General features: G+C 36.3%; 2 protein-coding genes and 1 non-coding gene across 3 annotated transcripts; 1 reads left to right on the forward strand and 2 right to left on the reverse strand.

Moving 5' to 3' along the window:
- Positions 1-24,674: 24,674 nt before the first annotated feature.
- Positions 24,675-243,344, reverse strand: COL4A5 (collagen type IV alpha 5 chain). The gene is made up of 51 exons (XM_067722504.1): positions 242,989-243,344; positions 147,384-147,443; positions 141,134-141,223; positions 134,297-134,341; positions 131,737-131,781; positions 131,589-131,651; positions 129,222-129,275; positions 128,598-128,624; positions 125,378-125,458; positions 123,577-123,639; positions 121,913-121,948; positions 121,780-121,821; positions 121,528-121,620; positions 119,847-119,900; positions 119,694-119,750; positions 119,359-119,403; positions 117,747-117,800; positions 116,138-116,179; positions 113,984-114,116; positions 107,000-107,173; positions 106,574-106,657; positions 103,504-103,596; positions 101,244-101,314; positions 100,769-100,960; positions 99,821-99,989; positions 97,749-97,841; positions 97,557-97,661; positions 92,756-92,853; positions 91,330-91,480; positions 85,116-85,229; positions 79,768-79,935; positions 78,833-78,922; positions 78,210-78,359; positions 76,733-76,831; positions 75,278-75,367; positions 74,738-74,877; positions 55,171-55,297; positions 52,333-52,413; positions 51,586-51,684; positions 50,972-51,022; positions 49,483-49,668; positions 40,659-40,792; positions 37,912-37,984; positions 37,704-37,775; positions 36,755-36,883; positions 35,834-35,932; positions 34,121-34,333; positions 29,310-29,487; positions 27,309-27,423; positions 26,789-26,961; positions 24,675-25,949 (listed from the first exon to the last, which is right to left on the reverse strand). The coding sequence occupies exons 1-51, from the start codon at positions 243,067-243,069 to the stop codon at positions 25,868-25,870; spliced, it is 5,058 nt and encodes a 1,685-aa protein (XP_067578605.1). The 5' UTR covers positions 243,070-243,344; the 3' UTR covers positions 24,675-25,867.
- On the reverse strand, positions 58,786-58,996 carry LOC137217741 (small nucleolar RNA U3). The gene has a single exon (XR_010940241.1). It is a non-coding gene; the product is annotated as a small nucleolar RNA U3 (small nucleolar RNA).
- LOC137217383 (large ribosomal subunit protein eL39-like) lies at positions 140,233-140,580 on the forward strand. The gene has a single exon (XM_067724148.1). It carries the CDS (start codon positions 140,285-140,287, stop codon positions 140,438-140,440), a length of 156 nt encoding a protein of 51 aa, XP_067580249.1. The 5' UTR covers positions 140,233-140,284; the 3' UTR covers positions 140,441-140,580.
- Positions 243,345-243,793: the final 449 nt, after the last annotated feature.

Below are 243,793 nucleotides of genomic sequence, written 5' to 3' on the forward strand. Positions count from 1 at the left end.
GGTGCGTCTTCTGGGCAATTCAGTAAGCAAGATAATAAGGGCTGGAGGAAGACCTGACCCCAGGGGCAGCCTACCCTGGAAGAGTGGAAGTTTTTTTTAAAGGGTTACTTTTCCAAAGGAAGAAGTAAGAGAGAATAGGATCTTGGAAATAAGACTTCGAGTAAATCTGCCGTGTACATCGTGCAATGTTGTTATCAGGGTGTCTGGAGACATTCTCAAGAAATGATTTTGGAAGATGATGTCTCCATAGTCTCAACTGCCTTCCCTCTTTACCAGAATGTGCTGCTTTTCCAGGGAAGAGAAGGGATGGACCCCAGCAGTTTTCATTCCAGTAGTCAGTTTAGTGAAGATTTTTGCTTTGCTTGCTTTGTGGAATGCTTTTGTGATTGGATCTCTGCCCACTGTGCTTGATCAGGCAGAACAAGTTGGGGACTGATCACAGCAGTCACCTAACAAGCTCCCTATTTAGTGCAGGTGTAGGCCCCCTCCCCTTTCTCCCCCTGCTTTAGAAAACTTGCCATACAAAAACTCACGTTTGCAGCACGGACACATTAAAGAGTGATCATTAAAACGACCAAAGGATGCTTTGGCTTGCCAAAGGATTCAATTCAGATCTCCTTTAAATTGTGAGCTTCCCCCAACACACACACACGTACACGTGCAGGCACACACACACAATCACCACTACCACTAGAACCATGCACTTAAAATATACAGATCTATTTCCAAGAATTTAATTCATAACCAGCTTTTCAAGAACAGATCTATTTTATTCTGTAAAGTACACCTGGAAATTGGTCTTAAGCTACTGTTTGAACCTAACTGCTGAAGACACCATTTATGATATTGATGTGGGTGTTCCATAGCCGTCTATGTCCCTGTGGTACTTTGGAAAGGACAAGTTTTCATAGAGGTTTGTCTATACTTTCCACTACTCTTTGTTTAAGCAAAGATGAAAATTAGTGAAAATTTCTTCTTCCTTAAATAAACCCTGTCTTCCCAAATATTATCTAGATTCTAAAATAATTAACATTATCTTAGCATAAGTTACTGATTTATGAATAACTTCAAATGACTTCGTAGCTATTCTGGAGGCTTAATGTTCTCTAAATGTGTTGTTCATTGAGGAAATTCCTAACTTTATTGAGTAACTACAGCAAGGAGGCTGTATCTCACAGGGAGGTAGGTGGTTAGGTTAAAACAAGAGAGTGAATGTGGAAGCACTTTGGACCTTTAAAGCACTTTACAAGTGTAAGATATTTTAATTTTGTCATTGGATTAACAAACATTGAAGTTTCGACAATTTCAACAGATGACTTAGCTTCTTGCCAAAATGATTGGTCCTGAGACTGATTAAAGCACGTGATTTGCTGAGATATATAAAAGGGAGGATATGTAGAAAGAACTCATTGCAGGAAATTACTTTCGCTACCATCTTTATGTAAATTGATATGGTAGAATGTTGTCTGTGAAGGGTTAAGAACAAGCTGGCTAATTCTGATTCTATAAAGCTATAGAATAATTTTCACCCATTTCTGATCTCTCTTCACCTTCCTATCTAACATTAAAAAAAAAGATCATCTTAGAAAATAACAAATATGCTTTGACAAAGGAGCAAAGGCACAGTCTCTTCATTAGGAGTTAGATATCTCCCAGAGTAATTTTAATCTATGGCAAATGCTTAGAACAGTTCCTGGCACATAGTAGGTGTTATACATGAATTGTTATACTACTATTACCATTGTTGTTACTGTTCTTATTATTATCACCTTTAGAAACACAAAGCTAAATTAAAGTTCTGTGTCCCCAAATCCCACTTTTCAGTTAGTCATTACTTTCAATTAAAATGGCTTACATGCTTGTTCAGAGTTGGGATCTTCATAGTTGGGATCTGTTTATAACTTGAGCGAAATGAAGGGAGCCCGTAAGGCAGTGAGACAACTTTTTTCATATAACACAAAATTAATATATAATCTCATTTACCTACAAGTCACATTGCATATAAGTAAGTACTTCAAAGCCATTTGTTCAAGTCAGTTAGAAAGAAGCACACAGAAATATAACCTGGACTTGACTTTTTTATAAATGAAATAATTTAAGAAGTGTGAAGTCTTCAGATTTTAAACACATGGGTTATAAGTATTAGCATTTAGGAGGAGAATGCAGTTTCTTATATGGTTTAGTGTGACTCCTGACCCATGAATGCATTTTTGCCTCTTTTACTGCTGTATCTGATATAGAATTCATAGTTTGAAATGACTTAAGGTTAAAAAAATTCACTGATTTTTCCATTCCAGAGATGGGAAGATAAGAGCAGCTCTAAGAGAGGTGAGAGAATTGGCCAGCCAAATTAGTAAAGTTATAACAGCACCTGGTATGAAAAAGCAAAAAAAAAAAAATCTGTAGTAATTATCTTTTGAAATTGTAGACAGTGTTATTAACATGAAGGAGATATAAGCTTCTTTTCAGTGTACTACTGCCAACTCCTCTTGCTATAAATTATAGGTGCTTGAGAGCAAATTTTTTGTTGTATTGGACTTATTTATTATACGTTACTAGAATAAAATCTCCATATAGCAGAGATATGTCAGTCACCATGGATGGGTCACTTATTTTAGGCAACATTCATCCCCACCAAAAAAAAAACAACTGGACAGTCATTTGGAGCAGATATATTTGACTTATAACAATTAAAGATTTCATTCAGTTAAAGTTAACTAAAGTTATTGGCAATCATTATCCATGTGCATTCATTCCATTTTTAAGAGTGATGCTTCCCAGGTAAAAATTTTGGCCATTCACTAGCAAAAGACCTTCTTTAAACAAGGACTGGGACTTGAATATCACACATGCATCAAAACTCGAATAAGACCTCTTGCTTTCTTTTCCTCCCCCTAATTACCAAATATGAACCAAAACACTTCAGTCATTGGCAGGGAATTGTTTGGGGAACAAACTCGGGCTTCTTCGAGTGATCCCCCCAAGTCTTCATGTTGGAATAGAGATGAGGATAACTGGTGTAGGGAGAAATCAGGAATATTGTATGTGATTTAAAAGGGATCGTTGTTAAATTGTCAGCTTGTTGATGGAGGAAGTGCCTTACAGTTGCCTACTGCCTTATAATCGGCAAAGCATATTTACATTCATTATTTTACTGGGGGACAGTAGGTACTGGAACTGAAGCTGGTGTTAAGAATTTCCCCCTGGCCAAAGAGGTAAGTGGCAGAGCAGAAAATCAAACCCACACATCTGATTTCAAGCCCAGTGCTCCACCCAGAACACCACACTGCCCTTTCATCAGATGTTCAATATGTTATTTTCCTGTTGATGAAAGATTATTATACAGGCAAGGATTGGGAAAATTTAAAGTCTTCTTGAATTTGATAGTATCCAATCTCGTTGTAAGTAATTCATTCGGAGTGTTACAACTGTGAGCCATCCACCAGAGCTTGGGTCATTTTCATTACATTGAACTGTTTGCCATAGCTTTAGAATAAAAGTATTTGACCTGTACTGGAATCGAAGGTTTTCAGTCTGGGGGAGGAGTTTGCTCATCTTTACCTCTCAAACACAAATAGTGTGTGTATCTACTTGGATCCCACGGAAACACTGAAAGGAATGAAAGGGGTACCTTCAGTAAACTTCCGGTAATGGTCCTTTCCTTAACTGAAGTCACCTATGTGTGGTTTTCCGAATAATCCATTGACATTTGCCAGTTATGGCCAAAAGCCTTTCAATTCCATTTTTTCCATATGTATAAAATCTGATATTTTAATCTGCACCATCATGGTGGGAAAAAACAGAATAAAATGACACAGGTGGAAGCAAAAGCACTGTAAGAAAGAGATGCTCTTCATTTGTTTAAAAAGCAAATTTGCTTTTGGCAGTCAGGAAAGTAGACTTTAGAAGCCTTGAAAATCAAATCCTCTCCTTGGGACCAAAAAATCCGTTTTTAAATTCATTTTGTTTAGCACCTTTTTGAAAATGCTTTAAGACTATGTAAAAATAGCTCAAATAGCTCAGACATTTTATTGGCAGTATTGGAAAATAGCTTTTGTCAAATGCTTAATTAAAGCCTGCAGTATGTTTTGTCTCAGAGGTGCTGCCAGGCTCAAAGATGGTGAGGATCATTTACTGGAAAGTACTGCTTGGTCCTGAGTGAGAAATGAGAGATGAAAAAGGCTACCTTTTATAATCATGAAATGAATACATTACAGCACACTCAGTTTTTACCACAACTATTAGATTGCTAATTTTAAAGCTATTGATAAAATTGCCAAGATAGTGCACTCACCACATGAAATGAAAATACGTTCTCTAGCAATTCTGCATTGGTTATTGGTTGTGCAGCAACAGGTCTTAGATTTCCATCTTCTTTTGAAAATGTTGGGCTGCACACTTGAGAAATAAGACTTTTTAAAGATTTTCTTTAATGTAGACCTCTATCCTAGTTTAAATTTGCATTCTTTTACAGGGTACCTTACAATTTCTGACTGAGGACTTAATTCCTTTTAGAATTAATGGAAAATATGTAGTTAAATATTTATTTATTGAAATGAGAAAATTATTGCTATTTTTTCCCTAGCTTCCTTACATGCCCTTTCTTATTGGTTAGGGTTGCATTGATTGCATTATGTGAGTCTTACCCTCCTGTGCCCTTTGCCAAACTTGTGTCCCTAATTTCAGGAAAACATGCCTTTCCTGGTCTCTCTCTAGCTGTAAAGGTGAGGCTGCTCTGGGAGTCCCTCAAGGCCCCCAGAGGGAGGATTTCTTTCCCCAGACGTTGCCACTCCTAGTTCACAGGCTGCTTGCGCTTAGCTCGCAGGAACAGCCTTCCTTGTGGCCTTCTTGTTCTGCAGGTCCTGGGCTGTGCTGCCTGCCCTTCTCTCACTTGCTGGCACAGAGGCAGCTGGGCTGGTGTTTAAAGCCGTTTTCTGGTTGGGTTGACCACAATATGTCTGATGCTAGCCAGACCTTCTGGATTTACTGAATATCCAATTCCCCATAAACTGTAGTCACTTGAGCTAGTTTTCACAATTTATATAATTGGCCTATGATTACTAATTTGCTACTTGTAGACTTGAAACTCAGAGAGAATATCCACGAAGACTACCTCTAAATTCACATTAAAAATGATTCACGTGTGCACCCACGGTGCCCTTGAAGGTCTGACCAATAAGTGTGGTGTTTAACTCCTGCCTCTTCATAAGTTGTGCCTCTGGTCTGGAAGGCATATCAACACTGTCCTCACACGCAAACCTGCCACCTCCTATGAAGGACTCCTTGTTGTGGCTGCAGCTCTGACCATAGTTTCTCCTGCCACCCTGCCCCCAGCTATTTTAGCTGCTTGAATTTAGGGGACCCTATTCTTATTGCCATGGCTAGAAGAGATCTTTTCCTGGAGCCTCATATTGAAACTTCAAACAGATCTCCCCACAGAAATGATGTTATAAGTGACCATTGGGTGCAGTCAAAATCGTTCCTCTCCCAGTTCAGGACCTGCATAGGTTTAATACAGGCATGTGTGGGTGAACCTAGGAACCTATCCGCCATTTATTTATAACATTGTTTCCGTAGGATAATTTATTCTGAGCTTCAACTAAACAATGAGGCTTGGAATATGTCTCTTTTGTAAATCGGAGACTGCCTATATTAGAGTTCTAGTAACTTGCATTCTTTAAGTCTGCAGTAACTAGGCAGCAGAGTGAAGTGGCCCAAGTGTGTGTTGGGAGGTAGTGGCGAAGCTGACCTGCGAGGAAAATCCTGTAGCTGATCCCCAGATAGTTTGTATCCAGATAATCAAGACTGGAATGAACATGCATAAGTGGTCCAGGGCCTGCCTGCGAAGGGCAGGTGTGAAACAATTGAGCTGACCTTTGAGGAGATGGAGGTTTACCAGCGTCATCCATTTCCCTTAACAGATTCTTTTGAGTATTCCATCACAAAACCGTTGCCGCCATGAGGAGAAGCATATTTGATCTTCTAATCTGTAAAGGAGACAACAGTCCGCTGTGATTGGTGTTGTAAAGACTAGCAGCAATTATTGCTAGTTTTCACCCTTGAGGGACAGCACTTCGATTTTGATCAGGCTCTTGAGGGTCATCCTCCCATATATTTACAGGGCACAGAAAGGTGTGATGATCTGTTCTTATTGGGGGAAAAAAACTGTGTATAAGCCAGAAGCAGTGCTAAGCTAAATAATGTAACTGTATTACTATACACTCATCTTTGGGGTAAATGCTTCCATTTCTCCTCATTTACTTTCATTTGCTTGTCTTCAATGCTTTGTTTGCCCCTGCTTGTTTGTGATCACCAGTTGATCATGGGGATGGCTAGCATGTTGACTAATAAACAGTGAGAAATTTTCAAAAGAACTTGAATTTTTTTTTCAGTTCTAGGAAGATTGGAGTTAGAAATATAACTGAGGCCACGAGATTGGGGAGAGTAGAAAGAGAATGAGAGGCTGACTGGATATATCGTTATCATTTGGGCTTCTCTGGGCAGGGGAACCACTGCTGTGTTGGACTTCAGGCTGTAATAGAGGCATGTTTGCAATTCATGTGAAGAGGCCTGGAATGCCCTGGAGGAACTGCCTTCCTGGCTCACCCTGCACATTTCCAGGGATATTGAAGTCATGTGTGTTTTATTAGTATACTAAAGATTAATGTTTAGGTTTATATCATTAGACAAATTGAACCAGAAACATTTACTGCGTTTGTTTTTGAGAAGAAAATGATACCTGCCAGATTTGGGGGGCCAAGAGTAGGAAAATATTTTGACCCATCCAGAGTCCATTGAGTTTTCTCCCTTATGGAGAAAAACTACTTGAAGAGCATACCTCCCATTAAAAGGGGTGGAATTAACTTGTCATTAAAGAGATCTTTGGTTAATCAGAAAGTAAGAATACCTGGTACAGTAATTATTTACAACCTGTCAATCTCAAGTGGAAGTAATCCATCAAAATCAGATCACATTCTTAAAAGCATCGACATTTACCTTTCTGGTGGTGGAATGATATCAAAATGAACAGGAAACAGAACTAAGATATGACTGTCAGCCCTTTGATTCATTTTGCAGACTGTTTTTGCTGGAGTTTTAATCCCAAATTGCTTTCCTTTGCCACCCAGCAAGCTTCTGGGTTATTTCCTACGCTGTTCTTTGGAATGTGCTCCGGGAATGTAAGCTCATTTTAATATTGGCCTAAGTAAAACAGGATTATAAAGGTAAATCTGTGGGTCAAGTTCCCATAATGCATTTCAAAAGCAAATTAAATTATTTTTGGATTATCTTGTTTTGGATAGCATTATTCCTTTCTACCAGCATGGCTAATCAAGAGTTGACAAATATATTTTGTAAAGTAAACTTGAAATCACACCATTATTTGCTAGGTTTTAGTATGTTGTCAACCATTCACTCACTGCTGGTGTGTAGGTGTTATAGGAAAGCACTTGAAATATGAATCAAATTTTTAGTAGAGCCCCTGTCATTTTTTTAAAAAGTAAGAAGAAAGAAACCTCTAATAGCAACAAATGCCCCTAAGTTCAGGCTTAGTGTAATGTTGATGGGGCAGTTAGATGGAGCTTAGTTTGTATGTTTCTAGAAAAAATACCTGTGAAATATAGTATATTATAGAGGGTAGTAAGAAATCTCTTTTAAAGCCCATTCAGTATACTATATATGAACATATTTTTATATTAAAACAAAGTAGAAAACTAAATACCTAATTTAGTTTTGATATTGCCCCTGCAATATCTTTCTAACCTTAAATTTCTGTTAAAATCCTCTAGCTGACAGGAGCTTCAAAATTCCACAATGTCTAGCCTAATTTTGCAGTGGATAACTGAGTTGCTAGTATGTACTGTTACTGTCGTGGTTAACCTCTAGCTATCACACCTTTCATCCTGTGTAAAATTGATAGATACATAGAATCTAAAGTTTCCTAAGCCCACTACTGACAAGAAAACTTAATGTCTTTACTAATCTAAGGTGTAATTTAAAAAAAGAAAACTTTTAATGTGGAGGAATGGCCCTATACAATGAATCACGATGAATAGCCATAAGTAGGTGCGAGGGGAATGGAGAGCTTTGATGCTTCATCCAGATGCAAGTTGTTACATTTTTAAAACCTCTGATGAAAGAATGAATAGTTAAAACGTATACTGCTGGTTTAATGCAAGATCTTGTACTTGAAGCCTACTCTGGGGGGGGGGGGGGCGGGGGCGGGGTGTGTGTGTTCCATGGATTTTTTTACATTGGCTATAATGAAATAGAATATTTGGTTCTTTGATGTGACCTGATCTTAAATTAACACTCACATCCCATAATCAATTTGCTGACCATTTTATCCCCATCCCTTCTCCAGTTCAGCACCTTCTTCAATGTACTAGACACCCTTCCTCTGCCCCACTCCCGATTATGTACCCTCTCAATAAGCAGAAGGCCAAGAGAGTAATACCAGACTTCTTTTTGTTAGATGGAGATTTCAGTCATATCTCCTTTACAGGTGTGATTTTGCTCTTCTAGACAAAATTTAGTGATTGAATCTGGAGACTAGCACCAAGTCTATGCTTAAAGCCTTTGACTCGTGCCACATAATTTGATGAAGGCATAATCAAGCATGTAGGAGAAGAAAAAATTTCTCTTTGCCCAATGCCAGGCTCACTTGCTGGCCCCACTGGGAGAAAGTAGAGCAGTGCATGCACATTGATTGACAAAGCTGCTATCCACCAGCAAAGTCAGAGTGGAGCCTGGGGGCAAAAGGAGTAACTGCCCTTGCGCCTTTGCTGGCCTTTGCTGGGCTTGTGCTGGCGTTTCAAACGTCACAGGCAGCCAGCTTCGTTACGCATGTCCCTGCAAAGGCAGTCTCCTCAATATGGCTCCCCAAAACTACTAGTTCGATTTCGTTTTGTTTTGTTTTAGAATAGGGTGCGGGTAAAAGCGCTTCACACTTTAATTCTGAAAGTAACTTTTATTCTGTCATTTTTTTTCCTAGAGTGATTACATTGCCACAAAAACACATTTTAGAAGAAAAGTGATGCTTATGGAATTTCATCTTTGTCTACTCCAGATCTGCCTAAAAGAAAGAGAAATAACAGGCTTCTGAATAGAAAGCAACCTGAATTTCTAAAAGCCTACAAGTGGATGCTGTCAGTTGAATGATCCTACAACAGATCATTCGTACTGCTGCCTTATAGATCCAGTGATTTTGAATTAAGAAATTCCCACTGTATTTTCTTTTTGTTTTCTGGCTTCCCTCCCCAATCTGTCTTTTTGAAAGGAAACAAATACTATAAAAGTGAGCATCTCATAACTCATTTCCTCTTTTAAAAAAAATGTTATTTACATATGTGTAAATTTGGCCAATACCCATTTTACTAATGTATAATACTTAGATTAAGTTTTGAAGTTGAAAACCTTTGAAATAAGAGGAGATAAAGAAGAAAGGTATGTTCCTGAGAAGGTAGGTATGATCTGGAATCTTTTTTTTCTGAGTAGTATATACACAAAACTTTTCTTGATCAAGGAATTAAACATGAACTGAACTGATACCTTGATGGGACATTTCTAATATTTTAAAGGCAGCACCAAAGGGCAGATTATCTCAGTTTTGCTCATTAACAAAACTGCAACATTCTGTCCACATTAAATGTTAACTAAACTGATACTGTGATTGAACATTTCCAATGTTATAAAGGCAGAACTGAGAAACAGGTGATCTGTTTCTTCTTATACAATACTGTGATGTTCTGCTTGCAAATCAATTGAGGATTTCCAAACTCATTAATTTTAAAAAATTTTAAAACCTACATTTTCCCCCTAAAAGAACCAAGTTCTTCAAAACGTTTCCTCACAAAGACCCTCTCTGCCACTCTGGGCCTCCCCCTTTCACCCTCCATTCTTCCCCCCTTTCTGGCTCTTTCCTTGACACATACTTTCCCTCCTATGCCCAGGGCTCCTATAAAGAGATCAGTTTCCCATATTCAAGACATTAGTGTATACATATCAATCAATATTCTGACTAAAACTTAAGCCAAAAGGAACCTCTTACAAGGTCTTGTTTCCCTTTGGACAATGAGACTATGTAAGATGTACCAAATTAAAAAAAAAGAAAAAAAGAATCAGAGCAAGCTCGCCCCTCCCGTTTTTGCTTGCCTCTGATGGAAACTGAATTAAGATTTTAGGAACCTGGACCTTTGAGAACATGACACTAACAGGTGGTGATCACAGAGGATAGGTACAAAGGTCTTGAAGCTTGCTTAGAGCTTTGTTACGTGGTGGCACACAAATCACGACTTGTACCATCACTGGCAAACCTCATCATATCAAAGATGGGTGTGAGTGTCTGTATAACTGTGTGAGTGCTAACGTGTGTGCACACCTTTTGTGTACATGTGATTGTAGATGTACCTGTTGTGCGTAACTCTGTTTAAAAAAATTGCTTTGCATTTAATGTGCAACTTTGAAATAGTATAACATTTACCAGAAGTTTTTCGCCACTTGGTTTTGATGTCTTTGAATGTGTACTTCTATCTTCAAGCAGGCTTATAGTACATGTGTTGCTACACTAACTTTTCCGAAGAACCGAGTTGACGTCTATGATTTTTCCTTGCCTACCAACCAAAGGGATGGGGGGGGGGCTCTTTACTGTTTGTTCCCTTGTGAGTGGTGCTGAGGAGAGGATAAGGCTGCAGTACCAATCACTACTCCAGTTACTGGTCACTGCTAGGGTATCAGTTTCATCAGTTCCTTCAGACTCTTCTCTTTTTCCAACCTAATCAAAGAATTCAGTGTGGCTTTTGTTCATTATGGTAACAATGCGTCTTTAGGCAGCCTTTTCTCAAGCCTTCTGTCACCATTTTATTTTCAAGTAAGTTAAGTCATAATCGTTCAGAATTGTGGAATGAAAAGATTATTTGGGGGAAAATGCTGTATTGCTTTATTTGCATATTAGGTTTAGAGGCTGCCAGCAGACAGGGTACAGCACAGATGTGACACTGCTGAATAAATGAATGGGAAACCTCATACACAACAGTACAAATAGTAACAGGTACAAATAGTCACAGGTACAGCATAACAAATATGCAATCTTTTGACGCTACTTCTTAGTTTACAGACACAACTAATTTATTCAGTATTGTGATGGAAGAATCTTTTTAGAATATGTGTACCAATATATCACTTACCGTCCAGCTACCAGTTTATGCTGCTGTTAAGAAAAACCAATGATGGAACGATTTTTTGTGACGTCTACATTTCATTTGGTATCAGACATAGTCACTTGGTCAGTAAAATCTAAAACTTTACAGTTCCAACAGTTCATTACATTTGCTATTTCTGCTTCACAGATCTGCTTTGAGTTGCTCTGGCTTTGTCTTCCTTTGTAAATACTCTTATATTCTTTTTTCTTTGTAAACATCTCATTTGCAGTTTTGGGAGACAAACGTGCAACTCTGTATAGTGTTTATATATATATCCGACTTGCCTTTCCATAGAGCTACTCGCAATAAATGTGTTCATGAAAGTTATTTGTGTGGAGACTCATTTTTTCTTAATAGTGTTATCTCTACTACTTCATTATAAATATATTTTTCTGCTCCATGGTAGGATTGACTGCATTTTTCAGAATAAAGCAGTTGGGATAACTGAGGGTTTGGGTTAAAGTTACTATGCCTAGAAACTTGAGGCTTTTTAATAGAGTTAATATCTCCCAAGTCTTGATTCTCCAAAAGTGAAGGTTATACTGCGTGGCATGTGGGACCTTAGTTCCATGACCAGGGTTCGAACCCGTGCCCCCTGCAGTGGAAGCACAGGGTCTTAATCACTGGACCACCAGGGAAGTCCCTGGTATAGAACTTAACCTGAGTTTTCATGTCAATCCTGATAATGTGTGAATCCCAAGTAGAAGGGACTACTCAATGAGGTTTCAGGTAATCAGTTACAGTTTTCTTTTGTCTCCTTCTCTTGCCACTTACTCTTGCCCTTTAAATGACTCCCTTTATATTTACTTATTTTTAACCCCTGGGAAGATAAATATGAGTACATGGAAAATTCACCAATGAACAGACAGCAAACATTTCTGCATTGATGAATGGATTGAATGTCAAGAATATATTAGTAAATTGTATTGTCAGCCTAATCAGAAGCCAAAGGTTTAAAGGAACACTAGACAAATGATTGCATCCCCGATTCCTTCCTTTACCAAATCGCCCTTGCCACAGAGAAGGGCAGTGTAATAAGACTTTGGGACCCATGCTTGCTCAAGGATCAACGGGGAAATGGGGGAGGGATCAGTGGAGTCAGATGGGCCACAGAGTAGGAAGCAGTTCCCACATCATGTGCATAAGCCACGAGCTTCATGGATTGTATGTTTGTGGACAATTGAGTTCATTATACAGCTTGAGTTTACTTGATGCACCTAAGAAGTTGTGTGTAAAAGAATATCACAGTGGGAATGTATTAGTTAGACTGCCTTTATCATTAGAAAGTGTCCACAACAGAGATCATCTTAAAATCTGTAATTAAAATGTGTATATGTGTACATGTATGTGTACACACATACACATATGTATATATAAATACATATACACACACTTTACAGATTTAATATATCTATTTATCTATCTATATCTATATATATGGATAGATCTATCTCTCCTCTCTTCAAGGTAGGCAATCTATATTTGCCAAGGCATAGCCCAAATATATTTTTTTCATCCCAAACAGCCCCTCAAAGACAGATAGGCACATCTGTGCTTTTCAGTCTGTATAATCATTGTATACTCACTTGCTGATTCACATCTTAATGGAACTTGAATTCCTGCAATAGTAGGCATAGTCAGTGTGGCTGCTTTGACTATCAGCAGAACTTGCCAGCTGGAAAGCTCTGTGTTGAAGAGTATGTGAACAGAACTTCAGCTTCTCCACTCCTCTAATCACATACATAGCAGCCACGTGCTCACTGTACAATGTGAAGGGGTACTGTTTCTTTAAAGCATAAAACCTATTCAGAAGACTTGTCAGGTAAAACATGCCTAAGTATACACAAGTTAAGCACCTTCAGTGACTGCTTAGAAAAATATTACTAGGTGGTAACTGACCCCAAAGGGCATCTTGGAAATGCACCAAAATGCTTTTTAAAATGTTTTGAGAACAAAAATGCTCAAAGGCAGAACCTGGAAAATGTGAGTATGAAAATATGGTAAACCAGATCAGGGCCCCTAATTTATAAAATGTGCAAAAGAGAAATCATGCAAAATTAAGGCACAGAATGAGGCTCAACTGTATTCTGTTTTAGAAAAACCAATACATTTTCCCTCCAAGACAGGCATTTTAACGGATGCTGGTTTTCAGGCAGCTACCTTAAGTCCCAGTTCGCTGCTTACGCGTACTTTGGAGATAAGAAATGCAACTGAGCTGTACAAAATGAGACAACTTCCCTCCTGTCTCTTGTGCATGATAAACGCTAAAGCAATTAGGAACCACTGTTGCATACTACATTGGAATTTGTCAGTAACATCAGTGCTGTGCTATATAAATGGGGGAAACTTTTTAAAGTCCTGAGAATTTCAGAGAATACCACTGATTTAACTTAAACATTTGGGTCCATAGAACTGAAATAGAAACAATCCCCTCCTTGACCTTTCTTGTTTGTTTTTTTTTCTTTTTTTAATTGAGGTATAATTGACATATAAAACTGGTAGTTTCAGGTGTACAATGTAATGATTCAATATTTGTATACACTGCAAAATGATCACCACAATAAGTCTGTCACCATCTGTCACCATACAAGGTTACAAAAAATATTTTTCTTGCCATGAGAACTTTTAAGATTTATTCTCTTAGCAACTTTCAAATATACACTACGATATTATTGATTATAGTCACCATGCTGTACATTAAATCCCCATGATTTATATATTTTATAACTGGAAATTTGTACCTCTTGACCCCCTTCACTTATTTCACCCATCCCCCCTCCCCCTGACAACCACCTTTTTGTTTTCTGTATCTATGGACTTTGTTTGTTCATTTGTTTTTGCAGATTCCACATGTAAGTGAGATCATATGGCACTTGTCTCTCTCTGTCTGACTTCACTTGGCATAATGCCCTCAAGGCCCATCCATGTTGCTGCAAATGGCAAGATTTTATTCTTTTTATGGCTGAGTAATATTCCATTGTACATATGTACCACACCTTCTTTATCCATTCACCCACTGATGGACACTTAGGTTGTTTTCATACCTTGACTATTGTAAATAATGCTGCAATGAACATAGGGGTGCATGTGTCTTTTCAAATTAGTGTTTTTTTTTTAAGACAAATACTCGGAAGTGGAATTGCTCGGTCATGTGGTAGTTTTACCTTTAATTTTTTGAGGAACCTCTATACTTTTTTCCATAGTGGCTGCACCAATTTACATTTCCACCAACAGTGAATTAAGGTTCTCTTTTCTCCACCCTTACCAGCACTTGTTATTTCTTGTCTTTTTGATGATGGCCATTCTGACAGGTGTGAGGTGATATCTCATTTTGGTTTCGATCTGCATTTCCCTGATGATTAGTAATGTTGAGCATATTTTCATGTACCTATTGACTATCTGTGTGTCTTTTTTTGGGAAAATGTCTATTCATATCCTCTGCTCATTTTTTAAATCAGATTGTTTGGGGTTGTTTTTGTTTTGTTTTGTATTTTTGTTATTGAGTTATATAGTTCTTTATATATTTTGGATACAAATCCCATATCAGTTATATGCTTTACAAATATTTTCTCCCATTCAGTAGGTTGCCTTTTCATTTTGCTAATGATTTGACTTTTCAATCTCAGAATATGCGTTATAGAGTATTCTATTGCACTGGCAGTAACCTGAAATATCATTTCAATAACAAAAGGAGCAAGGAAATATTGAAATGGGAAGCAGATTCTTAAACATCTACAGAAAAATGTGATGCCCACAGTTCATTCTGTATTTCCACACTTGTAACTCCCAAGAAGTTTTTCAACATTTTTGTACTTTCTGCATCATTTTCAGGGAATTGAATGCATATTGGCCATTGAAAATATGTCCATGCTCAGATTTTTGTTATTGTTTTATTTTAACTTTCTCAGAAGCAGTTTAGGAACCATCTTTCTGACCCTGCCTTTTTATTATGTTTTCTTTTCCTCTTTATATTAAGAATATGCTCATTCTAGGAAGACAGGCAGTATTGGTGGTGGTGCTTAGACAGTACTTAGAATTATAGCTAAATATCTCACATTAATTACACAGTAGATATAACGCATATAAGGTACAGAAACTGCAAAAAACTTTTTTTGCAAGACTACCAGGTCTTTTGGTGGGAGCACGACAAGGACAATAGGTCAACCTTTTAGTTGTCAAGGATTCCAGTTTGGTTCCTTAACACCTTAGAAAACTACACTTGACTCTTAGTTTGTATAGAGTTGATACTCTGGAATTGGGTTTAGAACTACAAGGGATCTTAGGCATTGTATAGACCAGGCCCTACCACCCTTCCAACTACTTTTTTCATCCACTTCTCTCCCTTGGAGAAGTCTATTTTAACCATCTTTCCTAGCTATTTAAAGTCATAAGAGGTCTAGTAGGAGAATAGGATGTAATGATTGGAAAGATTTCTTCTTAGTCTAGAGTTCTATGACCCATGATACATGAAAAAAAATGAGAGTTTGCCATATAGGATTTGAAAGGAGGATTTTCACTTCTCCTTCCCTGCTTTCATACTTCCCACCCCCACTAAGAAATGTGTTCATTACACCAATGGTGCTCACAATATTTCACTTTGTGGATTCAGAGCCTAAAACCGTTTCTTCTACTTTCCCCACTTACAATAAAGTAAAACACTGTATTACTAAAGTTAATGAGAAAAATATCTTATCTGAAACTCCAACTGTTAAATCACAGCTGAGACAAAAGACTAGGCTATCCTAATACAAATATTCATATTACAAGAGGTAACAGATGACCCTACAGTTAAAGCCCTATGTGCCATATAGTAAACAAAATCCTCTACAAAGATTTTGACCTACTGTTGTAATGAATATTTGCCCTGTGCTGGCACCAAGTAATTGTAAGCAATGAGATATGAGACTTCCACTTCTGGCCAAGGTAGACCATATTTAATCTCCCACCTGAACAACTGAAAAAAGAACCTCAGAATATGAAACAAGGGGGTTCAAGACACTAGATATCAAGTAATAAAAAATACTGATCCCTAAGAGATGAGAAACAAACTTGGTAAGACCTACATCTGCCCTGTCTTACTGCCTTGAGAACAACTTCAGGTCATGGAGCAGGGTTGTGGAATCTAAGCCAATTCCTTGAATTAAAGAGATGGACCTCTAAGTCCGAGGAGGTCAATGTGGCTAGAATTCATGGCATAGATAAGACAAAAGACAGAGAAGATTCAAATTATTAAAATCAGATATTAAAAGGGGGCATTACTACTGACATTACACAGATAAAAATGACTATAAAAGAATACTATGAACAATTGTATGTGAACAAATTAGACACATTAAATGGAATAGACATATTTCTAGAAAGACACAAACTGCCGAAACTGACAATAAATAATGGAAAAAACTGAACAGATATAACAAGTAAAAAGATTGAATAATCAATTTTAAAACTTCGCACATATAAAAGCCTAGAACAAGATAACTGGTGAATTCTACGAAATGTTTAAAGAAGAATTAATACCAATCATTCACAGAATTTCCCAGAAAAATTGAAGAGGAGGCAAAACATCTCAACTCATTCCATGAGGCCAAAACCTCATAGATACCAAAATCTTGATACCAAAACATGAGAGAGACACCACAAAAAACTACAGACCAATATTCCTTATGAATATAGACACAAAATCTTTAAACAAACAAACAATAAAAGCCACTAGCAAATCCAGCTAAGCAACATATAAAAAACACAGGACCAGACAGCTTCACTGGTGAAATCTACCAAACATTTAAAGAAGAATTAATAAAACCCTGGTTAAACTCTTCCAAAAAATTGAAGAGGAGGGAACACTTCCTAAGTCATTCTATGAGGTCAGTAGTATGCTGATAAGGCACTACAAGAAAACTACAGATTCACATCCCTTATGAATATTGATGTGAAAAATCCTCAACAAAATGCTAGCAAAACAAATTCAAAAGCATCTTAAGAGGATTATACATCACGATCAAGTGGGATTTATACCAGAATGCAAGGTTGGTTCAACATATTAAAATCCATGAATGTGATATACCTAATTAATAGAATGAAGGAAAAACTCACATGATTATCTCATTGATGCATAAAAATCATTTGACAGTATTCAACAACGCTTCATGATAAAAACATTCACCAACTCGGAATAGAAGGGAAGTTCCTCAACCTGACAAAGGGCATCTATGAAAAACCACAGCTAACATCATACTTAATGGTGAAAGACTAAAACTTTTCCCCTTAGATTAGAAACAAGAAAAAGATGTCCATTCTAATCATCTCTATTTAATATTATACTGGAGTTTCTAGCCTGATCAATTAATAACAGAAAATGAATAAAAAGCATAAAGGTTGGAAAGGAAGAAGTAAAACTACTTCTATTTGCTAATGACATGACCTTATATATAGAAAATCCTAAGAAATCCACTAAAAACTATTCAAGCTAACAAATACATTTAGTAAAGTTATAGGATACTAAGATCAATATACAAAAAAATGTGTTTCTATATACAAGCAGTTAACAGTTGAAAAAGAGAATTAAGGGGAAATTTCCATTTACAGTAGTGTAAAAAAGAATAAAATACTTAGGAATAAATTAAATAAAAGAACTACAACATTTGTTCACTGAAAACTACAAAACATCATTGAAAGAAGTTAAAGAAGACCTATATAAATGATAAGACATCCTGTGTTCATTGGTTGGAATAGTGATTATTAAAATACAAAATTCCCCAGAGTGAGGCACAGATTCAGTGCAATTTATCAAAATCCCAGTTGGCTATATTTTCCCTTGAATTAAGCGACAAGCTGATCCTAAAACTTATATGGAATCACAAGGGAGACTGAATAAGCCAAAACAATCCTTAAAAATAAGAACAAAGTTGGAAGACTCACACTTGACAATTTCAAAACTTCCTAAAATGTTACAGTAATTAACTGTGTGGTACTGGCATAAAGACAGACATATAGATCAATGGAATGGAATTGAGAGTCCAGAAATAAACCCACACATTTGTGATCAATTGATTTTTCAAAGGATGCCAAGACAATTCAATGGGGGGAAAATAGTCTTTTCAACAAATTGTTTTGGAACAACTGAATAGCCACATGCAAAAGAATGAAGTTGGACCTTTACCTCACGCCATGTATAAAAACTAACTCAGAATGAATCAAAGACTTAAATGTAAGAGCTAAAACTATAAAACTCTTAGAAGAAAACATAGGGGCAAATCTTCATGACCTTGGATTAGATATGATTCCAACAGCAAAAGCAACAAAAGGAAAAATAGATAAATAGGATTTCATCAAAATTAAACTCTTTTATACTTTAAAGGACACCATCAAGAAAGTAACAAGACGACTCTCCAAATGGAAGAAAATATTTGGAAATATTGATAAGGGACTAGTATTCAGAGTGTACGGAGTACTCTTACAGCTCAACAGTAAAAAGAAAAATAACCCAACTTAAAAATGGGCAAAACATCTGAAGAGACATTTCTCTAAAGAAGACACGCAAATGGCCAACAAGCATACAAAAGATGTTCAACATCATTAGGCATTAGGAAAATGCAAATCAAAACAATGAGATACCACTTTACACCCACTGGTGTAAATATTCATGCACCTAATAAGAGATCTGCAAAATAGATGAAGCAAAACCTGACAGACCTGCAAGGAGAAAAGCCTTAGCACATTGTCATGTGCCCATGGCTGCTTCTGCTTGCTCAGAGAGGACAAAAGAAAATACTAGTTTCTCCACAATAAGATACCACCTCACACCTGTCAGAATGGCTATCATCAAAAAGTCTACAAATAACAAATGTTGGTGAGGATGTGGAGAAAAGGGAACCCTTGTACACTGTTGGTGGGAATGTAAATTGGTGCAGCCACTATGGAAAACATTATGGAGGTTCCTCAAAAAACTAAAAATAGAATTACCATATGATCCAGCAATTCCACTCCTGGGTATAGATCAGAAGAAAATGAAAATACTAATCTGTAAAGATAATGTGCACCTCAATGTTCATAGCAGGACTATTTACAATTGCCAAGATATGGAAGCAACCTAAGTGTCCATAAACAGATGGATGGACAAAGAAGATGTTGTGTATATCTATCTATCCATCTATCTACCTATCTATCTATTTATCTAGACAGATATACACAATGGAATATTACTCAGCCATAAAAAAGAATGCCATTTGCAACAACATGAATGGACTTGGAGGGCATTATGCTAAGTGAAATAAATCAGAGAAAGACAAATACTATATGTTTTCATTTATATGTAGAATCTAAAAAATAAAACGAATGAATGTAACAAAACAGAAACAGACAGATATATAGAACAAAGTAGTGGTTATCAGTGGGGAGAGGCAAGATAGCAGTAGAGGATTAAGAGGTACAAACTACTATGTATAAAATAAATAAGCCACAAGGATATATAGTACACGCAGGGAATACAGCCAAAACTTTATAATAACCATAAGTGGAATATAACCTTTAAAATTGTGAATTACTATGTTGTACGCCTGAAACATATAATATTGTAAATCAAGTATACTTCAATTTAAAAAAAACTGAATACAGGAAAAAAAAAGAAAATACCGCTTTCTCAGAGCAGGAGAAGGATGCATTTGTGAAAATGGCTTTAGACTGTTATCTCTTTCCACTCCATGTGGGCAGTTTTCTGTGCTGCTGCTGGACTTGAGGTGGGCAACAGCTGCCACCTGAAAGTACACAGTTAATTTAAGAACATATTTAAGTCTAGTAATCTCAAAGCCTGGCTTCTTACTGTACTGATTATTATAAGCTAAGCAGGGCCCTATTTTAGCCTACATGTTTTCCAACTTGTCTTCAACCTTCCCTTCATTTTTATTCTGATAAGTAACCACATACTGCTTGGCCCAGTTGGTTTGATGTTGGTTCATTTGATTCCCAGCCTAAATTTCTGCTGAAGGGAGCCAAATAAGGGAAGTTATTGCATGTAAAGTATGACCAGTGAAGGTTATAGTTAGCAAACTCTAGTTGCTTCTGTGTGTTTATGTATGCTGGTGTTAATGAAATATAATGAACTTTCCTGTTGGAACTAAAGAAAATTTCCCCTCCCCAGAGTACTTTTTACATTGTTTAAAATAGTCAATAGAGAGTATCTGCATGGTCTCAGGTTTACATAGCAATCAATACACACTGGTCCTTACTTGGACACTAGTAGCACTGGAGTGTTTGCAGATCAGAGCATTCAAATTCCAGGCGCTCATCTGGATTCAAGATCCCCGAGGAAGGTCATGTGAGGCGGACACCAGGCCAGACTCACAAGGTTTACTTTCGCTACAGAGACTTGAACCAGACAGACAAAAGTATCCTGAGGTACCGTGGGTTTACTGTAAGTCCCCTATGTCCAAGGGCTAATTCTAAAGGGTCTCAGGTGCTGCAATGGTGCTGGGAAAAATCACTCATCATTAACTAGGAACCAAGATTTTCAAAACATGCAACTTATCACTTCTCATGAGGCAGAGAGCCCTGTAGTGCCAGGAATCTCCAATACATAGGATTCTGAATTTTTTGATACAGGCATCTTCATGACTAGATGGTGATGATTAGATTCTGAGTGAAAAAGAACTTAGCGGTTTGTTCTATGACCTTGAGAAAGTCACTTAACCATTCTAAGGCTCAGCTTCTGCATCTGTAAAATGCAGTTTGAATAGATCAGCACTGTTGAGGTTCAGATGAAATAATGTTTGAAGAATGACATTTTAATGAGAACTATATAAATGTAAGGTGTTACTCCTGTTTGCTACTGAGGCATCAGTGATAGTGTTTCTTACAGCCCAAGCAAGAGTCAAATTACCGCATCAGAAAAAGACACAAAAACCTGACATGTGGTTTACCATTCTGGCTTGCGATAGACTGGCAATAGCAAACACTTTACTGGCCCCAAGGAAATCAACCAGAAAACGATTTCACTTTAAATGAAAATATCTTCACTTCTTGGCAGGCTCCGTGTGGCCCTGGTTGAAATTTACAAGTAGTCTCAGACTGCCTTTGGCTTTAGAGGCTGTTACATCTTCCACAATCCCCAGTCTAAGTATTCATTCTGGTACCCTTGATGAACACAGGGAAGCAGATCTGAAGTATTTCTGCTGGCTCACCTTTCACAGGGACTCTTGAAGTTAGAACACCACTTGTTTTAGGTGATTTAAATTGTCTATTTCTTGGCCTAGTAATACTTTGGGGTTTTTAACTAACTACAGGCGTGTACACCTGACTTGGCAGATTTCTCTGGGGGAAGTAGTACTACTAGGAGTTTTCTTTCTGGAGCTTTCAGGGATCAGTTACCAGTGCTTAGCATCTAGTTTGCCAACTGAGAATCTTCATTCAGAGTAGGATGAAGCAAGCCAAATGACCACCTTGGGGGAAGTCAAGATGCATTCTTTAGAGATCCAGTGAAACAATATTTGAAAAGAGTTAAATAATTTAAGATTAACAAATATATTTTGCCTCGTTTCACCCTAAGAACCTTGGAACACAGCTTCCAATAAAGCTTGGTAAACTAGGTCTTAGACTAAGTGATGTTAAGTCATTTCTGTTGGCTTATCCCTCAGTACAAAGTGGCAGGTGCTAGTCATGCATGTCGGTTTTATCAATTCAGCCTCATTGTGTCACCTGCAGAATAAAGCACCTCCAACAGATTTTGGAAACAAGAAGCAGTTGCTCATTCGTCAGGTTATCAACAACATACAATACACTTATATTAGGATAGTCTGAGGAGAGTTTAATTAGAAAGATATAGGGAGTCTGTAGGGAAACCACAGAAGGTAATGCAGGAATCCAGGACGAGCAGCACAGCAACAGCAGACTTGTCATCATAAACATAGACCTGAAGGGATGAGAAGAGGTTACTACAATCAGAGGGGGAGATAATTAAGAAGAACAGGTCATCTTGAGAGGAGCAGAGACATTCAATTGAGGAGTACAAGCCAACCTGAGGTGACCCTAGAGGCCCCATAAAAATAAATACCCTAATCTCAGTCTTGCACATCACTCTGCTATCCTGTTGGGGAATCGCATTGGTTGAACCCAAGCAGAAGCCAGAGGGCACAGTAACCCTCGGGGGCAGAAAGCAGGGTGAAGAATGCAATGTGAATCCGGAAGAGGAAAACAGAAGATATGTGGCATAAATTGGTATGATATCAGCAATTCGTCGTCCTGTGGGGTCAGGTGTTGGGCATGCTGTCTACTCATAAAAGAAGAGAATTACGGTTACATAAATGTGATTTTAGCCTGCCCGTGTGTTAGAGAATGGGTGGGTGAGCCAGCTTTCTCCAGACAGCTACTGCTGGCAAAAAGCCTCATGATCTGTCCTAGTCCGGCCTAGAATTAGATTTGGTAGTAACAGCATACCTATTCTTAGGAGTATATATTAGAGTGACTACCTATTTTTCTGGTTGAGTTGATTTTAGATTCCTATCTATTATGGTGCCCTACAGCTAATAAGTACCTAATGAACGTTCGTTGCTATGGAACTTGGGAGACAGGCCTAGCTCAACTTTTTCCTTCCATGTCCCAACCTACGAGTGCTTCTACCGTAAAAACCTTCCAAACATCCTGAATATACTCTAGAAACCACTGCTGTAAAATGGAAATGACATATGATTTCAAAATATTATTCAATTTATTTTGGAGCTGCCTATAGATGAAGGTGTTTTTACAGTCCAGTCTGAGAACAGCGCTTCTCTGCTGAAGAAGCCAATTGAAATCCTGGCCAAACAAAAGTGGCTGCATAGGGGAGCAGGGACATTTGCTTCTGTGTTGAGAGGCACAGGAATTACTACCAGAGCCAACTCTTAATCAGGCTCTTAAGAAAATCTTTGACAGCAAAGTTGTCCCTTATCTCGGATGCAGATATTGGGTAACTGGGCCACCTCTTAAAATACTTGCTACTGATCTTTATGAGGATGAAAGAATACGTGAAGCTAAAACGAGGAATCTCATCAACAATAAGCTCAACAAATATATGCTGACATTTAGTTTTTTCCCATGTTGATTTATTTTTAAAGGCGATAGTGCCCTCTTGTGATTAACATATGAATAAACTTCTGATGGCTTGGCATGACCAGTGAGATTTCAATTAAACATGCCAATTGAGGCAAAGAACCTCACTGGCACCATAAGAAATAGAAAGAGTTTTTCAAATTTGCCCAGGTGAGAAAAGGCATTGTATAATCACAAGGTGTCCAGCGAAAACACTTTTGGAAGTGTTGGAGATGATGAGTGTGATAGCAATGTGGCATACACACACACACACACACACACACACACACACACACACACACATAGCTCGTTTGGTTGGTACATGTAATAACTATTTGTATCTGATTAAGCAGAACAGTTCATTCATTGCCTGCCTATGTGGGAAAACCATTAACTGTATTTGACTGCAAAACTCACTATAGGTAACTACTAGAGCAGTTACATCAGAATAATCTTTGAATATTCAGTGGCAAGGGTGAGTCAACAACATTAAGATCCTGGAATGGACTGGGTTCATGTACTTTAAACAACAAAGCAGGGCTGGGGCTAGTTAGGGGATTTAAGAAACACAAAACCAGCTGCACACGCAACTATTAAAATATAAAATATTAGGAGGTTCTTTCTGAGCCAAGATTTTCAACCAGCTAAACATTGAGAGGGAAAGCTACAAACAGCAAAACCTCTGGAATCAGTGTTTGCAGCTGTAACTCAAGGAGCAACCTTCAGGTGTACAGCATATAGAAAAATGTATGGGGTGTAATATGGCATTTTCACTTACAATTACCCGTTAGTGTTTTCATGCGTGTAGCTCATGGAAAAATAAAGCTAGAATTTGCAATTGGCTAGCTTTGAAATCAACAGTATTACGAGCAATCAGCACTATGATCTACCATTATTTAGAACCTAAATTTTACCACTATACACTCTAAGCTTTAGTTTTTACATGGGTTCATATTAGGGTCTAAAATTCTCAAAATCATTTGGTTGTTTCATATCTTAGCTATAATACACATTTTATTATAGAGGCAAGTCCTCAACGATTTCAGAGAGCTACATGTGTTCATTCTTAATCATTAGGAATATTAACTCACTAATCTGCTTTAAAGATTATTAATGAATTCTTCCCAAAATAGAAAGTAGTTCTGCTTCCTTTCTCAGCCATCAACACAATGTTGTTAATAAATTTATTACCTCAAAAATACTTTCCAAGGAGTTGTTTTCTTCATTGGAAAAAGTACATTACTATGTCTCCTATCAGGTATCAGAGTGATCAAAGTCTGCAGAAACTCCTTTTGCTTTAGAACTGCTCTAAATGATTCTCTGAGAAGGCAGACTACCTGTTGATGTGCAGATGTGTAGTCTATCTGTAAATGAGCAGATTTTTACACATAGCCTGAAGAGATACACAACAAACCATCCTTACAACATATGATATCTTTAATTAAATTGATATTGGTGAGTTAAAAAACATTAAGTGAGAAGATGACAGCTAGGGAAATAAGGTATTCTTATGACTATTTATAATAAAACGTTTAAAATAAAAAAGTAAGAAACATCAATTGGCTTTGTAATTGAAGAGAGAAGACTAAGTATTGTCTTCCCAGCTCTTGTACAAGCACAGCCCACAGGAGAATAATTCTTACATAAAAAGCACAGGGAAAAGAATTGTCAATTTTTTAAATACATTTTTGTTTCTCAAAATTATTTGGGAGAACTTTGCCCAGTCGGGGATGAGCAAAAACAAGATGTAAGAAACATCAAAGCTGGGGGCATCTAGTGTTAAGAGTGTCTTGGAGAATACAGCAAAAGAGAAATTACTTCATTAAATATTATAATTTGGTATGTAACATGTACATTTAAAATTCTGATTAAAGTGACTAAAAATGACCTATTTTTTTTAAAAAAGTCAAATAAGAACTTAGGGGATAAAACTCAAGTTATATTCACTCTTGGTAATAACTTGATGCAAGAATATAAATTCTCTCACTTTGATAAACATGGATATAAAATCTTGCTGTTTGTATTCTAGGTTTTCCTAAGTTTTCTGTAAAGAGTGATTCATGTCAGGTCACATCTAAATGACTCAACATTTTGAGCTAAAAGGCTGTTTACACAATATACACATTCTGTACTTACAGAGCAAAATAAGCTTAACACTTTTATATTAAAAAACTGGGATACAGTAGGATTAGTAGCACCATGAAAAATAATTCTTCCCCCAAACTGCAGTCTTTTATTTTACTCAGTGTGATTCTTCTCTTAATTGAATTTTTAACGTGCCATTTTAGTTACTGGGCAAAATATATAATCTTCATCTTATAATCCTTGGGGAAAGTCATTCTGGACCCAAAAAGTAAATTCATTTCCTTATTTTGTTCGTAGAAAAATAATAGAGACCTTGCTCTGGCACATTGCTGAGGTACATTTGAATCTTCATGATTACTAGTCAGCATGTTCTCCTGGTCATATATAGTAGCACCATTGGTGGCAGCAGTGGTAAAGTTGGGGAGAGTGAGACATTGCATCCTGGGAAATATATATATATATATATATATATATATATATATATATATATATCACATTTAAAAACACACAAGGAATTCTTCAAAATATTATGTCCTCTTCATGCACACTTGACATCGACTAATACGTGTCCTCAAGTCTCCTGCTTTCAGCGTTTCTGACTGAGGTTTGCTGGGAAATAAGAAACAAGATTATCAGATTAGCCTTTTCTGGTATTTGGTTCAAATTCATATGTAAACATTCTCTTTGTGTTTCAGTAGCTCTTCTGATGACTTACTGGTTAACTTCTGAGCAATGCAGTCTAACGCAATGACTGCTATAGCCTAAGAGTCATTAGTGGTCATAGGTATTTTTGTGATTCTCCTCCCTGCCGCCATTACACTTGTCTATTTGTCTCTCCCTCTCTTTCTCTTATACATTTTTTTAATGGTCCTAGAACAAGAGGGATCTGGGCAATTGATGATGAATAAATGATAATACGTAACACATAACAATTACATAAAGATAATACATAAGAAAAATATTAATGATAACAAAAAAGCAACATATAAAAATAAATTGAAATTGAAAAAAAATTCCAATAGGATAAAGTATCCTGAGGTACATGTATCATATGTGGTCTTACTCATTCAAACACTTGGATGAGAGCCTTGAAAACATTCTGGGAAAGGAGACTACTGGACTGGGGAAGGCAACACAGATTATTGCTTCAATTTCTGGGGTGGCTTCAGTCGCTCACTTGTTATTGAGCAGGTCACATAACCTTTCCTTGCTCTGTTTTGCTTTTGAAGAATTATTACCAAGCCATCCCAAACTACATATACCTATTATTAGCCAAGTCTGCTTTGCTGACCAGAGTCTGGTATATGAGGAGAACAAGCAAGAATAAACGACATGGTCCTTTAAATCCCTAATATTTGTTGGGTATAAACCATCCATGAACTGCCTCTCTGTTCGCTAGCACCTCTGAACGAAGCTTAGGACCTAAACTAAAGCCATAAGCACCTTACCTGAACATGTCTGACACATCTACAGTTGCCAGCCAAAAGCTGTAGGAGTTGGCATAATAGTTGCAGGTCCCCCGCCCATGACACTCAATGAAGGGAGCTGAACGAAACTCTTCCAAGCAGGAACCAGGGGAGGCCAGGGCTTGACCTGAGCCCTCTGCCCCTGCACTTGTGTGCTAGAAAAGACAAGGGAAAATGTGCCACAATACCCATGTGCCATGATACCCTAGTGAACATCCAAAGATATATGCTGAGCTGGGCCAAAAATTCAAAGCCAGTGAAGGAACTAGAGCCAGAGGTAACAGAACAGTATCCACACCAAAGGTATCCAACAGAAGAAACAGGCAGATTATGAAAATATGTTCCAGCAAATGTATGAGAGGGAACACAGTGCTTGGATAGAAGCTATATGAGGTTCAAGCTTCTTACTACGTAGATGATAGGGATTCCTCATATTAGATAGAAATGTAGATATGACGGACAGTCAGCTTTGATGACAAAGACAAGGAAGAGTGTTGCATACCATCATGAAGGAATAACCAATCCAGAGAGAATCCCATCCCTGAGGACAACGGGGAATCTGGATGGTCTGACTGTGAACGGCAATCACCACGGCCGGAGCTTCACATACTGCACATCTGGTAAGGGAAAGGCAGAAGGAACACAATCTACAGGGTAAGCATATGGGAAATAGCAGTCCCTCTTCTTTGGAAGGCTTCCTGGTATAAAAGCCCATTAAGGTGTCTTCAGTGCTCAGAAAAAGAGGAGAAAAATGCACTTTGAGAATTGGTTTTGCATAAGCCCAGTCTCCCAATATACATAATAAATTTATAAATGAAAAGTGTAAGCTTTTTTAAAAAGAAACTACAGAACCACTGCTATAGCATTTTCATTTTCTATTCTGCCCTAAATTTGTATCCATACTTGCTATAGTCAATGTCATAATTGCTGTAAGAGTTTGGCTCAGTGTACTGCACATACTACTTGCTGTCAAAGTGCCCAACTGGAGGGGAGACATTTAGTAATGCTAAAACTGTGGTAAGAACAATGTCTAGTAAACTTAAAAAGACAAGAAACAGACACTTTCTTAATCCCCACCCATTATTTTTGGCCCAAAGGATATTTATTAACCATTTGGCCATATCTGTAGAAGTACAACATACCCAGAATGCTGGGCAAGTACCCAGGCACTTGGAGATGTGGCTTAAATCTATAAAATCAAGTAAAATACAGCTGAGTCTACCAAATCTTTAGTAAAGAGCATGAGGGTACCTTTTGAAATATGACTAAACCAATTTGGTAAAGTTTATCTACAAAATAGGGAATGCCTTTAGGGGATCTTTTATTCCCAAGGTTGGGACTGACAAAAAAAAATCACACACAAAAAAATGAATTCCCAAAGGATTAGGGCAAATATATTGAAAAGGGCACCATGAATTTGCTATTAAGAGAGGCTGAACGAGGTTTAACCTTTATATTCAATGTCAAAGAAACTAGAGTTTCCAATGATTCACCCTTTATGGTTACTAGACTCCTAGGTCAATTAGGTCATGATCAGAATGAAAATGGCAATATCTAACATGCCTAGGAGGTCGAGTTAAACTAGGGTTCTAATGTAGCAACACTGTAGGAAATCTCTATCAATGGTACCACCCTCCTCTTAGTTACTCATGCGCCAAGTCTCAGCTACCACTTTCTCCTTCCCATAACTAATCATGCCAAATCTTATTTATTCTATTAATGTGATACATGTACCCTACTGAGAGTTCCAATCCACTCCTACCAGGACTACAGCGATATTCTCAATCTAACTGCTCTCTCCACCTCTGGACTATCCCCTTTGAAATCCATGTTATACACTGATGTTTCTGTAATCTTCCCTGAAAGCTCAAAAATGTCAGATGTCCCCATTACATACCAAATAAATTCAGAACTAAAATCTAACATTTGAAGCCTTCTACAGTCTAGGTCCAAGCTAACTTTCTGATCTCTTCTCCCTCTGCAACTTTTAGAAACTACATTCTAGACCTATCAGTCTACAACCCATTCCAATGTTCTCTACCTAGTATGCCTTTCTCCCTTATAAATGCCTGTGTCTCAAGTCCTTTACATCCTTCAAGGGCTAAGCAGTTCAAAACGTATTTCTTCCATATAGTCATCTCAGATTTCTCTAGCTGGAATTAAATATCCCTTTCCCAATGCTTTCATAACACTTTACTGGATCTATTGCAGCACTTAGCCCAAGCCTGATACATATTAATTTACATATATTTGCCTAGTGACTAGACTGTGAGCTTTTTTTGTATATTACACTAGTCTATCATGGGTCCTGGTCAAAAGTAGATCCCTGATAAATATGGATCAAACTACATACTGCACTGAGTATTATAAAGGCACCTCTACTCTACCTAACCTGAGATGAATATGATCAGATTATTAGCTTTGGACTCATTTCTAACTAGCTAAAGTAACTAGCTAAACTAACTGGAGATTGATAAAAATCAAAGGTATACCAGTGTCTCACCGACTAATGAATGGCTGGATGCTCTGGCCCTTCAGGGGCTCCATGCTCATTGGCATGGGCTCTGGGGTGGAGAGCCAGTAAGAATAGTCATTTCTTGAAGCAAAGTTGCAAACATTATTGATGTTGCAGAACATGAAAGGCATGGTACTGAAGCGACGAAGGCAGCTGCCGGCCGTTCCTGGGAAGAATGGGGAGAAAAAGAAAAAATGTCATGATGATTAGTTTCTTCTAACATACTAACAACCTTTTAAAGAGGAACTTTCCCCCATCTCTTAGATAATAAAGATACTTTAATTCTTCAGTTATAAGATGCACATTTACTCATATTTTTACATCTCTAAAATCAGGACAGATCTTACAACTTATGTAGACATTTATTGTGGTAGCTTATTATATACTCCCCAGCACTGTTTTTAAACTGGTGAGGCATCTTATAAACAATGGTGTCTTACGGAGAATATTGGGTAATTTATTGTAGACGAGTGAAAGGCACACACTGATTCCTTATAATATCATATCAGTATTTCCTCTCCAGGCTGTCCTCGCTTCTTCCAAGACATCCCCAGTATATGTCTTATGTGGGTTCACAATCTCTTTAAGCCTAGGGAAAACTGTAGTGCTGACTAATATGCACAGCAACCATGGACAGGTTTGCAGGTAAATAATACAAGGGAAAAAAGTAAATAAGGGAGAAAGGAAGAACGTAAGGGGAAAATAAAGGAAAGGAACTAGAGTCTTTAAATTTCTGAGCTGGTAGGGGCAATAGAGGTTATCTCTACCAGCGATTAGGCCATTCTTTTCTCATTTACTCACAAAAGAATGATGAAAAATGATGTAACCCCCTCACACATTTTTAAGTTGACATCTCAAATTTTTCATCAGAAGTTTAAATTGATACTGTGCCAGTTATTAAGTTATTGGTTATTGTCTCTTGGCTTCAAACCCACCCTTCTATACTTTGTAATATTGGAGCCTGGAATTTTGCAAACCACATTTCAACATTGCCAGCTGTCATTTGTAGTGTTTTGTGAATATTTATATTTAAAAACAAACTTTGACATCACTCTTTTAAATGTATCCAATGTAAGTATTTGAAACCTAACAATAAACCTTTTGAAAAGTGCATAAACTCATCTTTAATAACTGGAAATTATACAGTGCTCCTTTTGCATTTGGAAATTATATTTCCATTCCACTTCTCTTACACAGTTTTATCCTAATGTATTTTTTTTTATTTTTGAAAGTCTTTTACTGATTATCCAATCATAGTTTTCTGAAACAAAAATTTAAAGTAACTTTTAAAAACTTTCTGTGACCCTAAGGCTTTACATGTTAAATATTTTATTTTGAATGGTCATCATCATAATAATTACTAATTCACATTGATCAAAAAGATAGTTTATTATAAATTTTGATAATTACTAAACGTTAAAAGAAAACTTTTATTGGAAATGCATTTCCTAATGAGATGGATTAGAAGTGAATTATAGAGCCTGAGTTGATGGAGACTTTAACAAAGCCATTATTTTGAATTGTTCCTCTGAATTTGTCCCCTAGATGTTTTCATGTTTCAAGGCAATATGCCATAGTATGAGTCTTTTATAAAGTGGGAGATGCGTGGTAGTGAAAGGGGACGTGGGAAACAAGATTATCCAAAGCACATACACAGGCAGTTCGACTTTAGGAGAAAGTACATATGAAAGTTGAGGATTTGTAAACTAAGTCCTTTAAAATTATACATTGGAAATTCCTCATGTATCCAAAGGGGTATGCTTATCTCAGGCTGAAGGTGACTGACAAAAGACCAATAATTCTTAAAACTGGTAGACTGTCAGAATCACTGGGAATTTTTATATAATAGGTTTGGGATGGGCCTAGGAACCTTTTCAAAAGTTCCCCAGGTTGAAAAGCATTGATTTATTGTAATTTATACTTTTTTTCAGAAAAAAATGGCTCAGAGGGGTGAATGATTTCAAAGTCAAGTGAGAGCAAATAACAAAACTGACATAACTGAAAAACGAATGGGTTTAGAATTGGTAGGTGTTACAAATGAAACTATCTTCAAAATAGAAACAGACTCACAGACATAGAGGACAGACTTGTGGTTGCCAAGGGGTAGGGGGTTTGGGGAGGGTTGAACTGGGAGTCTGAAGTTAGTAGATGCAAACTATTATGTATAGAATGGATAAGCAACAAGGTCCTACTGTATATAGCACAGGGAACTATATTCAGTATCCTGAGATAAACCATAATGGAAAAGAATATAAAAAAGAATGCATATATATGTATAACTGAATCACTTTGCTGTACAGCAGAAATTAACACAACATTGTAAATCAGCTATATTTCAATAAATAAAAAAGAATTGGTAGGTGTTGGAGTCAATTCTTATCTCCATCACTTTCTGAGTGTGTGGTTTTGAATAAGTCACTTAACCGCTTAGCCAGTTTGTGTGTGTGTGTGTGTGTGTGTGTGTGTGTGTGTGTGCGCGCGCGCACGCGCGTGCATGTGGGTGTGTGTAGTGGAAAAATACAATACTTGTCCTATATCATTCTTGATCATAGTTGTGAAAATCAAATTGGATAATGAATATGAAAGTACTTTTAAATTATAAAGTAATTTAAAAATAAAACTAACATTACTAATCAGGGACAGAGATGGAAATATCCCTGGTCTCAGAAAGAAAAGGAAGATGTGCATAAAAGGAATGCCCATAATGATGAGAACATGGGTGTTTGGTTGTATTTATGCTGTAGGCTACCTATAATGATGCAGAATTCTGGTTATAGTTTCTAAACATTCAAAGAGACTGTGATCTCATGAACTCTCAATGCCTCTATTAACACTATAGACTAATGGTTCCTAGTATGCTTTTTTTCTCCCAGACAGAACAGTTTTAGTATTCAGTGTGTTTCCTCCACCCTCTTTTCTATACACCATAATCCTTTCACTAATCCAGCAGAGACTATGTATTTACTTAATCAGGTGATTGTTTCCTTAACATCAAACCTATAACTATTCTTTGCTTAGCCATCAAGATATCTCCAGTTTGATCCTTGAGTGAGCTCTAAGCATAGACCCTGCAATCCAGTATCACACTTGGGATCTTGGGCCCTATCATGGCCTTCCTATGTCTGAGGCATAAGCTGTACCTGAGTCAGGGCCAGTTTATAGCCTCTACGTCTGAATACATACTATGATGGGTCTCGTTTGACCAGATACACACATTTTGAAAAGTTATAGTGATATACAGGGTAAGAGATCCCATTTTTTCTTTGCATTACATTTGTGAATTTCATGATGTTCAAAAACTTCTAATGCTTTCTATTCACTAGATAGGTTAGAGATTTGAAGTTTATAAGCTTGATTACGGGTATAAGCTAGCCTCTGACAGTAAAGAGAGAACGGAATAAAAGGAGAAAAAGTTTATGGGAGGGCTTCCCTGGTGGCACAGTGGTTGAGAGTCCGCCTGCCGATGCAGGGGACACGGGTTTGTGCCCCGGTCCGGGAAGATCCCACATGCCGCGGAGCGGCTGGGCCCATGAGCCATGGCCGCTGAGCCTGCGCGTCCGGAACCTGTGCTCCACAACGGGAGAGGCCACAATAGTGAGAGGCCCGTGTACCGCAAAAAAAAAAAGTTTATGGGAGAAAAACTAGAGAAAATTATCTAAAAGATAAGAGTATTTTCATAATAAAGATTTGTTGATTCTAAAATTAGAAAAAGATGCTACATAAAGAAAGCAAAAGAGAGAAGGAAAAGTAGCAGAGGGAAGATGAAAAGAAAAAAAGAGAAGTAGAAGAGAAAGAAGAAAGTTGTTTGGCAAACTCCTACTTTATTAGGCTCTTTAAAATGACCTGTGACTACTGGCTTCCATGTAGGTAGATGTGCCTGGCAGGTGTGGCCATGTGCCCTGGAACAGAGTGAGCACAGCAGACCTCTGGAGGTCTCTGTTGCTGCAGAACTGTTTTCACAGAATGGCCCAGGTAAAGAGACTTCAGAAGGCCTCTTACTATGGAGACCCCAGAAACTGGAGACGTAGACTATCTTCTTAAATGTCGTTATGGAGGCAGAAGGGATAGTGATTTCTAAAATAGGCAGCCCCAGGTCAAACAATGGGGCCTCAAAATGAAAAGTCAGAATTCCAGAAAAAGAAATGTTAGGGATTTGGAAGAGGTCTTGAAAGTCATTCAGTCCAGCCTCATCCCATCAACAAAACTGCCCACCCTATAGCATAGAGAAGATACATGAGAACACATTAAATGAAGTGGATCCTATATGGAAATATGGTGCTTTGTACAGCTTTAAACTACTCTGATAACACTTTATAAAGCTAAGGTGCTTATTCATGAACTAGCAAAATTAAGCAATGACCTTACTTTCTTTGATCTAGAATCCAAGATTCTCTTCAGCACTTATCTTTAACTTGATAAAGACCAGTGTCAGGAAAGAGGAAACTATCTCCCATGAGTTACGAACACTGCCCACTTAAGCAGCTATACTATAGAGAGCCCAGAGAATCTGTTTCCTCAATAACTAAGCTAACAAAAGTACATATGGCCCTTTCCAAATGCCTTGCTTTAGGCCAAGAATTGTACCTCACACTAGCTAATCAATGCTTTTAGTTTAAAGTTAAATATTATTTATTTAAAACATATAGTGAATATATTCAGCTGCCCTTGACATGATCTTCAGTTTAGAAGCCCCAAAAGAATAGAGAGAGACACTTTGGCCAAGGCTACTCTAGAACCCAACAAGATTTTCAAAACAAAAACAAAATGCATAGTAAGAAATAAGATGCTGATTATCTCACCCAAGTCTTGACCGTGAGCTCTTTTATTTCCTTGTACATACAGGAGAGAAAAGCCTTCATAAACCTGGATAGTTCCCTGTGGGCATTGTGGTGCATCTGTTGTCTGGCTGTGACGTGTGATGAGAAATCCATGGGCAACAGAGGAGGTTCCAGGGGGACCTGGGGGACCTTGCAATCCATCTGGCCCGGGGGGACCATCCAAACCACGGATACCTATTTCCAAAGAATCATCAGTATACAAATTAAGTAAGCTCTGATTCCCTATTTTGGCTATCGACACAACATTATGACCTTGTTTGATTAGTTAATATTTATAGAATGTCTACAAAGGCATTGTCAGATATCATGGATTTGGAGATAAATAAAATACAGTCCCTGCCCTCAAAGAGATTTAAATGTATTCTTTTTCTTCTGAAATTGGTTGATGACATTAGGCACTAAATAAATACTGAGTGAATGGAACATTAGATGGGAAAATGTGATGCTTATTTGGGGGGTTTGTGTTATCTAGTCTCTTGCTGTACTAAAGGAGTGCAAACCCCATGACGAAATTTCAGCCTGCTGTTTTGTTCATCAACGAGAAAGGAGGGGTGTGGCTGCCATCAACCTGCCAGCTTCAGTGCTGATAAACATTTTCCTTTGAATCTGTCTGGGGAATTATTCTCAGGCGTACCTTTTTGTTTAGAGAATAGGCTGGGTACTCTAAGGAAACTTTTCAAAATGTCTAATTTCAATCTACCACTGGTTCCCATTCTCCATTTGGCCACTCGACTTGAGCTTATTTAAAAATTTTCTCTATTTACAGGCCTTTGGCCACTGTGTGTATAGATTTTCATTTGGGGGAATTTCACAGCAATGCCCATATATGTGATGAAGATGGCACTAACTTGTTTCTTCCCTAGAAATACAGTTAATGAAACAGGAGGGTGTTGGTTCTAGGAGCAACACAGTTATCACCAACCTGCCTTGTTGCCGCTGCTAGTTTTTACCAATACAAACCTTTATGTTTATATTATTTAGAGTTATATTTATATTATCTAAAGTTGTTAAAACATATTGAGGGACTTCCCTGGTGGCGCAGTGGTTAAGAATCCGCCTGCCAATGAAGGGGACACAGGTTCGAGTCCTGGTCCGGGAAGATCCCACATGCTGCGGAGCAACTAAGCCCGTGCACAACTACTGGGCCTGTGCTCTAGAGCCTGTGAGCCACAACGACTGAGCCTGCGTGCTACAACTAGTGAGTCCATGTGCCACAACTACTGAAGCCCACGCGCCTAGAGCCCGGGCTCCGCAACAAGAGAAGCCACCACAATGAGAAGACCACACACCGCAACAAAGAGTAGACCCCGCTCGCCGCAACTAGAGAAAGCCCACGCGCAGCAATGAAGACCCAACGCAGCCAAAAATAAATAAATAAATAAAATAAATTTATTCAAAAAACACTGAAAATTATCAGAAGTTAAGTACAGTGAGTACCTGGAAAATCCTCATTTTGAGGAAAAGCTGGGTTTTCCAGTGCTCTAAACACATAAATAAAAACCACCTTTCTATGCTTCTCTTATATTGGCACATCTGTGTCATCCCATTTTTCCCAAGCAACAGACTCCCTACCTAGCTATGCTCTCTCAAGAGGAGGCTCTCACAGCTTCAATCGGAGGCCGTATGTCCAGAGGTCCCCCAGACTTAAAAACTAGTATCAGCAGCATGTCTCACCTGGCTGGCCTGGTAAACCTGGGTCTCCTTTGTGCCCTCCTGCACCATCAAAGCCAGGGAGTCCATTGCGTCCAGGATCTCCTGGAGGGCCAATTGGACCTATAGGAAAATGAAGTAGGGTTTTCAAATGTGGGTAGAATAAATCCACAACCAGATAGATTTGGGACACTTAGGTCCTCGAGTGTCACTGAAGTCATAATCTGGTTTTGTCTTTAATTCAGATAAATGAAGGAACAGCTCAAGCCCAGGACAAAAGAAGCAGACAAGGATTTAGCTTTAATTTTAAACAATTCATTTGCCTCTGTGGAGATTTCCATAATATGGCAGTTGTGTTCTCCTCGCCTTCAGAACAAGATAGAGCGCAAGGCCAACTTTTATTATATATCTCACCATAGGCAAGGCTGTTACTGCCTGGTACACTTTAGTTATGAAAAAACTGCTATTAAGCCACCTGATAAAACAGAAAGACAAGTTAGTTTCTAGCTTTCTTTTTAATCAAAGTTGGCTGCAAGCATAGAGTCAAATGGCCAACTAGATAGGATTTAGTTTGAAAATCAGGCGGCCTCACAGTGGGGAACTGATAGCCCACCAAATCAGCCTTCTATCCTTCTTGTGGTTGGGATAGAGAAAGCACCATATCTTAAATGCATATTAATTTCATTACAGAGATTTTAACAACATTAACCTAATCATTCAAGTTAGGATAGCCAGAGGAGTTAAAAGAAATTGGACTAGGCCTAAAAGAAATTAGGGCATGAGAAATGAACACTTTCAAGGAGAAAAGGAAATGGAACCTAGTGGTCTGGTATTCTACTAGTTGCTGAGACTCCTATCGTCAGAGACAAACTCTAACAAGTGAAAGAAGAATGAGGGAAATGTTTTCAAATACATAAGGCTTAAAAAGATGATCTACAAAGGTACCTGGTAAACCTTGAGGTCCTGGTAGTCCTGGTAGACCTTTTAATCCAGGCTGGCCTGGAACCCCTGGTGGACCAGCATCTCCTTTGATTACAATACTCTGTCCTGAAGGACCAGGTAATCCAGGGGGGCCTAAGAGGCAAAGCACATGAAGTTGAAGGTAGGGAAGAGAAAGGTCGGAAAGAACGGATGCCAAAGTAACCTCAGATCAGAATAAGAATTGGTTTGAGAGAAACAAGTTACATGTATTAGAATTTGCTATGTCCAACAGAAATCTGTTTGGGAAAATTATCATTATCTCACCCAAAAGGCTGAAAAAATGAATAATTTTCTTAGGGTCCATGGACAAATTAGGCATATTGTCTCAATTTTCAAGCCTTGAATCATGACTCGGTTACAAGAAAGTCTAATCCACTGCAAATCTGTGAACACTGGTGTCAAGGTTAGACAATTCTATTTGCTGTAGAGTCCATTCTGATTCTAACATCATTTGCAGTTCTTGTTTGTTGTGCTTGTCAAGGGACCCACTGAACTAACTAGTAGAGGAATTTAGTAGATGCTCTGTTTCACAGTTTACAGGAAACCTCTTTAAGTCTCTCAGCAAAAAGAACTCTTTTCATATTAAAAATACACAAACATACTTATGTGACTTGCTCTTGTGATCTATTCAAGTGAATACGGGAAAGTTAGTATAAAGGTCAATAAAAATCTCATTGAAGCATTCTTGTTGGTCCTGCATCTACCTTAAACTTAAAAGGTCTGCTCCTGATATTACGTTATTGAAATAGAGAGCTTGAGAAGATTAGTTCATAGAGGGAGAGTCCTGCCTATTTCCCCTCAGTTGTTGGGGACTGAGACTCTGAAAGTTTTGGTTGAAAGGCAGAATGCAAACTTTCAAATTCTTCAATGAGTTTAAGTATCAGGTATAACTAGCTCCAGAAATAACTCTTACCTGGGGGGCCAATAAGTCCTGGATCCCCCTCAGGGCCAGTTGAACCAGGTTCTCCACTGGGTCCTTTCATGCCTGCAAAGAAGGTACACACAATTGCACAGCAAAGCAACAGGGCCACAGCCTTTACCCAGCCAAATCAGAAAATGGGTGTCTTCTCCCAAAGTAGTTTAATGTAAAGAGGGAAACTTCCAAACACCCCTTCAAATACCTGGAAATCCTGGAACACCAGGGAGACCAGGATCTCCTTTCATTCCATTGAGACCTGGCCGGCCAGGATTACCCTGAATAAATAAAATCATTAATTTTAGAAAAAAGTTGGGGGGAGGGAAGGAAGTGAGGGCATAGGTGGTGATTTGTAGCACTGGCTCTAGAGTCAGACTTCCAGGATTCAAAACCCAATTCACCTCTAATTAGCTTATGTGACCTTGAGTTGTTTAACTTCTTTGATGCATCATTTTCTCACCTCTAACATACAGAAAATAATAGTATCTACTCCATGAAGTTGTTGTGAGGACTACATGAGATAATTCATATTAAGTACTTAGAAAACTGATTGGCATATGATGTATACTTAATAAATTTAGTTATTATTTTACTATCATTAACAAAGGCACTTTTTTTTTTTGTGGTATGCGGGCCTCTCACTGTTGTGGCCTCTCCCATTGTGGAGCACAGGCTCCGGACGCGCAGGCTCAGCGGCCACGGGTCACGGGCCCAGCCGCTCCACGGCATGTGGGATCTTCCCAGACCGGGGCACGAACCCGTGTCCCCTGCATCGGCAGGCGGACTCTCAATCACTGCACCACCAGGGAAACCCGGCACTTCTTTTTTAGTGTAGCCCTGATGTGGTAAGTGTGTGAATTAGAATCTAAGAAATGATAAAGTCTGAAAGACTAAGCAAAAAAATATAGTGGGTTTGAGGACCCAGGAAAACAATGGGAAGAAGAAGAGTTGAAAATAACTCTAGAATGGATCTAGAGGGAAAATAAGTGTGGAACGATGCAGCTCTTATTAGTAGTAATGAAAAAAGAGGCAAGGCTGGAACATCTTATGCCCAAACGTAAGAAAGAACTTTAAAACGGGGGGCATGTCAGAAAGTCACAGGATCCAGCTTGAAGGAGCTCCCAAATCTAGGACAGGTTGAGCATCAAAATAAGTAATAATAGAATAAAAATTATGAATCATTGAAGAGAATGAGAATTTATGAGTCCATAATGATAACAAATAGTAAATAGAAGAGAAGGGAGGCTCTTGCTTACAGTAGGGCTGAGTGGTGTATGTGGAGGTAGTTGCCACTATCACAGTATTGAACAGTTGAGGCAAAAATCATAAATAGATATTATATCTAGGGAGAAATTTTGATGTGGAATAGTATATATATTTGCATTATCTTAATGTGTCTTCCTGTAGTTTTGCTTATCAGTTACAAGGGGAAGAATAGTAATCATGCAGTGGAGAAACGAGGCAACAACTTGATGGGAAGATCAAAATTAAGATAACTAATGAAGGGCAGATGAACACCATGGGCCTCCATATCTGAGAACACACAACTCATGGAGTATTCCAACTGGGGATGCATAACCTGAATCTAATTATGAAGAAACAGCAGACAAAAGAAGAAACATTCTTTTTTTTTTTTAAATGTGAACGGGCTACATTTCTTCAAAAATGTCAAGGTTATGAAAGAAAAAAATAGGTTTAGAAACTGTTTCAGATTGAGGGAGAATAAAGAGATATAACAGTTAAATGCAACGCATAGTTTGGTCTGGATCTTATTTTGGATGAGGAAAAATGCTATAAAGGATATTACTAAGTCAATTGATACAATTAGAACATGTGGGCAGAAATAAAAATGTTACATCGATGCTCAATTTCCTGAAGTTGAGAACTGTACTATGGTTATATAAAAGAATATATTTAATTTTAGGAAATATTACACACTGAAGTATTTAGTGATAAAGGGACATGATAGATACAACTTATTCCCAAATATTTCAGAAAAAAAATACATAATTATACACACACACGCATACACACACAACATACATACAGAGAGCAAATGGGGCAAGACATTAACAATTGGTTCATCTGGGTAAATGTGGTTTTTCACCATTCTTGCAATTTTCCTATAAGTTTAACATTATTTCCAAACAAAAATTAGAAAGGTGCAAATGTAAGAACTTGCATGAAAGAAAATGAACAGAACTCGACAATACCAGATTTATAAAATGTTGGCATCAGACAGTAGTCTTGAATCAGGCATAGTGACATGTGAACTGGAAGGACATGGGAAATGAATGAGGTAGGAAGTGAGTAGAGAATGAATAAAGAGAAGATTAAAATTTTAAGTCTAGATGTCTAGAAGAATAGTGATAACAGGAAAAAATGGTTAGTTGTTAGAAAGCTTTAAGGACAATTTCTTTATAGATATTTTTTTCTGCTATAAAACAGCCATCAGAGTTAAAAGACTGAGCCCAGACTCTGTTGGCTGCAAAATCTAACAACAGTCCTCCTGAATGAAGGAAGGAAGCTTTGAGGATCCATAAAGAAGTATGTGACTTTCTGGGTCACTCAAACGAAGGTGGAAAACACATGAACACAGACGTGGGGATATGCTATTATTCTCTTTTTACAGGTAAAGACAGAAACACAAAGTGTCTGTCTGCCTTCCTCACAGACACAAAGTAGAAGTGTACAGAGGAGCTGAAATCTGACCCTAACTCTATCTAATTTCAAAGTCTAAAATATCCCCACACTCACCATGATTACTTCTCTATGGAAGGACTACTCCTCCACATGCAATGCTCTCATATATATATATATATATATATATATATATATAGCTTAGTCAAGAGCTTTGACCAGTAAATGCTAATTAAAATAATGCAATTTGGAATTCTCATTTGGAATGCAAGCACCCACACCCCTTCCTCACCAAACACTCCCATTTCCTACCTGGAGTCCTGGTGGTCCTTGATCACCTTTCAAACCAGACAAACCAGGTTGCCCAGGTTGGCCCGGGTTTCCTCTCTCTCCTTTAATGCCCCCAATTCCAGGGAGACCCCGGGGACCTTCTGGACCTGGTAGACCTTGATAATGCAAAACAAATAATCACATTTCAGTATAACATAAGAATAGCATCAAAGTCAGGCTTTTACATTATCCAAATACTATTAGTCATCTAAATACTATTAGTTTGCAGAATAAAATCCAGACTACATTAAATATATAGATCCATGCTGACTCTCTAATGTAAAGTGGGCTGGGTTCTTTTTGTTATTAACACTGGTTTGCAGACTCTTTTAGTTTGTATTTTATTATATATTTAATCCAATAAGCTCATATCTAAAGGAAGGACTTTGGACATTATAATAAAGATTGCTTCTGTAATCCCTAAGTGTTTAAGTGAACCAAAAGAGACACCATAGGACACTGTTCTCAAATTGGAAATGCATCAGAATACCCAGGAGGGCTTGTTAAAATAGATTCCTGGGTCTAACCCCAGAGTTCTGAATCTTGTTAGGCTGGAGAGGGGCCCAAGAATTTGCATTCTAACAAATGCCCTATAGATAAACTAGTGTCCTGTAGCTGAAGTTGCTGGTTCATGACCACACTTCGTAGGGCAATCAGGGATTCAAACCATTTGTCTCATTGTGATTAAAATAAAATTTCTTTACTTGTAAGTAGTTACTTTTATTCAGCTTGTATTACTATGTAATTAAGATAGTTATTTAAGCAAACTAATTGTTTAATTTCATTTTAGTGACATGCTTAATACATGGGAATATTTTAGTGTCAGAAAGTTATTGATTCAATATAGTACTTTTGAATTTATTTTAAATATGTTTTTGTATTATTTACAGTTTAAATATTTCTGAAGAGAAATAAAGGATTTGGCATATAACTTCTGAATAAATAATTTAAAAGGGGATTTTTGGTAAGCTCTTTCCTTATTCTGTGTTTTAAACTTTTCTTCCTAAATAAAGATATCAGGTCCATTAGGCAACCAAGAAGATCTGATAAATGGCCACATTTTTCTCACCAGGTGCGAAATAGCTGTTCCTTGCCTGCAGTGTGCTAAGCAATAGCTGAGGTGGAGACTAAGTAGTCCTGCCTTAAGAAAATAATTACGAAGCCCCAAATAATGAACAGCAACTAGTGAGCACTTATACCTTCTCTCCTCCAGTAATCTTAGTTTTTCATTGGTTTCAACAAAAAAGGAAAATATGTAGGGATTATTTTTGAAGGAAATAACATAGGCATATGAATTTAGAATACTGAGTTCATGCTTACAATATGCACAAAAGGTCTCATTTTTTATCCTATCCTTTCCAATACTCTTATGACCCAGAATCAATGGCTACAGGCTAACAAGGCAGCATGCTATAGGGATTATGAATGCCGGACTCTGGAGCTAGAATGCTGGGTTGGAATCCCAGCTCCATTAATCTTTAGCTGTTTGACCTCAATAAGTTTATTCACCATCTTAGCCTCAATTTCCTCTTCTTTAAAATGGAAATAAGAATAGTACCTACCTTACCAGGTTGTTCCAAGAATTAAATAAGATAATATATATAAACACAGTGCCTGGCACATAGTAAGAATTATTTAAGAAGTTTTAAACAATTATTATTATTACTAGTATTATCTTCATTATTGGTAAAACTGAAGGTAAGAACATATCTTTAAAATATAAACCTGTTTTTAATCTTCCAGCTATATCTATGTGATTTCATAATATAACAGTGTTCTATCTGTCACATGAGAAAGAGGAAGCAGGTTCACAACAGTACAACAATCATTTTATCTTTAAACAGTTTTAATCATATAGTCACCCTAGCCCAGCAACCAGACAGACACACTCAGAAATTCCCTTCCCAATCATAAAGAAAGGGTTGGGGTACTTTGAACTTAAACAAACAAATTAAAAACAACTTCTGAGTTCAAACCCCTTGATAGGGTTTTCTAAGAAAAATTGTTAGTCTCATCCATATGTATAATTTGGACTAGAAATCAGGTAGCAAATCAGGTCATTAAGAGAAAAGTAAACTATCTGTGAATCAGCCTAACAATGACTAGGGTAAGAGTAAGAGGAAGAAAAAAAGGAACATTTTACACCCTGCTTCCCCAGTTTGAAAAGTAAACAGAACATTGTTATCATTTGGAAAAAAAGTAGGCATATTTTGGGCATTGCTCTGTTTGCAATTAAAAGGAAATTTGGGGAAATTTACATGTTATTAATTCAGACCTGTTGTTCTAGAGTCTCTCAAATTTAAATTACTGATTTGCTAATGATGCAAGATTTATTTTTAACAATACTCAGTAGTTACCCTCTTCCATTACTGAAAATAGCCATGAAAACACAGATCTGATCAATCTCAAGGAACAAAAATTCAAGAAAATAAAATCAATATACAGAGGTTACAAATGGGCCAGATGCCTGCCTGAATATCTTAATGCAGTCTTAAAAATAAGTGTATTTCCACTTAAAATTCAACATGTTTCTATGTATGAATTACCTATTATAAATAATTGAAACCACAAAGACCTAATGTCATTTCAAACTTGATTATAAACAAGTCACATTACCTTCACCAAAATGTTAAATACCAGAGCAGGTAGTATTTGAGGATAACAGCACTCTTCAATGACTTCTGAATTATAGCAAAAAAAGTGCATTTCTCTTGTCACACATACAAAGCATTAAAAAAAAAAAAAAAAAAAAGAATTGACCAGTGAAGAGTCTAACCTTGAAAACCTGGGAAGATCAGAGTTCACCAAAGCCCAAAGATCGATGTTAGCAGTATCAGACATCACACAGTACAAAATAAGATTATGAGTTAGAAGTGGTTCACATTATAGCACAAGTTAAACAATAATCCTCTTTGCCAGCATTTCTTATACCTACAGCGTAATCAGTATGCAAACAGGACCCTACAGGAGTATAGAGAGCCAAATATTTTAAAATAGAGCTTATTCTAGAAAATAAGCTGCTAATTTTCATTAATGCAAAAAATGCAAAACTCTACTGAAGACATGTTAACACTTCTACAGTGGCTTTCCAAAAGTTAGCACCTTCAAAACATTAAAGTTGGAAAGGTAGTACCACTTCACTGATAGCCTTCTATTCCTCTGGGTAAAACTTTTGGGTAAAAGTTTATCTTGGCCTCTGCCATTCTTTAGTAAAAACATGAGGTGCAAATTTACTGGTGTGTGCAGGCTGCTCCAAGGAGCTACAGTTAAATTTAAAGGCCTTATTAGACAAATATACAAAGATCATAGGTGATCAAATAGAGAAATTAAAACACGAGTATACAGTGGCCATTACCAACTGTACTTCTGTTTGTCTTCTTTGAAAATCATTCCATGAAGCCAGATAGTGATTTTTAAAAATAATCCGTCAAGAGGCGTTCTTCTGTGCATTATTACTTGTAATAAGTTACTCAAAGACAAAAAGACAATATATGTTTGCTCACTATTGAGTTCGAATTTTCCAAAGATACGAAGACCATCAGTGAAGGGACACTTCAAAATATTTTGGCATGCAATATCCCACCCCAAACCACAGAAAATATCACATTTACTTTATATTATTCAATGCACATATTAAAATAGGCTATTAACTATTAAAAGAAGGATCATTAAATAAAAAGATAAAAAGCCTACAAACAGGACAACCCTTGGTTAATGTTAATTGACTATAAACACAATTTCCTTTTCTTACAAGTCTTGTTATGATTTATAAGCACTGAGGTTAGCAGAGAGAATAAATTGTGCTAGAGCACTGAATCCTAGGAATCAGAAGACCTAGGATCTATTCTTGGCTCTACTACTTATATCTGTGGGATTCTGGGTAATTCAATCTCTCTGAGCTTGTTTTCTCACGCACATAATGGGAATAGTGTTGTCTGCCCTAACCTCCTTCAGAGTTGTTTTAAAGATCAAATTCATTTAAAAAAATGTTGACCTGATATCTGCCATGTGAAAGATGCTACAGGGAACTCAAAGATTAGCTAGACCCAAATTCTGCCTTCAAGGAGCTTATAATGAAAGTATGTTACATGATATAAATGGTGGTATGTCATATAAATATAAAACATTGCTATTACTACCTAGTGATAAAACTTTTAAAGCATTTGACGATTTGAAATTCAGGAGGCCAAAACTCAGTTTCTGTTTGTTTAAATGGTTTCTAAATCACATACAGCAAACTGACTCAAGACAACACTTTGAGCAGTCTGGCAACACAATTAGCTAGATAAATTAGAATTCCTACCAAAGATAATTCAGAGTTTGAGTAAAGACATTTTATATATGTGTTTGATATAGAAGGACCAAAACAAGAACTCTTAGAAAAATATGTCATTGAACTATATGATATTTCAGTCTGAGTAAGTAACAAGGAAAACTTCAGATCATATCATAGCAAAACTTCTAAGACTTTAATTTCTAAAAGGTAACATTTTAATGAGTTATATGCCAAGTCAATTTTGTACATGAGGCTCTCAATCCATTATTTCTCAAATGATCTAACAAAGTTTAGCTGAAAAACAAAATAAAACAAAAATCTCAAGTCTTGTATATACGTGGTAGTAACTAAAGATAAGCTGATGAATTGACTGGTAAATTTTAAATCCAGTTTCCACTTAAGGTTGTAGTCTTCAACTGTTGCAAAGAAGAGAACGCTGCAGCTACCAGATTCCAATAACTATGTAATTTAGAGTACATCTGGTAAATAAGTTGTCAAATCAGTTTTAAAGTAATGTGGCTACTTTCCTTTTTCTTCTTTGAATATATTCTCGTGCCTCAGAAGAAAACAATATTCTAGCTGACAGTAAAGTCTGGAAGTGATCAAGGCAGCAGACTTCTATGTAAGTCAGATAGGACAGGACTCAAAATTACTTCAAAGAATACCCTAGTCTTCTCTTTATCTTGGCAATAGTTAAATATCATGTGTTTGTCTTAAACTTTTTGATGACATCCATTTAGGAAAAACACAAGAAGCAGTTAGTAGGGGTTGATGGAGCTTTTGAGTTAACAGAAAACAAGAAAGCGAAGTCAAGGCCCAGTCTGCTATCTATAAGAGTCTCCTAAAATGGCAGAAGCAGCTTTGCTCCATCATCTATCATATTTATAACTAGAATAAGAGGCCAGATCATAAGCATCAAGCTATGTAACTGCCTTTGTGGAAAGATGATACATGTTACTAGTAGAACAGACACTTAACGGAGTACTGGAGAGCCCCAAGTCAGATTCCCAGCTATGCCAGTAACTAACAATATGACCTGGAGCAAGCTTATTAACCTCTTTGGGCCTTAGTTTCCTCATCTGTGACTAAACTTTAGACAGGTTTCTCTGAGCCCTCTTCTCAACTAGGCCTCACCCCTTGGGCCCTGGCCTTGGTCTGTTGAGTCCAGTTTTAGCAAGAATCCTGCTAAGTCAGTTTAGGGAGAGCCTCCCCACCCTTGATATCTGATCAAGTTCCTCATTGCTTATCCTGATGTGTAAGTCCTTGGACTGCCTTTAGCGAGAACTCTAACAGGCCAGTTTAGCAAGAATCTGCTTACCCTTGATGTCTCCTTTTAGTAATTTTTCATCCACTGACTCCTTCACTCTGCTAGTGGACTATAAATCTCCATTTGACTTTGTTGTACTCAGAGCTGAGCTCAGTCTCTGCTATTACAATAGTCTCTTCCCTAATTCAATAGTCTTGAATAAAATCTGTCTTGCTATCATCAACAAATGCCTTGTGAATACCTCTTTGACAAATGTAAAAATGAGGTCCTTCTAGATCGATAATCTATGGTTATATGAAATGATGGGTTTGTGGGGGAGTAATAAACCAGGGAATTGATTCACACAGAGATAGATGGCTTCCTAAAAAGAATCTTGAAAAATTATGAATTTTAAAATCATAAGAAGAGAAAATTTCCTGCCATTTCCAATAGCCAGAACTCAGGATTATACTTTTTCCCCTTTTAGTTCCTCCTTAGAAATTTGAAAAGGGCTATTTATCTTGAAAAATAATAAACACACTCAGATATTTGTGGTTCTTTTTACTCCTGATTAGGTGAACATCTTTTAATATGAATTAGCAGTTTTCTAATGGGCAGCTCTTGGTAACTTTTCTTGGGTGTGTACTTTTTATATGTATAGGATGAAAGTAAGATTAAGAGGTTTCTAGTCTGTGCTGGTTGCACTGACTTTTTTATTTACTCTGTGCCTATTAGTCCATTTACATAGCAGCAGAATTTAGAACTTTGTGACAAACCAAAATGTGAAGATGGGATGGTTTGAAAAATTACAAGAGGTATGGCTCGTCAAGAATTGCATATTTGCAGGATTTGATAATACATATTATTGTTTAAAAAGAATGTCTTTTTGAAGAATATTTCATTTACATTAACAGATACGAGGCAAAAATAGGAAATACACTCTAAAGGTAAACGTAAAATAGTATACAATATACTTTTGAGTACTAAAAATTTTCAACTAAAAATGACACAAATATATGAATTTTAAAATGATAAATCAGTTTTCCTAATTAGGTAATTTTGAGTTATTCCAATAGACAGAAAAACTGGACTCTGCAAGTTCCTGACAACTTTCAGAGATAGATCAACATGTAAGAATTGAATTGGCATATATGCTCTTAAAATATATTCAAACACTTGAAAATATTAGGTACAGGTGTATATACACCTATATACACACATATACATACACTATATATGTGTATATAAATAATATACACATACATATATATATATATAAATACAAGAAAAGTTTCATACTTCATGCAGATACTACTTTGGAGTTAAGGAGCTAACCTGTAGGACCTGGATAGGGATCAAAGTTCACCAAGGCCCAATGTCATCATTAACAAAAAGGAAAAATATCAAAATTGTTAGAAATATCAAGAAACTAAAGCATTACACTAACTTCTTTCAAGTTAAACTTTAATTCAATAAAAGAATACTCTGCAGCTCATATTCATGCATCTGTATATAAACCAAACTATCACCACTTCACATCAACACTAAAATAAAAACAGCACATGTAACAAATTTTGAAAGACCAAAAATCATTTTGATAATAATTATTACTATGAGTGTAGACGACAACAATCAATTCTAAGAGCAATTGGGTTTAAAATTCCATTTTAATATGTAGTTTATGAACAAATCAAGGAGTCACAAATACTCGTCAGATGTGTGTTCTTTTCTGACTACTTTTGTTATTATTTCTTTTAGAAACAGTTATTATTATTATTATTATTTTTGCGGTACGTGGGCCTCTCACTGTTGTGGCCTCTCCCGTTGTGGGGCACAGGCTCCGGACGCACAGGCTCAGCGGCCATGGCTCATGGGCCCAGCCGCTCCGCGGCATGTGGGATCTTCCCAGACCGGGGCACGAACCTGTGTCCCCTGCATCGGCAGGCGGACTCTCAACCACTGCGCCACCAGGGAAGTCCGAAACAGTAATTTTTAAAGAACCTTTGTGACTGATGTCTTTATGTTGACATATTTCAGAGTAATGTTCAGCATTGAGCTCTATTACTAGTAAGAATAAGCAGCCACAGTGCTGATTAAAATACAAAAAATGATAATAGTTTGGTTTATTTGAATTATTGCATGCATAACCAAGCAAGATATTTGTGTCAATTCTTTACATTACATGCAAGAGAATTAACATGGCTGAGGAGCTTTTCACTGCTTTTCTTCAGTAGTAAACCAAAGTAAAACTTTAAATAACACTCTCTATAAACAGTCAAATCAGATCAGATAAAATCTAGTTTTGAAAATGATCTTCTGAACAAAGTATGTGATCCCATTTAATTCATGTTTTTAGAGCACACTGTATTAAAACTGACTGCAATCTCTTCAGAGTTTATGGAAATTTTCACTTTTAAATACATTTTAAAAATGGGTCAGAGACCTTCAAAGGATAAAAAGGCAATTGCTTTGTTTTTTTAATCTTACATTTCTCTTATTTTTAAAAAATCGATGAGGGCCAAGTTTTCAATAATTAGAAATATAAAAATTGAATATCAAGTCTCAAGAATGTATTAATAATCTATCTCCAGTGATTGAGCTCAGCGACATTAATTCAGGATGAAAATGAGCGTTTCCAAACTTACTAAAATGAAATGACACAGCACAAACACAAAATGAAAAGTGAACATTGGATGCAAAACTGAGACTACTAGAGCAGTTAACACAAGACAAATGAGGTATAGACATGAAGCTGGTATGAAGAGATCACTATTCAATTTAATCATGCTGTGATGTTGAAGATAAATTTGATTGCCTAGCTCCTAGAGAAGATAAAATTTCTTTATTGTGCTTGGTGACATTTGCTGATCATATGACAGAACCATAGCAACAGTTTTGGTATGGACCACAAGCATCTATTGGGTGATCACTAAAATGATTTCTGTGATGACATGCTGAGAAGCTCACATTAAAAATGCAGATGACATTTTGCTGCCAGGTTATCAGTATAGCTTTATGTTTAATAAAAAGACTAATAAATCCACTATTTCCTTTTTTCCTCCAAGTTGGTATGTTTTAGTTCAACTTTAAATGATGAAACGCATTACTGAAAAGAATTATTAGATGCCATGGAAATGGATGGAGCTATGAATAAAATAAGCTCTTTCTTTTTAAGAAGTTCTTTGGATTATAGATTCGAAAGTCCTAAAGACTGAATAACCTACCAGCAAAATGAAATAAATGGACTAATAAATAGACCATTCCCCTACCACTCATGTACATACCTGGTCTCCCTGGAGGACCTTGGGGCCCAGGGTTGCCTTTAGGGCCTTCCAGAGCTGGACCTGGAGAACCAGGAGGGCCTGGGGGACCCTGCAGACCAGGGAAACCATGAAAGCCTGGTTCACCCTTTGGACCTGGAAGGCCAGGGTTTCCTGGAATGCCAGGTAATCCTCCATCACCCTTTTGACCTATGAAAGTGAAGTCATGTTAGAGAACACATTAAATGATACTGAATATCAGGCTTGTCTGTAAGACTAAAGCTGCTCCCACTTACTAGAACAAGTAATGGAATTTACTGAGGTCATTTCTACCTCCTACCAAATCCCCAGCCCATCCAGAAAACCCATACTGTTATCTCTATGTATAGAAATATAGAAACAATAATAACTTGCATCCTAAAAGATATCCTTTGTATTAGGACACACAGCAATGATCACATGACCAGTAGTTATGAGAAAAAAGGAGAAAAATAGAAAAGTATAAAATATCTGCAACAATAGGTTAGAGATAGCTGGAGGAAATTCCTAACACAAATGTTTTGAGACTAATTTTTGAGACCATTGGAAGATATGGATCTTCAACGGTTGCTGTGTGTCCCCGAAGACCATTCTATCCAAGATTTAGAAACACAATCTAGATGAACTCTTTTCAACACCTTTTCTACACCACCGACGTGCTTGAGAGCAATAAAACAGTCGCAGATTAGACTAATAATTTTTATGTTGGATTCATGAAAAAAATACAGGAATTTCTAAGAGATCTATGTGTGGTTTGAAAAAAGCCTCCATAGAATAGCCAATGGTCATTTCAGAACATAAACATACATATCTGTACACACATTCAGTCATTTAATTGACTACTTGGTGCTTACAATAATAGTAAGAACAAATGAGGGAAGGTAGATGTGTGTGCACACCTACCCATCCAAAACGCAAGATGTAAATTAAGATGGAGTTTTCAATAGACATTTTTATTATTGGTACATATTTCTACAGTTTTCTTATATTACCTTGGTTTTGGTTTCCATGGGGAGAAAAAAGTGTTTTTCTTCTGGCTAAAAGGGTTTTTAAAAACTTAGTGAAATCTACCTCTTCGTACAATTTTGCTTTCTTTTTTAAAAAATTTTAACATCTTTATTGGAGTATAATTGCCTTACAATGTTGTGTTAGTTTCTGCTGTATAACAAAGTGAATCAGCTATATGTATACGTATATCCCCATATCCCCTCCCTTTTGCGTCTCCCTCCCACCCTCCCTATCCCACCCCTAACACTTATTTATGAGGTTAATGAAGAGATATCTATATGTAAATGTTCTTAATGGTGCATTTTTTTATAGTACAACTCTTTATACTAAGTTGCTAATTAAGAAACGCTTTAAGATGTAACTCTAGCTTTGAGTTGTCTGGGGTTGTATGTGGAGATGAATAAGTAAGTGTACTGGAGAATATTATATTTTATGGACTGATTTAGCATGCTTCATTAAAGTTTACCAGAAAGTCCTGGAAGTCCAGGGGGTCCTGGGATTCCAAAGCCTGGTTGACCTGTTAGAGCATAAACCAAAAATTCTCAAATAGATAATAATAACTGAAACAAGGACAAACTATTTTTGGATCATTTAGGTTTTTCGTAAGTGCTGCAATGTATATTATGTGAAACATGAAGACATTTCCAACATGGAACTACAATTCTAACATGAGAAAACCATATAAACTTATATTCTATTTGTGATGAGTGTTATCTTTAAAAACTCATGTCATATGAATATATGTGTATATATATAAATGGAATAGAGATTGCATAGTGAAAGGAGGTCATCCAGAGTAGTTGACTTCTTGATGACAAGAAGTTGTCCAGGTAGCTTCCTGACATGAAAAATTGAACAAGAAAGGATATGGAGTTTTTCATAAGAGGGAGGCAACTTTATCGATAAATGTGAGGTAATATTCGCAGGACGGAGTGGAAGAAGGTAATTAGGAAGGGAAAAGTATGTGGTAGCTTAGAGGGTAAGAAAGAAGATACAATTTCACTATGGGTAAAAAAGGGCAAAAGTTAAAGTAGACAAGGAAGAAATTAGAAAATTAAGGACAATAAAAAAATATAGCACCTGGTTCACCCTTCTGTCCAGCTGGTCCAGGAATACCATCTTGACCTGGTTTGCCTTTTTCACCTGGAGGCCCTGGTGGCCCAGGACGACCTCCACCACCTAAAGAACAGAGTACAGCAGGTTACACCTATCTTCCTAATTCCCTTTTCCTTACATATCCCCAATTCTTTCCATTTTGGCTTCAAATAGTTCTACCCAAAAGACACAAAGTGTCTCTGGGACACTCCTTTTAAATCATGAAATCTTGTGGAAAAGAAATACAGGATAATTTGAGAATAAGGAACTGCTTTATCATTCATTCAGTATTCAAAACATTTCACTTTCTCATTTTAATCTACCTTTAGAATATATAAGAAAGCAAGATGTGCATGTGTGGGGGGATGGAAGTGGGGTGAATTATAGGCCTTGTATGGGGCCAAAGGAAGTGATTTGCTTTAGAATTCAGTAAACAAAGAAAACTACACCTTGCCATTCTAAAATAATCAGAGTGTCTACCTACTATTATAGGATACTTGAAATAACTCTCCTTGGAAAAAGTGAGCCCCCAAAATAAGGTCCCATACTAATAATTTTAAGCAACTTTTATTAAGAATTGCTCACTTCGTACCTAACAGGTAGTATTAAGTGAATGATCACCATGTTTCTTTGTCTTGAAAATGTTCACAGCTCCCAGAAATGATCTGACTTTCCAAAAATGAATAAAGCCTTAGTTTAACAGAACAGCAAACCCTTAGTTTTCATTCTTACCTACAGGACCAGGTTCTCCTGGAAGGCCAGGGTTCCCAGGAGGACCATTAATACCTTTTGGTCCAGGAAGGCCTGGGGTTCCTAGAGTAAAGAGCTCAATTTAATGATAAAAGAAAAACCACACTGCTTTGAGAGCTACAATTCAAATTTACAATTTAGAGTGTTAGCATAGAAACAGTGAAGAATAGAAAGAAAACTCAAAAAGATGCTGGTGTTTGCTTGATGATTTAAGAATAATTTTAAGTTTTAAATTGATTTATCCAGAGGTTGACATTATTTTATATTCATAATAAAAACAATTATCACATATTATACTGGTAGAATTAATTGGTAGGATTCCATTGTATGGATATACCAAATTTTTAAGAATCCATTCATTTCTTGTTGGACATTTGGGTTGTTGTCAGGTTTTAGTTATCATGAATATCTATTCTATTTATGGAAACCTGGTCTACTTAGCTATTATGAGTAATGCTGCTATGAATAACTCTGTGCTGGTATTTTTGTAGACATAAGTCTTAATTTATCTTGGGTAAATACTTGGATAGGAGTGAAACTGCTGAGTCACAGAATAGGTATATGCTGTGATTTATAAACAAACAAACAACAATATTTGGGAATTCCAGTTGCTCCAGATCCTTGTACAACATATCGTGATACCAGTTGTTTTAATAATAGCCATTCTAGTAGAAATGTAGTGCTACCTCATTGTGGTTTTAATTTGCATTTCTTTGATAGCTAACGATATTGATCGCTTTTGCACGTGTTTATTGAACATCCGTGAACCTTCTTTTGTGAAATGTACGTTCCAAGTCTTCGGCATTTAGAAAAGTGGATTGCATGTCTTGTTATTATTAAGTTGTAGAAGTTCTTTATATATCCCAGATATCAGTCATTTATGAGATACACGTTTTGCAAGTATCTTCTCCTAGTCTGTAGCTTCCCTATTCATTTTCTTAATGGTGTCTTTCGATGAGCAGAAGAAAAGAAGAACTCAGTTTCTTTAAAATAAAAAAAGAGTGTGGAGCAATTGGACATCTGTATGAAAAAAAATGAACCTTGACCCCAATCACACCATAAAACTATTCTTCTTCGAGACAGACCATAAACCTAAATATAAAACCTTAAACCTTAAACATTGAAAGTTACAGAAAAAATTAGAATATTTCCATAAACCTGAGTAGGCAAATATTTCTTTAATAGGACACAAAAGCACTAACCATGAAAGAAGAGTAAGAAAGGACTTTATTAACATCGCATGACAGCATTAAGAGAGTGAAAGGCAAATTCGAGACAGAAAGAATCTATTTGTAATACATATCCAGAATATATAAAGAACTGCCCTGAATAATAAGAAAAAAGGCAAACAACTCATTAAATAAGAGCAAAAAAAACTTGGAGCAGGTACTTCATAAAGATGCCAAATGGCCAATAAGTATATGAAAAGGTGTTTAACATTGTCATTCATTAGGAAAAGGTAAATTAAAACTTCACTGAAATACCTCTATATAACCACAAGAATTGCTAAAATTAAAAAGACTGACAATATCAAGTGAGGTGAGGATACAGGCAACTGGACATTTCACAACACCAAGTACTAACTACTATATGATTATGGCAAGCCACCAGGAGCCACCCATGGACATTCATACATTGCAGGTGGGACTGTAATGTATAAAATCACTTTGGAAAACTGGCACCATCTACTAAAGTTAAATGTACACCTACCCTCTGATTCAGTAATTCTACCACTAAGTTTTTGTGTGAGAGAAATGAGTACACGTGTCCTGCAAAAGACATGTCAAAGAATGTTAATAGCATCTTTTTCCTTAATAGTCCCAAACTGGAAACAACCCAAAAGTCCATCAAGAAGAGAATGGGTAATTGATTATGGTTTATTTCTTCAATGGAATATTATGGAGCAATGATAAAAAAAAAAGCACAAAAACTGCTGACTGGCAACAAGATAAATGAATCTTACATTCATAGTGATGAGTGAAAGAAGCTAGACACAAAGATATATACTGTATCATTCCATTTATGTGAATTTCAAAAACAGGTAAAATTAACTGGTGGTGATAGAAGTCATAGTAGTGGTTACCTGGGGAAGGGGGGTGTCACTGTGAAGGGGCATAGGTAAACTTCATGGGGTAAGGGAACTGTTTTATACCTTGATGTGTGTGGTAGGTGCATGGATATATATATATAATGTAAAAACTCATTTATTGTCTTGTACATTTTACTGTATGCTATACTTTAATAAAAAGGTGAAGGAAAAGATAACCAAAGGCCCAATGCATCCATGCCACTGTGCAATCCAAAAAACAAACAAACAAACAAAAATACAAGCGTAAACAGAGCAGGTACTATAACAATTGAGTTCAGACCACCTACTTGACTACAGTGCTTAAGTCCCTTTGCTTGCATGACTCAGTCCTTATCATTTGAATGAACTGCATGATTGTTCTACCAACAGCTACCCACCTGTGCCTGAGTACAACATTCTAAGGGAATCAGCAGCAGGCTAGGGCTTAGCAGTGTACATTATCACCTAGCAAACTAGTAAGGCCTCTTAGTTGACTTGTGGCTAGCAGTCAAAGACTCAAAAGTGCTCTCTGCCCACAGGATATTGTCCTGCTGAGTTGGTAATGCCCATTTTCATTTTATACAGAAAGAAATTTGGGCAAAAATGTTAAAGAGCTAGTTCGAGATTGCTTTGCTGGTCCATAGCTAATTGAGAAATAGAACAGAAGTCTGTCAATTAAGAAGTTGCTTTGTGACATGGGTTAGAGTAGATAAGAAAGGAGAGAAGGAAGCATTTAAGAAAAGTAATATTACCAGGGAATCCAGGAAGGCCTGGTTGTCCTTTTGCTCCAGGGCTCCCCGGTAATCCAGGCAAACCAGTATCTCCCATAGCACCTTTGATACCAGGGTTCCCTGGGTATCCCGGCAGACCAGGTTCACCCTAAAAACATGAATAGAAAGATAAAACTGAAGTCTCTACATGACTTAGATTTTATAACAACATAAAATTATTCATAGAGCTTCTACTGTATGTCAGGCACTCTACTAAGTGCTTTACATAAATTGCTTCATTTAATCATCACAACAGCCCTTTGGGTTAGGCTTTATCATCTCCATTTATAAATGAGAAAACTGAATCTTGGAGAACTCAAGTGCCTAAGGTCTCTGGTAAGTAGCAGAACTGGGATTTGAACCAAGATCTGTCAGACTCCAGAGCTCATGCTATTCCCATGATATGTAGATGCATTATTCTCATTAATCCTAACTCTGTAAGAAAGATACTATTATTATTCCCATTTGATGGTAATGCAGCTAATAAGTAGTAGAATCTGAGTTTGGGTCCAGGCAGTTTGATTTCAGAACCTGTGATCATCATCCCTAGTATACTACAATGAAATTCATGGCTTACAATAAGCATGTCAAACAATAATTACAGTAGGTTCTACTGTAAAAGGGAAATTTCATCTTAACATGAAGAAGTCTATCAGTTCTTCAGTGGACATCTCAAATCCCATTTCCTCCATGAAGACTTCCAGGACAGAAAGCCTACCCTAAAAATTTAGGGTAGGTTCTTATTCCATTATGTTTATAATGCTTTCACATATGCATGTCTTGACTCTTCAATTACACTGAAAACTTCTTTGGGGTCAGAGATAATTCATATATAAGCACTTTTGCTCAACGAACATTTGCATTGTTTTCTTCTAATAAAGCCTTAGAAGAATTCATACCCACTTTCACGATTAAAACAAGTTTTTCCCAACAACAATGAGAATATATGTCATAACACTAAATCTACCACAGTGTTCACTGCTCTGCTCATGAGGACCATGACCTGTCCAACAAAGTGTTCAACATCACCTGCTGAATACTTTCTTTTTCGTTTAGTGCTTATGCTTGGCTAGGTGAGTAAGATCATATATTTGTGACTCAAGTGTTTCCACACTATGGTAAAAGCTTTTTAAACTAATGACTTTTCTCCTTACTTCCCTTTCTTAAAAAACAATTAACAATCTTGTGCTTGGAATATATGTATTTCTGTCTGAACCATTATAAATCAAATATCTAGCATATTTTTACACACATAATAGGTATACAATTGAATTTTGGATTGAACTGGTTCCAGCTTACGTACTTACACAGAAAAGCTTTGAATAAACTATCATAATTCTTCTTGTTATTGATGAACCAATGACATATATCAAAATTTAAAAAAACAAGAAGAAAATTCCATTATTCTGCTAATGGTAAACGTGAAATGCAGTAGATAAACTTCTGATTATTTATAATGAAGTATTTTAAATTCTACAAATAACCCCAAATTGTAATTTTGACCAGTTCTTGTTCCCTGATACAGTTCTTCTTACCACTGTATGGCCCTACTCCTTCAAACCAAGTGAACTGTAAAAAAGAAAGTAAATTTTCACTAGGACTTCTGAAAAGTACTACAATTTGCTAGTTTAAGTTTCACCTAAACTTTTATTATTCATACACTTGCAGAAAAAATAATGAGCTTCTAAAAAGATAAGCAAGAAGATAATGAAAAAGAGTACTCAGAAAATCAACAACCTGGCCAAGAATCCTATAAATCACTCTGAGAAGGGAAAATTCTAGTCTACTAATACTCTCAGCAACAGCTAGGCAAGACTTAAACCACACTTATCCATACACTTAAAGCACAAATATCTATATTTATTCTAATGTCAAGCTTTGATATAATTCTTTTTTAAATTTAGATATAATTGACATATTAGTTTCAGGTGTACAACATAATGATTCAATATGTGCATATACTGTGAAACGATCACCATAGTAAGTCTAGTTAGTATCCATCACCATACAGTTATAAAATTTTTGTTCTTGTGAGGAAAAGTTTTAAGCAATTTTCAATATACAATATAATTTATTAACTATAGTCACCATGCAGTATATTACATCCCCATGACTTATTTAATTTATTGCTAGAAGTTTGTACTTTTTAACCCCCTTCACCTATTTCACCCACCCCCACCCTCCCCTGCCTCTGGCAACTACCAATATATTCTCTATATCCATGAGCTTGGTTTTTGTTTGTTTTATTGTTTTGATTTTATTTGTTTTTAGATTCCACATATAAATGACATCACATGGTATCTGTTGTTCTCTGTTTGACTTATTTCACTTAGCGTAATACCCTCAAGGTCCATCTATGTTATGACAAATGGCAAGGTTTCATTCTTTTTTATACACCACTTCTTTATCCATTCATCCATCAGTGGACATTTAGGTTGCTTAGCCACTGTAAATAATGCTGCAAGAAACATGGGGGTGCATATATCTTTTCCAGTTAGTGTTTTCATTTTCTTTGGATAAATACCCAGAAGGGGAACTGCTGGATCATATGGTAGTTCTATTTTTAATTTTTTGAGGAACCTGGATACTGTTTACAGTCCCAGAAACAGTGTGCAAGAGTTCCTTTTGTCCACATCTTTGCCAACACTTGTTATTTTTTGTTTTTTTGATAATAGCCATTCAAAAAGGTGTGAGGTGATATCTCATTATTTTGATTTGCATTTTCCTGATGATTAGTGATATTGAGAACCTTTTCATGTACCTATTGGCCATAGGTATGTCTTTTTTGGAAAAATGTCTATTCAGATTCTCTGCTCATTTTTGTGTGTGTGTGTGCGGTACGTGGGCCTCTCACTGTTGTGGCCTCTCCCGTTGCGGAGCACAGGCTCCAGACACGCAGGCTCAGCAGCCATGCGTGGCATGTGGGATCTTCCCGGACCAGGGCACGAACCCACGTCCCCTGCATTGGCAGGCGGACTCTCAACCACTGCGCCACCAGGGAAGCCCCTCTGCTCATTTTTTAATCAGATTGATTTTTTTGTTATTGAGTTGAATGAGTTCTTTATATATTTTAGATATTAACCTCTAATCAGATATATGATTTGCAAATATTTTCTCCCATTTAGTAGGCTGCCTTTTCATTTTGTTGGTTTCCTTTCCTGTGCAGAAGTATTTTAGTTTGATGTAGTCCCACTAGTTTATTTTTTTGTTTTTGTTGCCTTTGCTTTGGAGTCCAATTCAAAAACTCATTGCCAAGACCAATGTCAAGGAGTTTACCACTTGTGTTTTCTTTTAGGAGTTTTATGGTCTCAGGTCTTATGTTCAAATTTTTGATCCACTTTGAGTTGATTATTGTGTATGGTGTTAAGATAGTGGTCCAGTTTCCATTTTTTTGCATGTGGCTGTCCAATTTTCCCAACACCATTTATTACAGAGACTGTCCCTTCCCCACTGTATAGTTTTGGCTTCTGTGTTATAAATTAACTGACCATACATGCTTAAGTTTATTTCTAGGATCTCTATTTTGCTCCATTGATCTACGTGTCTGTTTTTGTGTGAATACCATCTTGGGTTTTTTTTTGTTTTTGTTTTTTTTTAACTCTGACAGCGTTCTCTCCCTCTTACTCTCCCAAAGGAAGAGAAGAACAATCATCAGTGGCTAGTGGCAGTTGCAGAAGTAACACCAAGAGCTGACTTCACACTCAGGAGAGAAGGCTGCACCTCCTTCTCGTGGTTTCGGGTGCTCTACACGTTCATAAAAACTTCTCTAGTAACAAACTATACAAATGATCCCTGAAAATATAGTCTTCATACTTTTTTGATTACTATAGCTTTGAAATATAGTTTCAAATCAAGGAGTGTGATGCCTCCAGCTTTGTCCTTTTTTCTATTGCTTCAGTTATTTGAGGTCTTTTATGGTTCCATACAAATTTTAGGATTGTTTGTTCTATTTTCTGAAAAAATGACACTGGAATTTTATAGGGATTGCACTGAATCTACAGATTGCTTTGGTAGAATGGACATTTTAACAATATTAATTCTTCCAATCCATGAGCATGGAATATCCTTCCTTTTATCTGTGTCTTCTACAATTTCTTTCATCAACATCTTACAGCTTTCAGTGTGCAAGTCCCTTGGTTAAATTTATTCCTAGATATTTCTTCTTTTTGATGCAATTGTGAATGGAATGGTTTTCTTAATTTTTCTTTCTGCTAGTTCGTTGTTAGTGTATAGAAACACAACACATTTTTTAATATTGATTTGGTATCCTGCAGATTGACTGAATTTGTTTATTAGTCCTAACAGTTTTTTGGTGTGGTCTTTAGGGTTTTAAAAATATATAATATCATGTCATTTGCAAACAAGTTTTACTTCTTCCCTTCCGATTTGTTTTTTCTTTCTTTTCCTTGCTTAATTGCTTTGGCTAGGACTTCTAATGCTATGTTGAATAAAAGTGACAAGGGTGGGCATCCTTGCTTGTTCTTAATCTTAAAAGAAAAGCTTTCAGCTTTTCACCATTGAGTATGACGCTAGCTGTGGGATTATCATGTATCTCCTTTATTACGTTGAGGTATGTTCCCTCTATGCCCACTTTGTTGAGAGTTTTATCATATGTGGGTATTGAATTTTGTCAAATGCGTTTCTGCATCTATTGTGATGATCATATGATTTTTACCCTTCATTTTGCTAATGTGGTGTATAATATTGTTTGATTTGCAGATGTTAAGCCATCCTTGCACCTCTGGAAAATTCCCCTTGATCATGGTGTATGATCCTTTTAAAGTATTTGAGTTTGGTTTGCTAATATTTTATTGAGGATTTTTTCATCTGTGTTTATCAGTGATATTGGCTGTAATTTTCTCTTCTTGTGGCCTCCTCGTCTGGTTTTGGTATCAGGGTAATGCTCACCTCATAAAATGAATTTTGAAGTATTCCTTTTTCTTCTATTTTTTTGGGAGAATTTGAGAAGGATTGGTATTAATTCTTCTTTAAATGTTTGACAGAACTCACCAATGAAGCTGTCTGGTTCTAGACTTTTATTTTTTGGGAGATTTGATATAACTGAAAATGGAATATATCATCCCTAATGAGTCAAATTTAACATTGTGAAACTACCTAACAAATACAGTAACACTGTAAGACTAAAATGCTTTTTAACAAGCCTGAAACTAGAACTGCTTTCAAGGTCACTGTGCTGTATAACAGGCACTCCACGTAGAAAAAGGAGTCAAGTTGATACCTATTTTGCTGTTAAAATCCAAATTGATTATCTAAGAGTATTTGGATCATAGTCATTCTCTACTATCTCTTAATAACAGAATCTCGTTTCCATTCCATGCTATAACCTAAGACCTGGAATAAAATATCAGGCTGACCTCAATATACAGAATAGAAGACATCAAAGTTGGTGAAAAAGCTAACACTGCTATTGTGTTCCACTGTAAAACTGAAGAAGCACTGCCAGTAGAAAAAAAAAAACACAGTACAATGAGTTGAAAATATTTGGTGAGAAAGGGTAAAAACCATACCCTGTTTTATGGCAAGAAGAGTATTGCAATAGTAGTCCAATCAGTTGGAAGTTGTGGTTCTCACATAATTATTAAATTTTTTTACAGTTCAATTTATATTTGGAGATTAAAGACACCATGAACCAAGCCATATATAGGTTCTTCTTTAGTTAGGAAATATTAACAATAGGGATTTAAAGCGTGGATGCAGAGATACTCTTATTTAACATTTTACTAAATGATATAGGAAAGGGAGTATAAAATAAGATCTTCAAGTTTGCATGCTACTTTCCTCTCCCAGGTAGTGAAATTTTAAGCTAACAGGGACAAATTGATAAATAAAGGCTCAAAGCTGCCTGAGCAGGCCAAAACACAGTACATGGGATTCAATGAGTATGTGTAAGGTGATGAACTTAGAGAAAAGGCGATGAACTTAGAGAAAAATAATATGAACTAAGTTTATAAAATAATGAACCCTATGGTATCCTTTACCACCCAAGGAAGATACTACCTTAGTTGCTATAAGTCTATTCAGAAAATCTATTCTTTATGATTCAGTCTTGGTAAATTTTGTGTTTTTAGGAATTTGTCCATTTCAAAGTTATCCAATTTGTTGTTGTACACTTGTTCATAGTATCCTCATAATCCTTTTTATTTCTGTAAAATTGGTGGTGATGTACCCTCTTTCATTTCTAATTTTAGAAATTTGAGTCTTCTCTCTTTTTCTCTTAGCCAACCTAGCTAAAGGTTTTTCAATTTTGTTCATCTTTTCAAAAGAACCAACTCTTGGTTTTACTGATTTTCTCTATTATTTTAAATCTCTACTGTGTTTATTGCTGTTTTAATCTTTATTATTTCCTTCCTTCTGCCAGCTTTGGGTTGAGTTTGTTCTTCTTTTTCTAGTTCCTGAAGGTATGAAGGTAAATTGTTGACTTAGGATCTTTCTTCTTTAATGAAAGCATTTACACTATAAATTTCCCTCTTAGCATTGCTTTTGCTGGATCCTATAAGTTTTGGTATGTTGTGTTTTCTTTTCCACTTGTCTCAAGATATCTTCTAATTTCCCTTGTGTCCTCATCTTTGTCCCACTGGTTGTTAAGAGTATGTTCTTTAATTTCTACATATTTGTGAATTTTCCAGCTTTCCTTTTGCTGTTTACATTTTATTGTAACTGGAAAAGATACTTTGTATGGTTCCAATCTTTTAAAATTTATCAAGACTTATTTTGTGGCCTAACATATGCCCTATCCTGAAGAATGTTTCTTGTGCACTTGAAAAAATAGATACTCTGCTGTTGTGGGTTGGAATGTTCTGTATAGGTCTGTTAGGCCCAATTGACTTTGCCCATTTAAAAATTGGTCTATTTGCTTTCTTATTGAATTATAAGAGTTTTTAAAATATACTCTGGATACAAATCTCTTATCTGATATATAATTTGCAAATATTTTCTCCCTTTCTGTGGGTAGTCTTTTCACTTTCCTGATGCCATCATTTGTAGCACAAAATTTTAATGTGGTTCAATTCATTTATTTTTTCTTTGTTTGCTTGTGCTTTTGGTGTCATATCTAAGAAATAATTACCCTAACCCAAGGTCCTGAAGATATATCATGTTTTCTTCTAAGACTTTCTGCTTGTCAATTTCAGCAAAAAAGCTATCTGGGATTATGATAGGGATTGCTCTGAGTCTGTAGTATGATTAGATTTTAAGAAGGATTAATGGAGGTTAGAAATATTATGCCACATTTAAAGAATACAGTCATTAAGTTTAAGAGTTGAAGAAATCTTAGGTACTACCTAGCCCAGCTGTCTCATCTCACAGACAAACATTATGTATAGAGTGCTTTATAATTTACAAAGTGTATTTTTAAATCTAACTGAAGCCTCACAATAACTCTGTGCAATAGGTATAATTCTTCTTTCTATTTTACTGACAAAGTAGTGAAAATACAAAAGAATTAAGTGACTTACAAGGTCATGTAGACAGACATGGGACTCAAAGTTCTGCCTATTGATTCCCTGTCCAGGGTTTTCAGTGTACTATATTAATTATGCTTTTTGACTAACAAGGACACTCTCTCATAAATTGTGTCATTTGTAAAACAAACTACCATCTGACCTTTTACCACTATCCTTACTTCTTAACAGCTCACTAATTATAGAATTTTTTCTTATACTTGACATCCCCCAATCATACTATCATGTCTTCTGAAACTTTTATTCTACTCTTCCTTTACAATATAGGCAGGCACTCTTCATTTTGCATAACAGTATTGGACTATAAAAATGAAAATGCAAGATGAAACCATGTAAAGAGATTTTAAAAATCAATGGGAAAAATATGATCATTCTATGACCTGTAAAAGTTTTTCTCAAAACACTAAAATCCCTCTTCCTGTCAGTTATACATGTATAGAGAGTCAAGTTCATATGTTGATCATTTCAACTTCACTAGCTTTCTTGGCTGCACATCTAAAGTCTCTCAAATGGTGGCAGTGTCAACATTCCTTTGGCTGGCTATTTCATCTCTAACTCCATCTACATTAGATTTAAATTTCATTTCCAGTATTATCACCTTTCCTTTTTTTTTTTTTTACTGCACTTTCATCATTGTTGGTCAATTTTCTCTTTTGATTATCCATTTTTGTTAAATTTCAGTTTGGTTTATCAATGAGAGACAGAGGCAACACACCTACATGCTTTGCTGTCAATGCATTATGGGAACAATAGATTCACAGTGATGAATCACTGACAGAATTTGAAAGAAGTGAAATGACTGCTCACTGATCATGATGCACAGTAGATATTTACATAGTGGTTTAGGGATTGAAGAGCTAATATATCATGGTAAATTAAATTTGAACCATATTGTTGTGGAATGATGCTATTTAACTAAACTGTGGTAACAAATTTGTGCATATCAGAACTGTACAAAGCAAGGACTGCCTGTGCCTATTAGAACTGAGAGGTAAAATCTTATTTTTTAAATATGTCATCATTTTAAGATAAAATAATACCACCTGAAAGAAAGAGTAGGATACTTCATATACATGATTTCCTGGTTTTGTCAGCTCTGCAAATGTCCAAATTTAGTGTAGATTTCCTTATTGAAATATACTTGTAGGATGCATAGAAAAACTAAGAGTTAGCCTCTTGCTTGAAGAGTTGAATATACTGTGGACACTGGCCAGTTGAAACATGGTTTTCTGCTGCCATCCATTATAGTTTCAGAGATGAATTATTATGGTAATTTTGGTTGCACTATATGGATGTTAAAGTTCACTCAGTCTAGAAAAAAATATGTATAAACAAATTTAGAAAAATTTTAAAATGTAATTTCAAATCAATGAGTAAAGAATGGAGCTCATAGCAAATGGGTTTGGGTTATTTGGATAATTTATTTGGAAAAAAATATATAGTTCCTCACCTTGCAAAACATACAGAAAAAGTCAGATGGGTTAAAGATGTAAACATAAAGAACAAAATCATGCAAGTACTGGAATAAAATATATAGGATTCTTTTTATAATCTTAGATATAGAAGTCTTCATAACATTCAGAAAACTATGCTCCTGATCTTTCCTGCCAAATCTGTTTCTCCCCAAATCTTTCCTATCTAAGTATGTAGCAACTCCATTCTTGCAGTTGCTCAGATAAAAACTTTAGAGTCATTCTTGACATCTCTCTTTCTCTCATATTCCATACACAAATCTTGCTGACTTGACTTGGAAAATATCTTAAGATTCTGACAGTTTCTTATCACTTCCACTGCCACCACCCTGATCCAAGCTATCAACATCTCTAGTTTGTATTATAAATAAAAATAAAAATAAAATAATAATAATAAAAAGTGTCATAATTGGTCTCACTCTTTTCATCCTTACTCCTCTGTGATTTATATCCAAAATGAGAGCTGTGATTTTTTTTAAATTAAAGTACAATCATGTTATTCCTTCCACTTGTCCCTTATTTCACTTAGGAGTATAAGCCTTACTATGATCTAAAAAGCCCTAGATAATCTACCCTCCATTACCAACCTGATCTCATCTCCTACTGACTTTCACCTCAATACTTGGCTTAATTCACACTAGCCTCATTTATATTTCTCGAAATGCCAGGGTCTTTGAATGACTAACCCCCTCATTGCATGAAGCCACTTAAACAATGGTTATCAGAGAAGCTTTTCCTTACTACCCTATTTTAAAAAATGTAACATTTCTCAGCAATTCTTATCCCCAAGCCTCACTCTAATTTTGCAATACCTTCTAACAAACCTATTTATTTTGTTTATTTTGTTCACTGACTAGATGTAAACTCCATGCAGGCAGTGAATTTGTTTCACTCATACTCTATCTCCAGCACCTAAAATAGTTCCTGGCACATCATACATACTCAATAGGTATTTTTTGAATGAATGAATGAGTATAACATTCGTTTATGTTAAAATGTTAAACTTCTACTTGATGAAATATACAGTAAACACTGTAGTAAGACAAGCAACTGACTGGGAGAAACTATTTGCAACATATATAATAGACAATGGATGCATCTTTGGTGTTTATAAAGTACTTTTACAAATCAATAGGAAATACATAAGCAAATCCCCTCCTAAAAAATGAGGCAAAGAGTATGAATAGAAAATTTGCTGAGCAGATATACACAGAAGAAATCTCACTTGGAATCAGGAAAATTCAAATTTAAACAATGATATGCTACTTTTTACCCATTAGATTGGCAAAATTAGAAAGACTGATAATACCTAATACTTGTAAAATGAGGAGAAAATAGAAAATTTCTTACACTGATCAAGGGAGTATCAAGCAGTAGAGCTATTTAATTAGAAAAATTTGCCAGTAACTATCAATATTAAAAAGGAATATACAGGCTTCTGCACACCATCCCAGAGCTGAGGTGTTGGCACAGTTATTTCCCAGGAGGAACTCTGGTCTGAAGGGCCAGATGCGAGAACTCTGCATGCGGCCCCCTATGAGCAAGGGAAACCAGACTAAGCAACAAGGGAAAAAAAGTTAGACACTCCACGAGAAAATGAGGAAAAGCAGCAATTAGAGGAAGACCTTCAAGATGGCAGAAGAGAAAGACGTGGAGATCACCTTCCTCCCTACAAATACATCAGAAATACATCTACATGTGGAACAGCTCCTACAGAACACCTACTGAACGCTGGCAGAAGAAACTCCCCACGTACCTGGGTAGGGCAAAAGAAAAAAGGAAAAACAGAGAAAAAAGAATAGGGACGAGACCTGTCCCTTGGGGAGGAAGCTGCGAAGGAGGAAAAGTTTCCACACACTAGGAAGCCCCTTCGCTGGTGGAGATGGGGGATGGCAGGGGGAAGCTTCGGAGCCACGGAGGAGAGCGCAGCAACAGGGGTGCAGAGGGCAAAGTGGAGAGATTCCCGCACAGAGGATCGGTGCTGACCACCACTCACCAGCCCGGGAGGCTTGTCTGCTCGCCCGCCGGGGTGGGCGGGGGCTGGGAGCTGAGGCTCGGGCTTCGGAGGTCAGATCCTAGGGAGAGGACTGGAGTTGGCCACGTGAAGACAGCCTGAAGGGGGCTAGTGAGCCAAAACTGGCCGGGAGGGAGTCAGGGAAAAAGTCTGGACCTGCCTAAGAGGGAAGAGACCACTGTTTCGGGGTGTGCGAGGAGAGGGGATTCACAGCACCGCCTAAACGAGCTCCAGAGACGGGCGCGAGACGCGGCTATCAGCGCGGACACCAGAGACGGGTATGAAATGCTAAGGCTGCTGCTGCAGCCACCAAGAAGCCTGTGTGCAAGCACAGGTCACTATCCACACCACCCCTCCCGGAAGCTTGTGTAGCCCGCCACTACCAGGGTCCCGTGATCCAGAGACAACTTCCCAGGGAGAACAAATGGCGCGCCTCAGGCTGGTGCAAAGACATGTGTGCCTCTGCCACCGCAGGCTTGCCCCACATTCCGTACCCCTCCATGCCCACCTCGGGCTGAGTGAGCCAGAGCCCCCTAATCAGCTGCTCCTTTAACCCCGTCCTGTCTGAGTGAAGAACAGATGCCCTCAGGTGACCTACATGCAGAGGTGGGGCCAAATTCAAAGCTGAACCCGAGGAGCTGTGTGAACAAAAAGAGACGGGGAAATTTCTCCCAGCAGCCTCAGGAGCAGCGGATTAAATCTCCACAATCAACATGATGCACTCTGCATCTGTGGAATACCTGAATAGACAACAAATCATCCCAAAATTGAGGCGGTGGACTTTGGGAACAATGATATATATATATTTTTCCTTTTTCTCTTTTTGTGAGTGTGTATGTGCATGCTTCTTTGGGTGATGTTGTCTGTAGAGTTTTGCTTTTACCATTTTTCCTAGGGTTCTGTCTGTCTGGTTTTTTTGTTTTGTTTTGTTTTATTACTTTTTAATTGTTTTTATTTTTAATAATTATTTCTTATTTTAATAACTTTATTTTATTTTTTCTTTCTTTCTTTCTTTTTTTCTCCCTTTTCTTCTGAGCCGTGTGGCCGACAGGGTCTTGGTGCTCCGGCTGGGTGTCAGGCCTATGGCTCTGAGGTGGGAGAGGCGAGTTCAGGACATTGGTCCACCAGACACCTCCAGCTCCACGTGATATCAAACGGTGAAAGCTCTCCCAGAGATCTCCACCTGAACACTAAGACCCAGGTACACTCAATGACCAGCAAGCTACAGTGCTGGACACCCTGTGCCAAACAACTAGCAAGACAGGAACACAACCCCGCCCATTAGCGGAGAGGCTGCCTAAAATCATAATAAGGTCACAGACACCGCAAAACACACCACCAGACACGGACCTGCCCATCAGAAAGACAAGATCCAGGCTCACCCACCAAAACACAGGCACAAGTCCCCTCCACCAGGAAGCCTACACAACCCAATGAACCAACCTTAGCCACTGGGGGCAGACACCAAAAACAATGGGAACTACTAACCTTCAGCCTGCAAAAAGGAGACCCCAAACACAGTAAGTTAAGCAAAATGAGAAGACAGAGAAACACACAGCAGATGAAGAAGCAAGGTAAAAACCCACCAGACCAAACAAATGAAGAGGAAATAGGCAGTCTACCTGAAAAAGAATTCAGAGTAATGATAGTAAACATGATCTAAAATCGTGGAAATAAAATGGAGAAAATACAAGAAACGTTTAACAAGGACCTAGAAGAACTCAAGAGCAAACAAACAATGATGAACAACACAATAAATGAAATTAAAAATTCTCTACAAGGAATCAATAGCAGAATAACTGAGGCAGAAGAACGGATAAGTGAGCTGGAAGATAAAATAGTGGAAATAACTACCACAGAACAGAATAAAGAAAAAAGAATGAAAAGAATTACGGACGGTCTCAGAGAACTCTGGGACAACGTTAAATGCACCAATATTCGAATTATAGGGGTCCCAGAAGAAGAAGAGAAAAAAAAGGTGACTGAGAAAATATTTGAAGAGATTATAGTTGAAAACTTCCCTAATTTGGGAAAGGAAATAATCAGTCAAGTCCAGGAAGTCCAGAGAGTCCCATACAGGCTAAATCCAAGGAAAATATGCCAAGACACATATTAATCAAACTATCAAAAATTAAATACAAAGAAAACATATTAAAAGCAGCAAGGGAAAAACAACAAATAACACACAAGGGAATCTCCATAAGGTTAACAGCTGATCTTTCAGCAGAAACTCTGCAAGCCAGAAGGGAGTGGCTGGACATATTTAAAGTGACGAAAGGGAAAAACCTACAACCAAGATGACTCTACCCAGCCAGGATCTCATTCAGATTCGACAGAGAAATTAAAATCTTTACAGACAAGCAAAAGCTGAAAGAATTCAGCACCACCAAACCAGCTTTACAACAAATGCTAAAGGAACTTCTTTAGGCAGGAAACACAAAAGGAGGAAAAGACCTACAATAACAAAAGCAAAACAGCTAAGAAAACAGTAATAGGAACATACATATTGATAATTACCTTAAATGTAAATGGATTAAATGCTCCAAACAAAATGCATAGATGGGCTGAATGGATACAAAAACAAGACCTGTATATATGCTGTCTACAGGAGACCCACTTCAGACCTAGGGACACATACAGACTGAAAGTGAGGGGATGGAAAAAAGATATTCCATGCAAATGGAAATCAAAAGAAAGCTGGAGTAGCAATTCTCATATCAGACAAAATAGACTTGAAGATAAAGACTATTAGAAGAGACAAAGAAGGACACTACATAATGATCAAGGGATCAATCCATGAAGAAGATATAACAATTGTAAATATTTATGCACCCAACATAGGAGCACCTCAATATGTAAGGCAAATGCTAACAGCCATAAAAGGGGAAATCGAGAGTAACACAATCATAGTAGGGGACTTTAACACCCCACTTTCACCAATGGACAGACCATCCAACATGAAAATAAATAAGGAAACACAAGCTTTAGATGATACATTAAAGAAGATGGACTTCATTGATATTTATAGGACATTCCATCCAAAAACAACAGAATACACATTTTTCTCAAGTGCTCATGGAACATTCTCCAGGAGAGATCATATCTTGGGTCACAAATCAAGCCTTGGTAAATTTAAGAAAATTGAAATCATATCAAGTATGTTTTCCAACCACAATGCGTTGAGACTAGATATCAATTACAGAAGAAAATCTGTTAAAAATACAAACACATGGAGGCTAAACCTTACACTACTAAATAACCGAGAGATCACTGAAGAAATCAAACAGGAAATAAAAAAACACCTAGAAACAAACGACAATGAAAACACGATGACCCAAAACCTAAGGGATAGAGCAAAAGCAGTTCTAAGAGGGAAGTTTATAGCAATACAATCCCACCTCAAGAAACAAGAAAAACCTCAAATAAACAACCTAATCTTACACCTAAAGCAATTAGAGAAAGAAGAACAAAAAACCCCCAAAGTTAGCAGCAGGAAAGAAATCATAAAGATCAGATCAGAAATAAATGAAAAAGAAATGAAGGGAACAATAGCAAAGATCAGTAAAACTAAATGCTGGCTCTTTGAGAAGACAAGCAAAATTGATAAACCATTAGCCAGTCTCACGAAGACAAAAAGGGAGAAGACTCAAATTAATAGTATTAGAGGGCTTCCCTGGTGGCGCAGTGGTTGAGAATCTGCCTGCTAATGCAGGGGACATGGGTTCGAGCCCTGGTCTGGGAAGATCCCACATGCCGCAGAGCAACTAGGCTCATAAGCCACAACTACTGAGCCTGCGCGTCTGGAGCCTGTGCTCCGTGACAAGAGAGGCCGTGATAGTAAGAGGCCCGTGCACCGCGATAAAGAGTGGCCCCTGCTTGCCACAACTAGAGAAAGCCCTTGCACAGAAATGAAGACCCAACACAGCAAAAATTAATTAATTAATTAATTAATTAATTCCTACCCCCAACATCTAAAAAAAAAAGATCCTTTAAAAAAATAGTATTAGAAATGAAAAAGGAGAAGTCACAACTGACACTGCAGAAATATAAAGGATCATGAGAGATTACTACAAGCAACTATATGCCAATAAAATGGACAACCTGGAAGAAATGGACAAATTCTTAGAAAAGCACAACTTTCCAAGACTGAACCAGGAAGAAATAGAAAATATAAACAGACCAGTCACAGGCACTGAAATTGAGACTGTGATTAAAAATCTCCCAACCAACAAAAGCCCAGGACCAGACGGCTTCACAGGCAAATTCTATCAAACATTTAGAGAAGAGCCAACAGCTATCCTTCTCACACTCTTCCAAAAGATAGCAGAGGGAGGAACACTCCCAAACTCATTCTACGAGGCCACCATCACCCTGATACCAAAACCAGACCAAGACGTCACAAAGAAAGAAAACTACAGGCCAATATCACTGATCGACATAGATGCAAAAATCCTCAACAAAATACTAGCAAAGAGAATCCAACAGTACATTAAAAGGATCATACACCATGATCAAGTGGGGTTTATCCCAGGAAGGCAAGAATATACAACGGAGAAAATACAGCCTCTTCAATAAGTGGTGCTGGGAAAACTGGACAGCTACATGTAAAAGAATGAAATTAGAACACTCTCTAACACCATACACAAAAATAAACTCAAAATGGATTAAAGACCTAAATGTAAGGCCAGACACTATCAAACTCTTAGAGGAAAACATAGGCAGAACACTCTATGACATAAATCACAGCAAGATCCTTTTTGACCCACCTCCTAGAGAAATGGAAATAAAAACAAAAATAAACAAATGGGACCTAATGAAACTGCAAAGCTTTTGCACAGCAAAGGAAAACATAAAGAAGACGAAAAGACAACCCTCAGAATGGGAGAGAATACTTGCAAATGAAGCAACTGACAAAGGATTAATCTCCAAAATTTATAAGCAGCTCATGCAGCTCAATATCATAAAAACAAACAACCCAATCCAAGAATGGGCAGAAGACCTAAACAGGCATTTCTCCAAAGAAGATATACAGATTGCCAACAAACACATGAAAGGATGCTCAACATCACTAATCATTAGAGAAATGCAAATCAAAACGACAATGAGGCATCAACTCACACCAGTTAGAATGGCCATCATCAAAAAATCTACAAACAATAAATGCTGCAGAGGGTGTGCAGAAAAGGGAACCCTCTTGCACTGTTGGTGGGAATGTAAATTGATACAGCCACTAGGGAGAAAAGTATGGCGGTTCCTCAAAAATCTAAAAATAGAACTACCATACGACCCAGCAATCCCACTACTGGGCATATACCCTGAGAAAACCATAATTCAAAAAGAGTTATGTACCACAATGCTCACTGAAGCTCTATTTACAATAGCCAGGACATGGAAGCAACCCTAAGTGTCCATCGACAGATGAATGGATAAAGAAGATGTGGCACATATATACAATGCAATATTACTCAGCCATAAAAAGAAACGAAATTGAGTTATTTGTAGTGAGGTGGATGGACCTAGAGTCTGTCATACAGTGAAGTAAGTCAGAAAGAGAAAACAAATACTGTATGCTAACACATATATATGGAATCTAAAAAAAAAAATGGATGTGAAGAACCTAGGGGCAGGACAGGAATAAAGACGCAGATGTAGAGAATGGACTTGAGGACACGGGGAGGGGGAAGGGTAAGCTGGGACGAAGTGAGAGAGTGGCATGGACTTACATATACTACCGAAGATAAAATAGATAGCTAGTGGGAAGTAGCCGCATAGCATAGGGAGATCAGCTTGGTGCTTTGTGACCACCTAGAGGGGTGGGATAGGGAGTGTGGGAGGGAGATGCAAGAGGGAGGAGATATGGGGATATATGTATATGTATAACTGATTCACTTTGTTATAAAACAGAAACTAACACACCATTGTAAAGCAATTATACTCCAATAAAGATGTAAAAAACAAAAAGGCATATGTATGCTGGATTCCAGCAAATCTATTCAGAATTTATTCTATGGCAATATTTACCAAATAATCTTAAGATATTTATGTAGATATGGATAAGAATTTCAGTGCAACATATGTTTGTAATCATGAAAATATAGAAACAACTTCAGTACTAATAATAGGTTAAATTATTTATGGTTAACCTAAACAGAAAATACTTTATAATTATGAAAAAGAATGAGGTGTATATTTATAGGCTGATAAAGCAAGTATGCTAAGATCTACAAACTATGACCACTAGGTCCAGAGCAGATATATAGTACTGAATATGATTTCATGCATATAAATAAAAATATAACTTCCATTCGAAGATGCCACATCATTCCATGCATCAATAACTGAGGGAAAAATGCTTCTAATTATCATCGTAAGATGTTTCCCATTGTGAGATGCACCTCAATATCAGAGATTTTGAATTGTACAAAACTGAGTCTTAAAATTCATGAAATACCTATCATATATACAAACATATATATGCGTAAAAAGCCTTTTCTGTACAAATACATGAGGAACTACTAAACGTGGTTACCTTGGGGAAGAACTGTGGATTTGGAGTATGTAAATGTGTGGAAAGACGAGTTCTCATTTTACATCACTTCATACTGGTTGATTTTATTGATTTATAACATTATACATAAAAGTTTCATGTGTACAACATTATATTTCTACTTCTGTATACACTACGGTGCGCTGGTTGATTTTTAAAATCAATCTAATTTGTTACTATTAATATAAAAACTTAAAAAGACAAAAATTGAAATGCACGTATCTTTTGACCCAGCAATTTCACTTTTAAGAATCTCTACAGTATAAATAATTGTACATGTGTCCACAGATATGTGTAAGAATGTTCATTATGATATGAATTGCAACAGAAGTAGGATATCATGCAGCCATTAACAATGATGTACACTGAGGAAGAAAACTGATTAAGATATACTGAAAGAAGAAATATTAAAAGGCATAAGTGATAAGGTAACATACAGAAGAGTGTGTATTCTATGATTCTACATATACACAAACTATAGAAAAAACAAAATTCTGTGTGTACATATGTGTGTGCGTGTGTGTGCGTGTGTGTGTGTGTGTGTGTGTGTGTGTACTGAGAGAAAGAGAGAGAGAAGGAGAAAGAGAATATGTTGCAAGGGATTCAAATTTACACACCAACTATTAACAGTGGATTCTATGGGGAAGGGAATGGAATAAAGAAGATGTGTTATAAAGGAGATTTTCACTTTTGCCCTTGATATGTCTGTATTATTATTCTTAGTAAAATATGTGTTCATGTATTACTGATAAAATTTAAATAGAAAAAATTAAGATTCATTTCAATAAACTTTATACTGTTAATCCACAATTAATATGCAGAAATTTCTCTTGATTACTTCTTAAAATAAGTTGACGGACTGGGCAATCAAAAGATATGCTTTTTGGGGACTTCCCTGGTGGTCCAGTGGTAAAGAATCCGCCTTACAATGCAGGGGACACGGGTTCGATCCCTGGTTGGGGAACTAAGGTCCCACATGCCGCAGGGCAACTAAGCCCATGTGCCACAACTACAGAGCTTGCGTGCCTCAATGAGAGAGGCTGTGTGCCACAAACTACAGAGCCCACGTGCCCTGGAGCCCGTGCACCACAACTAGAGAGAAGCCTGCATACCCCAACGAAGAGCCCGCGCGCTGCAACAAGTAAAAGATCCCGCATGCCACAACTAAGACCCGATGCAGCCAAAAAAAGAAAGAAAATAAATATAGTCTTTTTGTATACTATTGAAAAGAAATTATCTTTAAAATGTTATTCAATAACTTCTTATCTCAGTGGGAAGTTTCACTACTTTCATGGAAGTTGAGCAACACAATTCCTTTTCTAATACTCTCAGGTTTTGTGTTGTAACCGAATGATTAAACATCGTTATAAGACAAACAATTCACTGGGAGAAAATACTTGCAACGTATATATTAGACAATGGATACCTCTCTGCTAGTTATAAAATACTTCTGCAAATCAATAGCAATTACTACCTTTTTACATGGAATTAAGCAGTTATCAAACATTTGTGAGTCCAGTGATTCTTAAACAAGTTCTAGATTTGACTGCTTGAGAAATACCACCAAAGTTTTCACACTGACTAGGGACAGAGAGAGATATGTAAAACTGTTTTCGGAGAACCACCTCAGATATGCAGTTAAGAATACTACTGCACCTTCATTAATTTTATAAGTTACTTTGCCTATAAGCCTCTTCAAATTAGTTAATAATAATATTAGGACAAAGACCAACAACTCCATCACTAAAAAGGAAAAAAAAAACCCAAACTAGGCAGAAATATGCTTTTGGGTTACTGAAACATGCTCAAAGAGTAAGATAGAGGGAAAATAAAGAAATCAGAAAGATTTCGCCCCCTTTTTTTGGACTGTCTGCAAACCTAAAATATATCTCCTTACAATACAGGAGAAAAGAGAAGGAATGAACTTCTTGCCCAGACTATACCACGTCATTCTATAGTTTAAGTAAGAATTAGGAACGAGTACAATGTTAAAGAAAAATCATATCTGCTCAGGCATATGCCTGAGGAGGATTACCTTTGGGCCAGGAAGACCTGGAAGACCAATGCCTGAAATACCAGGATCACCTTTTTCTCCTTTCTGTCCAGGTAATCCCGGGGATCCAGATTGTCCAGGAACTCCAGGAGGTCCAGGAGACCCTTTTGCACCCTGGGGGCCTGTTAGAAACATGTAATATGCAATCTTTTACAAAATATTGTTTGTGGGATATATATGATGCACATGACCAAGCAAAAAGACTTTTAAAAAGAATTCTTCAAATTCTGATATATATAATAATGAGCTTTACAACCAGGATTATATAAAAGCCTATTTTTCAAGGAAGTTTAAGTGAAAGGGTATGCTGGAGAAAACAATGTAAGTTTGTGAATTCTTTCTAAAGCTCTGTCTCTTAAATCACACTTCAAATATTTGGGTAATGAGAGAGCTCTACCCACTGACTGCCTTAGATATTGTCTCTGTTTGACTCTATCAACACCAGTCTCATTTCTAATAACAAAGATAGTGAACCATCTTCCATTAATGGAACTAAATATTTGGGAAATTTTCATCACTCACCTGGAAAGCCCATATCGCCTATGTTTCCTTTAAGTCCAGGAGGTCCTGTAAGTCCTGGCTTCCCAGGGAGACCAGGGTTACCCTTGGGACCTACAAAAGTCAAATTGGTAAAATTAAGACAACTCAGCAATATTAAGGTTTCCTGGTTTCCTGGTATGGGTTGTAATTAAAATGCAAGCGTGAGATTGAATGGATTAAATCTTAACATATGATTAAGTTCCACAGCATAAAACAGTTAAGAGTTACCTAAGAAATCTCTTTAGGAACACATTACAATATAATCATGGTAACAGAGGTTTCCTAATACAAATTTATTTTAAAAATGCAAAACTTTCACCAAGACACCTTGTTTCTTGCCCTAAAACTATTCCAATCACCTGAAATCTTATTTGTTGTTTGTGTATAAGTAAGTACCTTACTATATTTATCACAGGCAAATCCAATATAAAGGGACTCTTTTTAAAAGATTCAGAAGTGGCATTCCCATGTACAGCCTGATCATGTGAGACCAGAAGAGGAAAGTGGTAACCTATCATGATACACCCTCAGCACATTAGGCCAGGGATAGATAAGAGTTGATGGAGAAGTACTGGACTACCTCCCCTCAACAGTCATGGCTGTTGTGCTTACACGTTCTTCCCAGAGCTTAGATACTTGAGCTCTGTGGTGTCACCCAGGTATTTTCCAAGGACCACAATGTTGCCTTAAATATTATTTTCTTTTATTTTTTCTTTCACACTGTCTTCCAGCTTGGGGAAGAAAATGCAAAATATGTGAAGGATAGAAAAGGAGATAATTTCTCCTTCCTACTACATCAAGGTAATGCAGTACAGAGTCCAGAACAGAATAACTGACCTAAAGGGCTCCTACAAAGATGGAGATGAGCTACTCTTTATTCCTTAGGGGCCCAACTAAAAGAAAATGGCTTAAGAAGCAGCAAGAAAGAGTTTTATTAGAAATAAGAAAAACAAATCCATGTTGACTGTAAGAGTGATTAATGCTATAACACATTACCAAGGTAGACTGTGAAATTTTTATCCCTAGAAACTTTTAAAAATAGAATTGGCAGCCATCTGTTTTACATGGTTTAATGATTGACTTATCTGAAGACAGAGAACTGAAAAGGGTGAATTCTTCATGCTCCTACCAGATAGCCTGTCTTATGTACATATGCTGCAATGTATATAAATAAAACACAGCACCTTACTTGGATGTGCTTCTGATGCCACGAAAAGAAGAAACTGAGCCAAGCAAAATATTCTACAAATCTTGTCTGTTGACACTTGGGCCAAATGGCAACATCTTTGTTGAGGAGAGGTCCGTATCTCAGTAGCTACCCAAGCATATTGCCACGACCAGATTCAAAATATCATCACACATGATAAATACATAATTACTTTGTTCCAGGATTCAGGATCAACCACCCAATTGCTACAGGTGGTTTATCATACTTACCCGACGGTCCTGGTAATCCAGGCTGTCCACTCAGTCCAGGTTGCCCTGGGTCTCCAGGCAAACCCTGATAACCTTTTGGCCCTGCAACTCCAGGAATACCTTCCAAGGATGAGTATAAGAAAGACAAGTTAGGCTGATATCATTAAATAAATTTGGTGAAGCAAGCTAACCAAACTCTGAAATATGAATGAAATACAGTGATATTCTGATACAGTATGAACCAACAGCACTGGACTCACTAAAATCCCCCACTTTTTTATTTAGCTACCATTAAGAATTGCAGAGCACTCAATAATTAAGTCACTTTCCCCTTTGGTCCTCAGTTTCTTACACTGTAAAATGAAGGAATTGGGGAGGATTATCTCTAAGCTATCTCTTAGATTCTATAACTATCTTTAATAACCCTATATCACAGGCAAATACAGTTTACTGCCTCTGTTTTGCAGAAGGCATAATGGAAAGAGAAGAGAAGCCTTGAAAGAAGTAAGTCAAGAAAGTATCTCATTTTAACAAGAATAAAAATTAGGTGGCTTTGCTTCTTTCATGACTGTATACAGTAATGTCTTAACACTCTTTTTTGAGGAGAAATCCCACCAGGTCCTGCTCATAGGGAAGCTTATAACATCTGTGTACACACACACCTGCACACACTCACACGTGGACTGACAGTAGTAATGGTTACAACACAGAAAGAGTCACAAACTTTACTATGATCTGCAAATAAACATAGATAGTTTTTAAAGTTCCATGTTGTTTGAAAGACTATTCTATATAGATTGGATTGTGTATTATTTATTGATCTGTGCTTATTCATATTTTCTGGTGCTTTGTTATGAATATATTATACTTTTATAAAAAGAAAAAAGGACTTTTAAATGTTAAAAACCTGTTACACTTCATACCTTATTTGCTTCTAATAAAATAACTGTAACAACACAGTCATTCCCTAGACCTACTTTCAGCGACCTCCCCCAGAGCTGAGCTTGGCTGTTCAAAGTCCAATACTTGTTTATTCTTCCAGGGTAGAATAACAATGAACTGTACGTAAAAGTCAAGCATGATGTGGATATCAAAACACTGCAGGGCAACAAAGTACCACTCATCCTCATCTGGTTTCAAGGTGAAAAAGTTTAAAGGACCAGCAAATTTTCCAAACACTGAAATCTGTTTTCCAAGTAATTCTGGCTATAGATCTTTTTTCTCTTGACCATATCCTATATACTATTTTCTGGAAGGCCTGAAAGTGACGACTGTCTATTTTAAAACCTCATAGTTTGTGACAGATAAACTACAAAGAAAATACTCAAACAAAAGTTGATCAGTGAAATCAGTGAAAATTAATTTTCATTACCAAAATTTGATGTACCTAACTGCCTTTTGTTGGTGAGCCCTGGATTACAAGTCACTTTCCATGCTATTAAAAATTAAAATTCATATATAGCAGGAAACACATTAATAAATAAATGCATTCACTCACCTGGTAGGCCAGGGTCCCCTTTCTCTCCTTTTGAGCCCAGCAGATCTGGATCCATTGGTCCAGGAAGGCCTGGAAGGCCAGGCTCTCCTTTACTACCTTTCTCTCCTGCAGGGCCAGGAAGTCCTGGCTGACCCTGCAAACCATCATCACCTACACACAACATGTGTGGGGAAGACACAGCAGATCAGATTTATCCGTCCAGGATTAATGCATATATAAAGATTATTCATATGTTACATAGTTGGGTAGGCCACTGACCACCCAAAACACTTAGGCACCTTATTTACTGTCTATAAATAACTCGAGCTCACACACACTTTTACACTCAAATAATCTCTCTTCTGGGATTCTTGGACAATTACAAAGACTGTAAAAAGTAAAAATTTAATCCCTATATTCTGTTATTTTGAGCTAAGCACTTACCATGTTTCATAGTATTCAAGCTAAGCATACCACCAAACTTAAAACAGTACCTATTTAAATGCCATGAAAATACAAGAAACAAAATACAAGTAAGCATTGCTCATTTTAAAGCAGTCAAATAAAAATATTCTATATTGACATAAAGTAAAACATTTAATTTTCTTTCTTTCATGCATCTGCCAGCAAACCCTGAATATTACCTTTGAGACCAGGAACACCACTCCTGCCAGGAATTCCCAAAGGTCCTGTTGGGCCTGGAGGTCCCATCATACCCATTTCACCTTTGGCACCTTTTAAGAATATCGATAAGTATCTTTTACCTTTCCTTGACCTTGGAAAGATAAAAGATAAGTTTAAAGATGTCAACTGGAAAACTATTGAAACTTGGAGGGAAGGCACTGTTTCACCCCTTTCCAACTATTGTAACCTTAGTGACCACTACTGCCTATATCATTGTGGTAGTTAGTCTCTAAAGATGGTCCCCAAATGAACCACACTTCCCAGTATACACAGCCTAGAGTAGCCTTCTCCCCTTGAATTTAGGATGACTCTGTGCCTTACCCTTGACTAAGTGACACTGTATGACTCCCAATGCTAGATCATAAGAAGTCTTGCAGTTTCCATCTGTGGCTCTTAGTACACTCACTTTCAGTTTTGGGGATTCTCTCTTTTGGAAGCCAGCTGCCCTGGAAGGAGAGCAGCTACCCTGATACTACCATAACACGAAGTACCTCTATGGATAATGAGATACCATGTGAAGAGGCCAATGAACACTCAGGTGTCAGAGAAGTAGATCCTTCAACACCAACCACTCCAGCTGATGCCGTGTGGATCAGAGATAAACAACCCTGGCAAGCCATCCCTTAATTCCTAACCCGCAAAACTTGAGCAAAATTAAAAGGTTGATTTAAATCATTAAATTTTGGGGTCATTTGTTACACAGCAATATATAACTGGAGCCCTCAGACAGAAAAAGTGTAATGCAAATAGCAAAGTGAGTTTCCTACAATCAAAGACATTTAACACTTTTTCTTAAAGGACAGTGCCAATCCAGAAAAGTACAAGAGGATAATATATCAGAGTCATATTAGTTTTAATTTCCTGAATCCAAAATCAGGGAAGACTTAAAAATTACCTGGAAAGCCAGAGGCACCTGCTTTTCCTGGGAGCCCTGGTGATCCTGGGGGTCCCATAGGACCTGGTGCTCCAGGGATCCCTGGACTGCCTCTCTCACCAGGGGGTCCTGGAACATCAAATCCAGGAGGCCCTGGATCCCCCTTCTCTCCTGGTATTCCATGCAAGCCTATTTAATACAAACCAATATTAAGAAGTATTGAAGCAGTTTTAAGAGATGTATCTGGTTATTTTTCTAGCAAACAAGTGATAGAATCCTGTATATAACAAACCTAACAGTGAGTTAGAGACACTTTTGGCATCATGCACAGAAAATAACCAACAATAAAAGTTTAGGATTCTCAAGTATATTTCTCTAAGAAGGTGCTTCTGAAATTATTTCTCATGAACGATCAATCTTTTCTTAATTCCTGGTCCATCATGGACTATTTTTTTAATAAAATACAATAAAAATTACTAAAATAAAAAATTAAAGACATATAAAATACAATCCTACCTTTTGGTTATTATATTCAATATAATTACATTGTCAAACTGCTATAAAAGTTTCTAAATGCTTACTCTCTATTTCTTCTAGCTCCAGTGCAGACTGGTAACAAACAGTTTGTAATTCGACATTGGTCCATTGACCACACTTGGATTTGCATTGCTCTAAGGTATTATGAATTATAAAGATGTATTTCTGTAATCCATAAAAAGATTAATTACTGAATAAGTAAGTTACATGGGCCCTTTTGACTTTATTTTGGCTTTGTTTTACATGTTGTTTTAATAATACATTATTATTAGTCTTTGTTGTTAACTTTTGTTTCATAGTAATCCAGCCAGGATTTTATAGAAAAAATATGTCATTGCAAAAATATACTCCAGGAAACAAGGTGGTTAAAAAAGAATATGTTTAGTGAAAAGAATTACACTACAAACATGGTGCAAGTTCACACTCCAATACCTATCAGCTACGTGACTTATTAAGTCATTTAATGTTGTTGGTCCTCATCTGTTAAATGGGGATGTGCCATAACTGACTGAAAGCTGCGGGATGAAACAGGTGACCATTCCAAGCATCCCTTCAACAATAAGACCTAATTTTATTACTGTTGAAGATTCACAGACAATTATTTTTATAAGAGAGCAAGACACTGGCATTTTAAGACCTGTTTGATGTCATATACCAGCATGCCTTTAAACTGATTAAATTCACTTTGAAGATTAGAGAATTCCATTTAGTTGGTACAGTAGTGATGATTCCAATGCTGCCATTTCATAGTTAAAAGATTATTAAAAGGGGAGAGATATTTTATATTATTATATTTATTAAATATGATGAGATACCTAATCATGTGCACAATTATAGCCCTATATGAATCACTGTCTATTGTTATATTACAGCCCAAGTAGTTTTTAATAGCTGAGTTTTCAAGATAACTAATTAGTCCTTTGAAATATGCTCCAAGAGAGTGGTTCTACAAAATAATTAAAAGAAACCAAAGACTTCAATCTGGAGAAATCTTGTTTGTTTTCCAAGTTTAAAGCTTTAAGGTACGGCTTTTGGGGAAAAAAAAAGATGAATAAGGTCTGAGGATTTAATGTATAACATGGTGACTATCATTGATAATACTGTATTGTATAACTGCAACTTGCTAATAGAGTAGAACTTAAGGGTTCTCACACAAAACGCAGAAAATATGTGAGGTGATGGATGTGTTAACTTGATTGTGAAAATCCTTTTACCACGTATACATATATCAAATAATCACATTGTACATTTGAAATATATTACAATTCTATTTGTCTATTATACCTCAATAGAGCTCAAAAGATAATAAATCAAAGGCAATATCCTATTTACAGTTTCTCAGAACCATTTTCATGAAATATCTCTTGCATCTTTTACGATGATCCTATTATATTTGAATGATATTTTTCTATTTGCACTAGTATAATAAATTCTCAATATTAAAAAAGAAAAAGATAAGGCTTTTGAGAGAGAACTACAGTACCTGGTAGACCTGAAGTTCAAGAGGCAGGAAGTTACAGTTCAGCAGTAAGATGAACCACCCAAGCAGAAGCAAGTTGCAAAAAGATTCATTAGGTTAGGAAACAAAACTAACCATGTAAAGATTAGAACAAAAAGTCTACGAATAGAATTTATTAGATATTGATTCATTACTAACATATATTAGTAATCAGTAAAGAAATGTATTTTAGGCATTTGCTCAGATGCTCATATAACATATACTATAAATGTGTTTGCCAACAGGGACACAATAAAATATTTACATTCACAAAAAGTAATACTTTTTGATGAAGATCAGCTTTACACTCTTGTTTATCTCTGATCTTTATATTGCTGTGAATGATCACTTTGGAATTTAAGCTCGTAAAGGTTAGTTCGAATTTAAAAATAAACTTGATTTTATACTGTAACAGGTTAGGTACAGATAACTCAATAATTATTAGTGCAGTCTATGATTAAGCAAACTACATGTACAAGGCAAAGATCTCTGCATTGTCATTAGTAGTAGTAACAGATATTATGCTGCGTTTTTCACAGCATAGATCTTTTCCACGACTATGTCAGGAATTGGCATCCTGGTAAGATCCAGAATGAAGAAAGTCAATATAAATTCAAAGGCTCTGCTGAATCTCCTTATACAATAAAAGGAATTATATGGCTATATCTATAGAGGCTAAGTACATTAGAGGTGTATGATGCTCTAAATTTATTTGCAGCCAAATGGAATGAGTTTATGGGAAAAAAGAGAAAATTCCAAAAGCATGCATTATCTGTGAAAACTTTACATACACACACACACACAAACACACACACACACAGCCCAAGGGTTTTATAGCCAAAAAAAGTTAGAAAACTACAATGTACTCTCCTTCATCTATAAAAATGACACGACTAATTCCTTGTTCCTTTGATTCACATTAGTGGTGATGAGCCTGAGCTGATTCAGCCATGCACGTGTTCCTGAGGCTGGGCAAGTGTTACACCACATTTAACTCAGGTTAGGGTATTATCTGTAGACATGGAATTGAGTATATTTAACTGACCTCTAAAACGATTGACTAAAGCAATTATCTTCTAGTTATTGGCCAGACCAAATAATAAGAACCAAAAACTTCCATTTCTGCCTGGGTTACTAGGGCATGGGGTGAAAAGCATTTTGCTTCTTGTCCCTTAGCATTTTTAAAAAAATTTATTTCCCTACTGCCAAATGAGGAATTGATATTCAACAGGTCTTTAACTTATAAAGATGCATTAAACTGTACAGCCTGCTATGGAAAAGAGAATGACAAATAGTAAAGCTTAATTAAATAATAGAAAACTGGAGTCAAAAGAAAAGCCTGAAAAGCATATATTTCTGGAGAAATGACAACATAGAATACTTTGCATTAAGTTTTCTACTACAAAATGAAACACAGCAAGTATATTTAATAAGCTTCTTATTAGAAAAAAATTGGTAGTTAGAATTTCAGCCATGCAGTATAAGTCAGGTGTATCAAGATGTTAGTAGTAGGCTTGCTGATCATCCTGTTATTGAGAGGTACAAACAGAAATTATGGTATTTTTGAAATGGACTAAGATAATATTCTGCTTTGGTGATACAAATAAAATTTACTTTAAAAGTGAGTACATGTTGCTATTATCAAATACAAAATGTGGTCATCCTTTGGTAAAAAAATTGTGATTTGAGAACATTTCTATATTAATAAGAATGCATTCAATACATTTTCATGGCGGTTGCTGTTAACTTCCTTTGTTTGTTGAACCATATTAGTTAAGATCTTCAATTCTGTAGCAAAATATATATTTACAGAAGGAAGAGATGAGATTAAATTCAGCATCATTACTTTTCCCCCTGCCCATTCTATATGGACTTTATAAATATACCTATATATCCATCAGTTAAAAAGAAACAACATTAGATGAATGAAACATCGTAGAGCATTAGCTAAATTTGAAAAGGCATAAAGCACAAATGAATGTATTTTTATTTTGTTCATATTGGTATTAACAGTGGTCTCTTTTTATTCTTGCTAAGCTGTGATTTAAGAATTCAAAATGCTTCCAAAACCTCATGCAATTTTGGGAAATAAAATAAATGACAAAACACAACAGAAATGATAAATTCATTTTAGCCATTTTGTGAAACAGCAGGCCAACACTATAATGGCCAAACCTAAAAATTAATTGTTTTCTCTCAAGATCCCTCTGCTAGTTGGACAGATGATTTTCTCATGAATGTTGAAGCACTTACTTTTTAACAAGCTGGTTAAGCAACACTGTAAGTTTTCTTATTTCTAAATCAGTAGTGACATGTTAGGGGCCACTAAAAAAACCGGTATAACGCGCCATAAAATAAATGTTTAAAATAGGACATAAGCAAAAATAACCTTTACTTTCCAGGCTTTTATATTGTTAATCAGTGTTTCTAGATGTTTAGCATAATAACTAACAAAATACCTATTGGCATTTAAGGTCAGAAAATATATTCCATTGTTTCAAAGTCAATGTATGTATATCTGAACGGTGCGTTTAAGTCATCCGATGTATTCATGTGAAGTAAGGAATGATGAAATGTTCCATATTTGTTTTAATTTCATATATTATTATAGTGCTTTGCAATAACATAATCTTGGCCCAAGTGTGGCCCTTACTATGCCTGCCTAGATTAAGATAAAAATAATTCACATCACCAGATGTCTCAGAATCCACAAACTCGAGTAAGCTCTCACACAAACATAGAGGAATCATATGATTCTCTATTAGGTTACAAGCTGACAAAACTATTCTGAGTATTCATATTAAGAAAAACCTTAGCGTGCTTATGAGTTGCAAAGTAAATGCTGATTTACGGGCAAAAGAAGAGAAAATTCAAGTAAACTCACTTATCTTATTAAAAAAATTGAGAATGCCTAAGAAATATTTTTCAAAGAACTTTTTTAACCCTAGTTCTCATGTGCTAAGAAATGTTACGAGGTTCCACAAAGGTCTATTAATGCCATATAGCTACTCAGGTCTGAAATGATTAGCACTAGAAGGTCTGGGATTCCAAGGCTATGACTAGCTCAATGATTATAAGCCATGGCAACACACTGCAATTGTTAAATTGCACTGTTGTTAATAGATCAATTTTAAATTAACAGGGAGGGGAAATTTCAGGGATTAAAGTAGCTCTTGTGATCTGTGCTCTTTCACTTTTACATAATTATATAAGTGGACACGTTAACTCGCAAATCTGTTTTCTGGAAGACTGTTACATAGGTTACACTTTATTGAGGGGCTAATCAACCTCTACATAATTAGTGCTACAAAATGCACATTTACTCCAATCTTACCAGGTTGACCTATTGGTCCAGGAATTCCTGGTGGCCCTGGTGGTCCCTGAACACCTGTTCCTGGCAGCCCAGGAGGTCCCATTGTCCCAGGTTGTCCATTTGGTCCAATGTCACCTTTAAGGAATAAATATAATTTAGATATTAAAAACAACAATAGCTGAGTCACTAGTCTTTAGCATTGGTTCACAAGTTATAATTACAATGAGTTTGTAGTATGTTTTATCATATGTTTGCTAAATATCAAGTTTCAGAATCAGTTATGTCATATCCAGAAAATTTCTACTTGAATTCTCACTGAAAATGCAGTATATTTGCAGACAAATCTAGGGAGAATTGACTGTCTCTTCCCATCTACACATACGATTTATTAACCAATTAATTCTACCATTTTTCAAAACACAAGTTTCAAGCTGTTAATAATAGAGTTTTAATTTTTCCCACAAATACATTAGGCACATTTTGTTTTATTAATTTCTAGATATGATATAGATTTTTTGCAAATTATATTTTATTTATTATTTGTTTCAATATTTACAAACACACCATTCTATTTGTCACAATGATATTCTGCACGTAATTCTGCTACCTGGAACATCCTTCCCTAAAGATTCAGTTCAAATGTCACCTTGTATATGAAGCTTCCCAAGGCACCTTAGATGCGGCCCTGAACAAAAGTTAACATATGAGGTAAACTAAATGCTTCCAAAGTCATCATTTTTTTCTTTTTTGTTTAATGATTCCAATGTTCAGTATTAAGCACATTTTCTTCCTCTTATAGTTCTTTCCTGATGGATATTAGCCTTATTAATTTATTATTGGTCACTATGTTGCCTTGAAGATGCTGTACCAATTTCTCCTATAGTTTAGTCACTAAGTTCTGATACCCAGCCACTGGTGTAAGTATATCTGGTGGGTGAACTTTTATTGTGATCTGCTTGCTGTGTTTTGACTATGGTCTATGGGTCCAAAACATTAGTGCTACATATTCATAAAAGTTCTGGTTGAGATAAACACTATCATGGTGATACCACCTAGATTTTCTTATAGTAGAGAACAATCTCTGAGATCTTCAAGAGCAGAGTCTATGCCTTTGTGTTTCTAACGATTCAAGTAGTAATAGACACAGAATAAGAACATAATGAATGTTTGAGGAATAAAGGAATTACGTGGCAGAAAGCCCCAAATTCTTTTTTTCCTAGCACCTTAGGAACTGTACTGAGGTTTTAATATTTGGGAATGATTCCTATTAGGATATGGGGATCCTATACTTCCTTTCAAAGGTTAGGCAAATGCTTGATAAAGAGCTGAAGTTTAAAATGGGCTTCAACCCCTTTCTTCCCAACCTCTGTCTCAAGGATATTTTCATAAACAAAGTATAATGAGTGAGTAATTTCCATATGGAGACTGTTTGCCACATAGCTTATCATTTGAAATGTTTCTATCTGCAAGTTTGGGGGGGTCACAGGTTTAACCTGGGGGAGGTAACTGATGGGAAACACTATCTGTAACTTTGAATGTTACAGTTTATAGCCAGCCAGAATTGTGTACTCAAAGACAGGAAGGTATTTTTTAAAGCGCTTATCTGAGAACAATTTGTATTGGGTTAGTTTGGGGCTCTTGCTGGCAGAATATAGGCTGGTTAAATTTGGCAATGCTGTTTTATTGCTTTAATAGGAATCAATCCAACATGTTTCAGAAGCATGGGGTTCTTCAGATTATTTTCTGGAGGCCAAAACGTTGACCAGGAGAGTCTACTTCCTTGCAAACCAGAAAGAAAAAAAAAACAATTGCCAAACCAGTTAGACTAATTCTATTCATATACATAATTAGGGAAATCAAAATCAAGGGGATAGAAGAAACCAATAAAGAAATGAGCAAAGGACATGAGCAGTTTACAGGAAAAAATATGTATGTCCTTTAAATATATGAAAAGATGGTCAATTTCCCTCATAATAATGGAAATACAAATTTTAAACTACCCTGAGAGTAAAGGAAAAGGACCTAGTATATCCAAATAAATTTTTAAAAAAGAAAAAAGTTGGAGAACTTATATTACCTGACATCAAGTCTTACTGTAAAGCTACTGTAATATAAACAGTTGGTAGGAACTTAAGGATAGTAAGATAGATAAGCAGAACTGACAGCACAGAAATACACCCACACATAAACAGTCGTTTGATTTTTGACACAGACACCAAAATAATCCAATGAGGAGGGAGCTATTTTAAATAAATGATACTAAGCAAAAATTACTTGAAATGGATGATAGTCTCCAACATAAAAGCTAAAACTATAAAATTTACAAAATAAAAAGGAATATATTTGGGACAGGGAAAGTTTTCTTAGATAAAACACAGAAAATAATCATCAAATAAGAAAACAATTGATAAATGAAAAATCAATAAAATTAAAACTTTTGCTCATCAAAATACACTAGGCAAGCCAGATAGGGATAAAATACTCATAAACATGTATTTGACAAAGAACCAGTATGCAGGATACATAAAGGTCACTTCCAACTTAACAATAAAAAGAGAAACAACATATATATATATATATATATATATATATTTTTTTTTTTTTTTTTTTTTTTTGCGGTACGAGGGCCTCTCACTGTTGTGGCCTCTCCTGTTGCAGAGCACAGGCTCCGGATGCGCAGGCTCAGCGGCCATGGCTCACGGGCCCAACCGCTCTGCGGCATGTGGGATCTTCCCGGACCGAGGCACGAACCCATGTCCCCTGCATCGGCAGGCGGACTCTCAACCACTGCGTCACCAGGGAAGTCCAACAACCCATATTTTAAAGTGGGAAAAATATCTGAATATGTAAATAATTCACCAGTACATGTAAAAGAGCTCAACATCATTAGCCATCAGGGAAATGAAATCTAAAACCAAAATACGTTACCTACATACCTACTAAAATTCAAAAATGAAAAGACTAATAAAACCAAATGTTAGAGAGAATGTGGAACAACTGAAACTTTCATACCGTATTGGTTAGAAAATGATACAACCATTTTGGGAAAAAGTCTAGTAATTTCCTTCTTCTATTATTGAGTTATAGTTGATTTACAATATTATATAAGTTTCAGGTGTACAACACAGTGATTCACAATTTTAAAGGTTATACTCCATTTATAGTTATTATAAAATATTGGCTATATTCTCCCTGTGCTGTACAATATATCCTTGTATAATAATAATATCCTTGTATTTATTTTATAGTACATAGTAGTTTGTACCTCTTAATCCCCTACCCTATCTTACCCCTCCCCCTTCCCTCTCCCCACCAGTAACCACTAGTTTGTTCTCTATTTCTGTGAGACTGTTTCCTTTTTGTTATATTCACTATTTTGTTTTATTTGTTAGATTCTACATATAAGTCCTATCATACAGTACTTGTCTTTCTCTGTCTGACTTATTTCACTAAGCATAATACCCTCCAAGTCCATTCATGTTGTTGCAAATGGCACAATTTCGTTCCTTCTTATGGCTGAGTAATAGTCCACTGTATATATGTGCCACATCTTCTTTATGCATTCATCTGTCAATGGACACTGAGGTTGCTTCCATGTCCTGGCTATTGTAAATAGAGCTGCAATGAACATTTTGGCACATGACTCTTTTTGAATTATGGTTTTCTCAGGGTATATGCCCAGGAGTGGGATTGCTGGATCATATGGTAGTTCTACTTGTAGTTTTTTGAGAAACTTCCATACTGTTTTCTACAGTGGGTGTACCAATTCACATTCCTACCAACGATGTACAAGGGTTCCCCGAAAAAGGTCTAGTAGTGTCTTATACAACTAACATGCACCTGTCTTATGACCCAACAATTCTACTCTTAGGTATTTACTCAAGCATAATGAAAGCACATGTCCATTAAAAAAAGTTGTAAAAGAATGTTCTTAAGAGTTTCCCTCATAATAGCCAAACACTTTGACACAGCCCAGGTGTCCATCAACAGAGAATGGATAAACAAACTTTGGTATACTTATACAATGAAATGCTCATTAAAAAAAAAAAAGGACTACTGATGAACACAACAACATGAATGAATCTCAAAAACAATAATCTGAGTGAAGGAAGCCTTACAAAGAAAGTACATGCTGTATAATTCCAAAGGATTTCTAGAACAGGTAGAATTAATTTTTGATGAAAAATATCATTACCGTATGGTTGCCACTGTGGATATTGGGGTTAGGACTGAGAAAAGGGGCAAAAGGAAAATTTCTGGGATCATATCTTGATAGGGGTTTGGTTAAACAGGAGTATGCATCTGTTAAAATCCAGAAAATGTACTCTTAAGATTTGCACATTTCATTTTTTTAACATCTTTATTGGAGTATAATTGCTTTACAATGGTGTGTTAGTTTCTGCTTTATAACAAAATGAATCAGTTATACATATACATATGTTCCCATATCTCTTCCCTCTTGCGTCTCCCTCCCTCCCACCCTCCCTATCCCACCCCTCCAGGTGGTCACAAAGCACCAAGCTGATCTCCCTGTGCTATGTGGCTGCTTCCCACTAGCTATCTATTTTACATTTGGTAGTGTATCAAAAGAAAAAGAACAACCATAGACATGCATGCTGCAGTATTTAGGGAGAAGTGCATTGCTACTGTAATTTACTTTGAAACGCATTAAAAATAAGTCAGTGAAAGTAGAAAGGGATGAACAAATACGTGACAAATCATGCATAGTAAAATGTTGATAGTAGAATATCAATGGTGGGTATACAGTAGTCACTGTAAAATTCTTTCTACTTTGCTTTATATAAAAAACTTTTAAAAATTTTTAAAAAGCCCCACCGGGGCTTCCCTGGTGGCTAAGTGGTTGGGAGTCCGCCTGCTGACGCGGGGGACATGGGTTCGTGCCCCGGAGCGGGAGGATCCCACATACCGCAGAGCGGCTGGGCCCGTGAGCCATGGCCGCTGGGCCTGCGCACCCGGAGCCTGTGCTCCACAACGGGAGAGGCCACAGCGGTGAGAGGCCCGCGTATCGCAAAGAAAAAAAAAAAATTAAATGTTGGCAGAGAGATAAAATGTGAATTGTAGAATCTAGGTGGTAGATAGATGGGTTTTCACTGTACAATTCTTGTTAATTTTTCTGTGTGTTTGAGATTTTTCACAATAAAATGTTTAAAAAACTATACTGAGATACCTACTTGTTTCCAACAGTTTGGCAAAAATCCAAGAGTTTATCAACATACTCACTTAGCAAGGCTGTGGGGAAACAAGCACACCCATACATTTTGGGGGGGGAGTGTAAAAAGGTACAAATGGAGAGGAATCTGTCAATATCTAGAAATGCATTTGCCCTTCCATTCAGAAAACCCATTTTTATTACTCTATTCTAACATTACACCTGTACACACATGAAATAACATGTATGCAAGATTATTCAGTGTGGCATTATTTCTAATAAGAAAATATTGCCAAAAACACAGTCTAGCAACTAGCAACTGGTAGAATAAAACATGGCATACCCAAGCAATCCAATACTAGGCAACTATTTTTAAAAAACCACAATCTCTATGTACTAACATGGAGGATTCTCTAGAATATAAAGTTAAATGAAAAAAGTGCAAAAGGTAGTACTCTATCTTTTGAGAAAGGTAGTAAATAAAAATACATATATTCTTTATTCTTCTTTAGCACAGGGAGATCAGCTCAGTGCTTTGTGACCACCTAGAGGGGTGGGATAGGGAGGGTGGGAGGGAGACGCAAGAGGGAGGAGATATGGGGATGCATGTATATGTATAGCTGATTCACTTTGTTATAAAGCAGAAACTAACACACCATTGTAAAGCAATTATACTCCAATAAAGATGTTAAACTATATATATATATATATATAATATATATATATTCATATTCTTATTGGCTTGTATTTGTATGAAGGAATACCAGAAGGACAAATAAGTAACTAAAAAATGGCTACATATAGGATGGGGAGGAACATAATGGATGGATATGGGGTAAAGGGAAGACCTTTACAAAAGTGTTACTTCAATACATATATGATTGTATCATCTATACAATGAAATAAAACACAACATATACCAATGGAGGATTAAAACAAAAAGCCATGATAGAGTGGCAGCATAGGCTTTCTAGTTAATTGGGATTATCACCCATAAACTGTCACAACAGTTTTAAATTTCTATAAATTTAAAAGCAAATTGAGAAGTAGCAACAGCCTCCATACCTTTTGGTCCAGGTAGCCCATCCAAGCCAGCTTGTCCTGGAGGACCTTGAGGTCCTGGGAAACCACGATCCCCTTTTGGACCAAGTATTCCTTTGAAACCTGGGAGTCCTGGAGGCCCAGGTGGCCCGGGTAGCCCAAATCCTGGTTCTCCCTTGAGCGTACACATGATAAGACACAACAAAGACTTCCATGACTTTCTTGGTGTTTACTGTTTACTACAGAGAATTTAAAGCAGAAAATACAAGGTAATATCCCCCCCGCCATGGTAAAGGGAGTAGGATAATTAAATGAAAAGTAATTGGCATGCAGGACAGAACATCTGGAAGGATAGGAAACTGGGCTTAGTAAAACAAATTGAATTATTTGGTCTGGTTTCAGGACAAAAAAGAAATAACTGAGACAGCATGAGATTAAAGAACCAAAGTGATGAAATATGATTACAGACTGGGTACTGTATTAGATGATTATTTTAAATTTGACTAAGTATGATAAAAGAATTGTGGGTTTTCTATATAATGTCTGTTTACTTAGAGATGAATACTGAAGTATAGATATTTATAGGTGAAATGACACAGTATTGAGATTTGGGTTAAAATACTTCAGCAAAGAAAAAAAGCGTAGATGAAGCAAATATGATAAAATCTTGATAATTTGGAATCTGAGTGATGGATATATGAAAGTTCACTGTATTATTCCTTTTACTTTTGCGTTCATTTGAAAAGGTTAATAATAAAATAAAAACAATCAATAGAGAAGTGATTTCTCATGACAACTGTGGCCATGGTCAATTTTTCTTCCCATGGAAAAAAGTTATTGATAGTAATCATAAAAACACAGGAAGTTTAAATTAATTAAACACAGAGAAAATACAGGAACAGTTAGGATAATTACGTACCATGGCAGTTTGCTGAAGACTGACTAAGGAAAATTTTACATTAGCTAAAATGTAGTAAGAGGGACAGAAACCAACTTAAACACAGTACCATTATTAGTACTAAGTCAATAGCAATGATTTGCATTAAGTATCTGGGATGGAATTGGGACAGAGGGGAAATGTATGAGAAGTACTTGGCATGATATTCAACACCATTTCAACCAAACATCACACAGACATGGACAGAGATTAAATGGAATGATGGTATTACAGAAAAGCACAGGGGAAGCTGATGACTGTATTCTCTCATCTCATCTCATCATATAACCAGTCACTCTAAACAGGTTCAGAAACTTCTTTTTTTTCCTTCAAATTTGACCCCTTGGACTATTAAAAAGTATTTGGAATTAAATATTTTTAAATAAAAATACAATAAGTTAAGTTTTATTTATACAGTGAAGCCTTGGGATGATGTCTAAATCAAAATAGAGAAGGCTAAGGAAGGTAGGGGGAATAGAAAAAGAATAAAAAATAAATTAAAATGTCTCAGACCTTTAGTCCTGGAAAGCCTGGTGGCCCAGAAGGACCTTCTAGACCAATTCTTCCAGGTGTCCCAGGTGCTCCTGGAGGTCCTGGAATTCCAGGGAAACCTGTAAAATTAGAAGCCATTTTTTAATCTCCAAAGAGAAGACACTGTAAGAAAGATACCCAAACTCCCAAACCCACATTTTCACCCTATTCAATCATGCTTAGTGACTAGAGTAAGATGGTAAAACCACAATGACATTCTAGATGACTACTTCAGACTAAGCCGTACAGATACCTGATATTCTCTCTCAATCACCATATGGTCCCCTATTATTGTCATATAGGGCTAATGTGTGTGGAAGATATGCTCTTCTAAGGAAAATCAAAGCTATTACCAACGAGACAGAACTAAAAATAAGGAATGAATCCAACACAAAAATGCAGAGAAACTTTTCTTCTGCTTACATCTGGATACAGTATGATAAAAGACCTACTACATAATTCTGGAAGTGATCTAAAAACAATTGCAGAAAATAAATAAGGAACCACAAGCTTTAAATGACATATTAAACAAGATGGACTTAATTGATATTTAAGGGCATTCCATCCAAAAACAACAGAATACACTTTCCTCTCAAGTGCTCAGGGAACATTCTCCGGGATAGATCATATCTTGGGTCACAAGTCAAGCTTCGGTAAATTTAAGAAAACTGAAATCGTACCAAGTATCTTTTCCAACCACAATACTATGAGACTAGATCTCAATTACAGGAAAAAATCTGTAAACAATACAAACACATGGAGGCTAAACAATACACTACTAAGTAACCAAGAGATCACTAAAGAAATCAAAGAGGAAATCAAAAAATACCTAGAAACAAATGACAATGAAAACAATATGACACAAAACCTATGGGATGCAGCAAAAGTACCTATAAGAGGGAAGTATATAGCAATACAATCCTACCTCAAGGAACAAGAAAAATCTCAAATAAACAACCTAACATTACATCTAAAGGAATTAGAGAAAGAAGAACAAAAAAACCCAAAGTTAGCAGAAGATAAGAAATCATAAAGATCAGATCAGAAATAAATGAAAAAGAAATGAAGGACACAATAGAAATGATCAATAAAACTAAAAGCTGGTTCTTTGAGAAGATAAACAAAATTGATAAACCATTAGTCACACTCATCAAGAAAAAAAGGGAAAGACTCAAATCATAGAATTAGAAATGAAAAAGGAGAAGTAACAACTGACACTGCAGAAATACAAAGGATCATGAGAGATTACTACAAGCAACTCTATGCCAATAAAATGGACAAACTGGAAGAAATGGACAAATTCGTAGAAAGGCACAACCTTCTGAGACTGAACCAGGAAGAAATAGAAAATATAAACAGACCGATCACAAGCACTGAAATTGAGACTGTGATTAAAAATCTTCCCACAAACAGAAGCCCAGGACCAGATGGCTTCACAGGCAAATTCTTTCAAACATTTAGAGAAGAGCTAATACCTATCCTTCTCAAACTCTTCCAAAATATAACAAAGGGAGGAACCCTCCCAAACTCATTCTATGAGGCCACCATCACCCTGATACCAAAACCAGATCAAGCTGTCACAAAGAAAGAAAACTACAGGCCAATATCACTGATGAACATAGATGCAAAAATTCTCAAAAAATACTAGCAAACAGAATCCAACAGCACATTAAAAGGATCATACAACATGATGAAGTGGGGTTTATCTCAGAAGTGCAAGGATTCAATATACGCAAATCAAACAATGTGATAAACCATAGTAACAAATTGAAGGAGAAAAACCATATGATCCTCTCAATAGATGCAGAAAAAGCTTTTGACAAAATTCAACACCCATTTACGATAAAAACCCTCCAGAAAGTAGACACAGAGGGAACTTACTTCAACATAATAAAGCCCATATATGACAAACCCACAGCCAACTTCGTTCTCAATGGTGAAAAACTGAAACCATTTCCTTTAAGATCAGTAACAAGGTTGTCCACTCTCACCACTATTATTCAACATAGTTTTGGAAGTTTTAGCCACAGCAATCAGAGAAGAAAAAGAAAAAAAAGGAATCCAAATTGGAAAACAAGAAGGAAAACTGTCACTGTTTGCAGATGACATGATACTATACATAGAGAATCCTAAAGATGTTACCAGAAAACTACTAGAGCTAATCAATGAATTTTAGCAAAGTAGCAGGATACAAAATTAATGCACATAAATCTCTTGCATTCCTATACACTAGTGATGAAAAATCTGAAAGAGAAATTAAGGAAACACTCCCATTTACCATTGCAACCAAAAGGATAAAATACCTAGGAATAAACCTACCTAAGGAGACAAAAGACCTGTATGCAGAAAACTATAAGACACTGATGAAAGAAATTAAAGATGATACCAACAGATGGAGAGATATACCATGCCCTTGGACTGGAAGAATCAACACTGTGAAAATGACTATACTACCCAAAGCAATCTACAGATTCAATGCAATCCCTATCAAACTACCAATGGCATTTTTCACAGAACTAAAACAAAAAATTTCACAACTTGTATAGAAACACAAAAGACCCAGAATGGCCAAAGCGATCTTGAGAAAGAAAAATGGAGCTGGAGGAATCAGCCTCCTGGACTTCAGACTATACTACAAAGCTACAGTAATCAAGACAGTATGGAACTGGCACAAAAAACAGAAATATAGACCAATGGAACAGGACTGAAAGCCCAGAGATAAACCCACACACATATGGTCACCTTATTTTTGATAAAGGAGGCAAAAATATACAATGGAGAAAATACAGCCTCTTCAATAAGTGGTGCTGGGAAAACTGGACAGCTACATGGAAAAGAATGAAATTAGAACACTCTCTAACACCATACACAAAAATAAACTCAAAATGGATTAAAGACCTAAATGTAGGCCAGACACTATCAAACTCTTAGAGGAAAACATAGGCAGAACACTCTATGACATAAATCACAGCAAGATCCTTTTTGACCCACCTCCTAGAGAAATGGAAACAAAAATAAACAAATGGGACCTAATGAAACTGCAAAGCTTTTGCATAGCAAAGGAAAACATAAAGAAGATGAAAAGACAACCCTCAGAATGGGAGAAAATATATGCAAATGAAGCAACTGACAAAGGATTAATCTCCAAAATTTATAAGCAGCTCATGTAGCTCAATATCAAAAAAACAAACAACCCAATCCAAGAATGGGCAGAAGACCTAAATAGACATTTCTCCAAAGAAGATATACAGATCCCCAACAAACACATGAAAGGATGCTCAATATCACTAATCATTAGAGAAATGCAAATCAAAACCACAATGAGATATCACCTCACACCAGTCAGAATGGCCATCTTCAAAAAATCTACAAACAATAAATGCTGGAGAGGGTGTGGAGAAAGGGGAACCTTCTTGCACTGTTCGTGGGAATGTAAATTGATACAGCAACTATGGAGAACAGTATGGAGGTTCCTCAAAAAACTAAAAATAGAACTTCCATACAACCCAGCAATCCCACTACTGGGCATATACCCTGATAAAACCATAATTCAAAAAGAGTCATGTACCACAATGTTCATTTCAGCACTATTTACAATAGCCAGGACATGGAAGCAACCTAAATGTCCATCGACAGATGAATGGATAAAGAAGATGTGGCACATATATACAATGCAATATTACTCAGCCATAAAAGGAAAGAAAATTGAGTTATTTGTAGTGAGGTGGATGGACCTAGAGACTGTCATACAGAGTGAAGCAAGTCAGAAAGAGAAAAACAAATACCGTATGCTAACACATATATATGGAATCTAAAAAAAAAATGGATGTGAAGAATCTAGGGGCAGGACAGGAATAAAGATGCAGACATAGAGAATGGACTTGAGGACACAGGGATGGGGAAGGGTAAGCTGGGACGGAGTGAGAGAGTGGCATGGACATACGTACACTACCAAATGTAAAATAGAGAGCTAGTGGGAAGCAGCCACATAGCACAGGGAGATCAGCTCAGTGCTTTGTGACCACCTTGAGGGGTGGGATAGGGAGGGTGGGAGGGAGATGCAAGAGGGAGGAGATATGGGGATATACGTATACGTATAGCTGATTCACTTTTTTATAAAGCAGAAACTAACACACCATTGTAAAGCAACTATGCTCCAATAAAGATGTAAAAAAAAATCGCAGATATTATACACATATATACACATAAAATCAAATCTGACTCTTTTGAAGTCATGTAGCATAAATGAGTAAGGACATGTTTAAGCACTGATCTCAGACCAATGCACACTCTTGCCATTCATGAGAAAAGAAATTCTGTGAAGAATAAAGCATAACTGAAGCAACAGCCCTAAAAATTTCAGTAAATCAAGAGAATATGATTTAGGATAAAACATTACTTGGATATAAGTGTGCAATAAATCTGTTTTCTGTTTAATACAATTCATTCATTTAACAAATATCTATTGAGCGCTTAATACGTGCCAGGACTTTTCTGAGCCCTGAAAATACAGTGATGAACACAAAAGACAATAATTACTGTGATATTTAAAGCTTGTATATCATTTTTGCATATCTAGGATTTAGATATTTTCTTGTCTGGAATGTTTTACATAAAGACAATGAAACTATAGTACATACATGCTGTGACTTTCCCTTTACATTCTTTATTGCACATAGAAAAAAGTTGCACGAATATACTTTATCTGTTTTGTGAGCTATATCAAAGAATAATATCATACTAACCAGCTAACCTACCTTGCCTGCTACCCAGTCCTACATACCTTTGGGACCAGGTGGTCCAGGAAGCCCAATTCCAGGGATACCTGGTTCTCCTTTGCTACCAGGTATACCTGGCAAACCTGGCTGGCCTGGGAGTCCAGGTTCACCTACGGAGAAACAGCAGTTTTTTGGAAGTAGCCAAAGACAGAAACCAACAAGTGTTGAAGACATGGTCAAATAAATTCCTCACATACCTGGAAGACCTACTTCACCATCTCTGCCTGGGTTACCAGGCAAGCCAGGCTTCCCTGGCTGTGTTATGGTCTGACCTGGATCACCTTTAGGACCTAAGAACAAGTGGGAATTAATAGTGAATGGGAAGTGTTCACTTGACTAAAGATCTCCGCTAATTAAAACAAAAAACAAAGTACTTACAATCTTCTAAAAATTCAAACTAACAAAAATCCATGAGAAAAACAATCCTGTATATATTTTCAAGGAAGATACTAAACAGAAGGATGAAATTTCAAAGATAAAAGTAGATGACAGTATTAAAGGTTTCCATGAAGATGGCATCTATAAAAATATTAGGCATCTATAAAAATATTTTCTAAATGTAGGTCAAAAGAAAAATACTTATTTTTGGTTAACTAGTTTTGGTTAAGGTTTTATGTGTGCAAAGTCCAAGTACAACTACTTCTCATTAATTGAAATAAGAATTTGAAATAGGCTCAGGACAAAGATGGATTTCTCAAACATGACATAAAAAGCACTAACCATGAGAGAGAAAAGGTTGATATATTTGACTACATTCAAAGTGATTTCTGTTCATTGAAGACACCATACAGAGAGTGAAAATGGCAAGCCATAGTGAATTAAGATTTTACAAAATAAATAGCTAATAAAGAACTAATACAAATTATATATATATATATATATATACACACACACACACATATATATTCCTCCAAATCAATAAGAAAAAGAAACAATCCAAAAGAAAAAATGGTCAAAACACTTGAATAGACATTTCACAAAGAGAAATTCAAATGGTCAACAAACATATGAAAAGGTGGTAAACATTAATATAATCAGAGAAATATAAAATAAAACTGCCATGAGATATATCACACTCAACAGACTGGCAAAAATGAAAAAGTCTAACAATACAAAATACTTATGCGGATACAGAGCAACAAGAAACCTCTAATACTGCTGGTGGGAGTATAAATTGGTACAATTGCTTTGGACGTAGTTTGGAATTATCTAGTACAGCTGGAAGATGCATTTATTCTATGTCTCAAGAATGCTAATCTTAAATATATACCCTAGCCTAGGGATTGGCAAATTTTTTCTGTAAAGGACCAGACAGCATATACTTTAGGCTTTGTGGGCCATCTGGTCTCTGTAGCAACAACAACTCTGCAGTAGTAGTGCAAAAGCAAGCATAAACAATAGTGAATGGCTGTGGATGTGTTCAAATAAACTTTTCATTTATGACAACATGTGGAGGGCCAGAGTTGTAGTTTGCTGATCTCTGTCACAGATCAGTGTATGCACATGTACACCAGAAATATATATAAAAGAATGCACATAGAAGCATTATTCATAATAGGCCTGAACTATAAATAACCCAACTGTCCATTAACAATAGAATGCATAAAGCAACGGTGATACACACACACACACAGTGGGATACTGTACAGCAGTGAAAATGAATATGCTATATCCATACACAAAGTTAACATAAAGAATACTTACCCTATGCTTCCATTAATATAACACTCAAAAAGAAGCATAATTAAAGTACTTTGATAGGAATACATATCTAGGTGATAAAACTGTATATGGAAGGAAATTATGCAAAAGTCAGGACAGTGTTTACCTTTGGAGAAATGGAAGGGGATTATGATTAGGAAAGAACAGAGAGAGGAGGATAGGGGTTTCGAGGATGCTGGCAATGTTGTTTCTTGACGTGTGTGGTCGTTATGTGTGTGTTTCCATTATATTTGTTAAACTTTGCATTATATATATCATGTACATTATATATATCATGCACTTAAAAACAACAACAGTAACAATAAATATAGTCAAAAAATTTAAAGAGAAGCCCCTCTTAAAACACACACACACACACACACACACACACACACACACACACACACACACTTATGTTTCCCTGCTAAGAAGCTCCGAAAAGGCCCAAATATAAATGGCGACGGAAACACAACTCTCATAAAAAGAAGCCAAGAATGGCCAAAAGATAATAAATACATTTCTGCTTTTAAGCACCAAACTAAAAACAAAACAACCATAATAAAGTCACCTGGTATTCCTGGCTGGCCTGGATTTCCTGCTACACCTTGTATGCCTTTTTCACCTGGTGGGCCTGGAGGGCCAAAACCAAGAGGGCCCATAGGCCCCCTATTTCCTGGGAGACCTGGCAAACCTGGGTTCCCAGGGGGACCTCTTTCACCCTTAAAAGCAATTCCACCCTGAAAAGGGAAAAATTTAATACAGAAACATAGATATAACAGCTATCTGTAGGTTGGTATTACTAAGTACAACTAGAGAAATGATACAGCCATAAATAGTTCTTAAAAACTACATAAGTGTGTGTTATTATCGGGTGGTATGTGTGCTCACTCTACTTATTCATTCTTTTAACAAATATTTTTGAGTTCCTACTATGTGCCAGGTGCTGGTGATAAAGCAAAGAATAAAAATTGGCAAAAATCTCTGTGTTCATGAAGTCAAGAAGTTTACAGCCTAGCTAACATTTAATAAAACAGCACTTTCTACCTAAATATCCTGGGCTGTGTGTTGTGCACAAAATAAGAATCTACTCATTTATCTTCAATCTGTAGGCTCCATGGCACATTTCACACGGCCATCTACTCACACTAATCTCTAAGCTTACTTTATATAAAAACCAAATTAGTCTTTTGTTGTCCGGTCTAAAAAAAACCAGACAAGGCTATGTGGGATAAGAAAAGGGGAACCTCACAGTGACCCATAAGCATCTTAACCTCCTGCCTACCTAGTCATAGCAAATATTACTCAATATAGCAGTGGGTTAAGCAGAAATAATTAATAAAACCACTGAGAAAAGAACTGTAAAGAAACCCTATGTAGTCAATAACAATGTACCATTACTATATATAATCACATTCTTTTAAGCATTGATTACATGTTCATCTCAGCACCAGGCCTATCCTAGGAAACATCACTAACAATTTGACATGACAAAACCAAGAATATCAAACCAACTCACAGGTTCTCCTTTGGGGCCAGGAAGCCCGGGCAATCCATCCCGTCCAGGGGTGCCAGGTAAACCAGGAAGCCCTGGAGCTCCAGGAGAACCCAAATCTCCTTTGTCACCCTTCATTCCTGGAAAAGTGAGGACGTCACCAGGTTCACCTTTAGGTCCGGGAAAGCCTGGAGTACCTGGAGCTCCTGGTATGCCCTGGGGGGTGGGGGGCAATAAAGAGGGGAAAAAGAAGAGAGAGAAAAAGAAACTCAGTTTCTTTTTTTCTAATACTTTCTCCAGTTTATCCCATCAACCTGCCCAATAACATTTGGTGTACCAAGCTATGAGTCAAGTGAGACATATGAGTCAGCGCGAGCGAAAGAATCAAATATATCATAATAAGAAAACTAAATTTCTTTTATATATATCCACAAGTGAAAATCAAAGTGTAAATAGGTTTCTTCTACTTCTTTTGTTATATGATATACTCAAAACTTACTGTTAATCCTTTGGGACCGGTTGCACCAGCGTGTCCTTTTTCACCCTTCTGTCCAGGGAAACCAAGAGATCCTAATATACACACACACACACACACACACACACACACACACACACACACACAGAGTAATGTGAGCTTTGAGCTTGAAATCCTGACAAAGCTCATATAAAAATCAGCAAGTCAGGAAGTCAAGTTTTAAAATAAGAATGCCAGACTTCCCCAGTGGTGCAGTGGTTAAGAATCTGCCTGCCAATGCACCAATGCGGGGGACATGGGTTTGATCCCTGGTCTGGGAAGATCCCACATGCCGTGGAGCAACTAAGCCCATGCGGCACAACTGCTGAGCCTGAGCTCTAGAGCCTGCGAGCCACAACTACTGAGCCCGCGTGCCACAACTACTGAAGCCCGAACGCCTAGAGACCATGTTCCGCAACAAGAGAAGCCACCGCAATGAGAAGCCCATGCACTGCGACGAAGAGTAGCCCGCGCTCGCCACAACTAGAGAAAGCCCACTGCAGCAATGAAGACCCAACACAGCCAATAAATAAATAAATTAATTAATTAATTAAAAAATAAGAATGCCATTCAATCCCATTTAACAAGTCACATTTTGATCTTTCTATTCTATGCTCTGAAGGCGAGGAGATCATCCTTTCTTTTAGGTAAAGCTAACATTTCCTGGTACATACAGCATTGTATCCTTAGGTATTTCCAATTCCAAATCCTCTCAGAGTTCGCAGCTACCAAGTACTATGCACAGAAATGCTCTGCTCTTATAACCACCCCATTGCCAAGGTGAGAAGGAGATAAGGACAAAGTCTGTGTATCTTTCTTTGTTCTTACTTAAACAATTTTCCTAGATTCCTACCAGTTCTTTCTTTGGTTTGTCACTCCCTAAAATTTGGTTTACGAGAAAGGATTGGTGCTCAAAGACTAGAGAAAATATTACTAAAGCAGTGCTCTCAAAATGGGTCCCTGGACCAGCTGCATCAGCATCACCTGGGCACTGGTTAGAAATGCTAATTCTTGGGCCCTCCACCCCAGGTCTACTGAATCAGAAATTTTGGGGGGTGGGACCCAGGAATCTGGGTTTTAACAAGCCCTCCAAGTAATTCTGATGCACTCCCAAGTTTGAAAACCACTAGACTGGAAGTACAAGGCTAGATGATTAACTTCTAGGGGCAGCTGTAAGACTTGCTGAAAATCTATTTCCAAACACCAAATGTGTGTTTGGCAGACACACTAGACAGAAAGGTAAGAGATCTGGTATCTATTCTCAGCCCTGACTGACTCAGACATGAAGTGTGATTTCAAGAGAATATAATCCTGGGAAACCCCAAGAGGCAGTTGAGTAAAAGAGTTGGAAATGGGGAAGGGGGAGTTATATATAGAAAGAGGAAGACAAATATCATATGATATCACTTATATGTGGAATTTACAAACAGAGTACAAATGAACTTATCTACAAAACAGAAACAGAGTTACAGATGAAGAAAATAAACTTATGGCTACAAGGGGGGTAAGGGAGGAGGGGGATAAATTGGGAGGCTGGAATTGACATATACACACTACTATACATAAAAGAGATAACTAATAAGGACCTACTGTATAGCACAGAGAACTCTTCTCAATACTCTGTAATGGCCTATAATGGGAAAAGAATCTAAAGAAGACTGGATATATGTATATGTATAACTGATTCACTTTGCTGTACACATGAAACTAACACAACATTTAAATCAACTATACTCCAATAAAAATTTTTTTAAAAAAGAAAGAACATTTAAAATTTTTTAATTTTTAAAAATAAAAAAAAATAAAGAGGGATATTGGCAGTTGATTGCCAAACTCTGGTAGAAGACCGTTTCTTAATGACAACATGTGATACATCCCAATGACTAGAATCTTGGCCACTGAAAACCATATTCAGGGGTCAGGTATTATGAACATTTTCCCCAGTTTTCTGGAATAAAGAAGTCTGACTCTGTATAAGTATTTTCCTCACCATATGGAAAATAAGGAAGATATTTTTCCTGGAGTAATACTGTCGAAATTCTTTAATAGAAAATGCTGGTAGCTTCAGCTACTGGAAACAAGAGCATAATTTATTTCACAGCAGATAGTGACATTTCATATTTAATTATTTATGGATGTGAGTGACTAGTCATAAAATGAGACACTGGCATCATTTAAAACTATAAGCTCACTAATATCTAGCCAAGAAATATTTTTAAGGTTGCCCTGAGGAAGAATGTGTTACCTGGGGGACCTGGAAGACCTGGCAAACCAGGTTCACCTGGAGGCCCTGAAACACCAGTTCCAATACAGTTGAAGCAGGTGTCACCTTTGTCACCTAGAGAAAACCATAATAAAAAACAAATTTTACTTGAAGGGGTACATATACCTTCTTTAGATAGGTTCTAAAGAAGTTAGCACTAAGGGACAATATTCCTACCTAACAGTGTAGCTGGAGAAGCCTATATCTAGAATCAAGTTACTTGATAAATATTTACTGAGCACCTACTATGTGTCAAGCACTGTTCGAGGAGTTTGTAATACATTGATAAACAAAACAGACAAAATCCATACCTTCACAGTGTTTACATTCTACCAGTGGCTGGGTAAGTGAAATTGGATATGCTTAGGGGTGGGTGGCAGGTTGCAATTTTAAATAGGGTGGTCAGGATAAGACCTCATTGAGAAGATGACATGTGATTAAAAAAACTTAAAGGACATGGCACGTGCATAACGACTATAGTGCAGTCCAGGTAGAAAGAGTAGCCATGTTTGGCATATAGAAGGAACATCAAGGAGAACAGATTGCGGGAGTACAGTGAGGAAGGGGAACCAGGTCAGACAGTTAACGGGTTATAACAAGTGGCATATCATAAAATATCACATAGGCCACCACAAAGACTGTGGCTTTTACTGTGAGTGAAATGAGAATTTAGGAGAAGCAATTAAACAGAAAAGCAACATGATATGACTTAAGTTTTAAAAGGATGACTCTGGTTGCTATGTTAATAATATAATCTAAGTACAAGGATGGAAACAGGGTAAACACATAAGTGGCTACTGCTGAAGTGATCTAGGAGAGATAGTAGCTCATTCCAGAGTGACAGCAATGAACATGATGAGAATTGGTTAGATTCTGGACATATTTGAAAGTAGAGCCAATAGGGTTTTCTCATGGATCATATAGAGTTCAAAAGAAGAAGGGAATCAAGGATGACCCCATGACAGATCAAAGGTTGAAATGTAAAAGGCAAAAACGATAAAGCTTTTAGAAGAAAACATAGAGGAATATCATCAGGTCCTTGGGATAAGCAAAGATTTCTAAAACAGGACATAAACAGCACTAACCATAAAAGAGGACATGAATCATTTGACTTCTTTTAATTAACAACTTCTGTTCAAGAAAAGACGCGAGTAAAAAAGCAAGTCACAGAATGGGAGAATATATTTGTGATACATATATCCAACAACCCAATTAAAATAGAAGAAGATAGGTATTTTACAAAAAGAATGTACAGACTATAAGAAAAGAGGCTCAGCATCAATAAGTTGTGAGGAAAATGGAAACTAAATCCTCTTTGTAAAATGGTTTGGTGGTATCTATGGAATCAAAGATACATCTACCTTATGATCCAGCAATTCCATTACCAGGTTTACACAACAGAAATGAATGCTTATGTCCTACTATATATATATATATATATATATATATATATATATATATGAATGTTCATAGCAGCTTTATTCATAATAGCCCCAGACCAAATGTCCATTAACATTAGAATGGATGAATATGAATAGGAATATTCATTCAATGAAATACCAAAGAGCAGTGAAAAAATACTGCTACAAACAAAAACATGGATATACCTCACAGATATAATATTAAGCAAAAGAAACCAGATAAAATATTAAGACATAAAAGAGCCCATACTGTATGATTCCATTTATACAAAGTTCAAAGTTAGGCAAACTGTTTGATTGAGGATACAACAGTGGTTACCTTTGGGAGTGCTGTATAGGATACACAAGAGAGTCTTCTAGAGTCTTGGAAAAGTTCTATATTTTGATTTAGACAGTAGTTACATGGGAGGTAATAGATAGACATACATACGGAGAGATATACATATAGAGACAAAGTATATATAGGAGGAGACATATCTGTATATAGAGAGAGACATATCTATACCTATATCTATATCTAATATATACGATATGCCAGGAAGGTAGGAGGAAAAACAGAGCATGTAATATACTGAAAACCAAGTGAAGAAAGTGTTAAAGAATGGAAAAATCAAGGAAATAATGGACTGAGACTTGATATTTGAATTGGCAGTGAACAGGCTGCTGATGACTTTGACAAAAGCAGCATCTATGGAGTGGTTGGGGGAGGGGAGTGAAGTCCTGAGGAGTATGTTTAAGAGAAAATGAGAGTAGAGTTATCTAGAGACAGTGAGTAGAAAATTCTTGAAGAGTTTTGCTCCAAATGGAAGCAGAGGAATGGCGTAGTATCAGGCAGGGGAAGTGGGATTATGATAAAATATTTTTAGATGGGTGAAAAAAGCACATTTGTGTACTGCTGGGAATGATCCAGTAAAAGGGGAAAATTGATGATATGGGAGTGACAAGAATTTCTGGAATGAATTTTTGGGGGAGAACAAGAGGAAACTGAATCTATTGTACAAACAGAAGAACTGCTTTAGATAGGAGCAGTAACAATAATAGGCAGGAAGGCAGAATATAGGGGCAAGATGCAAATAGGTAGGTAAATATGGTGGTGGCGGCAATCTGTGAAAGTTCTCTTGTTATTGCTTCAATTGGTCAGTGGAGGAGAAAGCAAAGTCACAATCCTAAAATAAGAATGGAAGAGGAGGTGTTAGAAGTTTGAAGAGAGAAGGCACAGGCTCAGAAGAGGTGGTAATTTGGAATTACCAGGGCTGTGTTTTTGTTTGAAGTGAGTACAATGGCAGGAGAGGAGGGCAAAGGTGTCAAGAGTTTATGTATGCGATTGATTATGGAATTTAAGCTGGGTTAAGAGAGCAGAAAGGACATCAAAAGGTTGAGGGACAGTCAAAGTTGGTAGGTTTCAGTGAGCGTGAAGTAATGTTGGAGTCAGGTTATTAGCGGTAGTAAGCTAGAAAGATAGGATGTAGTGGTCACAAAATGAGATTCGGGAAATCAAAATATGGAAGTGTGCACTACTGGTAACGTGTGGTCTTGGGGTATGACCATAGGAGTGAGTGGCTGAGGTAGGATGGAGGATATAGGGGATTTTGCTGATGATTTCAAAGGATGAAGGAATATGGGAATCAAACCTTTCACTCCTTGTTCTCCTTGGAGTCCTCTATCACCTGGAGATCCTGGAGGGCCAGGAGGGCCTGCTTCACATACCTCATCACCTGAGATAAGATAAAACAAGAACAGCAAGCCAATTTTTGTAAAATATCCAGAAGACAACAAAGAGAAAGTCTGATAGGCTAGGAAAAAAAGAGATCTATTTTCAGTTATTTCTCTGCATTAATACAACTACCTATAAACAAAAGGAAGATATAATATTAGTGATAATTTGAAGAACAAATCTAAATATCAAAGAATCACCAAAAATCAAAAGTAGAAGCAGTGGAAGAATATTTAGCTATCAGAAATACAAAGAATGATGTCAACCTTCAGCTAGATTCACTTATAAATAAAGACAAAACAAAAACAACAATAGAACTTAAGAGGAAAAAACTATAGCTTACTAGGAGGGATGTGAGGGCCAGGAGGGCCAGGAGGCCCTGGAAGGCCAGGAGCCCCAGGCTGTCCATCAAGTCCAGGAGATCCAGGAATGGAAATTCCAGGTGGACCTTCATCCCCTTTCTGGCCCCTTTCCCCAGGAAAGCCAGGGGGCCCAGGAGGACCTGTAACTGCAAGTCCTAAGATAAAAACAAATACCCATTAAAAGTGATCAAAATGATCTTATTTTAGACATATTACTTTGGGTCTCAATGAGACATTAAGTAATGATAAGATCTTCCTTTAATGTATAACACCAGTTATGTTCTTAGTTTTTTCTATGAGAATCAACATCTAGAGAAAAGATGGAAAGTTCCAATAATGTAAGTACTACTTTGAGTATAAGAAAGACTAATTTACAGTAGCTTTATTACTTTTGGAAATGTACTAATAACTAACTCTCTACTCACTCTCCTTTGACTATGATTTTTTAATCTCAGAAATACCAGGAAGCCATTTACAGGAAAAAAAAGAGGCATCTCAAAGTTCTCATGTAAACGTGGCTCTGTTTCTGGACTTTCTTCTGTTCCACTATCTGTTCCTGCACCATTAACACACTTTTTCATTACTACAGCTTTATAATGTTTTCAAAACTGGTAAGGAAAATATACCCATCTTTGTTCTTTTTAAAACCATCTTCACTACACTTACAAATTTACTCTTCCAAGTGAATTTCAGAGTCAGCTTGTCAGTTTCATTTTAAAAAGCCATTGTAATTTTGAATGAGATTAATTTGAATTTAAAGATTAAATTTTGGTAGAATCGCCTGTATATAATATTGAGTTCTCACATCAAGTAATAATTATTATATCTTTCCATTTATTAATTTTATATTATTTAATAGTATTTTACAAAGTTATGAAAGAGATCTTACACATCTTTTGTTTGGTTTATTCATGGGTAAATTTGATTGCTAATATCAGATTTATGACTGTTACTTTTGTTAACTGGATTTTGTCCTCTTGTACGTTTAATTATTTTATTGCTGGTTTAGAGGAAGGTAAGTTATTTAAGTTTGCAACTCATATTTGGCTACCTTGCAAACATTCTAAGTTCTGGTAATTTGTCGTTTGATTCTTTTAGGCTCTATGGGTAGATTATCACATGGACTGTGAATAACCAAAATTTGGTTTGCTTTTTGTTTTTTATCCATACACCTCTTTCTTTTCCAGACTTAGTATGCTGGCTGGGATCTTCAGTATAAGATCAAACAGTATTGGTGACCATATCTTTTTTTTTTTTTTTTTTTTTTTTGTGGTACGCAGGCCTCACTGTTGTGGTCTCTTCCGTTGTGGAGCACAGGCCCCGGACGCACAGGCTCAGCAGCCATGGCTCATGGGCCCAGCCGCTCTGCGGCATGTGGGATCTTCCCGGACCGGGGCACTAACCCATGTCCCCTGCACCGGCAGGTGGACTCTCAACCACTGCGCCACCAGGGAAGCCCTGGTGACCATATCTTTATCTGATTTTTGACTTTAATGCGAATGCTCCTGATGTTTCACCAGAAAGTATGACATTTCCCGAACAGTCCTGTACTTCCCGTATGAAGTAGATAGCTTCAAGAGAATATAAGGCATCAAGTCTTATATTCTGTCATCAAGTTAAGACAGTTCCCTTTTATTTATATAAATTTATTTATTTATTTATTTACTTTTGGCTACTTTGGTTCTTTGTTGCTGTGTGTGGCTTTCTCTAGTTGCGGCGAGCGGGGGCTACTCTTCATGAAGGTGAGTGGGCTTCTCATTGCGGTGGCTTCTCTTGTTGTGGAGCAGGGGCTCTAGGCGCACGGGCTTCAGTAGTTGTGGCTCACGGGCGCTAGAGCGCAGCCTCAGTAGTTGTGGTGCACAGGCTTAGTTGCTCCATGGCATGTGGGATCTTCCCGGACCAGGGCTCGAACCCGTGTCCCCTGCATTGGCAGGGGGATTCTTAACTACTGTACCACCAGGGAAGCCCAAGACAGTTCCTTTTTTATTTTTCTGAATTTTATTTTATATTTTTATACAGCAGGTTCTTATTAGTTGTCCATTTTATACATACTAGTGTATATATGTCAATCCCAATCTCCCAATTCATCACAACACCCCACCCCCCACCACTTTCCCCCCTTCGTGTCCATACGTTTGTTCTCTACATCTGTGCCTCTATTTCAGCCTTGCAAACCAGTTCATCTAGATTCCACATATATGTGTTAATATACAATATCTAGATTCCACATATATGTGTTAATATACAATATGTTTTTCTCTTACTTCACTCTGTATGACAGTCTCTAGATCCATCCACGTCTCTACAAATGACCCAGTTTCGTTCCTTTTTATGTCTAATAGTCCATTGTATATATGTACCACATCTTCTTTATGCATTCATCTGTCAATGGGCATTTAGGTTGCTTCCATGACCTGGCTATTGCAAATAGCGCTGCAATGAACACTGGGGTGCAGGTGTCGTTTTGAATTGTGGTTTTCTCTGGGTATATGCCCAGTAGTGGGCTTGCTGGGACATATGGTAATTCTATTTTCAGTTTTTTAAGGAACCTCTATACTGTTCTCCATAGTGGCTGTATCAATTTACATTCCCACCAACAGTGCAAAAAGGTTCCCTTTTCTCCACACCCTCTCCAGCATTTGTTGTTTGTAGATTTTCTGATGATGCCCATTCTAACTGGTGTGAGGTGATACCTCATTGTAGTTTTGATTTGCATTTCTCTAATAATTAGCGATGTTGAGCAGCTTTTCATGTGCCTCTTGGCCATCTGTATGTCTTTGGAGAAATGTCTATTTAGGTCTTCAAAACAGTTCCCTTTTAATCTTAGTTGTTTTTTTAAATATATTTATTTATTTGTTTATGTATGGCTATGTTGGGTCTTCGTTGCTGAGTGTGGGCTTTCTCTAGTTGCGGCGAGCAGGGGCTGCTCTTCACTGTGGTGCGTGGGCTTCTCATTGTAGTGGCTTCTCTCGTTGCGCAGCACAGGCTCTAGGTGCATGGGCTCAGGACTTGTGGCGCATGGGCTTAGCTGCTCCATGGCATGTGGGATCTTCCTGGACCAGGGTTCCAACCCATGTCCCCTGCATTGGCAGGCGGATTCTTAACCACTGCATCACCAGGGAAGTCCCTAATCTTAGTTTAAGGATTTTTTTTCCTTTTAAAAATGAATATGTATTGAATTTTACTGTTTTCTTTGCATCTATTGGCCTATTCTCTTTTAATACGTCAGTGTGGTCAATGACAGTGATGTTGAACCATCCTTGCAATCTTAGGGTAAAATCTATTTGGTCATAATATCATATTGTTTAATATACTTCTGGATTGATTTGATAATATTTTATTTAAGATTGTTACTTCCACATTCATAAGTGATATTGAACTATAGTTATTTCCAGTGTATCTCCTTGGTGGTTTGGTATTGATACTGCTAAACTGAATTTCCTTTTTAAAAAAATGTTCTGAAACAGTTTATAAACTATGAGAATCACCTGCTCAAGAACCTGGTAGATTTCATCCATAAAACTCTATAAAACCACCCACAAAACCAATGCTTTTTCATGGAGACCATTAACGTTTCAAAATCTTCTATGGTAATTGATCTACTTAGGTGTCCTACTTTCTCGGGAAAATTTTATTACTTTATGTTTTCTGTTTCATGAGGAATGTATATTTCACCTAGAATTTAAAATATATTGACATAGTTTTAGAGTTATCTTGTAATCTAAAAATTTTAATTGTAGTTATGGTAATAATCTTTTTGCTTTACTGATTTTATTTGTGCCTTCTCTTCCCTTTATCTTGACCATATTTTATTTTTACCTTTCTCAAGTTTTTCCATCTATTTTGCTTGTGCTTTTTTTTAAAATTTGTATTGGAGTATAGTTGCGTTACAATGTTGTGTTAGTTTCAGATGTACAGCGAAGTGAATCAGTTATACATATACATATATCCACTCTTTTTTAGATTCTTTTCCCATATAGGCCATTACAGAGTACTGTTCCCTGTGCTATACTGTAGGTACTTGTTAGTCATCTATTTTGTATATAGTAGTGTGTATATGTCAATCCCAATCTCCCAATTTATCCCTCCCCGCCTTTGCCCCCTGATAACCATAAGTTTGTTTTCTACATCTGTAACTCTATTTCTGTTTTGTAGATAAGTTCATTGGTAGCCTGTTTTAGATTCCACATATAAGCGCTATCATATGATATTTGTCTTCCTCTGTCTGACTTATTTCACTCAGTATGACAATCTCTAGGTCCACGCATGTTGCTGCAAATGGCATGTGCTTGTTTTATTTCTTATTATTTTTCCAACTTAGCTCATTTATTTTCAGTATCTCTAATTTTGTGATAAATTAAGGGTACCATGAGTTTTGATACGGGTTGTTTATTTAGCATTTAGTAGTTCATCATCTCCATTTCTGTATTCTCTTTACCTCTAGAGTTATTTAGAAATATGCACTTTAATATACAAATATTTGGTGCTTTTTGTTGTTAATTTCTGACTTCATTTCACTGTGGTCACAGAGCATGGCCCGCATATAATTTTACAAGATTTTTTCTGGTCTAATAGAGTCAATTTCTATAAATGCTTCATGTGTGTTTGAAAAGAATGTACATTCTCTGCTGCACACAGTTTTTCTCTCTCCCCCATAAATACAGCTTAATTGTGTTGCTCAAATCATTTATATCCTTTTTATTTTTCACTTACTTGATATATTGGGGAGTTGCCAAATTATCCCTTGTAGTTTATCAGTTTTCATTTTACATATTCAAAGCTATATTTTTAGATGCATAAGTTTAGTGACCTTTATATCACTGTGGTATAAGTTGTCTATTTAATCACGTGAAATATCTGTTTTTTAATGCATTTTTTCATTGAATTCTATTTCACACTGTATTAGAATTGCTAAACCAGCTTTCCTTTGGTAGCATTTGCTTAATATCTTCCCATTGCTTTATTTTCAAAATTTCTATGCTGTTTTACTTTAGATATGTCTACTGTGCACAGCATACAGATATTTTTATTCTAATTTTATTTTAGTTTTTGTCTACTAATCAGTGTTTAGTCCTTTCACATTTATTGGAGTTGCTGATTTATTTTTAACTTCTTCTTGTCATTTTATTTATTTTTTTCTATTTATTCAGGTTTATCTGTGTCTGTTTTGTCCCAATCCTAATTTGTGTGACATAGATCCAGCTTTTTGGTCATCTTCTTTCCTCAACAAGTAAGTAATGTATATTATTTCTATTCTTTCCTAGTGGTTACTATTAAAATGTTTAACCTATGTACTAAAACTTATATTTTTCGAAAAACTTAGAGAGTTAATAATATTTATATTCTCTCCCTCTAACAAGACAAAAAACCTTATCATTCACTTCCCCATTCTCGCTGTACGTCCATATCCTGTGTTAGTCATGTGTACAATTATACTTCCATATTGTTACTTAAAATACTTCTGTTATTTTTTATGATCCATACTTATTTAGACTTAAAATACTTTATCAATATCTTTCCTAACCACTGGTTCTTATATCTTACCCACCCCCACCGCCAACTTCATCCTGAATTCATTATCTTCTTCTTGAAGTAAAACCTCCAGTAACTATTTCAGAGAAGATCTGGAGGTAGTAAACTTTCTAAGCATCCCATCTTCACACTAGGATGATAGTTTGATGTAATATAGAATCTCAAATTCATAGTTATTTTTCCTTATTACTTTGAAAATGTGTTCCATTATCCTCCTCTTATTCTCACTGTTTTGTAGGTGATCTGCCTTTGCTCTCAGTTTTTAAGAATTTCTTTTTACCCTTAAATTCTAAAATGTCCCTAAAATTTGTCTAGTTACGTATTTTTGTATTATTATTTTACTTTTGCTTCGTAATTCATAAGCCTTTTCACAGGGAATCATTTTTTAATAGAAAGAAGTTCTCAGCCATTAATTTTTCAAATATTGCTTCTTGTCCTATTCTCTCCTTGAACTCCTTCATGCTGGATTTTGGGACTTCTAGGTTTATCCTTTGTGCGTCTTAAATTTTATTTCATACTATCTAACACTTTAACTTTTCTGCTACATCCTTGGAGAATTCCTTATCTCAATTTTCCAGACACAGTATGTGTTTAGTCCATTACCTTGAAGTTCGAAATCCAAAGTGCATACTTAGAGCGAAATGGGACCCACAATTTATTCTCTTTCTCCTTGGGAGGAACACTGAGTGTCACTCATCTCATCATGGTAATATTTCATTAGCCAAATATTTTTGAAGGAAAAGTAACCATAATTTATTATACATGTATGTGTGACAGATACTGTAGATGTTTTTTTCAAATATTACATAAATCCTTACTATCACCTCATTTCACAGAACATCCAAATAAACATGCTAAGCAAGGGTACTGCTCAGTTTGTGGCCAAATTAGAAATGCTCTACTATACTGTGTATCTTCAACAAAGGAATGATACAAAACTCAGTATTGAGCTCCAAGATTTGACTGCACAGCAAAATCACCATGGGGATTTCTAAGTAGATGTTTCTGGAATTCTAAGTGGATAGTGCTATTTCCTATATAAAAATACAGGAAATCTTATATAACTAGGCATTATTAGCACAATGTTCCCTTTCATAACAGCATGAAAGGTATAATGATTAATTTTTGGATCATAGTACTGTTTGGTGTAATTTGTTAATAACAAAAGGTAGAAATGGTATTTTTTTAGGGTAAAAGGACACTATTCAAGTAACTTTGCTTGTTTCTTTTTTTTTTTAAAGTACAGGTAAGAAACTTGGTAAGAAAACAGGTAAGAAAAGCTATAGTAAGAGTTGAGAAGTTTCTGTCAATTAAAAAATACCTCCGTCTTCCTTGCCATGCTCACCCTGGAACTAGTATGATAATACTGTATACTTGGATTAGTAAAGATACTATAAATTCAGGGCTATTAAGTACAGCACAGTCTCTTTTACCTGGAGGTCCAGGAAGGCCAGGTGGACCCTGTATTCCAGGAAATCCTCGCTCTCCTTTTTCTCCAGGCAAGCCAGGTAACCCAATGTTTCCTTTTTCTCCTACAGTTACACCAGTTCCAGGCCTAGGAATCACCTTTATTATGAAAGAAAAAAATAAAGGAATTCAAAGAGGAAGAGACTTGTTCTTCTGAAAATAACCTAGCAGCTATATATGATTACAGTGTATCACTGTCACAAAGTGTTCAGATGCAAAATCATCAAGACTACTTACGAAGATTGTGAGTCATATTCTATATTACTTCTATGCTTCAACAGATTAGAAAATGTTCAATGCCAGTACTAATATTACCACTCTCCTGAGCCCCAGACTTACAGAGCTAGAATTATGTTTGATGTCTCTTATCTTATAATTCACATTCGATTCATTCCAATCACCTAAGCCTGATCATTCTTTACTAAAGATGTCTCTCCAACGTGTCCCCTTCTTTCTTGTTGCAACAGCTTCTATCCTTACCTTACACTTGGACTAACAGAAGCAACTCTGAGCTTGTCCCATTTAATCCAAATCTACTACTTGGACACACTTCCTCAAGAACCAATTTTTCTGTGTTACTTATCCTGTTAAAGGATTCAAAATTGTTCACTACTTCTTACTATATCTGATGTCACTTTTAACCCTGGACTCTGTCAAGTTACTTCTCACTCCCAATACCTCTCTCACCTGTTTCACGTCCTGAATGACCTTTTAGGAGAGTGAGATCTGATTATAACCACTTCATGCATCTTGCAGATTCCTGCTTTTGCCTTTGAATATGCCATTCTAAACATCTATAATGCCTTCCCCCAATCTTTCTCTTTGTCAACCCATATTTATTTCTTCTTCTTAAAAAAAAAAAAAAGAAAAAAAAAAGAAAACACATCTCTACCAGGAAGGCTTTATTAATTAAAATCAACTAGCTGGTCATTCCCTTTCTATCTTCTTAGACCCTTATGCCTAAATAATTTTACATTAAATAATCTAAATATAAATAAATTAACTTCATAGAGCTATAAAGGTAAAGTAAGCTTTACATTTAAGAAACTATCAGTTTGAGACAGAGATCATCACCTACTGGCAAAGTGAGATATTTATCCTGGCTCTTTTAGATATAAGAAATATTCAGACAAATGGAACTGAAATTTGTGGGACCTAGAATTGGGATAGTAGTTCAAAAGGGGAAGTGAGCTGTTGGATTGGATTGCACTCTCAAAATTTCCATTTCTTCTGATGTTCATCAAAATTTTATTTCATTTTTCAGAGAAATTGCTTCTTAGAGAAGTAAAACTCTGATTTTAAAATGCAAGTGAATAAAAATTGTCTAAGATCTTCTTTAAGTACCTCCTCATTAGATTTGGTAAAGTACCAAGTATCAATATCTGATACTCACTATGGACAAAAATAATTAATGTTATTCAAATGTCTGAATGTTTTATAGGCACTTGACCCTTTGCAGCTTCAGTGCAGCCTAAAGTCAAGAGTCTTAGCAAATTTCAATGATAGTAAAACCAATATGTCAACTGCAACAGTGTCATTTTATTCTTAATAAGAATGAAAATATATTTGACTAGAATTTCATGGTGAATGCAAACATGACAGAAGATTTGTAAACCCCTCAAGTATTCTTTTACAGAGCAGTTTCCTACATTTCTGATTAAGAGCTCCTAGAAAGCACACACTCAGGGAAGAAAGAGGTGTGAATCAGACAATTACAAATTGAGAAAACCTATTAAGACCAAATCCATCTTTCCCCTGAGCTCTGCAGGGGAAAGGACCAATCCCCTAGTTCCTCAACACTTTCTTTTTTTGAAACTTTGTAAGCAACACTTGCACCACCTGCTGGTTACTTGAGAAATGATTTGGCAATCATGATGCAAAACAACCTAATGCCGTAATTTTGGACCTTTATTATGGAGAACTAATATACAGGCAGAACAATACAAAGACTTTGAGGTCAACATCACTGAAGTTTCGGATGTAAAGACTTTTAAGCCAGGGAAAGTTGATCTTGGAATTTTGTGTTCTATGAGGAAAAGTTATGGAGTATATAATTAAAACATGAAAATTAAAATGCACTAATAAATTTAATAAATAAAAACTGAAACAAAAAAACTTACAAGTCCAGGAGGCCCAGTTGGGCCAATGTCACCTTTTTGGCCCTGTTCAATACAATTGTAAAACAGGTTAGTAAAAATCACATGAAAACATCAATTTTCTCAAAGATATAACAGATAACTATGTTTCATAAAGACCCAGAAATCCATAATAAAATATCTCAAAGAGAAATACAAAATGAGGTAATGAAACAGTACTTAGCTAAGCCTAGGAAGACCTGTGATGTTGTCTCAGATTTACAAGCTCTATGATGCTGACTAAATCAATTAACTTTTCTGCCTTATATATAGACCAGACTTCTAAGGTATGTCTAGCTGTAACATCCTTTGATTTTAAAATTCCTATTTTCCAGCAAACTATAAATACTCTATAAAGAAGATGCTGATTTACAAACTTGTAGCACTAGAATCAGCTATAATCATTACATTTTTGTTTTTTACATTTAGCCATGTTCCTTTTCAAAAAACGTGTCAACGGCATAAATTTAGTGTCATTTCCATCAGTGACAGATATTTTAGAGATGATGGACTTAACTATTATCAGGAACAGTTAATAAATCATAATTACTTTCGTGACTTTGCTCTTAGAATCTAATGAAAGACAAATTCAGACAAAACTGTTTACCCTTAACCAGTAGCTACAACAGCTGAAGAACACAGTATTCAACTGTTACTCTACTGGCCAAGACCCAAGAATAGGTATCTCTCTCACACCTCTGTTCTCATTCTAGACTTGCTCATAGGAACCTTTCATCTATCTATAAACTCCTTTTAGTTTAAGAAGATACTCTATCCTATAACTTTACTTACACTAGAAAAACAAAATTCTATTCTCTGAGTATTTATTATCTTCCTTTATTCTAGCTGTGCCTCTAAAGCCAAGCTAGAACTTGGATCTAGTTTAGAGATAAACCACCATTAAAACGTGTGCCCTCTGGGTACGTTCAAGTTTGTAACACCTTTCCCTCCTTGCCTGCAGAACAAAGCTTTTCAGTTTTGGTTTTCATAGAAAGCAATTAAAGACCAGAGAGATTGGAAAACTGGATATTTTGTGATTTGCTATAAATAGGAGAACTGTGTGCTTCATACATTCTTTCAAAGTCACTTTTAAAATAGGCTGCTAAATAAATGACTTCAGTCAGGCTGCATAGCCAAATGAAAAAAACAACAAAGAATTAGCCACAGACTTCCAGACAATAACTGCATAGAGAATGGAAATGTTTAGTGGCAACATTCTAAATTCACAACTATATAAGCCTTTTTAGTATGAGGACCTGACTAAAATAGTGCTGAATCCTCTTTCTGGAGAACAAAAGTTTTGCCGATACATGCTCAAAGCAAAGGCATCAACTTTTAACAATGGAAATGCTAAAGTTAAACATTTCTCCATGTATTTCTATCACATGGACTGTGATTTAGGATAGTGAGTGAAAATTTAGAGGAACTGGTATAACAGAAAAGGGAGCAACACCAAAAGATGGATAAAGAAGGTATGTTTTGAATACAAAAGCTAGTTATTTAGAATTTTTTCATTTATAACTCAAACTTGGGCAAGAAAAGGAGTGTACTAACTGGAATAAAACCAGTCACTTCAAAGTGTTAAAATTCTTACCTTTTCTCCATCCCTTCCTGGTTCACCAGGGTAACCAGGATCACCAGGCAAACCCTTTAAAACATGGAAGACAGAGTGACATCAGCAAAAATGGTGGAGTAATTAGGACCTCCAAAAATCCTCTCCTCCATGAAAGCAACAAGGACACTTGCAAAAATGGTCAGAGTCAACCTTTTTAGAACTCTAGAAATTAACCAAAGGCTTGCAGCAATCCAGGAAGTGTTTCTTGAAAAAAAATAAAAGATTGAATCTTGGTGAGAACACAGAGGTTTGTGGTTCTATTCCCATCACACTTCCTCAGCTCCGCAGTAGCCTTGAAAACCAACAGCTCACAATCAAGGTAAAAACCAGCAGCACAGCAGCAACTGGAAGGGAAAGAACCAGGTTGAAGCTTCTTCAAAGCCCCATTCCCAGAGAATTGTCATTTTTGACCTGTCTGGTGGTTCCCAAAAAGATCCCACTTGCATGGCTATGTTTATTTGACCTAATTTTAGTTCTCCCAGTGCAAACAGAGAAAAGCGTTTTCCCTGGGGATATCAGTCAAAAACAATCAGAGGGAATTGCTGAACATCATGGCTGCCTAAATCACTTTTCCAAAGGAAGCCAGTAACTGGGGCCCTGAATTTAACCCCACCTTATGCCATTTTATATGTTTAAGCCATTGGTGAATCTAGAGTTTATAAGCTGAGGACTGCCTGTTTAGGAAAATCATCTGGAAATCAATTTATCTGACTTTATAACTTCCAGTCTTGTTAAGAATGCTCCCTTTCCTTCAGAATAGTCTCCAAATTTCATCAAATTTTCTATCTGTCCTGGAAAACCTCTTTTAACATCTATGGTGGATACTCTTGAAACTGAGGCTGCCTGAAGTAGTGTTCCTGGACTTGCATATTTTATTTTCCTCTTTTTTTGGTAGCAATTAGAATGATATGTCAAAACTTGTACTGAAAAAACTTGCATTCACACAAAAAATAGTATGGGAATGTTTTTAGCAGTTTATTCCTGATGGCCCAAACCGGAAACAACCAAAATATCCTTCAATGGGTAAATGCATAAACAAACCTTGGTACATCCATATAACCACATAATGGTCAGCAATTAAAAGTTAATGAATTACTGATATACAGTACAGTGCGTTATGCTATATGAAAGAATTCTGATTCAAAAAGCTATACACAATATGACTCCATTTATATGCCACTCTGGAATAGGCAGCATTATAGGGATGGAGAACAGATCAGTTGTTTCCAGGGGCTTTGGGGAAGGGTAGGGAATAGCTACAAAGGATCGTGAGGGAACTTTTGAGGGGACGGAACTATTTTTTATTATGGAGATCGTTACACAACTGTACGTGTTTAGCAAAATACACAGAACTGTACACTAAAAATGGTTCATTTTACTGTATACAAATTATATCTCAGTAAACCTGACAAAAATCTGTCTTGAAAAACAGAGAAATTTCAAATTCACATTCAGAAAAGAAAGAAAGCAAAATTTCCATTCATTTATACTACTTCCAAAGCCAAGCTTCTTTGCTATCCTGCTTCTTTACCAACATGTACAAATGTTGCCATTTTTTTTTTGAGGGAAGGGATAGACTTTAAATACTCACTGGAATTCCTGGTTGGCCATTCTCTCCATCTTTGCCCGGTTTACCCTATAGGATTCAAGGAAATGTAAGAATATATATTTGTTATTTGGAAATATAAGGTTAAAGAATATAACAAGCTTTTTCCTGCGTGGGACTCTCTTAAGTAGACTTTTCGGACTTCAGTGTTATAATAAATAAATGAATATGTCAGTCATGACATTTTGAGGCAATGAAAGCAGGATTTAAGAGGAAAAAAAGAAAATGACACACATGTGCATGTGCACCGGCAGGCGCACACACACACATAGACACATTTAAAATTTTTTGCAAAGAGTATTAGTAGCCGTAACACTTACTCTTTTGCCAGGCTCTCCTTGCTCACCCTTCTCACCTTTCACACCACCTGGAGGACCCTGTACACACAAAAGTAATTTTACATTGGTTCATGGAGTACTATGTGTCAATATCAATTTACATTAAATGATGCTAAAGAATTTTAGGTTACTTACTGGAGGACCACGTATCCCTGGAGGTCCAGGAGGCCCTTGGTCACCAGGAAGTCCCTATGCAGTAGTAGGGAGAAGGAAAGCAATATAAATACAGTTAGCACTAGAGCTAGCTAGGAACACTTTTAACAAGCTGAACTATAAACTCATGTAATATAACCAAAGATAATAAGATGTTTCAAATTCAAAGTTGAAATCTACTAGGCAAAAAATCTAGAGCCATCTTTGCTCATTTCAGCTAATTTTTAGGACAAGCCAAGTTTTGAGGTAAATAGCAAGAAAACACTTCAAATTAAAGTATTAATGATTTTTTTTTAGTTTATTTATTTATTTTATTTTGGGTTGTGTTGGGTCTTTGTTGCTGCATGCAGGCTTTCTCCAGTTGCGGCGAGCGGGGGCTACTCTTCGTTGCGGTGCTAGGGCTTCTCATTGCGGTGGCTTCTCTTGTTGTGAAGCACAGGTTCTAGATGCGCGGCCTTCAGTAATTGTGGCACGCAGACTCAGTTGTGGCTCGCGGGCTCTAGAGCGCAGGCTCAGTAGTTGTGCCACCCGGGCTTAGTCGCTCCACGGCATGTGGGACCTTTCCGTACCAGGGCTTGAACCCCTGTCCCCTGCATTGGCAGGTGGATTCTTAACCACTGCACCACCAGGGAAGTCCCAAAAGTATTAATGATTTTTTATTCTTATAAAATATTTTATAAAAAGCAAGGGTACCTAAAACTTGGAGATTTGGGAGCTATATAACACACATCCATTTTGGCAGAGATTTAAATGGCCCAATACATATTGATGGTAGAGTTTCAGTATAATTTGTCCTTTATTCTTAACTTTCTTATTAGCATTTAAGTGAAACAACAATGCACACACTCTGTTGAAGGGTGAGCCACTATTCTATAAAAGATGTGTTTGATCCCCTCATCTGCTCTAGTAGAAGCAATGTATCAGAAAATTATTTCTAAAAACGACAAGATTTTATAGAGTAATACCATCTTTCTCCCCGCATATCAGTGAAATGTAGAGTCATCTAAAACAATGACAATCTATCTTACCATGACTTGATTTTGTATATGAAGGTATTATTCATAATAGCCAAAAATGGAGAAAAATCCAAGTGCCCATCAACCGTTGAATTAATAAATAAAATGTGGAATATACACACATAGGAATATTATTCAGCCATAAAAATGAACAAAGTACCAATACATGCTACAACATGGATGAACTTGAAAACATTATAATAAGTAAAAGAAACCAGACAGAGAAGACCGTATATTGTATGATTCCATTTATACAAAATGTCCAAAATAAGCAAATCTACAGAGCCAAAAATTAGATTGGTGGTTGCCCAGGGCTCAAGAGTTTGGGGAGAAATGGGGAGTCATAACTAACTGGTATGGGGTTTTGCTGGAGGGGCCTCATGAGAATGTTCTAAACTTAAATTGTAGTGGCGGTTTCACCACCCTGTGAATATACTAAAAAAATATGTAATTGTGCCCTTTAAATGGGTGAATTGTATGGTATATAAAGTATATCTCAATCAAGCTACTTTAAAATTTTAATTATCTCAAATCCTTGTTATTTTAAAAGGCCTTTCACATATAACCTTATTCCAGCTTGTAATGCATTTTAATGCAATGCTACTTTCATAGCAAGATATTCATTGATTTCCTCCCTACATACTCACCTGATCTCCTTTCTGAAACTCTACATCAATTGGTCTTTTCTGTTCACTGATCTGCCCAGGTGGCCCAGGGGGGCCCTGAAGACCTTGCTCACCCTGTTTTCAAGATAAAATAAGAAAGTGATATTTCATAGTTTAAACAGACAATAATATAACATGTAAGCTAAGACAGTTGCAGGAAGCAAAACCACAAGTTCAAATGACTATGACAGGAAAAAACTGAGGGCTAAATAAGCAACTTTCTTCTTTACTCACCTTCTCACCCTTGGGTCCCTGGAAATTTAAGCCCATATTCCCCTGAAGAGAAAGATTTCAATTTAAAACCTCATTGACAATAACAAAAATAATCCACACCAAATAAAAGATGTAAAAAAAAAAAGAAAACTACCTTTGGTCCTGGAAGTCCTGGTGGGCCAGGAGGGCCCTAAGAATAAAAGACACAGAAAAGGGAAAAAAGTGTTATATTAATGAGTATATTAAAAAATTATTTGGTTTCATAAAAAGTGAGGACTGAAAAAGCCCTTCAAAATAATATTTCCTGGGGTTTTTTCTCATTGCTTTCTAGTCAGAGACACACATTTAAATTGATCTAAAGAAACTAGATAATTGTGGAGACTTCTCATGACAGGCTACACGTGGGCGGGGGAAGAAATGCAAGGATGGGTAGAGGCAGAGGAGTAACACTCGTGCCAAAAATCAATACAAAAATTAATCTCAACAAACATCAAATTTATCGTATCAGAATTATAGGTTAAATTTAGGTACCATAAGACAATTAACTGTCTAGTTCTAAAAAGCATGTGTTTACTTTTTTAGTCCAGTTTTATTTTATATAATCTTTGTATATTTGAGAATGTTTCAAGGTTTGAAAAGTTAAATTGGCATTTGTCTGCCCAAGTATATCACTTCTTGATGTCAGCTGACCTATTTATTTACATATTGTACCTTGGTGGCATTTCTAAGACTTTGCTTCATCTGTTGAATCAGGGTTAATTGCAGGGACATTAAGAAGCACAGAGTGAATCTGTTATGTGGTCACAAGAGTTAACGAAATTCAAGGTGTAACAATACACCTAGGGTAGGCCAAGGTTGTAAATAACAGAGTTAGGAAAAAGTGCCATGGTCCAGAATCTCATGTTTTGCAAGACACCTACAACTAAAACAAACTAAACTCAGAGGTTTTCTAATCCTCTCCCAAAGATTTATAAAAAAGACAAAATCACAATCTTTTTCTGATAGATCTTCTAGTATTTATCGAACATTATTTCCTTCATTCATGAATAGAGGACCAATTGTCACAAGCAAAAATGTACACTCTATAAAGGTATAATGAAAACTGTCACTTAAATATATGGTAGATGAGCGATAGAGTGGCATATGAGAAATTACTTTGACTGAAGTACAATTTTCTTGCCCTTTTAAGAGGGCAACAGCAGAGCTCTAAGTCTAAAACATGACTTGAATGAAATCTAAGTATTTCAGGGGTAAAAGTACTTACAATTTATTAGAGTAGAAAATGTAAGTGACCATACAGGTAGTAAAGTAAGAGAACTGGTTGCACATTCAGGGTCTTTATAAGTTTTTGCTTCTTTCCTGGGGAATACCAATCCTTATCCCATTGCACAGTGATTCACTACCCTCACCAATCCTTCTGTTTTGTTACAGGTCCTTAAGAAATGAGAGCCATTTTTTTTGTGAATACCTGTTTTGTGAATACCTCTTTAACAGCAAACCACAGCTTGAAGAAACATATTTCATCAAGTGACTGAAGAACTGCCTTAGAAGACTTCATAAGATGGCCAGAACTGACAAAATATTTTAAATCTTTCCTTTTGTGTACTTCATTTTTTCCATCTATAAAATGGAGCTATTACTTAGCATATATATTGTTCACCATAACACTGTAAAATCTCCCATAAATAAGAAAATTTAAGAAAACTATAGATCATGAACACTATAAATACATTATACTTTCAAGTAATACAAATAATATTAATATTTGTGAAAGAAATCAAAAGAAAAGGAGAAATGAAATTACAGAAGCAACCTTACCATCAAACCTGGTGGTCCTAGGGGACCAATTGGCCCTGGTATACCAGTGGGACCAGCTGGGCCCTGTTACAAAGGAAGTAAAGAAAAGGATGAGAAAAAAAAGTCTCACTGTATTGTATAAAGAACTAAATGGATGAAATTCTAACTTCAGTTGCCAGAATTCTGTTGTACATTTCTATAATTCTGAAGTGTTATAAGCAGAATTTTAAAATGTAGAAGAATAAAAGCATTAAATAACTATAAAGAAATTCAACTAAACAAAATGGGTGCATTAGAAAACTTACGTTTTACAGTGGTACATAACAAATGTGGGACAAACACATAGTAAGGAAGTTTTAAAATATAAAGCAATAACGATGGGCATTTAGTGGGGCTTTTACGCTAGAAATGGGAAGGGAAAGGCTACTAGATTCAAGGTGGCTTCTCTAATTTTAAAATAAAAATAAATAAGATTAAAGACAAAGAAGGAAGTGAGAATAACTGGGACAAAAGGTAAGGGAATGATATAACTGTTTTGGAACACAATTTGGCATTTAAGGAGTTGAAATTTTGACTGCCCTGAAATCTAGTAATTTTATATCTAGGTATAAATCCTGGATTATTCTGTAATTTAAAAAAATCTCAAAACAACCCAAATATCCAACAATAGGAGATCAGAGAAACAAATTCTAGTATATTCAAACGAGGACTGTTATACGGAAGTGAAACTGAATGAACTACAGCCACATACAATAATATGGATGAATCTTAACATATCAAATAGAAAAAGTTGGAGAAAACTACACATAAATTTTGTATTATTTCAAAAGCTAAATACTCTTGTTTAAAGATATATGTATATATAATAAAACTATTTTTAAGAAGCAATGGAACACCCAGGATGGTAGTCACATCTTGGGAGAATGCAGAAGGATGTGGCTGCCAAGGAAACCACAGGTTGATTCAAAATTATTTGTAATGTTCTAGTTCTTAAACACTGTGTTGGGTTCATAAGTGTTCATTTGGTTGTTATGCTTCATAACCTACATATATTTTGCATGTATTCTGATATTTTCAAATATAACATAATACAAATTTATAAGAGATAAAAGATTGGGAGTACTTAAGAACATATGGATGGGTTATATCAAGTATGGAATGAGAAGGTGGCTAATGAAAAAAGTTCCTGAAATTGTATCTTAGTGATCAAATACTAGAAAGTACTGATTTTTATTTTTGGCAAAGGGATCAATCTTCATGAAAAATAAACCTCAAGAAATTAATTTCCTAATCTATAAATTCGCAAAAGTTATTGTTGTCTCCATGTATGTTATGTGTAGGCTGACATGACTATTTTTCTGAAAATTATACTTGATGTTCACTATGTATAAATTTTATCCTTTTAGCTTTCAAAATATGTTCATGTTATATATAACTGATAATGTTACAAATTATGTCTTCTAATATCTTAAATGGGAAACCCACAATTTTTATTTTTAATCAGACCATTTACTCCTACCACCCTACTGATCCCCACAGCATAGGAATAAGAATATAGAAGCCTATTTCTGCTGCGAAACCCCAAAACAAAAATTTCCATGGAAACTGGACTGAGAGTTAAAAGAACAAAGCAGCGCTTCTTAAAATTCTCCCTGGTCCAGAATACTTTTATTTTCACGTACAAGGTACCTGCAATATCTATCAAACCTCAAGTGATAATTTCTATAACTAAAATAGAGAGTATTAAAGGCTGAGGATAAAAAAGTGATGCTGTGGTCTGATTTAATCAGTATAGCAAAGAAGAAAATCACCAGATGCTTACTTGTATTCCAGGAGGACCGGGAAATCCTGGATTACCCTTTGGCCCTGGCAATGATGACATAATTATACTACCTGGTTCTCCCTGAAAGAAATCATCAATGGAAATTGTAAGTAATAGTTATGATACATGAAAACTGGCAAGAACACAAAAAAGTGATCTGAGAATTCAATCTGTCACAGAAGTGTCCCCAAAGATTAGGCGATCTCAGTAATTAACGTGAATAAATTTACCTTATTTTTTTTTCTTATTTTTTTAACATCTTTATTGGGGTATAATTGCTTTACAATGGTGTGTTAGTTTCTGCTTTATAACAAAGTGAATCAGTCATACATAAACATATGTTCCCATATGTCTTCCCTCTTGCGTCTCCCTCCCCCCCACCCTCCCTATCCCACCCCTCCAGGCTGTCACAAAGCACCGAGCCAATATCCCTGTGCCATGCGGCTGCTTCCCACTAGCTATCTACCTTACTATGTTTGTTAGTGTGTATATGCCCATGACTCTCTCTCGCCCTGTCACAGCTCACCCTTCCCCCTCCCCATAACCTCAAGTCCGTTCTCTAGGAGGTCTGCGTCTTTATTCCTGCCTTACCCCTAGGTTCTTCATGACATTTTTTAAATTTACCTTTTAAAGGAAAATGAGGAAGTGGCCAGAGTACGCTGAAGTACAGTCGATTTATTAAGAACCTGTCATACCTTTAGTTACTCATTCATTAAAAACATTTATTAAATATAAATATTTGCCAAGAATTATGTTAGGCTTTGGATGCTTTGTAGTGAAGAAGATAAACAAGACTTCTGTTCTTATTGTACTAATAATATACTGGGGAAATTCAGACCATAATGCATAAACAAATAAGATGACAAAATTTTCTGTTTAGGACTATAAAGGAAAACTACATGGTACATGATAAAGAAACAGTGGAGGGCTTCCCTGGTGACGCAGCAGTTAAGAATCTGCCTGCCAATGCAGGGGACACGGGTTCAAGCTCTGGTCCGGGAAGATCCTGCATGCCGCAGAGCAACTAAGCCCGTGCACCACAACTACTGAGCCTGCGCTCTAGAGCCCGCGAGCCACAACTACTGAAGCCTGTGCACCTAGAGCCCGTGCTCTGCAACAAGAGAAGCCACCGCAATAAGAAGCCCATGCACCCCAGTGAAGAGTAGCCCCCGCTCACCGCAACTAGAGAAAGCCCACGTGCAGCAACAAAGACCCAACACAGCCAAAAATAAATAAATTAAAAAAAAAAGAAACAGTGGAGGACTAAAAAGAAATGATAATTATGTGACGTGATGGAGGGGCTAACTATTGTTACAATGGCGATCACATTACAAAATATAAATGTATCAAATTAACATGTTGTACACCTTAAATTTACACAATGTTATATATCAAATATATTTCAACTAAAAAAAAGAAATAGTGGAGGAAATTAGTTTGGGTAGTAAAGAAGGGCAATCTATGAAGTTAACATTCATGCTGAGATCTAAAGGATAATAAGGAGTCAGCCAGGTGAAGATGGGGGAAGAGCATTAGGCAGTGTAAGCAGCATGAACAAAGGACGCAGAAAGAGAAGAGCTTGGGCACATTCAAATAACTTAATGCAGACAGGTGTGATCAGTGAGCCAAAGGAAAGTGGTTTAAGATACGGCTGGAATATGGGGCAAAGACCAGAATATGCAGGTCTTACAGGCAATGGAAAAGAATGTGAACTGTATGCTAGATGCAGTGGAAAGCCCTTGAAGGTTTATAAGGAGGGAGATTAAATATTTTTCAGTTTGTGAGAGTCCTTTATTATGCGGAAACTTCTTATATTCTTAGTGTATCCTGACTGATACTGACTCAACATTATTTAGGATTATGGCTTTTGGACTGTTGTATCTTTTGGTATGAAATGACATTATGCAATAGAAAGGCAATCTATTTGCTGGCAAACACGTCATTCAAATCAAATATTCTGTCTTGCTGTCCCACACCAGAAACAGAGCGAGGTCTGGCATTAGGAGCCATGGAGGCAGCAAAAACCTCTCTTCTGGGATTCAAGGTTTCTCCAAAAGTTCTGTGCTTCATAACAAGGAGGGAGATTAAATTATTGATTTACATTTTTAAAAGATCATTCTTGGCTGCTCTGTACAGAATAAATCAGGCTGGGAGGTGAGGGTGTGTGAAAAAAGAAACTAGTTAAGAGGCTACTGCCTAGTCCAGATGAGGCATTATGATTAGTGTGGTGGCAGTGGAAATGAATAAAAGTGGATGAATCTATGATATATTTTACAAGCAAAATTAACAGTATTTAGAGATAGCATGGAATGAGGAGCTGTGTGAAGAAGTAGAAAATGCAAATACTAACTCTCAGGTTTTGATACATGCAAAAGTGTACATGATAGTGATACAAATTTTAGAGATGGGGAAAACAGGAGGAACAGGTTCATTTGGGGGTCTGGGTTAACTTTGAGCATGTTAATTTGAATGTCTGGGAGATATCTGAGTGGAGATGTCAGGGAGGCTGTTTAATACATGCATCTAACACAGAAGAAAATTCTGTTTTAGACAAAGAAATGTAGGTGTTCCATAACTAGACAGCAATCAATAACATGAGCATTAATAATATTGCTAGGCATAGAAGAGAAGACGGGGTCAGGACTGTGTCCTGATACCTGCTGGATAGAATAACATGAGCTTGCACAGAAGACTGCAGAATGACCAGAGATGCATAAGAAAAATCAGGAAAAGGTAGCGTCTCAGAAGCCAGAGAGAAAGAATATTTCTAGAGGGAGCAGGTGGTCAACTGTGGTGGTCCAGTGGCTGAGACTCTGCGCTCCCAATGCAGGGGGCCTGGGTTCTATCCCTGGTCAGGGAACTTGATCCCACATGCCGCAATTAAGAGTTCGCATGCCACAACTAAAAATCAAAGATCCCGCGTGCCACAACTAAGACCCTGTGCAGCCAAATAAATAAATATTTTAAAAATGTGATGAGGAAGGTATCAAAAAAGAAATGTGAGTCTGATATACACATTTGCAAGTGTATCAGCCCATAAAAGGTACTTAAAGCCACGAGAACAAAGGAGACTACTTAAGGAGAGCTCGTAAATGTGCACCTGCACAACTTCTAGAAGCATCCATTTTAAGACAGAAGTCAGAGACATTATCTGATTGAAGATGCAGGCTTTCTAAATATTTTATTCAAAATGTTTACCTTCCCAACATGAGATGCTTACCTTCATACCTGGGATCCCAGGAGGTCCCTATTATTAAAAAGAAAAGGGATTATTTTATATACATGAGAGGGGAGCAAGCAAAAGAACACAAATTGAATAGACTACTGTAAGATCATTCTGAGTACAAGGTATCTTAAGATACTTAGAGATGACATTTATATTAAATACCACAGAATCTTTAGTTTTACAGAGCAGAGAGCTCTGTGTATTACTAACTTCTTTTATAAAAAATCCTCTTCTTGGGCTTCCCTGGTGTCACAGTGGTTAAGAATCCACCTGCCAATGCAGGGGACATGGGTTCGAGCCCTGGTCCGGAAAGATCCCACATGCCGCAGAGCAACTAAGCCCATGCGCCACAACTACTGAGCCCGCGCCCCGCAACAAAGAGTAGCCCCCACTCGCCACAACTAGAGAAAGCCTGTGTGCAGCAACGAAGACCCAACATAGGCATAAATAAATAAACAAATAAATAAATAAATAAATTTATATTAAAAAATCCTCTTCTAGTTTAGTATTTCAAAATGTACTCCTTTGGTCCACATGAATGCACTGAGCTCACTTTCTACAATTCTGCTTCTTCTGTTAATTCCTGTGTTCATTATAATCCCAAATTTTATAACTTACTGGAGGACCCTGTAAACCAGGAAAACCGGGACTGCCTGGAAATCCACGTTCTCCCTAGAAGGAGTTAAAAATAAAGAGCGTGAGGAACAAAAAACAAAGCGTAGCTATACCAACAAACAATGACTTATTGAAAAGATTTCTGTAAAAGCCATTTTGAAACATACCAGATTGCCAAAAATTCATTAGCCTTCACTTTCCAATTACTTCAATATCTACTATCCATATCAATTCAGCCTTCTAAGATACTTTTATCTCTACTCATCAATCCCAATCAGAAATAAAGAAAAAAATCTTCTACCTTAGTCATTTTCTTCTGACAAATCCATTTTGAGACAATCATACCACAGATTCCTGGCCATCATCACATTTAATAGTTAATGATCTGCCCCAATTTCCTGCCCATGTATTATATAGATTTTTATTTTAACTGCCCTATTGCATTTTTCTTTCATCATAAACTATTTCAAATTATTTTTGTAAAGAGGAAAAGATGATAAGAAAGAACGCCATTAATATCACCAAAAGGACAATAATAGCAATAGTTCTAGCAATTGCAGGTCATTATGTTCTCTAGGCACCCAATTTTTCTCACTCCCTTTTGTAAAGTACTAATATGGACATTTGGTTTAGAAAACAAAAGCTAAAATTGCTGTAGAAGAACCCCAATGCAACCTCCTTTCAAATATCTATATGCCATAGTAATCTTAGAAACATCCTCGTCAGAGGCTTAAAAGAGTAAAATGATTACAGCTATGTGCCTTTGAGTTACTGTCCAATATCCCTCTCTCTACCACTTTTTACACATGGACAAAGTAGGCCCAGAGAGAAAGGGAGTGGCCTGTACACTGAGTTTAGAAGACAGAAAACAAAACAACCCATGTATTCTGGCTCCATCTCTAGGGTTCGTTCTATTAGTTACGTAGTTAGAAATATAAGAAACCATTTAATCTGAAAGTATACATAATAAATCCATTTTCAAAAACTTTGTTGCCTCAAACACAAGCTAATCATGAGATCTGCTAAGGTGCTGCTTTAACAAAAAGAAAGAAAAAGATCCCTTTAATCACATAGCATGCTATACTCATTGTAGATACATCTGGTCTTCAAAATTAAAACTGGCTAGTGGTCTGTTGCTCAAGGCGTGCTGGCAAAAACCAAACAAATTACCAGAACAGGCATACAAATGTAGCCTACTTTAACATGCAATGTGCCATGCAAACTAATTCCACATTGGTTCTATCACTGTAAGGTCACCCCAAGCAGAAATGAAGAACTAAGCCTCACAAAACAAACCCACAATCAAAATCAAAATGATAATAATAATAATAAATAATGGCATTATTATTATTATTATTGGCAAGGGTCACAACGACTTGGAGAAATATTGGAGGTAAAAATATTTTATTGCCTTCAAGTATATACTACAACGATTATCACAAAACGTGGCCTCCCATAATGCAAAATAGTTTTTTCAAGTTATTTTAAATATATGCCCTAATATAAAATATGACACATGTCATTAGTTAGAAAAATCTAGGGTATTTCATAAATAGTTTCACTGAATATTATGTACAAAATGGAAATGCCAAAAGGATATACAGAAAATAATAATAAATTTCATTAACCTATAGGAAAATGAGAAAAGTGAGGGAAGAAGAAGCAGAAACAATAATATGTAAGCATTCAAAAAGAGCAGATTTTCCTCTTTTTTTTTTCTTTCTCTCATTTTATATTAAATCCAAATAGTTGGAATTAGGATTGACTAAAGATAAGAAAAGTGGGTCAGGAAACGATGTTTGTAGTATGTGAAGTTTTATTTTTTCACTTGTTAAATTCATTATTTTCACTGATGGAGAAGTTTCAGGTTTCATACTAATAGTTTATGGTAAAAACTGATGTGATATATTACATATAGATTTTTAAGATTTTTCTTAAGGAAGTTATTAGGCAAGGTAAAGAAGTTTTAAGAATATGAAAGATTTGAAAACTTAAACTGTACCTAGTTGTTTAAAAAAGACAAAGCTAATGAATGACATTCACAAGTATTACTCTTAACAACCGATACAATATTTGAAACATATATATCCTAATTCCTTTTTAACTCTCATCTTACTTTACACTAAAGTCAAAAAAAAGGATTTGGTAAATAATCTTCAACCCAATGCAATATCCCAGCTAATTACACAAGCTTCAAGAATTACTGATGTTTCAATATATTGAAAATGTTAACTGAGAACATATCCTATGCCTGTCCTAGACATGAAGCTACTATATCTCTTCTTTGACATTCTTCATATTGATTCCTTGAAATTTTTAAGTCTATTATTATCAAGCATATTGCTTAAGATTAAGTCAAAGAAATCTCACCTTGGTTCCATTGCATCCAGGGATACCTTGAGGTCCTGGGGCCCCATCATGGCCTGGCATTCCCTTTGAAAGGGGATATAACACATGTATAATATTTCTTAGATTACTTTTTAAGGAATTTTAAAATAAGAAGCCAAATCCTACTTACAGGAAGACCCGGTGTCCCTGGAAATCCAGGAAGTCCAGGAGGACCCTATAAAAGAAATAAATTCCTTGAATCAAATAATAATCAGTAACAATAAAATAATATCCTACCTAAGGGAATTATGAGAATTACATTTAGAATAGCAATGGACAAAATGTGTTTCATTGATTATTACCACTCGTTCTTTTAAACACTATAGAAAAAACTCCTATATGTGTTTAAAAATCTCTTTTATAGAAAACTATAGAAAAAAACTCCTATTTGAGGGAGCATTGCCTTTATTGCACTTAGCAGGAGCAGGCAAATTAGTGGATGAAAGGTCTTTTCTAAAAGACAAAGTGATTCTCCCAGGTTTGTGATGAATATTGAATTCAGCAGGGTATGGGTATGTGGCAAATATATCTGCCCCTGAGAACATCAATGTGATCACCCACAAAATTCTTTAATCAAATTCCCCTGTCAGGATTGGCAAAAATACAAGTTTGACAAAACTCTCTGTAGGTGAGGCTATGGGGAAAAGGTACTCTCATACAACTGCTAATGGGATTTAAACACCATGGAGAGAAATTTGGAAATACCTAACAAAATTACACATGTATTTATTTACTCTTCGAAGAAATTCATTTCTAAGAATCTATCCCAAAGGCACACAAGAAATTATGAAACAAAATATGAAATTCAAGGTTACTGACTGAAGCATTATTATAGCTAAAGTCTAGAAATGGCTGTATAACCATATTTAAACCTAAAGGTTTCTAACCTAAATAGGGACATGACTAAATAAATAGGGATATGACTAAATAAATTATGGTACATCCGCATAATATAAAACTATGCAGCTGTTAAAAAGAATGAGCAAAATCTCTGTACATTGAAATATGTAGTGATCTCCAGGATATAATGGTAAGCAAAAGAAACAAAGTGTAAGTAGTGTATATAATACACTAACTTTTTATAGCAAGGGTAGTGATACTAAACAATGAAAAGATAAACAGAAAATAATAAAAATGATTACCTCTGGGGGAAGGCGGAAAGAGAATAGGGAGATGGAAGGAAGGATAGGTAGCATCTCTGACTATACCTTGCCTTATAGAACAATGTAAATGTTTTAAATAATGAAAAATTAGAAAGCGGTAAAAAGGAAATCGTTAAAACTTGAAAGCAAACTGGGACCAATGAACCTAATGTACAGCAAGTTGTGGACAGTAACCATACAGAGAAGAGAATTACTTCAAGTGTCTTTAAAACATGATATTTTGACTGAAATTAGTCAATTCAAAGGGGAAAAGAAGAACAGCAAAGAAATAATTAGTGGCATTTAAGAATTCTATTATTAGTATTAAAATTGAAATGGTTGTTTTATTTGCATATTGTTATTTTGAAGCTATTTAGTTTCAACAGTGCTTAGAACATAGTTAATGGTAGCTATAGCTATTAAGAGATATGATTATTATGAAGAGCTTTAATAGTATACTGATATTCAGTTACTACAAAAAAACATAGATACATGTCTGCTAAAATAAACGAAGAGTTTTGAGTTTCCTCCTTGCTTTTCCAGTGCCCTACCCACACCAGTCGTAAGCAGCGCATAAGGCAAGCTACATGTTGTTAAGACGTAGATAGCAAACAGACTGTTTTAAATATTTATATAAAATGTGTACATCTACTAAATTTCTGGAGATCCAGAAGATCAGAATGTTTGTCTTTGTAACACATAGCCACCACCCATATATTTTATATTCAAATTCAGGGACCTTGTCAATCCATGACAACAGAATTTCAGAGCTAAAAGGGACCTTGGAGATTGTGTTGTTTGACTCTCTTCAATTTAACAAATGAAGAAACTGAGGCTCAAAAAGTTAAATATGATTTTCCAAAAGCCAGTACTATTTTTAAACATCACCGTTTCCTCCCAAATCTAAAACACACTGAAAAGTATATATCAACCTAAAAGCTTTTCAGAAAAATTACACTAAATGTGCACTTCAATTTTGAGACACATCCTGATTTCCAGAACATTAAAACTTGAAAAATCATACATCTTAGAACTGAGGCAATATTGTATTCTTCCAAAAATAGTTATTCTTTAACCTAACGGTTTAAACTAGTGCTTCACAAACTTGTTCTCTTCAAGATACACAAATAAAATTATAATATTTGTATGTAGGACCCGGGGAGGGTACACAGCCTGATGTGATCGATCAGCCCTCTGAACCCAGAGGACTGAGATGATCGCACTGGTTGGGAAGTTCTGCTTTAAATCACCTGTATGATATATATTTTTAATAAATTGAAAATTTGTTGTAATTCAACACTTTCTATTTCTTAACCAAAAGTCTTCTTTCATTAGTTTAAACAGACATCTGGATATATAAAGGTAACTATCAAAATACTAGAGAAAGGCTAATTGTAGACATATACAAACGCTTAAATTTAACTTTTTAAAGACTTCAGTTTTCTTTCTGCATTTCAATATGAGTCTTTTCTAGTTGCCTCATAACACTTCATTTGCTTCTTCTCTATTTTGACCAACAAAGCATTTGATACAGCAAATATCACTTACTCTGATCCCTTTTGGTCCTGGTGGCCCTGGAATTCCATCACTACCCTGAAAAATACAACATATTTAGTTATTTTTCCTTCAAAAATAGCCCTCAAATAACTAATTTTAGACTGTAAACTGAGACACATTTTTGTGAACCTTTGTGAAAGTTAGTGAGACACTTACATGCCCAAGGAAGAAGCATGTATTATTGAGACTGAAAGCACTGAGGTAAGTCAGATGCTAAAAGAAACGCCTTTATTTACTGAGAAGAAAACTGTTAACATGTAGAAGAAACTTTATGCCTGTAAAGTTAATTATGAAGCATGCAAGAAAAGAAAGATGAAATAGTAGTATAGATATTCCCCAAATCATTTATGCATAAACAAAATAAGAGCTGAAAATCTGGGCAGTTTCTATATTGTGTCAATCTGCTTGCATCATCTCTGGGCCTAAATATGTGCTGTTCTTGAGTTTGCTGTTTTAAACCTTTGCTATGTTTTATAAGACACTTTCTACTGGCAGAGCTAAGAAAGAAAAAGAAAACCATAGACTTTCCTTTCAAGCTTCTGCTATAGACTCCATGCAAAAGAGGCTGCCCACATGTTTGTTAATCTATTTACCCATTTCTAGTTACAACCGCATTGCTGAGAATTTAGTCTTGCCTCACTAAGTTTTACTATGTAGTTTCTTTTAAAAATGGAATAAAGAAAACCTAATTCTGCTCCAATAGGCAGGAATTTCAGTGGAACATACAGCTAGTAGGCCACCATCTGAGCCTTTAGATAGTTTTTATTAAACTGGGACATCTTGCTTTATACAAGTGGCTTTCAAACTACTCTACTTACAACCCTAGAATTTCCCCTGGAGGTTCCTTTATGCCTATGCCACCCTCCTTCAATCACTGACGCTCTGTTTTTATCTGTTTTATTTGGGGCTTCCATGAAAAGTTTTATTTGAAGAAAAGGTTACCTGATGTATTAGTTCCTTATGCTCCTCTTACAAATTACCACAAACTTAGTGGCCTAAAATAATACAATCTTACAGTTCTGGAAGTCAGAGGTATGAAGGGTCTCAGTGGCAGAGCTATGTACTTTCTGGAGATTCTATGGAGAGAATTCATTTACTTTCTTTTTCCAGCTTCCAGAGCTACGAGCATCCCTCTGCTCATGGCCCTCTTCTATGTTCAAAGTCAGTGATGGCTGAATGAATCTTTCTAACATTGCACCACTCTGACACTGACTCTTCTGCCTCCCTCTTCAACATTGAAAGGACCCTTATGATTATACTGGGCCCACCCAGATCATCCAGAATAATTACCCTAGTTTAAAACCAGCTGACTAGCTAGCAGCTTTAATTCTACCTGCAATCTTAATTTTGCTTACCTGTGTAACCTAACATATTCACAGGTTCTGGGGATTAGGTTATGGACATCTTTAGGGGGTGGGCATTATTCTGCCTACCACACCTTGCCTTAAAACAAGGTTAATAATCTACTCTTTTCACAAAAGATGCATCTCTAAGGAAATTAAAGTAAATCTAATTCTATTTTAAAACTAGAAAATTGTTTCTTCAATGAATCTTTTTGTGTCTTCCCACTAAAGGTGAAAATAAGACAAGGATGCCTTAAAACTATACTGGTCATACTAACCAACGTGGCTAAATAAGAGAGAGAAATTAGAGGTATAAAAATTGGAAAGAATGAGGTAAAACATATTATTTGCAAATAATACGATTGTATGCATGGAAAACCCAAGATAGTTAAATGAAAAACTATAATCAATAAGATAATTCAGTAAGGTAACTGTATATAAAATTAATATGAAGAATTAATAGCTTTCTTATATACCAACAACTACCAGTTAGAAAACATAATGGAAGAAAATGTGCAATTTACAATAGCAGAAAAAGATAAAATATTTAGCAATGAACGGAGCAAGAAATGTTTAAGATTCATAAGAAGAAAATTTTAAAACACTTCTGAAGTTCAAAAAGGAAGACTGGAACAAATGGAAAGGCATTCCATGTTCCTGGATAATAGGATTCAACATTAAAAAAGTCAATTATCAACAATTTAGTTACACTGAGAAAAATTCTGAAGAAAAAAAAGATCAATGAGGGGACACTAGTACTGGCAGATATAAAAATATAGCATAAGATGTCAATAATTAAAATAGTTTGGTTCTGATATTTGAATAACCAGACCATTGGAAGAGTATGAAAAGTTGAGAAACAGGTCCATATATTCATGTGAATTTGGTATATAATGAAAGTGGCATTGCAAATCAGTGGGGAAAATTATATTGGGACACACTTGTGAGGACATCTGGAAAAAAAAGTGGAACTTACATCACAAACCATACCAGGATGAATTGAAATCAATAAAACATTCACATGAAAAAAGTGAAACTATTAATATACTGGAAGAAAACATGGGAGAATTATTTTATACTCTTACAGTGGGGAAGGCATGTAATATTCAAAACCCAAATGCCACAGAAGACCTCTGATAAACAAAACACACACACACACACACACACACACACACACACACACACATAAATATACACATACACATGCACACACCCATCGAAGACAAATGACAAACTGGTGGGATATAATTGTAACTCACAACACAGATAAAGGGCAATCTCCCTAAAATATAAATAGCTCGGTGAAATATGAAAACACCAACAATCCAGTAGAAAAATGGGCAAATGGTATAAATAGACAGTTCACAGAAATGAAAAGATGCTCAATCTTATTTTTAATAAGAGAAGTGCAAACTAAAAGTTCATTGAGAGGCCATTTTTCATCTAACAGATTGGCAAGAATCCAAGTTTCATAATAGGATTGGGTGAAGCTACAGGGAAATTGATCTTGTACATTGCTGAACCAAGGATAAATCATACAACTTCTTGGGTGGCAATTTGGCGATATCCACAAAAATATATAAATACATGTATGCTCTGATCCAGCAAAATCACTTCTAGTAATCTTAGAGATAATCCCTTATTGGGGAAAGAAAATCTATTTAAATTGTACATCATAGCAGCACTGTTTGTGGTAGCAAAAAATTGAAAACCACCTAAATGATCATCAATAGGGAACTGGCTTAATGAGTTATGGTTTATACACACAATATAATACCATGCAGTTATAAAAAATGAGGAGGTTCCGTGTATACTGATATGATATCTACAATGTATATCAAGTGAAAAACAAAGGTCAAACAATGTGTTGGATACCATTTTATAAACAAAGGGAGGTAAAAGTGTGTATGTGTGTATATGCATGTATGTGCATGTATATATTTGTATCTGCACACATATTCATAGAAAATTCTTGGGCATATTCACAAGAAAATAACATAAGTGGATGCCCATTAGGAATATGTAGAACTCAGTGGCTAATGGACACAGTGGAAAGGAGATTTTTTTCATTGTATACCCTTTTTATGTTAATTTATTTTGAACAAAATGAATATATTATCTATTGAAAATCAATTAAATTTTATTTTTAAGAATAAAGAAATCCTTTGGTAATCTTTATATATACACTCCTATATATATTTGTTTTATATATATTTACTTTCATATATGAGTATACAGATTAAAGAATAATCCTACAAAATTTTTGACTTGGTATGTATGTTAACACATACACATATGCCCGAATACTCAATCACATAAAAAGTATAAATTCAGCTATGTTGGGGAGCATGAAGTCATACTGAAGATAGAAGCAGAAAATGCTTCTAATTCAAAATCCCCAAAGTTTAGAAAGCAGTCAAACCTCCTCCTTTTATGGATATAGAAATGGAATCACAGCAAAAGACTGGATTGCTTTCTAAATTTAAACTGCATACAACCACACATTTTAAAATTATCATACTATTGTACAATAGTCCCAGTTAATGCTAAACTATTTCAAAAAATCTGATGTAGTTAGCTCTTTTTTTTTTTAATTAATTAATTTATTTATTTATTTTTGCGGTAAACGGGCCTCTCACTGCTGTGGTCTCTCCCGTTGAGGAGCACAGGCTCCGGAAGCGGCCATGGCTCACGGGCCCAGCCGCTCCGCGGCATGTGGGATCTTCCCGGATCGGGGCACGAACCCGTGTCCCCTGCATCGGCAGGCGGACTCTCAACCACTGCGCCACCAGGGAAGCTCTTTTTAATCTGACCTAAATCTTTATTAGACTTGCCACCTCTCACTGAGCATAGTGTGCAAGAAACTCAGCCCCAAATCCCAGGTAAACTCAGATACAAGAAATGTAACTTTATTTTTCTATGGTTCAACTTAATTTCTATTTCAGAGCACCCATTTCACTAAGATGGCTGAAACTTAACCTCAGTTAATTGGACTTCCCACCTCATTTTCACAAGCCTGTGCCTAAGCTATGGAGGGCTTAAGTCGTTCTGAGACGTTGAGGGGTGGGACAGTCTAGTCCAAGCTGGAATCCATTGAGATGTCCCATGCCAGCAGTCTACATGGACTGCTGCTGAGTTAGTGCTCAATTCTACCCACTTGACTCTTTCAGATCCTTCTGCTCTTTCTGGGTGCACAAGAAACATTCTGCTATTTTGCACCTCATTGGACATAGGAAATTCTGTTGTATGGCCCATCTACTTAAATTTTATGCAGTCATTTAGAGTCTTGCCTTTTCCTCAGTGTAAAGTTCTACTCAGGAAATTTAGCACATGTCCCTTCTGCTCTTGAATCTAATAAAACTTCCTTGGTGTACTGCCACCTCCTGAGAGATCATGCTCAAGCCTATTCCCACAATCTATGCTATGGTATAGTTAAGTGTTAAAAAGTATTTGTGCGTTTAAATTAATTTTCCCCCTTTACTCAGAGGACTACTTGATGAGTATCCATTTGATTTCCTTAATGCTCTAATGACACGATGTACCACTATTCCATGAAATAAAATTAGGAAAAAAGGGTTTCTAAACCACTATTATTTTCCAGGAAAATGAACAGAACTGGCCCTTTCATATATCAGTTCATCAGTCAAAGAGCCATTAAAAAAAAAAAAACAGAAGCTTTTCCCAATCTTAAAATTCACTATTATCTCTTCACATCCTATATCTTAACATGCATATAAGATGCTATCCTTGCTCGTGGTACAGGAGAAACTGCCCACACAGCAGTCAACGGGGAAAAGTATTCCCAACTGACAGGATAACAGCACCTTTGGATCTATGAGCCTGGGTACAGGAGAGGGAGAGTGTAAGGATATATTGTCTCCTTCTGTCTCTCCCACAGAATAGCCTGTGTGACTTCCACCTCACCAAATTCATTGATACACCTGTCTCAGATAGCTGCCGCCACTGTAAATTTGACAAACTGGTAGACATGTCTCTCACCACCCAACCCCATCTATTCCTGGCTTGGTAATGTTTGGAGCTTATGGTTACACTCACTCCTCCAGGCAGGCCTGATTGTCCTGCTTGGAATAATTTTGGACCATGATCCATTGGAGCCTCAGATTAACTACCTATTTTTTGACATAACTCCTCAAAGCCCGACCCATTCAGGTCCATGTTGGAGTAACCTATGTTTCTCATTTGGGTCCTGAAAAATCAGGAAATGGAATCGAGGAATCTGGCTCCTGGCTAAAGACCTATGTGTGATTTTTCAGGCCCAACCATATGGTAAGCCTCATAGAGAAAAGCTGCCCATCCCACACCAGAATTAGTGCACAGCCAATGCATGTCAGTCTCTGAAGGGAACTGTAGTAAAGGAGTCAATCCCCCTGGCTGGTCATGCTCTTATGCATATCTGCACTGAAAGGCCTCTTTACGTGGAACCTTGGTGAAGACGTCTTCATTCAAAGAGGGGGAACCTTGAGGACATTTTTTCTGTACTCTGACTCAGTAGTTCTCCACTCCTAGCCCTTCCCCCCTCCCTTCTTTCATCCTGCTGTCAGGTATACTAAAAAACAGCAGTTTTGCTCTTTTCTCTTGTCCTCCATTCTATCTGCGGCTGGATTTGATCATCGCCATGTCTTCTCACAAGACTTTCAGGATCAAGCGATTTCTGGCCAAGAAACAAAAGCAGAATCATCCCATTCCCCAATGGATTCGAATGAAAACTGGTAATAAAATCAGGTACAACTCTAAGAGAAGACATTGGAGAAGAACCAAGCTGGGTCTATAATGAGCCTCACATATGAATTCACACACATTATCAGAACATCACTAGTGTCTGGAACAGCTGCCTGTGTTTGATGCTCTCTCCTCTTGAGCTTTCCTCATCACTGCTCACTGTGTAGCTCTGTAATAAACATGTGAACCTTTTGTTGGAAACAACAACAACAAAAAAAACAAAACAGCAGTTTTTTGCTCCAAGCTCCCTGAGCAGTGAAACAATTCCCTGTGTCTGTGCTTATCCATTTCACCCTCACTGGCACTGTTCCATGAGGAATAATGGAAGAGTGGGGGAGTCCACGCTTTCTCTGGTTTATGTTTTGCTTATACACACTGTCACGGTTAAGTGACTAAAGCCTTGACTGTTACTTTCATGTTGGCTTGTTGTCTTAATCAGTACTCTGACACCTGGCAGTTAAGCGCTCTCCAGCTCAGCTGAGCTCCTGACAGGACTTAATTTTTGTTAAGGATCCCAATGACCACACACAATTAACAGCTTCCAAAAGCATTTGAATACAGCAGTAATATTCAGCTTTTTTAAAAAAACAACAACAATGAAGTATAGATTCTTGGCCATTCTATTGTTTTATTTAAATATTAGTTTCTGGCTATAATTCAGTAACTTTTTAATTGATTTGACACCTGTCCCACATTAAGATGGCTTAATTCCTTTAGTATTACTGGTTGGTAATTTGGCACGTACCTTTTGTCCCCGAGGCCCTGGCGGCCCTTCTGGACCTGGAAATCCAGGCAAACCTGGATGGCCTTCCAAACCTGGAAATCCTCTCTCCCCCTGCAATTGAACAAGAATGAAAGATAAAGTCATTTGTGAATTTTCAAGCACAAACATCGTTGAGATTCAAAAACATCAAATGACTATCTAGAGAAGACTAAATTAATTTAATTATGCTAAGTTCAGAGTGTCCACTAACATGGAGAAACCTGTAAGATAGGAGTGGAAAGATACAAATCACTCTGAATTTATATCGTATTTGGTAATGTAATCTCTTGCTTTCTCGTAAAAGTAAAAAGCTTATCAGAAATGAAGTTTATATATACTGACATCAAGAATTTAACAGGGAAGATGGCAATAAATCCAGGAAAACAGGAATGAAGGGGTTACATGAAATAAGTATGGTGCAGGGATGAAGAAGTGCAAAAGGAAAACATCAGAGAAGATTTCAGGTTTGCTGTGGAGTACAGAGTTGCAGGATTATTCAGAATGGAAATTCATTTGCTGATTAGCGATGAGTTAGCTAGAAAAAGGCTCTATAACATCAAAATTTTTATATTTTTCTCTGACTGTAAAATCAATACAAAAAGGAATCAATGTTTGTTGTAGAGGAAAAGAAAAAACCACCAGCAATTGTGACTCAAGTCCCAGTTCTGACCACAGCACTTATCAACACCAGCACAGGAGGGCTGTCTACCTACTAGTGAGGGTCTACTAGGTCTACATCTTATCACCATCTATCAGGAAAGGCTGCCTGATGTGCATATCTATACAACCAGATAGGTGGGTGTTGCAGGGCGACCATGTATACTAATATACCATTAGATAGACACATTAGGGTTAGTTAACTTGCATACAGTCAATTTATATTAAGAGTGTGAACCCTAACATCTCTAGGGGATCCAGTCACAGAAAGCAAATTCATCACTGTTAAGTTTAAGAACCCTAAGGGCTCACAGCTCCGTGGCATGTGCTTCCAACTGCAGTGCTGCAAGCAGTTCCTCTACTTTCCTAAGGCTTGAAGGTGGAGTCTCCGGCCAGAGGCTCTGGACCTTGTTCTGGGAACCCTCTTCTCCCCAGATCCTATCCACAGTGACAGCCTAGGCAGCACCTGAGAAAGAGAAAGCATCCATATCTACAAGGCAACTGACTAATGGGCCATTAGAAGCACTTACCCTTGGAGGTTAAGGTACAATAGACTTTCATTCATAACCCCAGTATGTGTGTGTATCTGTGTGTGTCTGTGTGTGTGTGGCAACAGGGGGTAAATACTAAGTTTAGCCTAGATAGCTTAGATGATCTTGTATTGAATAACTTCTTATGTTGAAGCATCCTACAATAAATATAAGCCCTTTGAAAAGGCTACTTCTGATCAGTTTTCACTTATTACTTCAAAGCAAATGAAGCAAATGTTAGCCAGTTAAAGGTAGACCCAAACATTCCTGTAGCTTTGACAATAATTATTATTGACATATTACAGCATTTTCTCTCTATTTTCTATAAATATATCTCTTTATTGTTTTAATTGCTCATAGAATTATGATAATTTAGTATCCATCAATCTCAATGTCATTATTTTGAAGGAAATAGAACAAGAGAAGAAAAATAAAAGATTCAAAAATTTTAGAGCTGGATTGGCTCAAATCATTACATAGCCCATATTGGCAGAGCAGGTAGTAGAAATCTGACCACAAGTGCCAGACCACAAGTAAGCTAGAAGGAAAAAGACAATCTAGTTCGAGTATATTTCCATAAGTGGAAAACACAGCTACGTTTTGGGATCTCCGCTAGTATTTAAAGCATATCTCTGCCAAAACTCGAGAATAATGCTTGAAGAGAGCTATATTTTCTCAGAAGCAAAACTGCTACCCAGGCTATAGATACGAGAGGAATACACTAGAAACTGAAAGTAGAGAGTGCTAAAAAGCTTAACTGTGCTGGGATTATTAAAAACCATATACCTATACCAGATACTTGTCCTGAAATCTCACACTATAGTCAAACGATGTTGTAGTCCTATCTAGCTGACAGAGCAATATTATACCACAGAAGATAGAAGGGCAATTACTGGAAAGTAGCAAAAAGAATTGCAATAGCAATCCCCAGCCTTTGAAAGGTAGAAAGTTTCCTGCAGTAGAAACTATAGAAGGCTTCCACGAGGAGAGGGTGCCAGGAGGGTCCTCTACCTAATTCCTAATACAGATGGCAGGGAAGGCTGACATTTGTTATGTGCCTACCCTTTGCTACTGGTTGTCAGGCAATTATTTAATCCTTACAGCTACCTAGATTTTACTGTAATTTTCTAACACTCACTAACACAGAAAATGGTGTAGAACATCTATTTCTGAAGGTCAAACTTTAAAAACACCTGGTTTATGCTGCCTGCCCATATTTGAATAAAAAATCAGTCTTATTTTTCTTTATGGAATAATATTCTTCTCCCCCTGCCTGTCCTTTAAATATTGGTATTTCTCTGGAGGCCCTTTTTGACCCTTTCCCTGGGAAATCTCAAACATCAACACATTTTTCCCTAAAAACTGGGCTCACAGGGCCAACTATCTTAAACATCTCCACTTGAATATCACACAGATGTTAAAAAAGAAAAAGAAAAAAAAAGAAACAGGCTGGGACCTGGGACCCTTTGCTACAGTGTTGCAATGCTTGCACCTGGACACAGCTCTCCTGGAAAAACAACACACAAAGAAACTATATGGGACTAAAAATAATTGCACGCATGTGCAGTTGGGGCAAATTCTGGACCCAAAAAGATACAAAAGATCAAAAAACCCAACTGCCACTTTTGAAGAGCCTGGAGCAAAAACAGGGTGTCAGGAGCAAAAGCAGGGTACTGAGCATGCCCCCTGCACACACCACCACCAGAGGGGTGGGCAAAACACCTAAGCCACCCCTCTGGCCCGATCCCTGGATGCACCCCTACCCCTGCTGCAGCAGGGGCCTCAGTAAAGCCTTGCCTTAAAAAAAAAAAAATCCATGATGTATTTTCGTAAATGCTTTCTTTGCATCTGCTGAGATAGTTACATGGTAGGCTTATTTATGTTTAAAATTTGTATTTAGGGGGCTTCCCTGGTGGTGCAGTGGTTGAGAGTCCGCCTGCCGATGCAGGGGACGCGGGTTCGTGCCCCAGTCCGGGAAGATCCCACGCGCCGCGGAGCGGCTAGGCCCGTGAGCCATGGCCGCTGAGCCTGCGCGTCCGGAGCCTGTGCTCCGCAACGGGAGAGGCCACGACAGTGAGAGGCCCGCGTACCGCAAAAAAAAAAAAAAAAATTGTATTTAGTCTTTTAATATGGTGAATTATAATTTTGGTTTTCAAATGTTAAACCAACCATGCATTCCTTGCATAAACCCCACTTGGTAAGAACACATTATCCACTTTATATGCCATTGGATCTGATTTGCTAAAATTCTGTTCTTCATTTCTGCATCTATGTTAATGCGCTATAGTTTAATGATTTTTAAAATTTTACCTTTGTCTGGCTTGGGTATTAGGGCATATTTGTTTCATAAAATTAGTTGGACATCAGCCCGAATGCTTCCTGTAAGGAACGGCACCAAGAAACGGAGGAGAGCTTAAACAAGCTTTATTTGGGAATGCTCCCGGGCGAGGTTCACTGGTCCGAGAGAAAGGGGCCAGAGAAGTCGCGCCTGGGCGAGGGTTTGGGCAGCATTTATAGAGGAAGAAGGGAAAGGGGTGTGGTGAATCCGGGAGGGCGCAGGTTATTCCTTATTTGGTGGTCTTTCCGGGTATCCTGGCAATATCTGGTGCCGGTCGCATCAGTCTTGGGACCGTTAGTCCCGCCCCTCGAAAGGCGGGAAGGCTGGGCCGGGTGGAAAGTCCCCAGGTCAGTTCCTGGAACTGGGTGGTCCGGAAAGTCTCCAGGTCAGTTTCTGGAACTGGGTGGTCCAGAAAGTTTCGGTCTGATGCAACCTGTGAGTCTGATTGCGTTCCCCTGCCTCGGGCCAGTTGGCCTTACACTTCCATTTTCTAAGTTTATGCAAGATTGATATTGTCTCTTACATAAATGTTTCACATAATTCATCAGTGAAAACTTCTGGACTGGAATTTTTATGTGTGTGTGGGAAGAGTATGATAATTCAATTTCCTTAGTAGATATAGGGCTAGTCATATTTTGCTTCATTTAGTTACTTAGTTTTAGGTAATGTGTATTTCTCAAGTTATTTGCCCATCTTTCTTCAGTGTTCTTCATTCTGCTGTTAAAAGCCCACCTGGTAAACTGTTCTTTCTTATATTTTGCTTTTCAAATCTAGATTTCCCTCCTTTTTATTTCACAATTTCCAATGCTCTGTTGCGATTCTCTATGTGTTCACTCATTATTCGCAGAGTTCCCTTTAAATCAACAAATATATTTATCCTATCTGCTTTAAATCTTTGTCTAAGAATTCTAACATCTGTGTTATTTCGGAGTTAGTTTTCATTGATTGGTCTTTTTCTTGACCATGGGTCGCTTTTACTTGTTACTTCACATGTCTAGTAAGTTTTAATTGCATAGTGGACATTGTAGTTAATATGCACACATACTGGATTGTTTTATATTGTCTAAAAAGTATTGAACTTTTGTTTTAGGAAATAGCTAACTCAGCTGAACTAACACTTAAAACTCTGTTTTCCTTTCAATGGACAGCAGTTTAGTCTATGTTCACTTATTGCAGGCTTCCAGCTGTTCCTTCTTGCTGGGTTGCATGAATCCTCCCCTACACATATAAAGTCCAGGGTCCAACCAAGTATTTGGGCTGCATTTACAAGCAGATTTTTGGTCTCTCCATTCTGTGACTCCCTCCATTCCAGCATATCTCCCATCATTTTCCAGCCATTCTGGCATCCTCAATTCTGTCCTGGAATTCTCAAGCCACTGAGACTTTGTTTTTCCGTCTGGGTTCTTGCCATCCTTCGCCCTGCAGACTGAAGTGCCCACCCAGGAGAAAAGGCACATAAGTGCAAACTTGCCCACTGTACTTCCCTTCTTTAAAAGACTCCTCTCTACTTTTTTCCTACTTTGGCCACTCTCCTGTACTATTAAATAGTTGTTATATTTTGTCCAGAGTGTTTACTTCTTATCTTAAGAAGAGTTAATCTGATAAAAGTCATTCTGCTAATATCAGAAATGAATCCCTCTTGGTGTTTTTACTGCTACAGAAAGTAGCTTTACTATAAAACTATTCCCCTCAAGCTAATGTTATTCAAATAAGGTTCTGTATAACACTCTTCAATTATTATTAATAGGTGTTCCGTTAGAAGGAAGGAAAGTGGGTTAAATGGTTAAATAGAGCTTGGAAATACAGCACTGCAAAACAAACAAATAGGTTTCTTTACTCCAGGACTTTTAAACACCTTTAGTATGCTAGTGTACCTTCTATACGCCTAAATGGAATATGCTCTTGAGATATTATCCCAAACTTTTTCATATATAATTAGTAATATTCAATAATTCATTCAAAAATGAATGAGCCCCAAAGAGTGAAGACTAGGGTATGATCACCTTCCTCCTAGTACAATTCCTTTTTGGCCACAATTCACTATCCCTTTTTAATCTTCTGTTTTCAATGTCAGTCACTGATTCATAGTGGCTAGGTTTATGTTATTTAATCATCACCAATACTTACTTTGTAATCATCATATCTATATAATAGGGATGCTGTTGTGGTTAAAGTGAGATGAAAACAGAGATAGACCATCCTTAACTTAAATGGATAAGATAAAAATACATGAAACACATGAAATTGTATGGTAACTAGCACAGATTAGTAGCCTGATAACTGTTTGGTTCCTTAAGAATTTTGCATTCTTTTGCCTATTAAGTCATTGACTGCAACAAGATTCATCAGAGGTTGGCAGACTACAGCTCTCAGGCCAAATTCAGTCAGATCCCTGTTTTGTATAGTACAAGAGCCAATAATGTTTTTACACTATTAAAGGGCTACTTTTAAAAAAGGAGAAAATTATGTGACAGAGACCTTATGTGCCTCACAAAGGCTAAATTATTTACCATATGTATTTTTACAGAAAGTGTTTGCTGATCTCTGAGATATAGTCTAATCCTTAAAGCAATCTAAAATAAGCAGTAGAGTAAGATTCATTTTATTTAATTAGATGCTGAGGTACAAGCCCTGTTTTTTTAAAAAAATATTAAAATCACGATTTTATTGGTTTTCCAAGTTTTTTAAGGCTCATCTCATATCTTACCTTTTCTCCTTTTATACCACTACAGTCACACTTTGATCCTGGAGAACACCCATAGCAAGCCTATAAGGAAGAGAAAAGGGGAGGAAAATCATTAAATATGAACCTGAAAACCAGACTCTGACTTATAGCTCAAATGAATTCAATAATCCAAACTTGTAAAACAACTACCAGAAAAACATCTGAAAGGATATATACAAAATTGCAAACAAAGGTTACCTCTGGGGAATCTTTCATCTTTTATTGTATACATTTCTGTTTGAACTTTTCAAAATGAGCAAATACTTATAATCTTAATCTCCCATTGCGGAGCACAGGCTCCGAACACGCAGGCCCAGCGGCCATGGCTCACGGGCCCAGCCGCTCCGCGGCATGTGGGATCCTCCCAGACCGGGGCACAAACCCGTGTCCCCTGCATCGGCAGGCGGACTCTCAACCACTGCGCCACCAGGGAAGCCCGAAAAATGTCTTTTTATAAATGAAAAAGAAATCCATATAACTTCCCTGTAATATGATTTTCAGCTCTAAGGAACTCATTTTCTCTCCTAACATCACTTATAAGAAATTACCTCTCAATCTATATGAGCAAAGACCTCGGCAACTAGCCAAAGATGCCTGCCACTTAAAGTCCCTTGCTCTTCTGCATTCATGAGCATGAAATACATACTGTCTTTTACCACCTTTCTTTTCTTTGCTTCCACTATTTCATCACTAGTAGCTCAGTCTCTAATAGCTCCAAGCTTTACCACAAAAGTTGTTCCCACAGCCTAGGTGTCCTAAATAGCCACTCGTAACAACTTCATTCACTCATATGAGGAATTGAGGTACTAGAGCCAGAAAAATATACTCCTCCAAAATAAGAACCTGTAGGACAAGAAGACAATAGATGATGTCTGCCATCCAGAACTATCCTTTACTCTGGCATGAAGCTGAACTGCTTAGAAAAACAAATAGTAATTAGTTTAACATATGTAGATAGCTCAGCATTTATGTACAATAAGGGGTTACGCTTCTCATCAAATAAGAGAAATTTTTATGTGATGTAAATACCAAATAATGTTTATCAATGTTCAGCCATGGGAGACTATGAATTAAAATGTACGATAGCCTCCGTCCCATCATTCCGCGCTTTCCTTTACTCCAATCACTACCAGTGTACCTTCCCCAATCCTTAACAAACTACTAACCTTGTCCTTCCGGTTAGAAATCCTAACCCACTCAGCTGCAACTCGAAGTCACCCTCATACTGAAACTCCTTTTCCTGATTATAACATCAAACTACAGGGGCTTGATGTTGGGGGAAATTTCTCATGCACATTGCAAAAGACTGTTCCAATAACAGATGTGAACTTGACATTTCTAATTGAAACAGTTATATAGCCACTATTTATTATACATGGGTGATTAGGTTATATACTCTGCTTTTAGTACTATACGCCAACTACATTAAGAGTTAAATAGACTTATTTTTATTTTTTTAACATCTTTATTGGAGTATAATTGATTTACAAAGGTGTTAGTTTCTGCTTTATAACAAAGTGAATCAGCTATACATATACCTGTATCCCCATATCTCCTCCCTCTTGCATCTCCCTTCCACCCTCCCTATCCCACCCCTCTAGGTGGACACAAAGCACTGAGCTGATCTCCCTGTGCCATGCGGCTGTTTCCCACCAGCTATTTTACATTTCGTAGTGTATATATGTCCATGCCACTCTCATACTTTGTCCTAGCTTACACGTCACCCTCCCCGTGTCCTCAAGTTCATTCTCTATGTCTGCGTCTTTATTCCTGTCCTACCCCTAGGTTCTTCAGAACCTTTTTTTTTTTTTAGATTCCATATATATGTGTTAGCATACAGTATTTGTTTTTCTCTTTCTGACTTACTTCACTCTGTATGACAGTCTCTAGGTCCATCCACCTCACTACAAATAACTCAATTTTGTTTCTTTTTATGGCTGAGAAATATTCCATGGTATATATGTGCCACATCTTCTTTATCCATTCATCTGTCGATGGGCACTTAGGTTTCTTCCATGTCCTGGCTATTGTAAAAAGAGCTGGAATGCACATTGTGGTACATGACACTTTTTGAATTATGGTTTTCTCAGGGTATACGCCTAGTAGTGGGATTGCTGGGTTGTATGGAAGTTCTATTTTTAAGGAAACTCCTTACTGTTCTCCATAGTGGCTGTATCAATTTACATTCCCACCAACAGTGCAAGAGGATTCCCTTTTCTCCACACCCTCTCCAGCATTTATTGTTTGTAGAGTTTTTGATGATGGCCATTATGACCAGTGTGAGGTGATACCTCATTGTAGTTTTGATTTGCATTTCTGTAATGATTAGTGATGTTGGGCATCCTTTCATTTGTTTGTTGGCAATCTATATACCTTCTTTGCAAAAATGTCTATTTAGGTTTTCTGCTCATTTTTAATTGGGTTGTTTTTTTGATAATAAGCTCCATGAGCTGCTTGTATATTTGGAGATTAATCCTTTGACAGTTGTTTCGTTTGCAAACATTTTCTCCAATTCTGAGGGTTGTCTTTTCGTCTTGTTTATGGTTTCCTTCGCTGTGCAAAAGCTTTTAAGTTTCATTAGGTCTCATTTGTTCATTTTTGTTTTTATTTCCATTTCTCTAGGAGGTGGGTCAAAAAGGATCTTGCTGTGATTTATGTCATAGAGTGTTCTGCCTATGTTTTCCTCTAAGAGATTGATCGTTTCTGGCCTTACATTTAGGTCTTTAATCCATTTTGAGCTTATTTTTGTGTATGGTGTTAGGGAGTGTTCTAATCTCATTCGTTTACATGTAGCTGTCCAGTTTTCCTAGCACCACTATTGAAGAGGCTATCTTTTCTCCGTTTTATTATCTTGCCTCCTTTATCAAAACTAAGGTGACCATATGTGCGTAGATTTATCTCTGGGCTTTCTATCCTGTTCCATTGATCTATATTTCTGTTTTTGTGCCAGTACCATACTGTCTTGATTACTGTAGCTTTGTAGTATATAATCTGAAGTCAGGGAGTCTGATTCCTCCAGTCCTGTTTTTCTTTCTCAAGATTGCTTTGGCTATTCAGGGTGTTTTGTATTTCCATATAAATTGTGAAATTTTTTGTTAGAGTTCTGTGAAAAATGCCAGTGGTAGTTTGATAGGGATTGCATTGAATCTGTAGATTGCTTTGGGTAGTAGAGTCATTTTCACAATGTTGAATCTTCCAATCCAAGAACATGGTATATCTCTCCATCTGTTTGTATCATCTTTAATTTCTTTTATCAGTGTCTTATAGTTTTCTGCATAAAAGTCTTTTGTCTATTTAAATAGGATTATTCCTAGGTATTTTATTCCTTTTTTTGCAATGGTAAATGGGAGTGTTTCCTTAGTTTCTCTTTCAGATTTTTCATCATTAGTGTACAGGAATGCAAGAGATTTCTGTGCATTAATTTTGTATTCTGCCACTTTGCCAAATTCATTGATCAGCTCTAGTAATTTTCTGGTAGCATCTTCAGGATTCTCTATGTATAGTATCATGTCATCTGCAAACAGTGAGAGTTTTACTTCTTCTTTCCTGTTTGGATCCCTTTTATTTCTTTTTCTGCTCAGATTGCTGTGGCTAAAACTTTCAAAACTATGTTGAATAATAGCGGTGAGAGTGGGCAACCATGTCTTGTTCCTGATCTTAGTGGAAATGGTTTCAGTTTTTCACCATTGAGAATGATGTTAGCTGTGGGTTTGTCATATATGGCCTTTATTATGTTGAGGTAAGTTCTCTCTGTGCCTACTTTCCGGAGAGTTTTTATCATAAATGGGTATTTAATTTTGTCAAAAGATTTTTCTGCATCTATTGAGATGATCATATGGTTTTCCTTCTTCAGTTTGTTAATATGATGTATCACATTGATTGATTGCTGTATATTGAAGAATCCTTGCATTCCTGGGATAAACCCCACTTTATCATGATGGATGACACTTTTAATGTGCTTCTGGATTCTGTTTGCTAGTATTTTGTTGAGGATTTTTACATCTATGTTCATCAGTGTTATTGGCCTGTAGTTTTCTTTTTCTGTGACAACTCTGTCTGGTTTTGGTATCAGGGTGATGGTGGCCTCGTAGAGTGAGTTTGGCAGTGTTCCTCCCTCTGCTATATTTTGAAAGAGTTTGAGAAGGATAGGTGTTACCTCTTCTCTAAATGTTTGACAGAATTCACCTCTGAAGCCATCTGGTCTTGGAATTTTGTTAGTTGGAAGATGTTTAATCACAGTCTCAACTTCAGTGCTTGTGATTGGTCGGTTTATATTTTCTATTTCTTCCTGGTTCGGTCCCAGAAGGTTGTGCTTTTCTAAGAATTTGTCCATTTCTTTCAGGATGTCCATTTTATTGGCATATATTGCTTGTAGTAATCTCTCATGATCCTTTGTATTTCTGCAGTGTCAGTTGTTAATTATCCTTTTTCATTTCCAATTTTATTGATTTGAGTCTTCTCTCTTTTTTCCTTGATGAGCCTGGCTAACGATTTATCCATTTGTTTATCTTTTTTTTTAAGTAGACATATCAGTCTGGATACCTAACTCCATTATTGGGGTATCGTTTCCCTATGCCGTTATTTTGTAGTATATATCTTAGAACACATGAATCAGAATCACCTAGAGATGTTTATTAAAATTTCAGATTATGATAGCCAACTTCAGACTATACTACAAAGCTACAGTAATCAAGACAGTATGGTACTGGCACAAAAACAGAAATATAGATCAATGGAACAGGATAAAAAACCCAGAGATAAACCTACGCACATATGGTCACCTTATCTTTGATAAAGGAGGCAAGAATATACAATGGAGGAAAGACAGCCTCTTCAATAAATGGTGCTGGGAAAACTGGATAGCTACATGTAAAAGAATGAAATTAGAACACTCCCTAACACCATACACAAAAATAAACTCAAAATGGATTAAAGACCTAAATGTAAGGCCAGACACTATCAAACTCTTAGAGGAAAACAAAGGCAGAACACTCTATGACATAAATCACAGTAAGATCCTTTTTGATCCACCTCTTAGGGAAATGGATGAAAAATAAATAAATAAACAAATGGGACCTAGTGAAACTTAAAAGCTTTTGCCCAGTAAAGGAAACCATAAACAAGACGAAAGGACAACCCTTATTTTGGGAGAAAATATTTGCCAATGAATCAACTGGCAAAGGATTAATCTCCAAAATTTACAAGCAGCTCATACAGCTCAAAATCAAAAACAAAAAACCCAATCCATAAATGGGCCGAAGACCTAAATACACATTCCTTCAAAGAAGATACATAGATTACCAATAAACACATGAAAGGATGCTCAACATCACTAATCAGTAGAGAAATGCAAATCAAAACTACAATGAGACACCACCTCACACCGGTCAGAATGGCCATCATCAAAAAATCTACAAAAAATAAATGTTGGAGAGGGTGTGGAGAAAAGGGAACCCTCTTGCACTGTTGGTGGGAATGTAAATTGATACAGCCACTAGGGAGAACAGTACAGAGGTTCCTAAAAAACTAAAAATAGAACTTCCATACAACCCAGCAATCCCACAACTGGGCATATACCCTGAGAAAACCATAATTCAAAAAAAGTCATGTACCACAATGTTCATTGCAGCTCTATTTACAATAGCCAGGACTTGGAAGCAACCTAAGTGTCCATCGACAGATGAATGGATAAAGTTGTGTCACATATATACAATGGAATATTACTCAGCCATAAAAAGAAATGAAATTGAGTTATTTGTAGTGAGGTGGATGGACCTAGAGTCCGTCATACAGAATGAAGTCAGAAAGTGAAAAACAAATACCGTATGCTAACACATATATATGGAATCTAAAAAAAAAAAAAAGGTTCTGAAGAACCTAGGGGCAGGACAGGAATAAAGACACAGACACAGAGAATGGGCTTGAGGACACAGGGAGGGGGAAGGGTAAACTGGGACGAAGTGAGGAAGTGGCATGGACATATATGTACTACCAAAATAGATATCTAGTAGGAAGCAGCCGCATAGCACAGGGAGACCATCTCGTTGCTTTGTGTCCACCTAAAGGGGTGGGATAGGGAGGTTGGGAGGGAGACACATGAGGGAGGAGATATAGGGATATATGTATACATGTAGCTGATTCACTTTGTTATACAACAGCAACTCACACAACATTGTAAAGCAGTTATACTCCAATAAAGATGTTAAAAAAATACCATATGCATACAATATAATACTATGCCATATCATCACACAAGGGCTACTCTCACAAGTCTCATAAACTCTTAGAAGATAGTAATTTAAGATTTCAATACATAAGTCATCTTTGACTTGCCTACTCTTAACACAAAACCTCCATTTTGGGGGATGGAGTGGGCACAGAGTCGCCATTCTTTAACAGTCCAAGGGTAAAAATTTATGTATCTTTTGTTACATCCCTTCATTTGATATCCTGACACAATCCATAAACAGATCTATTTCTTCCGAATAAATGCTATCAATAAAAGAATGTCAGTAGAGTTGAAGGAGGTCTTAGAAATTACCTAATATACCTCCCTCATTTTAAATATAAAGAAATGGACGGCGAAAGACAGCGCCAGAGCTAGAATTAGTTTCTTGACTTTTTCAATATTCCAAACTGCTTCCCATATACTTTCAAATTCTGAGCAAAAGCCAGTATGTCTTGCCAGATTTTTTATGAAGAGGAAACATTTTCTCACTATCATAAATGTATTTCTTTAAAAATCAAATTATAGATGAACCTATTAATCAGTTTGAAAGCCTTTTAACCAAAGCAGCACCTGCCACTTCCTACAAATCTAGAACTAAAAAATACATGGAGACTCATTAAAAATTTGATGACTACAACACGTGATTCACCAATACTAACATAGGTAATGAGTTTCCTTGATTAAAAACATTACAATTTTTAAGATAACTAAAGAAAAAGACACACTCATTTGGTTTTCAAGATTCTATTTTTTTTTTCCAACAGGGATGGAAGAATGTTGGGGAAAGGAGGCGGTGGCCTAAACCTTAGTTTATGTGTTTATGCTCATAAACTAAGGTTGGTCAAAGTGAACCCAAATATTTAAAGATATCAAGTATCAGACAGTGGAGCTCTTCTGGCATCTAGTCTGGACAAATTACCAAATGCTTTATTACCAGAAGTACTTTAACCTTAAAAATCCACAAACAAGTTACTCACATTAGCTTTAGTGATTTTACATTTAGGGTGGAGAAGCTATACCTATTTTGGGCAAATTTTATTATTTCCAAGTATTATTGGATACCATTTGGAAATACGTGAAATGGACGAACTTTTTAAAAAATTAGGTTACTAGATACTTTTAATGGTGTTTGTATAAATGGGATTTTTACATTAGAAAATTACCCTAAATCAGAATGGCAATTGTTGAGAGAAGATTCTATGATTGGCAGATAGGAAGAAAAACCAAGTGTAAGCTACCTTAATCAAGAGCAACTTTCTCCCCAATTTTAGGTACCAGTAACCATAAATTAAATTTGAGAAGTTTTTATTGAGTCTGGCTCTGTACAAATTAATATGGAGTATAGGGAGATTATTAAATAACTTATCTCTCTAGAAAATTTTATAACCTAAAAAGAGGAATTAGAGAAATAAGCAAATTAGTATTTATTAGACAGAATAAGATAAATGACACAAGATGAACATAAAGTATTATGAACACTGAAAAAAGAAAAAAATGCTTAGAAAACTGATAACACACACAAATTTTTTTTTTCATATGTTACTCTAGTAGACTTTTCCCTAGCAAGAATTTCCAAAGTTTTTAAGTGGTACAAGCAATATTTGAAGGAAATAAGTATCTATAAGCATATTCATGATCTAACTTTGAAAATAAACACAAGTAAGGATCACATCACAGAATTAGCAGCTTTCCAATTCTTAGCTTTGTATGATCTATGATATCCACCTAAAACATTTCTAGCCATCCAGCCTCACCTAGTTAACACCTCTAGTGATGAACTCATAATGCAGCCCATAGTACTAAGGTTTAAGACACTTGTGCAGTAAGAGATTTAATCTGCTTAAGTCTCTTACAAAGAAAATTCAACAATGGGAACTCAAGCAAGTAACAGATTAAAATCACTTTAAAATGAGATCAACCCAATGAATCACTTAATAAAGCTGTAATATAAGCAGAAGAAGAAACATTTAATTTCCCTACTCAAACTAAAAGCGGTTATTTTACTTTGTGGGTAGAAGGAGATGGACAGTGCTTACACATAAATTGTTCCTGCTGGAATTATTATTCATTTTTAATATGAAAACTTCGTATGAAAATCTGGTGATATATACATTTTCAGCAGTAAAACGAAACATACATTCTTTTTACATCTCCGGACGCGCAGGCTCAGCGGCCATGGCTCACGGGCCCAGGCGCTCCGCGGCATGTGGGATCCTCCCGGACCCGGGGCACGAACCCGCGTCCCCTGCATCGGCAGGCGGACTCTCAACCACTGCGCCACCAGGGAAGCCCCAAAACATACATTCTTAAGTGATACTATCATATCCAACCTGCCACTAAGGGATTATAAGCCTGAGATAAATGTATTGAAGATTTTAGGGTGAAAGCGTTGTAGAATAATAAAAATGATAACCAACATTTTAATAGCCCTTTACAATTTACAAATGATATGATATATATCACATTTGGTCGTCTCAGTAATATTGCTGGGATGTATGCAGCTATACTTACCTATGGTATCACATGTAGAAATGGGGATTTAGAGAGCTTAAATGACTTGATATAGGACCACACAGTAAGCTAATACTTACACTCAGGTTTTTGTCTTTTGCCTCCAAATGCTATGTTCCTTCCACTACTAACTCTGGAAGAAAGTATCCAAAATTTCCAATTAAAAATCAGTGGTCCAGAATGATGGAATTACAAACATGAGTAATATAATAAAATCATTGGATTTTATGTTATAATTTACTTCTGGACATTATGAAAACTTCCAACAGCATTTAAAATGACTTACTTTCAGATAAATGAGTTAACCACAACTATGGGTTCACTGAGAAAAGAAAATTGAGAAGTAAAATAAACCTTGATTTTGTAGCAAGAAGATTTTTATAGACTGGCTATTGAAAGCACTGTGGCTTTCCATTCTACCAGGCCTGTACAGACATCCTGAGTTTCAACATCTTTCTTAGGATTTCAGTAAAGCGGTTCCATTAATGTAAAGAGGTTATAGCACAAGTTGAACTTATCTGAGTTATTTGTGGCCTTGGAAGAGTTCTAACATTACAGATAAAAGAAACAAGCAGAAAGACCACAGTACCATGATAATAAGAATAAAAACTTCAGAGTTCTGCTGAGCATAAATATGTCTGGAATGTCTCCTATGAAGCAGTCAAAACCTGTATTCTAAGTGCATTTAAGATAAAGACACAGACCTACTAGAGAATGGACTTGATGATATGGGGAGGGGGAAGGGGAAGCTGGGACAAAGTGAGAGAGTGGCATGGACACATATACACTACCAAACGTAAAATAGATAGCTAGTGGGAAGCAGCCGCATAGCACAGGGAGATCAGCTCGGTGCTTTGTGTCCACCTAGAGGGGTGGGATAGGGAGGGTGGGAGGGAGGGAGACGCAAGAGGGAAGAGATATGCGAACATATGTATATGTATAACTGATTCACTTTGTTATGAAGCAGAAACGAACACACCATTGTAAAGTAATTATACTCCAATAAAGATGTTAAAAACCAAAAAAGACTCAGTGCATCCAATTCTAGGGCCCTATGCCAGTGTAAAAATGCACTAATATACCCTAGGCCTCCCTGTTGGCTGCTGGCAGGAAGGTAAGAAGCAGAAATTGTTTTTTGCCCTTACACTGAGTAGACCAACATTTCCTGTGCATTTCTAACAGAATTACTGGCTGATCACCGCAGCAGCTGGTATTCATGGTAGGAGGAGCTAATATGATCTTTATTTCACAGGCAGCAAAGCAGGAAACCCTGCTACCACTTTCAGTAAAGCAAGTGTTCTGCATGAAAACCTCCATGGTATTTTCCAACACAAACAGAAATCAGAAAACCCTAGTTTAGTACAATCACAAAAAGCAGGCATGCTTCAGTTCTGGCTGTTTCATTTATAATCAGCAAGGAAAAAAATCAATGCCTTCTTAATAGTGTTCTTGATTTTGGGACACTGATTACATAAAGTCACATATCAAAGGTGAGAAGCAGTATACCACCGTCACCGCTGCCACCCCTCCCAAATCACAAAAGCTCTAGCTCCATCTAATAGGCTGGTAATTGTCAAGTCAATATTTAGAAAACTTACAACTTCCTCTAACATTAAAGCTGGCAGTACTTTTTCAATATTTGTCACTCAGAGTATTTACAAAGTAGCTTCAATTTATATACTACTCAAAATCTATTGTCACTTTGTGCTCTTGTCATGACAAAAATCTGTCTTTACTTAGCCCTGTCTTAGAGAGATCGGTGGACGTGTAGGTGAGAGAGATGATTTGACAAACAGATCTGGAAGATGAAGACAGAAAATCCTTTACAGGCAGAAAGAGTCCACACATACCCTACATACACAGAGCCAATCTATGAGCTTTTATTTTAATAAAAATTGCAACAACCTTGCAATTTGCTATTTAATCAAGTTTGTTAACATGATATTGTACCTGATTTCCATCATCAGTCCATTTCTTAGGAACAAATACTACTGTTGGGTGAAAAGCTTTAAGAACCATACATAAACTAGCAAAACAATTTTAGAAATCAAAGTCTACCTGGCTAGTCATCTATAAGTATAATTGAAGGCAAAGCTGAATTTGAAACAAAAAGAATAAATACTACATAACAGAAAATCATAAAAAGAAATTCAAATGGTACATCTGGTAGAAGAAGAGCTACACATATGTGAGTAGACAAAATCAGAACAGAACGTACACTATCTTGACTTGTGGCTAGATGTTTGAAAACGGAATTTCTCCTTATTCTTGAGGGAATACCGACCACATTCCTAGTTAGTTACTAACCCTCTGTAATATGTAGACACACCACGAGATGGGTTGTATTCAATTCAATTCCATAAACATTTATTGCATGATTTACTATCTCAGAAAGCAATGATAACTGCTGAGGATGGGGAAAGATGGCACAAAGGTGAATACAGTACACAAAATCTGCCTTCGAACACCTGGCAATTTAGTTGGAGAGACACACAGGCCAAACAATTATTATAATATAATAAAAACAATAGGAAATAAAAATGCTATGATGGAAGTATAAAACAAAGTGCTATGTGAGAAAAGATAAAGGATTAATTCTAATTAGGAAAAAGTCATGACAAAAGAACAAATCAACAGGCATTTTCTATAGCAGATTTTAAGGGAAAATAATGCGGACAACTATTCACAGAACTTCTCTGTGCAAAACAGTAGCCACGGGCTTCCCTGGTGGCGCAGTGGTTGAGAGTCCGCCTGCCGATGCAGGGGACACGGGTTCGTGCCCCGGTCCGGGAGGATCCCACATGCCGCGGAGCGGCTGGGCCCGTGAGCCATGGCCGCTGAGCCTGCGTGTCCAGAGCCTGTGCTCCGCAACGGGAGAAGCCACAACAGTGAGAGGCCCGCGTACCGCAAAAAAAAAAAAAAAAAAACCAGTAGCCACTAGCCACCTATGCCTAATGAACACTTGAAATATGGCTAGTCCAAAGTGAAATGTGCTATAAATGTAAAATATACACCAGCTTTCAAAGAGTATAAATATCTCACTAATAAATTATATATTACATGATGAAATGATAACATTTTTAGATATAGTGAGTTAAACATGTTATGAAGGTTCATTTCACCTGTTTTTTATGCTTTTTTAAGGTCATTTGTAGAAAAATTTAAATTATGGGTCACATGCCTTATACTTCAATTCAATAAAGCTGATCTAGAAAACAAAAATGACAATTGTGATCGTTACTGGCGAGATATATTTGGGCTATAAGACAGAACCAAGAAAAAAGAATAATGAAGAGTGGGTGGGAAAAACTATCTTATAATAAGAGGAAATATTAAAAACATGATAATGAATAAACAAAAACACCTTCTCATCACCTGGGTAATACAAAAATGTCTGTGCAGCTTCCTTTTCTGTTACAATGGTAGTCCTAAATCTGACTGCCTTGTCCCCAGTCCAGACCAATTAAATCTAATGTGCACCCAAGGCTGAGAACCACTAAGTTTAAAAAATTGGGAAGACTCAGTCTTCAAAAGGTGGTTGAAATCAGATTATTTCCAACCAAAGCATTCTGCTCTTTAAGGCTGAAGAGCACAGTTGAGGTGATTGACATTTGGCAGTAAAAGGAACCTAAGGAAGAAAAACTGTAATGTCAGATTGGGGTTGTTAATAGTAAGGGAAGAGAGGCTGAGCTCAGTCAACCGCAGACCCTGTAAGTTAAAAAGCAGATTTCTGAAAGTTCAAAATTATAACTGTGATTTCATGACCAAAGACTCTAATAGCATAGTGATTATGGGCAATCCTAAAAAGTAAAATTCTATCATACAAGTATGAGAATTCAATGACAAAGAAAATAGAGCCATATGAATAAACCAGAGGTACAACACAGGGAACACTCTGACTAAATTAGATTTTTAAAATGTGAAAAGATAGAAAAAGGAGAAAAAGAAATGAAGAAAGGCACAAATGAGTAATATAAACCTGTAAGAACAATCACAGGAAAGGTAAAAACATAAAAGGGACCAAAGCTCATGGGGGAAAAAATGCTTAGAAAAACAAAAAGTAGCAAACAGGGACGTGGTTAGTGTGCTATTTGGGAAACACTTGGTTTCCTTCATCTCCAACAAGAAAGGTGGTCTTCAAACTGGACAGAAGAGAAGTTGAGACCCTAACTAAAGGGCAGGCAATGTCATTAACTGTTAAATGTATTCACATTTCCAGGTTCAAATAAATTAGGCACTAAGCTAATGCAAGCTTTCTCATAACCACTTTTAGGAAAATCTTTAAATGTATGGAAAGCAGTAAAGATGTTTGGATGACTCAAATTGGAAAATTTTCAGTATTGTTAAAAAGAGAAGAATTAGAGGAACTACAGAAAAGTTAACAGGTGAAATTAGTTAACAGGTTGAAATAGTTAACAGGTGAAATAAGAGAATAGTTTTTTAGATAAGGGAAATGGAATACCATAGTGACTTTAATTTCAGCAAGGCATTTAATACAATATACTTATAGATAAAATGGCAAAATGTGGCTGGATGAAATTATGATTCAGTCACATGAGTTCCCTAAAGTCCTTTCCATAGACCACAAGGTGGTCCCACAATATCTGACTCCTCTCCTATCTTTCAGACCTTATTTCTCACACTATCCTATTGTCTAACCTTTTTGCCCTGCCTCAAACATGTCGAAGAGTGTTCATGCTTTAGGGCTTTTGCTTTTGCTGTTGCCTTTGACTGGAATGACCCAATCCCAGATATCCACATACCTGGCTCATTCATTCATTTCATTCAGGTTTCAGCTCAAATATTATCCCTACAAAGAGTTCTGCCATGATCATTCATTCTAAAAAAGCAAAACCATCATTCTCTATTTCTTATTTTTCTTCATAGTACTTATGACTCATTATGTGGTTGGGTGTGTGTGTGTGTGTGTGTGTGTGTGTGTGTGTGTGTGTGTGTGTATACTCTGTCTCCACACTAGAATGTAACCATGAAGACAATGAGTTTATTCTGTTCGCTAGTAGATCCCAATATCTGAAACAGTGCTATTCATCTTCTCCTTCTTCTACTAGCCATTATAAATCCCTCTCATCATTAGCTTTCCCTCTATGGGTCTTGGTGTGACTTAAATATTCATTCCTGAAGGAATTAATCCATTGGTAATGATCCATCTGTCATGTCAGAGTTGTTCCAGGTGTCCATTCACAGTTTAAACGGGGCAAGGAGACATCAAGTAGATCCCCTGGGTTTCACCTGTATTCTTCCCTGATCCCACATGTGTAAAAGCAGCCCAACCTCCTCCTTATTAGAAGCAATAATCTCTGGCAAGATGGAAGCCCCAAGACTAACTGCAAGAATGGGAGACCATGGTTCATCCAACTAACCTCTCTCTTCTAAGTTTCCCCTCAAGAAGACAGGATCATGGGCACCATGCATGGACAAACTGCTCCCCAAATCTGCATGGGCAAGTGGATGTATGCAGCACAGGGAATGTGGGGGTTATGGAAATGTGCCACTCAAATATACTGCAGGGATCATGGCGGATTTACAGTCCAAGTTGCCATCCCTCTAGACCACCATCATGCTCAAAATAAGGCCATGCTTCATTCAGGCTGCTCCAAGACAATGACTGATCATAGCAGGAATGCTATTACAGATCCATTCTTGTAGGACAAGGGACTCCACCAACAGGTGACTTTGGCTCAAGGACTCTCCATTGGCCTGGTCAAAACTTTGTTAGAGCTGCACTGCAGTCTGGCACACTTCCTTCCACTTGTCCTTTCACAGCTGTCAGACCTGCAATACAATCTGAAGGTACACCCTGCCTATTACTGTTTCTCTGCAGTTTATGATACCTCTTTGAACAAGCCAAGTTATTAAAACTGAGTTGCCTACCGAAGGCTCTAACATGCTCAGAAAAAATGATGACAATTCTATTAAAAAATTGATAAAAGACTGTCAGATAAAATCTGTAATGAAATCCATAAAAATTGTTAATCACCACGTCAAAAAGACTTTCATGATTAAGAGGAAGTAAATAAGCTTAAGTACATGTGAGTAAATAGTAAAGTGCTATTGATCCATTTAATTCAGTCTAGTTTCTTGAACACACACTAAATGAGATGGTTAGTTCCTTTCAATTGTTTATATCTACTTCAATACCACATCTGTTATTTATATCATTGAGCTAATTACTATTAAAGAGTGTGAAGTCTTCATTTTCATTGGAATTCAATTTAAGCAGCAAACTATTACTGTTATACCTAAAACAAACATGATGTTATCATCTACAAAGCTATCACTAAATATAACATTTACAGTATCATCTCCATGGGTACAGCTGACTGGTCAAAACAGCCATGAATGTATTTTTTATCAAAAGTAAGCCTTCTTCCTTACCCTTTCAAATGGGGGTAAATTAAGTCATACAATGAAGAATTCCATCACTGTAACAGAGACCAGGCAACAGAAATGACAACTTAAGAAACTGATAACCCACCCACACAAAAGTGGGTGGGTTATAGTCCCATTTCAGGGAAGAGTACTCAGTTCTGACGTACATCAAACCCTTTTCAGAAGAAGATGGTATGAACATTAGAAGCTACCTTTTATTGAGCACTTACTTCATCAGAACTATTGTGTTAAGTGCTTTACATGCATTATATCTCAATCTTCACAGCAATTGTGGGTGGCAGTAATAGTTACTTTCATTTTAGAGATGACGAAACTGGTAGCAAAAATGTTTGTAACTTGTCCAAATTCACACAGTAAATGGTAGAGCCAAGAATCCCACCAATATCTTTGATTCCAGAACCAGAATGAAAAATCACTAAACCAAAATACTCCTATCCTGTAACAATGGTAAATAAACTACAGATCAGAAAATAAAACACCCATGAATAGAAAATTGCGTAGCAACTAATAAAAATCAGCAGATTTCTCTACCTTCTCCCACTTACATAATAAGAACAAACGACAGTTCTGAATTTCTAACCTGTTAGGAAAAAGTCATAGTTCTGATTGAGGTGTTCATGCTTCTATCAACTTTTTGAGCATCTCTTAGTTATCGAACATGGAAAGAAAGTGAAAGAGATGGAGAATAAAGAAAATATTTGTAAGTGTATGTGCAGAATTGTACTTTATTCATTACATTGAGTTTAACTAGATAGATGTTAGCAACCTCAAATAAATAGTTTTTAAATAAATCTACCTTGTACACAATTTCCCCAATGGTCAAAATCAATCAGAGATGCAATAATCAGAGACAACTGCATAATTAATTAAATAATTGTTAATTGCTTTAATGGCAAAAAGATTCAAAGAATTATATAGCTTTCACTTTGGCACGTAGCACAATACTTTTTTTTTTTTTTTTTACCACCATAACGTGTAAAAGTCCAAACTGCAATATGCAACATAATAAATAGCCTTATATACTGGATTTCAACTTTAGGGACTATAGGAGACGTGAAGGTGTGAATGGAAGGAGCTCTGGTGATATTACACACACATCCTTTAGACAGAGAAGCTCCACTTTTATATGTGCTTTACTTTTTTGATACATTTAAAATAAATATTTGAAACTAAATTTCCTAGTCTATCTATAGGATACCAGACATGTGATGACCTACCATTTACACAACATATATTTCTCTTATCTTTTCCTCATCTTTCCTCTCTATTCTAATCTCTTTCCTGCTTTTATTTACTTTTCTAACTATGCCTGTGTAAATGGCGCCCCCTGGAGTTAAACAGTACAAAACTAGTGCAGTGGTCTTGGATGGTGAGTCCTGCTAAGTTTCAGGAAAGGTTACCTAATGCTAGGTTCACATATTCCTAAGGATTATGCCCCAAATTATACATATTATTAGAGTAGTTTCCCTAATAAATTGAAATGGCCTTCCGAAAATTATAATGGTTCATTTAATCCAGCTGAAAATACTCAAAGTGAATCATTATTCATATTAGGAAAATGAGGGTATTTATTATAACTTAGTTAAAAGCTTGTTTTTCTTTATTAGATCTTTTGCTTAATCTTGGGGGGTGGTCACAAACTTGACTTCAAGACTTACTGTAAAGGTACAGTAATTAAGACAGTGTGGTTTCTTAAGGATTAGGAAATAAATCAATTAAACAGAATATAACATATTAGATTTTCAATAAAGGTGCCAAAGCAATCCAATAGGGAAAATATATTCAAAACATGGTGCTGGGATAACTGGATATCCCTATGGGGAAAAAATTAGCCTCAATTCCTACCTCATACCAAACGCAAAAATTATTTGAAATGGATCATAGAAAAAAACCATAAAAGCTAAAAACCACAAACCTGCTAGAGGAGCATATAAGAGAATACCTTTGTGATTTGAGCTTAGGCACAGATTTTTTTAGACAAGACAAAGAAAGGAAAAACCGTAAGAGAAAAAAACTGATAAATAAGATTTCATCAAAATTCAAAATGTCTATTCATCAAAAGACATCATAATTAATATAAGAAAGGCAGAGAATGGAAGAAGATATTCACAATACATATATCTGACAAAGAAATGATATCTAGGATATAAAAAGAACTCCTACAACTCAACAATAAAAATACAAACAACCTAATGGAAGTACAGCCACAAGATTTGGACAGACACTTCACAAAAGAAGATATACAAATTGCCGATAAGGACATGAAAAAGTGATCAACATCACTAATTATCAGTGAAATGCAAATTAAAAACACAATGAAATACCACTATACAATCAGCAGAAAGGCTAAAGATTAAAAAAGACACGACATCAAATATTGAAGAGGTGTGGAATAACTGGAACTCTCATACATAGTTGATGGTAATGTAAAATGGCATAACCATTTTTGGAAAACTGTGGCAGCTTTTATGTGTCATAGGGAAGTATATACCTTCCCTATGACCCAACAATTCCATTCCTAGGTGTTTATTTAAGAGAAATGAAAACACAGAATCACAAAAAGGCTTGTAATAAAATATCCATTGCAGCTTTATTCATAATATCCAGAAACTGGAAAGAGATTAAGTGTGTATCATTAAGATAATGAATAAACAATCTTTGATAAATTCATACAATGAAATATGACTCAGCCATTAAAGAAATGCAACATGGATTAATTTCAGAAACAGTATACCGAGTGAAAGTCTCACACAAAACAGTACGTGTTATATGATGCCATTTATATAAAATACTAAAACAGGCAAAATGATTGTGTGGTGGAAAAAATCAGAACAAAGAACAAAGGATGCCTTTAATGGGGGTAAGGGAAAAATTGACTGGGAAGGTGACATAACTTTCTGGGGATGACGTTAATGTTCTATAACACGATAGAGGAATGGGTCATAACTTTCTGGGGATGACGTTAATGTTCTATAACACGATAGAGGAATGGGTCACACAGGTGTATGCATTTGTCAAAACTCAGTGAATGCATGCTTGAGATTTATGCATTTCATTATATATAATTTTAACATCAAAAGGAAAATCTGTAAACAAATATTGTATATTAATAATATATATTGAAGTACTTGGGGAAAATGTACTGATTTCTACAATTTACTTGTTTTTATCTAACAGTTTATTAAGCCATGATTTCTGTGCAGTACAATGGTTTTTATTATATTCATAGAGTTTTGCAACCATCATCACAATTAATTTTAGAACATTTTCATCATCCCAAAAAGAAAGCCTATACCTGTTAGCCACTCCATATTTCCTTCCAATCCTCTCCCAGCCCTAGTTAACCACTAATCTGTTTTCTCTCTCTAGAGATTTGCCTATTCTGTACATTTCATACAAAGGATCCGTTTTTGAATTAAATGTTGTATATGGTGGAGGTAGGAGACCAACTTTATTCTTTTGCATGCTGACCCAACAACATCTGTTGAAAAGCCTATTCTTCCCTCCATCTAATTGCCCTGGCACCCTTGTAAAAAATCAATTGCCCGTAAAAATGAGGATGTATTTCTGGACTCTCAATTCTATTCCATTGATCTATATGTCTCTCTTTATATTAGTATCACACAGTCTTGATTACTGTAACTTAGTAGTAAGTTTTGAAATTAGAAGTGTGAGTCCTCCAAATTTGTTCTTCTTTTTGAAGACTGTCTTGGCTATTCTGGCTCTCTTGTATTTCCATAGGAATTTTAGGTCAGCTTCTCAATTTCTGCAAAGAAGCCAGAAGTAATTTTTACGGAGATTGCATTGAATCCTTAGATCAATTTGGGGAGTACTGCCATCTAACAATATTAATTCTTCTGATGTATGATCATGGGATGTCTTTCCACAATTTACTTCTAAAAAATAATACGAATTAATGAATAGATAATGGAATGGATAAATTGACACACCGATAAAACAACTACAGCAAAATTAAATGATAAATCTGGCAGTGGCTACATGAGTGATCACTGTAAAACTTTCAACTTTGCTCCAATCCCACAACCAGAGATATAATGTTGACTTGGATCTCAGCATACTGCCTACCGCTAGCTACCCTGGGTTTTGTACTCAACTCACTTGTGAACAATACCTACCACACTCTCAACCATACTGACTACACAGATATCTGGACTTACAAAATGCCTACTGTTGAAACCTACCCTATATCCTGGTTTTGTTCTATACTCTCTGGGTTTCATCCATGTTCACCAAACATCTGGCTACAAAAAAACAAAGGTGATACTTGAAGTTGCCCCATTTTAGGAGCCCCAGGTCCTTCTTCTTTGGTTTGCTACCTCTCAAATAATCAAAGGGAAATAAAGAAACACAAATAACCCAACAAGACTTTGATGATTGCCTAATGGGGAAAAAAGAGAGTATCGGTAGAATGCTCTCCATAAATTTTCAAACTACAAAACCCACAATTACAAAAAGCACTAGGATATATAATGTCCCAAACAAACTGTAGTAATATGTAACTGAAAGGTCACTGACACAGCTATGTCATGACTAAAGGTTAATTTTCTCACATTATTTCACTTCCATCACAATCATCAGCAGATAGCTTTCTGGTTAGGATCATTATGACTAAAAAGAAACAAACAAAAAAATAAATAAATATTATTTATAACTCCACAACAATTAGAGTGTACCTAATAATGAGCAGAGGAAATACGGCCACAAGGAGATATAGCTGTCCAGCAGACAGCTGCCTAGGCTCACTCACAAACTAAGTGATGGCCCTGTACTGCTTTCTGGCCTAAGGATGCATTATTCAATTTGGTACTGCAGTAAAACTACAAACAACTATAAGAAATGTACCTTTAGTTCAGTACCGAAAAAAGGAATGATAGAGCAAAACAATTTTGAAATAAGTGACATCTATTCCAGATCAAATAAATGATCCACACTTGTGTTTAAGGGGGCAGGGGCGATGGGGTGGAAAAGGAGGAGTTATGGATTAGGAAATAATGGGAGTAAGTCTGACATACACTAGATAGCAATGGTTCTTAAACTTTCCTATGTTCTGAATCATCTGTGAAGCTTGTTAAAAATGCTGATCCCAGGTTCAAACTCTCAGAAATTCATTGTCTGAAGCGGGTTCAGGACTCTATATCCTATTTAGCAAGCATCCCAGGTGACAAAACTGGGTAGTCTTCTGACTACACATGAGATACTGACCTAGAGAAATCGGGCAAATAAGATTTTATTTCTTTTCATTTTCTTATGGCCTCATTATTTGTACTTAGCATCATTTAATCCTAGACTGATCTAAGAATAACATACTTACGGATACAGATATGAGCATTCTGAAATCATCCAATTTAGGGAATTAGAAAAAAAAAAAACTTCCTCACCCTATGCCCAATAACCTTTTGGATTTTTCTCTAATTATTTTGTTTCCAGTTTTTCTCTCCACCTCCCAACAACCTCTCATCCTTCCTTGGTCCTCTGGTCCTATTCCTCTTGCTACACTCATCCCTCACGGTTGATATAAAACAGCCTAAGTAAACTCTGACTTCTAATGATTACATCTTTCTTTCCACAACTTTATTGCAAGGGAGGGTTAATACTAGATCTCTACCTATATACATGCACCTTTTAAAAAGCCCTCTATTTTTGTTCTTTCAATGTTTCTTTTAAAAACTTATAAGCTGTCACATACATTTGTACAAGACAAAGAAGTTAAAGAGTTTAAGTAACAGTTCTAAACTGTCACCCACTTAATTTTACAAGCACCTGATGAAGTATCCATGTATTTTTCCATTACTTCTAAAGACTATGAGCAATAAAGTTTATTTCTTACTTGGCTTGGAAAATTGGAGCAATCACAATGGATTACATGTGCTAAAACTTACTTTATCCTATCATTGGCTACATTAACCAGATTTAGCTGGGTAATTCTTCAAAGTAATTCTTTTCATCTCCCTTCCCCCGATCAAATAGCTTTAAAAATTCAAGCCAAATTCTCCCAGTGTCTCCTGACATTGGGTAGCCTTCCATGCTCTAAACCAAAGGGAACCAAAAAATGTATTTGGCTGTGAAGATTTTTATTTCTTTAAGACTTTGAAAAAGGAGGACAAAAATAAAACCTGGACCTATTCCCAAAGAGCGTTAAGTGCCCCTTTGATCATTTGGCAATTCCCATGGGAGCCTGAAATACTGCACCTACTCAGACATCATTTAATGTTCTGCTGTTGGGGGAAAAAATTCTCAAATGTAAAACATTGCTAGAATTTTAACTACCATATAGTATTTTAGTAATTTCTCAAACTGCCTGTGATAGCTTAATAAATCCTTTATTTTTTAATTCCCAAGAAAAAAAACAGTTCAGTTTTTTTTCTTTCCTTTCTAGCTATAAAGTGACATTTTCAGTCTGGAAATAAAAACATAGAAATACCAAAAACTATGAAAAGAAAGAAAAAGTTTCCCAAACTCCTAACATCCAAAGTTGGACTATGTTAATGTACTGATGTATCTAATACCATAGTCTGTCAATCTGTCTATCTCTTTCAGTGTGTATGTGTGTATATGTGTGTATTTTTTATACATAAACATATACATTTATTATCTATGTACATAATGTATATAATATATTGCGTTATATAGCTTTATATAATATATATTATACATAAATATTCATACACACTGATGGATGTTTTATAAAAAGAACATCACAGTTCAATTGTCTTGCTTAGTAATAAGAAATCAATGAGAGGAAAATATTTAACAACCAAAATAGCCAACTGTAGGGGACTAGTTACATACATTATGGTATATTTATTCAAACAAATATTATGCAACTTTGAAAAATCTTGTTTTTGAAAAATAGTTAATGAAATAGGAAAATTCTCATGATATAATGTTAATTAAATAAATACAATAAAAATTGTATTATAACACAAAGAAATATCTAGGTCCAGATAGCTTCATTAGTGAATCTGATCAAATATTAAAGGAAAAAAATTAATATCAATGCTACAAACACTTTCAGAAAATACAGGAAGAGAAAACACTTATTTAGAAGGTGTCGATTACCTTGATACAAAAACTAGACAAAGGAATTACAAGAAAATATAACTATAGACAACTATTCCTCAAGAACACAGGAGCAAAAAATTTAATAAAATATTACCAAACTGAATAGAATGATACATAAAAAGAATATTATATCTTGCTCAAATAGGTTTTAGCTCCCAAAATGCAAGATTGGCTTAACAATTAAAGATCAATAAATACAATCTTATTCATTAACAGATTAAAGGAGTAAAATTATATGGTCATTGGATAAAATTCAACACCATTCATAATAAAAATTGCCTCCAAACTAAAAATAGAAGGGAACTTCCTCAACCGGATGATGTGCATGTAAAAAAAATACATCTAACATTATACTTAATAATAAAATATTGAAGACTTTTCTCTCTATGATTGGGAACAGAGATAAATATCCTCTCTCATCACTTGAAGATGACATAATTATTAAATGTTGAAAATTCCAAGTCATGTGTAAACAACTGTAAAATCTAAGTAAGCGAATTTTGTGATATCACAGTATAAAAAGTAATTATACAAAAATGAAACTAATATTAAATTATTATAAAATTAAAAACTGTTAAATAATACGATTTACACTGTTGTTAAAAGTCATCAATTACTAAGAGATAAAGTTAAGGAAAGATGTGCAAGACCTATGCAATGAAAATAATAAAATATTGCTGAGAAAATTAAAAGGTTCTTAAACAAATGGAAATATATGCAAAGTTCATGTACTAGAGTCTAAATATTATCAATTTCCCAAAAATTGATCCATACATTCAATTTTGCCCCCATCAAAATCCTAGGAGACATTAAGAAATGGACAAACTGATTATAAAATTTATATGGAAATGAAAAGAATGTAAACAGTTCAAAATAATATTGAAAAGGGGAAGAAAGTTGTAAAACATACTCTACACGATTTTAAGACTCACTCACTAGAATGCTACACAACCAAAATGGTATAATGTTAGTGAATGGATAGATCAGTGCAACAAAATGGAGATCCCAAAATTAGATACACAAAAATAAAGTCAAGTGATTTCCAAAAATGGTACCAGAAAACTTCACTAGGAAAAGAAAACTCTCCAATAAATTTTGATGAAGCAACAAGATATCCATATTTTTTAAAAAGAAATGTCAATCTCTATCTTACATCATTCAAAAAATTACCTTGAGATCAATAATTACCTTAAATATAATAGATAATATTTTAAAGCTTCTAGGGGAAAAAAGGAAATACCTTTTTGACCTTGGTATAGGAAAAGATTTGTTAGACAAGAAACAGAAGAAATAAATACTAAAAAAAAAATAGATTTCATCAAAATTAAAAACTTCTACTTATCAAAAAACGCTGTCAAGAAAATGAATAAACAAGGAACAGACTGGAAAAAGACCTGTGCAAAACATATATAATAAAGGATTAGTATGCATAATATATAAGGAACAGTTAAAACTGAACATTAAATGGCATTTTTAGCTTGGAGATGTAGATAACTAGAAAGACGTTACTCCTAAACTTGAAACAAGAGAAAGCTAAGCAACGTGCAGATTAACAACATTCCTTGGACCAATCACAGATAAAAGAGATCACAGGGCAAACAACGTGCCCAAACTTACAGAGAGAAACCAGTTTAGAACATTTGATTATCTGGGGATGATAATATTGAATGCATAGAAGCAGGCAGGAGGATGAAATTAGAAATTTTAACTAATTGCCAAAGGTCAAGCATGGACAGACATGAGTGTGAAACTTCTGGGAGCTACACGGAAGACATTCTCTGATAGCCCTTTCCAGGAACCTCACCAGGCTCTCTGGTGGGAAAGTAAAATGAAGTAGTCACTTTAGAAAACAGAATGTTAGTTTTCCAATTAAGTAAACATATAGGGTTACCATATCACTCAAATATTCTACTTCTAGGTATATGTCAAAGATAAATGAAAACATACATTTATACAAAACCTTTTGCACAAATATTCATATCATTATTTATAAGAGCCAAAATGAGGAAACAACCAAAAGTCCATCAACTCATGAATTAATGAACAATATGTGGTGTATCCATATAATGGAATTTGATTCAGTAATGAACAGGAATGAAGTACTAATTTATCTTACAACATGGCTGAACCTTGTAAAAGTTCAGCTAAGTAAAAGAATACAGTCACAAAAGAGCACATGTTGTATGATTTCATTTATATGAAATATCCAGAACAGTCAAATCTGTGGAGACAGAAGTAGATTAGTGGTTGCCTAGATCTGAGAGATTAGGGGAAAATAGGAACTTACTGCTAGTAGTATGAGGTTCCTTTATGGAGCAGTGAAAATGTTTCAAAATTAGATTGTGCATATAACTGTACAACAATTTATGAATACAATAAAAAATTGATTTGTACATCTTGAATGAGTGGATTACAGCTCAATAAATCTTTTTCCTTAAAAAAAGAGTAACAGTATTAAAAAATTAAAGCTGTAGCAGCAATATTAATTTTTGACATCATATTATCCAGAATAAGTGATATTGACAGAGACAGAGGAACATTACATAATAATAAAGGGATAAATTATTCAAGAAAATATGACAATATTTATGTGTGTATGCAATGAACAACAGAGCTTCAAAAAACATGTGGCAAAACTTGATAAAACTAAAAAAAAAAAACGAAGTAGCAAATCCATGATTGAATTATTTTTTTGAATTTTATTTATTTTTTTATACAGCAGGTTCTTATTAGTTATCCATCTTATATATAGTAGTGTATATATGTCAATCCCAATCTCCCAATTCATCACACCACCACCACCACCCCCTGACACTTTCCCCCCCTTGGTGTCCATACATTTGTTCTCTGCATCTGTGTCTCAATTTCTGCCCTGCAAACCTGTTCATCTGTACCATTTTTCTAGGTTCCACATATATGCGTTAATATACGATATTTGTTTTTCTCTTTCTGTCTTACTTCACTCTGTATGACAGTCTCTAGATCCATCCACATCTCTAGAAATGACCCAATTTCATTCCTTTTTATGGCTGAGTAATATTCCATTGTATATATGTACCGCGTCTTCTTTATACATTCATCTGTCGATGGGCATTTAGGTTGCTTCCATGTCCTGGCTATTGTAAACAGTGCCGCAATGAACATTGGGGTGCATGTGTCTTTTTTAATTATGGTTTTCTATGGGTATATGCCCAGTAGTGGGATTGCTGGGTCATATGGTCATTCTATTTTTAGTTTTTTAAGGAACCTCCATACTGTTCTCCATAGTGGCTGTATCAATTTACATTCCCACCAACAGTGCAACAGGGTACCCTTTTCTCCACACCCTCTCAGGCATTTACTGCTTGTAGATATTCTGATGATGTCCATTCTAAATGGTGTGAGGTGATACCTCATTGTAGTTTTGATTTCCCTTTCTCTAATAATTAGTGATGTTGAGCAGCTTTTCCTGTGCTTCTTGGCCATCTGTATGTCTTCTTTGGAAAATGTCTATTTAGGTCTTCTGCCCACTTTTGGATTGGGTTGTTTGTTTTTTTAATATTGAGCTGCATGAGCTATTTATATATTTTAGAGATTAATCCTTTTTCCGTTGATTCATTTGCAAATATTTTCTCCCATTCTGAGGGCTGTCTTTCCGTCTTGTTTGTAGTTTCCTATGCTGTGCAAAAACTTTTAAGTTTCATTAGGCCCAATTTGTCTATTTTTGTTTTTATTTCCATTACTTTACGAGGTGGATCAAAAAAGATCTTGCTGTGATTTATGTCAAAGAGTGTTCTGCCTATGTTTTCCTCTAAGAGTTTTATAGTGTCCAGTCTTACATTTAGGTCTCTAATCCATTTTGAGTTTATTTTTGTGTATGGTGATAGGGAGTGTTCTAATTTCATTATTTTACATGTATCTGTCCAGTCTCCCAGCACCACTTACTGAAGAGACTGTCTTTTCTCCAATGTATATCCTTGCCTTCTCTGCAATAGATTAGTTGACCATAGGTGCATGGGTTTATCTCTGGGCTTTCTATCCTGTTCCATTGATCTATATTTGTGTTTTTGTGCCAGTACCATACTATCTTGATTACTGTAGCTTTGTAGTATAGTCTGAATCCAGGGAGTCTGTTTCCTCCAGCTCCGTATTTTTCCCTCAAGACTGCTTTGGCTATTTGGGGTCTTTTGTGTCGCCATACAAATTTTAAGATTTTTTATTCTAGTCCTGTAAAAAATGCCATTGCTAATTTGATAGGGATTGCACTGAATCTGTAGATTGCTTTGGGGAGTACAGTCATTTTCACAATATTGATTCTTCCAAACCAAGAACATGATATATCTCTCCATCTCTTTGTATCATCTTTAATTTCTTTCATCAGTGTCTTATACTTTTCTGCATACAGGCCTTTTGTCTCCCTAGGTAGGTTTTTCCTAGGTATTTTATTCTTTTTGTTGCAATAGTAAATGGGAGTGTTTCCTTAATTTCTCTTTCAGATTTTTCATCATTAGTGTATAGGAATGCAAGACATTTCTGTGCATTAATTTTGTATCCCACAACTTTACCAAATTCATTGATTAGCTCTAGTAGTTTCCCGGTGGCATCTTTAGGATTCTCTATGTATACTATCATGTCATCTGCAAACAGTGACAGTTTTACTTCTTCTTTTCCAATTTGGATTCCTTTTATTTCTTTTCCTTCTCTATTGCCGTGGCTAGGACTTCCAAAACTATGTTGAATAATAATGCTGAGAGTGGATATCCTTGTCTTGTTCCTGACCTTAGAGGAAATGCTTTCAGTTTTTCACCATTGAGAATGATGTTTGCTGTGGGTTTGTCGTATGTGGCCTTTATTATGTTGAGGTAGGTTCCCTCTATGCACACTTCCTGGAGAGTTTTTATCATAAACCGGTGTTGAACTTTATCAAAAGCTTTTTCTGCATCTATTGAGATGACCACATGGTTTTTATTCTTCAATTTATTAATATGGTGTATCACACTGATTGATTTGCGTATATTGAAGAATCCTTGCATCCCAGGGATAAATCCCACTTAATCATGGTATATGATCCTTTTAATGTGTTGTTGGATTCTGTTTGCTAGTATTCTGTGGAGGATTTTTACATCTATATTCACCAGTGACATCGGTCTGTAGTTTTCTTTTTTTTTTAGAATCTTTGTCTGGTTTTGGTATCAAGGTGATGGTGGCCTCATAGAATGAGTTTGGGAATATTCCTTCCTCTGCAATTTTTTGGAAGAGTTTGAGAAGGATGGGTGTTAGCTCTTCTCTAAATGTTTGATAGAATTCATCTGTGAAGCCATCTGGTCCTGGACCTTTGTTGGAAGACTTTTAATCACAGTTTCAATTTCATTTCTTTTGATTGGTCTGTTCATATTTTGTATTTCCTCCTGGTTCAGTCTTGGAAGGTTATACATTTCTAAGAATTTGTCCATTTCTTCCAGGTTGTCCACTTTACTGGCACAGAGTTGCTTGCAGTAGTCTCTTAGGATGCTTTGTATTTCTGTGGTGTCTGTTGTATCTTCTCCTTATTCATTTCTAATTCTATTGATTTGAGTCCTCTCCCTCTTTTTCTTGATGAGTCTGTGTAATGGTTTAACAATTTTGATTATCTTCTCAAAGAACCAGCTTTTAGTTTTATTGATCTTTGCTGTTTTCTTTGTTTCTATTTCATTTATTACTGCTCTGATCTTTATGATTTCTTTCCTTCTACTAACTTTGGGTTTTGTTTGTTCTTCTTTTTCTAGTTCTTTTAGGTGTAAGGTTAGTTTGTTTGTTTGAGATGTTTGTTGTTTCTTAAGGTAGGATTATACTGCTATAAACTTCCCTCTTAGAACTGCTTATGCTGCATCCCACAGGTTTTGCATTGTTGTGTTTTCATTGTAATTTATCTCTACATATTTTTTGATTTCCTCTTTGATTGCTTCAGTGATCTCTTGGCTATTTAGTAATGTATTGCTTAGCTTCCATGTGTCTGTGTTTTTTATGCTTGTTTCCCTGTAACTGATTTCTAATCTCATAGTGTTGTGGTCAGAAAAGATGCTTGATATGGTTTCAATTTTCTTAAATTTACTGCGGCTTGATTTGTGACCCAAGATGTGATCTATCCTGGAGAATGTTCCATGCACACTTGAGAAGAAAGTGTAATCTGCTGTTTTTGGATGGAATGCCCTATAAATATCAGTTAAATCTATCTGGTCTATTGTGTCATTTAAAGCTTGTGTTTCCTTATTAATTTTGTTTGGACGATCTGTCCATTGGTGTAAGTGGTGTTAAAGTCCCCCACTATTATTGTGTTACTGTCGATTTCCTCTTGTATAGCTGTTAGAAGTTGCCTTATGTGCTGAGGTGCTCCTAGGCTGGGTGCATATATATTTATAATTGTTATATCTTCTTCTTGGATTGATCCCTTGATCATTATGTAGTGTCCTTCCTTGTCTCTTCTAACATTCTTCATTTTAAAGTCTATTTTATCTGATATGAGTATTGCTACTCCAGCTTTCTTTTGATTTCCATTTGCATGGAATATCTTTTTCCATCCCCTCACTTTCAGTCTGTATGTGTCCCTAGGTCTGAAGTGGGTCTCTTGTACACAGCATATATATGGGTCTTGTTTTTGTATCCATTCAGTGAGCCTGTGCCTTTTGGTTGGAGCATTTAATCCATTCACATTTAAGGTAATTATCAATATGTATGTTCCTGTTACCATTTTCTTAATTGCTTTGGGTTTGCTTTTGTAGGTCCTTTATTTCTCTTGTGTTTCCCACTTAGAGAAGTTACTTTAGCATTTGTTGTAGAGCTGGTTTGGTGGTGCTGAGTTCTCTTAGCTTTTGCTTGTATCTAAAGCTTTTGCTTTCTCCATCGAACCTGAATGAGATCCTTGCTGGGTAGAGTAACCTTGGTTGTAGGTTCTTCCCTTTCATGGCTTTAAATATGTCATGCCACTCCCTTATGGCTTGTAGAGTTTCTGCTGAGAAATCAGCTGTTAACCTTATGGGAGTTCCCTTGTATGTTATTTGTAGTTTTTCCCTTGCTGCTTTCAATAATTTTTCTCTGTCTTTAATTTTTGCCAATTTGATTACTATTTGTCTCAGTGTGTTTCTCCTTGGGTTTATCCTTTATGGGACTCTCTGCACTTCCTGGACCTGGATGGCTATTTCCTTTCCCATGTTAGGGAAGTTTTCGACTATAATCTCTTCAAATATTTTCTCGGGTCCTTTCTCTCTCTCTTCTCCTTCTGGGATCACTATAATGCGAATGTTGGTGCATTTAATATTGTCCCAGAGGTCTCTTAGGCTGTCTTCATTTCTGTTCATTCTTTTTTCTTTATTCTGTTCCACGGCAGTGAATTCCACCATTCTGTCTTCCAGGTTACTTATCCGTTCTTCTGCCTCAGTTATTCTGCTATTGATTCCTTGTAGTGTATTTTTCATTTCAAGTATTGTATTGTTCATCTCTGTTTGTTTTTTACTTCCACTAGGGCTTTGTTAAACATTTCTTGCATCTTCTCGATCTTTGCCTCCATTCTTTTTCTGAGGTCCTGGATCATCTTCACTATCATTATTCTGAATTCTTTTTCTGGAAGGTTTCCTATCTACACTTCATTTAGTTGTTTTTCTGGGGTTTATCTTTTTCCTTCAGCTGGTACATAGTCCTCTGCCTTTTCATCTTGTCTATCTTTCTGTGAATGTGGTTTTTGTTCCACAGATTGCAGGATTGTTGTTCTTCTTGCTTTTGCTGTCTGCCCTCTGGTGGATGAGGCTATCTAAGAGGCTTCTGCAAGTTTCCTGATGGGAGGGATTGGTGGTGGGTAGAGCTGGCTGTTGCTCTGGTGGGCAGAGCTCAGTAAAACTTTAATTCACCTGTCTGCTGATGTGTGGGGCTGTGTTCCCTCTCTGTTGGTTGTTTGGCCTGAGGCGACCCAATACTGGAGCCTACCCAGGCTCTTTAGTGGGGCTAATGGAGGACTCTGGGAGGGCTCACGCCAAGGAGTGCTTCCCAGAACTTCTGCTGCCAGTGTCCTTGTCCTCAAGGTGAGACACAGCCAACCCCCACCTCTGCAGGAGACCCTCCAACACTAGCAGGTAGGTCTCGTTCAATCTCCTATGTGGTCACTGCTCCTTCCCCTGGGTCCCGATGCACAGACTACTTTCTGTGTGCCCTCCAAGAGTGGAGCCTCTGTTTCCCCCAGTCCTGTCGAAGTCCTGCAATCAAATCCCGCTAGGCTTCAAAATCTGATTCTCTAGGAATTCCTCCTCCTGTTGCCGGACCCCCAGGTTGGGAAGCCTGACGTGGGGCTCAGAACCTTCACTCCAGTGGGTGGACTTCTGTGCTATAAATGTTCTCCAGTTTATGAGTCACCCACGCAGCGGTTATGGGATTTGATCTTATCATGATTGCGCCACTCCTACCATCTCACTGTGGCTTCTCCTTTGTCTTTGGATGTGGGTTATCTTTTTTGGTGAGTTCCAGTGTCTTCTTGTCGATTACTGTTCAGCAGTTAGTTGTGATTCCAGTGCTCTTGCAAGAGGGAGTTAGAGCATGTCCTTCTACTCTGCCATCTTGAACCAATCATCCCCTGATTGAATTTTGAGACTTCATCAGTCCTCTCAGTAACTGACAGAACAAACATGATGAAATCAGTAAGGATTTCTTCATGATGACCTGAACACTATTAAGCAACTTGATAATTATAGAACATTTCATCTAACAACAGCAGGATGCATGTTCTTCTCAAGTGTACATAGTTCATTCACCAAGATAAAACATATTCTGGGCCATAAAAAATTATAAGTTTAGAATAACAATCATACAGAGTATATTACCATACAATCATACAAAGTATATTATCTGACCATAATAGAATTAAATAGAAGCAGAAAGATACTAGGAAAAATCCCCTAATGTTTGGAATGAAACAAAACAAGTCTAAATAACTTATGGGTCAAAGCAGAATTCTTTAAAGAAATGTATTTTGAATAAGTGAAAATGAAAACAACATGTCAAAAATGGGTGGCAGGGCTTCCCTGGTGGCGCAGTAGTTAAGAATCTGCCTGTCAATGCAGGGGACACGGGTTCGAGCCCTGGTCCAGGAAGATCCCACATGCCGCGGAGCAACTAAGCCCACGCACCACAACTACTGAGCCTGCGCTCTAGAGCCCATGAGCCACAACTACTGAAGCCTGTGCCCCTAGAGCCCGTGCTCCACAACAAAAGAAGCCTGTGCACTGCAACAAAGAGTAGCCCTAGCTCATTGCAACTAAAGAAAGCCCACGCGCAGCAACGAAGATGCAACACAGCCAAAACTAAATAAATAAAATAAATTTATTAAAAAAAATGAGTGGCATATAATTTGCAGCAATGTGGATGGACCTAGAGAATATTATGCATAGTGAAATAAGTCAGACAGAGAAAGATAAATATTGTATGATATCACTTACATATGAAATCTAAAAAAAATACAAATAATGTATATGTAAAACAGACACAGACTCACAGATATAGAAAACAAACTTGTGGTTACCAAAGGGTAGTGGGGGAAAATAATTAAGAGGCATGAAATTAACAGATACAAACTACTATGTATAAAATAGATAAGCAACAATGATATATTGTAGAGCACTTGGAATTATAGCCATTATCTTGTAATAACCTATAATGGAATACAATCTGCAAAAATACTAAATCACTACACTGTATACCTGAAACTAATATAATATTGTAAATCAACTGTACTTCAATTTAAAAAATGGGTGGCATATAGCTAAAACAGTTCTTAGAGGGAAATTTATAGCATTAAATGCACATATTAGGAAAAAAGGTCTCAAATCAATAATCTAAGTTTATACCTTAAGAAATTAGAAAGGGAAATACAAAACAAAACCAAAGGAAGTAGAAAGAGTAGAGCAGAAATCAATGAAACTGAAAGCAGAAAAATAGAGAAAATCACTGAAAACAAAAGCTGGCTCTTTGAAAACATCAATATAATTGATAAACTTCTAGCCAGGCTGACTAAAGAAACAATACACCTAAATTATCAATAGCAGAAATGAAAGAGAAGACATCATTAGTAATCCAAGAGCCCTTAAAATGATAGTAAAGGAATACTACGAACAACTCTATGCTCATAAATTTGACAACTTCGATGAAATGAACCAATTCCTAAAGATCTACAAATTAGAAAACTCACCTCAAATCAAACAGATAACTTGAATTGTCCCATAACTATTAAGAAATTGAATTCACTGTTAAAAACCTTCTGAAAAAAATATTTCAGCCCAGATAATTTCATTGGCAAATTCTACAAACATTTGAAGAAGCAATAATACCAATTCTATATAATCGCTACTGGAAAGTAGAAGAAGATGGAACACTTTTCAATTTATTTTATAAGGCCAGCATTATGCTAACACCAAAACCCTATTTAGACAATACAAAAAGAAGAACATTACAACCCAGTATCCCTCATCAACATAAACGCAAAAATTCTTCATAAAACATTAGCAGATTGAAGCCAGCAATATACATAAAGAATAATATATTGTGACCAAATGGGATATGTTTCCGGGATGCATGAAGTACTTCAATATTTGAAAATCAATGTAATCCTACATATTAGCAATCTAGAGAATAAAAACTTCATTCAGTAAAAGCATTTAAGAAAATAAAATACTTATTCATAATAAAAACCTAATAAGCTAGAAATATAAAAGAAATTTCTATGTAAAAAAAACCCAGGGAATCAACAAAACATCATGTATAACTAATAATTGAGACTACCAAGGCTGTACTCTAAGAGGATAACTGGGGCTTCCTTGGTGGCGCAGTGGTTAAGAATCTGCCTGTCAATGCAGGGGACACGGGTTCAAGCCCTGGTCCGGGAAGATTCCACATGCTGTGGAGCAACTAAGCCCATGCACCACAACTACTGAGACTGTGTGCCACAACTACTGAAGCCCGCGTGCCTAGAGCCCATGCTCCACAACAAGAGAAGCCACCACAATGAGAAGCCCGTGCACCACCATGAAGAGTAGCCCCCGCTCGCCATGACTAGAGAAAGCCCGCATGCAGCAAAGAAGACCCAACACAGCCAGAAACAAAATAAAATAAATTTATTACAAAAAGAGGATCACTGCAATGATCAGCTTAAATTAATTAATTAACTAATGCAAATCAGTAAATGGAAAAAGAGATAGAAAATATCAATTGTATTTTATATACTAGCAATGTGCAATTGAAAACTGAAACTAAGAAAGAAATATCATTAACAACAACTCCAACAAATAAAATCCTTTGGTATAAATCTACAAATTATGAGCAGATTTATATATTTTTAAGCATTTTTACCACAAAATGCTCATAAGAGAAATTAAAGAAAATGTAATTAAACGGAGACACATACTATTTTGTTGATTTGAAGATGCAACATAGTAAAGATGTCAATTCTACCCAAAATGATAGATACATTTGGTGTAATTCCAATAAAAATCATAGCAGAAATTTTTGTAAATACAGAAAAGCTAGTATTAAAATTTACATGGAATTGCAAAGCAACTATACTCCAATAAAAATTAATTTAAAAATTTACATAGAAAAACAAAGTAAGTTGAATAGCCAAAACATTTTTAAGTACAATAAATTAGGAAGAAACCCACTGAAGATTTTAAGACTTTTAATGACAAAGAGACAGTAATCAACACAGAGTGGTATAGATGGAAGGATATACACATAGTGTAAAAGAATAGTCAGGAAATAAAACCACACAAATATGGTCAAGTGATTTTTAACAAAGGAACAAAAGCAATTCAATGGAAAAAGGGTAGTCTTTTAAACAAATTGTATTCAAACAATTGGTAATCCATAAACAAAAACATAAACCTTAAATGAAATTTCACATCTTACACAAAAATTAACACAAAATGGAGGAGATATCTAAATGTAAGCTTTAAGACTATAAATATTTTGTAAGAAAATATAGGACAAAATCTTCCTTAGGCAAAATTATTCAACAATAAAATCTGTCTAACACACACACACACACACACACACACACACACACAAATTCTTAGAGATATGATGAAGAAAACACATTCCATAGAAGAGAAAAAGGATTAATTGTACTTCATCAAAATTAAAAATTTTTGAACTGTGAAAGACACTGTTAAGTGAATGAAAAGAAAAGCTCAGACTGGAAGAAATTTTGTAAATCACGTAGTAATCAAAAGACTTGTATCCCAAGAATATAAAGAAATCTGAAAAACTGAACAGTAAGTAAATAAGAGCCAAATTTAAACATGCACAAAGGACTTGAACAGATAGTTCACAAAAGAAGTTATACAAATAAGCATATGAAGAGATGTCCAACATCATGAGCCATTAGGGAAATGAAAACTAAAACCATGATGAAATATCACTACAAAGGAGAACTAATGTACAAATGAGTCAGTTTCTCTACATCCTTGTTCAGCTTTTGGTGTTGTCACTATTTTTATTTTAACCATTCTAATAGGTATAGTGATATCTGATTGTGGCTTTAATTTGCATGTCCCTAATGGCTCACAATTTTGAACATAATTTCATGTGCTTAACTGTCATCTGTATATCCTTTCCTGTAAGATGTATGTTCATGTCCTTTACCCATTTTCTAATAGGATTCTTTGTTTTTTAATAATGAATTTTGAGAGTTCTTATTTCAAGTACTAATCTTTTGTTGGATATGTGTTTTACAAATATTTTTGCCCAGTCTATAGCTTGTATTTTTTATCCTTTTAGTAAAGACTTTCACAGAACAAAAGTTTTTAATTTGGGTGAAGTCCAATTCTTCAGTATTTTCTCTCTTAAATTAGGCATTTGGTATCAAATGTAAGAACTCTTCACCCAGCCCTAGGTATGGAGGATTTCCCCATATTTTTTTTCCTAAAAGTCTAAAGTTTCATTTTTACATTTAAGTCCACAATCCATTTTGAGTAAATATTTTTAAAGATGTGAGGTTTGGGTCAAGGTTCACCTTTTTGTCTATGAATGTCCGACTGCTCCAACATCATTTTTTGAAAAAGTTATCCTTCCTCCATCAAATTTCTTTTGCTGCTTTCTCACAAATTAGCTGGGCATATTTATGTAGGTCTATTTCTTGATTCTCTCTTCTGTTTCATTGATCTATGTGTCTATCCCTCTTACATTATCACAGCTACGGTGACTAACTTAGCTATACAGTAGGCCTTAATATCAAGTAGAGTGATTCCTCCCACCTTTATTCTTCTTTTTCAATATTCATAACTGAGTTTTAAGCATTTTACTCTAACCCAGAGCCCGAACACATCAAGTGTACATCTATCTAAGTAAGTTCTCATCCCCAGTGATACTAATTTCAATCATGGGGGTAGAGAGAATGAGAGGATGAAAAAGCTTAATTTTATTTTAATTGTTACAAAGTTGGCATTATTTCCGCAGTATAGAATCTGCCACTCATATATATTAATACATTTAAGGCATTTTGAGACCATGTGAGTGACTCACTGGATGATTGTTTATTTATAGAAACAATCATTTCCACATAAACCTCTCTTTACATTATCTAACCTATGAATGCACTGAATAAACACATCTGAAAAAACATCAGTGCTTTAATTTATAACAGAAAAAGTCCTTCTGGAAGTAAATGCTTATAGAATGCTGAAATACAAATTAAGAAAATAGCATAAATGTATTAAAACGTGAAATATTTTCTTATCTATAAAAGATTTAAGCATCTCAAAATGAAAAGATAGAAGAACCAGATGTCCTCTTACCTCCTGCCCCTTACACTAACTACAGCTGATTATATCTTTACTTATGGATCTTTTCTCCTCTCTTGCCCTTCCTATCACCCATTTGCCATAAGGCTCATTTATATAAAATGCTGACCTATAAGAAAATCTACATGTTGGAGTGAAATATTTTTCTAGAATAATAATTTCAAGTAATTCAATTATGGGTCCTGTTACACCCTGAGGCAGCATCTTTTTTGCTGTCTCCATAATGCTAGATCTGTTTGGACTTACAGAGGAATTCTACAAAACTATACACAGAGTTCAGTATTATAATTGTTTAGTTCAAAACCAGCCTTAAATGTAGCCTCAATATAGCCTGTGCTTGAAATTTAATTTATAAAAACAAGAAAGAAGTACTATGTACTTAAATAGTTGCAATTTGGTTTCTTATGAAGAGTTTTTATTCTTTTCTGAGCATCGGCCAATATCAAAATAAATCACAAAGTAAACAAAGCAGTCACATTTTAACGTATTTTAATGTGCTTCACTCTAGCTTTAGCCTATTCCCGCCAAAATACTAATTTACAAAACAAAGGTGAGAATCAACTAAAATGTCAAAGAACATTTAAACGATACTATTCTTTGCATCAGTTCTATGTTGGAGATACAAGGTAAGCCCTATAAATGCTGGTTAATGCCCCATGCAATTGGGGAGCTCCCTCAAGTGAAATATGATACTTTATTTGATGGCTATGTAGACCCAAGGCTTAAGTCCCTATAATCCCTGGATAATAGACAAACTGTTCTGTACACACATTTACTCTTTTTTAAGAAAAACAGAATTGGAGTTAAACAACAGCATATCTATTGCCTTACGATTTCTACTGATGACATGTCACCAACATAAAGTATGTAAATAAAAGCCAACACAGAAAAACACCACAAAGAAGCATCTTAATCACTAAATTCAACTCTTCCAACAAAGGCTTAATTAAGAAAAATATTTAAGTCACCTATAGGCTGTCCCAGTACATTTCCTGGATGCTCACTACTTGAGTTAGCAGCTTGTGAAGTAAAATTGATACTTTTATTTTTGAAATCATTAATTTTCCCTTTGAACTCTACTCAAATTGCTTTATATACATGAAGTATACTCAGCTGATAAAACTGATAGTCTTTTCCCTGATGTTCTCTATTTTCTGTTAATAAGAGCCCTGAAATGGATGCACAATTCCAGACTCACTTACTGAACCCCCCCTCTACCCTTGCTTATAAATGTATCTTTTTAAAAATTCCTCTTCCTTTTGATAAGTCTTGATAGGTATTAGAGGTCTATAGTTTAAGATGGTATTACACTAAACAATCTATTTTTTAAATAGTTATATAATGCTTTCTTTATAAAATGAAAATATTAAGCAAATTTAAATGCCCAGTAGAAGGTACAAATGAGACGGTAAAAATTGGGCTATATAGTTGGAAGAAAGAGAAATATAGCAAAACCAGGTACTATTCGGGAAAGGGTTTATACATACGATTTTATCTAGAGTCAAAGAACCAAATCCTGCAAAATACTCAGTGATTTTTTAACATTTGAGCAAAACTCATCAATCCATATGCTCACGAGAAATGGGTTAGCTTCTACATATCAAAATAAGACAGAACAATAACCAAAATTTAATTATAAGTTATAATGCAATAAAAAGGCCAGATATTTTTAATAGCTATCTATTTCTATAAAAGCATATTTTACTAGTAAATGAGAGTCCCCTCAGTTGTGTTAAATACTTTATTCATCCATTTCACTTATTCAGTGAGCAATACAGCAAGTTAAATCTCTCCCACTCAACAACTTCCATCCTTCTTTTTCACCTTTAATGATGAATGTCACATTATATTTTAAAAAATGAAAACATCCTCAAAGTGGACCAAAGACCTAAATATAGTAGCTAAAATTATAAAACTCTTAGAAGAAAACATAAAGAGAAAAGCTTCATGAATTACAATGAATTTAGTAGCAATTTCTTGTATAAGACACCAAAAGCACAGGTCACAAAACTAAAAATAGATAAACTAGACTGCATCAAAAGTAAAAACTGTGCATCAAAGGATACAATCAATAAAGTGAAACGGCAACCTATGGGATGGGAGAAAATATGTGCAAATCATATCTGATAAGGGGTTGATATCCAGAATATACAAAGAACTTCTACAACTCAACAACAAAAAAACAACAACCAGATTAAAAATGGACAAAGGACCTGAAGAGACATTTCTCCAAGGAAGACAGAAATGGCCAAGAAGCACATGAAAATACTCTCAACATCACTAATCAACACGCAAATGCAAATCAAAACCACAATGCGGGACTTCCCTGGTGGTCCAGTGGTTAAGACTCTGCGCTCCCAATGCAGGGGGCCGGGTTCCATCCCTGGTCAGAGAAGTAGATCCCACATGTCACAACTAAGAGCCTGCATGCTGCAACGAAGATCTCGCACAAAGCAACGAAGATCCCACAGGTGGCAATGAAGACCCAGTGCAGCCAAATAAATAATAAATAAATATTTTTTAAAAAAACAGATACACATCACACCAACTAGGGTGACTACTATGAATGTGGAGAAATTGAAGTCCTTATGCACTGTTGGTGGCAATGTAAAATGGTACAGTTGCTATGGAAAAGTGTAGCAGTTCCTCAAGACATTAAAAATAGAATTACCATGTGATCCAGCAATTTCACTTGCAAGTACTCAAAAGAATTAAAAGCAGGGTCTCAAAGAGATACTTTACACCCAAATACTATTATTTTCGGTTGGTCTATTGTTTGTCCAACTGCTATTCCTTGCTCTGAGAGGCAGTGGCTAATACATTTGCCCTTAAATCTATTAAATGCTCCCCAAAGTAGCTGCCTCAACCTTCAGAGAGTTCTGAGTTAGGCAAAATAAGGGCAGGCCTTTTAGAGCTAGTCTTCAGGGAGCCACTAGGCTGGTCAAAATGAACAACCACAATTCTTTAAGAATGAGGTCACTTCTACTACCTCCAGCACTAAGAACTTGTACTTCGAATATGGACTGTTGTCTTCAAAGCTTCTTCCAATCTGGAGTGAAGGGGATGGGGACAAGGTAAGTTAAAATGCCACAAAGTTCTCTTACTGAGATTCAACTGTTTTTTTCCTTGATTAAGCATTTACCTGGTTGCTATAAACTTTTGATTGGTTTCCAGAATACCAATAAGGTTGATTCTGAGAGTATCTGCTAGTTTATTTGTGATTTTATGGAAATATGGATTTTGGGGATTCCCTGCTCTGCCATGTTCATTGGAATTAAGCCTGATTACATCTAAACACATTTTCAAGACAAAAACTTTAACATAGCATTTAATAGTTAAGACACGAAAAACAATTAATGGATGAAGTGCCACACTTTGATGTGGGTAAGAGACGGCCCATAACTTAGCAGAACCCACTCTACCAATTCCTCAGCTGCTCCCAGTTCCTAGAGGAAAGAATCTGTGGGGCCACTGGGAAAAAAACATCAGAAGCCTGTGCTTCCCCCTTCTAGATCATAATTTGTGTACCCAAGATCCCCAAATTCCCTGCCCAAATAGCCCCAAGCCACTTTCATGAGCCCACATGGGCCTCTTCTTCAGGTCTACTCTTCACCAGCCTTTCTCAGCCCACTAACCTTTCTCAAGCCCTAAAGAAAATTATTCATGTAACCATTTTCTCCACTCTCCCAAATACAGCACAAGGCTGATAGCATTTTAATGTTTTCATCTAATAGATGCCTTGGGGTTTAATTTAAAGCATTTAATGGTTTAATTATTTAAATAATTTAATGGTTTAATTCTCTCCTGGAACTCATTTTGAAGTGTTGTTCTAGAGGGTGGATCTTGCTATCTATGTGCCCACTATTAAGCCCAAGGGGTGGTCAAAGTAGGCCAGTGACAGGGACCATGGACAGAGCTTGTATACATAGGCTGGAGTGAAGCATACATTAGAGTGAGAGGCCCTTTCTGGTGCAAGACAGAGACAGGTATCTAAAGAGAAGGAGGCCAGCCAAGGTCTAGGAGCCAACTTTCCCAGTGCAATCATGTGCCAGTGTTGAAGTCGGAGGAGTTTGAGAATTCTAAACTTGAACCTGACCTTCCAGTTCATTATAAAGGCATATTTGTCAAAATGTGAGAATAGGACTTCATTTTATTTAACAGCTTAAATTGGGTTACAAATTTTTAAAATTTTATACATATGGCATGTAGATTTGTATTTGTACTCTTGGCTCAGTCTATACAAATGTTGACACAGGTCTGTATAGATAAAACAAACCAATTTAGTTATCTCTATAACATTGATGAGGTTCAAACTGGGTAAAGAACAATAGGTAGACACTGCCCAAGTAAGTTACACTTCATTATATTTATACAGTATACATAAACATTGTTAGATGAAGACCTGAAATTCGTCCATTTTCCCAAAAGTAATGTGTGCAATGCAAACTTTAGGGTACCAGCAACTTTCTAAAACGAAGAACGAAGACAACTCTGAATCAATATTACATCCCAGTTAACTGTAACACGGTGGAGAGATCCTTCCTAAAAACTAGTTTCTAGGCCTAAATAAGCCTACTTGAAGGTAGTACATTTGCAGAAGTTATTTTTTACTATTATTGATCACAGTGACAACTAAAGTCCTTTCTAAGTGAAATGGTCCTGCCAACAGTTCCTAACACAAGGCCAGTCACAGACAATCATATTTTAGACCACAGGACCCAGGCTTCCCATGCACATGACTATAGGTAATTATAGACAAGGAGGAAGCAAGGTAACTCAAAGACAATCAACCCATAGGCTGGCCAGTGGACTATGATGTGGCAAGCATGAAAAGATAAATTATACCAATCAGACTGAGCAGATTTACTCTCATGAATTTGAACCAGGAAATAGCAAGAGATTAACTTAGGTAGCAATGAGAACAAAGCCAAGAGGCCATGATACAGAATGGCTACAAAGGTATGTTGGCCATGTGCAAGCCAATATGCATGCACCCCAATGTTCACTGCAGCACTATTTACAACAGCCAGGACATGGAAGCAACCTAAATGTTCATTGACAGAGGAATGGGTAAAGAAGATGTGGTACATATATGCAGTGGAATATTACTCAGCCACAAAATAGAATGAAATAATGCTATTTGCAGCAACAGGGATACACCTAGAGATTGTCATACTAAGTGAAGTAAGTCAGACAGAGAAAGACAAATATCATATGATATGGCTTATATGTGGAATCTAAAAAAAAAAAGGTACAAATGAACTTATTTACAAAACAGAAGTAGAGTCACAGACGTAGAAAACAAAATGTATGATTACCAGGGGGGAAAGTAGTGGGGGTGGGGGAGGGATAAATTGGGAGATTGGGATTGACATATACACACGACTATATATAAAAGATAACTAATAAGGACCTACTGTATAGCACAGGGAACTCTACTCAATATTCTGTAATGACTCACATGGGAAAAGAATCTAAAAAAGAGTGGACATATGTATATGTATAACTGATTCACTTTGCTGTACACCTGAAACTAACACAACACTGTAAATCAGCTATAATCCAATCAAAATTTTAAAAACAAAAATAAAGTTAAAAAAGAGGAAACAAAAAATTATAAGGAAGAGAAAAAAGAGAACAAAATAAATATGTTATAGATAATATGGAAACTTGGAGCTCATGAACAAGCTATCCTCTTCTGACTACCTCACCACTGGAATACACTACAGTTCCATTCTACAATAACCACCCCACCCATATCAAGGGGTAGAGTGGATATCTATTTCTAAGAACCCAAACCATCCCTACTCTTTACTAAAATAGACAGACTGCTTCTCCAATAAAGATTCAAACAAATCATATTGCATTTATTCGTATGCTAACACATATATATGGAATTTAAGAAAAAAAATGTCATGAAGAACCTAGGAGTAAGACAGGAATAAAGACGCAGACTTACTGGAGAACGGACTTGAGGTTATGGGGAGGGGGAAGGGTGAGCTGTGACAGGGCGAGAGAGAGTCATGGACATATACACACTAACAAACGTAGTAAGGTAGATAGCTAGTGGGAAGCAGCCGCATGGCACAGGGATATTGGCTCGGTGCTTTGTGACAGCCTGGAGGGGTGGGATAGGGAGGGTGGGAGGGAGGGAGATGCAAGAGGGAAGACATATGGGAACATATGTATATGTATAACTGATTCACTTTGTTATAAAGCAGAAACTAACACACCATTGTAAAGCAATTATACCCCAATAAAGATGTTAAAAAAATATTCATTTATTTTAAAGAAATTATAAATATTTTAACACATTTGGGTTTTTATAAAAGGCAGCTGCATAAGATACCATGTTTTATGCAATTCTATTTCATGAAAATTCAGATTTTCAGAGAAAAATGTGGAAATATTATTCCCTATAAATTAGATTTTCCTTTAAATGTCCTTAGGGACTTAAGAGAAATTTTCCAGAAATGTGCTTACTGAGAATAGCAAAGAAAGTGAACAGTGAAAAATCACTAATGTCTCAAAAACAACTCCACAGAATAGAAATCCAATAAGAATGGGAGGTTTAAAAATGCAAAATATTCAAAAGGAATTTTTAAAACTGTAAAATAGATGGTTGTGATCTAACGAATGAAATACACAAAAGAATCAATGGTTTGAAAGATATAATCATTCCCAATATCCCTATTAACATGCCATTCAATCTAAACCACATTTTAAAGTGGGTTTCGACTGTTTAACATGACAGGAAGTATACTTTTCTGCTTTCCAGGGTATCTATTTTAATATAAACTTTACACAGGCTTCTACAGACTCCTTGATCTTTTATGAATGAAGAGAGAAGTACAATGTGACTCATATTTTTAACATAATCAGCCATTTATGCTAGATTTCTTATAGCAAAGGTTGTATACGCCTTCCCTTTTGACATATATTACCAATTCACCAAAAATATATAAAATGCTGTTCACAAATGGCTCAAAAAACATTTTAAGTCATAATTAACTTGACAATAGGATCAATAATCTCAAATGTATAGATTCCAAAACCTTGAAAACCATTAAAACCAGAAAAAATCATCCTAACTTAAAAATTGATGTACAAGGTTGGTATTCCTTACTGTACTGGCCACTAATAACTGCAAATAGGCCTACTCAAATAATGAGTTTATCATGCCATTTACCTGCTGAAAAACCTATACATGCTCTAACTGGTATGTCATAAATCATATTACCGTGTAAATCCCATGAATTCAGGGATATATTTAACAGCTATATATTAACAGTTCCCAGCAAAAAGTGGGGAAAATAGTAGGGGTTCCATAAATACAACTCCTTAGATTTTCCTATTTCAAGAAGGAGTTACAACCTTAAGCAAAATGTTCTTATTACTCCATGATGTGATCTCTCTAGTACAGGCCAAGCTTATTTATCTGGGGTCATCTAAATAATAATCACTTACTTCCACCTCCTGAGTTGACCCTCTCCATACCTGCAATTTTTTTGATATTGGGCTCAAAAATTGTCAAATAAGACATTTGTCAAAGATTATACCCTCCCTCCAATAAATCCTTATTCCTTTAGTCAGTAATCCCTCCATCAGCCTATCACATTTATTTAATATGATAGAGATAAAAATAATTACAGTAAATATTATTACAAAGATTCCTTAGTCTATAACACTATTGTTCTTTCTTTAGTACAATTCCTCACCTATTTACAGTGTTGTAATCTTTAAAATCAAAATTAATATTACAAACATAAAATATCTATCAATCGCAATGGAGTAAGACAAATATACCTGCACTATGAATGAATGAATAAATAGTGAATGAATATTAATAAATGAGCTTCATCATTCTCAGCAAGCCTACAGAAGTTGAAATCCAGATTAATGTATGCACTCCCATCTGACAACAAAACAAGGAAAACACCATAAAGACTATTCTGGGTAGAAAAATCTAAATAATGGAGTGACATACCATGCTCATGAATTGGAAGACTCAGCATAGTAAAGATGTCAATTCTCCCATATTTTTCTGTAGGTTTAATTCAGTTGCTATCAAAATTTGAGCAAGGGTTTATAGACACAGACAAACTAATTTAAAAATCCATATGAAAAGGCACAGGCCCTAGAATACCTAAAACAATCTTGGGAAAAAAGAATAAGTGAGAGGAATCAGTCATCCCAGTAAGGCTTACTATATAGCTATGGTAACCAAATAGTATGTTACTGGTGGAAGGCCACACAGATAAACGGAACAGAATAAAGAACGCAGAAGTACAACCACACAAATAACCCAAGTGATATTTTTTACAAAAGTAAAAAAGCACTTCAATGGAAAACTATAGCCTTTCCAACAAATGGTGCTGGGGCGATTAATTAAAAATGGATCACGGACATAAATTTAAAAAGTACAACTATAAACTTTTTAAACATCTTTATTGGCATATAATTGCTTAACAATGTTGTGTTACATTCAGCTGTATAACAAAATGAATCAGCTATACATATACATATATCCCAAAAATCTTGTGTCTCCCTCCCACGCTCCCTAACCCACTCCTCTAGGTGGTGACAAAGCACCGAGGTGATCTCCCTGTGCTATGCGGCTGCTTCCCACTAGCTATCTATTTTACATTTGGTAGTATATGTAAGTCCATGCCACTCTCTCACTTCATCCCAGTGTACCCTTCCCCGTCCCCATGTCCTCAAGTCCATTCTCTACGTCTGCATCTTTATTCCTGTCCTTCCCCTAGGTTCTTCAGAAACTTTCTTTTTTTTTTAGATTCCATATATATGTGTTGGCATATGGTATAAATTTCTCTCTTTCTGACTTACTTCACCCTATATGAGAGTCTCAATGTCCATCCAATTGACTAAAAATAACTCAATTTTCTTTCTTTTTATGCCTGAGTAAAATTCCATTGTATATATGGGCCACATCTTCTTTACCCATTCATCTGTCAATGGACACTTAGGTTGCTTCCATGTCCTAACTATTGTAAACAGAGCTGCAATGAACACTGTGGTACATGACTCTTTTTGAATTATGGTTTTCTCAGGGTATATGCCCAGTAGTGGGATTGCTGGGTCGTATGGTAGTTCTATTTTTAGTATTTTAAAGAACCTCCACACTGTTCTCAATAGGGGCTGTATCAATTTACATTCCCACCAACAGTACAAGAGGGTTCCCTTTTCTCCACACCATCTCCAGCATTTACTGTTTCTGGATTTTTGGATGATGGCCATTCTTACCAGTGTGAGGTGATACGTCACTGTGGTTTTGATTTGCATTTCTCTAATGATTAGTGATTTTGAGCATCCTTCCATGTGTTTGTTGGCAATCTATGCATCTTCTTTGGAGAAATGTCTATTTAGGTCTTCTGCCCATTTTTGGATTGGGTTGCTTGTTTTTTTGATATTGAGCTGCATGAGCTGCTTGTAAATTCTGGAGATTAATCCATTGTCAGTTGCTTCATTTGCAAATATTTTCTCCCATTCTGAGGGCTGTCTTTTCATCTTGTTTATGGTTTCCTTTGCTGTGAAAACCTTTTATGATTCATCAGGTCCCATTTATTTATATTTGTTTTTATTTCCATTTCTCTAGGAGGTGGGTCAAAAATGATCTTGCTGTGATTTATGTCATAGAGTGTTCTGCCTATGTTTTACTCTAAGACTTTTATACTGTCTGGCCTACATTTAGGTCTTTAATCCATTTTGAGTTTATTTTTGTGTATGGTGTTAGGGAGTGTTCTAATTTTATTCTTTTACATGTAGCTGTCCAGTTCTCCCAGCACCACTTATTGAAGAGGCTGTCTTTTCTCCATTGTATATTCTTGCCTCCTTTATCAAAAATAAGGTGACCATATGTGTGTGGGTTTATCTCTGGGATTGTTATCCTGTTCCATTGATCAATATTTCTGTTTTTGTGCCAGTACCATAGTGGCTTCATTACTGTAGCTTTGTAGTATAGTCTGAAGTCAGGGAACATGATTCCTCGAGTTCCGTTTTTCTTTCTCAAGATTGCTTTGGCTATTCGGGGTCTTTTGTGTTTCCAGACAAATTGTAAAATTTCTTTTTCTAATTCTGTGAAAAATGCCATTAGTAGTTTGATAGGGATTGCACTGAATCTGTAGATTGCTTTGGGTAGTACAGTCATTTTCACAATGTTGATTCTTCCAATCCAAGAACATGGTATATATCTCTCCATCTGTTTGTATCATCTTTAATTTCTTTCATCAGTGTCTTACAGTTTTCTCCATACATGTATTTTCTCTCCTTAGATATGTTTATTCCTAGGTATTTTATTCTTTTAGTTGCAATGGTAAATCGGAGTGTTTCCTTAATTTCTCTTTCAGACTTTTCATCATTCGTGTACAGGAATGCAGGAGATTTCTGTGCATTAATTTTCTATCCTGCTACTTTACCAAATTCATTGATTAGCTCTAGTAGTTTTCTGGTAGCATCTTTGGGATTCTCTATGTATAGTATCATGTCATCTGCAAACAGTGACAGTTTTACTCCTTCTTTTCCAATTTGGATTCCTTTTATTTCTTCTTCTTCTCAGATTGCTGTGGCTAAAACTTCCAAAACTATGTTGAATAAGAGTGGTGAGAGTGGGCAACCTTGTCTTGTTCCTGATCTTAGTGGAAATGGTTTCAGTTTTTCACCATTGCGAATGATGTTGGCTGTCAGTTTGTCATATATGGCCTTTACTACATTGAGGTAAGTCCCCTCGATGCCAACTTTCTGGAGAGTTTTTATCATAAATGGTGTTGAATTTTGTCAAAAGCTTTTTCTGAATGTATTGAGATTATCATATGGTTTTTATTGCTCAATTTGTTAATATGGTGTATCACAATGATTGATTTGCGTATATTGAAGAATCCTTCCTTTCCTGGGATAAACCCCACTTGGTCATGTTGTATGATCCTTTTAATATGCTGCTCTATTCTGTTTGCCAGTATTTTGTTGAGTATTTTTTCATCTATGTTCATCAGTGATATTGGCCTGTAGTTTTCTTTTATTGTGATATCTTTGTCTGGTTTTGGCATCAGGGTGATGGTGGCCTCGTAGGATGAGTTTGGGAGTGTTCCACCGTCTGTTATATTTTGGAAGAGTTTGAGAAGGATAGGTGTTAGCTCTTCTCTAAATGTTTGATAGAAGTTGCCTGTGAAGTCATCTGGTCCTGGGCTTTTTGTTTGTTGGAAGACTTTTAATCAACGTTTCAATTTCAGTGCTTGTGATTGGTCTGCTTGTATTTTCTATTCCTTCCTGGTTCAGTTTTGGAAGTTTGTGCAGTTCTAAGAATTTGTCCATATGTTCCAGGATGTCTATTTTATTGGCATATAGTTGCTTATAGTAATCTCTCATGATCCTTTGTATCTCTGCAGTGTCTGTTGTAACTTCTCCTTTTTCAGCTCTAATTTTACTGATTTGTGTCTTCTCCCTCTTTTTCTTGATGAGTCTGGCTAATGGTTTATCTTTTTTTTTTTAATCTCCTCAGAGAACCAGCTTTTAGTTTTACTGATCTTTGCTACTGTGCCCTTCATTTCTTTATCACTTATTTCTGATCTGGTCTTTATGATTTCTTTCCTTCTGCTAACTTTGGGGTTCTTTTGTTCTTCTTTCTCTAACTGCTTTAGGTGTGAGGTTAGGTTGTTTATTTGAGATGTTTCTTGAGGTAGGATTGTATTGCTATAAACCTCCCTCTTAGAGCTGCTTTTGCTGCATCCTATAGATTTGGGGCCATCATGTTTTCATTGTCATTTGTTTCTAGGTATTTTTTGATTTCTCTTTGATTTCTTCAGTGATCTCTTGGTTATTTAGTAGTGTATTGTTTGGTCTCCTGTGTTTGTATTTTTTACAGTTTTTTTTTCCTGTAACTGACATCTAGTCTCATAGCAATGTGGCTGGAAAAGATACGTGATATGATTTCAATGTTCTTAAATCTACCAAGGCTTGATTTGTGTCCCATGATATGATCTATCCTGAAGAATGTTCCATAAGCACTTGAAAAGAAAATGTATTCTGTTGTTTTTGGATGGAATGTCCTATAAAGATCCATTAAGTCCATCTTCTTTAATGTATCATTTAAAAGCTTGTGCTTCCTTACTTGTTTTCATTTTGGATGATCTGTCCATTGGTGAAAGTGGGGTGTTAAAGTCTCCTACTATGATTGTGTTACTGTTGATTTCCCCTTTTATTGCTGTTAGCATTTGCCTTATGTATTGAGGTGTGCCTATGTTGGATACATAAATATTTACATCTGTTATAACTTCTTCTTGGATTGATCCCTTGATCATTATGTAGTGTCCTTCTCTGTCTCTTCTAATAGTCTTTATTTTAAAGTCTATTCTGTCTCATATGAGAATTGCTACTCCAGCTTTCTTTTGATTTCCATTTGCATGGAATATCTTTTTCCATGCCTCACTTTCAGTCTGTATGTGTCCCTAGGTCTGAAGTGGGTCTCTTCCAGACAGCATATATATGGGTCTTATTTTTGTATCCATTCAGCTAGTCCATGTGTTTGGTTGGAGCATTTAATCCGTTTACATTTAAGGTAATTATCAATATGTATGTTCCTATTAGCATTTTCTTAATTGTCTTGGGTTTGTTTTTGAAGGTTTTTTCTTTCTCTTGTGTTTCCTGCCTAGAGAAATTCCTTTAGCATTTGTTGTAAAGCTGGCTTGGTGGTGCAGAATTCTCTTAGCTTTTGCTTGTCTGTAAAGGTTTTAATTTCTCCGTTGAGTGTGAATGAGATCCTTCCTGGGTAGAGTAATCTTGGTTATAGGTCTATCCCTTTCATCACTTTAAATATATCCTGCCACTCCCTTCTGGCTTGCAGAGTTTCTGCTGAAAGATCAGCTGTTAACCTTATAGGGATTCCCTTGTACATTATTTGTTGCTTTTCCCTTGCTGCTTCTAATATTTGTTCTTTGTATTTAATTTTAGATAGTTTGATTAATATGTGTCTTGGCATGTTTCTCCTTGGATTTATCCTGCATGGGACTGTCTGTGCTTCCTGGACTTGATTAACTATTTCCTTTCCCATATTAGGGAAGTTTGCAACTATAATCTCTTCCAATATTTTCTCAGACCGTTTATTTTTCTCTTCTTCTTCTGGGACCCCTATATTTCAAATGTTAGTGCATTTAATGCTGTCCCAGAGGTCTCTGAAACTGTCCTCCATTCTTTTCATTCTTTTTTCTTCATTCTGCTCTGAGGTAGTTATTTCCACTATTTTATCTTCCAGGTCACTTATCCGTTCTTCTTGCTCAGTTATTCTGCTATTGATCCCTTCTAGAGAATTTTTAATTTCATTTATTTTGTTGTTCATCACTGTTTGTTTGCTCTTTAGTTCTTCTAGGTCCTTGTTAAACGTTTCTTGTATTTTCTCCATTCTATTTCCAAGATTTTGGATCATCTTTGCTATCATTACTCTGAATTCTTTTTCAGGTAGACTGCCTATTTCCTCTTCATTTGTTCGGTCTGGTGGGTTTTTACCTTGTTGCTTCATCTGCTGAGTATTTCTCTGTCTTCTCATTTTGCTTAACTTACTGTGTTTGAGGTCTTCTTTTTGCAGGCTGCAGGTTTGTACTTCCCATTGTTTTTGGTGTCTGCCCCCAGTGGGTGAGGTTGGTTCAGTGGGCTGTGTAGGCTTCCTGGTGGAGGGGACTGGTGCCTGTGTTCTGGTGGATAAGGCTGGATCTTGCCTGTCTGGTGGGCAGGACTGCATCTGGTGGTGTGCTTTGTGGTGTCCATGAACTTTTTATGATTTTAGGCAGCCTCTCTGCTAATGGGTGGAGTTGTATTCCTATCTTGCTAGTTGTTTGGCATCGGGGAGCTTGCTGGTAATTCAGTGGAGCTGGGTCTTAGTGTTGAGATGGAGATCTCTGAGAGAGCTCTCACCGATTGATATTATGTGGGGCTTGGAGGTCTCTGGTGGTCCAGTGTCCTGAACTCGGCTCTTCCACCTCGGAGGCTCTGGCCTGATACCCGGCCAGAGCACCAAGACCCTGTCATCCACATAGCTCAGAAGAAAAGGGAGGAAAAAGAGAGAAAGACAAAACAAAATAAAATAAAATAAAGTTATTAAAATAATAAATTTTAAAAAATGATTAAAAATGATTTAAAAAGTGAGAAAAAAAGGAAGAGAGCAACCAAACCAATAAACAAACGCACCAGTGATAACAAGTGCTATAAACGATACTAAGATAAACATAAAAATCAGAAACTAGTCAGTCACAGACAGCAAACCCCAAGTCTACAGTTGCTCGCAAAGTCCACTGCCTCAATTTTGGGTTGATGCATTATCTATTCAGGTATTCCACAGGTGTAGGGTACATCAAGTTGATTTGCGGAGATTTAATCCGCTGCTCCTGAGGCTGCACAGAGAAATTTCCCTTTATCTTTTTTGTTCAAACAGCTCCTGGGGTTCAGCTTTGGTTTTGGCCCTACCTCTGCATGAAGGTCGCCCTCCGGCAATTGTTCTTCACCCAGACAGGAGGGGGTTAAATGAGCGCCTGATTAGGGGGCTCTGGCTCACTCAGGGTGGGGTAGGGAGGGGTATGGAATGCAGGGCGAGCCTGCGGCAGCAGAGGCCAACATAATGTTGCAACAGCCTGAGGCATGCCTTGTGTTCTCTAGGGGAAGTTGTCCCTGAATCACGGGACCGTGGCACTGGCCAGCTGCACAGGCTCCCGGGAGGGAAGGTGTGGATAGTGACCTGTGCTTGCACACAGGATTCTTGGTGACTGCAGCAGCAGCCTTAGCGTTTCATGCCCATCTCTGGTGCCCGCGCTGATAGCCACGGCTCACGCCCATCTCTGAAGCTCATTTAGGCGGTGTTCTGCATCTCCTCTCCTCACACACCCTGAAACAATGATCTCTTGACTCTTAGACAGTTTCAAACTTTTTCCCAGACTCCCTCCCGGTCAGCTGTGGCGCACTAGCCCCCTTCAGTCTGTGTTCACGCAGCCAACCCCTGTCCTCTCCCTGGGATCTGACCTCCGAAGCCCAAGCCTCAGCTCCCAGCCCCCACCCGCCCTGGTGGGTGAGCAGACAAGCATCTCAGGCTGGTGAGTGCTGGTCAACACAGATCCTCTGTGTGGGAATCTCTCTGCTTTGCCCTCTGCACCCCTGTTGCTGCGCTCTCCTCTGTGGCTCCGAAGCTTCCCCACCCCCTGCCCACGCCCTGTCTCCTCCAGTGAAGGGGCTTCCTAGTGTGTGGAAAGTTTGCCTCCTTCACAGCTCCCTCCCAGAGGTGCAGGTCCTGTCCCTATTCTTTTGTCTGTTTTTTCTTTTTTCTTTTGCCCTATCCAGGTACGTGAGGACTTTCTTGCCTTTTGGGAAGTCTAAGGTCTTCTGCCAGAGTTCAGTAGGTGTTCTGTAGGAGTTGTTCCATATGTAGATATATTTTTGATATATTTCTGGGGAGGAAGGTGATCTCCACATCTTACTCCTCTGCCATCTTGAAGGTCCTCTCCTATAAAACTTTTAAGAAAAGTTTTAGTATCTAGAGCTAGGTGAAGAGTTCTTAGACTTGACACCAAAAGCACAATCCATAAAAGGAAATATTGATAAATTGGACTTCATCAAATTTTCAATCTTCTGCTCTGAAAAAGACCCTGTTTAGAGGACAAAAGACAAGCTACAAACTGGGAGAAAATGTTTGCAAACCACACCCCTAACAAAGGACTAGAACTAGAATATATAAAGAATTCACAAAACTCAATAGTAAAAAGAACGAAGTCCAATTAGAAAAAGAGCAAAAGCCATTTCACTGAAGAGGATACAAAAATGGCGAACAAGCCCATCAAAAGATGATCAATATCATTAGCCATTAGGGAACTACCAATTGAAACCACCTTGAGATATCACTACACACCCGTAAAGAGTAGCAAAAATTTAAAAATAGTGATAACAATATATGTTTGTGAGGGTGAGGAGAAACTGGATCTCTCATTTACTTGGGATGAGAATGCTACCCTGTAAACAGTTAGGCACTATCTTATAAAAGTAAACATGCAACTACCATACACCCCAACAATTATACCCCTGGTCATTTATCCCAAAGAAATGAAAATTTATATTTACACAAAAACCTGTACAGTGATATTCAAAGTAGCTTTATTTATAATAGCCCAAAACTGCAATTAGCCCAGGCTTCCTTCAGTATATGAATGATTTAAAAAATCATTACACAGTACATACGTAAGATGGAATATTACTCAGAAATAAAAAGGAAATAACTACTGATAATCAGAACTTGGATGTAGCTCCAGCAAATTATGCTGGTCAGAAAAGCTAATCACAAAAAGATACATACTATACTCTTCCATTTGTATAACATTTTTTAAGGGACAAAATTTTAGAAATGGAAAAACAGATTACTGGTTGCCATGGGTTATGATAGTGAAGGTGGGAGTGTAAAGTGTATGTAATTATAAAAGGGCAATACAGGTATCTTTGCGATATTGGAGCTGCTCAGTATTTTTTTTAATATTTATTTGGCTGCACCGGGTCTTAGTTGCCACAGGCAGGATCTTTCGTTGTGGCATGTGGGATCTTTAGTTGCAGCATACAGGACTTAGTTCATTGAACCTGGGCCCCCTGCATTGAGAGTGCAGAGTTTTACCCACCAGACCACCAGGGAAGTCCCGGAGCTATTCAGTATTTTAACTGTGGTGGGGGATACATGAATTTATATACCTGATGAAACTGTATAGTATTAAAACACAAATGAACACAAGTAAATGTGGTAAAATATGAATAGACTGGTGGATTGCATTAATATTAATATCTGGTTGTGATATTACATAACACAGATGTTACCATTGGGGGAAATAGGCAAAGAGTACAAGAGATCTCTCAGTACTACTTCTTAGAATTGAATGTGAATCTATAATTATTTCAATAAAAATTTATATGAAAAACGCAGCAATTTGAAAAGCTGTTCACTCTGCTATAGAACCTTCTAAATTACTTAATATTAGCAGTGATCAGAACTTTAATTGCACATTTCAAATTGCATAAATTGGGAATCTTAGTGAAATGAAACAACTAATATATCTCACCAAAATGTTCAGTCTACCCACTATTGCCCAATTAATACATAGAACTGTCTGTGGCTAGAAATAAAGTAGGACTTTGACAGAAAAAATGAAGAATGGCAAAGAAATATGTACAAAAAATCTACCTCTTCAATGCTATTATTAGAGGAGCATTCTGAGTAATTCTTTTTGACACAAAGTCAGTAATATTAGCAGAAAGCAAATCCAGGCAGCATCAGAATAAGATTTTACAAGAAAAACAAAATCAAACAATATGTGGAAAAGTGTTTTTAAAAATGCAACTCAAAACCTAAATATAAATGTGATCCAATTCAATTCAAGAAACAGTTTGTGAGTATGGGGTACATGCAAAACTCTTAAGCTAGTGCTAATGTGGAATACAAATTATATCCTCTAGAAGTACACAATCTAGTGAGAAAGGCAGACACACAAGTAACTAATGATGATACATGCAGACACTGATAAGTCGTATAAGAGAAGTGATCTAGTGTGCCATGGACAAAGCTGAGAACAATTTTGTTGTATGATGCAAAAGAGTCCAGAGCCATTTATGCATCATCAAACACACTGAAATATACACTGAACTTCTGGGGCTTCCCTGATGGTGCAGTGGTTAAGAATCCGCCTGTCAATGCAGGGGACACAGGTTCGAGCCCTGGTCCAGGAAGATCCCACATGCTGAAGAGCAACTAAGCCCGTACGCCACAACTACTGAGCCTGTGCTCTAGAGCCCGCGAGCCACAACTACTGAAGCCTGCGTACCTAGAGCCCGTGCTCCACAACAAGAGAAGCCACCGCAATGGGAAGCCCACGCACCTCAACGAAAAGTAGCCCCTGCTCACTGCAACTAAAGAAAGCCCACACACAGCAATGAAGACCCAATGCAGCCAAAAATTAATTAATTAATTTTTAAAATAAATAAATAAATATACACTGAAATTTTAACCTTCCTGTAATGTGGCTTCATACACATACTTCAAATGAGAACATATCATAATTTTAAATAATTCTGTGTAAATTCTAACACATTGTTAAATTTCTAATTAAAGAATAATTTTATTTCTCTTGGAATATAAAAAACATTTTTAAAAAGTACAATCTATGTTAAGAAGTAACAAAATATTGAGTTAAATTTCTTATGAGTAATTTAAATCATTTAAAATTACTAGGGGATGTTAGTTCAGTTGTTGTCAACCATGATATATTAGCTGTATAATGAGTGAATTATAAAAAGCTAGTGAATTTTTTAAACACATAAAATGTTGCTGGCTTAGAGTTTATTTGACCTAAACATGCTCTTTGGAATCATCCTTGTTCTCTTGTGCAAAGGAACATGCCCATAGGTATATATTAAGGAGAAAAGACATTGTGCCCATGAATCCAGTAGCATCCCAACCATTATAAAAAGGAAATTATTTTTTATAAATATCAAATGGTCTTAAATATACGAAAAGATGACTCAACCTTACCCAGAAAATGCAAATTAAACCCACAATGAGATACAATTTTTCACGTATCATATTACGATATAATGTTTGATAGCACAATATGTTGGTGAGGGTTGGGGAAGCAAGCACTTTTATATCTACTGCTGGTATAAGTGTAAACTGGTACGTCTATGGAGGACGATTTGGCTATATCCATCAAAATGACAAAAGTACATACTATCCAACCCAGCAGTCCCATTTCTAGAAATTTATCCTACAGATAGTACATATCTGAAATGACCTATTACGAAGTTATTCATTGCAGAAGTGCAATACCAAAAGTCAGGAAACAATCTATATATTCCTCAACAGGAGACTGGTTAAATAAATTATGGCATATTCATACAATCAAACACTACTGTGTAGCCATAGCTCTTTATGTACTAATATGGAATGATGTAAAGCAAAGTACATAAAAATGTGTAAAAATAAGGAAAAACAATAAAGTATATTTATGTTTGTGAGTGCCCATGCTTTTTATGCATCAAATAGCTCTAGAACTAAAAACAAGAAATGTTAACACAGGTTGCTCTGGGAAGGAGAACTATGTAGCTGGACACAAAGAGTGCCCTTTCATTGTATACTCTTTTATAACTACCAAAATTTGAACCACCTGAATGCAGTACCTAATCAAAAATAAACGTAAGAAAGAAAAAGAAAATCAATCCAGAGTAGCACAGCTCATCTTCAAGAAGCGATTATTACAGCTAATTTCTCCTGTCTAAAAAACACCTTGGGGCAGGGTAAGAACCAAAGGTACCAATTTATTTCAGTTACAAAATCAGTATTCAGGTTGATGTTTGTTTCATGGTATTTTGGTAAGTTTTCCCCACTGATGTTTCCTGATAAGCTATATGAGAGCTTCACCTTTGCAGATCCTCCAGATCCAAAAGAAAATACATCATCAGAGAATCATCATTTTGGAATAAATAAGTCAACATTTTGATAAATACAACACTGTGAGGGTCATTACTTTTGAATTAGTGTAAGTGAAATATACAATGTTGTTCAGTTTACCTAATTACCTTTCAGATCAGTTAACCCTCTTTTCTCTCTCTCTCTCTCTCCCTCCCTCTGTGTCACATACACACACACAGAGATTTTTTTTATAATTAAATATAGATAATTCTTTCTTTATGTGCCTTATGTACAATTCTAGTATTGCACTCATCATGCTATATTGTAACTTCTTTCTCAACAGAACTGTGAGCTCTTTGCGGTGTGAAGAGATTATGTACTACTCACCCTGGCATACACATTGCAATGTGAAAGTCTGACAACTGCCTAACTTCCTCCCCCAAACACTCTCTCATGTAATCATTACTTGCTAAATTCTGATAAATTTAAATCATAAGAAAGTAACATTGATAACATGTCCTTCCACATTTTTATTGTTTAGAAAACTTCGGGAAAGTCTATTTTAATCTTAGTCTATCTGAACATTTGCGCATAACACTATTTAGATTTGGCATATAGACCAAAATACATTGAAATGAAAATATTTTCCAAGGTGTCCTTTGAAAGCACAAATAAGAAATGTTCTTATACATGGTGTACTGGTTTGAATATTGTCCTCCCAAACTTCATGTTCATCAAGAACCTTAGAATGTAACCTAATTTGGAAGTAGGTTCTTTGCAGATGTAATCAAACTAAAGTTATGTCATACCAGTATGACATAGGGTCATACTGGTAGGCCCTAGGTAGGCCCTAATCCAATGACTGATGTCTTTATGAGAAGAGACAAATTTGGACACAGAGACACACAAAGACACACATCATATCACCATGTGATGACAGAGGTAGAGACTGGAATGATGCATCTATAAGCCAAGGAATGCAAGTAATCACCAAAAGCTAGGAAGAGGAAAGGATGGATCCTATTCTAGAGCCTTCAGAAAAGAATGGCCCTGCTGACACCTTGGTTTCAGGCTTCTAATCTCCATAATTGTGAGAGACAATAATTTTCTGTTATTTTAAGCCACCCAGTTTGCAGTATTTTATTAGAGCAGTGCTTGGAACCAAATATACATGGAAAATTAAATGTTCAATGCCAAGTAAAACGAAATAGTTAAATAATGTTAATAGTATTAGCTCATTTCTGAAAACATCCTAATATATTTCAGCCCAACTATAATGAGATAATCAACAGAGGGGTAACAATTATTTTCCACACTTCCCAATGTGAAGCTCTGTTAGCCAGTTTAGTCTCACAAATCCCAAATAAATCAAGTGTATTCCTAGATCCAGATTTTGTCCCAGCTGTCTATGAACCAGGAAGGGGCTTTCACCAGACATCAACTCTGCCAGCACTTTGATCTTCAACTTTCCAGCCTCCAGAACAGTGAAAAATAAATTTCTCACCCAGTCTATGGTATTTTGTTAGAGCAACCTGAACAGACTAAGCCAGTAATTCACTATATTAATAGAAAAAGGGAAAACATACTGTATAATCATCTCTGTAGATACAGAAAAAAACATTTAACAAAAATTCAGTAGCCAATTGTGATAAAAACACACCAAACTAGGAAATAAAGGTAACTTCCTTAATCCAATAAAGGACATCCCTTAAAACCTAGAGCTAACAAGAGTTTCACAGCAGTGGCACTATTGACATTTTGGCCTGAATGATTCCTTGTTGCACAGAGTAGGTAGGTGGGGGTCCTATGTATTGTAGGATGTTTAGCAGCATCTCTGGCCTCTATCTACTAGATGCCAATTAACAGCCCCCAATCATGACAACCAAGAACGTCTCCAGATGTTGCCAACTGTCCTCTGTGGCAGTTTCCCCACCCATTGAGAATCACTGAACTAACATCACATTTAATGGTAACAGACAGAATGCTTTCCCCCTAATAACAGAAACAAGGCAGGGATGACTGATCTCACCACTTTTCTCTCACTGTTTCTACTGAATATTGTACATTGGAGTTCAGTACCAAGAGAGCAAGGCAAAGAAAACAATAGATAGGCATAAAGAATGGAAAGGGAAAAGTAAAACTGTCCCCTTTCAAAGACATCATAATTGTACATATAGAACGTTCTTAGAATCTGTAAAAAGCTACTACTAGAAGTAATAAAACTGGTACACTGAAATGTATAAGACATTGCTAAGACAAATTAAAGAAGTCCTAAAAACTAAATATATTATAGACATGTGTAAGAGGACTCAATATCATTAATGTTAACTGAACTACAGATTAAATGCAATCCCAACCAAAATCCCAGGAGACTTTTCAGAAATTGACAAGCTGTTCCAAAATTTATATGGAAACACAATAATGTTAAAATACTTAAAACAAACTTGCACTGTCTGATTTCAAGGCTTGCTATAAAGCTACAGTAATCAAGACAGCATGGTATTGGCATATGGATAGACAAGTAGATCTACAAAATAAAGTCCAGAAATAGATTCACACATATATGGTCAATTGACTTGCAACAAAAAATGAAAACATAACTCAACAGGGAAAGGACTGTCTTTCCAAAAGAAAAAAAAAACAGTGAAAGAACAACTGGATATTCATACTGAAAATTATGTTTGGACACCAGTGAAAATGGTGAAGCAGGATGCTCTAAACACTTGTCCCTCCATAGAAACATCAAAAAATCAAGCAGGAACTATCAGAAGCAAATTTTTTAGAACTCTGGAAAACAATCTAAGGTTTACAACAACCAAGCAAACGTTGAATCAAGAAAAACACAACTTTAGATGGTATAAAATGTCTGTGGTGTTTTTGCTTGCTCTGACCCAACTGCCTCTCCAGCTTAGTGGCAATCTTCAAAAGGGCAGCCACATTCACATTGTGGAACACTTGTCCCTGGTTCCAGAGGGAATAGAGCAGATTTTTTTCACAAAGAATTGTTTGTCTGTCTAATCTCTGTGGGGGCTACCTAAAAGGCTAATGCAGGGCACTTATCTTTGTTTCACCTGACTTAGAAAAGACTCAGGACAGAAGAACCATATGCATTGTGAGAAAACACTGTAAAGTGAATGAACAACCTACAGCTTCCTGGGGCAAAAGATTACAGGTGAGGAATATGGAGACAGTGCCAAACACCTGGGAGGAAAAGCAGGGAAGAGACTTTCCTTGGGAAAATTAGGGCACTGAAAAGTGCCCATATATACTAGGAAATTTTAAAAAGCAGGCCTATGCCCAGAGGAGAACCCATGCTCAAGAAAGACCTGAGTAAACCTTGAATTTTCACTCTAGCTGATCTCCAGGCACAGTGTAAGCAGGAAGTAAAGGCTAAAGCAGAGCTACACATGGCCTGGCTAAGTGTTGAAAGAGTGCTGCAACACACACACACACACACACACACACACACACACACACACACAGAGAGGTAGGTAGGAAGGGAGGAAGGGGGTGAGAGAGAGAGAGAGAGAGGAGATTTTCCTTCTCCTTCCCCTTGTTTCTTTAATCCTTTTCCCTCTCTTTCTTTATTGATTATTGGCATTCAAAGAAATACCTATCAAAACACTATCTAAACACAAGATAAAGGAACACAAATTTCAGTACCACACAATAACAAGGGATATGGTCTCTGCTAAAATAGGTTTTAAAGTCACCAAACAGATAACTGCTGCCCTCAAACTCTGGCAAAGGGCAAGAATCGGATTTCCAGAGTTACTACAATAAAATATACAAACACCTTGTCTTAGTAATATTTGTTTGCATATGTCCCCTCAGGCAAGGAAAACAAAAGCAAAAATAAACAAATGGGACAACATCAAACTAAAAAGCTTTTGTACAGTAAAGGAAACTATCAACCAACCAAAAAGGCCACTTACTGAATGGGAGAAGATAATTGCAAAAAATATATCCAATAAGGGGTTAATATACAAAATATATAAAGAACTCATACAACTCAATAGCAAAAAAAAAATAAACAACCCAATTAAAAAATGGGCAGAGAACATAACATTGTAAGTCACCTATACTCCAATAACTTTTTAAATTACATTTTAAAAAAATTTTTTAAAATGGGCAGGGCTTCCCTGGTGGCACAGTGGTCAAGAATCTGCCTGCTGATGCAGGGGACATGGGTTCATGCCCCAGTCCGGGAAGATTCCACATGCCGTGGAGCGGCTAGGCCCATGAGCCATGGCCGCTGAGCCTGCGCATCCGGAGCCTGTGCTCCACAACGGGAGAGGCCACAACAGTGAGAGGCCCATGAACGCCCCCCACAAAAAAAATGGGCAGAGGATCTGAATAGACATTTTTCTAAAGAAGGCATACAGATTGCCAACAAGCACATGAAAAGATGCTCAACATCACTAATCATCAGGGAAATGCAAATCAAAACCACAATGAGATGTCACCTCACAACTGTCAGAATGGCTATTATCAAAAAGACAAGTGTTGGCAAGGATGTGGAGAAACGGAACCCTTGTGCACTGTTGGTGGGAATGTAAATTGGTGCAGCCACTATGGAAAACAGTATGAAAATTCCTCAAAAAAATAAAAATAGAACTACCATATGACCCAGCAATTCCACTCCTGGGTACTTACCCCAAGAAAACAAGAACATTACTTGGAAAAAATATATGGTCCCCTATTTTTATTGCAGCATTATTTACAATAGCCAAGATATGGAAGCAACCTAGGTGCCCACTAACAGAGGAATGGAAAAAGAAGATGAATAGATAAAGAAGAGTATTACTCAGCCATAAAAAAGAATGAAATCTTGCTACTTGCAACAACATGGATGGACCTAGAGGGAGAAATAAGTCCAAGAAAGGCAAATACTATATGATTTCACTTATATGTGGAATCTAAAAAACAAAACAAATCAGCAAACATCACAAAAGAAACAGTCATAAACAGAGAGAAAAAACAGGTGGTTGCCAGAGGGGAGGGGATGGGGGGAAGAAAGAAATAGGTGTGGGAGATTAAGAAGTACAAACTTCCACCGGCAAAATAAATGAGTCAAGGTATGAAATGTACAGTGTAGGGAATATAGTCAAAACCTATGTAATATCTTTGTATGGTAACATATTGTAACTAGACTTATCCTGGTGATCATTTCGTTTTGAAATGTATAGAAATACCAAAAGAACTAACACAGTGTTGGGACTTTGCTGGTGGTCCAGTGGTTAAGACTCAATTCTTCCACTCCAGGGGGAGCAGGTTCAATCCCTGGTCAGGGAATTAAGATCCAGCATGCCACATGGGGCAGCCAAAAAAAAAAACTAAACTAAATAACATAAAATAAAAAATGAAAAGAACTAACATAGTGTTGTAGGTCAATTATACTTCAAAAACAAACAAACTCAGAGAAAAACAGATCAGCTTTGTGTTTACCATGGGTGGGAGGGGTGAGAGGAGAGGAAATTGGAGGAAGGCAGTCAAAAGGTACAAACTTCCAATTAGAAGACAAATAAGTACTAGGGATGTAATGTACAACATAATAAATATAATTAACACTGCTGTATGTCATATATGGAAGTTGTTAAAAGAGTAAATCCTAAGAGTTCTCATCACAAGGAAAAAAATATTTTTCTATTTCTTTAATTTTGTATCTATACAAAATGTGATGGTGGAGGTTCACTAAGTTTATTGTGATAATCATTTCATGATGTATGTAAATCAACTTATTATGCTACACACCTTCAACTTATACAGTACAGTATGCCAATTATTTCTCAATAAAAATGGAAGAAAAAATTCAAATTCCACTTTCAACCAAATATTATAAAGCATATAAAGAACAGGAAAGTATAGCCCATTCAAGAAATAAAATTGATAGAAATCATCATTAAGGAAGTATCGACTTTGTCCTTATTAGACAAAGACTTAAAACAACTATCTTAAATATGCTCAATGAGCAAAAGAAAACCATGGATGAGGAAATAAAGGAAACCAGAAAAAAAATGTGAACAAAAGGAAACTATCAACAAAGATATAGAAAAAATGAAAACGAACCAAACAGAAAATCTAAAGCCAAAAAGGATAATATTTGAAATGAAAACTTCACAAGAAGAGTTCAACATCAGATATCAGCAAGCAGAAGAAAGAATCAATGAAATTGAAGATAATTAAAATTATCCCGTTTGAGTGGCAGAAAGAAAAAGAATAGAGAAAAAAACAGAGCCTAAGGTACCTGTGGAATACCATAAAGCAGACCAACATAAACATTTTGGAAATACCAGAAGAGAGAGAAAAGCTGAGAAAGAATATTTGAAGAAATATTAGCTGAAAACTTCGCAAGTTTCAAAATACATGAATTAATATATTCAAGAACTTCAATTAACTCCAGGTAGGACAAACTCAAAGAGATCCAAGACATATTATAATCAAACTGTCAAAAGACAAAGACAAAGAGAGAATCTGGAAAAGCTGCAAGAGAGAAGCAACTCATCACAAAGAACGGATTTTCAATACATTAACAGCTGATTTTTCACCAGGAACTATGCAGCCCAGAAGGGAGTGGGATGACATATTTAAAGTACTGAAAGGAAAAAAAAACCCTGAAAAACAAGAATTCTTGGTTGTGGTTCTGGCTGCCTCTCTGAAGCGTTATCTCACCTGGTCGTCAAAGCAAACAGTGATGTGTGAAACGTAAGAACATCTGAATGAAGGCTTTGGCTCCAATCAGATGCATGCCTCAACCCAGCAGGCAGAGAGGTACTGGTATGTAAGTCATGTCATTTTTCTGCTCAAAACGCTACAAGAGCTCACCATTACCTTTAGAGAAAAGCCAAAGACTTGAGGAAACTTGCAGAAGCTGCTTAGATAGCCTCATCCACCAGAGGGCAGACAGCAGAAGCAAGAAGATCTACAATCCTGCAGCCTGTGGAACAAAAAACACATTCACAGAAAGATAGACAAGATGAAAAGGCAGAGGGCTATGTACCTGATGAAGGAACAAGATAAAACCTCAGAAAAACAACTAAGTGAAGTGTAGATAGGAAATCTTCCAGAGAAAGAATTCAGAATAATGATAGTGAAGATGATCCAGGACCTCAGGAAAAGAATGGAGGCAACGATCAAAAAGATGCAAGAAATGTTCAACAAACACCTAGAAGAATTAAAGAACAAACACCTAGAAGAATTAAAGTACAAACGATCAGAGATGAACAATACAATACTTGAAATGAAAAATACACTACAAGGAATCAATAGCAGAATAACTGAGGCAGAAGAATGGATAAGTGACCTGGAAGACAGAATGGTGGAATTCACCGCCACGGAAAAGAATAAAGAAAAAAGAATGAAAAGAAATGAAGACAGCCTAAGAAACCTCTGGGACAACATTAAATGCAACAACATTCGCATTGTAGGGGTCCCAGAAGGAGAAGAGAGAAACGACCCAAGAATATTTTGAAGAGATTATAGTCAAAAACTTCCATAACATGGGAAAGAAAATAGCCTACCAAGTCCAGGAAGTGCAGAGAGTCCCAGGCAGGATAAACCCAAGGAGAAACACGCCAAGACACACAGTAATAAAACTGACAAAAATTAAAGACAAAGAAAAATTATTTAAAGCAACAAGGGAAAAATGACAGACAACATACAAGGGAACTCCCATAAGGTTAACAGCTGATTTCTCAGCAGAAACTCTACAAGCCAGATGGGAGTGGTATGATATATTTAAAGTGATGAAAGGGAAGAATCTACAACCAAGATTACTCTACCCGACAACGATCTCATTCAGATTCGATGGAGAAATCAAAAGCTTTATATACAAGCAAAAGCTAAGAGAATTCAGCACCACAAAACCACCTCTACAACAAATGCTAAAGGAACCTCTCTAAGAGAGAAACACAAGAGAAGAAAAGGACCTACAAAAACAAACCCATAACAATTAAGAAAATGGTCATAGGAACATACATATCAATAATTACCTTAAACGTGAATGGATTAAGTGCTCCAACCAAAAGACACAGCCTTCCTGAATGTACACAAAAACAAGACCCATATATATGCTGTGTACAAGAGACCCACTTCAGACCTAGGGACACATACAGACTGAAAGTGAGGGGATGGAAAAAGATATTCCATGCAAATGTAAATCACAGAAAGCTGGAGTAGCAATACTCATATCAAATAAAATAGACTTTAAAATAAAGAATGTTACAAGAGACAAGGAAGGGCACTGCATAATGATCAAGGGAACAATCCAAGAAGAAGATATAACAATTATAAATATATATGCACCCAACATAGGAGCACCTCAATACCTAAGGCAACTGCTAACAGCAATAAAACAGGAAATTGACAGTAACACAATAATAGTGGGAGACTGTATCACCTCACTTACACCAATGGACAGATCATACAAACAGAAAATTAATAAGAAAAGACAAGCTTTAAATCACACAATAGCCCAGATAGATTTAATTGATATTTATAGGACATTCCATCCAAAAACAGCAGATTACACTTTCTTCTCAAGTGCACATGAAACATTCTCCAAAAGAGATGACATCTTGGGTCACAAATCAAGCCTCAGTAAAATTAAGAAAACTGAAATCATATCAAGCATCTTTTCTGACCACAACACTATGACATTAGAAATCAACTACGGGGAAAAAAACGTGAAAAACACAAACACATGGAGGCTAAACAATATGTTACTAAATAGCCATGAGATCACTGAAGAAATCAATGAGGAAATCAAAAAATACGTAGAGACAAATTACAATGAAAACACGACAATCCAAAACCTGTGGGATGCAGCAAAAGCAGTTCTAAGAGGGAAGTGTATAACTCTACAAGCCTACCTCAAGAAACAAGAAAAATCTCAAATAAACAATCTAAACTTATGCCTAATGGAAACAGAGAAAGAAAAACAAACAAAACCCAAAGTTAGTAGAGGGAAAGAAATCATAAAAATCAGAGCAGAAGTAAATGAAATAGAAACAAAGAAAAGAACAGCAACGATCAATAAAACTAAAAGCTCGTTCTTTGAGAAGATAAACAAAATTGAGAAACCATTAGCAAGACTCATCAAGAAAAAGAGGGAGAGGACTCAAATCAATAAAATTAAAAGTGAAACAGTAACAAGTGACACTGCAGAAATACAAAGGATCATAAGCGATTACTACAAGCAACTGTATGCCAGTAAAATGGACAACCAGGAAGAAACAGACAAATTCTTAGAAAGGTATAACCTTACAACACTGAGCAAGGAAGAAATAGAAAACATGGACAGACCAATCACAAGTAATGAGATTGAAACTGTGATTAAAAATCTTCCAACAAACCAAAGTCCAGGACCAGATGGCTTCACAGGTGAATTCTATCAAACATTTAGAGACGAACTAATACCCATCCTTCTCAAACTCTTCCAAAATACTGCAGAGGAAGGAACACTGTCAAACTCATTCTATGAGGCCACCATCACCCTGATACCAAAACCAGGCAAAGTTACTACAAAAAAAGAAAATTACAGACCAATACCACTGATGAATATAGATGCAAAAATCCTCAACGAAATACTAGCAAACAGAATCCAACAACACATTAAAAGGATCATGCACAATGATCAAGTGGGATTTATCCCAGGGATGCAAGGATTCTTCAGTATACACAAATCAATCAATGTGATACACCATATTAACAAACTGAAGAATAAAAACCATATGATCATCTCAATAGATGCAGAAAAAGCTTTTGACAAAATTCAACACCCATTTATGATAAAAACTCTCCAGAAAGTGGGCACAGACGGAACCTACCTCAATATAATAAAGGCCATATAAGACAAACCCACAGTAAACATCATTCTCAATGGTGAAAAACTGAAAGCATTTCCTCTAAGATCAGGAAACAGATAAGGATGTCCACTCTCACCACTATTATTCAACATAGTTTTGGAAGTCCTAGCCATGGCAATCAGAGAAGAAAAAGAAATAAAAGGAATACAAATTGGAAAAGAAGAAGTAAAACTGTCACTGTTTGCAGACAGCATGATACTATATAGAGAGGATCCTAAAAATGCCAGCAGAAAACTACTAGAGCTAATCAATGAATTTGATAAAGCTGCAGGATATAAAATTAATGCACAGAAATGTCTTGCATTCCTATACACTAATGATGAAAAATCTGAAACAAAAATTAAGGAAACACTCCCATTTACCATTGCAACAAAAAGAATAAAATACCTAGGAATAAACCTACCTAGGGAGACAGAAGACATGTATGCAGAAAACTATAAACACTGATGAAAAAAATTAAAGATGATACAAACAGATGAAGAGATATACCATATTCTTGGATTGGAAGAATCAGCATTGTGAAAATGACTATACTCCGCAAAGCAATCTACAGATTCAGTGCAATCCCTATCAAATTACCAATGACATTTTTTACAAGACTAGAACAAAAAATCTTAATATTTGTAGGAGACACAAAAGACCCCATATAACCAAAGCAGTCTTGAGGGAAAAATACGGAGCTGGAGGAAACAGACTCCCTGACTTCAGACTATACTACAAAGCTACCGTAAACAAGACAATACGGTACTGGCACAAAAACAGAAATATAGATCAATGGAACAGGATAGAAAGCCCAGAGATAAACCCATGCACCTATCATCAACTAGTCTATGACAAAGGAGGCAAGGATATACAATGGAGAAAAGACAGTCTCTTCAATAAGTGCTGCTCGGAGAACTGGACAGCTACCTGTAAAATAATGAAATTACAACACTCCCTAAAAGCATACACAAAAATAAACTCAAAATGGATTAGACACCTAAATGTAAGACTGGGCACTATAAAACTCTTAGAGGAAAACATGGAAGAACACTCTCTGACATCAATCACAGCAAGATCTTTTTTGATCCACCTCCTAGGGTAATGGAAATAAAAACAAAAATAAAATAAAAATGGGACCTAATAAAACTTAAAAGCTTTTGCACAGCAAAGGAAACCATAAACAAGATGAAAAGACAACTCTCAGAATGATAGAAAACATTTGCAAATGAAACAACTGATAAAGGATTAATCTCCAAAATATACAAGCAGCTCATGCAGCTCAATATCATAAACAAACAACCCAATTAAAAAATGGGCAGAAGATCTAAACAGACATTTCTCTGAAGAAGATATACAGATTGCAAACCAATACATGAAAGGATGCTCAACATCACTAATCATTAGAGAAATGGAAATCAAAACTACAATGAGATATCACCTCACACCGGTTAGAATGGGCATCATCAGAAAATCTACAAACAACAAATGCTGGATGGGGCATGGAGAAAAGGGTATCCTCTTGCCCTATTGGTGGGAATGTAAATTGATACAGCCACTAGGGAGAACGTTATGGAGGTTCCTTAAAAAACTAAAAATAGAATTACCATATGACCCAGCAATCCCACTACTGAGCATATACCCAGAGAAAACCATAATTCAGAAAGACACATGCACCCCAATGTTCTTTGCAGCACTATTTACAACAGGCAGGTCATGGAAGCAACCTAAAAGCCCATTGACAGATGAATGGATAAAGAAGATGTGGTACATATATACAATGGAATATTACTCAACCATAAAAAGGAACGAATTTGGGCCATTTGTTGAGATGTGGATGGATCTAGAGACTGTCATACAGAGTGAAGTAAGACAGAAAGAGAAAAACAAATATCGTATATTAACGCATATACATGGAACCTAGAAAAATGGTAAAGATGAACAGTTTGCAGGGCAGAAATTGAGACACAGATGCAGAGAACAAATGTATGGATACCAGTGGGGGAAAGTGGTGGGCAGGGGGTGGTGGTGTGATGAATTGGGAGATTGGGATTGACATATATACACTACTATGTATAAAACTGATAACTAATAAGAACCTGCTGTATTAAAAAAAAAAGAAGCAGCAAGAATTCGTTACCTAGCAAAAAACATTCAAAAATGGAGGTATATACACTACCAAACGTAAAATAGATAGCTAGTGGGAAGCAGCTTCATAGCACAGGGAGATCAGCTAGTTGGTTTGTGACCACCTAGAGGGGTGGGATAGGGAGGGTGGGAGGGAGGGAGACGCAAAAGGGAAGAGATATGGGAACATATGTATATGTATAACTGATTCACTTTGTTATAAAGCAGAAACTAATACAGCATTGTAAAGCAATTATACTCCAATAAAGATGTTAAAAAATTTTTTTTAAATAAAAATTTTTTAAAAATGGAGGTAAAATTAAAACATGCTTAGGGGCTTCTCTGGTGGCACAGTGTTTAAGAATCCACCCGTCAATGCATGGGACACAGGTTCGATCCCTGGTCCGGGAAGATCCCACCTGCTGCAGAGCAACTAATCCCATGTACCACAACTACTGAGCCTGTGCTCTAGAGCCCACAAGCCACAACTACTGAGCCCATGCGCCACAACTACTGAAGCCCGTGTGCCTAGAGCCTGTGCCCCAGAACAAGAGAAGCCACCACAATGAGAAGCCTGTGCACTGCAACGAAGAGTAGCCCCCGCTCGCTGCAACTAGAGAAAGCCCGTGTGCAGCAACAAAGATCCAACGCAGCCAAAAATAAATAAAAATAAATTAATTTAAAACAATTAAGACATGCTTAGATAAACAAAACCTGAGGGTTTTCATTGCTATGGCATTATAAGAAATGCTAAAGGGATTTAGGCAGGAAGGAAAGGACACTGGACAGTAACTCAGAGCCTTATGAAGAAATAAAGATCTCTAGTAAAGGTAACTACATGGGTAAATATAAAACCCAGTATGTCCTATATAACTTAACAGACAAATGCATAAAAAGATAACTAAAAATGTATGTTAAAGTACACACAATATATAAATATGTAACATGTGAGAACAACAATTATGGTATCAATTCAAATCAGACTGTTATAAATTTAGGACAGTAATTTTAACCCCCATGGTAACCACCAAGAAAATATGTAAAAGAAATACATAAGGGAATTCCCTGGCAGTCCAGTGGTTAAGACTCCACTCTCTCACTCTCAAGGATCCCAGTTCAGTCCCTGGTCATGGAACTAAAATCCCACAAGCCATGCAGAGTGGCCAAAAACAAAAAAACCCAAAATAACAAAAACCATAAAATGAAATGAAAAAAGAATCAAACTGGTACAATAAAATAAATAAATAAGGGACTTCCCTCGTGGTCCAGTGGTAAAGAATCTGCTTTCCAATGCAGGGTACACGGGTTCAATCCCTGGTCAGGGAACTAAGATTACACCTGCCGCAGGTCAAATAAGCCCATGTGCCACAACTGCTGAGCCCACACACCGCAACTAGAGAGCCCACATGCCACAAACTACAGAGCCCACAAGCTCTGGAGCCCTCGCGCCACAACTAGAGAGAGAAAATCCACACACCACAACTAGAAAGCAGCCTGCTTGCCACAACGAAGAACCCAGGCACTGCAAAAGATCCCACATGCCACAGCGAAGACCCTGCATGTGTCAACTAAGACCTGATGCAGACAAAAATAAAAAATAAATAAATAAGGAATTAAAAAATAAGTTGAACAAAAAAGAAGAGATTAGTGTAGAAAATGAGGGGCAAAAAGGGTGTAAGCACCCTAAAAGGGTGAAAACAAACAGCAAAATGACAGAGGTAAATCCTTTGTATTAATCCATTTACTTTAAATGCAAAGGATTAAATTCTCCAATCAAAAGGCAAAGACTGGCAGATGGATATGAAAACATGGATCCAATTATATGATCTCTATAAGAGACTCACTTTAAATCCAAAGAAACAAATAGTTTGAAAGTTCAAGTAAGGAAAAAAATATTCCATGCAAATAATGACCAAAAGAAAACTAGCTGCCTGGCTATAACAATATCAGACAAACTAGACGTTAAGTGAAAACCTGTTACAAGAGACAAACAAGGACTCTATATTTTTTTCAAGGGTAAATTCATCAATAATTTATAACAATTATAAACATACTCAGCAAACAGAGTCCCAAATATATGAAGTAAATATTGACAGAATTGAAGAGAGAATTAGACAGTTGTACAATAATAGTTTGAGATTTCAATAACCATCTTACAGTAATAGACAGAATATCCAGACAGAACTTTAATAAGAAAATAGGGGTCTTGAACAGCACCATAAACTTATATCTAAAAGACATAAATATATAACCCTCTACTCAAGAGCAGAAAACACATTCTTCTCAAGTGCATGTGGAACATTATCTAAGAGAGAACATATGTTAAACCAAAAAAACCAATCTCAATAAATAAAAAAAGACTGAAATCATACAAGGGATCTTCTCCAACCACAATGGAATAAAGATAGAAATCAATAAAAGGAGAAAAACTAGAAAAATCACAAATATGTGGATGTTAAACAATTCATTCCTAAACAACCAATACATCAAAGAAGAAATCACAAAGGAAATTAGAAAACATAGAAGGATAAAAGTGAAAACGCAACATACCAAAACTTATGAGATGCAGTAAAGGGAGTGGTCACAGGAAAATATATAGCAGTAAATACCTACATTAAAAAGAAGGAAAGATCTCAAATCAATAACTTAACTTTGCACCTTAGAAAAACTAGAAAAAGAAAATCAAACCAAAGGCAAAGTTATCAGAAGGAATTAAATTATAATGATTAGAGTGGAGATAAATGATATAGAGAATAGAAAAATAGAGAAAAATCAATGAAACCAAAAATTGGTTCTTTGAAAAGATCAACAAAATCGACCAACCTTTATCTAGACTGAAAAAATAGAGATGTAAATAACTGAAATAAATAATGAAAGTTGTGACATTACTACCAACCTTACAGAAATAAAAAGGATTATAAGATTATGAATACTTATATATCAAAAAAGTAGACAACCTAGATGAAATGGACAAATTAGACACACAAATTACCAAAAGTAACTCAAGAAGAAATAGAGAATCTGAGAAGGCTTATAACAAGTAAAGACATCGAATCAATAATCAAAAACCTCACAACAAAGTAAAGTCCACAATCAGATACCTTCATTGGTGAATTTTGCCAAATATTTAAAGAAAAATTAACACTAATTCTTCTCAAAATCTTCCAAAAAATAAAAAGAGGAGGTAACACACCCTAACTAATTCTATGAAGCCAGTATTATCCTGATACCAAAACCAGACAAAGACACTAAAGAAAATCATAGACCAATATCCTCTATAAAAATAGTTGCAAAATATCTCAACAAAATGCTAGCAAACCAAATCCAATAGCTGACTAAAAAGGATTATGCACCATGATCAGGTAAAATTTATTCCAGAAACTCAAGAATGGTTAAATATAAGAAAATCAATCAATATAATATGCCACATTAATAGAACAAAGGGAAGAAAACGCATGATCACCTCAACTGATACAGAAAAAGCATTTGACAAAATTCAGCACATTTTCATGATCAATGCACTCAGAAACTAGGAACAGAAGGAAACTTTCTCAATATGATAAAAAGTATTTATGAAAAACCCACAGCTAACTCAATACTCAATGGTGAAAGACTGAAAGGTTTTCCTCAAAGATCAGGAACAAGACAAGGATACTTGCTTTCACCACTTCTATTCAACATAGTCTGGAAGTCTTGGCCAAAGTTAATTAGGTAAGGAAAAAAAATAAAAGGCATCCAAATTGGAAAGGAAGAAGTAAAACTATGTCTGTTTCATACATACATACAGAAGTCTTAAAGTATCCACAAATGGGGATTTCCCTGGTGATCCAGTGGCTAAGACTCCGCACTCCCAATGCAGGGTACCTGGGTTCCATCCCTGGTCAGGGAATTAGATCCCATGTGCCACAACTAAGAGTTCGCATGCCACAACTAAAGATCCTACATGCCGCAAGTAAAAGATCCCACGTGCCGCAAGTAAAAGATCTCATGTGCCACAACTAAGACACGACGCAGCCAAGTAAATGAATATTTACAGTATCCACAAATGAAATACCAGAGCTAATAAACAAATTCTGCAAAGTGTTAGGTTACAAGATCAACACACGAAAATCAATTTTGTTTCTATACAACCACAATGAACAATCTGAAAAGGAAATTAAGAAAACAATTTCATTTACAATATCATCCAAAAGAATAAAATACCTAGAAATAAATTTAACCAATCCCACTACTGGGCATATACCCAGAGAAAACCATAATTCAAAAAGACACATGCATCCCAATATTCATTGCAGCATTATTTACAATAGCTAGGACATGGAAGCAACCTAAATGTCCATCAACAGAGGAGTGGATAAAGAAGATGTGGAACATATATACAATGGAATATTACTCAGCCATTAAAAGGAACAAAATTGGGTCATTTGTAGAGATGTGGATGGACCTAGAGATTGTCATACAGAGTGAAGTCAGAAAGAGAAAAACAAATGTCGTATATTAACGCATATATGTGGAATCTAGAAAAATGGTACAGATGAACTTATTTACAAAGCAGAACTAGAGACACAGATGTAGAGAACAAACGTATGGACACCAAGAGGGGAAAGGGGGGGGTGGGAAGAACTGGGAGATTGGGATTGACATATATACACTAATATGTATAAAATAGATAACTAATGAAAACTTGCTATATAGCACAGGGAACTCCACTTCGCTGTACAGTAGAAACTAACACAACACTGTAAAACAACTATACCCCAATAAAAAAAACTTTTTAAAAACTTAACCAAGTGAAAAACATGTACATCGAAAACCAGAAAAAATTGATGAAAGAAATTAAAGAAGACAAAAAGAAATGGAAAGACATCTTTTGCTCTTGGATTGGAAAACAACAATATTAAGATGGTAATACCACCCAAAGCAACCTATAGATTCAATGAAATCCCTATCAGAATTCCAATGGCCTTTGAGCAGAAATGGAAAAGCCAATCCTCAAATTCATATGGAATTGCAAGGGGCCCAAAGTAGCCTACATAATCGGAAAAAAAAAAAAGAGAAAGAAAGTTGGAGGACATACACTGCCTGATTTCAAAACTTACTACAAAACTATAGTCATCAAAACTGTGGTACTGGCATAAAGATAAAGAAATAGTCCATGGAATAGAATTAAGTGTCCAGCAATGAACCCATATGGTGAATTGATTTTTGAGAAGGGTGCCTAGACCATTTAATGGGAAAGGATAGCCTCTTCAACAAATAGTGCTGGGACAACTGGATATCTACACACAAAAGAATAAAGTTGGCCCTCTACCTCATGTCATTTACAAAAACTAATTCAAAATGGATCAATGACCTAAATATAAAATCTAAAACCATAGAACTCTTATAAGAAAACAAAGGAGTAAATCCTCACGACCTTGGATTTGGCAATGGAGTCTCACATATGACATCAAAATTATGAGTAACAAAACAAAACATAAAGATAAATTGGAGTTCATGAAAAAAATTTTAAACGGTGCATAAACTAATATTATTAAGAAAGTAAGAAGACAATTCACAGAATGGGAGAAAATATTTGAAGTCATGTATTTGTCTAGTATTCAGAATATATACAGAACAGAACCCTTACAACCCAACAACAAAAAGACAAACAGCCCGATTAAAAAATAGGCAAAGGCCTTAAATAGACATTTTTCCAAAGATACACAAATGGCAAACAAGCACATGAAAAGATGCTCAACATCATTAGTCAGTAAGAAAATGCAAATCAAAACCACAATGAAGAATTACTTCATTAACAAACTAGAATGGTAATAATAATAATAATAAAACAGAAAATAACAAGTGTTGAAAGGGTATGGAGAAATTGGAATGCCAGTACACTGCTGGTGGGAAAACAATTTGACAGTTCCTCAAAAACTTAAAGATAGAATTACCACATGGCCAGTAATTCTACTCTTAGGTATATACCCCAAAGTATTGAAAACAGGTACTCAAACAAATACATGTACACACATGTTCATAGCAGCATTATTCACAAATGCCAAAACGTAAACTGCCCAAATGTCCATCAATGGATGAGTGGATAAACAAAATGTATGATTCCGTTTGTATGAAATATCCATAATAGGTAAATCCAGAGACAGAATACAGATTGGTGGTTTCCAGGGGCTGGAGGGAGGTGGAAATGGGAAGGAACTGCTTATTGGGTACAAGGTGTTATTTTGGAGTAATAAAAATGTTTGGAACTAGATAGGGGTGGTGACTGCACAACATGGTGAATGTACTAAATACCACTGAATTGTTCACTCAGCAATAATTAAAAAGATCCTATACATTGCTGGTAGGAATGTAAAACAGTAAAATCATCGTGACAAATATTTGTGTGGTTTCTTGTAAAGTTAAATACATTATATACTCCATTCCTTTGTATTTACCTAAGAGAAATGAAAATTTTGTGTACAAGATGACTGTACACCAGTGTTCACAGCAAAAGATAGCAGATCAGTGGTTTCCAGGGTACAGGGACAGGGCAAGATTTCACTGGGAAGGACACAAGTGAACTTTTTGGAGTGATTAAACTATTCACTATCTTGATTGTTGAGGGTGTATACATTTGTCAAAACTCACTAAACTGTGCACTTAAAATGAATTCAGTTTACTGTATGTAAACTATACTTCAATAAAGTTGACTTTTAAAAAATAGAAGGGAGGGAGCCTGAATTGGGACTTGGACCTCTTTGTAAGATTTCCACAGGCAACTCCCATGAGGGACGCTTCACTGAGGTCCCTGTTTGCGCCAAGGAATGCGGAGGCAAAACATTGTTGGAATAGCTAAGTTATTCACTTGTTCCCGTAAATTTACTAAATGGTATGTTGTATTTCCTAAAATATTTAAAGTATTTATTTAAATTTCCTTTAGGTGAGAAGGAACCCCCTGAAATTAGTTTAGGAATAACAAATTTACATATATGTAACATACATGCATGCAGACATGCATATCTATACTACAACTATCTAAATATTTAGTTTCAACCAAATACATAATTTAATAATTAAGAACCTTAGGAAGCTTCCTAGGAAATTAAAGTGAGCTAAGTAGTTTTAATAGTTTTTCTCTATGGATGCAGATAAACCTGCTTTCTTATTTACACGCTAGTTTTAATTTTGTCTTTACAACTACTCCCACTTCCCCATTTTCCTGTCTCTTTCGGACCATTTCATCTCTAGTCAGACAACACTACTTATGAAATTATATCTGTTTTTAATATATCAAATACTGGTATAGGCATACTTAACTGACATAATGTCTAGCCAACACCTCTAGAAATAAACTAAAATAGTGTTTCTAACTCATTTTTCCACTTCATGGTAAAGACCAGAGATGAAGAAAGCTAATCAAGAAGGAAAACAAATTACTATGCCTAAGAAAGGCAACTAGATTTCAGTAAGTTATATTGAGACAGACTACAGATCCTGCAGGAGAATCACTGTTATCATTTGTTGAACACTTACTATATGCTAGGCATTAAGGCACTTTAGGTCAATAATATTAGCCAAGTTAGTAGGTGGAAGAGTCATGACTTAAACCAAGCGTGATGTCAATGTCCATGCTTTAAACTAAACCATTACATTATACTACCACAGTAACTTTAGAACTAGCCATTGCAGGGGTTTTGCACTGCCACAAAAAAAGAGAGGAATCTGTCCTACCTACTGCAAAACACCAGAGTACTACAGCTATCCACCATTCTAATTCCTGACCCTTTGCTATTCAGGATAAACTCTCTGAGCAGTCGCTCTCTACCCCAGTTCTATTGAATAACCTAACTTCCAAATCCTGCTCTGTCCAATAATTTGCTGTGATAAAGTGCAACAGTAAAGCAACAGTGTGGAGAAGATGAATGTACCTCCCACACTACATGCTGACTACCTCTTAAAGAAATGACTAAGAAATGTGCAGAATCCTAAAATAAGATGGGTACAACATGCCTAATGGGATGCCACTCTCACTTTTCCCAGCTGCATTCACTTACACCATCTTCTAGACAGATTCAGAAAGTGTACATCCTCTCATCAGTATAAACCCTAAAAGTATATCTCACTACCACAACACCCTATCTTGGCTATGAAGTCAACTCTCAGACACTCACTGAGACTGACACAATTTTTTCTTCAGGGAAATTATAAAATGGGGTGGGGATTAGAACAGCAACAGGTAATATTATCCAATTATTTTCAACCAATACTGGGAAACAGCATAAACAGCCTTAATAAATCATTAGTTAAAATGATTTATTAAGGCCTTGGAATAAATTATAGAACTTGTAAGTAATTAAAAACTAAGATACCTTCTTGAAGTGTTTATTAGAGAGTTACTACATATTTTACAAATCCTGAATATTCCTAATTCAACCAGAAAACACTCAACTAAAATGTAAGGTTTAAAAGTCTTCCTTTTGGGGCTTCCCTGGTGGCGCAGTGGTTAAGAATCTGCCTGCCAATGCACGGGACACGGGTTCGATCCCTGGCCCGGTAAGATCCCACATGCTGTGGATCAACTAAGCCCATGTGCCACAACTACTGAGCCTGTGCTCTAGAGCCCGTGAGCCACAACTACTGAGTCTGCGTTCCACAACTACTAAAGCCCGCACACCTAGAGCCTCTGCTCTGCAACAAGAGAAGCCACCGCAATGAGAAGCCCGTGCACTGCAACGAAGAGTAGCCCCCGCTCGCCACAACTAGAGAAAAGCCCGCATGCAGCAACGAAGACTCAATGCAGTCAAAAATAAATAAAATAAAATTATTTAAAAAAATAAAAAAGTCTTCCTTTTAAGAGGGAATTTCTATTTTATCACAAATTTTGTGTCAATTTATCTAAATATTTTGGATACATTTACAAGACCTTAAAATAAAATCACAGGTTTCATACATACATTACATATTTTGCTCCAAATATAAGTGAAAAAGTTGAATCCAGCATTCAATATCACTCTTTTTAGTGTTGGTAAAGTAAAAAGTGGGAAGGTGTAAATAGTGAGGGGAAAAGATGAGAATACATGTTACACTTTACATGAAAGAGTACATACAAATTAAAGATATTTCCTCTCCATAGTGTTCAATGACAGAATTACTACTGGCATTAGGTTATTCTGGCAGCCTCTGGAATTTTTTACTTAAAAAAAAAAATCACCGAAGTTCTTTTAAAAAAAGACAGGTAAAGGAAAACTCTAAAACTGACCCGAAATGTTTATTAAAATAATAAAATCCTGTTTTAGTTTTTCATTAATTCACCTAGCCTCTTTTCCTTTAACAGGAATAGCGGCATAAAAATGGCTAAACCCTAAAATGTGTTGTTAAATTGTTTAAATCCAAAAAAAGTTGAAATATACAGCCGTCAACTAGTATGCAATATTTTAAAAACATGTTTATTGCAAAAATAACAAACATTTACTATAGATAACTGAGAAAATAGACAAGGAAAAAAAAGTAAGGACCCATAATCTATCATCCTCTGAATCTTTTTTCTCCATTTAATTTTGAATAAACATTTATCATAGAGAAGTTCTTTGTTAATATAAAAATTTCATGTTTAAACTGATATTGCATTCTTAAAGACAATGGTATGGAAAGGAGATGAAACTTTACACCCTAGAGTATTCTACCCAAAATGAACCAAGTGAATGTTCCTATGAGTATACATTTCCATTAATTGTGATTTATGAAAACCTATGTCTATATACTTTTCTCCTATAATAATTTATGATTTTATTAACATTTAAACCCAATAAAAATCTTTACAGAATTTTTAAGTACCATGAAGAATACAGATGAAAAAGTAGACATGTAAGCAGAAGTAAGAAAAATATTATAACCTGAAATAATTTAATCGCTCTTGCCTATGAATATTTTCAGTTTTTCAAAATAAATTAGGACCTGATTTTAAAACAAAGCCTGAGTAACAAAATGTTTATAATGTCTCATGGAAATCAGAAAGACCTGATTTTGAACTCACCTGTGTTTTTTAGCATATTGTCAACTTCAAATTATAACGATTTAACCATTTGAAGAAAAAAGATATTTCTCTTTCCCTATCTGGGTATAATGGAGTGCAGAAAAAATGAGAATATGGGTGTGAAAATCTACTAGGATACATATAAGTTTGTAAGCTCATGTTTTAAATATAGTGGTTGTCAATCTGCAAATTCAAATGTGTCATTCAAATTAGTTAGCAAAACAAACCTAAGCCCCTGAAGATGAACCTCTTTTTCCGCCTCTAAAAAAGGTGACCTTTCTCAGTTTAATCTCATTTGTTACTTTACAACATTAGTCTGTGTTTTTTTCCATTATACGGTATACACAAATGAAGGCATGAAGGCTATGATAAGGTCTAATAAGCTTGTGCTATAACAAAAAAAAGTCTTTACTGCAACTGTGGAGAAAAATGAAATGCCTAAATAAGCTGTAAAAGATAAACAGCAAGTAGAATTGAGAGAAGAGCTAAGGATGCATTTATTCACTATGAACCAAATTACTATAAATTGAGTACATTCACTCCAAGGTAAAAAAAAAATTTTTAAATTAGAAACCCAGGAACTCAACTGACCATAAGAACTAGAAGAAAAAAGATATCATTTTTCTTCCTCCAAAATGTATTTAGTACCTTTAAGGAGTGAGGAAAATGGGAAGGGGGAAATCTAGAGAGATGAATCTTGCCAGATAGTGGAAACTTTCAACATACCCACATCTGAAAAAAATGTATAGCTTATTTCAAAAATCACAACATAAAAGGAATTGACTCCTTCATTTTGAAACAAAACAATGAAAATTAACATGACCTTAAAGCTAGGGAAAATTGGCTCATTTATAGTCAGCTAGGAAAACTACTCAGAAGGGATACTAAAGCTTAAATAAATGCTTCACATTTCAGAAGGCTTCCTGAAACTAAATTAAATCATAGTAACTCAAAATGGATAGGGCCATTTCCTACAGGGTCGTCGTTCAAACATTTCTCCTACGAAGTTAAGTCAAAATAAAGGAAAGTTAGAAAAAGTGTCTTCCTCATCCCAAAATAAACTGAACTGTATTTTTTTCTAAAATATTTTTATCAGTTACCCAATCTTAGTCCTATAGTTTAATTCTTTGTTTCATACATTATCGAAGAGAAATAAGACACTTAAATGAAGTAAAATAAGGTAGTAGGAAATAAAAACTATAGGAATGACCCTAGTCTTCTGTTCTCTCTTTTTTGTTTTTTAATTTTTATTGGGGTACAGTTGATTTACAATGTTGTGTTAGTTTCAGGTGTACAGCAAAGTGAGTCTGTTATACATATACATATACATATATCCACTGAGTTTTAGATTCTTTTCCCATATAGGCCATTACAGAGTATTGAGTGGAGTTCCCTGTGCTATACAGTAGGTCCTTATTAGTTATCTATTTTAGTGAATATATACAGTAATGTGTGTCAATCCCAATCTTCCAATTTATCCCTCCCCCTTCTTATCCCCCAGTAACCATGTTTATTTTCTACATCTGTAACTCTATTTCTGTTTTGTAGATAAGTTTATTTGTAGCCTTTTTTTGATTCCACATATAAGTGATATCATATGTTATTTGTCTTTCTCTGTCTGACTTACTTAGTATAACAATCTCTAGGTCCATCCATGTTGCTGCAAATGGCATTATTTTGTCCTTTTTTATGGCTGAGTAACATTCCATTGTGTGTGTATATGTCTCTGTGTGTGTGTATACACACACACACACACACACACACACCACATCTTCTTTATCCATTCATCTGTGGATGGACATTTAGGTTGCTTCCATACCTTGGCAACTGTAAATAATGCTATGAATATTGGGGTGCATGTATCTTTTCGAATTAGTGTTATTGTTTTTTCCATATATATACTCAGGAGTGGAACTGTCAAGTCATATAAAGGAAATAAAAGCAAAACTAACCAAATGGGACCTAACTAAACTTAAAAGCTTTTGCACAACAATGCAAAGAAAACCATTGACAAAGCAAAAAGACAACCTATGGAATGGTAGAAAATATTTGCAAATGATATGACCAATAAGGGATCAATATCCAACATATATAAACAGCTCATACAACTCAACATTAAAAATAAAAATAAACAACCCGATTAAAAACTGAGAAGAATTGAATAGACATTTTTCCAAAGAGGAAATGCAGATAGCCAACAGGCACATGAAAAGATGCTCAACACTGCTAATCATCAGGGAAATGTAAATCAAAACCACAATGAGATATCATCTCACATCTGTCAGAATGGTTATCATCAAAAAACAAAAAAAACACAAATAACAAATGTTGGCAAGGATGTAGAAAAAAGGAGGGAGTGTAAATTGGTGCAGCCACTGTGGAAAACAGTATGGAAGTTTCTCAAAAAAATAAAAATAGAACTACTATATGACCCAGCAATTCCATTCCAAGGTAACTCTTTGTTTAAAAAATGATTATTTATTTATTTAGGCTGTGCTGGGTGTTAGTTGCAGCACATGAGATCTTCACTGAGGCATGTGGGATCTTTCACTGTGGCATGCGGGATCTTTCACTGTGGCATGCGGGCTCTTCGCTGCGGTGCGCGGGCTTCTCTCTGGTTGTGGTGTGTGGGTTTTCTCTCTCTAGTTGTGGTACACGGGCTCCAGAGCACATGGGCTCTGTAGTTTGCGGCACATGTGCTCTCTAGTTGAGCTGCGTGAGCTCAGTAGTTGTGGCACATGGGCTTAGTTGCCCTGCGGCATGTGGGATCTTAGTTCCCTGACCAGGGATTGAACCTGCATCCTCTGCATTGTAAGGCGGATTCTTTACCACTGGACCACCATGGGAGTCCCCTCCAAGGTAACTCTTATACTGTAAATTTAGATAGATAGATAGATGGATGGATAATAAGTAGGTAGACAGATAGGTACAGATATAGGTATACAGATGACAATATCTAGTTTTAGAAGTCTACTCAAAGGAAATAATCTGAAAAGTAAATAATTTTGTTCAGCTATGTTCACAGCAGTGTTATCAACAGAAATGACAGCAGGCTATGTTGGAACAGTTGCTACTGGACTTGCCATCTTGCCAAAAACAACCAAAAAACTCTGCAAAGTATGTAAAACAAATGTTTTCATACATTGGGAAAAGTTAGCAAAGACGGTGGTTTCAACACTTAAACATTCTCCTGAAGGTCCTAACAATAAAATAAGGGGGGAAATTGAGTGTGCAGACTACAAAGGAAGAAGTAAATCTATCTTATATCTTAATTCACAGAAGATATAATCACATTATGTAGATAATTCTAAGAAATTCATTGAAAAGCTACCAGAAATAATAAATTAATTTAGCAAGATCATAGTATATATGTCAATAGAAAAATATCACTCACATACACAGTGATATGTACACACCTACACAGTGAAAACTACAAAATATTGCTGAGAGAAATTAAAGAACACCTTAGTAAACAGAAAGATATACCATGTTCATTTATCAGAATAAATGAATACCGTTAAGAGATCAATTTTCCCCCAAATGATCTGCAGATTAAACACAATCCCATTCAAAATTACAGGAGGTTTATCTGTATGACTTGACAAGGTGACTGCAAATTTTACATAGAAATGCAAAGGAGGAGAAGAAGGATGAAAGGAGGAAGAGGCGAAGGGAGAGGAGGAGGAGAACGAAAAATTTGAAAAAGAACAAATTTGGAGAATTTGCACCGCCTGATTTCAAGCCTTACTATAAAACTACAGTAATGAAGGCAGTCTGCTATTTATTACCTTAAGCGTAGACATATAGATTGAGGAATTTACTAGAGTCCAAAAATAAACCCACACATATATGGTTAATTATTTTCAACAAAGGTACCAAAGTAATTAAATGGGGAAGGGATTATCTTTTCAAAAAATGGTGCTGGAACTAGTTAAACACATGGGAAAAAACTGAACCAGTACCCTTACCAAACACCATACACAAACAACTAAATGGGTCAAAAGCTGAAACTACTTTTTTAAAAAAACTTTTAGAAGCAAACACGGATGAAAATCTTGGTGACCTTGGAGTAGTCAAAGACCAGTTAAGAAAATAAAAAGGCAAGCCACCAAATGGGAGAACACATCCACAAAACTTGTATATATCAAACAAAGATGTTGTATCCCAAATATGTAAGAGCTCTTACCACTCAAATATAAGAAAAAAGAAATGACCTACTGATAGACACCATATGGATAAATCTAAAATGCATTACATTAAGAGAAAAAAGACTCAATACGTTACATGCTGGCTGATTCAATCTATAGATATTATGAAAAAGGTAAAATTATAGAATTAGAAAATAGATCACTGATAACCAGGAACTGTGGGAAAGTGGAGGAGCTAATTACAAAGAGGCAGCATTAGGAAATATTGTGAGGTGATGGAACTGTTCCGAATCGTGTTTATGGCAGTGGTTACAAGATTGTATGCTTTTATCAAAACTCACAGGCAGTACATCAATGATAGTAAATTTTACTGTATATAAATAAATAAAAAGAACTATAAGAAAACTACAAGGAGGTAGCAATACTCAGACATCAAAATGGCTAAAACTAAAAAGAGTAACAGTAGCAAACGTAGGTTAGGATGAGGAGCAACTAGGACTTTTATACATTGGTGGAATGTTCAATGGTACAACCACTTTAAAAAACAATTTAGCAGTTTCTTGTAAAATTTAAAATAGACTTATGATACAACCCAGCAATTCCATTCCTTGATTATTTACCCAAGAAAAATGAAAGCGTATGTCCACACAAAGACTTGTTCACAACACTCATAGCAGAGGAAGTGGGGGGAAACTCTGAAGACAATTTTCTCCATCTGACTCAGTACTCAGTACCTTTCTCACTCATAGCACTTCTCCTCTTCCTCTCCTAGGTCTCCAGCTCCCTAAAAGTGCAGGAGCTTTTTGTTTGAGGCTCCTGCATCAGTGAGATGACCTGATCCCCAAGTCTGTGCTGATCCACCAGACCTGCAGTCACTGCATGGAGAAAAATGTAAATGGGAGGGAAGGGGAGTTGGCACTTTCCCTGATATAGTCTCTTGCTTATCAATCATAATAAGCAGTTAAGGGGTTGTTATTTTCATTTTGGCTTGCTTGTTTTAACTGGCTACTAAGACACCTAGCAGTTCAGCTGAGTTCCTAACAACATGGTGATTTAAATAGGTGCAAATTATTTCTTGATGAAATTTAACTTTTTTTTTTAATGTCAGCAAATAGGAATGGGATAGGAGCTCCTCAATCTGTTACTGTGTAAAACTTAAAGCTAACATAAGAGCGAAATAGTAAATATATTCCCCAAAAGATAGAGTGCAAAAAAAAAGGATATTTTCTCTTACCACTTCTATTAAACTTGTACTGTAAGTCTTAGCCAGTACAATAAGGTGGAGAGCAGAAAAAGGCATATGGATTGAAAAGGAAAAACAACTCTATTTTTCAGATGATATGATTATGTACATGGAAAATACAGACTACTAGAACCTAATGAATAATCTTAGCAATGCTGTTCTATATCTTGATTGACTACACTTACTATTGTATGCATCTGTCAAGACTCACAGAACTGTGCATAAAATGGGTGAATTTTACAATATATAAATCATACCCTAAAAAAGAAAAAACAGTAATATCTTAGGGTAAAAAGATCAATATATAAATGAATGTCTATATCTTAGCAACAAACTAAAAATACAATTTTGAAAATTATACCATTTACTATACAAGCATATGCATAGGAAGAAACTGACCAAATGCTGAGCACGACTTCTATGATGAAGGTAATTACAGAATATCTCAATTAAAGGAGAGATGTGTTCATAGATTGGGAAAATCAATAATTTTAAGATTTCACTTATTCCTAAATTGATCCATAGAATTATTGCTATCCTTACCAAAATCTCAAATAGTTTTTTAGTAAAAATTTACAAGATGAATCTAAAATTTATATGGAATAAACATTCAAGACAATAGTCAAGACAATCTTAAAGAACAAATTTGAAGGACTTACACTACAAAATTTAAAGCGTTATTACAATGCCAAAATAATGAAGAATGCATAATATTGGAATAAGGATAGACAAGCAGATCAACAGGCCAGACTAGTAAGTTCTGACCAAGACCTATACATTCAACTGATTTTTAATAAAGCCATCAAACCAAATCAATGAGAAGAGGTATTTCTTTTCAATATATGGTACTGGAACGACTGGTTATCTATATAGAAAAAAATGGTCCTAAAGACAACTGAAACTATAAATATTCTGGAAGAAAACATATTATAATATCTTTGCAACCTTGGAGTTTAAACATTTTTATAGAAGACACAAAAGGCACTGAAAGGAAAGGGGCATGGCGGAGCTTGGGTAATGGAAATGTTCTATATCTTGACCTGGATGGTGGTTACCAAAGTGTATACAATTAAAAAAATATATATTTGAGCTGTTCACCTAAGATCGGTACATATCACTTTATGTAAATTACACTTCAATAAAATAACTGTTAAAATGCAAAAATTAAAGTGTTCACAGAAGCTTTACATGTAATAGACAAGCCGTAAATAACCCAAATATTCATCAACACGCGAACAGAAAAACACAGTGTGGTATATCCATATAATGGAATATGACTCAACAAGAAAATAATGAACTACGGATACACATTACAATGTGGATGAATCTCAAATGCTGGAAAAAAAAAGATCCAAAACAAAGAAAGTGTACATATGACTCCATTTATATGACTCTAGAAAACAAAATTAATGTACAGAAAGCAGATCAGTGGTTACCTGGGGATGGGGGATAGGAGTAGGAAGGGAGAGAGGGACTACCAAGAGGCATGAAAATCTTCAGGAGTGATTTATATGTTCATTATTTTTAATGTACTGGTGGCTTCACAAGTGTACACATAAGTCACAACTCCTTAAATTGTACACTTTAAATATGTGCACTTTATTTTATGTCAATTATACCTCCGAGTTACTTAAAAATTATAGAGACAAGGATTTGAGCTCAATAAAAAAGAAAGTTCCTTCCAACAACCAGAACAATAGAATTTTAGAGTGGAAAGAGACTTTGTGGGTATTGCTGACAACGTAGCATCTACCCTCTCTTTGAGCACTTTTAGTAATGGGTCATTCCTGTTACTAAATAGCTTAATGGTTAGAAAATAATTGATATCAAGAGTTCCTATAACTTAACTAATTGATTCTAGGTCTTGTCTCTTGGCAAATAAATCTACCCTTCCCCAAAATTCAAAATTCATTCCGCAATTAGCTATTGAGAATCAACTACATACAAGGAACCAGTCCATACACTGTGACGAATACAAAGATATGTAAGCCAAGAACTCTGGTTTTATGGGTTTTCCAATTTGGTATCTAAAAATAACTGTAACTTTAGCTCATAGTCTTTCTTCATCAGTGTCTCCTCTGCTGTGGTTTGTATAGTGAGAATGTTTCTGACTTGTCAATTAGACTGAAGATTATAGGAAAGATACAAGTACAATCTAGTACATTTTCTATTTGGTATTTTAACTCTATCTACTAGGATGAATAAAATTACAAAATCATATCACCAATCCCTAAACCAATGTGGTATACTGGAGAGAGGAATGGAATAATATTACTTCTCTGCCTCTGCAACTAACAAGCTGCATCTTTCATCAATCACTTTCCTGTAAAATGATGGGAGCTGGTCTCTGTAGTGGTTTTCAAACTTTATAAGACCCTTTTACTCTCTTAAAAATCACTGAGGACCCCAAAGCTTTTGCTTATGTGGGTTACATCTATCAGTATGTACCATATAAAATAAAACTGAGTAATAATTAAAATAATTATTTCTTTATTCATTTAAAAGCAACAATAATGAATTCATGGGCCTTCCCTGGTGGTCCAGTGGGTAAGACTCTGCGCTCCCAATGCAGGGGGCCCAGGTTCCTTGCTCTCTGGTCGGGGAACTAGATCCCGTATGCATGCCGCAACTAAGAGTCCGCATGCCCCAGTGAAGATCCCGCGTGCCGCAACTAAGACCCGGTGCAGCCAAAATAAATAAATAAATAAACAAACAAATGTTTAAAAAATAATGACCTCATTACATGTTAACATATATTATGCATTTTCATGAAAATAATTATATTTTCCAAAACAAAAAAAAAAGGGAGAAGAGGGATTGTTTTACATCTTTTTTGCAAATCTCTTTAATGTCTGCCTTGATAGAAGACAGCTAGATCTTCATATCTGCTTCTGCATCCGTTCTGTTGCAATATGTTGTTTTGGTTGAAATATATGAAGAAAATCTGGCTTCATGAAGTTATATATTTGGAAAACTGAGTATTTTAATACCTTTTTAAAATAACTGTAGATATTCTTTGATACTATGCCAAAATTCTGCAAGTGGTAGACAGAAGAGTCTACCTAAAAGAAGGTAGGTTGCAACATAGAATCTGATACCTTATCTATTTAATTTTTGTACTCAATTACGTTAAAACTGATTGATCTAACTTGTCTTTCAATGGATCTTTTAGCCATCATGATTTTGTAACATCATGCATTAGTCATTTGGAAAATATTAGTTCAGTGGGATTTGCAGAACTTCCAAATGTTAACACATTTTATTTCATAATATAAAAAAATCATACACATTAATATAGTTACCAATCTCATTAGAAAAGGCTAAGTTTTGGAAAGCTATCAAGCCCATATTCAAGATTCAAGTTTTCTAAAATTCTAATACTTGAAAAGCTCAAATGTTTTCATTGGCAACAAACACTGCCAGTTGTCTTCCTTGAAATGACAGTCACTTTGCTCATTTTCAAGAAAATTCCTGCCAAATACTCAAGTCTGAATAACCACAGTTTGTTTCAGTTGTTCTTTCAAGTAAAAATGTGTTCCAGGCAAAAATCAGCTAGTTCAGCCCCCAACTCACACAACTCACAAAGCACAAGAGCTTTTCCTAGAAATGATGTTACTTCAGCATACAGAAGCGTTTTCTGTATAATTCCCATTTTGTCATTCAGAAATTTTAAAATATCTGTACTCAAGGGTCAAGATTGAATAAAATCAATGCTACATTGAGGACATTGTTAAGTAAAATTGGCTTTTTGTCCTCCAAGACTATGAAGAATACAGCTACTAGGACAATTTGGTATACTGCACTGTCTTACCCATCATCAGTGCAAATGTCAACACAGTGAAAAAGGCAAAATAGTCTTCAAATTATTGTTCAAATAGTCCTCATGTTCCTCCTGATAGGATGTCAGGAATCTCAGGGGTCTTCAGATCACACTTTGAGAACCACTGACCTAATGTCCCTCCAATGCTAAAATATCTATAGTTACGTAAATAGCCAACATCTTTCATTTGTACAACTCTATAAGACATTAGTTTCCCTATTAAGAAAGACATCTTACATTTAACAAATACATCAAATTCTTACAAATCTTTTAGTCAACTGATCCTGACAACAAACTCATGAGGTTGTGAAGCAGGAACTATTTATTCCTTCCTAAAAGAACCTTGATTTTATTCAAATTTTCCCACCCTCTAACTTTTCCAGGCAGCAATGTGCTTTGGTGTGTTGCAGGGGGAGGTGGCAGTGTAAGTCACTTGTCTAACTCTACATTTATGGTCCTATTCCACTTGCCAATGTACTGGTGTAAAGTAATACAATTCTAACCAGTCAGATGTAAGGGTGAAGGTATGGGACTCCTGAGAAAGTTTTCACTGCTGATAAAAAGGGACACAAATGAACAGTTCATACTCTTCTTCTATTAGGCACTGTGGCATCTGCATGTGATCCCTGGAACTGCAGCAGCAATCTTGCAAGTATGAGGGGCACGAATCTGAGACAGTAAGCTGATAGGCAGAGTATGGCAGAGGAGAAAGTGGAAAGAACCTGGGTCACTATTAGGCTGAATTAATTAATTTTGGAGGTACTCTACCTCCAAACTTCTTGTAATGTGAGTTAAAATTTTTCTCTGTTAAGGCAGTTGAATTAGTGTTTTCTACCACTTGCAACAGAAAACAACCTGATATAAACAGGCACTACTATGCCTTTCACACACAGAAGTGTTTTACTACATCAATTAGATTATGAGATTATGGACAGAGAAGGACTTCTCCTCCTTTAGCAAGTCCTGGAGAGCTCAAAATACAGAATACACGAAACAATTTTTCACTAGTGTCCCACTCTTAATACCATCTTCCCCCGCCAAAGTTCCAATATCTCCTTCAGGATTCCATTAATGTCACACACACTATAAGAAATTTTGGAAGCAAATCAGCCAGTTCTGTTAACATATATGAAGAGTGTCATTTGACTGAATTATAAGATGATACAAATGCCAACAGAATTTCTTCCAGTTCTATTTTAGTACTCACTGTCATAAAACCAATTCCATTAACCTGACTAGCACTCGCTCAAAAAAGGTGCTTAAGTCTCTCTACAAGTTAAAAAGTAAAGCAAATGATTTAGTAAATTTTTTTAAGTTAAAAATTAAATTTAGCAAAAACCTGTTTCTTTTGTAACATTTGCCTTTGGTTGTCTTTCGTTAGCAAATAGCAAGGGATTTAAGGTTCCCTTTTCAACAGGGTAGCAGGTACCATTACAGACTACACTTTTGGTAAAAGGCCAGCAGAAGCTTCTAAAGGAACCAAGGGCAGTTGGACCTATACAGATTATGAAGGTAAATAAACTCAAGCATTGATGCATAAAATGAGAATCTGGTTAAAATGAAAGGAGCTAATGTATCAGAGATCACACTAAAGACGCCTCTCCAAAACACCTCAAGAATTACCGCTATTAAAAACAATCTTTGTAATGAGGATTTAGTTAAGTGGTTGGGTGGTTCATTTATAATGTTAATTAGAGGAGAATTTATTTTCAAAAATCACTTCTGTTCTATGGTTGCTATTGTCAGAAGGGGATGAGATGATGGAAGGATTACATTTTAAAAAGAAAATCATTAGAGGATAGAACCAAATCTGCCAACCAACTGGCAATCAATTGAGCATCAATTCTATAGTCACTGTACTAGATAGAAAAAAAATTATTAAGACTGTCTCATAGGTACTCTTTTATACTACTGATAGGAATATAATTGGTAAAAACATTCTGGAAAGTAATTTGGCAAGAGCAGATCCCTATCATTCAGAAGCTTAAAGTTCAGCTATTCAAATGCCACCTGGAAAAGCCATAATGTGTAACAGTTTGTGATTTTGTGGAGGAATACATTTGAAATGCACAAGCCACAAGGCTATCATAAAGGCAGTAAAGTCACTTAGCTAGTGAGGAAACAAGGAAAAGGTAAGGCGGGAGTGTTGCAAAATGGATGGGGGACCTCTCACTCCATATGTACTTCCAAGTTTGTTGCTAAAAACAGGAGATGGGGGCTGGAATAGTATCACCCCAAAGTGGGAAAAACAGATTAGAAATTAATGGGGGGAAACTTCTGGAGTATCACTTAGGGAGGATGAAAGCAAGGGACAACAGTAGGCAAAGACACCGGCATTTAAGTGTAAAGCTCATAGGCAGCTATGGGGTAGGGGGTGGGGAGAGAGGGTAAAGGGGGTCTCCATATTCAGACGCATTCCAAAACTCTCCTGGGGGAGGGAGAATGTCAGTGAGTTTGGAGTATGTTACACCCTTGCTATAGCTAGGAAGAGGTCAGTGGGGGAGGTATTCATGGAATACAGGCTCCACCTTCCGTATAGGGGAGAAATGTAGGGGGATGCATGGTTTACAAAATTAAAATTTAGGTCCTTGAGGATGAATGGCCCAGGCAATTATAGCAAAGAGCTATTAAAGGATGAACTGGTGGGTAAGCCTATCTTTAGAATCAATTCATGGAAACGGTAATGGGAATTATTCAACTTTTCAACATGACTCTATTTTTCTGTACTACCGTGAATGAAATAGGAACTGAGGAAAATTTCATGAGCATGTTCTAGAGCTAAACTGCTCAATCACTTATTAACTGTGTGACCTCTGGTAGTTTTTTTAACCACCCTGTTGGCCTCAGATTCCTTGTACATAAAATGGGAATAATATTATCTACCTAAGACGGTATAACATAGTAACCACTAAAAAAAAAGTTAGCTATCATATCATCTGTTGATACAGCCTTTGTAAATGTCAGGGTCTACTGCATGTACCAAAGACTTTAAAAATACTGATGACCTTTAACCCAATAATTCTCCACGAAGGAGGCAGTACTAACAAAATAATACAAAATATGGAATAAGAATTGTTTATGGCCGTATTTCTTATAATGACTAAAAAAAATTGAAATTTAAAAATATAGTCTATAAAAGTGAACACGTAAATTAATTGTGGTGTGTATAAATACAAATTGTATGCAATCATTTAAAAATAATACTTTTAAACTAAGAATTTTAATAACATAGGAAAATAATAAGTGAAAAAACAATAGCATATAAAATTGTATATATCGTAATCCCAACTTTTAAAAAATTTTAATCAATCTACTTTTTAAAGAAAATATTAGATACATAAGAAGGAAGATCATCAAAACAATAATGTAGGTTATTTCTGTGCTGTTGGTAGAACTGTGGAGAGATATTTATTTTCTTCTTTATAATTTTCTCATTTTTCAAGTTTCCAACATTAAGCATGTATTATTTTTGTCATCAGACAAAATCAATATGTAAGTTTGTTGAATGAACAAATATACAGTTCTTGCCCTCAAAAAGTCTATAATCTAATAGGGAGAAGACATAAAATCCCATGAAACAAAATGCTTGTAAGACCAAATACATTTAGATACTAGACAAGAGGCTAAATATGACAAATGTTCAAAGAAGGGTAAAATCAGCAACTGATTTAATGGTAAGGGAAAGCTCCACAGAACTATTTATCTATGCTCACTAGCATGGAAGCTCCATGAAGGCAGGGACCCTGTCTATCTTATTCAGTTTTATCTATAGTGTCTAGCACAAAATGATTTTGTGGATAGTACATATCCATGAGGGGAGAAATAGAACAACATAAATATAATTCTTAAGTACTTATGAGTTGCTGAATAAATATCTGCTGAATGAATGTAAATGTTATGCTGAAATTGAGGAAAGATTTGGATCCACAGGATTCTAAACAAGATGGAGAGGCAAAACATGTATGTAATGTGGGATGAACTGGGAGATTGGGTTTGACATATATACACTAATATGTATAAAATAGCTAATAAGAACCTGCTGCATAAAAAAAAAATAAAATTTTTAAAAAATGTATGTAATGCTCAAGGGATTATAGGGAAGTTCACCTAGGCTAGAATGGAGGGAGTGTATTGTAAGATGTAATGAAAAATAAGGATGAATGAAGGGAAAGATCATGCTAGACCTTGCAAATCAGGCAGAGAATTTGAGAGTTAATGAAATAAGAAATGGCAAGTCAATAACTAGTTTGTAATGACAATAATGGAATCTAATTGAAATCTTATTGAGCACTTACTATGTACCAAGTACTATTCTAAACGCTTTACATAACTTCTCTCATTTTATCCTCAAAACAATGTGTGACATAGGTACCACTGGCCCCCTTTTGCTAATGAGGAAATTAAAGCTCAGAGGTTACTACCTGTCCGAAGGTCACACATCCTCCACTCAGACTCCAGATCTGACTCCAGAGGCCAATTTCTTAAAGACTCTGTATAAGACCACAAAATATGCCTGAAGAGAGGTACCAGAAAGCAGCGAGATCCCATAGTATCAAAGAGGTATGTTTATTCTGTGATTTTGGACTGGAATCAGAGATATCAGTGCAAATTCATGGTTTTGTAAGAAATATAGAAGTGGGTATGTGTCTATGTATATATACATATATTCCCTAGTTTTATCTGCTGAGAAGGCCTAGAAGCAATGACACCCCAGTAATAATGAGCATGCCAAGCACCCAGATCTTGATCTCTAAATACCATTACTCAACAAAAAGAATCAGAGCTCCTTAGAAAAATGGCTCGTTCCAGGGTTGGGGCAGGGAAAGTAGAAAATGAGTCTGGAATACCTTGTGGTACCAGAATGTAAGAGAATGCTCAAAAAATGATGGGACACACTGAAAGGACACAGGAGCCAATTGGAAGGGGCTTCTATTGACCAAATCTGGGGTTATTTCAGCAAAAAAAAGGAAAAATAGCATAATTCATTATAGTTCATAGAATAAAACAAGTATCCATAAGTCCATACTATCATAAATAAATCACTGAATAAATAAATAGAAACAAACAGAAAAGAAGGTAAAGTTCTTTGTTACATTAGAATTCAACAAATAAATGCAGAAAATGTTGATAACTGAAGATCACCATTTGAAAAATATCACAGCAGTAATTATTCAGGTCAGAATCCTCAACAGATGCTAAAACAGTGGGCAAAACTACGATGAGAAACAAGAAATGTACATTGTCTTGCAATATTGCCCCATATAGTCTTAGAAAATCTGGTCGCTTTGTAATTACAAAGGGAGAAACAGTGACTTTACAGTGGATAAACCTGGCAGACACAACCTTGACCAACTTATCAATTTTAACTCAAGGTAGAGTCTCATATGTTGAATATACATACATCAAAAGCCAAGTAAAAACACAGGAAAAAAAGGTACACACTCTTTACAGTTACAGGACACATACATATACAAATACACACACAAGACTTAAGTTATAGAGACAGTAGAGTGCATAGAATTGGATATGATGGGTGGGTAAATTGGTAAAACAAAAGAAGTGAGTTGAACATCTTAAGCAAAGTATTCTACCACATACACGTACTCTGTCTTATCACAATAGACACGCTCCTGAAAAGTTCAGTATATTTAAAATTATTATGGACACTAATTACAAATATAATAAGACAAATCTTTCTTCAAAATAATCACCTACCACAAAATTACACTTGTTCTATAAATCTAACCTTTCATATATGTAATGATATAAAATCATACAATCTGCAACAAGCAATTGCTTCTAGATTACTTTTAAATTATCTCTCTATAAATAGACATACATATAGAGATCAAACTCTGATCTTTTTATTCTAATCCCAGAGCTGTTTCCATTACAACATGATGCTTCTCCTAACATCAGCAGGAAGAGATGTAATCCCCATTATATTTTCCATTTCACCTCCTGTGTCTCCCACAAACTCAAAAAAAAGTAGCAGAGATCCAAATACTCTGAACAGCAAATACATCTCTGTAGACCACATACAAAGGAGGCAGTATAGGACAGTCATTAAGGGTAAAGAATTTGGAGTCAAATTGCCTGGATTCAAATTTCCAGCTCTACAACTTGCTAACTATGTTATTTTTGGCACATTACTTAACCTCTGTGATCTGTAGCTCCTTGATCGGTAAAGTGGGAATAACAATAGTATATACTTCATAGGTCTGTTGTGAAGATTAAACATGATAATGTACATTTCCATATTAGCACAGTGCCTGGCACACAGTAAACATGCAAAAATGTTAAGTTATGATAACAATGTCAACAAATTCTCCCTGTGGAGCAGTATACTTCAGATGAAAAACTGTTCCATGGCCACAAACCACACTGCTACCCTTAACAAGTTGTTGCTCTTAGTCACAAGGGAGATAGTACATTTAAAGAAACTTATCCACTCCACTGCGCGCGTGCACACACACACACACACACACGAAGTTACTAAAAATTGTATAGTAGTACTAGAATTTAACACACCATATTCATAAATCTAAGTGTATATCCTACTAACAGAGAGTCAGCACAGGTACCTTTACATAAAAGTACGTATTTCCATCACTAGAACTGACCTTTCCAACTAAATTTGCCTTCTTCCTTTATTGCTAACCTTTCGGAATAAGAGTTACTTTATTCCACCTAACAAACTCTCCACCTAAAAAATTTTCCACATATTTGTGATATCCCAATTTGGCATGACTTCAGAGATAAAGAAATCACTTAACTATGAAAAATTAAAGCAATTTAAGTAGCAATGCTCTTCCTGGTATAAAAGTCCCAATACTAGACTACTTCAGTCAACAAGCAGCCCCACTACCATCCAGTTTACTCTGGAGAAGGTCACCAATATCCCCAGCACTAGTATGGAGAGCAGATACCATTCATATCTCTGAGATGATTAAAACATCACTCTAACTAGGATATTAATGTGTGAAGCAGAAAAAACAAACCCTGGTTTTATTAGAGGCACATTATACTAATGGTAGGGAAATGGGGTCTAAAATGTTCTTTAAAAATTATATAGGAGGAAAATAAATAAATAATTGCGTAGGAGAAAAAAGGAAAAAAAACTGCCTGGTGTCTTCTGTAATTTCTTTATGAACACTCAATTGTTAAAGAGTCCAAGAAAACAAGCTTGCTCCCAAATTTTGTCAATCATAAAAAGAAATTTCATTTTTAACATAACATGATTTAATATCATCTGACATAAAGTACAGCTATACATACCTGTATGATTGGTATCTGGCGTACATTTATTAATAGCAACGTCAAAAGTAAAAAAACGAGAAATATTTAATCAAACATCCACAAAATCTTTGCCCCTGGGCCAAATGCCACAAGCAGTAAACACCAAGATGAAGTTTTTAAAAGGAACTATTTTCAACAACACAATTGTAGTTTTATCCAAGGGCCTGCAGCCCTACTGAGTGGCTAAACCTCAGCCCATTAAGAAGCTCTGCATCATAAAAGCAATTTTAAATTATCTATCTACTTTGATGGAGGAATAATTATGGCAAGTGTAATTAAAAATATTTGATATGCATGGTTTTTCAGCAGAGTTGCCATTATTATTATGTTGTGCTTAGAGCAATATGAAAGTTACTTTTCTCATATCTTGAGTACACACTTTCTGGAGGATGGGAGGAGGGCAATGTAACCTGAGGCATGCTGAGTGTATAGAACAGCTAGACAGCTAACTTACAAGTGGACCCACGTAAGCTATATAACACAGCAGTTGCATATAAAGAATTGATAGTCACTCAACCATGTGAAGGCCTAAGCCATGATCTCATATTAAAGTGTTTTTAAAACCACCCATTATGTTCACTCAAATATAACTTTTAAATAATTTGTCACACACTTAATTCTCTATTTAGAGGTTAAGTGAAATTAAGGATGATGGGTTTCAGTCTGGAGAACATTTTCTCTGACAAAGCCATTCATTCCTTTAGATCTGCCTCTCATCCCCAGAAGGATAGTGGGTGGGACCTAGATACCCTTCTAAGAGATATATTAGGATTTTAATTCTACATTCCTAAAACTGAGTGGAAGTTTTTGCTCTGTCATTTCACGTGTACTTCCCTCCTCCACTCTCCTTTAAACCAGAACACTCATTCTCCTGTGAAAAGGAGACCGTTCTTTTCCTTTAAATAGGTGATGGGCAAATTCTCAATTTGTTTCAGGTGCCTTAGTAAGCTAAAAAAAGTAAACAACAAAAACTGAGAACTTAAAAAAAAAAAAAGATGCAGAAAAACCGAAGCCTGAAGCCATCTGTCTTTACCTCATTCTTCTTGGTATGTTACCTGAGCATTTGCAACAAGGATGTCAAGAGGGAAGCAGTCTCTACAGAGGCTTTACTGACCAGAGGTGAGGGTAGGTTCATGTTCCTTAAGGAAAAGGCAAAAGGGAAGAACTTCACGGGCGCGCTTAACACTTTGGTGGAAGGTGGATTTTAGAAAGGCCAAAATAGTAAACTATCGACAAAGTTTAAAGAGTGCGTGGATTGGGCACAACTAGTGAAAAGGTTAGCGGGCATGTAGGGAAACACTCGAGGTGGGAGGGTGCGGAGGAAAAGTTTTAAATATCTACCAGAGCTCAGTTATCTATTAACATGCATCCTCCTCCCCAGGCTCTGCTCTTGCCCCCAGAGCAGCTAGCTGCAGGGAAAGCAAGCAGCCCTATTTTTAAACACTTAAATCTCTCCCTTGGACTTCAGAAGGCTTGAGTTACTAGCGTTGTAAATAATGTTTCTTCCTAAACAAGTGAAGGCACACCTGAATTCCCTAGCCGAGGCCCAGGAGAAAGGAAGGTAAAGGCACAAAAAGTGATTTCAGCGTGAGAGCGAGGTGATGGGATGGGGGTCGGGGGTAGAAGGAAGGACTTACCGCAGCCTCTGCGGGCTGCCCCCAAAGACTCAGGGCCAGTAAGAACAAGCCGGCAGCCAGGCTGACTCCACGCAGTTTCATTCTTCTCCGGCTCCCGCAGCTCCTTCAGCACCCGCACGAAATCCCTGGCTGGCTCTGACCAACTGACATAATCTTGAGGGTTTATAGGGAGAGAGCTAGAGCCGGAGAGAGACAGCGAGGGTGTCCCAATTGTGCCGGTCGTCTTGGGTGAGGAGAAAGTAGGTTTTTAAGAGTGGAAGGGGAAAAGAAAAAAAAAAAAAAGCAGCAGCTATTCTTCCCTCCCCGCTCCCCTCCCCAAAGCCGGTCTCTCGGGAGCACTTTTCCCTTCTGTCCAGACTTGCAAACTTTTTCCTCGCGCAAGTCCCACAGATCTACTTTCCTCCCTCTCTTCCCCTGCACCGCCCCCTCCCCACCAGCCCTGGGGAATTTGAGGATCACTCCGCCACAGTTTTAGACCGCACCAGCAACCTGCGAGGGAGTGACGCTCAGTTATTTGGAGGAGGGAAACGTCCAGCCCAGTTGACTGCGCACCCTGACTCCCCCCGGGAAGCTTTTCTATTCGTTCACTTGCACCTTCCGTTGATACTCCTTTTCCCTGCCCAGTCCCTCTCTCATTGGTGTGAGCACCAAAGCCAATTACAAATAGACCTGAGCTGGGACTATTTTTTGTAGCGGAGGGATCTAAGAGAACGGTTTCTTTTATTGTTAATGATTAGAAACAAATTTTGGTGCCTGCTCCCAGGGCTGCTGGGGTTGTTTGCCTTCCACCTGCTCACAGGAGGGA

The sequence above is a fragment of the Pseudorca crassidens genome, chromosome X (assembly GCF_039906515.1).
Source record: "Pseudorca crassidens isolate mPseCra1 chromosome X, mPseCra1.hap1, whole genome shotgun sequence".
NCBI lineage: Eukaryota > Metazoa > Chordata > Mammalia > Artiodactyla > Delphinidae > Pseudorca > Pseudorca crassidens.

Coding starts and splice junctions, on each gene's coding strand:
- COL4A5 (XM_067722504.1), bottom strand. CDS start 243,069: ATGAAACTGCGTGGAGTCAGCCTGGCTGCCGGCTTGTTCTTACTGGCC. Junction 129,276..131,588: donor CTGGATGCAATGGAACCAAG/GTGAGATTTCTT, acceptor AACTCCTTCTAG/GGAGAACGTGGATTTCCAGG. Junction 37,985..40,658: donor AAGGACCACCAGGACTCCAG/GTAGGAAATGGG, acceptor TTATTTATTCAG/GGTAATCCTGGCCGGCCAGG.
- LOC137217383 (XM_067724148.1), top strand. CDS start 140,285: ATGTCTTCTCACAAGACTTTCAGGATCAAGCGATTTCTGGCCAAGAAA.